This window comes from Pipistrellus kuhlii, unplaced genomic scaffold (genome assembly GCF_014108245.1).
Source record: "Pipistrellus kuhlii isolate mPipKuh1 unplaced genomic scaffold, mPipKuh1.p scaffold_m20_p_2, whole genome shotgun sequence".
In the NCBI taxonomy this organism is placed as follows: Eukaryota; Metazoa; Chordata; class Mammalia; order Chiroptera; family Vespertilionidae; genus Pipistrellus; species Pipistrellus kuhlii.
This window is the reverse complement of record NW_023425515.1, coordinates 31298906-31587263: the sequence shown is the minus strand read 5'-3', so window position 1 is coordinate 31587263 and position 288358 is coordinate 31298906. Positions and strand designations below refer to the sequence as shown.

The following is a 288358-nucleotide window of genomic DNA, read 5'->3' as shown; positions in this document are numbered from 1 at the left end:
ACTCAATATGAGGTGATCCTTTGCTGATGTGACTTGATAGCTGTATGATACTATCTTCTAACTTTTCTTGTAATAATAGAAACACACTGGTCCAAGGCCTCATATGATCTAAATGAAATGTATCTAATTTCTGCATAAATTATTGAACTGCTATTTTAGATGAATTAGTTTTACCTTATGTTTTTTCAGCCTTGTGACAAAGGTTCCAAACCACTGACTGGAGAAATATATAATACTGAAAGTGAAAATTCATAATACTGAAAGTTTCAACTTGAGCCAATTTTTGACTAATACCATAAGACTTATATTAATCATAGAATAGTTTATTCATTTAATTCTAGTGACTTCAAGAGCTACATGGTATATCAAAGAACCTAACAAACTGTCATTTTTTTAAAGTATTTTTATATAACATTTGATAGTGTTATATTGGCATGAAAACATGAAATTTTAGAAACTAAGAGAAAAGCAAAACATTTAGCTTACTCTTTTTTTATTGTAATAAATTCTAAAACAGAGTTGGAGATGCTAGTCTATAGGATAAGATATTATAAAACATTCTTGTTTAGGATTGAAGTTTCTGTTTCCTGTCGATCTAAAATTCATTAGGGAAAAAGAAAATGAACACACACACACATACACATACACACATACACCTATATACAATACATAGTACAGTGAACGGAACCCTGTGTCAACATCAACAGATCCTTTTAGAGTGCAGTGATTATATTTATTTCTTAAGTTGTTCACATTTTATTACTATTCACAAACTCCAGATAGTTCTTTTCAATTGGGCACTAGCCTTTCTAGGAGAATTGCTCCAGAATCTATAGTTCTGTATATATATTTCTTTCCTGAGTTCCATATATATATTTCTACCTGCTTCCTGGTCATCTTCATTTAGATGACCCATACAGATAATATACAAAGCTAGAACCCATTTCCCTCACCCCACTCCCACTCCACTTCTGCCCCTAGGACTCCAAAATTCAGAAAATGTCATTACCATCCACATAGTCATATGATTGTGAGGATTAAAGTTTTCTCTCATTGCCCATGCTTAATTAGGACCAAGATCCAGAAAGCCAAAGAAACAACCCTCAAATTTATATATTCTATTATATTTCCAATAGCTCTGCTCTCTTCAGGCCATCCTTTCTTTCCTCTGGAGGATAATATTTTTTTAAATATATTTTATTGATTTTTTTTACAGGAAGGAAAGGAGAAGAATAGAGAGTTAGAAACATCGATGAGAGAGAAACATCAATCAGTTGCCTCCTGCCAGGGATGTGCCCACAACCAAGGTACATGCCCTAGACCGGAATCAAACCTGGGACCCTTCAGTCCAGAGTCCGATGCTCTATCCACTGAGCCAAACCAGTCAGGGCTGGAGGATAATATTTTAAAGGACTCCTAACTGACTTATGTTTCTGGCCAACATGAAACAACAGTAATTGAATTTATCCTTCCTCCCAAAACTAAACAAATATATGAAGCAATGGTTCACAAAACTTTAGTCATCAGGCAACCAAGGACAGTCATCCCTGAGAGAAAATAAATAAGGTAAGCCTGTGATTGCCTTAGCTTTCTACCTAGAAAATTTTTTTAGCCTTGGCACAGAGAGGGGAAAACCAAGTAGAGTTGACCATCTCCCTGAGTGGGAGTTAAAACTGTACGAGGAAGCAAAAAATCATCTAGAATTCACAGAGACAATTTCCTGAAGGAGAGAAGTGGATATCTGCAGAGTAACCATTGGTATTCAGCTGAGTGTTGATCACTACATGCAGATGATGAAACTACCTGAGGCCAGGGTTAAAAAAAACAAAACAAAACCAAAAAAAACCCTAAAAATATCAAAGAGAACAATACCCTTTAATTGAGGGGCGGGGGGGGGGAGGAGAGCCAATTTCCATTAACCAAATAAGAAAACCTCATAATTTGTGGGGGCATTAGTTACAGTATTCAAAGGGTTTTACCCCAGTAATGGGGAAAAAGTAGTCCTAGACTAAACATTGGTTTGGTACTGCTCAACAAAGTTTTATAGAATATTCCACCCAACAACAAAAGCATGCATATTCCTTACAAGTGCACCTGATTTTTATCAATATTTTCATTTTCTGAGCCATAAAGCAAATCTCACTGAGCTTAAAATAATTCAGGTCATAAAAAATCTGTTCACTGACTACAATGGAATTAAATTAGAAACCAATAACAAAAAATGTTTTTGGCAAATCAAATTTTTTAGAAAGTAAATACACTATAACTATTCCATGGATCAAAGAAGAAATCAAATGGAAATTATTTTAAATAAAAAAATAAAAACAAAGCATTAAAAATATATGAAATGCCACTAGAGCAGTATATAAAGGGAAATTCAATAGCATTAAACATGTACATTAACAAAGAAGAAAGTTCTCATGACAATGACCTCAGTTTTCCCGTAAGAAACTAGAAAGAAAGAATGAGTGAACCCAAAATAAACAGAAAAGAAATAATAAAAATCAAAATGAAAAGCAATGAAGAAAAAAAAGATAGAGACAAAATCATAAAACTGAAGTTGGTTCTTTGAGATCAATAAAATTGATAACCATCTAGCAATATTAATCAGGAAATAAAGAGAGAAGAAACAAATTACCAACATTAGGAATGAAAGAGATGACACCACTAAGTAAATATTAAGTGATAAACACAGAACACCTGAACAATTTCACCCAATAAATTTGGCACCTTAAATGAACTAAACAGATTCTTTGAAAGATGCAAACAATGGAAGTTCACTCAAGAGGAAATAGAAAACCTGTTTATTCCTTTATCTATTTAAAAAAATTAAATTCACATTTAAAAATTTTTCCAAAAAGAAAACTCCAGGTCCTGATTGTCTCATAAGTTAATTCCACTAAACATTTAAAGAAGTGATACCAATTCTACAGAAAATCTCTCAGATAACTGAAGAAGAGGAAATGCCTCTCAACCTCTGAGGCCAGCATTACTCAAAAAAAAAAAACAAAACAAATGGGGGAAAAAAAGACATTACAATAAAAAAGTAACGACTAAAATCTTTTGTGGGCAAAAATTTGAAACAAAATTTAGCAACTGAAACAAAAAAATATACAAGAAGGATAACGCATGATAATTCAGTGAGGTTTATCCTAGGAATATAAGGTTGGTTTAACATTTGAAAATCAATCAATGTAATTCAGCAAAGAAACAGACATAAATAATATCATTTCAATAAATGTAGAGAGATCATTTGACAAAAGCCAGTATCCAATAACGATAAAAATGCTTGCCGAAACTAGTTTGGTTCAGTGGTAGAGCGTCGTTGGTCTGCGGACTGAAAGGTCCCAGGTTCGATTCCAGTCAAGGGCATGTACCTGAGTTGCAGGCACATCCCCAGTAGGGGGTGTGCAAGAGGCAGCTGGTCAATGTTTCTCTCTCATCGATGTTTCTATCTCTCTATATCTCTCCCTTCCTCTCTGTAAAAAATCAATAAAATATATTTTTTTAAAAATTCTTGGTTAAATTGGAACAAAAAGGAACTTTCTCAACCTAATAAGAGCATCTATAAAAACCTACAGCTAATAACATATTTAATGGTAAAGATTAAATATTTGTCCCCAGAGATAAGATACATAGCAAGAATGTCTTCTCCTTCTCACGTTTATTTATTGTATTGGAGGTTTTAGACAGAAATATAAGGTAACAAAAAGCATCCAGATTTAAAAGATATACATAAAATTGTCTTTATTAGCAAATCACCTATATAGGAAACATAATGGGAAAAAAAGCTACTAGAACTAAAAAGTAAGTCTGTCAAGATTGTAGGATGCACAATCAATATACAAAATTCAACTGTAACTTCTATGACCTAGCAACATCAGAAACTCAAATAATTTTTAAAATTATATGACAATGTCATGAAGATAAATTTGACAAAAGAGGCACAAGTCATGTACTGAAAACTACAAAGTATTGCTGAGAGAATTTTAAAGAAATAAAGATTGTCAAAATGGTAAAACTGAACCACATTGTGCAATTATTATAAAGAATAAATTAGAAGTATTGGCCTGGAGAGATGCACATAAAATATTAGGTGACAAAAGGAAAGATAGAAAAAAAAAAATACACCATGTTTTGTTTTTTGTTTTTTTATCAGAAAAACTTTAAAAATTCCATAATAAGAAAACAACCATTTTAAAATCCTCAGAAAATTGGCACATACACTTGACAAAGAAGATAATCATTAGTCATTAAGGAAATGCAAATTAAAACCACAATAAGATATCATTTCACAACCCCCAGGTTGGCTAAAATTGGAAAGATTCATGAATCTAACTTTTGGTAAGAGTATGGAGCAAGCCGAAACCGGTTTGGCTAAGTGGTAGAGCGTTGGTGTGTGGACTGAAAGGTCCCGGGTTCGATTCTGGTCAAGGGCATGTACCTTGGTTGTGGGTACATCCCCGGTAGGGGGTGTGCAAGAGGCAGCTGGTCGATGTTTCTCTCTCATCGATGTTTCAAGCTCTCTATCTCTCTCCCTTTCTCTCTGTAAAAAAATCAATAAAATATATTTTTTTAAAAAGAGTATGGAGCAATAGGAATTCTCATACACTGCTTTATAGAATGTAAAATTATACAACAACCTTGGAAAACAATTTGACAGTTTTGTAAAATGTTCAACATACATACATACCATTGACCCAGCTATTCAACTCCTGAGTACTTAGTCAAAAGAAATGATAGCATATGTTCTAACTCATGCATATGGATGTGTACAGCAGCTTTATTTGTACCTAGAGACCCAATGCACGAAATTCGTGCAAGAGTAGGCCTTCCTTCCCCAGGCTGCCGGCACTGGCTTCCCTCTGGCACCTGGGACCCAGGCTTTCCTCGCAGCCCCGCTTCATCCAGAAGGATGTCCAGTCTAATTAATATATTATGCTTTTATTATTATACATAGCCAAAAATTAGAAATAACCAAAATATCTTATAATAGATAAATAGCTAAACATATTATGGCATATTCATTTAATACTACTATTCAACAACAACAACAACAAAAACACACGTGTTGACGTGGAATAATATGGGTGAATCTTAAAACAATTAGGCTCAGTAAAATAAGTCAGACAATAAAAGGAGTATTTACCGTATGATTCTGTTTATATAAAATTCTAGAAAATGCAATCTAATCTATAGTGACAGAAAGCAAATCAGATAAGATATGTGAAATGTATTATATATCAATTATGCCTCAATAAAGCATTTAAAAAAAAAAAAAAGGCTTTTGACTGATCTCTATGACTCCAATGATCTGAATCACAAAAGTATCAAACTTGAGAGTAAATAAGCCATCGTGGATAGCCAGCCCAGTCAAGCTTTCCTTCCGATGACTCCAGCCTCAGTCACATCTGATGGCAACTGTGTGAGAGACCCGAGGTGAGAACCACTGAGCTGAGCCTGGCCCAGGCAACCCACAGAACTATGGGCCACTAATTTTTTTAATTCACTAATTTTGGGGGTGATTTGTCACATTGCAATAGATAATAACCAAAACAGTAGATCTTAAGGTTTGTTAATTTTTTTTTTCTCAGCAAAGCCTCTTTTACGTCTTAAATCTTAGGGTTAAGCTGAATATGGCAAACAAATAAAAGTAATACTGCTTTGGTTTAAGTGGGAGTGAGAACCTAGATTCCTGCCTGCCCAGCCCCCCTGAATGGTTCCCAAGGCTGCATGACCTGCGCCCACCTAGCATTTCTCCTTTCCCAGGTGGAGAGCTGAGGCAGAAAGGCTGTTTGACACACACAAGGTACTGACCTAGGACTGAACTCTAGCTGCCTTCACTCACAATTAACTCCACTCTGCTGCTCAGAATAGAAAGATGTGAGATGAGGACGGAAAATATCAATTGTTAAATCAGTCGAAAAGTGTCAGGAAATCAGAAAAGCCAAATGTGTATATCTTGACAAATCTAACCGATAATCAAATTTTTTACCCAAAATGGAAGTAAATAATGGGTATTGGATCTGAAAATGTCCATGAATGTTCATGAGCACATATTTATTTTTCCACAATCTACATTAGCCATTTATGAACCCAGGAAATGAATTTCAGATATGCTAAATCGAAAATGTAAGCAACTTATTAGTTTCAGTGAATAGACACACTACATCCTGGATGTCCTGCCGAATTGGCTAAAGGCCGGGGGAATACCTAATTCCTCTGAGCACACCTCTTCCTCCTTTTTTTCTTTTTGTCCCAATGGTACAAAGATGGTATAATAAATTCTGTGATGGCGGTCTTCCTTATAGTATACTGAAATCAAATGCTCCATTTTTTAAATCTTGCTTCAGATTAGAAATTATTATGCTGATAAGTAGCAAAGTTCTACAAGGGACACGCTTCCAAAAATCATGATGGATTTATTTCAATACAACCTGAGTCCTAATATCAAACACAGCCAAAATATACTGAAGCACTCGGCCATAAATTTTAGCAGCTGCTTCTCTGAGCGATAGCTATAGAAACAATGTTTCCATGGAAAACATGTAAGTGTGGAGGGGACCATTTAATTAACACGCGTATGACTTAGGACATGGCAGAAGACCCATACCACGTACACTGAAGCTGCCATTCTCTAAAGCACATTTGTCAAACACAAGGCCCGCAGGCCAAATCCGTCCTGCCAGGCCTTGCAATGTGGCCCGCACTGCGCTGTCATCACTGCACTCCACTGCGTTTCCATCACAATGACAGTTTATGACTGTTCAGTAAACCATTCGCCCCGCGATTTAGGCTGGATTTTAGATTTTGGCCCCTTCTCTGATTGAGTTCGACACCCCTACCTAAAGAGAGAACAGTCAGGTTCTGACCAGCTGCAATGTTTCCTCTCAAGCCAAGATTTACCAAATTCAGTCTCTTTCGTGGCTTTTGCTACTGTTTCCGTGGCTGACATTGAGTTCCAAAGTTGCATAGCAAGAAACATCTTATTAGATTTTTTTCTTTATTAGAGTACTAGTAGCCTAAATGACTTGAAAAGAAATATTATCAACTTTTTAACCTAAAATTAAAAATCAGAATCGCTGAATAGATTTCTTTTACAACTCCCCAATCCACAAATGTTTCTACCCAAATGAAGATTATTTTGAAAGTATGAATGAAGTAGAATGCAAAATTGATGCTGTCAATGAGGTTATTTTATCTTCTGGCAAGTGTAGAGGGTATGAAACGTAGTTCTGTGTATTTTTTTTTTAATGTACATGTTTGAAAGGGAACACTTTTAAGAATCAGTAATGCTGTAATTTGAATATATAAAATTTTAGTTTCAAAGTAAAACTCATAAGCAAATAAATCATTTGGGTTGCATGATTCAGGTTTATAGTCTTCAAGCAGGATTTGTTACTCAGTATTTGAATTGTCAGAGCTTTCATAGCTCTTCTTCAAGTCAGTAGAGAACATTTTTCTCATGCCTATGTTTATCTTAATCAACATTAAAACAACAGTGCAAATCTCTTAAATCCAAAAGAAATTATTAAAAAAAATTAAAGTGTGATTAATACGACTAATGTTTTAATGCAAGTATTGCTGGAACATTCTATTAAAATTTACAAATACAGGAGAGCAGGCAAAGTAGGTTTACAGTTGTTTCTACGGGAGAAGACACTCAGGTTGATTTTTTACAATAGCCTTATTAAGACTGTGTTTCACTTACTCACAACTGTAAACCTACTTTTGCCCATCCCTGTCCAGAGAGCTGTAAGAAAAACTGAGTCTACCTGTCTTTAGACTAGGAATGTGTAAACCTATTACTCCTCAAAGGACATGGGAGATGGAATACAGAACTAGCTGAAAAACATCTTTCAAAACTATGCATATTTCCGCTCCCTATCAGAAAGCTACAGGGGAAATGTGAGTGCTCAGAAAAACTCCCTCGCTTAGTAAGACACATTGTTAAATCCACTTCCTGAGCACTCTCATCTAACCATCATTATGACAAGCTCTACAAATAAAGACTCAATAAAAATATTGGTAATGATAATATAATAATGACAATATCTTATAGTAAATGTCACTTTGCTATGTACAAAGCCTTTTCATTTAATTGTCTCATTTGAATCTCACAATAGCTCTATAAAGTGGACAGTAGATACTATCAACCCATTTTGCAGCTGAGGAAAATGAGGGTCAAAGAAGTGAAGGGCCAGCCCTGCCAGGTAGTTTGGTCGGTTAGAGCTTAGAGCGCCATCCCAATGTGCCAAGATTGTGGGTCAATCCCAGGTCAAAACACATTCAAGAATCAACCAATGAGTACAAAATGAAGTCCAATAAATCGATGTTCCTCTCTCTTTAAAATCAATAAATACATTTTTTTTTAAATGTAAGTGGTAAAGGACTTTCCCCCATTTCAGCTGTATATGCTAGAGCAGGGGACTAGGATTGAAGGTTATTTGTTTCTCCATTCAGTTCTTTTTCCCTTGTACAATGCAATGTCCTATATCATGAAATAGTGCTTCCTAAATTTAAAAAAAAAAAAAAAAAAGTGTTCTAACTTAAATGCAAGTCAACTTCTTCATTTAGTTCTCTGTCATCCAACTTTTGGGTTAAGACTTAAAAACAAGAAAGGAAACAAAAGGAAGAAACTTCTCTGTCCCAACACATAAAAGTTGAGCAAAATATAGATTTAAGAATACTCGGAGAAACAGATTCACAAAGGAAACCAAGCAAAGAGAGTGGTGTAAGATGATGCCATATTTCAAAGAAAGAAAATTCTGAGGGACAAGAGAGAGCTACCTAAATCAGCTATTAACCCTAAATCAAGCCCTAAAAGTCATACTTGTTTCAGAAAATAAATACAAGAAAAAGTACTCAGCTTCAAACCTAGAGAGGAATTCCCACTGGACTCAGTGGGCATTGAGTCAAACAGTCTTCCACGCCACAACAAAGGCTAGCCTGGACAGCACTGGCCACGCAAAAACAGGATGAAAATAAGGGTAATGGAGACTCTGAACAAATAATGCAGGGAAAGAAGGAAGGAAGGGAGACAAGGAGGGAGGAATAAAGGATAGAAAAGGCCTAGACGGAAATCATTAACATTTGCTTCGTGCCATTGCATAAATTCATGAGAATATAAATTCAATAAAGTATGAGTTCAAAGATAAGATGATAAAAAGCAGAAGGAGAGTAAAAGAAAGATTTGGTTGGAACTATATCACAGAACTAACTGATAAATTTGAGATGGAAAGGAATAGATACCACCAAATATAAAATTTTAAAAGACACAATACAAATTCAATTAGAGCAACACAAATAAATATAGAGAAAATAAAAGATTAAAATCCCAAATAATGGCCATTGGGGTCTCCAGGTAGAGAACTACAAATGGAGCAGAAGCTATGGTGAAAGATGTAATTGCAAACAAGGACCTTCTCACCCTGACCCCAAGTGAAGGAAAAAGCTGGATATGCAAATCAGTTCCAAGAAAATTTGATTCAGAAGGCTCAATATAGACACTATCTCAGTTAGCAACTGAACTGCAAAGACAAAGAAAGAATTCTTGCCTGGCAAGTGATTGACCATTGACCTATGAACTAGGAGGTTATCATTTCATTCCTGGTCAGGACACATGCCCAGCTTAAGGGCTCCATCCCTAGTAGTATACATGCAGGAGGCAGCCTATTAATGATTCTCTCGCATCATTGATGTTTCTCTCTCTCTCCCTCTCCTGTTCTCTAAAATCAATAAAAAGTATATATTAAAAAGTAAATAATAAATAATAAATAAAAATTTTAAAAGAAAGAACTTTTTACATGTCCAGGAAAGTATCTTCCTACTGTGATGGCTAATTTCAATGGGCCACCTTGACTGGGCCACAAGGTGCCCAGACATTTGGCTAACCCATGTTCCGAGTGTAGCTGTGAGGGTGTTTCTGGAGGAGATTAACATTTGAATCTATAGGCTGAGTAATGCACATAGCCTTTTCCAATGTGGATGGCTCTCATCCAATCACTGAAGATCTGAGTAGAACAAAAGGGTTGAGTGAGAGGGAAACTCCTGCCTAACTGAGCTGTAACACGGATCTTCTCCAGCATCTGAACTGGGACTAGAACACTGACTCTTCTTGGGCCTCGTCCCCCTCCCCCCCTACACACACACCTCACACCATCAATTCTCCTACTTTCAGGCCTTTGGATTCAGATTGGAACTATATCTTGGCTCTCCTGGGTCTCCAACTGACCAACTACAGATCTTAGGATTTTTTAGACTCCATCATCTGCTTATAATGGTCTCCTATATATATAAATGGTCTGTTTCTCTGGTGAACTCTGACCTGCAAAGATGGAAAAAACAAACCGGCCTAGTCTCCTATGTCTTCACAATCATATACAAAGGTGTAAGACTAGAGAAATAACCACAAAATTCCAGTGAAAAGAAACTGTGACTCAGGAGCACTGATTCAGTCACGAGGTCTTTCTAGTAGAAAGACAACAAACAGGTATTTTCAAACATGAAAGGACCAGGAAATATGGTGCCAACGTGCCCTTTTGAAACACTATCAGACAAACAAATAAGAGATGAATCAAAGTAAAGATCAAAGGAACTATAGTACAAAGACTGGCAGAGAACAACACTTCCATTTAAACAAAGAAGTTACACAAAAACAGTGGAACCGTAATTGCAGAATGTAAACATTATACATCGGAATAATTTGAAAATAGTAATATAGTTAATATTTGAGGGATGGGCAAAGGGGAGATGGAAAAAGGCCAATGCTAACGTTCTCATTTTACATCATCTAAATCTGGGTTAAAAATTCCTTTAAATGTTCATCATAACCTATTTTATAACCTTAGAGAGATATTTAGCCAATATCCCAAGTGGAGAAGAAACATTTATTTGAAGTTCACCAATTCCTCCAATAGTGTTTTCTTTCACTTTTCTTCTACTAAATACAAAGTTTTTAATTTTGAGGATTGCATGTACACTGTAATGCTATTTGCCTAAAGCATGTTGATTTGAGTGTGTGCATAGAAGGCTGATGTCAGCCTCCTAGTTCAGTGTTAATTGTCACAACTTCTGGGTGATTCACTCTTACTTTTCATTTATACTTTCCTAAATAGTCTGAATAACTTAAAAAGTAAAGCCATTAAAAAAAAAAATAGTAGAGGCTAATAGGCCAAGATTTTAACAATAAGGGAGTATACCCAATTATTCTTTACTTGTTTGTTGTTGTTGTTGTTGTTGTTGTTTTATTGATTTCAAAGAGGAAGAGAGTGATAGCAACAAGCGATGATGAGAGAGAATCATGCCCTGACCAGGAATTGAACCATGACCTCCTAGTTCACAGGTTGACACTCAACCACTGAGTCATACCAACTGGGCTCTTTACTTATTTGGTTTTTTTTGTTTTTTTTGTTTTTTTACTAAACTTTCAATTTCTGAAAACATAAAGTCACTCTCTAGCTACTGTCTTGCTATTATTAGGTCTAGTAATAATTAATGTCGTTTTCTAATACTTTTTTTAAAATCGAATTTATTTAAACAATACAACAAAATTTAATCAACAATATACTTGTCGTTATTTTCTACTACTTGTGCCCAACGCTCAGGAAGCATTTTAATCCCTCTGTTGTAAAATTCTTGTGATTTTGATGCAAAAAATTCGGTCAATGCATTTTTGAGGCATTCTTCATTATTAAATTTTTTTCCAAGAAGAAAGTTTTGCAAAGAACGAAACAAATGGTAATCGGAAGGGGCAATATCAGGAGAATATGCAGGTTGAGGGAGAACTTCCCATTCCAACTGGCGCAGTTTTTCAGCAGTGATTCTTGCAGTATGCGGTCGTGCGTTATCGTGGTGAAGAATTACGCCCTTCCGATTAATCAGCGCGGGTTCTTTTTCTCTTAAAGCTTGGGCCAACCTTTCCAATTGGGCACTATACACTGCACTTGTAATGGTTTGGTTAGATGGTAAAAGTTCATAATGAAGAATTCCTTTAAAATTCCACCAAACTCACATCACTTTTTTCGCATGCAAGTCAGGTTTTGGCGTGGGCTGCGGAGCCTCATTTTTGTCCAACCATTGAGGCCGCCTTTTCAAATTAACATACAGCACCCATTTTTCATCTCCGGTAACAATTTGCTCTAAAAACAGCAAACGGTTTTGACGAGAGAGGAGCGAACTGCAAATTGTGACTCTTTGATTACGGTTGTTGTCGGTCAACTCATGAGGAACCCATTTTCCAAACTTTTGGACTTTGCCAAGTGCACGCAATTGATTGGAAATTGTTTTTTGTGAACAATTTAAAGTTGTCGCAAGCTCTTGTTGGGTAATTTGAGGATTTTGCACCAAAAGAGCTTGAAGAGTTTCTTGATCAAAATTGTACACACGGCCTCGACCACTCTTGTCATCTAACAAAAAATTTCCCTCGCGAAATTTCTCAAACCAACGCTGGCATTTTCTGGCGCTAACTGCATCTTGACCAAGAGCACTACAGATGTTTTTTGCAGCCTCACTTGCTTTTCTTCCTAATTGGAACTCGTAAAGCATGCAGTGCCGAATATGCTCTTCATCCGCCATCTTCTTAGCCCTAGTTTTGCAACAAAAACCAAACCAAACACAAACTTTTTCAAGCAAAACTTGTTAATTGCACTTCACACGTTCTGTAGATACCACGTGTTTGAAGGTTATGTCAATACAAGTCAACGCCAAGCAAGATTTTAAACGAATGTTTAAAAACGACATTAATTATTACTAGACCCGATAGAAATTTGACACAGTATTGAAAATTATTTTCATGTACCTTTCATTGCACTTTCTCTCAATAGAGAATCTTTAGAAGGAAGAAAGTTAGACCTCATACTCTCTTCTCCTTGAAACATATAAGGCATTTCACCTCCATCTTATCTAATAAAAGAGCAATATGCAAATTACCAAATCTCTGCTACACCAACAAGCCATACCCACCAGCCATGTCCACCAGCCAATCAGAGCGACTATGCAAATTAACTCCAACCAAGATAGCTGCGGCCACAGAGAACAGGAGAGAGACTTGGGTTTCCCAGGCAATGGAAGAAGCCAAGCTTTCCTCCTGCCCTTGCCGGACTGTCTCCACTCAAGACTACAAAGTTTCAATGATAGAAGGTAAAGAAATCCAAACTGAAATGGTGGCAGCCACTAAGCAAGCAGAAGGCTTGGCTCTACTCCAGGCTACAAAGTTTCAGTTGTAGAAGGTAAATAAATTCCATATACCAGGGCCTCCACTTGGGTTGCCAGGGGGCGTGGCTGGCCTGCAGAACACCACAGGCCCCTTGCCCAGGCTGCCCCACACCCCAAGAAAACCCCCACCCTGATCCTTCAGGGCAAACCAGCTGGCCCCCACACATGCACCAGGCCTCTATCTTATCTAATAAAAGAGTAATATGCAAATTGACCATCACTCCAACACACAAGATGGCTGCCCCCATGTGGATACAAGATGGCTAGCAGGGGAGGGCAGTTGGGAGGCACCAGGCCTTCAAGGGAGGACAGTTGGGGGTGATCAATCCTGCAGGGGAGGGCAGTTAGGAATGACCAGGCCAGCAGAGGAAGGAAGTTAGGGATAAACAGGCTACCAGGGGAGCAGTTAGATATCAATCCTGCTGGCACGGGAGTGGTTAGGGGTGATCAGACTGGCAGGCAGAAGTGGTTAGGGTCAATCAGGAAGGCAGGCAGGTGAGCAGTTGGGAACCAGCAGTCCTGGATTGTGAGAGGGCAGTCGGACATCCCTTGAGGGGTCCCAGATTGGAGAGGGTGCAGGCTGGGCCGAGGGACAACACCACCACCCTCCCTCCACCCTCATGCACAAATTTTGTGCACTGGGCCTCTAGTAGTAAATAAGCACAAATTATCCCGAAATTGCCTTAAATAAGGTAGAATTCCTACAGGAGTGGGAAGTGACAGTAGGCAGTACCAGGTTTGTGTACAGACTCCCTCATTTTCTAGCTGTGTGACCTTGGCAAGTTTTTTGTTGTTTTTTTTCCCCTGACTCCCAATGGATCACTACCGAATGTGATGCATGGTGGTAAGAATTAAATGGACAGCATGTAAGTAAATTGGCCCATATTAGGTCCTCGGTAAAGGACAGCTGTTATTACTTCCAAAATAATTTCATTGAAAGGAGGGATTGGAGGAAGCACTAAATCGGAAAACAGTCTAGAAACCTCTCAAAAGGCCACTTTTCCTGCTTCCAGGGCATCTAGTGAGGGATCTGTGTCTGCGGCAGGAGCAGGAGGCCCTACAAGGGCGATGAGCATGCAGCCCTTTCCTCTTGGCATACAGGGCTCCGTCTGTCCCGGGCCCAGACAGGAAGGAAGCTTCTGCGCACTCTTTCATTCCATGCTTTGTAGAAAGTGACTACATTAATTTTTATGAGTTCTTTGAATATATCATTTACCAGGGCAATCAGGCTGCATGACTTCTCAGAAACTGGGTTGGTGAGATAGCGCCCGAGCCTTTCCTGGTGAATGAATGAGGGAAGTGAAAGCCCCTCCCAGCCCTGCCCCGAACCCTGCACCCAAGGGTGTAACTGCTTATCTCCTGGATGGGGGAGCGTGCTCCGGGCCGGCACGGTGTGTGCACTGCTCTGCCGGCCTCCTCCTTCTCAGGAGGGCGTTTGTAGGGCACACAGCTGTCCCTACAAATAGTTCCTTAATAAAACAGGCAGTGCACCTTGGGCTTGGCTCTTGCAAGAGAAGAATAAACACACGTGGTGTGGAGCTTAAAGATAAGAAAAGAGCATGTTCTGGCTACAGATCCAAGTCCAATCTCTTGTGCTCATAGAGCCCATCGTCTGAGTCACCCGTACCACCTTCACCAAGTGTAAGGGCATTCTTCCGGCTCTGGGCCTAATTCCGACTTAGCCTGGACAGCAAACTCCCCCTGCCATGAGCTGATGGTTACACACACACACACACACACACACACACACACACACACACACACATCAGGTTCATAACGTCTGGGATTATTTTTCCCCATCAATTTGGATCTTTGTCTTCTGTTATTATGAGACAATGTTTGAACAAGGTATAAAAGCACTTATTTGAACTGTTTTGTGTCGGAATCTGATATGAACCGGGCCCTGGGCCTAAGTACTGAAGGCTGGAAGTACTCCCACAGTATTTCTTCCATTTCCTCCTCCACCCACATCTCCCAGAACGGTGAGAACCTTCAGAGTCACAGTCTCCGTTTTATTTCTCTTTCAGCTTCATCATGCCTGGCACTAAAGGGGCTCAATAAATGCCCAGTGAATCAAGGAATTAATATGAAGATAACAACAACTTTCCACATGGATTCCTACTCACAAACTTTTCTTTCCAAGCCACTTAGTGTTGCATTGCCAGCTTCCTCCCCTCCCAATATTTCACTCCCTCTTTCAGAAATCCTCATTACCTTCCCCTTGCTTCTAGAGCAGTGGTTCTCAAATTTCTAATGCCTCGACCCTTTAATACCGTTCCTCATGTTGTGGTGACCCCCAACCATAAGATTATTTTCATTGCTACTTCATAACTGTAATTTTGCTACTATTAATGAATCGTAATGTAAATATCTGTGTTTTCAGATGGTCTTAGGCTCTACAGCTCTACCATTTTATGGGTGTGGGTCACTACAACATGAGGAACTGTATTAAAGGGTCGCACATTAGAAAGGTTGAGAACCACAGTTCTAGAGGAAAGGCCTGACAAACAAGGCCATACACGCCTTTTCCATAATAGTCTTCCTGTAATTCCTTTCACATTTTCTAAGTATCCATCAAACTTGCCTGCTCCCTGGTCACATCGCTGCATGGCCCTGCATGCTCCCAGGACAAGTGTTCTGTTACCCACAACCCCCTTCACCTTCATCTCTGCACATCCAAATGCTACCGTGTTGGGTTTTGAGTCCTAGCAGCTAGGGGCCCTCAATAAATGATAAGTAGTCACTGGTATTTGGGAAATTAATTTCTTCTTTCTTATTATACTCTTCAAATATAAGACTAGGTACAGCAACAGCCTTCAGGATTAAAGAAGGGCTCTGACTGGGCAATATTACGGTAAAGTTAGAGTGCACCACAGAAACAAAACCAACAGTGTAGGGAGAGAGAGAGAGAGAGAGAGAGAGAGAGAGAGAGAGAGAGAGAGAGAGAGAGAGAGGAGAGAGAGAGAGAGAGAGAGAGAGAGAGAGAGAGAGAGAGAGAGAGAGAGAGGAAAGAAAGAAGAAAGGAAGGAAGGAAGGAAGGAAGGAAGGAAGGAAGGAAGGAAGGAAGGAAGGAAGGAAGAAAGAAAGGAAGGGAGAAGTGGCTCATGCACTGTGGAGGCTCGGTAAATGCAAAATCTGTAGAGCCAGCTGAAGGCCCAGGAAAGAGTGCAAAGGCAATCTGCTGGTAGAATTTCTTCCAGTTCAGGAGGAATCGTTGTTCAATTCAAGCCTTTGATTGGGCAAGGCCCACGCACAATACAGAAGGCAATCTGCTTTACTCAAAGTCTATCAATGTAAATGTCGATCTCATCCAAAAAACACCGTCACAGAATGTTTTCCAGCTACCTGGGCATCATAGTCCAGCCAAGGTGACACATAAAATTAACCATCACAGCTTCTAAACATCTAATACAGACTCCTCAGACTACCACCATTACCAACCACCAAAGGGGAGTTTCTCTTGACCCTTGAAATTTTCTTTCTTTTATTCTAGAGCTATCACCAAAATTAGCCCCAAAGATATTAGAAATAAAGACACAGAAAGCCAGAAGGTGTAGGGGAAGAGTAGGGTGGACATTCCCCTTAGCACAGTTGACATATACCCTTGCTTTTGAGAATAATATTAAGGGAAATATAAGGAAATAATTATAAAACATTCCAACTGTACAAGTTGCCATGTTCTTACAGAACAGTTCCACAACTGCATATTCTTTTGTAGGTGTGTAGGCTTGACTACACCTGACACCTGTCTGGGAATCAAACAATTCCTTTTTTCTTCCCACGTCTTTTTTTCACTCCTCCTCCCTCCTGGAACAGGGGTTGAGACATCTGTACACAGACCTCCCTAGGAAGGTTAGGAAGTTCAAGTTTTAAGCGCAACCAAAACCCTCATCCCTACCTCCCTGTGAATTGCCACATAAGGAAACATCCCAGGCACAGAGATGCCCGCCCTCCTCCAGGTCAAGTTATTTCCTTGTAGTTATTTTCTAGCCAGTTTTACCCTTACAATAGGAGCTCAAGAACAAACCTTGGCTGCATTTACCCCAGGCCTGAATAGAGCCTGGCTTACATTTCTCTGGGTGTGTGATGGGGAAGATGTGGCCTCCTTGAAGGTAATGACTTATGGAGTTTTTTTGGGTTTTTTTGTTTTTTGTTTTTTTTGCTTTCAATATTTTTTTTTTATAGAAAGGAAGGGAGAGGGATAGAGAGTTAGAAACACCGATGGGAGAGAAACATCAATCAGCTGCCTTCTGCACACTCCCTACAGGGGATGTGCCTGCAACCAAGGTACATGCCCTTGACTGGAATTGAATCTGGGACCCTTCAGTCCACAGGCCGATGCTCTATCCACTGAGCCAAACCAGTTAGGGCTGGAGTTTCCATTAATATACAATCCTTCTCCTGCTGTAACTGGCTTAAGCTCAGCTACAGTGGGCTTGGAGGTTCTGCTGACAGTCCCCAGTGCGTGACACGGAGAACACACCTACAGAATTATCTGTCTCGCACATCTTTTCTAAGAACCTATTTCCTCCCCACCCCTACTCCCACAGCTCTTCCTCACCTACATTTTTTGCCACAGAAGCCACTATATGCATAGGTAAGGGCCCGGGTCCCTGGCTGTTGTTCATTCGTCCACAGGTCAGCATGGGACGTCAGTTGAACCACAGTCCTTCTTTGTGGCTGTGACCTTGGAATCGAGGTGTAAGTTGAAGCATCTTTATCTCCAGGGGCTTCACCCTTAGTTATAAAACCCAGCTGCTTCTGTAAAGTCTATATTCCACCAAGTGGAGAAAGCCAGTCAGAAACTGGGAGAGAAGGAAGCCAGCCTCCAGAGAGGCATGTGAGATGGAGAAGAATCCTGACATCTTCCTAGTCCCTGGGCTTTGAAGCATGCATGACCCAGCTGCACCTCTGCTCTTCCTGTAGCTGGTTATTCAACACTTCCTAGAAGTCTATGAAAAAACAACAACACCCACCAGCATCCTTCCAATGAATGACCTTTCTTACATAAGGTTTATGTCTGGTTGCTATTATCTGCCACCAAAAGATCCTAAAAATAACTTAATACAGGCACCCTTCAGTGCCACTGTGTACTGACAACAGCGTCACCTGATTTCTGGGAGAATTAAGTGAGATGGTTATTGGAGATTGCTTGGTCATCTGTAAAACAAGATTGTACTTCTTCTGAAATCCTTCTATTCAGTTAACTGGGAATAAAAAATTCTACTTAAAGACCAAAAGTTTTGTCATGCTTCAAAATTTTCCTACTTTTTCAAACTTTTTGGAATATGTTATCACTTTCTGTGACCTCAAGCATTGCCTGATATGAAGTCATCTTTAGGTTAATAGAACTTTGAATACAAAAGCAATGGCCCTAGCTAGTTTGGCTCAGTGGATAAAGCATCAGCCTGAGGACTGAAGGGTCCCAGGTTCTATTCCCACCAAGGGCACGTACCCAGGTTGCAGGCTTGATCCCTAGTGTCGGGTGTGCAGGAGGTAGCCGATCAATGATTCTCTCTCATCATTGGTGTTTCTATTTCTCTCTCCCTCTCCCTTCCTTTCTGAAATCAATAAAAAATTTTTAAAAAGCAATGTATGCCACATAAGCACAATAATAGCCTTTATAAAATGGCCTTTTGGACATCTCAGTCTGTAATACCCTAATGCTTAGGGGTCTGTGAAGCTAGCAAGACATCCTGAGGCTATTTTAAATATTTTTAAACTTCTAAAGACAACTGTACATGTACTATCTATCGATGTACACAAATTAATTATAAATCTTATTTTTAAAATATATTTTATTGATTTTTTACAGAGTGGAAGAGAGAGAAATAGAGAGTTAGAAACATCCATGAGAGTCATCAATCAGCTACCTCTTGCATGTCCCCCTCTGGGGATTTGCCTGCAACCAAGGTACATGCCCTTGATCAGAATCGAACCCGGGATCCTTCAGTCCGCAGGCTGACATTCTATCCACTGAGCCAAACTGGTTTCGGCAAATTTTTTTTTTTTTTTGGGGGGGGGGGGGCCTATAATTATATCAATGCAATCTGGCAACTGACTAGCTCGTATTGCTCAGAATTTCTGATTGGCTATTAAAGATACCAATAGGCATTTCTGTGATGAAACTAGAGGTCATACTGTTATCAGGTTGTAATATCAAAACTGAATACCCAAAGCAGAATGCACCCAGGGACAAGAACAGCTTAATAGCCAAAATTAGGGACTCCACAGGAGTGAATTTTGCTTATACATTCCTATGCTTACATAACTCCATTTGGCATAACTGTGAGTAAAATCAGCTTGATTTTATTTACTAGAAAATGTGTTCAAAATATGAGATAAAAGGGGAAAACAAATAAAAGAAGTCCTTGGTAAAAACTACTGTAACTTGTGATATGTAATATGACCTGATATGGTGTTTCCGTAGATGTGTCTCCCAGAATACTAATTCTGAGGTATTATAATAGAGTTAAAAAAGAAGAGTTATATTTTTATTTTTTTAAGTATATTTTATTGATTTTTTACAGAAAGGAAGGGAGAGAGATAGAGAGCTAGAAATGTCGATGAGAGGGAAACATTGATCAGCTGCCTCTTCCACACCCCCTACCGGGGATGTGCCCGCAACCAAGGTACATGCCCTTGACTGGAATAGAACCCGGGACCTTTCAGTCCGCAGACCGATGCTCTACCACTGAGCCAAACCGGTTTTGGCGAGAAGAGTTATATTTTTAAAAAGGATCCACTATATTTAGGCAACACTGGCTCAACAGACTTGTTTGTTTAGCTGCATAATTTCTCAGAGCCTTTACTACCTCTGCGCTTGTGAGTCTCCAAGGTGTCTCCTTATCTGACCAGCTATCTCCTTATCTTCATTCTTGAGGCATTTTACATGACTAGTATGCTATTAAGCATCCTTTGGGAAAAGCTGGTCTAATAAACTCTCATCAAATCATTCCTGCTTTTTATTACCTGGTTATACAGAGATTTGTGAACAGAGCCGGCCCCAACAGTTGGCGGAATACATGAAATTAGAGTTGCTTCACACACACACCCAAAGATCTGTTCCAACACCCATCAAACCACCTTCATTTTTCTCACAAACGTGCCATTTCTTTGATTCTTGAATAATTGTTGCTATTCCCGTACAGATGCTCCTGAGAGCAGAAACAACGTAGGCCAAATTTCCTCCAGCGTTTCCAGGATGAACCAAGAACTGGAGTGAACTAAGCCCAAAGCCCAACATTCATATCAAGTCTCCCGTTGGGCTTAACACTAATACAAGTTTCACATCCTACACCATAATGTATCCAAGTTGCTTTAGTATAAAACTTTTACATTGCTTGGCAGCCAGTAGAATGGAAACTGTAAGGAGATGCCCCACATCAGAACTTGTGTCTGTAGATGGCCCTACCGCACACTGTGCAGCCAGAGAAGAAACGTCCGTTGGGAAAGGGGCATTGGTAAGACCCCAAGGAGGAAGGCAGAGAGAGGAAGGACTGAGAGTCTGGTAGGTGAGTACCAGAGTGATGGGCAGGCTCATCCAAGTGCTATGGTCCCCACATCCTCCAGGAAGCTGGAGAAGGGGGCAGAGCTGGGAGACGGTGTTGTGGGAACCGATAATGAGGAGGCAGTCCTGGTTCTTCCCTGGGAGGCACTAGTTCCCTTCCGATCAGGAAGGCTGCCCTGTGCCCACAGTAACCTCCCCCCACTTCCCTTTCCGCTTCTGATCCTCACCTCAGAGTTGACACCCCACCACTTGTTTTCTTTATTCCTCATTCACACTCACCCTCATCCAAATGCAAGGTTTATTGGTGTCTGAGGGGTGGGCGGTGGGAGGGACCAGGATCACGGCTGTGCCCTCTCTTCTAAGAGAAGGCAACAATTTCAGTTCCTTTAATTTCATACCACAAGACAACTGGGTGTGAACACAGTGGGGCTGGGGAAAAAGAAACACTGCTACTTTTTTTTTCCACTCTGTCCTAACTGGTAACGGTGCCAATGTCAAAAGTGGCTTTCAACATCACTGACTTTTAGCAATTTTCAAGCTTTTGAAATTAAAAAAAAAAAACACAAAATACACTTTTTCAAATCAACTGATTAGGAGCAAGAAAAAGTAGTATTATTTTATATGTAACCATTATGTTCAATATTCAGGACCCATGAAAGGTAGCAGAACACAACTCTGTTCTTTCTCCCCACGGCCCCTGCCTGCCCATTCTTTGGGGCTGGTGTGCCTTTTCCTTTGGATGTAACTTCGGGCCAGTCTTCTCTGGTCTCTTCAGGTTTAACCAAAGGAATGGAACATCCTCTGCTCACTGTATTCTTCCAAACAATTCATTTATTTGGAATACAATAATGGAGCACCTTTCAAAGTCTATGTGTCTCCCCTTCCCTGTGGGACTGCTTTAGGCTGGGCCCCAGCGTGGGAAGGGGCGTGAGCTGGCTAATCTTTAGCTTCACCCACCTTCTTCTCCTACCTGGTTTGCCCCAGCTAATTATCGAAGTTTCTGACTAACCTCCAGGATAACGGGTCAGGAGGGCCGGAGGTTAGGTCAATCACTAATGAGCCAGTGACTCAATCGGTCATCTACGCAATGAAGCCTCCACAGAAACCGGAAAGCCTCTGGAGAGGCTCCAGCGTGCTGAGTGCACCCACCTGCTAGGAGAGGGGTACACCCCTGCTCCTCAGGACAGAAGTCCTGTGCTGGAGACCTTTCTGGACCTTGCCTGCTGTCCCTCTCCATCTGGCTGCTCAGCAGTATCATTTATATAATCCTTTACAGTGAACTAGCAAACTTTTAAAGGGGGGCAGGGGAGGGGAGGTCAGGAAGAAAAGGGAAGGTAAAGAAGCAAGAAAGCTGTTATTCAGCTTTCTTGGGTGGCGCAGGGGCTCAGCGGACTGGAGTCGACCCAAGTTGACTTTCTCTTAAGGGGTGTTGTCATAGGGACACTCCCCACTCAGAGTCTTTCATTTGCTGTTTCTGTGACAAAGGTATGTGATTGTCTTCAGACTGGTTTCTAATGAGTCTTCCATCAGTCCCACCTCCAGCCTTTTTCTTTCTTCTTCTTCTTTTTTTTTTTAATATATTTTATTGATTTTTTTATGGAGAGGGATTGAGAGTTAGAAACATCTTTGAAAGAGAAACATTGATCAGCTGCCTCCTGCGTACTCAGTGGGGATGTGCCCACAACCAAGGTACATGCCCTTGACCAGAATCGAACCTAGGACCCTTCAGTCCGCAGGCCGACACACTCTATCCACTGAGCCAAACCGTCCAACGGCATCCAGTCTTTTTCAACTGAGATCTCACTGATATCCTAGGTTGCTCTCTCAGGTAGAATCTAAGGCAACCCCACACTAGTGCTTTCTCTGTCTTAGCCTACACCTGGCCCACAAGAAGCACACACATCTTTGACCTTTCATTCCAGGGAGTGCAGTAACTTCCCAAACCACAGTCCTCTGCTCCGGGCGCCGCGGTTCAGCCGGAGGCATGGCCTAGGTCTCTCCACATGCAGTTGATACAGATTCTGGGAGTCTCCTCAGACGGCAAGGATGCAAAGCAAGTCCCCGAAACCTTTTTCATGACCATGGGGTGAGAGAAGAGTACCCCCTTCACCCTACATGGACAAAGGATACTAACAGCATACTGACAGCCGTCTCTAAATAAATCTTCCAATTTCCATCCATTCTTGGCCTCTTCAACTTTAATCCATTTGTATTCCATATTGGGTGAAAGGTAAAGGTTGCAAAACTAGTTTTCAACATCTGTTTTCTTGGTTCTGTACAGTGATGTGGTTTCTCCTACAATACGTTTCTAACATTCAAACTAATAGGCTGTTTAGATGAACTCAGAAATTTGAAAACAGGAGTTAAGAAGGGTCAGAGGTCAGCCTCTACTACCATGAAGTGAGTCAGGCATTTGCAAGGCCTTTGAAAGGCCTGCAGGGAGCCACTGACCAAGGACAAACATTGGTGTGATCCCGCTGTTCCTATTAGAAAGTAGGAAACTGAGGCCTAGATGAATGAAGAGATTCATTCTGGGTGACACAATTACAGGCAGCAAATGACAACCACATCACAGTCCTTCCATGCCTACTCCTATAAGTTATCGCCACAGCATCTTGGCTCGCTCCTATGCCTCTCAAAGAAATGTAGGAAACTTGAAGAGGCTGAGCAGTCTTGGTGGCTCTACCAAGACTGGCCTCAAATCCTGTTCCTAATGTACCCTTGAGAGATCATGGGCAAACCTCTTGTCCTCTCTAAGCTTCAGGTTTCTATCTGTGGAATGTCATTGATAATGGAATGAGAAATATAATGTAACTTATAGCAAAGTTCTTTCCAAAATGCTGGGCCTTCGGCAAACAATAGTTACATTATTATGAAACTAGAGGCCCGGTGCATGAAAATCCATGCACTGGAGGGAAGGGGTCCCTCAGCCTGGCCTGCCCTCTCTCACAGTCTGGGAGCCCTCAGAGGTGGGAGGCAGCTTGGCAATCAGGGGAAGGTGACACCCCATCCATCTCTGCTGCTGCCACTGCTGGCAGCCCAAGCCTCGGCCAGCCCTGGATACCTGAGCCTTGAGCGCCCTTGGGCAGTGAAGCAGCTACCATCCAAGGCTTGCCTGCACCTCAGGCCAGCCCTGGGTGGCTGGGCAGCCACCATCCCAGGCTTGACTGCTCCTCAAGCCGGCCCTGGATGTCTGGAGAGCTGAGAGGACTGGGCACTGCCATCTTTGAGGGCGTGGTAGTCAATTAGCATATTCCATCCTTATTGGCTGTGGTTGCTGCCATCTTTGAGGGTGGGGCAGTCAATTAGTATATTCCCTCCTTATTGGCTGTGGGTGCCACCATCTTTGCCATGGCATGAGGGTCAATTAATATATTCCCTCTTTATTAAATAGGACTGGAGTAGGGGGTGATCACAGTTTGTTCAGGATAACCTTAGTCTTAGAATTATTATAAGATTAATTACAAGATCACTAATGTGATGGTGTCTGGTCATTAGAAATGCATGAACTAAACAAGTTTGGAATGTTTTTTACATAACTCTATGCAAGTAAGTTTTATCCATTACCTAGCCTGTTAAATATATATGTATGTATATATTTAAGAGAACAGTAACACATTATAATAACGTTACGGTTATTAAAGAACAGCAAAGAACATGTACATTTTGTCTATATTCAAGAGCTGTGAAATCATCTTGATAAACGGAGATTACAAAGCACCATGGGACGATGGCACGGTTGTCACCACAGGCCTGGGCAAAACTGTGTCTGGAGCACAAGGACTTCGCCTCCCAAAACTGTGGAAGAGGAAATGGGATCATTCAATAGCAGAGCAGGAAGCACCCTCCCACTCCGATACTGCGTGGTGTCTGATAGTATTTCTAACATCCAGAGGAAAAGTACACACCAGCTGCCTCCCCCTCAGAGGAGTCTCTGGACCTAATCAAAGTCAAAGGCACCGCGAATGTCAGGGCAGGACTCACAGAGACTGGAGGGAAGGCTGCTGGCCTCCCAGGGTCCCCAGCAGGAAACCCTGCCCTTTATCCTGGCTGGATCTCTGGATTGCAAAATATACACAGTGCTCTGGTGTAACCTAAGAGCCTTTGAGAAAGAGAGAAAGGGGGTGGGGGGAAGAGCACTCAATGGGAGAAAATACTTTTATCTTTATTGTTACCATTTTGGAGAAAAGCCAGGGAGATTAAAGGGCTTGCCTAGACTGGAAAACTCTTAGTAGTTACCACCCAATCCAGCCTTCCTATAGGGGATTAGACGACCATGCTTACATTTGTTTTTATTTATGTTTGTTGAAAGAAAGAAAAGCAAGTTTGGGATTAACCCTGTGTGGGTAACAGCAGTGATGTAAATGAGCAGTGCGTGGAAGATTAATGCCTGGTGTGCCGTGAGGCCACGTAACACCCATAAACCAAAGGGCGTGATGATCTGAAATTGCCCTGGCAGGCCACCTGGATCCATGTGTTTCTGCTGGGTCATTTTGCACATTGTGCCAACAGAATCATACACGTACATGCTAAATCACTCGTGTTCTCTACTACAATTTGAAAGACCATGTTCAATGGAGGCCCACCGGTTTTTCCTTTTATTTGCTAAGTCATTTTTCCTTCAGTACTGGTTTAGAGGGGCTCTGAGTACCGTCACTCTACTAGTCTAGGATCTACAAGTCATCTGCTCTGAACTGGGCTCAGCCTTGAAGAAATCCTGTGCACTTTATTCAGGACATTTGGGAGACTCTTGAGCATCTGTGCAAGCTATGCTTACTGGAATTCATTGGGGGAATGGGAAGAGCAATGGGCATTCTGAAAAGTGGCCTTAAGAGATAAAATCTGTGTTCAGTCAGCATCCATCGGGGCCAACTCTAGATGTGCTCTGGATTACAGAGCCACTGTCTCCCATCTGTAACTATAAACACTCCACTGGAGAGACAGGACCTTAACTATCTATGTTCCCGCAGAGAACAAATAGTCTCATTCCTGAAACACAGCACTGGCTCAATAGACATTGAACTATATGATCATCAAACCCTATATGTTATTTTTATCCAACCATTCCCTCTTCATTTACTTCTTATTTCCCATAGGGACTGGAGCTATACCGGCAGGAACTAGTGAATGAATGAATGAATGAATGAATGAATGAATGAATATGTTCATAAATGCATACTGATTATATATAAAAGCATTTGTATAGCTTGTGAATGTGATAGTGTTTTTCTCCTAATAGTGTTTGCTTGAATATGATGCCATTATTCATATTATGATAAATGCATCTTTATACTGTAAGACTGTGTGCTATTTATAAAATGCTTTCACATGCATTATCTTACGTAATCCTCACAGCAGTGCTGCAAAGTAGGTATTATTATCCCCCACTTTAGATAAGATAGGTGATTTGTCCAAAGTACACTGGCAAGCACAGAGCTGAACCTGACCTGAAGTTTCACCACCTATACTCAGCAGTCTTTCCCTGAGTTGGAGGGTGAGTAGAAGGCAAAAGTTATGTCCATTTGTAAACAGACGCTTGTTTCTGAAGATGTACTCATGTGCAGTGTCCAAATAGGGGAAGCTGCCTCTCTATCTCCTGACAAGCTCTAGCACCAGGCACCTGGCTTGCCACTGGCCACAGCTGCTTTTGAAGGCACAGCTGTCCGGGTCACTCACCAGGACCTACATTTAGTTATAGCTAATTGATACTAAAATAACTGGCAAAAAAGGGGGAACATTCAGAGAATGAACCAGTTACTATTTTGTCTACTACACAAAGACAAACAACCTTTGGAGTAGATTTTTGTCTTTGGGTTGAGTTGCTGTCTTCATGGAGATATTACAATTATTTCCTCTCCAGCTAAATGTCAGCCTGAAACAAGGAAGCCAGGAGGCTTGAACAGCAGGAGTCAATATATAAAACAAAACAAAACAGAACTAAGCCTCAAACTGTGGCCTGCTTCCTAGGGCCCCTGGTGCTCTTTTCTGTGCGAATGGCCTGTGTTGCTGGCATTGCTGCCCCAGACACACTCAGTGTCCTGGAGCTGCCAGGACTCGGGCAATCATTTAGTGTGGCAGTTTTCAAACTTTTTTAATTTTTAATTTTTGTATTTCTGAGAGGAAGAGAGGGAGAGAGAGATAGAAACATCAATGATGCCCTTAGCTGATTTGGCTCAGTGGATAGAGAGTCGGCCTGTGGACTGAAGAGTCCTGGTTCAATACTGATCAAGGGCACATGCCCAGGTTGCAGGCTTAATCCCTAGTAGGGGCATGCAGGAGGCAGCCAATTAATGATTCTCTCTCATCATTGATGTTTCTATCTCTCTCTCCCTCTCCCTTCCTCTCTGAAATCAATAAAAATATATATATATTTTTTAAAAGATAAATGATGAGAATCATTGACTGACTGCCTCCTACACATCCCTATTGGGGATTGAGCCCACAACCCGAGCAAGTGCCCTGACTGGGAATCTAATCTTGACCTCTTGGTTCACAGTTCGATGTTCAACCACTGAGCCACGCCGGCCGGGCTAGTTTTCAAACTTTGAAGAAATGGTACTTAACACTTTACTTTCATGAAATCTAGCACTGAAGCCCAAAGAGCAAAGCAACCCAAGCAGACTGGTGCTGGATGAAGAGTAGATTGTGATACGCCTGTGAATGATGAACCTTCCTGACCGGGCTCTACACACAGGGCAGCCCATGGCTTTACTTGTGGGGAAGTGAGGCCCAGAGAGCAAAACGACAAAGATAAAGAATTGGGAAATCCACCAGCATGGTTCTGCTACTCTTTGAATTTCTCTGTTCCTCATCTCAGTTTAACTTCCATTTCTGCCTGGATTCCAGTGTCCTCCTATAACCCATCCTACGTCCAGCCACTTGTGCCTGCTTACTGCCCACAGAGCCACCCCAGGTTCCAAGTTTGCCACCACTGCTTGGAGAACATCATGTTTCCCAAGGAGCCTGGTCAAAGAGTTAGCAGGAGCCCTTGTTAAAACGCAGATCCTTAGATCCCCTCCTTTGGCAGATTCTGACTCAATTGGCTTGGGATGAAACCCAGTGATTCTTTTTGTCATTGAGTTTGGGAAACACTTCCTGGATGGAATGGGCCAAGGGTGTCCTCCTTCAGGGAAGGCAAAGACTATACCTAAGTGGGCCATTTATCTGGAGCAGATGTGGAAAAGACCATCTTCTAAAGACTTTTTAAGGCTTGGTATGTTGAGTGAAGTGTGAGCATTCAGATTTTTCCTTCTCTCCCCCCCCCCCCCCACCCCCAAAATCAAACTCCCCTGAAACTAAGCTGCTTCCTCAGAGGGCAAAAATAAATTACTTGACTGTGCTAAGCCTATACTCAAAAGTCAGATTATTCTCAGCTGGATCAACTGTTGTTCTGTTCAAGAAAATGGTATCTTCATTGTACATAGAGCACATCTCAGTGTTAAAATTTTTCATCGTTTGTTATCACTTCACAGTTGTTTTTTCCCTTAGAACATCTGGTTTATTACCATATATAAATGTCTGTAAGAACTGGAATACTAATATCAATTTTTGTTTTTGAAAAAAAAAAAGATTACTTACAATGCAAAATCGGTACTTACTGAGAATCAACATTCAACAAAGAACCCACACACAGTACATTGGATTTTTGACCATTGCAGTTCTGAGACAGCTCTTCCCATGGACTTTATTTATAACTCCCTGTTTTCTTTGAATAATTCCAAAGATTTTTACAGCTTTCTAGTATCAAGACAACCCTATTGTCACACTATTTTATAGTACTCCATCTACCACTGAACTGTTAAAATAGTTTTTTGCTTGCCCATTCAAAGTTGGACAATTCACATTGCATGTCTTCTTTAAAGAATACTAATTTGGGTCTATGCTATCTGTGGCAAAAATTCATAATTTTCTCCATTCCTACCATCTTCCATTTGGAACAGTAAATTGCCCTTAAAAAAATGGACTAAATTTCTTAACAATATCCCCCTGCTATTAGAAGTGGCCATGTGCTTTAACCCATGAGATATAAGTGAACATCACTGTGTGAGAATTTTAGGGAACTTCTTTAAAAGGAGCACACACCCAGCCAACAAATATTTTCCCTTGCCTTTTCTCTTCTTTCTTCCTGCAAACTAGATGTGATTCTGGAAGTGGTGATGAGCTTGGGCTCATGAGGCAACAAGCATCCACTAAGGATGACTGAATGGAAGGACAGAAGGAACCCGGGTTATATCGGTAGCAGGGAGCCACCATCCCAGGCCTGTGGTGCCTAGCTCTAGCATCACGTAGTGTAAAGAAAATAAAGCCTTCATTTGTTTAAGCTCCTGTTTTTCTGGTTTCTGTTACTCACAGCCAACTACAATTTCTAACTTCTAACTGATCAGATAAACAGTGCCAGAGGATATAGAGGTGTTCAATATCTTGAAGCTTAAAAATTGGGATAGGTCTACAAAGTATGATTAAACATTCTGTTATATAGCCATTAGGTATTTTCAAACAATATCTAAAATTCAATCATCTGTTGGTGAATAAGATCAATCATTTGAAAACATGATCCAGTTATTAAGAAAGAAAAAAATATATCAATGCTAACATCCACTCTCCATTTATTTCAGTAAAATAGATCTGGGCATAGAAAAGAAAACATGATTTTTGAATTATGAAACTGACAGGAAATACATAAAGTTTTGGGTTTCTTAACATGAAAAATTCTTGTGCTCAGAAATATGCATATATGTAGTTGTTCACACAGACAAATTGACTTTTAGCTTTAACAATGGAAACAATAGAAACCTCTAAATTGTAGAATTTTAAAAAGTATGAAAATTAATGAGTGTTTTTCTATATGTAGGTGATAATATCTACTATTTTAAATGTGCTAATAATGGACCATGTTCTGTAGTAGGTCCTAATACCTGAAGAGGAGAGGTATTTAGTGGATTCACTCATTCATATATTGTTGACTCCTCTGTTTGTCCCATACCTCTGAGAAAGTCTCCATTACCGATGCAAATACAAAGTCTAATATTTGGAGAGGCATTTTATGTGATTAAAGTTCTGTCGGTGATAGCTCCTAACAACCATATTAATTTTTTACTGCTTGTAGATGAAATTACTGAGCACTTAGTGACTTAATACCCATTGATCACCCTATACTTTCAGTAGGTCAGAAATCCAGTAGGCATTCTGGGTTATCTGCTCAAGGTGTTACGAGGCTAAAATCAAAATGTCAGTCAAGACATATTCTCATCTATAGCTTGGGACCCCCTTCCACACTCACTCAGATTGATGGTAAAATTCAGTTCTTTTCAGTATAGAACCAAGGTCCCCAATTCCTTGCTGGCTGTTGGCCAGGAGTTTTCAGGTTCTAGCCCTATGCCCTCTTTCTCTCACAACTTGGCAATCTGCTTGTCCCCCAGGCCAGCAGGAAAATATTTTACTGATGCGTTGCCTTCTTTTAAAGAGCACATCTGGTTATGTGAGGCACACCCAAGATAATCTCCTATTTGATTAATTTAAGATCAACTAGTAACTTCATCATGGAAGTGGTGTTCCACAATATTCACACCCTTCCCCCACAACACACACATATACACCCAAGGAGAGGGAATTTCAGGGGGCATGTATACCAGGGGACAGAATCTTGGAGCAATGCCCATATTCTTACCTAGTTACCTGAAAATGTAATCGTCAACACTGCACTGTCATTATGGTTTTGGAACTAGGTTCAACACTTTAGGATGACTATTTCTTCAAACCAAAATAAAAAAGAAAGGACTATTCCTATCCCATTCTTTTGTATATTTGCCCTAGCAATGCACTTCCAGGCCTGTGCCCTGGGGTTTGGCACCTGGGAGGTTTCCCCTAGGCCAGTTCTGCTGCATAGTTCTAAAGCTGGCAGCCATTGAGGCCATTCCCTCAGTAGTTCTTCAAGGTGTCTCTAGACTTTACCTTCGAAAATGGAGCAGAGTTCTCTGGCCTTTCCAATGATCCCCTGAGCTACCTAATATCCTTTATGAAATCTACTTCAGCTAAGTCTACTAAGTACTACTAACTACTATCTTGACCAATATAGAGATTAATGGCAGAGGTATAATGGACAACGACCCTTTCAGGAAATGTGAATGGCTGCTTACCTGATGGGACCAGGTAAAAAGGCAGCAGTGGAGGGAGAGTTACTTAAATAATCACATGGTCATGTGGCATGAGAACCCTATCAACGGCAGGACTTTCGGGGACAAGGGATGGCAGTTGCACAAGAATAGGAAGGTGTGTGAAAGAGAAGACTGAAGATCAGTCTGGATGCTTCTAATTGTTATAGGTTAATTTTATATGTCCTCTTGGCTAGACATGGTTCCCAGAAATATAGTCAATGTATGCATATATATGCATAAACACACAAACACATACACACATCATATTGGTTCTGTTTTTCTAGAGAATTCTAACCAATAAAGACAGGCTTAACATCTATAATAATTTCAACAATAAAGATAAGTTAAATATATATAAATAAGTATTAAATAAATAAAATAAAAAAAAAAAGGCTTAAAGTTTGACCATGACCTGGATCAAGTAATAGTCAGAACTATGTGTGCCCTAAAAAGAATGTCTTTAAAAAAAAAAAAAAAATGTCTTAACAGAATGGTGGTTACCAAAAGGGAATGGGGTAGAGGGTTAAGAGAGCAAAGGGATCAAATATATGGTGACAGAGACTTAAGTTTATGAGCACAAAATATACAGATGATGCATTATAAAATTATACACCAGAAACATACAATGTTATTAACCATTGTTACCCCAATAAATTTAATTTTTTTTTTTAAAGAATGTCCAATGTGGCCACAGGGCTGTTCTAATTGAAAAAAATAACATGTGTTAGCCTATAGATTGTTGAGTTATATCAGCTGATTTCATAGTCTCCTTGCTACTCTTACATGAAAATGAAGATATTACTTAGGGAATACCAGTACTGGCACTATATCTCCTAATTAGAATGGGGCATATGGGAGGAGTCGGATGATTCACTTTACTCCAAAGTCCCTAATTTCACTGAGCCTTCCTGTGCCAGCTGAAGCAGCCCTTCCTGATCTGTCTGATGAAGCTGTTCCTGCCTTTCTTGATTCCATGTAATAGCCTAGACACAGGCAATTACTTTGCAAAGGAAATCTACTCCTCCTCCCCCTCCCCTGAGAATCCTCACTACCTAGAAGCTTATAATTAGAAATTTCCAAAGGCCTATTACAAAGGCAAACCAAGAAGGGAAAGCTTACCTGCCTGAAGGTATACATGCATGCAGGCATACAAGTAAGCAAGAGCTTGCTAATTTATATTAGCAAAAGCCTGGGGAGTCTATATGGGAATGGATTTTGAGGATATTTGTGGTATAGATTTTCTAGTGATGATAGAACAATATCTCCCATAGCACATGCTCCTCTTTGATGCTCCTCCCATCAAGAGTTGAGGCCTCTTGTTCCTTCCCCTTGAATCCAATTGGGCTGTGGCAGGCAGAAGTAAAATTACGTGACGTTGAGGGTTAGCCATAAAAGGCAATAGTTTCCTCCTGGCTGTCTTTGGGATGCTTACCCTCAGAATCCAGACACCGTGTTGGAGTCCAAACAACCACATGAAGAGACCACATGTAGGGCTCCTAGCTGTGGCCTCAGCTGAGATCCCAGGCAAAGCTAGCATCAATTGCCAGGCAGGTGAGTAAGCAGGCCAGTCAGCTTCTCACCCCAATTTCAAATCTTCCCAGCTGAGGCCTCAGATATTATGGAACAAAGACAAGCTGTCCCCATTGTTCCCTTCCTGATTTCCTGATTCTCAGAATCCGTGAGCCTAACCAAAACACAAAATTGTATGGCACTGAGTTTGGGATATCTTGTTACAAAGCATGGGTAACTGAGCCAGTATTCAGGCCAGTGACGGTAAATTTAGATTAGTCTGAGTTATTGATAGGATTGTGCTCCTAACAGACTCTGGGGTCAATATGGTAGGTCAAAAACTTACCGTATTTTTCAGACCATAAGACGCACTTTTTTCCCCCCAGAAGTGGGGGGAAAAAGTCCCTGCGTCTTATGGTCCAAATATAGCCTACACATATACTTTAAAAAAAAAAGTTTTTTTACTTGCCCAGCTCTGTGTGGTCTCTGTGTGCTTGCCCGGCTCTAAAATGGTTCTAAATGCTGCTGTTTACTTTACAGGGTTGATTACATGTGTTTATGACTGTGATGTTGGGTTTTAATGCACATAAAATATTTTAGGACACTATTTGTTTCAGAATCTTTTTTTCTTCATTTCCCTTCTCTAAAAACTGGTGCGTCTTATGGTCCGGAGCGTCTTATGGTCCGAAAAATACGGCAGTTTTCAAAGTTTTGCTTAATTAATTCACTGAACCTTGCATTCACTGCTGGTTTTCCCTAAATGAAGATGTACAAAAAGTTGTCTGATATTGTTAACAGGAAAAAGATTTAGGATAAATAAGAAAATGTTGGTGATTATTTATAATTTGCAAACCATTTATACACACACAGACACACATGCCAGAACCCAGAAGAAACTCCTTTCACCACAACATCAAAACAAAACAAAAAACAAAAAACACACACACACATTGGAAAGTAGTGGCCCAGCATTTTGGAAAGTGCTAATGTCTGTGGGCACAGATGCTGCCATGGAAATGGGCTCTCTGATGAGCAGACCTTTGGCTGACAGTGGCTCTGAATCAAGAGACCAGGTACACATGGTTATGGAAATAGATAACATAGCCAACACAATTATCATTTGATTCATAACAAGGTGATTGATCTCTGACAGTGCTAACTGATCCTGGGGTCCCCAGTACAAAAATATAGGGCAACCCACCAAACTCCATCCTATCTAATAAAGAGGTAAAATGCAAATTGACCATCAATCCAACATACAAGATGGCACCCCCATGTGGTCAAAGATGGCTGTCCCATGTAGACACAAGATGGCCACCACAAGATAGCCAGCAGGGAAGGGCAGTTGGGAGAGACCAGGCCTGCAAGGGAGGGCAGTTGGGAGCAATCGGGCCAGCAGGGAAGGGCAGTTAGGGGCAACAAGGCCTGCAGAGGTAGAGAGTTAAGGGCAATCGGGTTGGCAGGGGAGTGGTTAGGGGGTGATCAGGCTGGCAAACAGAAGTGGTTAGGGGCAATCGGCAGGCAGGTAGGTGAGCAGTTGGGAGCCAGCAGTCCTGGATTGGGAGAGGGATCCCAGATTGGAGAGGGTACAGGCTGGGTTGAGGACACCCCACCCCCGTGCATGAATTTCATGCACCAGACCTCTAGTTTTGATATAAAAACAAGACAAAAATAAACAAGAACAAAAGAAGAAAAGACACTATTTCTAAAGAACAGAGACATTGAATGATGGAGTTAAAAAAAAAAACAAAAAAAAAACTAATAACCAATACTCAGACAGAAGTCAGTTCACAGACCCTAAAGCCCAGAAAACCCTTGAGAAAAGGCCCTTAAGATGACATCACATGTGAGTAATGGCTTTCTCCAATGAGCTCTCTGGCCATCTGGCAAGGATGACTGTGCACCACTAGTGGTAGGACAATACTTTGGGGATTCCTGGACACTAGCTCTGAGCAACAAGTAATCCATGGAAACCCAGGCTTTTCCTATGGCCCACTGGTCAGCATGGGAGCTAAAAGGGGCCATGTGATAACTGCATTTTAGAAACTACTCAGGTTTAGAGTGCCTCCACAAAACCATCTTGTGTGTATTTTCCCAGTTCTCAAAATAGAATGTGAATATAAATACTCAAATTGGCAAACGGCAAATCTTCATGCTGGCTCTTGACCACTAGAATTAAATTATGGTAGAAATAGCCAAATGTTAAGTCCCTAGGACTAGCTGCCCTCCCAAAATGTTAAATCAAAATCAATACCTTATATCTGATACACATAGAGATTAGCTCCACCATTAAAATCTTAAAAGGTGCACAGCTGGTAACTATTATATTTTCATCTAATTTACCTGTATGGCTTCTGGAAAAGAGAGATGGGTCTTGCAGAATGAAAAAGGATTATTTTATATTTAATTGAATTATTACATCATAAGGATACTGTCATGTAGTAGAAAAAATCAAGCTGGCTCCCTGGATTATACCTTGAATGTATCTATTGACTTAATCAATACATTCTGTCCTAATAAATTAATATACCTGAAAAGATTGTACTAACTAGTCTTAGAGCTTAGAATCTCCTTGTCTGAGAAAAAGGTGAAGTTTTTTTCCCCCCCACCCACTTTATTTGGTGGGAACACAGTTTTTGTTGCTTTTATTGTTTTCAGCTTGGAAAATGAATGTATGTCCAGATAAAGAGTGACTCCTTGAAATAATTTAAATACTTTTCTGGCTTTTGATTGCTTCCTGTTTTGTAGATATTTTCCCCAATTGGAATCCCAAAAACTTCATCTTTATAGACTATTTTACAAGTAGTGCAAGCACTTACCTGGTTTTTTTGTTTTTGTTTTGTTTTTTGTGGGGTTTTTTTTGTTTGTTTGTTTGTTTGCCATGTGGGAACATAGGGTCTGCATGGGAAATTCATTTTTTGATGATGTGAATATCACCAGAAGTAAAGATAGTGATGGATGCTTCCTGTATAACCCATGAAATATGATTTTGGAATCAGTGGCAGCTTCCTCCACAGCACAGATCTGTGGAGTGGCTTTTGGAGTTCATGATGGTGACAAATGACAGCTCCCTCATTAGTACAGTTCTGTGATGTGTCACAAGGTATTGTTCCTGGAAGTTTAATTTTTTTTTTTCCAGCTCTCAATAATCCCATGTAGGGGACCATATTGTTTATCATCTCTCTCTCTCTCTCTCTCTCTCTCTCTCTCTATATATATATATATATATATATATATATATATATGCCTAAGTGACTGTTATGACCGGAACGTGACCAGTTGACCAGTCACTATGACACACACTGACCACCAGGGAGCAGATGCTCAACTCAGGAGCTGCCCTCTGGTGGTAAATATGCTCCCACAGCCAACCTCCCACAGTCCTTCTCCCTGGCCGGCCCCCCAATAGCCCTTGATCACTGGCCAGGCCGAGGGACCCCATCCATGCATGAATTCGTGCACCAGGCCTCTAGTTTGAAATAAGACACATTTGGGAGTGAATGAGGATGCTATTAATAATGTCATGGATAAACTAGAACTGCACTGAACAGATGGGACACATAGTAACTCTAATACTGTGATTTACTTAATGCATTTTGCAGCTTAACACATTAAGCGCCAGCCTGTTTTGTCTTCTGGATGAAAAGTATAGTGTCAGTCACCAGTGCCTGACAGGGTGCTTAACATGTTAAATTAATCAGAATAAACTTACTTGTTTTATTTTTTACTAAAATCCTTAACCAAAATTTTATCATATTTGTATGATTATAAAATTAGTTAACATAAGTGGACCTAGAATATTACATTGTGCCTATAACACAGGAGAGAATATTTTATTCTACATATTTATAAGGCAAATTCAGATTTACTCACATTCATAGAATCTATTATATCAATATTAGTTGACTTAATGTAGCCATATGCTTGTTGCCTAAAGAACCATGACTCAGACTGATGTCCTTAATGAAGCCTAGGAAATGGAAATAAAATATCTTGTCCCAGTGTTTTATAAATAGTGATTCACATCAGTGAGTTGAAGTTGTTAAATGAAATATTGCTAGGGCAGAACATACACTTTAAGAAATCTTTAACTTAGTGTGCATGTTAAAATTATCATCCTCTTATTTCAATGAAGTTGTTATGCTAAAGATATAGAGCTATATGCAGATTGTTCTATGCTATAGATATATTGTGCTATATTACTACCAATGTTAGGAATCCAAGAAGAAAGAAACATCAGCCTCCTTCACCATTCCAGCACCTTCCTTCAAACAATATCACTGAACACTTAATGGCACTCTCCTTTCTCATTTGCCAATTTGTATCAGCACTGGGGTAGTAGCTCAGACTGAGCAAAACAGACATGATCCTAGGGACATAGGTCCAGTAGTCTCAAAAGGCAACGCAGTAATACAATTATAACACAGATAAACATACTGTTACAAACTGTGAAGAGTGCTATGAAGGTCCGATGCTCTGGGACCTGTGCAGTGTAGGAAGGCAGGGAAGAGCTTTAAGAGGAAGTGATATTTGAACAAACACCTAAAAATGATGAAACAATAACCAAGTGCAGGAGATAATGTGGGCGGACAGGCTGCTCTAGACATAGAGGAAAGCACATAAAGGGCCATGGAGCAAAACTGGGCATGAGTTTCATTTTAAAGCCCTGGAAGGAGACCTGTGCAGCTGGGGCTGAGAGCAGAGGGTGTGGGACCACAGTGGCCTCCAAAGGCGGCTGCCTCCACCACAAGGCCCTATAGACAGGAACGGGAAGGGGGCCTTGCCCAAGGCCCCTCCCGCATTCTGGGAAATTGGGTAGGTCAGTAACAACTTTAAACAGAACGCCAGGAACAGGAATTCTGAGAGGATAGCTAGTGCAGGAATTCTCCTTGAGATTGTAGAATGCAGGAAGAGCTGGAGAGGGAAACCCAAGTCCTCGTGGGAAATCCAAAAATTAGGACTCCAGACACCAAATCATCAACACCAAAGACAAAGATGACCTTCAGATAAAGATGACAAACTGAACTCATACATCTACCTAACCTTTCTCTCCCAAATCCCTTAATCTACTTTTTTTTTTAAAAATGTAAGTTTCACTTATAAAGGATAATTGTGCTGAAAAACAAAAACATTGTACTATCCCCTAACCAGAAACTGGAAGAAAAAACACGGTAGATGGGGAATTGAATGGAAATAAGAGCCAATGAACAAAAAAAAATCTCACCCAGCCTAAAACACAACCAGGAGAAAAGTACTTGAGTAGATCTGTGTTTTACCAAGAAAAATTGTTTATAATCAAAGTTACAATTGAAATGGGCTTTATTTTCACTGCACTCTGTTGTAATTTAAAGTGTGCACGCACGTACTGCGTGAGGAGCCGTTTCAGGAGGCCAGGGTCTGCTAGGGGGTTAGAACACCTGGAAAAACAGCCCTGGGCGACTGATCTGCAATTGGTCCATTCCTACAGGAAGCGCTGAGGAATGTGTGGGGTGGTCAGGAGCTATTTGCATCTGGTGAACATTAGAAACAACCACAGACTCCAGAACAGTGGAAAGTGACCAAGAGGGAGTAAAAACCCCAGAGCCCTGGCAAAGAGAACTCTCCAAAACCTCCAGTTCTCTGCGTCAACAGGCAGGGCTACCAGAAGCACAAAAGGCACAACACTCTTGTGTGAAGTGACAGCCAGGCGAGCTTCCCCATCAACAGGATGGCTGTGAGCATTTCACCCTGCAGATCTGTCTCGATGTTTCTATTTCCATGTGAGGAAGTTGTGTTATATATCTGAAACTTTATTGCCTTCCAGGCAACAAGATCATCGTCATAAAAACTGCACAGTTACCTATGTTGTGTGTTTTTTTTTTTTTAATAATCAATACAAATTATCCTTGAAAAGCTCTTGAGAAGGCAGACAATCAAAATATTGCTCCAGCGTTCAGCACAAGTGATTTTTCCTTAACAGTGGAATAAAATAATATTTCTTTGGTTAAGCACCTGAGAAAATGTTTGGCTTACATTTAGAAAGTACGCTATAAGGGACAAAGCTGCATCTCTCATCATGATTGGCATACTGAATGTGGTGAGTGCTCGAACTACAAGAGGTACATGGATGCCAAATATGACCCGCAGATTTACATCTCCCTTCTCGGATTCGCTCATTCCGGGACAAAATTCGTGGGATAGAATGATAGGTAAAATCAGCTGCCATCTTCTAAAAACTTGTGTTTTTTCCTTAAGTTTTCCCTACAACATAATTGAATTCTGAAAAATTAATTATGAATATAATAACTCCACTGTAAAAATTATGCATGAATATAATATAACTCCAGATATATGTTAAGATGAGATTCAATAAAAAAGCAAAGTCAAGTAGCTCTGGCACAATTGTCACAGTGATTCATTAACTTGTGGTCTTGGAATAAGCAACATGAGTCAGACTTTTCCTCTTCCCCTAAGAATCCTAAAGGGTAGCTACTGTTGTTTGTATCCCTTTCCCCAAAGCAAACAGTCTGCCTGGAATATTAGTGTGCTGAGTGTTGGAGTGGGAGAAAGAAGAGCAATGAAATAACTCCGAACCTCCATATTGATAGGAGAGAAAGAGAGAGGAAATGGAATAGGTAAATCAGCCACTTCTTTCAGTATAAATGTTAAGATACTGTTTTCTACGTTGGGTTTTCTGACACAAGTAGATCTGAGACCAAACAAGTAGTAAAGCAGGGTAGATAATTTAAGATCACAAAGAAGGAGAGGGAATCTCACCCTCTTGTCCAAAATCAAGCTATGCACAGATCCTATCTAGTCACATGTCCTCCCAATCCCCCAAGAGCATTGAAAATCACTAAACAATTGGGGAAATAGTTATTAAAAATCAATTTAATAAAAATTGCTATTCAAAAAAATAAAAAAATCATATACCGTAAGTTAAAATATGTCTCGTAAGGTTCCAGATATCTATTGCTATGTAACGAACCACTTCTCTTGTGGCTAAACCCTATCATGTTACTACATTGAAATACCTTATATTTCAGCATTTTTTGGGTCAGGGAATTGGGGCAGGTCTCAGCTGGGTGTTGTTTCTGTTCCTTGTGTCATCAACTGAGGTCACTTGATTATCCATAGATGCCAGATAAACTGGTCTAGAGTTTCCAAGACTGATATATTTACATGGTTGGTGCCTTGGTGGGGAAGGCTATAAGAATGGACTTAGTTGGAACTATCCACCAACACATTTACAAGCTGCCTTCAGCATGGCTGCCTCAGGAAATTCATACTTCTTACATAGTGGCTGGCTACCCCAGAGTAAAGATTCCAAGAAACCCGAGTGGAAATTACAAAGCGTCTTAGGACCTAATCTTAGAAATTCAAGAATATCACTTCTGTCCACATTCTAATTAATGGTCAAGCAAAACTAAGGCCAAGCCAGATCAAAGGTAGAGAATTGGAGTCCACCTCTCAATGGAAGTAACAGCAAAGATTTGTGAGCATGTTGACTCTATCAGAAGGAGAGTTTCCACTATGACCATGATGGAATAACAAAACCAGAAAAACCCTATTGCAAGAAACAACTAGAAAATAGGAAAAGTGTATGAAACAATGATTCAGACACTAAACAAAATGCATGAAAGATTATGATCTCTGGAGGAAAAAAAAAGGCAAATAAATGAGGTGACCCCAACAATCACTTGGAACTTGTTTAGAGACACTTCCCAAAGGATCATTTCAGGGAGAGAAAACCAAAGAGAGCACACCATGTTGATGAGCTGGGAAGACAGAAGTTGAATTTGGAGATTCAGGTGACTGAAAATTGCAGAACTGAGAGCAAAACAGAGGAGGAAAGCATGCAAAGAAAGAGTCCCAGAAAGATGCTTAAGGGCTCCTTTCCTTAAAAGGAACATTGGCTAAATCCTAATGTCAGAGGATGGGAATCCACCACATTGGACAAACTAAACTTGTCAGAGAGGTACAATTTTCAGGGGTCAGTGGGATAAACAACTACTAAAGCAAATACAAAGCAGAAAGATCTTTGACTGGTTGCAAAAGAAAGATTTTGTTAAATACCCAAAACATTGGGTAGAAGTGCCAAGAAGACCATTCCTTAAGGAGGAGGGCTAAATTAGCTTTACAGCAGTGGTTCTCACATGGAGATGATTTTGCCTGCCAGGAGACATTTAGTAATATAGAAAAATAGGTTTATTGTCACAACTGTTGGGGGAGGGCAGCTATTTGCAATCAATGGATAGGGGCCAGGAGTTTTGCTAATAATCCTATACTGTACAGTATAGTCCTACAAAAGTAAAGAACTATCTAGTTCCAAATGCCAATAGGCCTGAGATTGAGAAACCCTGATTAGAGTCAGACTACTTTAGATCTGACCTATTTTAGATCTGACCTAATACAATGAATAAATTAATTTAGCATGATCACAAAATACAAGGTCAATATGCAACATATACTTGAATTTATATGTACTGGCAACAAATAATTGAAAAATAAAACGTAAATAATGTCATTTCAGATAGCATCAAAACACATAAAATAATGAACAAAATGTATGCAAAGCTTTGTACTGAAAACTATATAAAACTCTGCCAAGAGAGATTAGAGAAATCCCAAATAAATGAAAAGATATACTATGTTGATGGCTCACAAGACTAAAGATCGTTCTGCTATAAATTCTTCTCAAAATTGTTTATGGATTTAATGCAATCTCATTCTGAATCTCTGAATATTTTTCTGCATAAACTGATAAATTGATTCTAACCTATATAAAAATTGCCAAAGACCAAAATTGCCAAAACAGTTTTTGAAAGTAACAAAATTGACATGTAATAGAATATTAATCTATAATAATAAAAGCGTAGTATGCTAATTAGACCTCACATCCCTCCGAATGTCCTTTGTTCCCAGCAAAGCCACAGTGGGCGGGGGCCCAGGCAGAGGCGGCAGAGGCCCCAGCTGCAGCAGCGGTGGGTGGGGGCCAAGGCCCTTGCACGAATTTTGTGCATTGGGCCTTTAGTCAGAAATAAGAAGGAACAAACTACTGCTATATGTAACTGATACTGTTTATTATTTAACAGGAAAGGGGTGGAAAAGGCGACCAAATGATATAGGCATGCCATTTACACAGCTTTGCCAAAAAGCTACATTTAACATTCTTCAACTCCATTCCTGCTGATTGATGGGGGACGGGACTAGGCAAAGGCAGTTCAGCCACATGCCTAGTAAGGTCTGAGTGACTTTGAGAGGCTAACTGCCCGTCAACTACACCTGAAAACACCTAAATATATAAACTTCTAGGCAAGGAAGCCTCTAGCTCTCGGTTCCAGGGTGCCTGGCTCCTGGGACTTCTGTTACAGGGGCACAACCCTCCCTCCCCCGCTCCATGCCCCTGCTCGCGTGGCACACATGTTGGACTCCATACATGGGCTGATGGACTTCAGTTAGCTTGAATGCTAAACTTTACCGACTACCACGTGGAACGGAAACTCGACACTGGCCCTCTCTCTGGCTCTGCTCAACTCCCAGCTGCCCCTCCTTCAGGACTCGTTTGGGGAAATGGGACATGGCAAGCCGAGGAAGGTAACTCTACGCCAACAAAATCTTATTCCACCTTTCATCCTCCTGTGGGGGCTTCTGAAAATTCCTATCTCAGGGACACCCAAGAACCCCACAAACAGTGGAGGGGCCCCACTCATATACCCCTCTGGCCGCCCAAAACATGGCTAAATCACAAAGACATTATAGTTAACAAGAAAGCCAGACATAAATGACTACATAGTATATGGTTCTACTTAGGTTAAATTCTAGGATATGTGAAACTAATCTATAATGATACATGTTAGATCAATAGTCACTTGGTATGAGGGGAATGGGGGGAGTATTGACTACATTGAGGCCCAAGGAAACTTGGAGATGATAAAAATGTCCTAATTAGAGCAGCACATTTTCTATATACATACATGAGTGTTTACATTTGTTACAACCCATCAAACTATTTAAAATATGGCTATTTTGTTGTATGTACATTATACCTATATAAAGTTTTTTAAAACACTTTATTAATTTTTCACAGAGAGGAAGGGAGAGGCATAGAGAGCTAGAAACATCGACGAGAGAGATACATTGACCAGCTGCCTCTTGCACACTCCCCACCGGGATGTGTCTGCAACCAATGTTCATGTCCTTGACCAGAATTGAACCTGGGACCATTCAGTCCGTATACCAATGCTCTATCCACTGAGTCAAATCAGTCTCGGCTATATAAAGTTTTTTTTAAAAATAAAACTTTTATCTGACAAATCTGGGGGGGAAAAGTGTCTCTGAAATTAAAAGTTCAATAGGTGGGAAAGATATGGAAGACTCAATGATCAAATCAGTGAGCTAAAAGATAAAAAATACATGTCTCTCGGTCCAAAAAGACAATGCTATATCAGGTATTATTCAATAGTTGATATTTTAGATAATTAAAAAAAATCTCAGCAGCTATCAACAGCTCTATGAAGAAGAAATGGAGAGGAAGAATAGGGAATTTTCTAGAAGACAAATACAATTTCCCAGAGCTGAAGAAAGTCTAGGGTCTCCACACTACAAGTACCACTGGCTACAGAGGAAATAGGACAAATGGAAAAAACAATTTTTAAAATACTAATGAAATTTCAGGATCTCAGAAAAGCAAGAAAATTCTAAAATCTTTTGGACACAAAACAATCTACAAAAAAAACAAGGATTGATGAGAATCAGATTTTGCATTAGCAACATGAATTGTTAGGAAATAATGAAGCATCTTCGGTATTCTAAGAAAAAAAGCCATTTGTAGTCTAAATTTTTGAACTAAATCAAACCATTCATTTATGAGAGTAGAAAAAAAAAAGATATTTTCAGACATACAAGAAGTCAGAAAATTCATCCTCCTGGGACTTTTTCAGAAATACTCCAATCTTTCCATTTATTTCCATTTCTAGTACTTGGTTTACTGCTGTCTAGTCTGTTTCTAGTCTTGCTCACATCCCATACTTTAGTTCACTTTGCAGCTAGCTGGGATAACCTTTTTTAAAGGCAAATCTTGCTTCCTTCCTTAGTAAAACAAAGACAAAAAACCTTCAGTGAACGACTCTCTACTCATCCGTAGCCATTCTCCTTCCCTCCAGCCACTGCTGATCTGCTGAGAACTCTTCCCTCCCATTTTCCCTCAGGGCTATTGTCTCTAAGTCTAGAATCACTATCACCGAGTTCCTTCCTGATTGCTTCTACTGTGAATGCTCTCCCCTGACTCTTTCCTCATCTTTCTTTAGGTCTTTCTTAGTCTTGATATTATTTCCTTAGAAAAGTGTTCCATGAACCTCCATTCCCATCCCTGCCCCTCCATCAGATTAGGTTTGATTCCTTTGTTATTGACATTAATTATGCTTTTCCTTATAGTAGTAATTGTGTTCTACAGCTGTAAATATAACTAAACAATTGGTATAATTCTTTATTTAATGAATTTTATTTCTATTAGATAATAAGCCCTATAAATGTACTTTCCTTTTACCTACAGCTCTGTGGGTGTGGATGTTGTCTGTCCCCAATATTTGTTCTCTACTTCTCTAGTAACTAGACTAGATTTTCCAGTCTTCCTTGGCTGTGTGGCTACATTCTGGCTAATGGGGTGTGAGCAGAAACAACATGTGCAATGGACTGTGACCTTAAAGGAAACAGGTTTGGTCTTCACTTCTCCATTTCATCTTCCTGATGGCTAGTAAGTAAGCCACCATAAAACTGACTAAGGTCAAAACCATAAGGACAGAGGATCAATAAGTATCCCTGAGGTTTGAGAGGCGATCAGAGTCTCAAACCTCAGAGGGAAGGTGGGGGAGGATGGGGGCAAGAGGGAGAGATCAATCAAAGGACTTGTGTGCATGCATATAAGCCTGACCAGTGGCCATGGACAACAGGGGGGTGGGGGTGTATGTGGGGAGGAGTTTGGGATGGGAATGGGGGGATGAGGACAATTATGTGATACCATAATCAATAAAATAAAAAATAAAAAAGTATTCCTGACTCTGAGGGGCCACCTCATAACAGTCCTGGAATGATATTCTTGGAATGAATTAAAAAAAGTACTTCGGATTAAATTGCCAGACCTCAGACCCTCCTGAAAAGAAATAGTACCCCTCTCACCAAAGAAAGAACTCTAGAATTGCCTGTCATTCCACTCCCGATTTCTTATATGCTTTCTGCCTTTCACTTATGGGTGCCGTAAATATGTATTATATTCAATGATCTATTCATATAACCTTTAAATTTTTTATTATTTGGTTATCCAGATGCCCTCTATAAGATCCAGTGCTTCCACGTTATCAATCTTAAATTATAATGAGGATGAAAGATATAACCGCAAAATATCTTTTTACAAGTTATTATTAGAATCCTATACATGTCCTCACCTTAAGGGGAGAAAGGAAATCCATGCCAAAACAGCCAAACTTCAAGTCAGTATGGAAAGGTCTTAGTGTATCTTGAGTTTTGATACAGCGGTATTGTCAAGAACAAGGTCATGCGCAGATGAGGCAATCAGCTAGGTAAGCATAAGCCCGCTACAGATGATTGCAGTAGCATCCTAGTTGGTCACCTGCTTCCACTAGGAATCCCTCAAATCTGTCTGCCAAAATGATCTTTCCAACATGAAAATCTGGTCATGTCACTTCCCCTGCTCAAAGTAGTTGCTGGATCTTCACTGCTCTTGGGATAAACACTGAAATCTGCAGTATGGCTTGCAAGTCCCTGAGGTTCCTCTGCCTGCTTCTCTAGCCCTCATGCTTCCCTCTCCCATGCTGTCTGCATGACAACCACATTTGCTTTTTTCTTCACTTTCCTCCAAAGCACCATTTCCTTCCCTCTACCAGACTTCACACAGCTTGTTCCTTTTGCTTGATATAGTCTCCTCCTCTATGCCGCCTCAACCTACTTAACTACTACTCAAATGTCACAGTTTTAGGGAACCAAGCCTTGCCTGAATCTTTAGACTTATTCACATTTCCCATTCTATGCATTTATACTATTACACTTTTTCACAGAACTTAGTTATAATTAACTAGAGGCCTGGTGTATAAAATTCATGCACGGAGGGGGGTGTGGTGGAGAAGAGCATGTCCTCAGCCAGGCCTGCACCCTCTTGCAATCGAGGATTGCTGGCTCCTAACTGCTTGCCTTGCCTGCCTGCCTGATCACCCCTAACCACCTCAGCTTCAGTCCCTGCTGCTGAGGCTTCATCGAGAAGGATGTCTGGAATGACATCTGGAAGGTCATTCAACTATCTGGTCTAATTAGCATATTATACTTTTATTATTATAGATTATATCTATGTATTTGGTTCATGAGAGCAAGGGCCTTGTCTATTTTACACAGCATTGTACCTCATGGTTTATGGGAGGACTTAATAAAGATTGGTTAAATAAAATGAACACATTAATGAATGAGATATGATTTGTAAGGTAAGAAAAGAAGGCACCCCTGCTTACCGTCTCCATCCACCTGCTATTAGGGTCTGAAATTGTCCTCATTGTTTAATTTAATGAAACAACATGGACTAGGAAATTTATTAAGGTTTCTGAAATTTGATTGTTGAGTCTGAAATATATGTTCATAAGGCTCTATTCCCACCTGTAACTACCGACTAGCAGCAATGTGAAAGCACAATGCAACTTATGGGGATTTTAGGCAAAGCCCTACTTATGTACATAATGTTCTGGGTGCAGACTCAGTGTGAGAATGAGAGGGAAAGGTTTGCAGGAGAAGGAGTGGTAGCATGATGTAGTGGTTATGAGCTCAGACTTTCCAGCCAACTCTCTGGTTTTGAATGTTTATCCCGTCACTTATGAGCTATTACCATAGGCAGTTTTCTGTCCTCTCTGTGCCTCAGTTTTCTCAACTATAAAATGGAGCAAAATAGTATGTGCCTCATAGGCCTATGTGGATTCAATTTGCTAATATCAGCAAATTGCTTAGGAGAGCGACACAGGATAAAGGCTAGATGAGTAGGTAAGCATGTAGATAAAACATGTTACATGGGAGATGCCATTCCCAGAGAGGTAAAAACCTACTATAGTCACAACAATCAAGTGTATATAAATGCAACCTCAGGGGACATAGATTGGATATGCCTCCTTCTTACCATCCTCAGCATATTGCTTTATGCCACTTAGGAGTTTCTTGTTATATACAGACTAGAGGCCTGGTGCATGAAATTCACCAGAGGGGAAAGGGGGTCCTCCCTAAGCCCAGCCTGCACCCTCTCCAACCTGGGACCCTTCGGGGTATATTAACTGCCGGTTTAGGCCCGATCCCTGTGGGTGACAGTTGGATATCCCTCTCACAATCCGTGACTGCTGGCTCCTAACCATTCACCTGCTTGCCTGCCTGATCACCCCCTAACCTTCTCTGCCTGACTGCCTGATGTACCTAATTGTTCCCATGCCTGCCTGATTGTCCCTAACTGCCTTTGCCAGCCTGCCTGATCGCCCTTAACTGCCTTCTCCTGCTGACTTGGTCACCCCTAACTGTGCTCCCCTGCTGTCCTGATCACCCCTAACTGCTCTCCCCTGCCAACCAATCATCCCTAACTGCCTCTCCCTCAGCCCTTCCACCATGGCTTTTCCAGAAGAAGCCCTGCCCTCCAGTCCCCCAATATCCATGTATTTTTGTATGTGTGTATGTATGCATATTGTTTTTTGGTTAATCCTCACCTGAGGACATTTTTCATTGATTTTTAGAGTAGAAGGGAAGGCAAGAGACAGAGAGAAAAACATGGATGTGAGAAAGACACATCAATTGGTTGCCTACTGAATATGCCCTTACTGGATCCTGCTGAAACAATGCCTCCGACAGGGCCAACTGCTGGCGGCCCACTGGGGCTCAGGAGTTGAGTGTATGGCGATTTTCTGTTTCTGCTTCCACTTCTGGTAGAGGTCCCACTTGGAGGAGCTGCTGGTGTAGCGACCACTTTCTGTCTTGATCTTCTTATCCTCCTGTCCTGACTGTCCCAGAAACCACTTCTTCTTCTGGTCCCACTTGAGCTGCTGCTGGCCCTTGGTCAGGTTCTGGGCCTCGTCCCCCATCAGGTCCAGGACAGTGCCAGCCACCTGCTGCTCAAAGGCGCCTCTGTCCCCACCAACACTCAGGCCCTGTTCACTGTCAAAGTCCTTGGGCCGATAGGAGACATAGAAACCCTGATCCAGCGGTTGGGTCTCCTTCCACCTCTTGGCTCCCCATCAGATCCTGGCTGCTGCCATTTCAGGCCCATAGCCTCTGGGAAGACATCCTCCACGCTCTCTCCTTTCTTCTCCTTCTCCTCCCCTTTCCCAGACTGTTCCACCTGCCACCCTGGGAAGCTCTGGGCTGGGCCAGCCAGGCCCTCCTGCCCTCCTGCCAGCCCTGCTGGAAGCTGGCGATGGCCTCACAATCCTTCTGCTGCTTGGCCGCATCACCTGGCTGCTCAGGTCCCGGCTGGAGGCGTTGATCTCAAAGATGGTTGCTGGTGAGCGGTACTGCTTGATGCTGTCCACTAGCCTCAGCCGCTGCAGCTCCTCCTCGAAGCTCTAGCTTAGGGGTGTCGAACTCAATCAGAGAAGGGGCCAAAATCTAAAATCCAGCCTAAATCGTGGGCCGAATGGTTTACTGAACAGTCATAAACTGTCATTGTGATGGAAACGCAGCGGAGTGCAGTGATGACAGCGCGGTGCGGGCCACATTGCAAGGCCTGGCGGGACGGATTTGGCCCGCGGGCCTTGTGTTTGACACATGTGCTCTAGCTGAAGAGGAGGTGCAGGCCCCGCCTTGCCAGGTCCAGCTCTTTGGCACATTTGATGGACTCTGGCGAGGGCCCCAATCACCAGCGCACATACAGCTGCAGGGCAATTTTCGGCCACACAGCCCAGGTTTGCAGCTGCAGTGACGCCTCCAGGTGTTCCACAGACCAGAGTCCTCATCATCCACCAGGCTCTGTAGCACCTGCCCAGCAGGCCGTCCACACCTGAGGGCTCCTCATGGAGGTGGGCGAGGGTGAGGGCACAGCCCAGGAACAGATGCAGGTCCAGCAGGTTGGGGACCTCATCTGGGGCCACCAAAGAGTAGACTGGGCCACTTTGGCCAGCCCGGCCACACGACCCACATGGTGCAGGAAGAGCTTGCCCTTGGCCAGGAAGCTGAAGTTGATGACGTCCAGCAGCAGGATGCCCAGGCCCTGGGCCACCAGCTCAGTCACGATGAGGTGGAACACTTGCTGTGGGTGAACTTGTCCAGGTTGATCTTGCAGGCCGTCTGGTCCAAGGCACTGTAGATGTGGGTGCAGCTCACCCAGGGACCCAGGAGACTTCACTCTGTCCTGGCTTTGTCAGGAAGGACATCTGGTCTAATTAGCATATTATTAGTATAGATGACTTCCAGGAACCCTAAACATTGAGCTATTTGACCACATCCAGTCTTAGCAAGTTCCAAGTTCAAAGCCTAGGATGATTCATTTTAGTAAACAGAGGCTGCAGAAACGTCGTTCACTTGATCTAGCAAATATTTACTGCAAATGAAGAGGCTGGCTAGCTATTTCCCATGACTCGTGATCTCGCCCTCCTCAGTGCACTATGGCCTGCATGATCCAGGCCTCTGGCATCCAGGAGGGGAATGTGAAAATCTCTCTCTGGTGGGTGGTGAGCAGAGTGATGGGTGGTACTTTCAGACCATGACAGTTAAAAGCAAGTGTTTAGAATTAAGAACTTCTGAGGTAACATCAAGCTTTTAGATGCTATAATATTTTTTTCTCAAGCCAATCGTAGTAATAATTTGTTGACAGTTTTACAAAAATTGACTACATGCAAATAATACCACCCAATAAACTCCTCTTCCTACAAGTGCTAAAAAAAAAAAAAAAGAAGGTGTTCTGCTCTGCTTATCCCTTATCTCTTCCAATGCCTTCCCTGAAATCCAATCCAAGGTCTCTCTCTTCGTTCTTAAGTTTAAGTTGGAGCTTAGGAGTTATATCAATGAGGCTTATTAGCAAGAAGCTTGATGAATGGTTTTATAATTAAAAAGAGCTTTTATATTGAAGCTATAGATTCATTTTAGACTATTATGTGAGCAAGAAATGGTGTTAAATCAGTGACACTTGGGGACCATTTGTGAAGGCAGCTAAGCTATGACTAACTCCCAAGGTCTGAGCCAGACACTCTGATTAATTTATGTAATGCAATTTCAACTGAAGTTTCCCTAGCCATTGTCATCCAGATAGGCTATTCAAGCCTCAAGTCTTCTCACAAGAGTACTGTCACATCTGAAATCATATTCTTTTTTAATATATTTTTAATGATTTCAGAGAGTAAGGGAGAGGAAGAGAGAAACATCAATGATGAGAGAGAATCATTGATCAGCTTCACTCTGTCCTGGCTTTGTCAGGAAGGACATCTGGTCTAATTAGCATATTATTAGTATAGATGACTTCCGGGAACCCTAAACATTGAGCTATTTGACCACATCCAGTCTTAGCAAGTTCCAAGTGCAAAGCCTAGGATGATTTGGGGGGGACTCTGGGGACAGAGCCTACAATCTGAGCATATGCCCTGACCAGAATCAAACCATGACCTCCTGGTTCATAGGTAGATGCTCAACCACTGAACCACACCGATCGGGCTGAAGTTGTATTCTTATCCTCAACCCTGGCACTGATCTCTTGGTTCTGCAGAACTAGAAGAGCTTATTCATGCTGTTTTCCAAGTGTTTTCTCTACTCCCAGCAGCAGTAACTAAACATGAAATGCAACCTCCACTCAATTTCCACCTCCCTCCCCTGCAAAGTCCACTCTCTCAAAGCACTTGTTATTTGGTTGATTTCACTGAATGTGGGAGTGCAGTGACACAGTAGTGGTATTTACTTTGCACCATCCTTGAACTTGAAAGAGAACAGCAGATATATATTTTTTTTCCCTTAGAAGTCCTTCACCTCTCCTCTACCCAATCAAACTATAAGAAATAATCCTTAACCTTTCTAGGATCCTTTTTTCTTCTTAACCATCTGCCTTAGACTGCCCCTAATGTGAGAACACCAAGTTTTTTCCCCTGTAGTATGTGAGTCAACAGTTTTAATTTCATGAAATTCACTCCTATACTCAAACTCACTTCCAGACCCATCATTGTGATGCTAAACCCACTAAGGTCATCTTCTGAGCAAGAGGGCTCGTTGTATCTCAAGATCCTTTTCACAAAGACACAGAAAATACATGGTGGTTCCCACAGGAGGTGTAGAGTCCCATGGAAAAGATAAGGCAACTAAAGAATAATTATAAATCAGAATAGATTATTAGACTTCATTAACCAGGCTGCTTCCTTTACACCCTCCATTACAGAGAGAAAGGAGCAAAGCGGGCATGCATGGTTCCTTAACAGGCCATTCACTAATGAAGTTCTCTAAGCTTTGGGAGAATTAAAAATCTTCCCCCTCACAACAGAGGAACAATCTTTGGTCTACAGCTTTTTTATCTTCAAGAGAGTCTTCTCGCCGAGACTGGTTTGGCTCAGTGGATAGAGCGTCGGCTTGGGGACTGAGGGGACTCATGTTTGATTCCGGTCAGGGGCATGTACCTTGGCTGTGGGCATATCCCCAATGTGCAGGAGGCAGCTGATCGATGACTCTCTCTCATCGATGTTTCTGGCTCTCTATCTCTCTCCCTTCCTTTCTGTACAAAATCAATAAAATATATTAAAAAAAAAAAAAAAGAGAGAGAGAGTCTTCTCCCTCCCCATGGAGAGAGAATTAAATCCAACCTATCCACTCCAGACCCTCAAATAGTAAATTGAGGCTATAAAAAAATTCCAATTCAAAGTTTCTTTTTGTCATGTGAGCTTAAATTGGAGCCCTGGAGTTATTATAACAATATTTTCTTTGCTGAACAATATTATTAATGGTTTTATATTTAATGCCAGCTTTGTTATTGAAGCTATAGACATAAGTCTCTCAGTGATAGTAACCTTTGGTGTCCGTTCTGGGCTATTACATTTTAAGTAAAGTACAATGCAGAAAGCAAGGTAGCACCTTAAAAGTCTAGAGTAGTTGATTTCATCATATTACTGATTCTGGGCCAAATGGTTTATTGCATCATTGATATAAACTGGAGTTAGAGTGCAGAAGGGAATATTGAGCAATTATAACCATCCGTTGCAGGGCTGATATTTGATAGAAAGTGTTAATTTATTTTCATTGTTAGTATTCACTGGGAATGTAGATACTATGGTAGTAGTATGATATCTGAATAAAAGGCTCATATTTTTATTAGACTCTCATAGCTAAATGTATCTTAATTGAAAAATTGAAGTAATGAAGATTTTTTTTCCCACTTATGATTCCCCATTTTTTAGGTCTCAAAAATCCTTGTTTTCTTTCTTTCCTCTTTAAGCATTAATAGATATAATCTTCATTTTATTGTAGTCATAAAGAAAAGTTTAATTCCATTTCTATTTATTTAAAAAATACAATACAGACTCTAAGTTTCCTCTCTGAATCATTAATTTTATTCTTTTTATGTGGAGGATTAATAAAGATTAATAAGAAGCTGAGGTAAGTTAAAAATATTTGTCCTGCACTTATTTAAGAATGAAACATAAAAAATACTACATGATTTCTAAGCCTTCTATATTAGCTCAACTGAACTGATATTTAAAACAGCCTGAAAACAGATCTTAGATAAACCCTGTGTTCTAAATTATAATTGGTTGACTTACTGTGCCTTTGAAGCAGTGTTTTACTCTCCCAGAAATAGCTGCATTTCCATGTACCTTTTATGCTAGCATGTTCCCCACAGAGATAGAGAGTTGGACCTGCCAACTGTGTGTATATTTTTCTAGCGTCTATAAGACTGTCTGAAATAAAACCATAGATTTTCAGAACGGCAAGTGACTCTGGACTCCTCAATCATAATCTAAACCCCACTTGCCATTTATCAGATGGCATCTGTTTGAACAAGAAAAACCTTAATTATGCTTTGAAAAAGAGTAAAGCATAACCTTTAAAAGCCACCATTTTAATAAATTAAACAACAGGTAAGCTAATGAGAAGTAGAAGTGAGATTATTTTATTATCTTGGTTTTAATTTGCTTTTTAAAAAATGATTCAAGAGTTTTGTTTTGAACTTAGCCTCCCTTTGTTTTTTCCCTGTGCTGTTATACACAAGCTGCCAGGGCTGCAGGGAAACGGCCTGGGGCCTGGGGGCTAAGGATGGGAACATAAAGGACGAATGACCTGAGAGGTGATCTGGTCCAGTGTGTCCCAGCCTGCAATGCATCAGAAGCACTTGGGGAATTTTTGAAAATGCAGATTCCCAAGTTTAGATTCAATAGTTATAAGTCAAGGCCCAGGATCATATACAGGGTGTTCCCAAAAATATATACACACACTTTGAATAATTATAAAGGCAGTGTTTATTAAAATACATGTCATGTTCATTTAAGCTATCAGCTGTTAAAGTGTGTATACATTATGTTGGGACACCCTCTATATAAAATTTCTCAGGTAATTCAGATGATCAGCTGACCTGTTGTACCTCACTTTTAGCCCAGTCCCCTTATTTTGCAGACTATCTGAAAATGTCTTTGACAAAATTAATAAGTAATCAGAATTGAATTGAACTACAACTATCCATATGCCATGCATGATAAGTAATTATTCCTAATTAGTCACCAGAATTGAGATAGGAATCCACATCCCATGGATTCCCCTGTCCATGTTTCTCCCATGTGACTGTGCTTGAGGATGAGAAGAATGAAGGGACCATGGGCTGAGCCCTGAGAGCAGAGGGCTGAGCTACATGCTTTTACTTCTGATAGTCCTAGCATCTCTTCTGAACGATCCGAGTCAGCAATCCACTAGTGTTGTGACAGTGGGAAGTTGGAAACAACTTAATTGACCAACAAGATGCATGAATTATAACACATAGTTATAGCACAAGAAGAAAATATGTGGCCTTTAACAAAGATGATGTGAATGTATACTTTAGACATGGAAATATACACTGAGTGGCCAGATTATTATGATCTCTGACTGCATATAATTTGGCCACTGAGAGAGAGAGAGAATATATATATATATTTTTTTTAATTATTATTTTTTTTAGAGGCCCAGTGCATGAATTCATGCATGGGTGGGGTCCAGTTGGCCGGCCTGCCTGCTGGTCGAACTCCTGGTGGAGGGGACAATTTGTATATTAGCCTTTTATTATATAGGATATACACTGAGTAACCAGATTATAAGCATTCAGAGATCATAATAATCTGGTCACTCAATATACACCTAATATACATACATATATACACACATACATACATACATAGAAAAAAATCTGAAGAATATACATCCCAACATTGATGGTGGTTTTCTCAGTGAAGGGTTTTTCTCACCCGGTGGCAATGAGATCATAAGACTCTTTTCAAAAGTTTGCTAACCACTTTTCACGTATTTTATCAACAATCACATATTGATTATAATCACCATATACATACAACACATTCACATACAAATCCAGAGGTGTTATGGCTTTCATGTTATAGTTCAATGATTCTATAGAACCGACGTTGAGCCCAAACAAGAATAAAGTGATGAGAAGGTTGCAGATGTTTTTCCTTGATATACTTTTCTGTGGGTATTTGTGTGTGTGTGTGTGTGTCCTAGAATACAGAAATCAAATTATACATAATGTGTATATTTAAATTAATGGTGTACTTGTTGAATGTGTGTGGTTATGTGAAGACTCTTCCCATAGTTCCTAGCATATAAATGTTTGCATCCAATAAATGTTAGTTTCTTTTTCTCTTAGAGAGGTGACGAGTGGTTTAGAAGGGCTATAATAATACAAATGTGAAACAGTTTTTTATAGGAGGAAAGAAATTGAATTCTGTAATTGACTTAATATTACAGTTGGGAATTTTTGAAAATGCAGATTCTACCAAAGGCCTTGCCTTGTGCAGTGTTTATTAATAATTTAGCTATAGTGGAAAAGAAAGGAAGTGGTGTGTATTTACTGAGAAAATAGTGAAACCTCCATTGAAGATAAGGTAATATGGCTTAGCAATAAAAATGTGTGCATGTATCAATATAATATATTACTATCTCTTCTGTATAGACTAGAGCGCTAGTAAGTCAAAGGTGGTTATTTCTTTTATGAGACAGGGTTGTGATGGAAAGAGAATTTGCTGATTTCATGATTCTAATCTCATCTCTGTTACTGGGTTGTTCTGTGATCTTGGGTAACAAATAAAAGTTAAGTTCGGGTACAGAACAAATATGACACCCTCTTCAGAAAGTGCCCCATTTATATGGGTGTATATCTAAGCAATAGTAAGCATATGTTTATATATGCAATATATATCCATAAACTAAATATACAAAGTTCTCACAATATATTCTAAAGCTAAGAATTTCAGAGTCAATAAACTAGACTTATCACTCTTTTATAGGCCATTCAAAAATAGGTAATTCTCCTTTGTTACATCAGATGCTCTGGAGCATTAAATGTTAAACATTAAAAATAGAGGGATGACAACACAAAGTACTTTCCATAACCCCTGCTTCTTACTGCTTTAGGACTTTTCTGCTCATTTTCTAATGGTGAGCACACCATGCTGAGACAGAATGCTGGGCTGTCGTGGGAGTTGGTAATGTTGGATCCATGTTTTGAAAGCATAGCTCTGTATACCCTTAAAGCACCTGGGTATAACCCAGGCCCAAGGTCCCAATAGTGATAATAACTAATTATCCATTGGGTACTCACTGTTTGTCAAGCCCTATGCTAAAAATTGTACATGTATTAACTCATTTACTCTTAGTTTTCTTGATGAGGAAATAAAGCACTGAAAGGTTAATTAACTTGCTTAAGGTTACTCAGCTAGTGACAGGCAGAGTCAAATTTAGGGCATCCTACCCTAAAACCATACCCTTAATAATTCCCTGCATGGAATAATTGCCAAGTCCCATGAGGACAGAGGCTGGGTCTCTTGTATTCTCATTTTATTCACTAAGCCTAATTCTGGGTATGCATTCAATAAATATACTTAAATACAAATAAATAATATGGGTATTTTGCAAATCATTTGCAAAGGTGTGATTTTTTTAATCCTTATCTGTGGACATGCTGAGAGAGAGAAAGAGAAAGAGACATAGGTGTGAAAGAGATGCTTCTATTGGTTGCCTCCCACACATGCCTGGACTGGGCTAAGATCAACTTGCAACCCAGGTACATACCCTTGACCAGAATCAAACAAATAACCCATTCCATGTATAGACCTATGCTCTAACTACTAAGCAACACTGGCCAGGACATCACACTAATATTTTTTAATGTGGCATTATTTTGAGCAATTGGTAGGTTGAAATATAAAGAATTCACTGTAATATCCTGCCTATTAACAGTGTTGTGACATTGGAACAGTAAAGAAGGAAATATATGTCACTGTTTATCTCTGCATTGAACAATATTTATATATTCATGATAACATGCATGCTATTTCTTACTTTTAATCTTTTAGGATCAGCCTACAAAGCATTAAAGATTTAATTAAGGTTATAAAACATTCAAAAAGTTACCAACAAAAAATCATTACCACTAAATAACAATACTATATAATAAAAGGCTAATATGAAAATTGTCCCTTCAACTGGGAGTCTACTGGGAGTTCAACCAGGGGGGAGGGCCAGCACGCCAACTGCCTGCGGCCCCTCCGCCTGGCAGGTCCTGCCTCAATTGTTCCCCCCACCCTGATCGGGGCAGGACCAGCTGGCCATCTGGCCAACCTTCCGCATCCCCTACCCCTAGCCGGCTTGAACTGATTAGCTCTGATGGGGGAAGGTCGGCTGAACCCAACCCATGCACAAATTCATGCACCAGGCCTCTAGTGTTACAATAAAAGTAACAGTGGACTAACCTAGTTGATGGAAGGAGCTAGGGAGGAAGATGGCAGCAAGGGTCAACATGCAAAGGGCCTTATTTCCCAGAGAAGAGAAACACCATCAGGGGCAGTATTCTTTCAAATTCTTGTAACATAAATAAACTCATATATATATTTTTGTACTTGATAATAAATTTCCATTTTTATTTTCAAATATTAAATAAAAAGACAGCAAAGTTTGAGAATAAATTTTGAAAGCCCTTGAAGACCTCCCTGAACATATAGCTATATTTGTCAGTGAATTTTAAACCAAATTATCTGGAAAATTCTTTCTCTTTCCCACTTTAGGTGTGTAGTGTCAAATATTTTATTAAAAATTCCTAACATCTTATCTAATAAAAAAGTAATATGCACCGAAACCGGTTTGGCTCAATGGATAGAGCATCGGCTTGGGGACTGAAAGGTCCCGGGTTCGATTCCAGTCAAGGGCATGTACCTTGGTCGTGGGCATATCCCCAGTAGAGGGTGTGCAAGAGGCAGCTGATTAATGACTCTCTCTCATCGATGTTTCTAACTCTCTATCTCTCTCCCTTCCTCCCTGTACAAAATCAATAAAATATATTTTTTTAAAAAAAGTAATATGCAATTTGACCATACCTCTGCTATACCCCCAACCACGCCCACCAGCCATGCCCACAGCCAATCAGAGTAAGTATGCAAATAAACCCAACCAAAATGGTTACAGCCACAGAGAGCAGGAAGGAGGCTTGGCTTTCCTCAGCAATGGAAGAAGCCAAGCTTTCCGCCTGCCCTTACCGGCCTAAGCCTCCACTCAAGGCTACAAAGTTTCAATTATCAAAGGTAAACAAATCCAAACAGAAATGGCTGCAGCCACAGAGCAAGCAGGAGGCTTAACTCCACTCCAGGCTACAAAGTTTCAATTGTAGAAGGTAAATAAATTCCAGATACCAGGGCCTCCCTTTGGGTCACCAGGGGGTGTGGCTGGCCTGCAAACTATTAGAGGCCCCTTGCTCAGGCTGCCCCATCCCCCAAGGAAACCCTCACCCTGATCCAGAACATCCTTCAGGGCAAACCAGCTGGCCACACCCATGCACTAGGCCTCTAACCTATCTAATAAAAGAGTAATAAGCAGATTGACCAATACTTCAACATACAAGATGGCTGCCCCCATGTGGTCAAAGATCCTGACCCCATGTGGACACAAGATGGCCACCACAAGATGGCCAGCAGGGGAAGGCAGTTGGGAGGGACCAGGCCAGCAGAGGAAGGAAGTTGGGGGCAAACAGGCTGGCAGGGGAGCAGTTAGACATCAATCAGGCTGGCATAGGAGTGGTTAAGGGGTAATCAGGCTGGCAGGCAGAAGTGGTTAGGGTCAATCAGGAAGGCAGGCAGTCGAGCATTTGGGAACCAGCAGTCCTGGATTGTGGGAGGGGTCCCAGATTGGAGAGGGTGCAGACTAGGCTGAGGGACACCCCCCCTTGTGCACGAATTTCATGCTCTGGGCCTCTAGTATTCCTATAAGAATCTAACTCTCCTTAATTTTCCATTCAGATCAATGTATGTTACATAATACCCTGAAATCCCTATTATATGGTATTAATACAAAATCAAATGAGAAAAATAGAACAGAAACATCACTCTAAACTGATTTTAAAAGCATATGATTATTCTCTTAAAAGCATTAATTATCTCTTAAGTCCCAATTATAATGTCTTGTTATCCTTACAAAAATGCGAGCAGTCTTGAGTCATAGATAAATGTGGTGACATGAAAACAAAAACAAAAACAAAAGCCTCATGGTCTGATAGTCAATACCTATTTACTATTTTTAAAATCTTGGTGTCTCTAAGTTGCTGTGCTAGGTTGCTTACTATAAAAAATTAAAATGGCCTAGCAGCGTGGTTCAATGATTGAGCATCAATCTATAAACCAGGAGGTCCCAGTTCGATTCCCGTTCAGGGCACGTGCCCGGGAAGGGGTGTGGAGGAGACAACCAATCAACAACTCTTATCATTGATGCTTCTATCTCTCTCTCCCTATCCATTCATCTCTGAAATCAAGAAAAATATATTTGAAAAATATTTTTTAATAAAGGGCAAGTAGAGGCATAAAAGTGTGTTAACAAAAGCTTATTTCCACTCTGACTTATTTGTTCCCTCTATATCTTCCTTGGGAAGCAGATGGTGCCTCCCATATCCTCCCACAAAGCCTGAAAGAGCTTCTGCCTCCCGGAGTCTGGGCTGCTGACTTCATATCCCTGAGTCCCAGGGAAGTGGAATGGCAAAGGTTGTCCATCAACATCCACAGAGGAAAAAGCAAGGACAGTTGCCTTCTCTCTTCCCTTCAATGCTCTCATCAGTACATCTGATTGGTAGAGCCCACATTTTATTTGAAACCCTACTGGCAATGAAATATGAGAAATGTTGTTCCCAGGTTTCTAGCCCCTGCAAAACAGGAGAGATATGAAGAGTATAAAAGGGGTCAGATATCTATAGACAATATGGGGTCCATTTGTTTATTACCAAGTTAATATGAGTAGCACTGTTTAGCTAGAATGGAAGCATCAAACAGGTATAGAAAAGACTGATTATGGGTTGGTGAGAGTGGGAGAAGGGGAAGTGAAGGAAGAGAAAGCTAGACCTAAAAATGAATTGGGTTAAATGGGAATATACTAGAACTCTATTATGGTCTTTATCAAGGAAAATCGCATCATTAAAGCAGCCCTTTGGGACAGTGGCATCACTGATGTGATAGGAAGGACTGTATGTGTATGTGTGTGTTTGGTGTAGGAGAAGACAGGAAGGAGGAAGGTAGAGACTTAAGTACAGAAACCTCTTCAGAGACAATTTTAGGAATCTCCAAGTGAGGTTATGGAAGTTGTGGATTAGGATAGAAGTGGTGAGAATGGAGACAAAAGACACATGTCAGAGAAGGTCCTAGAGCCAGAAAAGGAACCTTTTCCTTAAGAATGTTCCAGTGTCACATAGTGTATCACCTGACGGGCCTGTGCCTCCAACCTCTGTCTCCTGGAGGAGCAGCCAGCAGATGGAGCCTTCCCAGGGCCACCTCACAGCCTCACCCACCAGCCCATCAACAAATCACCCTTTTCTTTTTTTAACATATTTTATTGATTTTTTTACAGCGAGGAAGGGAGAGAGATAGAGAACTAGAAATGTCGATGAGAAAACATCGACCAGCTGCCTCTTGCACACCCCCTACTGGGGATGTGCCCGCAACCAACGTACATGCCCCTGACCGGAATCGAACCTGGGACCTTTCAGTCAGCAGACCGATCTACCACTGAGCCAAACCGGTTTCACCCTTTCGGCAAATCACCCTTTTCTAAGGAAGGATCCAGGTTTGTGCCTGCATTTCTGTCTCCCTTTTCAATTTCTTTGGAGTAGTTACATTAAATATGGAGATATGAGGTACGATTAGCTGAGGAACTCCATCATGTTCCCTCTCTTTCCCACTGCTTAAAGAATTCCAAATTCTCCTGTCTCAAATCCGACATTCTTACAAATGATTCCATTTTCTACTCCAGCCCCACTAGACCTCTGCTAAGTCAGGCTGATCTTTCCAGCCATCCATCCGTTCCTTCACTCATCTCATGCTCTTTCGCCAACAATATTTATTGAGTGGCTACTCTGTGCCAGTGTTTGCTGAGGATTTTAAAGTTAAAACAATGGCATAACAACAAAAATCCTTGTATGGTGGAACATACATCCTAGTAGAGAGAAGCAAACAAGAAGTAAAATACAGAGTATGTTAGAAGGTAAGTGCAGGGAAGAAAAATAGAACAATGCCCACCTTTATAGAATTCTCTACTTTTATTTTTCTGCCTTCCAAAACCAACCTACTTTTCAAGATTCAGAGCAAATTTTCTTCCTACTCTGTGCTTTGCCTGACTCCTTCAGCCCACAACAACTTCATTTTGTTCAATGCCTCTTATTGTCTCATGTCTTTGTGTACTGTTGATGCATACAACACTCCCCTCTTCTGAAAAGCACTGTATAGAATAGATGTGTTTCATGTAAACACAGGGGCTTGAGAATTTTTCTTGTAAATATCCAGTGAGAGCACATGGCTTCTACAGCAAGATGATAATGTTGTATAGAAGTCTAATTGTGGTGTATGAAATAATGAAGTAAAACTTGGGGGGGGGGGGGAGATATAATTACCTATATTGAAAATTGAGAGTTAGGCAATGAAAGGGAAGGGTGGAGTCAAAGCTGGATTGGGACAGATTTACAGGAGATGAAGAGGTCTCTGTAATGAAGCCAGGGGGACAGGAGGAGAAAAGGGGTAGAAGTAAATTATCTGGAATAAAACACTTAGAGGAAACAATATGAGAGGAATAGTTAAGGAAAAGAATATGGTGCCCAGCTGGTGTGGCTCAGTGGTTGAGCATTGACCTATGAACCAAGAGGTCATGGTTTGATTCCCGATCAGGGCACATGCCTGGGTTGTAGGCTCAGTCCCCATTGTGGAGTGTGCAAGAGGCAACCAATCAATAATTCTCTCTCATCATTTATGTTTCTATCTCTATCTCCTTCTCTCTTCCTCCCTGAAATCAATAAAAATATAAAATCAATTAATCAATAAAAGGTTGTGCCGAGACTGGTTTGGCTCAATGGATGGAGCGTCGGCTTGGGGACTGAAGGGTCCCGGGTTCGATTCCGGTCAGGGGCATGTACCTTGGTTGCGGGCATATCCTCAGTGGGGGGTGTGCAGGAGGCAGCTGATCGATGACTCTCTCTCATCGATGTTTCTAACTCTCTATCTCTCTCCCTTCCTCTCTGTACAAAATCAATAAAATATATTTTTAAAAAATATATTAAAAAAAAATAAAAGGTTGTTTGTTTGTTTTTTTAATACACATACATGAAAGAACAGGCTCATTTTCTCACCAGGGAATGGATGAGGGCAAGTGTGCAAGGATATTGAACCCTAGAATCTGAGTCTGAGGAAGAGTTCTAGAAAGAAAATAAAACAAAGAAAGTTGCCCTTTAATGCCTGTGCTTTCTAATCAGAGGATATTTGCCCAGGGTAAGGCAACATTAATTTGCCTTACCAGGATATTGTTGTAACTTTACATTCCCTTAACAAAATGCAAAATTGACATAAGCAAGGTATAATAGTAAAGGCGACTTTAGCTCCCAGGGCATCTGTGGGAGTCTCAAAGCAAAGCATCTGATAAATTAGTAACTTGTTTTTCTGAGAATGTCTATCTCTCATAGTGTAAAGGAAATAACCAGATGAACTGCTACTTTGGAGAGAGAGAGAGAGAGAGAGAGAGAGAGAGAGAGAGAGAGAGAGAGAGAGAGAGAGAGAGAGACAGAGACTAGTTGTGAACTGGATATGGAGTCAGAGGAGAAAGTGCCCAAGTCACCTTAGATTGTGTGATATCCAAAGATGTCAAATGTGCTTCTAAACCCCAGTAAATGAGATTTTAGAAAGTTGAAGAAAAAGCTAAGTCAGATGAAAGGCCTAAAGTTCTAAAGAAAAGATTATTTTGAAAGCCTTTCAAAAATGAGATTTTCAACTCAACAAAAATTTATTGATCCCTAGCAACATGGGTACAATTTGTACCGAGGGTGGTAATTCTTACCCTCAGAGAATTCATGGTTTATTTGAGATAAGTGCTCAAATGTGTAGCTACTATTTGCCGAACATCTGAGAAAAACAATATGATTAACAATTTACATATAATATTTTAAATATTTACAAATGCTCTGCAAGGTAGCCTCAGTTAACCAAGAGACTAAATGCTTCAACTGGTTAAATTAATTGCATAGCCTGGCCAGTGTGGCTCAGCGGTTGAGCACCAACCTATGAGCCATAATCTCACGGTTCAATTCCCTGTAAGGGCACAAGCCCGGGTTGCGGGTTGGATTCCCAGTAGGGGGCGTGTAGGAGACAGTCAATCAATTGAGATTTCTCTCTCCCTATCCCTTCCTCTCTGAAATCAATAAAAATGCTTTTTTAAATATATATATAATAAAATAAATAAATGAATAGCTCAAAGCCTCATAGCCCTACCCCTCCTACATTTATTGGATGAGCCTGACCCCAGGGGCCTCCCTAGTGAGGCAAAAGGAAGCTTTGCGGTCTTCTGCTTTTCTCCTCTGGGTGTTCAAGAATTCATCTGCATGGATTTGGCCCCTAAAACCAGTAGCTTTCAACAACTGATAACAAAGGAATACAATTAGTTCCATCTTTGAAATTGGAATATCTGCTAAACTTCTAAGTGAGTTCATTCCTTGAATGAAAGACCATCATTAATCTTTCTATATTTAAAAATCCTTCTCCTAAACTGTCAGGAACTTCGGTAAATTAGCACTTAAAATACAGCTGCTTAATGATGAAATGTGTAAAATGGTTTATCTGAGCATTCTAAGAGGAGTTATATCTTTTTGAAAAACAGACCAACTCTTATAACTTAGTTGTGCAATGTGTTTCAAAGTTTAAAATGTTCAGAAGTGGATACCAGCATGACAGAATTTTGCTTTAAACATTTAATGAATTATATATAGATTAAATGATTGACTAAAGAAAATGGAAGACTTGCCGAGACCAGTTTAGCTCAATAGATAGAGCGTCAGCTTGGGGACTGACAGGACCCGGGTTCTATTCCAGTCAAGGGCATGTACCTTGGTTGCGGGCATATCCCCAGTAGGGGGTGTGCAAGAGGCAACTGATCGATGACTCTCTCTCATCGTGTTTCTAACTCTCTATCTCTCTCCCTTCCTCTCTGTACAAAATCAATAAAATATATTTAAAAAAAAGAAAGAAAGAAAATGGAAGACTTGACCAATTATTATATACCAATCAATTTTGTCATATATACGTATATTTCAATTTTAAGAGAAACAAGATAAACGCCCATTTTCTTCTCTATTGCAGTTAATCGTTGACTGAATTCTTGGAAAATTAAATTTACATTGACATTTATTTACTTATGTAAATTCAATGGAGATGTTTTAATTAAAAATAAGAAAACCAATGAGACCACTAGATGTGAGCAGTCGAAGATAATGTCTTCCGAGGGCCACTGACTCTGGTTAAGTCAGCAACAAGAGGCAGTGACAGCCAAAGAACTTCCCTGGGTTGAAAGAGCCACATAGCCAACCACACCCTCTTTCCTGTATATTCCTGGGAGGGGAAAATATCCAATAAACCCTCATGAAGTGTACATTACAACAACTTCTAGCATACACAGCGTCAGTTTTCCTGGAAGTTGAGGGGAAAGGTGTCTACCATGTTTCCCTGAAAATAAGACATCCTCCGAAAATAAGACCAAGCACATGGAAAGATAAGACATCCCCGAAAATAAGACCTAGTGCATGGAAAGATAAGACAGCCCCTGAAAATAAGACTTAGCGCAACTTTGGGAGGAAAAATTAATATAAGACACTGTCTTATTTTCGGGGAAACAGGGTATGCTTTTTCTTAGTGGCAAAAAAAGAAAAGAAAAAAAAGGGTATGTTTAGAAGTAAACAAGAATGAAATCTAATTCACATCTCTCTATATGCAGAGGAAAATCACAGAACATATTTAATCATTTATTTGCTGTGTACAGAGAAATGCCTATATAGTACTGGATAATTCAAAATCCTCTCATTATCTATAGGGCTGTGTGTTGTTAGAAGAGCCAGCACAGGTGGCATGAGTGGGTGTTAGCATCTAACCTGCTCTCTCTGGCCACACCTTGGGCCTGCACTGTGAGGTCTCGGTGGAGAAAGGTGTACCTCGTTCTAATTGGTCCACTCAGAGGGGTACAAAGCCACCTGGCTGAGGCCCTCAATGGCCCTGCTCTCATGAGTGAGAAGGACAAAGGAGGTAGCCTAGAAAAAGACATTCTTATGGAGATGACTAAATGCGTAAATGCAACTTGAACTGGGCACTTCTGCATTCTGGACAGGACAGATCTGAGGCTGCAGAGCACAGGGTTACATCATTGGTGCTTTGATAGAGGAGGCGGGATGGACCTACACCTGCACATAGACATGCACTTCTCAGCCAGAAGGATTCATAGAACCCTAGTGCTCTCAGAGATATTTATCTGCTGAAAATCTGGCCTCAAACAGACCCTCGGGGGGGGGGGGGGGAGGGAGACAGACCCCCAGCCAAGACTTTTTATGGCTCTGATGGGAAAAAAAATATTCAATACTTTGCTCTCTTCCCTCCTTCTGATAGTCTTTCCCCCCTGGACCCTAATTACTCCTTGACCTAGAATCCAGAGTGTTAGAAAGTGAAGAGTCCTTTGAGATCAAATCCAGCAGCTTCTTGCTTTCTGCATGATAAATTGAAACACTTCGTGCCTTCTGCCCTACTTAATTCTTCTGATATCTGCTCACATTTTGTATCATTCCCAACTCTTGGAAAATATGAGCTAAAAAATTTTGCTCACCGCAAATCTTGCTCTGCCTAGTTCCAAACCATAACTAGAGTATGAGAAGAGACAGGAAGAAAACAAGAAACCTACCGGTATGTGCTTTCAAAACTTAAAGCCGCTTAGACACTGAAATGAGCTATGGTGATTCATTATAACGTTGATATTCATTATAATATTTGTGCTTCATACAAAGCTTTTGTTTTATTAGTTTAAAACTTTTATGAGAGTAGGGGCTATGTCTTTTAGAGTATATATATATATATATATATATATATATATATATATGTGTGTGTGTGTGTGTGTGTGTGTGTGTATATTATATATATATATATATATATATATATATATATATATATATATATATATATTGATTTCAGAGAGGAAGGGAAAAGGAGAGAGAGAGAAACATCAATGATGAGAGAGAATCATTGATCGGCTGCCTCCTGCACATCCCACACTGAGGATTGAGCCTGCGACCTGGGCATGTACCCTGACCGGAAACTGAACTGTGACCTCCTGGTTCATAGGTTGATGTTCAACCACTGAGCCATGCCAGCTGGGCTAGAGTATGTTTGAGTACATATGGAATGTAGCACGGTATCATGAATTCCCAGGAGTTTAATAAATATTATTTGTTAATGATGAGCTGGTCTATCCCCTGGCCTACTCACAGGATCCCACATAATCATCCCAGACAGAGGAAAATCGATCGTGCTTTTACAGACCTCCAGGGAGGCAGAGTCAGAACCTTCTTGCATAACTCATTTCAGTGTTTAATAGGCTTAGCGTCTGCTGGAAGATTCCTCCCAAGGAGGAAGCATTTAGGAATGCTGTATAGTAAATGCTGGACTCTCCCTATGGCATTGAACCCAGTCACTGTAGTGACTAGGACCTACCCCTGGCGGGTGGTTGGGGTGAGGAAGGTGGGGCTGGATGGGTGCTGGTGGGGAAGGTAGTCAGCCGAGGAAGTAAAAGGGCAGAGACTAGATTTCTTTCCTACTCAGAGAAGTGGCATTGTCCATACCGGTTAGTAGAGCTGTCCAGTGCTAAAGGGATTTGGGATGGGTGGAACTCGGGAAGCTGTGGAGCTGGGGGGAGCTGCATGATGGTGGAAGGCAAGTCTGCCATTAGCTACCTAGCTTTTTACACCTGTCCCTGGAGCTGTCTGTGAGGATAATGCTGCCATCTCTATGGCCCATTACTATTCCATGGATACCAGTGTTAGTGCCTGTTAATAGAAAAGGAACCTGCATACACAAGTGACCCGAATTCTTCTTTTGCAGTGTGTATGTGTGTATGTGTACATGCACTTACACACAAATGTAAAGGTTTGTGGAGGTGCAAAGCTAGAGTAACAGGAGGTGAAAAAAATAAGAGTTAGTAGGAACTTAGCAACCTCTCAAGCCAAAGTATAGAGTCAGGCAAAGGATACAAATCAGGGCTGAAAATCTCAGCTGATGACCAAACAGAGGGGCTGCAAATTCAGTGACAGCCTAGGAGGAAGTGGAAGGACAAAGTTGTGGGGAGAATAAGGTTTGAAGTGAGAAGAGCAGGCCTACTGAGCTATTGCATTAGAATGGATGAAATAGCTCTAACCAGTTCGGCTCAGTGGATAGAGAGTTGGCCTTAAGATTGAAAAGTCTCATGTTTGATTCCGGTTAAGGGCATGTACCTGGGTTGTGGGCACATCCCCACCTGCATGAGGCAGTTGATCAATGTTTCTCTCTCATCGATGTTTCTCTCTCTCTCTCTCCCTTCCTCTCTGTAAAAACTCAATAAAATAGAAGAAGGAGAAGAAGAAGAGGAAGAAGGAGAAGAAGAAGGAGGAGGAGGAGGAAGGAGGAGGAGAAGAAGAAGAAGAAGAAGAAGAAGAAGAAGAAGAAGAAGAAGAAGGAGAAGAAGAAGGAGAAGAAGAAGAGGAAGAAGGGATGAAACAGAACTGTGCCTCCAGAAAAATGGGTTGGCAAGATCCAGATGAGCACTGAGTTTCGGTCTAATGGTTGGGATACAGGTCAATGCTTCCATCCACCCTGTGTCCTTGCCCTAGGCCCGTGGTTGGAAAACGGAAAACTGAAAACTTTAGCTCGAGAGCCACAAGCGGCTCTTTAGTCCCTTGTGTGTGGCTCTCCCACAAAATACCATAGCCTGGGCGAGTCTATTTTGAAGAAGTGGCATTAGAAGAAGTTTAAGTTTAAAAAATTTCTTTTGGCTCTCAAAAGAAATTCCAATGGTTGTACTGTTGATATTTGGCTCTGTCGACTAATGAGTTTGCGACCCCTGCCCTGGGCTGATGAAGGGCCACAGGAGTGCTGTGGCCAAAAGACCTAGGCAGAAGGAAGGTGGCCCACCTCCTTACTAGAAGCTTGAGATGAAATTCAATAGGATGAAGTTGGTGCCACTGGATAGAGATAGGGCAACGTTCAGATGGAGAACAACCAAAACAAGTGGTCACAAATTCTGTTGTTTCCTCATTGTTTGGAAGAGAGAGCATTCACCAAACTAGAAGCTTGCTCTGAGGTGGCTGAGACCAGGCAAAGCTGGGGTACACAAGGCCAGCAGGGAGAATTGGTACCGCAATAACAATCAAGTAATTAGTCACTTAGAAGGATCTAGGTGGGTTTGGGTGAAAAACACCCTGGCCCACCATTTCTTAGCCAGTCTTTCTCAGAGTCTCCACAAACAGAAGGCAGTTAATTGGAGACCAGTAGGAAGCAGTGGAATTAGAAACCTAAGTGGCATTAAGAGCTTGAAAAGGAAGTGTGGGTGGAAGGGAGTGAGTCATAAATAGTGGTTTACATGCCTTCTAAGGACTGTCAACCCTTGGAATAGAACAAAGATGCCACACACTTGTTCCATCCCCTATTTCTTATTAGCCCCGACAAGTCATTTTCTTTAGCTCTGCAGGAACCTTAAGATATTTTGCTCAAATTGTAAATGATTTATTTTATGAATGCTGAATCACAGGACAATGGTTAAAGAACATAGCCTTCACATATAAGAGAAGAATCCCTAATCTGCCCTCCACACTCTTCTCTTCCTCTTTCACTCCTCGTGTGTGTGTGTGTGTGTGTGTGTGTGTGTGTGTGTGTGTGGTGTGCTGGGGTGGCTGTTCCAGACATGAGCCCTGAGATTGTCTTGAAAGCACAAGTTTTGATGAACTCTCAGGTCAAAAACTGGTATTCAAGTACAAAGCTGACTAGAGCCCTAAATACCACTCCTGCTTTTCTTGGCATTTTCCAAACTGCTCTGGCATATACTTGTGAAAAATAATGAAGTATCATAAATTATCATTTTTGGTTATAAGTGGGCCTTTTGTACATTTTTGCTTATGTGTTATTATATGCCTGTTTTACATTAAATCTAGCTGGGGCAGCTCATTTAAAGTGCCTACCCAATGCCAGTTTGATCTACCTATGATAATACTATCATTTCCATAATACTCTACTAGCTCAAAGATTTCCTCTGGGACCTCCTAGTTCATAAGTCGACGCTCAGCTACTGAGCCATGCTGGCCAGGCAGGAAAAGTGTTTTATAAATCCACCCCCCTCACCCTCCTTAAAACTAAGGAGAGCTTTAGTAATGTCAGTGATTAGCAGCTCAAGTTAAAGGTGGGAAGACTATTTTGTAGGTAAAGGTAGGGGCTGTTTTGTTATTAGAGGGACAATATTAGCTGTCCCTCTAATAACAAATTTTATGAAAATGCTGAGCGTCCTTATTGCATAGCTAGGCTCTTTAAAGCAGACATTACAACGGGAGAGGAGTCAAGTTTACTAACAGGTACAATTGCTTCCTGCTGAGGGCAGGCGAGGCTCTTCCCAAGGACACCCAGACATTCCGTGTTAGGGTACTGAGAGGGAAAGGCTGCTACTCCATTTTCCCTAAAGTATGGCACGCATACTGAGTTTCATTGCTCTGCAATATTGTTTTAGGCATCAGTTCCCAAATGGAATGTGGCATGGAACATAATTCTTGCAGAGTTGCTCATGTGTGCAGCTGTGCATGGCATAAAGATCCCAGAGCAGACCTTCGGTTACCAGACAGGGTTAGTCCTGAGGCAGCTCTGTGGACTCAGGTTCACAACGTGTCACCAGAGTAGGAACTTTATGCCCCTCTCTCTGTCGTAGTGCCCCTCCAGCTCTTTGCAGGGCCCTCATTTGAGTTAAATGCCAAATGGAGAGGAGGGCAGGGTCAGACTCAGTCAGGTAAAAGGTATGGGTTTAATGATTATTTCTTTAGAGCAGAAGCTGGCAAACTGTAACCACAGACCTTATCCAACCGCTACCTGAGGCTTCCAGTACATTTTTAAAGGACTGGAGCAAGCGAGAACAAGGAGGAAGCTACCGTGGGCTGCGAAGCCTGACGGTTACTGTCTAATCCTCACAATAAAAGTTCGCTCCCCCAGCTTCAGGTGCACCCCTCCTCCCTTTCTCTGCTCGCACTCCTTAGATTCCTCATGGACTCCTGGGTAGGAAGGAGTCTGGGCCCAGCCCTCAGCCCCAGGTTTATTTACTTAACAATTAGAGCTAATCCTCCCACCCAAGGCAAACTCTTTGAACTGGCTGCCTTTTCCCAGCTGGAGGGAGGGCTGCTGTTCTGCTTCTTTCTCTTTCTTTCCCTCCCCCTCCCCCCTCCCCTGGTTTCTACTTTGCACTTTGAAATGGAGCTGCCCCTCCTCAGGCTGTGGGTATCCCAGTTCCCAATGCCCTGGGGCAAGGGCTCTGCAACCAGGAGCTTCTGGAGACCCAGGCCTTGGGTGTCCTCTGCAAGAGCAGTGAACTGGTCTGCTCCTTGGGACTCCCTTGGGTTATGTCATCTGAGGTCCTAAGAGAGGCTTCCCAGGACTTTGGGCTCAGCATGTGACCCATAATGCTCTGGGCTGCCAGCCTTTCAGCTGCATATGACCCTCCCCCCTCCCTTCACACACCCCTCCCCCCCAACACACACAAACACACACGGAGCTCAGATCTGTTTGCTGTATGGAGTGGTGGTTAAGGGCATGAACTCCTCTACCCCATGAAAACCCAGAAACCCAGTTGTGACATTTACTAGTTCAGGAACCTCCAGCAAGTCACTTAATCAACCTGAGATTTGGTTTCCTCATCGGTGGACAAGGGACAATAATAGTTCCTCCCTCATCCGGCTGTGGCGAGGATTAAATGAGTTAATCTGCATAAAATTGTTTTGAACAAGGCCTAACACAAGGTAAGCACGGAATAAAGTGCTAGCTTTTACCACTGTTTGATGTTCTGAGGTTAAGCTGTGTGGAGGGCTGGTCTTGGCCCAGGTCTCCACTTCCTCAGGCTGTTGCTTAAGGTAATGTGACACTGGCTCTCAAATTTAGGCCATCCCCAGAGGATAGGCAAGACTGTGAAACAGGTCAAATGTGTATGTGTGTGTGTGTGTGTGTGTGTGTGTGTGTGTGTGTGTGTTTATGTGTTTAAGAGACTTCTCACTCCCATATTCTCTATGCTTTTTACCACAGAGAATAATCGTGACTAAAAGTACTTTGCTTTTGTATGCAAGTTGTAATCTGCTTTCAGAAACATCATTTAATTTGCTGTAAAATAGCTGGCCATGTGAGGGAGATGAGCTGTGAGCCAGCCAGTAGGCAGAATGATGGGGCATGGCTGATCAGTCGGTGGCCATGCCCAACTGGTTAATATTTTGAATCCACGCTGAAACAATCAGTTAATGCAATCCCTATTTTATCAATGAGAACTCCCGAGTTTCCTGGCTGGTTGATACTTTGTCTAAGATCATGCAGCAATGAGGGTAGAATTACATCTAGAACACAGATACTCTGGTCTTTAAACTAGCCTTGTGGCTGATATACCTATCACTAAATATGCATGAAATCAAGTTTGTTTTATCTGTTTCCAATAATGACGTGAGTACTGACAAGCACAATCCTCCCTGCTTTTTGCTAATGAAGAAGTATTAGAAGGCTGATAAGGGGAGGAGGCATTCTTGGCCTTTACCTCAGCAGAGTGACTTACAAGATTGTGGGAAGGAAGTAAAGGAGCACAAAGTACTCAGTGACTTCCCCTCTTGTTGGAGGGGACTTGCTTGAAGACACAAATGCCCTTTGTCCTTGGGTGAGCATTTTCCCCTACAGGGAAGAGTGTGCTTGTTTAATCCTGTCTGTAGCTGGGGTGAGATAAATTTATAGGGAAGGGCAATTTTAGAAAGCCCGTTGGTTGTGTATCAAACACTATATACCAAACAGTGTTCCACAGAATACTTGGAAAATTTTCAAAGTTAAGTCTTTTAAAAGGGGATTCCATGGGTGTATGAGACTTTCATACTGCAAGGTATCTCGGTCTTTTAATATGCTAATAAACACTGAAAATCTCCAGAAGGAAGGTGAGATTTCCTAAACTTCTTGAATGTTGGAACCTTTTCATCACCAAAGCACAGGTTATGTGCCCATGATAAATGGAACATGGTTTGAGAAATCTTGAATAAGAACATGATAGTAATTGGGAAGAAAGAAAGAAAGGAAGGGAGGAAGGAAAGAAGGAAGGAAGGAAGGAAGGAAGGAAGGAAGGAAGGAAGGAAGGAAGGAAGGAAGGAAGGAAGGAAGGAAGGAAAGATGTTACCTATCAAAAGACATAAAGACTCTTGGGACATCTTTCTGATAAAGTGAAGTGGGCTCACTTTCTAGTAGCTATATAGTCATACATCACTTACAATGTTATATAAGACAGTGGTCCCATCCTATATAATAAAAAGCCTAATGTGCTAAGTGTCCAGTCTTCACAGTCAGCCATTCAACCAAAGAGTAATATGCTAAAAAAAAAAAAAGAAAGAAAGAAAGAAAGTGTAATATGCTAATGATATGCTAAGGCCGCTCAATGGCTCGCTAGGACGTTCACTAACCACCAGGGGGCAGATCAGTTGACCAGTCGCTATGACTTGCACTGACCACCAACTGACAGGTTATCTTGCTGCTGGGATCTGGCCAATCAAGACTGAACAAGATGGGCCAGACATGTCCTGGGGCCCTCCTGTGGTCCCACCCTGGATGGCCAACCTCCCATGTCCTCCCCTGGCCCTGATTGTGCACCAGTGAGGTACTTGCCCTATCCGAAATCCAGGCTGAGGGACGCGCCCTCCCCCTTCCCCTGCTCCGAGTGCATAAATTTCGTACACCAGGCCTCTAATAAGATTATAATGGAGCTGAAAATTTCTATTGCCTACTGATGTCATAGCCGTCATAAAGGTCAGAGCACATTACTCATGAGATAATTACGGCTCTGCCAGTCATATAAAGTATAGCTATTCAATATGTACAGTATAAAATACTTGATAATGATCATACATGACTATGTTACTGGTCAAAAATACTTGCTATTGTGCTACAATTCCCTACAGTATTCAGTACAGTAACATGCTGTATAGGTTTGTAGCCTAGGAGCAATAGGCTATACCAGTTGTCAGCAAACTCATTAGTCAACAGAGCCAAATATCAACTGTACAACGATTGAAATTTCTTTTGAGAGCCAAATTTTCTAAACTTAAATTTCTTCTAATGCCACTTCTTCAAAATAGACTCGCCAGGCCGTGGTATTTTGTGGAAGAGCCACACTCAAGGGGCCAAAGAGCCACACGTGGCCCGCTATACCATACAGCCCAAGTGTGAAATAGGCTATCCCATGTAGATTTATGAAAGTGCACGATGTTCACACAACATTGAAATTGCCTAATGACTTATCTCTCAGAACATAATCCTGTCATTAAGTGGTGCTTGACTGTAATAAGGTCTCTCTTTCTGTGTGTGTGCGCGCGCGACGTGCCCGCTCCTGCCCCCAATCAAAATGGAAGAGCAAGTCACAGATGAGAGGGCATGATCAGTTAATTTCTATAAAAATTATAGCCCCATCCGAAGAAAAAAATGAAAACAATCCATAGTAAAATGAAGTAAAATATAAATTGGTTCAAATCCAGCTATGTGTCAATAATCTACCAGGAGGGAGTGCAAATTCAAATCATTTGAAGAAGTAGGTGCAGCCAGAATCCATGAACACGAGCTGTGAACATTGTCCATCTGAAGGCAAGAGCTTGGGGTTCCCTAGCCCAACTGTCATGGCTCAGTGGTTGAGCGTCGACCTATGGACCTGGAGGTCACGGTTCGAATCCCTGTCAGGGCACATACCTGGATTGCAGGCTCCATCCCCATTGCAGTGGAGCGTGCAGGAGGCAGCGGATAGATGATTCTCTTTCATCATTGATGTTTCTATTTCTCTCTTCCTCTCCTTTCCTCTCCAGAATCAATAAAATACATTAAAAAAAGAATTTGGGGCTCCCATTGGCTGGCCTTAAGGAGGGGTCAGCATGTGTAATCAGCTGTGAGAAATACAACCCTCATGTCTGCCTCTCCAGCCAGAACCTCTCAGGACAACAAGCTATTCAAACCACTGGAAAGGCATCCCACCCCCCTAAATTAGTATAATTGTTTATTTAGCATGCATTTTTTTTTTTTTTTTTTTAGCCTCAGGAAAACATAAAGATACATGAAGAGCTCATGATAATATTTTAATTTTATGTTTAGAAATAACATGCATATCTGCATTTGGTATTTTAAACATTTGGAAAGTTTAGTTTCCTGAAGATAATTTTACACTTTAGAATGTCTAACAGGTTATCCTTGTAATGCCAATTTAAAATATCTAAATGAGAGCTGTAATTGATTTAGATATGTGATTTCAGTTGAAAGGACATGAGAATTTTATTAAATATGTAAATCCTTTGTAATGTTCAAGAGAACTTGATTCATTATATTTTATAATTAGTTTATTATATTTATGACCACTACTTATCTACTTGTGATTCTTTTGTTTGTTGAGCAACTGAAGTATCTTATTATTAAAAAAAAAAAAAAAGAAAAAAAAGATGGATGCCAAAGCCGGTTTGGCTCAGTGGTAGAGCATCGGTCTGCGGACTGAAGGGTCCCAGGTTCGATTCTGGTTAAGGGCATGTACATTGGTTGTGGGCACATCTCCGGTAGGGGGTGTGCAGGAGGCAGCTGGTCGATGTTTCTCTCTCATCAACATTTCTAGCTCTCTATCCTTCTTCCTTCCTCTCTGTAAAAAATCAATAAAATATATTAAAAAAAAAAAGATGGAATACATTAAATGTATAAATGCAGTTTAATAATTCAAGGGAATTTAATTAATTAAATTATAAACATTCACTTAAAAGGGAGAGTTAGAACCCTGGCTAGTGTGGCTCAGTTGGTTGGGCGACATTTGTATATTGATGTGTGCGGGTTAGATCCCAGGTAAAGGGCAGGAAGCAGCCAACTGATACCAATCAATGTTTCTCTCTCTCTCTCTCTCTCTCTCTCTCTCTCTCTCCTTTCTTTTTAAAAAATTTTTTTTTAAAATTTCATCTCTTTTTTAATTTTTTTTATTGATTTTGTACAGATCTTTTTTATTTTTTATTTTATTGATTTTGTACAGAGAGGAAGGGAGAGAGATAGAGAGTTAGAAACATCGATGAGAGAGAGTCATCGATCAGCTGCCTCTTGCACACCCCCTATTGGGGATATGCCCGCAACCAAGGTACATGCCCTCGATGGGAATCGAACCCGGGACCCTTCAGTCCCCAAGCTGACGTTCTATCCATTGAGCCAAACCGGTCTCAGCTCTCTCTCTCCTTTCTAAAAATTAATTAAAAATCTTTTTTAAAAAGAGTATGTTTGAAAGTTAAAATTCAAAGCTTGAAAGAAAACTAGATTATCAAATTTGTAAAAAGTTAAACTGAATTACTGTATATTGTCATCTTTGCTCACAAAACCTGTCCTTAAGAACTCTCCATACCCAAATTGCCCTGTGATGGCAGGGGCTAGGGGGTGGGGAGGTGGTGGGGAGAGACAGGGAGAGAGTGGGACAAAGGTCTTGCTTGTGTAATCAGCAGATACACTAATAGTATCAAAGAGTACAGCATGATTGATTATAATCGTGTCTGTATTCAATAAACATTTTTTAAGATTCTGATCTAGGAAATGGGGTCATTTAAATGTAATTAAGATGGGGTTCCTCCCCTCTAGCAGTTTTTCCTTTCTACCACTTTGCATTTCTCTGCTCTCCTCATTCAGTGAAGGACTTTCCAGCAAACACTTTCACTTTCTTGCCTTGACCTGCTTACTTTCACTTAGTGGAAAAAACAGACGTTGCACTCAGACAACCTCGAGTTCAAATCCTCATTTTGCCATTTGCAGCCTGACCTTTAGAAAAGCTATTTGGTCTCATTGCTTTAGTTTCCTGATGGATCAGGCGGAGATAACAATATTATTTACCTCTTCAGGTTGTTGAGAAAACCAGACAACAAAAAAGAAGTGCCTGGCAACATGCACAATAAAGGACGGCGATTAATCCTGCCATGTTAGCTTATGTTCACCTTTGACAGAATATGTTTTAGGTTTCTGAGCACACCAAGAGCAGAGGAGCACTGGTAAGAAAACATTTGGGGCAGCAGATGATTGGAGATAATTGAGAATCCTCATTTACCTTTACTCTCTAGTTCATTGTATCCACACCTGTGATTTCAAATATCTTACTGACAAGCCCCAAAATTATATCTCCAGCTGTGATGCCTCCTCTGAACACCAGATTAGTTTACCTAGCTGCCTGTTCTCTACCTTCATGGGGATATCTAACAGGCACCCCGAACTCTAAAACAAACACCCTTCATTTCCCCCTCATTAATTTTCTCCACTCCAAGCCTTTGTCATCTCAGTAAGTGGCAACACCATTCTTTCTCTTATTTGGTCCAAGATCTTGGAATCGTGGTTTAAATTGTACGGAGTGCAGCTTCTTCTCTCCAGCTCCTGTCACCATCCCTCTCCTTGGGATTCCTGCCCCGTCCCCCTGACCAGCAGTCCCCTCGCACAGCTGTACCATCACACTCGGTCCTCTGCACAGTAAAGGAGTCCTTTTCAAACGGAAGTTGGATCGTGTCACTTTTCTGCTTTCAAAACCTTCCACTGGCTTTCCATTTCACTGGAAGAAAAAGGCCTTTCACATTTGGTCTCTGGCTTCCTCTCTGCCATTCCTTTATTTACTGTATGCCAGTCAACTGGCATTACTTTTATTCCTAGAATATGGCACACTGGCTTTTACACCTCTTCTTTTATGCTTGATAGTCCCTCCATCTGGACTGTTCTTTTTTTAAATATATATAATATTACATTATATTATTGATTTTAGAGAGGAAGGGAGAGGGAGAGGAGCTAGAAACACCAATGATGAGAGAGAATCATTGCTTGCCTGCCTCCTGCAACTTCCCCTACTTGGGATTGAGCCAGCAACCCAGGCATGTGCTCTGACCAGGAATCAACCCTGACCTCAATAGGTTGACACTCAATCACTGAGCCACAATGGCCAGGCTGGACTGCTCCTTTTTTTTTTTATATCAACATACTCACTCACTCATGTCATTTAATTTTCTGCGCATATTAACTGAGCAGTCTTCTCTAAAACAAGGTACACTTTTCAACCCCCTCACCACCTAATTTTTACACAAGCTTGGTACCTGTGGTTTACCTGACTTGCTAGCAGCTGATTAAGTAGCCAGTTGCTCAAGTTTTGGCCAATGGAGTATGGGAGTGGTAAGTGTGAATGCCAAGACAAGTCCTAAAAGAGAAGGTGTATGCTCTCAATTTCTCATCCTTTCTAGCCCGGTGACTGGAATTTGAATGTGATGGCAGGAGCTAGAAATCCAGCTTAGACTACCAGATTGGAAGATGTGTGTTGAGACAGTAGGGAAATCTGCACCCTTAGTACCTCATCCCCTTCTGGAATGCTTACATCTGAATGGTCTCCTACGGCACATGTGTCAAACACAAGGCCCGCGGGCCAAATCCGTCCCGCCAGGCCTTGCAATGTGGCCCGCACCGCGCTGTCATCACTTCACTCCGCTGCGTTTCCATCACAATGACAGTTTATGACTGTTCAGTAAACCATTCGGCCCGCGATTTAGGCTGGATTTTAGATTTTGGCCCCTTCTCTGATTGAGTTCGACACCCCTATCCTACGGGAATAAATGTTTGTCTTGTTTAAGCCATTTTCTTATTACCTTTGCTATAGAAGTCCAACTCTAGGCGATTCCATACATGTAGTTTTTGAAAGTTTGACTGCCCTTCCGACCCCCACCTGAAGAGGGACTGAAATGTAAAGTCCGTGAGAAGAAAAGCTCTGGTTCACTGTCAACAGCTTCTTGAACAGGGTGCGGCGCACTAAGCATTCAGTAAATGTTTGTTGAATGACTGAAGGGGCAGAACTACCAACATCACGGAAGGCCTCCAGCGATGCCCTGAGGAAGCACATGGCTGGTCAGTGTAAGTAAGTGATCTGTGCGCACAGCACTCAGCCCTATGTGCGTGGCTGGTTTTCTGTTCCAACAGCATCACCACGGCAAGATACGGCCTGCTGCTCCCATTACCTGAGAGGCATCAATACTTGCACGATGGTTGTATGTTTCTGGTTGTCACTGAAAGGAAGACTCCCAAGGAAAGTTCATGGCTGTAATGAAACTGGGCCACAGAGTCATGGAAAAATTGTGACAAGGTTCCATCCGATGAGGAAAAGGTCACCAGCAGCATGCTAAGTGCAGATGGAGAAAAGGTGCTTGTGTGCTAAGATCTGGAGATGTGTGGCCAAGATGTGCATCAGTGCAGATGGCAAAAGCCGATAGTTGAAACAACCACAGACAAAGAGTTGCACAAGCTGAGTTAGAATGAAACAGAGATACATCACAGGGTATCAGCGAGACGCTCGAGGGCAAACGCTGTCGACGTAAAGCCACTGAGTTCCTGGGTAAGAATATAAAAAGGTTTACAGGGCCAGGATAACATTTTTGGTATCAGATATCTTTTTTCAAGCTATTATGTTTGTTTTGAACATCTTAATGACATAGATCAGCCAATGCAAACAACTTACACCATCATGGTGGCTTTAAAAATATATACTGGAATGAGATCCTGTAGGCCTGGGATTAAGTCACCTAAGCTTTAAAATGTTCTATTTCCTGAGTGATGAAAGTCGCAAAGGTGTGTAGGCTATCTTGCCATACCACACCCCTGGGTGTAATATTACTGAAATAAGAAACAAGTCAAGATTTGTTCAGTCATTTTATAATATATACATATATATGTAACTTCTGGTAACAGTTAGTGGTATGAGGTTTCTTTTTGTTGAATAATTAGTTAGAATGTTTTCTTATCAATGTGCCTCTCTGCTTGAGAATGTCTTAGTAACAGAGTAATTTCTCCTTTCTAGAAACACAACACATACTCATGGCATAAGTGCAGCCTTGGTTAGGACAAAGGACTGAAAGTTAGTAACAATAGTTACTTCTTTGTGCTCTTGGGCTTCATCATTGCTTGAATTTTGGTGAGGCCTCTCATCTTGTGTAATGGATATATCAGAATGACTGAAGGGCAGGGTAACTATGTGTGCCGCCTTTGTGTCCTGGCTCATTTATCTGAGGATTTTTTTCATGTTGCAGCCACACCAGCATTTCAGAATGGGTTCCAGAATACAGCAATCAAAGTGATCAAAATATGGTTTCATTTAAAACTCCTTCCCTTCACCAGGGGAATCAAGGCTTTTCCACATTTAGTGCATTTTTTGGTCCAAAGATACTTAAAGTTTCTTTTCAGTGAGCATGGCGAATGGGGTACCCTTTATTGGAACTAGTTGATGGCACAGGCCGCACCCCACCTTTGGTGATTTTCATCATGATAGTCAAATAAAGTAATTGATGCACAGAAATACCTTTGTAAACTACAGATATGTATACAACATAGATTATTGTTATCATTATAACTTCTCTTAGGGAAGACAGCAGCTTGCTATAGGGTACACGGACCTCAGGCTAGAAGCCTTTGACCCTGTGAACCTGAAAAAGGGTGGGGTCCCCCTTGTGGAGGGAGAGAAAGGGGTCATTTTTAGGGAGAACAGTGGGAGGCCCTGGTTGGAAGATGACCCTTTTAAGAAGCATGTAGTTTGGGAAATCCTCTTTCACTTGAACAGTGCTTTGGTTTTATGCCTGGAGAAGATCCATGCATGCAATGAGAAACTTCAAAAACAATCTAGGCTAACAGATTTGTTTCATTGGGTGGATCAGATAATGAGCCCTATTATACTGAGATAGTTTACTTACTGAAAAGAGGATTATGTTTAGTAACCTATGTGTGTGTGTCATTTATCAACTCTTTAAAAAAATGTAAAAACATAGAAAGCTGCCTGGCCAGCGTGGCTCAATCTGGTTGGAGCAGTGTCCCATACCCATAGGGTCTCATGTTCAACTCCTGGTCAGGACACATACCTAGGTTGTGGGTTTGATCGCCAGTGCATACAGGAGGCAACCGATTGATGTTTCTCTCTCTCTCTCCCTTCCTTTCTCTCTAAAATCAATTTTAAAAATGCCCTCAGGTAAGGATTAAAAAAGTCATAGAAAGCTGCTGTATTCTCATCACTTCTGAAATAGTCTTCGCAGAGGTGCTAGTTCTGCAGTAAATAAGCCTCGGCTTTAGAATCTCACTGAAAGGCAAAACTTGCTCTCCTCGTGCTGTTTTCCAGTACACTCAACCCAGTGTTTTGGAAACCTGCAGTTATCTAAATTCCCATCGGGTGACATTGTTTAATCTAACATTCCCTCTTTCATATATGAAAATAGCTCCAAGGACATCCACTGACGTGCTTTGAACTCTCCTTAAGGGTGGCTGGGAGGGAGTTTCCAATTCCACTCCTTTTCCTCTAATGGTTTTCCTGCCCCTCCCCCCTTCCCTGGGGCTGGTCAGGACAGCCTCTGGCTGCTCCCCCCTCAAGGGCTAATCAGGGGAAAGAGCCTTTGACCTTGGCCATAAAAGCACCTGTCTAATCACTGAGCTTATTAGGCCACCCGGAGTCCAGATGCATGTTACTTCAAATAAACATTTTTTTGGGGTGTGTGTGAAAATTTAGGTCTCTGCTGATACTGAGGGGGGAAAAAAACCTATTGCTTTAAAATAATGACTACATCTATTTCAAATATTGTCCTGAAAGTATGAAAAAAAAAAAAAACCCTCACATAAAAAGCCTGCAAAAATGTTATTTTACTTTGAAGTCAGTAATAACTGAAAATAACAGGTTTCTTTCAGGCCACATCCTAAAAAGGTAGCCGTTTTTTAATGTCTTAGGCCTGTACAAAGGTCCTCAAAGGCCCCTGACCCTGCCTTCTGGAGATTTTAGGTTAACACGTTGGTCCTAAAAAACCGGTGAGGTGCCTAATTTTTTAAAAACAACCGGCCACACCCCCTTCCTTCACCATATTGTCGCATCCCCCAAGTTACACTTTACAAACAGCCTTGCTGTGTGCTACACGCGTGCAAAACAAAACAAAAAACAAAAAAAAAGTACACAAAGTGGGCAAACTACCTTGCCTTGGAAGTTACTAGTAACCACTCCAGATACATTCTTTTTTTGTGTGAAATGAGAACTGACTGACCAAACCTCTCACACAGACCCACCAGACGATAAATGCCAGTGTCTGCTCGATTCGCAGTATGTTTGGGCACACACACACTCCACTTACAGCTCCGTGTTTAGCATCAGAGACCTTTGCTTGGGCGCGTGTGTTCGCTCCAGATCCCCTGATCGGGATTACATTTTTTGAAAACCGCCTGTTTACACAGATAAAGCCCCTTCCCAGGTACGCTTTTCTGGGGGAGCAGATGGGTTTGTTATGCACACAGAGGGGCGCACACACCTTTCCAGGCACCAGCGCCCCTCGGATGCCTGCGCACCCGGGTCCCCGCACAAACAGGCGCCCCCCCCCCCCCCCCCCCCCCCCGCAAAGTCGCTGCTACCCCGGCTGCGGCTCCAACCTCCCCACTCCTCCCCACCCCCAACGGGGCCTGGGGCCGCGGGGCCCACACCCACCAAGGCCGCTGCGCCCGGGGCTCCTCCTCGAGAGGTGCGGGTGGGGGCGGGGCGGCCAGTGCCGGGAGGCGCCTTGGAGCGCCGGCCTGCCTTTCTGTATTTTTTTAAAAAATATATTTTATTGATTTTTTTTTTTTTTTTTACAGAGAGGAAGAGAGAGGGATAGAGAGTTAAAGACATCCATCAGCTGCCTCCTGCACATCCCCCACTGGGGATGTGCCCGCAACCAAGGCGCATGCCCCTGACCGGAATCGAACCCGGGACCTTTCAGGCCGCAGGCCCACGAGGCTCCATCCACTGAGCCAAACCGGTTTCGGCGCCTTTCTGTGTTTTTTTTTTTTTTTTTTTTTAAAGACTGCGAGCCCCAGCGCCGCCCCAGCGGGCGGGAGAGGAGAGGAGAGGAGGCCCGCGGAGCCCCCCAACCCCCTCCCAGAGCCTCTGCCGCCGCCGCAGCCGCCGCCTCCCCCGGCTCGGCGGCGCCCCTCCCCCTCCCCCGCCGGCCCCTCCCCCGCCCGGCGCAGGCCGCTCGGGTTTGTTTTGCTGCGCGGCCGCCGCCGCCGCCGCCGCCGCCGCCGCCGCCGCGGGCCTCGCGAGCTCATTTTCGCCTGGCTGGTCCCCGCTCCCCTCTCCCCGGCGTGGAGTGTCTGAGCCGTTGGCCGCTCCGAACCGTTTGGCTCTTTCCCTTAGTAACAGCTTTTACCTTCTGCCTCAATTCCTCTCCCGGCCCGCGCCCTGCCCCCGCGCCCGCCGCCGCCCCCCCCGCGCCCGCCGCCCGCCGGCCGCGTGCGCCCCCGCCCCTCCCCCCGCGGCGGGAGCACCTCCGCCCGCCACCTGGGGACCCGCTCCCGCCCGCCGCCCGCCCGCCCATCCCCCGCGCCTCCGCGCGCCGGGGTTATAATTGCCTCTCACCCCCCGGAGGGGTTATTTTGGGGTGGTTGGAGGCGGCGGCGGCGGCGAGGAGGGGAGTTTCCTTGTGCCTCCATTCCCGGGAGGGGGGAGCGGCGTCGGAGGCCACCGTTTCCAGGTAGGTGAGCGCGGGGGGCCGGGCCGGGGTGGGGGCGGCCGCGGGCCGGGCCGGGGGCGGGGGGCGCGGGCCGAGGCGGCCCGGGGGGCGCGGGGGGGAAGGGGCGCCCCTGGAACATGCATGTTTTCCCCCCCTCAACTTGGCCCTGTGGGCAGCCTGGGCTCGGGTGGGGGAGGGGAAGGCATTTAGGGTGTCCCATCCCCCTCCCCCCTTCCCCCCCCTTTTCCCTCTCAGGCTTCTTTGAAATGCTCACGTGCCTGCCCAGCCCCTACCCTTTCCTGGTCTCTTTGGGGGGATGGGGGGGTGTTGGTTGGGGGATGGGGAGGAGGGAGAATCCTTACCCTTATTATGTTGTTGTCCCCGAAAAAAATGTGCACCTCGGCCTTGTCCCCCTGGTCCAACCTCGGTGCACGGACACCCCCTGTTCGGTGTGTGTGTGTGTGTGTGTGTGTGTGTGTGTGTGTATGTGGGGGGAAGGGAGGCTGCTGGAGGAAAAGCATTTGCAGCAAAGTGAATCCAGGAGCCATCATGAGGCCGACTCCTTTCCGAGCCTATTTTTAGCCGAGGAGAGGGATCCGCGGGGCGCGTGTGATTTGGGGGAGGCGCGGGCGGCCGTGGGGGGACCCGCCGGCCTCCTTGGGGCGCGTCCGCGGCGGCCGGGCGGCGAGCTGGGGGCCCGGCGGCGGCGGGGCGCGGGGCGCGCGGGGGAGGGGCGCGCGGCCGCACTGGGGGCGGGGGGGGGGGGGCCGTGGTGCTGGGGTGTGTGTGTGTGTGTGTGTGTGTGTGTGAGTGTGAGAGTGACCCGGAGCCTTTCCTGTCGTCCCGAGGAGGTATTTTTGGAAGTCCCTTTGAAGTTTTGGGTTCAGAAGTGTAAGAATTGGCAAAGTTCTTGCCGGCTTCCTGGTAAGTTTCTGGGGTGGCACCGAGTCCCATGCTGCGGCCGTGTGTGCGGAGGCCACGTTGTGTGTGCGAGGGTGGCTTCTCGGGAACTTCCTCTTTGCCGCCGAGGTTCGGTTCTTTTTCTTTTTTCTTTACTTCTTTTTTTCTTTTTCTTTTTTGAGCAGAAACGGACTTGTGTGTAAGTGGGGAGATTGGTCTTTTCCAGGGCAGCCCGCGGGGAGCGGTGCGTGTGCGAACATGCTCGGTGTGTTTTTGGAAGTTGCTCATGGGCTGAAGCAGGCATCCCTTTTTGCAGGGCTAAAACCCAGATGCAATGTTAGGTTGTGAAGATGGTGCGTTTCCTGTTAACATTCGGGTTGTCGTGGCCCTGTTCGGGGGTCTGGTCACCTCCCCAGATAGTTGGGGGGTTGTAAGTTGACAAGGGTTGGAACCTAATTTTAAAAAACGAGGTGTTTCTCAGTGTCTGGAGTTTCCTTTCACACCATGGACTGTGCAGTGTGCAGGCACCAGGGTGAATAGTTTTGGGACCTACGTGGTTTTACAGTGTGGACTTGGGGAAGTTTACTATGGGCTTCCTTGTTTTCCAAACAAGAACTTTCATGTTGATCCGAACAAGCTTGTTAATAAAATGTGGTGGGTGCATTGGTGGGCTATTTTTAGTCTCTAAATGGTTTGTCTTCCCTTCCCCTCCCCCTAATGCAATTAAATAATCTTCCTTCCCTGTTTTTTTCCTAAAGACCGTTTTATCTCACTGGAAAATATAAAGACACCGCGTGGTGTTTTCCTCTGCTCACCTAAAACACACGGTAGTAAATGTCCTGGTTACATGCTGAAAGAGGCAGTGAGTGACTTTTTGGCTAGCCCAGTGTGGCTCGTTTTCATTTTTGTCGAATCAGACCAGTGCTACACCAGTGTATTTTAGTAATCCTGACTTCTTGGGACTTGTGTTCTCACTATTTTATTAAGTTTATAGTCTAGGGAAATAGAGCAGTTCTGTCTCCATGAAAAACGGTGTGTATGTTGGGTTGTATCATGGGAGTTAATGGCAGGCAAGCTTCGGAAATTACCATTGAGGGTTCTAGAAAATAGTGAGCATTTACCCGTGGGGGAGGGGCGGCAGATAGAAAATGTGCCTGAGAGTGGTTAGGTGAGTGATGCGTTGTTTATGTTTCTCGCTCTTAAGTTGAGGTTTTCCTGCTTGTTTTGAATATAATATTTTCCAGTTCTTTTATCATGCATTGTCTGATGTATGCAATCACTACCATTAAATCCGTAAATAACTATTTTTTGCCATTTGAGTAGTTAGAATCAGACCCATAGGGGATAAGTACTAAACTGTACTGGGGTGAAAACAGTATTTATGAGGAAAAAGTTTTTCTTACTATTAAGGAACTTAATTAAGGGACTCATTAATGACTTAAAAACTGTTGCTTAGCTCACCATTAGTTAATGGAGGGACATTTGGTTAATCAAATGATGGAGACACATTGTAAATGAAGTGGCCTTTGGTGGAGGTTGTATTTTTGCATTGGGTGCTTCAAGGAAGTGTTGACCATTTTAATAAACTTCTTCCATGTGCCCAGGAATTTGTTACTTGTGTTCTCAACATCTAATTAAGGTTTGTCATGATGCCATGATGCTTGCTTACCAAGAGCACAAGGAGTAACTGCTTCCTGTGTGCTGGGAGCCTTCAAGCTAATGTGCAGGAAGGGTAGACCCTTCATGTAAACGTAGGGGCTACTAATGAGAAAATATGTGAACTGATGGACTTTCTGAACAGCAACCTGTTGAATGAATGCATGTTTATATGTTGCAATGAAATATAAGCAGTCTGGTTAAATGAGTAGCTGACAGGAATCCTCCCACAATTTACTACAGCATTATTTCTGACATTTTGATGAAGTTCATAGAAATAATTTGTTGGGCTTGTTCAGTTTCTGTATTTATATAAAAAGAATTGAGTGAAACTAGGATGGTGCTAAGTCAGGGGAGAGAGATGGCTAAATATTGACAATGTCTGGGACTTTGTATTTTTTCTAATACAAGTGAATTTGACTCATTTCACAAATAACATTTACAGTATGTTACTGAAATGCAAGAGAGAGAGAGAGAAAACAGCAGCTAACATGGAGACATTTATGCATTCCCATAAAACAGAAGGGTAGGCCCTCAGGGCTGTGCAGTAAAGAATTAATAAGGGTATGGTCCAGCTTGGAGACCACCATGGTGGTATCTCCTGCTCTATCACCAACAGAAATTTGAATTTTAAAAAATTAAAAAATAATTTAAAGAAAGCTGTGTGAGAGTTGCTGGAGAAGTTCCTGTTCACCACCTCTAGAACAGGATTGGGCTAGTTGAATACAATGACTTGCCCTGTTAAGAAGAGCCAGTGGAAAGAGACTCTGCTGGGGCTATGCTCTAGGAAAGGTGAGAGAGATGCTTTCTGTGCCATTTTTGAGGTGGGTAGTATTGGGCTTCTTTTGTGGATTATGAGGTAGAAGTGCAGAGAAGTTAACTTACTTGTCCAAGGCCTCAAAATGATCAAATGATGCACTACAGTCCGCCCTCTCCGTGTTCTTTCTAGGTGGCTGTGGCTACACCAGGTTTTCCCAGCTTTGTCTTTTCTGTAGATATCCTTGCAAAAACTAGTGTTTCTAAGCAGGTTTATAATTCTTCGTTGTGTATTTCTACTAATAGGGTCAAGTGATTGCATGGATAAATAAAACTCATGGGATTCAAACATCATCGTGCTTAAATCTCTAGTACTGTTTAGTAAGATAAATGTTGTCAACTGCTGTATTTTCTTCCTTAATGTTGACTGTGGTGAAGGGCCACTCCAAGTACTACTGCTTGCAGACCTGCAGAAATAAGAAAATGAGGTTCCATGCCTATAATTAAGAAGGAAAAGCAAATAAAAGTACCCTCAGAGTACATATTCCTTGAATAAGAGACATCTGTATCTTGTGTAATAGAGTGATTCCATCAGAGGTCCTCAAGGCCAACAGCCTGGGTTCAAACTCAGGAACTCTCCCACACCACAAGTGACTTCCTGGGGAGTAACTCCTGCCGCACTCATTTCCTCCTCATGGGGACAGTCGACTGTAGAGTTCAGAGGATTGAAGAGGTGTATGTGTAAGGTGCCGAGAACAGTACTTGACATACAGTAAGCATCATGGAAATGTGAGGTGTTTGGGATGATGATGATGGGTTTGGATTTGAAGTTTGCTTCTTTGTATCATTTTATTTGCTTGTTACTTGTTTTCAGTGGGAGCATAATGTCATAGAAAGCATTTGGCAGCTTTATTTCCGGAGGCCCTTGTGGAAGTATTTGAAATAAAATTGGCTTAATTTATTTCTATAAGTTGTGATTAAGACCTACCTTGAAGAATTAGATGATTGGGTTTTAGTAATATCAAGTTACGTGGTTGGTGTAGATACAGTGGTGAATCTTTTTTTTTTAAATATATTTTATTGATTTTCTTACAGAGAAGAAGAGAGAGAGATAGAGAGCTAGAAACATCGATGAGAGAGAAACATCAACTAGCTGCCTCTTGCACACCCCCCCCCCCCCCACACACACACACACTGGGGATGTGCCCGCAACCAATGTATATGCCCTTGACTGGAATTGAACCTGGGACCCTTCAGTCTGCAGACCAACGCTCTACTGTTGAGTCAAACCAGTTTCGGCAGTGGTACATCTTTTGCATGCCTTTGTTGCTATTCTGTCACTTGGGTGTGGACTTTTTAAATCCACTTGTACCATTTTTAAAAAATATATATTTTATTGATTTTTTACGGAGAGGAAGGGAGAGAGCGAGCGAGCTAGAAACATCGATGAGAGAGAAACATCGACCAGCTGCCTCTTGCACACCCCCTACTGGGGATGTGCCCGCAACCAACGTACATGCCCCTGACCGGAATCGAACCTGGGACCTTTCAGTCCGCAGACCGATGCTTTACCACTGAGCCAAACCGGTTTCGGCTCCACTTGTACCATTTTAAATATTTTCCAACTTTAAAATTTTTGTTTGTGTTTCAGTGCCGTATTCGGCAGTACCGAGGATCTGCTTTTTTGATTGGAGTGATTACTTCAAGTGGGTTATTGTTTTTCCAGCCTTGACCTTTCATCTGTGTTCTTGTTCCATATTTCAGCTGCTGTCAAGACAGTTCTACTTGGAAGTTCTGTTCTTCAGAAATATCTGTGAGCCTTGTCTTATTTTCACTTCCCATTTTTTACTATTCTTAATTCAGTGATAATACTAACTACTTACTGTTGGAGTTCTAATAGTCAGGATTACCCAGATGCTTTGACAGGTACTTGTGACAAACTGAGTGGGTGATAGATACCCTGGTTTTTAACAGCAGAGAAATCGAGGCTCGGGGGATAAGTGGCGTTAGGCCCAGCATGTCTGTTTTATAGCTAGTGCTTTTACTAGTCTACTGTCTTCTCAGTGAGTGAGTGAAAAAAAATGAATGAATGAATGAATGGTTTTCAGTCTGGGTTATTGCATTAATTTTCTAGTAGGTTGCTTTGAGCAGCCTTTCTTCTTCATCCTATCTTCTGTAACTACTGACAGTGTAATTTATTTAAAATACTGACTTCATCATGTCACTTCCACTGCTGGAGAACTCATAATGGCTTCCCTTTGCCAACTGGATTGCATTCATATGCTTCAGTTTGGCTTTTAAGGCTCCATTCTACCTATTCAGCTTAATTTCCCACTCCTTTCCAATTGGGATTCTTGCCTGCCTATCAAATACTGCAGTTTTCCATACTCATTATTCTGCTTTTGCGCATGCTGTTCCTTCCATTTGTCCTCTGGATGGCCTGATTTCAGTCCCACTTCTTCGATGAAGATTTTTCTGGCCATTCTGACTCAGGATATTTCTTCTCTGAGATTCCATTGATTAGTGACTATCACAAACTTCATAATTATTTATTGTTTTATGAGTATGTGTCACATTATCACAACTACATGTCATATTTCTTGGACTTTTTCCTTTTATAGTATTTCTTTTATAGTATTTCAAAAATGTTTTTATTGATTATTTTAGAGAGAGGAAGGGAGAGGGAGAGAGGAACATTGATCAGCTGCCTCCTGCACGCCTGGGAATTGAGCTGGCAACCCCAGGTATGTGCCCTAACCAGGAAAGAACCTGCAACCTCTTGGTGCTTGGGGCAGTGTTCAACCAACTGAGCCACATTGGCCAGGGTGTTAGTGACTTTCTCTCATACCATCTTCATGTTAAATGGATTGTTTCTATAAGGGCCAGTGCTAAAATACAATTGCAGTCTGTTGATATGGCAGAAACTTCTTTTTGAATTAGGCCTTCAAGGTTTAGGTTTACGACAGTCAACATTTAATTGTTAATTTTGAATTAAAAGAAAATTTAGAGTGAAATGAAAATGAATAATTTTGTCTTCTTAATTCAAGAATGGTAGTCACATTGGTGAAAGACCTTCTCTAGTTGGAAGTCATGTCACACTAAGTTGGTTTATCTGGTTATCTTTATGCCTGTTTTAACTTAAGATTTTAGACTTTGTGTATTTATTTTTAATCTCTAAGGCTGTTTTGCTTATTATTTTCTTGGTGGTGTGCCTAAATAAGATTTTATTTTTAGCTTTTAGTATGTGTGACAGCATTCTGACCACATTGGAATCTCATTTGAGCCATTGCTATGAATGTTTTAACATTTAGTATAGGATGTATGTATTATATTGTGTAAGTGGGTTTAATTTACCAGAAGAATGTCATTGTGACCATCTCCCTTCAGTAGGATTTTATGGTAAGGTTGGGCTGCATTATTAGTAGTTACAAACAAAACTGCGTAATTTATTTGAAACACAGCTAATTTGTTTATATCCTTCTGAAATTTTTAATGTTTAGAGTTATAAAATATAAGTTTTTTTTAAGTGTGGTTTTTATTTGCATCAAATAAAATGAGTTGGATATTAACCTGCTTTCTGAGGGATTAGATTATTAACTCAGAATTGATATAATCAAACTATAAGAGTCATACTGAAAGATCAACAATTAAATTCCAGTAAAAATAGAAAGAGTATTCAGATTAAGGAAAAAGATTTGTGTGAAATGAATAGTTTGAAGAATGAATGAGGAAGAGTAGGTATTGAATGTTTAAGCTGGAGGTTTGCCACCTGTTTTCCTCTGTAGCTGTGAAAGTTTCTTTCAGGAGGTAGAATTAAAAGAAAACCCAGAAGAGAAACATGAGGAGCACAGGCCAAAGATGGTCATTCCAATATCTTAATAGAATAATTCTTATGAAATGGTACTCTTTATTCTCAAACCTTTTTTTTTTTAAAAGAAAAAGATGTTTAACTTTTTAATTATCTTAAAACAAAAACAGTGAAGAATTTTTACTCTTTAAGTAAAAATTTCAATCTATTTTATTTTGCCTTAGAATAGGGGTGTCAAACTCAATCAGAGAAGGGGCCAAAATCTAAAATCCAGCCTAAATTGCGGGCCGAATGGTTTACTGAACAGTCATAAACTGTCATTGTGATGGAAACACAGCGGAGTGCAGTGATGGCAGCGCGGTGCGGGCCACATTGCAAGGCCTGGCGGGACGGATTTGGCCCGCGGGCCTTGTGTTTGACACATGTGCCTTAGAACAAAGGTGGTACTATATATAATTTATTTTCTTGCATTGAGTCTTTTTGAACACTGAATGATAAGACATTATAATTAAATAATCAGTGACTATTTTTATTCTTACTGCTTATCTACTTGTATGGTAGGAAGCATTTTAAATTTTAACTTGGGTCCATTAAGCAAATTAATTTTTATTAGTTTTTATTAAAACTGGTTTTAGTTATTTGGGTAAGTGATTTAGCTTCTAGTAATATGTATTACGAGGATCACATGAAATACTACCTAAAGTTTGCTCATTCAACTAATTTATTAAAATTCTCAAATTCTTGTCATTTATGTGATTTTTAAAAAAGGAAGATCACGGAAATTTGCTTAACTTATGGTTTTAAAGACTAAAAAATATACAGCCTGTGTAGAATAATAGTCAGAAAGTACTTGACATTAGCATGAGCAGATACATTGTTAGAGAAGTTACAGTGATAGCCTATTTTGGTGGTTACCTTCAACTGCTAATAAGACAAAAATTATGGGTTAGAGGGAGGTGTTTTATGCTTTCTCCTTCATTTGAACAGGCTTAATTGTGTACTAATTTTGTTCCATCTCTATTTTGATGCTATCAGATGCCATTAACTCAAAGTGTAAGGCAATACTTTGGGTTTTGAAATAAGATAGTAGGGATAATGAATGAATTTCCATAACATCTTACTTTCTCTACTTCTACATAATTATCCCTTTATTGGTATAAAATTTATCGTGTGTGTGTGTGTGTGTGTGTGTGTGTGTGTGTGAATGAATTTTTAGGTGTTTGTAGCTGTGGCAATGTTCTTTGGCTCCTGTTTATAGTATTAAAATGTAATATGCTATATACTTAAAAAATTTTGCCTCCACTAAAGTGGTGGATTTTATCTAAGTCACCTTTCTCTGGTTTTCTTAGTAAGCAGTGTACATTTGTGACACCATATATAGGTTAGGAGTGGAGTCTGTTACTCTGTCACGGAAATAGTTTTTCTATTCTTGTGCAAAAACTAACAGACCCTCCCAGAATTATTTTTTGTCTTTGGACTTTCTTATGTCCTGCCAGCAGAGGTCACCAGTTTTATTACCTGGTGAGAGATGTTTTGTGTGAAGTGAATTGTTCTTTTACAGGCTTGTTTCAATTTGATGCTTATGACTTTCTTGTTAGTGTTTATTTTATTTTATTTATTAATATATTTTTATTGATTTCAGAGAGGAAGGGAGAGGGAGAGAGAGATAGAAATGTCAATGATGAGAGAGAATCATTGATTGGCTGCCTCCTGCACAGCCCCCACTGGGAATCAAACCCACAACCCAGGCATGTGCCCTTGATTGGATTCAAAGTTGGGATCCTTCAGGCTGCAGGCTGATGCTCTATCCACTGAAGCAAACCCTCTAGGGCACATGTGTCAAACACAAGGCCCGCGGGCCAAATCCGTCCCGCCAGGCCTTGCAATGTGGCCCGCACCGCGCTGCCATCACTGCACTCCGCTGTGTTTCCATCACAATGACAGTTTATGACTGTTCAGTAAACCATTCGGCCCGCAATTTAGGCTGGATTTGAGATTTTGGCCCCTTCTCTGATTGAGTTCGACACCCCTACCTAGGGCTTGTTAGTGTTTTTTATAGAGTTTTCTCAAAGATACATTTAAGTGAAAAAAAATGAGGAGACTAGAGATCTTGTGTATTCTGATGCCATTTTAGCTTAGAAAGGCGGAGAGGACTGGAAAGGACACGCACATGATGGTGGGGTGTGTTATGAGTATGTGTATGCATGCTTGTCTTACGTGTTTAAGGTAACTCCAGAAAGATGCACAAGAGACTCTAAGAGTGGTTTTGGGGTTGGGGTTGGGGTGGAGAGATCCGGAGGCCAGATGTGGGAGAAGCTTATTTTTGTGCATAACCTTTTGAACTGTTTGAATTTTGTGTTTTACCATTTCAAAAAAAAGGAATGATTGTGAAAAATCAAAGCTTCCAATTAAGGATTATTAATGTTTTCTATTCCTTTCACACTGGACAGTCAAAAGAAGAGAAAACTATGTTAATTTCTTTCATGCTTTTTAGTTTTTGAAGAGCTGGAACTGTGTATATTCCTGCATGCAGTTATTTGTATTTCTATAATTTGTTGGCAGAATTAGAGCCAGTGAGTATGATGATAAGTTTTGGTTCTGTTTCATGATTGGTCATCAGACCAGTAAAAGTATTTAGTGATAGTGACTGGTGATTTTTGAGTCCTATCCAAGGTTGGTCATTAGAAATTAATTAATTGCAAATTTAAAGAAAAGATTTTGGTTGTGTAGAAGTAATGGTGTCTGATTTCAAAGGTGGTGTTTTGTCAAAAATGTGGAAATTGGAGTGCTCATAGTTTAGCAGTTGATTTTAATAATTATGATAATCTTTATTAAAATGGGATTTGTGGAACCATATATTCTGACATTGCATGGATCCTAACATGATTATGTATTATTGACTCCAAGGAGACAATATTGATTTCATTTTTGATTTCACTCTTGGTTGCAGTTGGTATCACTTATAATTGTACATTGACTGTTTAGTTTACCCAAAGGGTTGCTTTGTAGTTTTGCTTATTACTTTTAACTTAAGCTGGAACAACCTCAGAGAAAGGTAGCACCTGTTTTTGTGTGCATTCACTTCTGCTGCTGTGACCTGACGCTAGTGTTTCCTGAGAGCAGTGCCTCTTTTTAGAGCTAAGAGGTTGAGGTAGGTCTGTGCCTGATCTTTGGCCGTAGCCCTGATTGTAGGGTATTAAAGTGGAAAAGAGCTCACCTGCCTGTCACCTTTTTTTATTAATTTGTTTATATGGCTTTGGGAAATTATGTAACCATTCCAATCGGTTTCCACTCTGAAAAATGGGAGTAAAGGGTAATTAGTACTTTTCTTCATAGAACATTTGTGGGGATTGAAATGTGGATGCATGTAAAGCAGTTATTGTAGGGCCTGGCACAAAGGAAGCAATGAATGCTAGCTACTACTTGGTACTTTTGTTAGCTGCAGGAGGAACAGCTGTAGAGACAGGAAGAAAAGTGACACCCCTCCTGTAAACCTGTCATGGCTTCTTGTGGCAACTGCAGGGAATGGGATGGTTAGAATTCCCAAGCTAGAGGGCCTAAGACCACCACATTTGGTGACTGAGCTTTTACTGCTCACTCTGAAATGATACTCTGTACTGTGGAGCTTTGTTATGTCTGATATATATGCTGTCTTACAGTAATATTTTATGTTGAATTTGGTCATATCTTGATAATGTTTCAAGGAAAAAAGGTTGCTGCCTTTCTTGCTTTCTGGAATGGAATCTTGGCTTTTTTTTCCAGGACTGCTCTGCTCTCAGTGGGTACTGCTTGTGGACAAATCAGTCATTTTAAATAGGCATGTTACACACTATGCAAACTTTGACTTGGACTCTCACTAAGCAATACTATGACATAACACAGGATGTGTCTATATGCAAAAATACTGAAAGTTTTCAGGAAATGATATTTGCTTTAATATGGGGTACACATTTTTAATACTCTTATTTTTTGTTTAAAAACATGCAGGGTGACTCAAATATACAACATTAGAAAAGGGATTCATCCATTTTTACAAATTCATTGACCCTTGGGCTCATACTATAAGAATTGTGAGGGTTCACTTGATAACCCAGAATCCTGCTATACAGCTTTTGGAGTCTGCAGAGACAATGAATATGCTCAAAACCTGAATTAAAAGAAACAGAGACTTTGACTAGTTAAATTTGACTTGTCCACTTGCTCCCTGATACTCATAGTCTTTCTAGTTTTATTTCCTTTTAGGTCCCTCCTACCCCATTAGAACCTTGGCTTTTACCTGATACTGATAATGTCATTTTTGCCTGACTTTTAATCCTGATTTTGTCGCTCTCCCTTTGATTTTGGCCTTCCCAAAGGACTCGGAGCATACACACACTCCATGCCTTTTTGTCTCTTTAAACCAGCCATTACTGTACATGTGATTCTGGGGCCCAGGTTGGCTCTTAATTCTGACCTCTTCTGATCTACTACACACATTCTATCATGCGAACATCCGGTACTTCCTGTATTTTTACTGTTGAGTGTAGGTTGGCAGTGGCATGAGATTTTCATTTAATGATACGTGGTGATGAGACAGAGTTGGAAGATAGAGGAGGGTCAGGGTTGGAAGAAATAGGAGTAGGTCATGGTAACACTGTCAGGATCAGCTGGGGCAGCATCTGCTCCTGGCTACTGGTGAAAATATCTAGGACAATTTGAGATATTGGGTGTTTGGAGTGGAGATGTGGGGATAAGAAGTCTTGGTATTATTTGGAAGATGACTCCCCCCTAACCCCCCTCATTTTTGTTGTTTTTGGTTTCTGTTAATCCTCACCTGAGGCCAAAACTGGTTTGGCTCAGTGGTAGAGCGTCGGTCTGCGGACTGAAGGGTCCCGGGTTCGATTCCGGTCAGGGGCATGTACGTAGGTTGCGGGCACATACCTAGCGGGGGGTGTACAAGAGGCAGCTGGTCGATGTTTCTCTCATCGACGTTTCTAGCTCTCTATCTCTCTCCCTTCCTCTCTCTGTAAAACATCAATAAAGTATATTAAAAAAAAATCCTCACCTGAGTAAATTTTTCCATTAATTTTTAGGTAGAGTGAGAGAGGGAAAGACAGAAACATCAGTGTGAGAGAAACACATTGATTGCTTCCTGCACAAGCTCCTACCAAGGGCCTGAGCCAGGGAGGAGCCTGCAACTGAGGTACTTGCCCTTGACTGGAATCAAACCTGGGACCCCCTTGGTCCACAAGCCTGCGCTTTATCCACTGAACAAGACTGGCTAGGGCTCCCCATTTTTATTGAGGATTTTTTTGTCAGAGGGAGATAGTTGTTAGAAGGGTAATAGTGGAGCTGTTTACTGGAAACCAGAATTTGCTGTAAGGTAAGATAAGATTTTCAGTTTTAGAACTTTGAACTAAAATCATTGCCACAGCATTTTAGTGGTATTTTAAGAAATATTTATAAATAAAAATTTTATAATTCAGATAAAAAATTACCAAGCATAGTATACTTAAAACATTAAGATTTTCATTTTCCTCTGAATGTTGTTAAAACAGTCAAGGCCCTATTAAATAGAGACATGAACAGAGAATTTATATTAGAAGCTTTTGTGTGTGTATTTTTTTTTTTTTTTTTTTCACTCTGTTTATATGTTTGCTGGAGTGGACTTTTAAGTAGATAACTTAATCTTTTGTATCCCTGGGCTCTCTGCTTCTTGTATGTGGGCATATTTTCTAATTTGTTGCTTCTCTACTTGGTTTGTTCCATTGTATTGGGTCATACACTCTCATGAATAGCTGGCTGCCTTGTTTCCATCTAGCCTCATTTGCCTTTTTTGCACTTTCTTCCAGATGACTCATGCTAGTAGATAACATTGGTTGGTTGGTTCCTTTGGTCTGACAAATCAACTTATAAGTGACTCCTTCAAGTGAGAACTGGTAGTAACAGGAAAGGTGGCTTTTATTTTTTTTAGTTTGTGCATAACAGCATACTGATTTTTTGATAATGACTGTGATAAATGCTCACGGTATAATTTACATGAATGCATATATAGCTTTATAGAGTCCTTAGGAAAAACATTTATACATACTATTTTATCTGGCATTGTATAAGGTGCTCAATAAATGTTAGTTTCTTCCCTTTAGTCTTCTTCTATGGTTTTTCCATCATACTCAGTACAAAATTCAAATGCCTTTCCTTAGCTCCCGCCATGTGATCCTGCCCTTGGCCACTTCACAAACTTTATTATATTTCACAGCACCCTCCCCCTTGTTCCAGCCATACCAGCTCCACACCCACTGAACAAGCTTATGCCTGTCTCAGTACCTTAATTGCTTTGCTCTGTGCTTCAGGCTTGGCCCTGAAATTGTCATATGGCTAATTTTATGTCACTCTGATTTCAGTTCAATACCACCATGTCAGGTCACTTTGAAAAGTCATAAGCTTGCCCACTTTGCCATTTTTGATTTTTGTTCCAATAACCATTTTAATCACAGCACCCTCTTATTTTCCTCATATATATGTATGTGTGTATATGTATATGTATATGTGTGTGTGTGTGTGTGTGTATATATGAAATATTTTATTTTATTTTTTTATACATTTTATTGATTTTTTACAGAGAGGAAGGGAGAGAGATAGAGACTTAGAAACATCGATGAGAGGGAGTCATCTATCAGCTGCCTCTTGCATGCCCCTTACTGGGGATGTGCCCGCAACCAAGGTATATGCCCTTGACCGGAATCGAACCCGGGACCTTTCAGTCCGCAGGCCGACACTCTATCCACTGAGCCAAACCGGTTTCGGCTTGTTTTTTTAAATATATTTTATTGAATTTTTACAGAGAGGAAGGGAGAGAGAGAGAGCTAGAAACGTCGATGAGAAACATCGACCAGTTGCCTCTTGCACACCCCCTACCAGTGATGTGCCCGCAACCAAGGTATAATACATGTCCTTGACTGGAATCGAACCCGGGACCTTTCAGTCCGCAGACCGACGCTCTACCACTGTGCCAAACCGGTTTTGGCTATATGAGATATTTTAATCTCTGAGGAAGATAGCCACCTTCATCCTAACCAGACAGTTATGGTAAATATTTTTTTAGCATGTAACAAAATTAACAAGTTACATATTTCTAACAGTGGTTGTATGGAGCAAAATTTTATTAGCTCACTAAAATAAGAAAATACCCATGTAAGAAGAAGCCTTTTGTGACTCAACTTGTTAATTTTTCTGGACTTCATTTGCTTCATCTTTAAAACTTTGAACTGGGCCTCTGATGTCTCTTCTGGATTGAATGCTCTTTGAACCTATGATTGCACATGTAATTTAAATATTAAACCAGTACTCAGCCAAATTAAATGGAGAATGTACAATACTTATCTCTTTAGGTTAATCATTACCTGAACTGATTTTCCTAAAAAAAGCATTTTCATTTCTCTGACACTTCAATTTTGAACAGATCAGCTATACAGAAAATATTCTTTAGGTATCTTAAGAAACTTCTGTTGTTTTATCCATTAATTTCTGAGTTCAGGTGCATTTGTTACATCCCATTTTATTCTAGAGAAAATTAAAAGGAATAACATTAAGTACATTAAAAATTTTTTTTATATATTTTTAAAGTGTGTTTTATTGATTTTTTACAGAGAGAGGGATAGAGAGCTAGAAACATCGATGAGAAAGAAACACCGATCAGCTGCCTCTTGCACACCCCCTATTGGGGATGTGCCCACAACCAAGGTACATGCCCCTGACTGGAATCGAACCCTGGACCTTTCCGTTTGCAGACCAACACTCTATCACTGAGCCAAACTGGTTTCGGCTCAAGTACATTGTTGCAATGATTGTTTCCTTTAATGCCTTTATTTTTTAAAGAACAGTTTATTGATTTTTAGAGAGGAAGGGAGAAAAAAGAAACATGATGTGAAAGGGAAACATCGATCGGCTGCCTCCTGCAAACTGCCCACTGGGGATCAAGCTCCCAACCTGGGCATATGTCCTGACAGGGAATTGAACCAGCAACATTTCAGTGCATGGAGGATACACAACAAACTGAGCCACGCTGGCCAGGCCTAATGCCTTTATTTTAATTGTATGATAGCTGAATGTCAAAGACAATAATTTTTTGGCACTTTCTATTTAATTTTAATTTTGCTCTGTGTTCTACACTTTTGAAATTGTACTAAGTCTATACCTCAAGTGTAATAAAATGATGTTCACATTCATAATTTTTAAAATATTAAAATAAGTTACAAGTGTTGTCAATATTAACCGAGTATCTGTGTACATATCTATACTAATAAAAGGGTAATATGAAAATCCAAAAAAAAAAAAAAAGGGTAATATGCTAATTATATCAGGAGACCTTCTGGACAAAGCCATGGTGGCAGGGCCAAGGCAGAGGCGGTTGGGGGTGATCAGGCCAGGAGGGGAGTGCGGTTGTGGGGTGAATAGGACTGCAGGCAGAGTGGTTAGGGGCGATCAGGCAGGCAGGTTAGCAGTTAGAAGCCAATAGTCCCTGATTGCAAGAGGGATGTCCAACTGCCTATGGCAGTGTTTTTCAACCTTTTTTGGGCAAAGGCACACTTGTTTCATGAAAAAAATCACGAGGCACACCACCATTAGAAAATGTTAAAAAATTTAACTCTGTGCCTATATTGACTATATATAAAGTAATTCTCTTGAATAGGAATCAAATAAACACAAAGAAAGTATTTTATAATTACTTTATTATGAAATATTAAGTAAACAAAATAGTGAAAAATTATAAAATTCTTGTCTTGTCTGCACCTACGGCATACCAGGCAACATCTAGTGTGCCGCGGAACAGCGGTTGAAAAACGCTGGCCTATGGGATCATGCCTAAACTAGTAGTCGGACATCCCTTGAGGGGTCCCAGATTGGAGAGGGTGCAGACTGGGCTGAGGACCCCCCCCCCCCCCCCCCCGCACTAATTTTGTGCCCCAGGCTACTAGTATTGAAATAATTTACAATAAAAATAGGTATGTGAGTGGTATAACAGGAGGAGAGGAATATTTATTAGGGCATAAAGATGCCAAACAGGTTGATCTTTTCTGGCAAACTATTCTTCATGTGTAGGATATAGTTTGTAAGTTGGACAGTAATGTGAATGGACAGGAAAGGTAAGGGATCATATCAAGTGACTTTTTTGCTGTGATAAGTTTGGATGTTCTTCTGTGACAGGGAAGGAGACTAAGCAGAATAGCAGGATTATGTTTCAATCCTGGATATAGTGCATGATGGATGAGATTATGGTTTGGGAGGGAAAGGGGCTTAGCTTTGGACAGAAGACGAAGTTGAACTGGTTGTTCAATAGGTGAGAATGACATTGCATCATTATTATAGCATTGCACCCTGGACCACATTTCTGAATTCTAGAAAAATAAAAGCAATTGGAAATTCAGGAGTGAATGTTACTGAGAAGAACTAAGCATACAGGTTTTCTTCTTTCTGGCTTGCTGTTGCTCCTATTTTGAGGTGCATAGGGGTATGAAGATTGGGGGCTTATGGGAATAGGGAATTGATTTCATTTCCTAATACTTAATGGACAAAAGCAGAAAAACTGGAGGAGGGGGAAATTGCTGCATGGGAAGGAGGAATCCCCTTCTACATTGATACACTAAACTGAGATAATTAAATTAGTTATTTGAGGATAGTCACAAGAAAAATAGACTGATATAGTGTAATTAATGAGGTTTCTAGGTGGTATAATTTGTATTCTAGGATAGTTTTTCTTTTTTTTTTTTTTTTTTAAAATATTTTATTGATTTTTTTACGGAGAGGAGGAGAGAGGGATAGAGAGCTAGAAACGTCGATGAGAGAGAAACACCGACCAGCTGCCTCTTGCATACCCCCTACCAGGAATGTGCCTGCAACCAATGTACATGCCCTTGACCGGAATCGAACCTGGGACCTTTCAGTCCGCAGACCAATGCTCTACCACTGAGCCAAACCAGTTTCGGCTAGGATAGTTTTTCATGTTATTTCAAAACTTCTAAAGATTTTACATTAATATAAAAGTCATCAGAAACTCAGTTTGATAGTTGGAAACAATCTGAATTAAACACTGTTTAATTAGTTAAAATTACATAAATAGTATAATTCTCTTTCTGTGGCATCAGTCATCACTTCTCTTTCATTTCTGATTATATTTACTTAGATCCCCCCCCCCCCCCCCCTGAGTCTGGTTAAAGTTTTATCAATCTTGTCTGTCTTTCCAAGAACCAGTTCTTGGTTTCATTGATCTTTAGTATTGTTTTGTTTTAGAGACTATTTTGTTTGTTTCCACTCTGATCTTTATTATTTTCTTCTTTCTACTCTGGGCTTTGTTGTTCTTTTTCTAGTTCCTTTAGGTGTAAGGTTAGATTGTTTACTTGAAAATTTTATTGTTTTTGAATTAGGCCTCAGTATTGCTATGAATTTCCCTCTTAGAACTATTTTGGCTGTGTCCCATAGATCTTGGGATGTTGTGTTTTCATTATCATTTGTCTCAACGTTTCTTTTGATTTCTTCTTTGATCTTGTTATTATCCCATTCATTGTTTAGAAGTGTGTTATTTATTCTCTGTATATTTGTTTGTTTTTCCAATTTTCTTCTACAATTGATTTCTAGTGTCATACTGTTGTATGAAAGATGCTTGATGTGATTTTAGTTTCCTTAAATTTATTGAGATTTGTTTTGTGGCCTAACATGGTATATTCTGGAAAATGTCCTATATGTGCTTGAAAAGAATGTATATTCTGCTTCTTTGGGGTGAAGTATTCTAAAAAATATCAATTATATTCATCTGCTCTAATATATCATTTAAGGTTGCTGTTTCCTTGTTGATTTTCTTTCTGGATGATCTATCCATTGATGTCCCCTACTATGACTGTATACTGCTGATCTTTCATTTTATGTCCCTCAATATTTGCATTATATATTTAGATGCTCCTATGTTGGGTGCATAAATGTTTACAAGGGTTATATCCTTTTGTTGAACTGATCCCTTTATCATTGTGTAATGTCCTTCTTTGCCTCTAAATATAGCCTTGGTTTTAAAGTTTATTTTGTCTGTTACAAATATTGCTACCCCAGCTTTTCTTTTGTTTTCCTTTTGCATGAAATATATTTTCCTCTTTTTAGTCTGTGCATGTATTTTGATCTGAAGTGAGTCTTTTATAGGCATGTATATGGGTCTTTTTTTCCTCTTCATTCAGCCATCCTGACTTTTAATTGGAGTATTTAACCTATTTACATTTAAAGTAATTGATAGGTATGTAGTTATTGCCATTTTTATTTATATTTCTTATCCTTATTTTTCTTCTTGAAGAAGTCCCTTAATATATTTTAGAATTTTTTTTTCTTTTTAAAATATATTTTTATTGATTTAGAAAGAAAGGGAGAGGGAGAGAGAGATAGAAACATCAAAGATGAGAGAAAATCATTGATCGGCTGCCTCCTGCACGCCCCCTTCTGGGGATCGAGCCCGAAACCTAGGCATGTGCTCTTGACCAGAATTGAACCCAGGACTCTTCAGTCCGCAGGCTGGTGCTCTTCTGTCCATTGAGCCAAACTGGCTAGGTCCCTTAACGTTTCTTATAATACTAATTCGGTGCTGATGAACTCTTGTAGCTTTTTCTTGTTTGGGGTCACTCAGCAAACTTTTAAAAGGTGTCTATAGGTGTCCCAAAACATATATACACACTTTAACAGCTGATTGCTCAATGGATGTTTCTTTTCAGCCTTTTCTAAGCTTTGAACAAAGGAAATCATCCTAAAGTGCTACTGAAATTTGAAAATACAGTTGAAGTACAAACATTGCCTTTATATTGTAACTATTCAAAGTGTGGATACATTTTTTGGGGATGCATGGTGTCCAAAGGATGTGATAACTTAGTTTTCACTCCTTTTGAGTTTAACTGATTTGAAATAATGGGTGAAGCTAGATAAGCTTTGAACAAAGAAAATTTACCCACTAGACTTTTTTTTATTTTTATGGTTGATGCATAAAAGATAAAGTTTACAGTCCAAACTGTAACAGTTGATGAAATGAGGGCTCACAACTACCAAAAGAAATGATTGATCTTGATGCTTTCGATTCCATTGCTTTGCGCTAGTGTCAGCAGTGCCTGGGCTAGGACAGTCATTAGTTTGAAAATAGGTGTTGACAAGAAATTACTCATATCTGTAGATTTTTAAACTTTAGATAATGAATTTTCTATAATAATAAAAGTATAATATGCTAATTAGACCAGATGTCCTTCCTAATGAAGCCAGGACTTCGAGGGAAGCCTGGCTCTTGGGTACCTGCCGGCAGCCAGAGGGAAGCCCGGGTCCTGGGTGTCAGAGGGAAGCCTGTGCTGGCAGCGAGGCGGGGGGAGGCCTACCTTGCACAGATTGATGCATCGGGCCTCTAGTATGTTAATAAACCCTGACTTTGTAATTATTCAGAATGTGTCTACATTTTTTTGGGGACATCCTATATGTGTCAGTATTCTTAGACCTTGGGGATCCATGGACAAATAAGATGTGGCCATTGATCCCAAGACATCTAGATGTGAGAAAGACAGAGCCCTCCACCCCCCAACATTTTATTGAGCGCCTATTATGTGCCAGATGTGCTAAAGTTAACATGAACTAATAAGAATTTGGTAAGGAAGGCACAGGTTGCTTTTAGGAGTCAGCGTAGGGTACTTATTTCAGTGTTGGACCAGGTGGAGTATGGAACAAGTCTTAAAAATGACTTGATTTTTACTATATGTGAGAGTGAGTGGAAAGAGCAAGGGGAAGGAAGCCATTCCAAGAGGTGGGATAGCAGTGAAGACCAGTCTAGAGATAAGTGTGTTATGAGTGTGAAATGTTGGGTTTGGGGCTGAAGGAGGAAGTCGAAGGATCCCCATCATGAAGGCAGTATCGGGGGCCGCTGGGTCGCAGCCTTGCAGACTTTGTCGTGGGACGGCTGGATCTTGGCCACCCAGAGTTTGTCTGGGGAGGCCTGGATTGCAGCTACCGGACTGCAGTGCAGAAGTTCCAGGGCTCGGCCTCCTGGGCAGCATTTTTCCACGAGGAGTTGGTGGTGATAGTGAGTCAGGTTCATGATCATATTGGACACATCCTTTTGGTAAGAAGGTCGACCAAATGTCAAGATCTCAGCCTTGCCTTCAGAGTCCCACTGATTAATGCAAAGCGTGGTCTGCAACACACACTCGATGTGCTCACCTGGCCAGAGATAGGTTGCTTCCACCAGCCATGCCCAGAGGTGAACTGCCTTCTTCGGGCTCTTGAGGTGCGCCGGGTGGAACCAGTAGGGCTGCTTCGCCTTGTCACCCAGCACCTGAATGGCGCCCCTCCCCGCTGCTCCAGTTGTACGAGCATCAGAAAGCACTTGGTGGAGACCATGCTGCGGTGGAGAGTGCTGGTGTAGGTGCACGTGGGCCTTACTGAACACTTAGCTTTGACTCCTTAACGACGTCTCCTGCAGAAATGTGACATGCGAATTTGATTTTTGAAAACTCTGAATCTGAACCTGTTTAAAAATAATGTTTTTTAAAAGCATGAATAATTCTAAAATTTGAAAATCTAACTCTGTGTGTGTAGCTGCCAGGTGGTTATAATAATAATATTCATGAGACTGATGATTCAATAAGTTATAAATGTAGATTTAAAGTCTTCAGAGAAATTAGTATCCATGGGTTCAGTCTTTACTGATTTTCCAACATACTGAAGTGATAAATTCTCACTTTTTCTCAATTAATGAACAATATTATCTAAGGAAGTAGTAAAACAAACACCATCACTGCTTTAACAACTGAATTGGAACTTTCATTTTGTTAAGAGAATAATGCAGTCAAGTTTAGGGATTCAAGAATCCTAAACTAGCAAGGGAAAGTAAATTGTAGAATGTTAGAGGACAGAATGATTAAAAAAAACAAAAAACAACTTGCTTAGTTTGATATGGTTGATTGACTATTGAGATAATTGGATTGGTAAGGCAAAGGCAGAGAGAGTGGGTTAATATTGAGTTTTTTTTGAATGATGATGATTTTAGAGACCATATTGTATTTTATAGCTTCATTTTTAGAGGTGGGGAGATAAGTCCTTTTAGTGGCCACAGTAGTTTAAATGTGGCCCCTAGGATGGATATACCTATTCTTGATTTATATTGAATGGTGTGTAGAAAAATGATATTTATTTAGTATTACTGCAGGGAAGTTAATTTTTTGGGGCTTACACAATGTTAAGGTTGTTAGTGGTAGTCCAGTTTTCTTTAAGCTAGTGGGGCAAAGTATCACATGATTTCTTAAACACATCCACATACAGGTCAGTTGGCTTCTTACTTCCTCTCAGTAGTTACTTCTTCTGAACTTTCTCCTAGAAGAATGCCATAGTGACGCACAGGATTTTCAGTACTTAACACACAACGTGGAACTGAGGGATGTACTACTTGCCAGTGTTGTGGTCATGCTTTAAATTCCCATATTTGAACTGGAATTGCCAACAGGTTTTGCTTTAGAAAGAAACATGCAAATTGACTGTACCCCCGCTACACCCACAAGCCATGCCCCACCAGCCAATCAGGAGCGAGTATGCAAATTAACCCAACAAATATGGTGGAGGCCACGGAACTGGAGAGAGCAGGAGGCTGGGGTTTTTCTGGCAATGGAGGAAGCCAAGTTTTCCCACCCGCTCTGGCTGGCCCTGGCCTCTGATCAAGGCTACAAAGTTTCAATTATAGAAGATAGATAAATCCCAACAAAAACAGCAGGAGCTGGAGAGAGCAGGAGGCTTGGGTTTCCCCTGGCGACAGATGAAACCAAGCTTCCTGGCTGGCCCTGGACTCCCCTCAATGCTACAAAGTTTTAATTATAGAAGATAAATCCCAGGGCCTCCACTTGAGTTGCCAGGGGGCATGGCCAGCCTGCAAACCACCACAGGCCCCTCCCCCAGGCCGCCCTACGCCCCGAGAGACCCCACTCTGATCCCCGGGACACCTTTCATGGCAAACCAGCCGGCCCCCACCCGTGCACCAGGCTTCTATACTATCTAATAGAGTAACATGCAAATTGACCACCACTGCAACACAAGATGGCCACCACAAGATGGCCAGCAGGGGGGGAGCAGTTGAGAGAGACCAGACCAGCAAGGGAGGGCAGTTGGGGAGGACCAGGCTGGCAGAGGAGCAGTTAGGCATCAATCAGGATGGCAGGGGAGTGGTTAGGGGGTGATCAGGTTGGCAGGCAGAAGAGGTTAGGGGCAGTCGGGAAGGCAGGTAGGTGAGCAGTTGGGAGCCAGCAGTCCTGGATCGTGAGAGGTAGGATCAGGCCTAAATGGGCAGTCGGGCATCCCTTGAGGAGTCCCAGATTGGAGAGGGTGCAGGCTGGGCTGAGGGACACACTCTTCTCCCCCACCCCCTCGCACGAATTTCATGCACTGGGCCTGTAGTTTTACAAAAAGGTTGGTTTTTCACTGGTGAATATTATTTCTTTTCTAGTCATAGATTGTTTTTCTGAAGACTGCCATGTGGGAATTTAAGATATATGACAAAGATAGTTTAGAGAACTGAGGTGATGAGCAAGCATGTTAAAAGCCTGTGGGGGAAAACAACTAAAATAACAAAATATCTACTGAAGATGTTATTTATGATCTTGACAATAAACTGTTATGAGGTTTGTGACATATAGTGAAATCTATAATTTATTGAATTGTGACAAATATGTATGCTTGTATAACACAGTTCAAGTCAAGGCTTATATGTTCACTGAAAAAAAATTCCCTTGTTTCCAACTGCCATCAATCCTACTCTTCACCTCCATCCCAGACAGCCACTGATCTGCTTTATAATACTACAGGTTAGTTTTGCTTTTTTAAAAATCTCATATGAGTAGAATTTCTTTCTTTTTATGGTAGTCAGAATGAAGACTCCTTAAAGATGTCCATAATCCAATCTCCGGAACCTGAATATTTTATCTTACGTAGCAAATACAGTAGTTGTACCAATTTACATCCCCACCAACAGTTTCTCCACCTTAGATTTTTTAGTGATTCTTAATCTTAGCCATTTTAATGGATGTGTAGCAGTGTCTCCTTGTGTTTTAATTTTCTTTTTGTTGGTGACATTCATGTATCTTTTGTGGGCTGTTTAAATATCTTACAGTTGTAACTTTATATATATTAAACATGTTGGTGTCAGAATTACATGAAATATTTTTCCAATATATGGCTTGCTTTTACATTTTTTTCAAGGTTCCTTTTTGGTAGAAGTTTTTAAAATTCTACTCAAGTCTAGATTTTCTCTCTCTCTCTCTCTCTCTCTCTCTCTCTCTCTATATATATATATATATATATATATTTATATATACACATATATATGTGTTTTGGTGATTGTGGTTTTTATGTTGTAAGAAAATTTATTCTAGGTTGTGTTTTAGAAGTTTATTAGAGTTTTATTTTTTACATTTAGATCTATGATCAAACATTAAATTAATTTATTTTTGTATATCATATGAGCCCCTCCCCCTATGTGATTACCTAGTTCTGTTAGTACCATCTATTGAAAATGATTGAATGACTTTTAACACTTTTGCCAAAACTTAGTTTTTTGTAGGATTTCTTAAAATCATCTTTGTATGTAGTCATGTCTGTGAATAAAGACAATTTCTTTTTTCTGATCTGCATGCCTTTTGTTTCAACTGGCTGGGGCCTCCAGTTCATTGTTGCAAAGTTGTTGGTGATGCAGGACATCATTGGTTTTTAGCAGCAAAGCATACTGTATTTCATCATCAAGTGAGATGTTAGCTTCAGGCCTTTCATAAATCTTCATCAGATTGTGCGTGTTTTCTATTCCTGTTTTACTGAAATTTTTATTATAAATAGGTGTTGAATTTTGTCAGGTTTTTTCCTGTGTATACTGAGATGATGAGATACGTGTTTTCTCCTTTATTATTTAACATTTTCAAATGTTAAATCGTTCTTGCTTTCTAGAGTCATAATTTGCTTTTTTTTTTTTAATATCATTGGTTTTATTCCCTAATATCCTAAGGGTTTTTCCATCTGTTTCACGATGGACATTAATTTGTAGTTTTTATTTTTTGCTACTGTCTTAGTCTGGCTTTGTTATTTGGGTAATGCTGACTTCAGGAAGTTAAGTTGAGAAATGTTTGCCTTTGTTTTTTTTTTCTTCTTTCCCAATTTGTATAAGTTTGGTATTCTTTTCTGCAAATTCTTGATGCATTTCACCAGAATGAGTTTTCTTTGAGGGAAGGTTCTTAATAACATCAAATTTCAGGTATAGATATAGGGCAGTATTGTTTTTTTCTCTTCTTGAGCCATTTTGGTAATTCAAAGACGACTTTTATGTCACTATTTTCCATCCATTTTCGATTGCATTGATTTCCGCTTAATTTCCTTCCATTTACTAAATTTAATTATTGTCTTTCTAGTTTCCGAAGCTTATATTAGTACTATCAAACCCCAATTCTTTTGTAATATAGACTATTTAGGACTGTAAATTTGCTCGCAACCCAGGTACATGCCCTTGACCGGAATTGAACCCGGGACCCTTTAGTCCACAGACCGACGCTCCACCACTGAGCCAAACTGGTTTCAGCCCTTCTTTATTTTTTTAAATCCTCCAACTTTGCTCTTTTTCTTTTTTTAAAATATATTTTATTGATTTTTTTACAGAGAGGAAGGGAGAGGGATAGAGAGATAGAAACATCGACCAGCTGCCTCTTGCACACCCCCTACTGAGAATGTGCCCGCAACCAATGCACATGCCCCTGACTGGAATCGAACCTGGGACCCTTCAGTCGCAGACTGACGCTCTATCTACTGAACCAAACCGGTTTCGGCTATTTCTTTATTTTTGATTTGCTTACATTTTTATAGTTAAAGTGGGTTTCTTTTAAACAGCATGTAGTTGGGTCTTTTTCCTCCCTTTTTATTGAATTAACTGGTTAACAAAATTATACATGTTTCAGGTGCGCAATTCCACAACAGTTCATTTATACACTGTATTGTGTGTTCACCACTCTTAAGTCACGTCTCCTTCCATCACATTTATTCCCCCTTAGCCTCCTCACTTCCTTTCTCTTCCCACCCACCGCTATTTTTAACTAGAGACCTGGTGCACCCATAGGGTCCTGTAAATTTAAATATGCCACCTTGTTATTAGTTGTCTCATTAAAAAAGAAAAAGGCTTCTTTCTGATTTAGCAATATTTTAGCATTCTGTTTTTTTTTTCTTTCTTTCTCTCTCTTTCTCTCTCCATCCCTATCTCTCTCTCTCTCTCTCTCTCTCTCTCTCTCTCTCTATCTCTATCTCTTTCTTTCTTCATGTTTTTATTGATTTCAGCTAGGAAGGGAGATGGGGAGAGAGATAGAAACATCAACGATGAGAGAGAATTATTGATTGGCTGCCTCCTGCACGTCCCTACTGGGAATCGAGCTCGTAACCCGGACATGTGCCTTTGACCAGAATTGAAACTGGGGCCCTTCAGTCTGAAGACTGAAGCTCAATACACTGAACCAAACCAGCTAGGGTCCCGTTATTTCTTATTAGCTATACTTTTGTTTTCTTTTTTACTTGTTACCGTACAAGTTAGTTTACTTTTTGTATACTTTTTAGTCTTTGTTCAAGTAGTATTATAGCACTTCACTTATGATAGTCTGTTCCCTTTTATTCTGCACTATTTGTTCTAGTTTTATTTCTATAGATATGGTAAACTTGATAATATAGTATTGCGTTTGCTTTAAAGAGTTATTTACCTTTTAGAGGAAATTTTTTTTTTTTAAATAAAGAGAAAAGTGCTTTGTATATTTACCAGTTCTGGTGCTTTTTTTCTTTTGAGATGAAAGTTATTATTTGTCGGTGTTGTTTTCTTTCTGCTTAACGACTTCCTTCAACATTTGTACTATTCTGTTGGAAAGGATTTCTAACAACTTTAGTTTGTCTGGTAAAGTCTTTATTTCACTTTTATTTTTTGAAGGATTTTTTCACTGGATATAGAATTCTGTGGTGTCACCTTTTTATTTGAGTATTTTAAGAGACTTTCCATTATCTTCTTCCTTGCATTGTATTGTCTCTGAGAAAGCTATAGATTAAAAAACAATACTTTAATACTTTTATTGGTTTCAGAGAGGAAGGGAGGGAGAGAGAGAGATAAATAATCATGAGAGAGAATCATTGATTGGCCTCCTCCTGCAATCCTGGCATGTGCTCTGCAGTGGAACCGTGACCATCGGCTGATGTTCAGCCACTGAGCTACACTATTTGGCCTATTGTTTTTTTTTTTTTGTTTGTTTGTTTTTGTTTCTATGCATTTAACTTTTTTTTTCTGGCTGCTTTTATGGTTTCTCTCTTTACCACTGATTTTCATCAATTTGATTATGGTGTATAATACTTGCAATGATTATGGTTTATACTTGTGTAATACTCTGTTTATTTTGCTTGGGTTTTGTTTAGCTTCCTAGATTTGTTATGATAGACACTGAAAGTTGAAGGTCATATAACTTTTACATTTCCTGCCACCCCACCATTTAAAAATGTAGAAAGCAGATTGGATTTGGCCCATGGGCCACAATTGGCCAACTCCTATTTTAGAACCATGATGTTACTGCCCTATACTATTTAAGTAATTAACAATATAATATAAAATTAGCAAACCTAAAAAAACTCTGATATCAGCAGATTATTTAGCCACCTTTAAGCCTCAGGTTTTTTATATATAGAGTGGGAATAATGCAAGTATTATAAATTATAGCCTTTTTTATAAATAACTCTCCCTGACTATTATAAACAGACTAGGAATTATTAAAGAATAATAAGTAGATCACAGAGTCATTGGAGAGTGCTAGTGATAGAGACTTCAGTCCAAGCTCCTGGGAACATTTCCCAGAGCCACGTGGGAGAGCTAGGTTTGAGAAAGCCACTAATCCTGAGCACTAAATGTCAGGTTCTCATCTTTATTGTAGGTCCTTTTAGCTTTGGTGCTCTTTCAGCAACAGGAACTTCAGGTTGTAACCACTGGAAAATGGTTAACATTGCTGATATGCTGCCTCCATTAAAAAAGAAAAAAAAAAAAAAAAGCCAAATGTATCTGTTGCTCTGAGCTTAAGTAAAATTGGAAGTTCTATTCATTGCATACTTCAAATCATTCTCAAAGGTTCTAATAGAGGCAGCTGTAGAGGAGGCTGGGAATTTTAAATTCTGGTTTCTAAATCAGAAATTACATTAATGTATTAAGTGGTAGATCATAAAATGTAGGAATACCCACAAGTTAAAGTCTGTTCAAACTTTTGGTCAAGTTGAATATGGTGAATGGCCACAACAGCAGACACTTAACTTTCTCCTATTAGCATAGACACCACATTTTGTACATAAACTTCAAAAAACTGTAACAAGCTCTTATCTAAAAACTAATTTATGAGAGGTTTATGTTCTAAGTTAGTATATGAGTTGCTTCTTTAGAATCTAAAGCTTATACAATCTTCAAAACAAGGTTATAAATCATGGATTTGTTTCCAAGGTAGCCAGAATAAGGTTGTTTACAAAAAAGACACGTGTCTATTTTATGGAGATAAGTTCCTTACTTAAAAAGAAAGATTCTGAATGTTCTCAGCTTGTTACCAGGTGGCTGTTTGTTCACTGTGTAATATGGTGCTGTTTGGTGTGGAGGTGAGAGGACACACAGAGTTGCTGTTGTGGTAGATTGTCTTATTCAAAAATATTTGCTTCTTTACTAGGCTTTTCTCACAGGGTCTCTTCCCATAGGAGGAGTATTTCCTTCTTTCCATTGACATCAGGTTTGGCCGTGGGACTTGCTTTGGACAGTAGGAGATGAGAAGTTGTATATGCCATGTCTAAACAGAAGCTTTAGGAGCCAATGCATGAGTTGATTTTTGCTCATTTACTTCTGCCACAAGAGAACCAAGTAGCAGATAAAGATGTTTCTTTTGCTGAAACCGGCTTGGCACAGTGGTAGAGCGTCGGTCTGTGGACTGAAAGATCCTAGGTTCGATTCCGGTCAAGGGCATGTACATTGGTTGCTGGCACAACCCTGGTAGGGGGTGTGCCAGAGGCAGCTGGTCGATGTTTCTCTCTAATTGACATTTCTAGCTCTCTCTCTCTCCCTTCCTCTCTGTAAAAAATCAATAAAATATATTAAAAAAAAGAAAAAAAGAAAAGAAAAAGATGTTTCTTTTGCCAGGATATTAGAATGAAAGAGATATCACCAACCAACCCAAAGCCATCATAACAAAAAGAATGAGAAACACATTTTTGTTTTAGTAAAACAGTTCTCAAAAGCACTGTTTATTGAACCTCAGATCCTTTCAGGGTTAAAACTGTTTTAATGAGGTTAATTCTAAGTGCCCTTTTCTGTGTAGACTTTTCACTGTGTTCAAAAGTGATGGTGGGGAAAGCTGCTGGTGCCTTAGGAGAAATACGGCAGCTACTTCAAATTGTTCTTTCATCAAAACATATTTACAGCAAACAAAAAATGTTTACTTAACAATATCTTTGTTGAAGCAGTAACAATACCTTTGATGAAGCAGTAAAAGTTCTTAGTTTAAAAACATGATCTTGAGTATACATCTTTATAAAAGTCTTTTGTGATGCAACTGGTAGTATTCCTTGAAGCACTCTGTGTGCTGGAATATGATGCTATTGCAGGGAAAGTGGAGATCTGCCTAACTCAGTAGACCAATACTTAGGATTGATTAGTGATTATGCATGGGTAAAAATTCCATTCATATTGCTAGTGGATTTTAATGTAAGAGTATGAAAATTTAATTGATTGAGTATAAGATTTCACACTTCAGTGACCCTTTAAGACACTGTCATTTGTTGAGTTTTGACATAGAATTAAAAATTAATATTCATAGCAATTTGAAAAAGTTATGATCTATTTCTTTTCAACTGTAGGCATACCTAATTTTATTGCGTTTTATTTACTGCACTTCACAGATGTTGCATTTTAACAAAATGAAGGCAAGACCCTCCACCAGCAAAAAGATTGATTCACTTTATTGTGATACACACTTTATTGAGGTGGTCTGGAAATGAAACCATAATATTTCTGAGGTATGCCTGGATATTACCTGTGTGAGTTTGGATTTTCTTCATATATTTCAACCAAAACAATATATTACATCTGATTGGATGCAGAAGCAGGGTAATCTAATCTAATGTCCTCTACTAAAGGCAGATCTTAAAGAGATTTGTAAAAATAGAAAACACTTAGAATTTTGTTTGGTGTTTTTTGAAAATATAGTTTATTTAAAAACAACTTTGTGTTAACATGTAACTGATTTATTATTTTTAAGAGGAAATAATAAATATTTTTTCTTCCCTTCTTTAATGCTGAACCTAAGAGCATTTCATGATGAAGTTTTGTATGCTAACCCACATATTTTAAAATTAAATTTGTTGAAGTGACATTGGTTAATAAAATTATACAAGTTTCAAGTGTACATTTCTATAATACATGGTCTGTACATTGTACTATGTTCCCATTTCCCAAAGTCAGATAATCTTCCATCATCATATATTTGGCCCATTACCCTTTACTACTCTTCTACCCTCTTATCACTGGTAACCACCTTACTGTTGTCTATGTCTATGAGTTACAGCTCTATATCTCACATTTGAGTGAAATTGTATGGTTCTAAGCTTTTTCTGAGTGGCTTATTTAGCTTAACGTAATATTCTCAAGGTCCTTCCATGTTTTCTCAGATGGCAGCATTTCATCTTTTCTTATGGCTGAGTAGTATTCCATAGTAAGTATGTATGTACCACATGTTCTTTATCCAATCCTCTATTGAAGGACACTTTGGTTATCTCCATGTTTTGGCCACCGAAAATAATGCTATAATGAGCATAGAGGTTCATACATCTTTGCAAATAAATTTTCTAGTATTTTTGGGTAGTTAGCTAGAAGAGCAATCTGGGTCATATGGTAAGTCTATTCTTAATTTTTTGAGGAATCACCATACTGTTTTTCATAGTAGCAATACCAATTTACATTCCCATCAGCAGGGAATGAGGCTTATGTTTTCTCCACTCACTCTCCAACACTTGTGATTATCTGTTTTGTTGATAATAGCCATTCTAATCTGGGTGAGATAATAATCTCATTGTAGTTTTGATTTGTATTTCCCTAATTGCTAGTGAAGTTGAACATCTTTTCATATATTTTTTTTTTTTAAATATATTTTATTGATTTTGTATAGAGAGGAAGGGAGAGAGATAGAGAGTTAGAAACATCGATGAGAGAGAGTCATCAACCAGCTGCCTCTTGCACACCTCCTACCGGGGATCTTCCCGCAACCAAGGTACATGCCCCTGACCGGAATCGAACCTGGGACCCTTCAGTCCCCAAGCCGACGCTCTATCCATTGAGCCAAACCGGTCCCGGCTCTTTTCATATATCTTTTAGCTATTTGTCTGTCTTGGGAGAGGTGTCTGTTCAGGTCCTCTGCCCATTTTTTAAATTGTATTGTTTGATGTTGAGTTGTTTGAGTTATTTATATAGTTTGGATATTAATCCTTTGTTGGTGCTATTTGTGAACATCATTACCTATTCAGTTGGTTGCCTTTGGGGCCAAGTTCATAAAATGTTCTCTAAGACCAATAAATACCCGTTTTAAAGATTATTCACTTTAATTCACTTATAGTGAATATAGCTATAACTGTATAAACAAAATTTTGAGATAGTTTTTAAGAACCATTGTTGTAAGTTATTACTATTTTTAGGATTATTTGTTCACTCCACATCATAAACTAGAGAAAGATGGCACATTGGCAATATAAATAAATCAGTTTTGTTGAGAAGAGCACAAGCTAGTACAATTTGTTGAGCCTCTGTTTTGTCACTATAGCTGTGTTGTTTTTTTTTTTTTTTTGTGTGTGTGTGTGTGTGTGTGTGTGTGCGCGCGTGCGCGTGTGCGTGGCTGTTGACTAGGCTTTGAGGTTGCTGGGAAAGATGAGATGTTGACTGACTTTCAAGGAATGGATTAGGTACATGATTCCACATGTAGACTTTTTGGTGAGCCTTTACCTGGGACAGAAATATTTTCACACTTGGTTTATTCTAACAGGTCCATCCACGTATCTGTACCTTAAATTAGTTGTCATACCTTTTTCCTGTCAAGACCTGTCCAGAAATCTAGCCACATGATTACTCCCCTTTCAAGAATTAGTATGGACCTCACCTTGTTTCCCTTTCTTGACAGTATGGACCACAACATGCACTGTCTAGTGGGAGGAGTTCTCTTCTTAAAGCTTTCTTAGTAACTGTTCCACAAGGGAGCAGTATGGTTGAAAGAATCAATTGCTGGGTAATATCTGTAATCCAAACTACTATTATTGCTCCTAGTTAGCTGGTCATAGAGAATGCCTTATGTAGTGATAGGCCTTGTTTGAGGAAGAAATAGCAGTGCACCAGGAGCAGGCACATTGAAAATGTGAGCCACCTGCTCATGTTTCACAACCAGCCTGAATCCTTACTATCTAATGTAATAAAAGTGTATGATGCTAATTAGGCTGGATGTCCTTCTGGATGAAATTGGGGCTGCGAGGGAAGCCTGGGTCCCAGGTGCCAGAGGAAAGCCGGTGCCGGCAGCTGGGGGAAGGAAGGCCTACTCTTGCATGAATTTTTGTGCATCGGGACTCTACTGTATCATACATAACCAGTTGGTCATATAGTGTTTCTGTCATATCTGCTTGGACTTGTGGATCAGATTATGATCATTCCTGATGGGCAGGTCAGGTTTTATAGTTTACCTGTGCCTAATGGTTATTCCCTACCAGACAGAAAGAAGGTACAGGAATTATTTCCAAAAGAGAATCTTGGTTTGATAAAGAAAGCATGACTTTGCCCTAAAAACTCGTAGAGATCTCTGCTGTGATTGTCCTAGATGGACTTGCTATTAACTTCTTATGACATTGATCTGTTGACACTTTGAGCTTCATTGCAATCAGATGGTCAGTTATGGTCAGGTGTACTTGTACTACAGCCTGGATTGGCAAGAGAATTTTCTCATTTTCTGGGCCTCACTTAAACGGATGGATTTCAGATTACTCAGTAATAAATAGAGCAGCACAGCACACACAAATTGTTTCCAATATCCAAAGAGGCCCAGCAAGCATTTTGCTTCTCTCTTTGTTGTAGAATGAACAAGATATAGTGATACATTTTTTCATTTGGAGAGGTTATCTTGACTTGCCACACCCCACTGGCTTCTTGAACTTCATTGTGGTGGCAGGAACCTATATTTTCTTGGGACTTAGTCTGTCTTTTAGCATACATGTCTTACTAAGGCAGCCAGAGTACTGCTCTTGCTCCCTCACTGTCAGCATAGTGTCCAGTGGTGTGGTGAAATAACTAAGGTCATATGAAAGGTAGAAATTTGACTTAGCCTTAGGCAATGTAGTGAATATATACTGCTCTTCAAGCCAGATGAAAGCACATTGTTTCTGGAGTTCTTTGTAGAGATAGAAACAATTTGCCAGAACTAAAGCCGCATACAAGTTAATTCACTAAGGAGATCCATTTTGGATTATCAGCTGTTCTTGTAGTCATTAAGTTTAAAATGCTGTCATTCTCTAGAAACATTTGTGTGCTCTGCTTTAGCCAACAGTTGTTTTAAATGAATATTGCAATCCTTACATCTTTGAATTCTTTGATAATTCCCTACAAATGCAATATTTTATTTGGAGGGAGAACTCCAGGGGTTTCTCCCTGATCTTCCCTGATACAGTTCTGCCTTCCACTCCACCTGTCATGGCATCGATGAGGGACTTTTGTCAGTTGGTAGTCAGCTCAGACGACTCTTTTCAACTGTACATTCAGCATTTGGGGAAATAACTATAGATAGGAGGAATAATCCACTCTAATAAGTGAACTTGTTCCAGAACTTCATACGTATATTCTTTGACCACTATAATCCCTCATCCTGACATATATATCATGGTGGTGCTATCTGTGTCCTCAGAAATTAGTGTAAGAGTTAGCCTTTATAGTCCCAAAAAAGATTGGGTTATTTCCCCTTCCCAAGTGTATGGTTACTCTGAGAAGTGGCTGTTGATCATTTGTGGAAAGCCAAGAGAAAAATGTAATCACAGAGCCGTTGAAGTGTACTTTGCTGTACCTTTATTCTGCAGGCTTTGGGTCTGGGAACTTTGAGAGGCTGTAATTTTCTATTTTGGTGGCGGCTTATGTCTCTTCTGCCTGGCCTCTCTGTGTGCCATTTCTAGAGTTGTTTATTTGTATAGATTAGGAATCAGCAATCCCTTCTGGGGGCCATGTGTTAGTAAATATTTTAGGCTTTATGTGTTCTACAGTCTCTGAAAAAAATAACCCAGCACAGTCATTGCAGTGCTAAAATAACCATAGACAATCTATCATAAAAGGCCTGTGGCTCTCGTGGTGCAAGCTACTCTTAGCAGAGCTACCAGTGGCAGAGGGTGGGGCGGCTAGCTGAGGCAAGCGGAAGAGAGCTACTCGTGCATAATTTCGTGAGCATTGGGTCTCTAATATATAAATAAATGGAGTATCTGTGTTTCCATAAAACTTTCTTTACAAAAACACAGTGGGTCAAATTTGGACCACCAGTTGTACTTTCTATACCTCTGGTACAAATCATATGGTATTATGGTGGATGTCCTAATGTGATTTTAGGGACTTTTCAAGATTCTTCCAGACAAACCAGTTTAATAACCACTAGGTTCCTGTTTCCAATCAACAAAGTCAGACTATGCATTTTGGTCCTGACAACACTAGAGTGGAGGTTGGCAAATGATAGCCTGCAGGCCAAACATGGCCTATACTTGCTTTTTATGACCCATAAGCTACACACATTTTTCACATTTTTCAGGAATTAAAAAAAATTAAAATAATAATATTCTATGACAGGAAAATTATGTGAAATTTACATTTTTATATATAAGGATTTATTGGAAACAAGGCCACATTAATTTGTTTATGCATAGTTTATGATTGTTCTCACTTCACAACAAGAGTTGGGTAGCTACAATATATAACTTATGGCCTTGAAAAAATTTACTGTCTGGCTTTTCATAGAAAAAAAGCTTACTGATTCCTGTTCTACAGATTAGGTAGAATTATTTTGTCATAAACTGCCTTGTTCTTTGTCAAATGCCTTGGGTCAAAAATGTGCCCAAAGAATGTCATTTTCTTTTTTCTGACCTTTCCAATGCTGTTAGAAGCAATAGTCATGGCACTCCACTGTCCTTGTTCTCATGCCCTTTTTAGCTTTCCACTACTGTCTCCAATTGTCCCCAAAGCCTTGTTTTCAGTAGGCTCTTCATTACAGAAGACCACAGTTGATAATTTAATTTTGTCATAGCCTGAATGCAGTGCCAGAGCTCACCCTATCTAATAGAGGGAATATACTAATTGACTATCATGCCCTTGTAAAGATGGCAGCACATAATCCCAAGATGGCGGTGCCCAGTCCCCTTAGCCCCTCCTCACTCAGCTGGAGTTGTCCATTCTCTCAGCCCCAATTCATCCAGCCTCAGTGCCCCAGTCCCCTCAACTCCACTGGAGTGCGGCAGGTGTCGTGCACTTTATCTAGCTGGAGTACCCCAGTCCCTTCAGCCCTGCCTCACCCAAACCCTGCAACATCCAGCTTCATCCCGCCTCAGGCCCCCAGTCCCCTCAGCTCCACCTCATCCAGCTTGAATTCCCCAGTTCCCTCAGACTCACAGGGCAAGGCAGTTGGGGGTGATTGGGCTGGCATGGGAGGGCAGTTGGGGATGATCAGGCTGGCAGGAGAATGGTTAGGGGGCTATCAGGCTGGCAGGTGAGTGGTTAGGAGCCAGCAGTCCCGGATTGTGAGAGGGATCCCAGATGGGAGAAAGTGCAGGCTGGACTGAGGGACACTCCCCCCCCCACCCCCCTATGTGCATGAATTTTGTGCACCAGGCCTCTAGTCTTATATAATTGTGTCTTCACTGCATTCAAACTCAACCAGGTTACCTTGAAGGTTTGCTCATCACTTCACAGAGTGGTTGTAAGAATTTAATGATATAAATAATATTAGTCAATAATTTATTGAATTCTTACTGTATGAAGGCACTGAGCTAAGTGTTTTCCACACGTAAGAAGTAAAGTGCTTAGTATAGAGCCTGATGAATAAGTATTCAATAAAGGTTAGCTGATATTATTTTTTAATTTAAAAATAAATGACTCCCCTTCATGTACTGTATAAAACTGTATTAGTTATTAAAATACTTTAAATCACATTAAGGATAATTGGAGTGATTAACGTAGATAAATACTTTTTTGCCTATAATATTCTTTTTAAAAACCAGTTGCTAGTCCTCAATATTCACAGTAGTTATGTTTATAAAGTTGCTGTGAACACTGAATTTGCAAATATTGAACTATCGCTCCTAGGGGAGATAAAAGGTTAGGTTCCTGTGAGCCTCTGGTCACATTTTTATTAACTGATCAATAATAAACTTGATTTGTGTTTTTGTTTAAAGACTCATTATTTACTATATATTGTTGATTCATTAGCATTATACTCCTGGCCATCAGCATTATAACTCCAACATGAACGAAAACCATCTCCCACATTTTCTCCATAAGCACAACACTGTCTTATGCTTAGGGAGCGCTAGAAAGGCAGCTTTCTGCACTATGAGTGGGGAGTGAGAGTGAAATTACCAACAAAAAGCACAGAGATTAACAATGGCACTAAAGGTACCATACAAAGGACATTCATTCATTATGGTATGGAGCTTCAGCAGAGTGCTGTATTATGTGCACAGTAGGCAACTCCAGTTTTTGCTGTTCTATACCTGTCTGAAGATTGCAAAAGTGCCACAAGAGTTAATTTTGGGGTTACATATAAATTTTAGCATGTGGGCAGATTTCTCAAATATGAGATCCATGAATAATGACAACAGACTATCTTTCCAGATGTTGCAGTGTATAATTACTTTGTAGATAAATAATTTGGTGTTTAGTCATGCCCATTTACCCCCTGATTTGTTTTCTCTCTTCATCTTGCTACTCCTTTATGCTGTTAGTTTTCCCCATATGCTTGGTGCACCTGGACAATTGAAATGTGTCTGTAGGTAGTATTCTCTTCCGTTTTGGTGTGATGGGGTCTGTGAAGTGGAATTAGGTGTAGACCAGCAGATCAGACCTTCTTCTAGGGAGGGTGGGTGAGGTGTGGGTAAAGTGGCACCCTTTTCACTTGTCTAACTGGTGTCTTTAGTGCATTGGCATGTTTCATTCCTTTTGTATTAGAGTTTGCCCTATGTCCCCTTTTTTTCCCTGGCCCCCTCCCCTCTCTATTTTTATCTTTGTATTAGAGGGTTCATGTGCCCTCCATCTTTCCGTTCTGTTTTTCTCTCAGGCCTGGCTGCTCTCATAGGTAGACATGCCTACTTTATAGAGACCAGCTCTCTGGCTTTCTCCTAAAGCACATGTGTCAAACACAAGGCCCGCGGGCTAAATCTGTCCCGCCAGGCCTTGCAATGTGGCCTGCACCGCGCTGTCATCACTGCACTCCGCTGCGTTTCCATCACAATGACAGTTTATGACTGTTCAGTAAACCATTCGGCCCGCGATTTAGGCTGGATTTTAGATTTTGGCCCCTTCTCTGATTGAGTTCGACACCCCTATAAAGGCAAAAGCTGCCACCACCAGCATCTCTCCTCAGAATGAGAGCAAGGGGGGTTCATCTGCCCAGAATAAAGTCAGTCATGTAGTGCCCTGGCTAAGTACCTTGTTTCCCTCTCCTTATAGTGGTGGTTAGTTGGATTATAACTTAGAACTTCTCTAAGGTGTCCTTGGCAAGCCTTTGGCGTCTTATATGTGGTTTCTTCTTGTTTTCCTTCATGAATCTACTCTTCTGCTTTTTGTGTGCCCAGAATTCTTTTTTTTTTTTTTAAATTTATTTTATTGATTTTTTACAGAGAGGAAGGGAGAAAGATAGAGAGCTAGAAACATCGATGAGAGAGAAACATCGACCAGCTGCCTCTTGCACACCCCTACTGGGGATGTGCCCGAAACTAATGTACATGCCCCTGACCGGAATCGAACCTGGGACCTTTCAGTGTTCTACCACTGAGCCAAACTGGTTTCAGCGTGCCCAGAATTCTTTAAAATTTGTGGTCATGTAGTGATGTCTTTTCTTGTTTTACAATAGTACTATAGTTACATTTTGTTTTAAATTTTGTTTCTGCCATTTCAGTGGAACTTGGGAAAGGAGAAGACAGGGACAGGAGAAAAGAGGTAAATACATTTATTCAGTATGCTGCCTTGAATTACCATTGATTAATTTGTGACTGATTTTAAAAGGTAGATAAGTTTCCAAGCATATCTCTCTCTTTCTCAACATGAATGACTCCTTTTGTACCTTAGAAGAATTACTAAATCTTCTCTTTTCCTCCAGTAACTAAGACAAAGAGTGTTTTAATTTCATTCTCTGCCATAATGGTCACTGCTGCTGTCTGGACATATGGCCTCTTGTGGAAGAAAACAATGCACCACCACAGTGTCATTGCTGCCCATCACCTTCTGAGCCCCCCCCCCCCCCCCAATTCTATATAATAAAAATATAATATACAAATTGACCTTCACTCCAACACACAAGATGGCAACAACAAGATGGCCTGCAGGGGAGGGCAGTTGGGGGGGACCAGGCCTGCAGGGAAGGACAGTCAGGGGGACCCAGGCCTGTAGGGGAGGGCAGTTGCGAGGGGATTAAGCCTGCAGCAGAGGGCAGTTGTGAGGAACCAGGCCTGTAGGGGAGACAGATGGGGGCGACCAGGCTGGTAGGGGAGGGCAGTTAGGGGCAATTGGGCTGGCAGGGAAGCAGTTAGTTGTCAATCAGGCCGGCAGGGGAGTGGTTAGGTGTTGATCAGGCTGGCAGGCAGAAGCGGTTAGGGGCAATCAGGCAGGCAGGTGAGTGGTTGGGAGCCAGTAGTCCTGGATTGTGAGAGGGATATCCGACTACCCGTTTAAGTCTGATCCCACCAGATTGGAGAGGGTGCAGGCTGGTCTGAGGGACACATTACCCCCCCCAATACCCACCCTCACGCACAGATTTCATGCACTGGGCCTCTAGTTGTATATAAGGTCATACATGTGAGTGCAGATAGCTTTTTTTGAGAGCATCTATATTGGATAATACAGAATGTCCCCCCAAAAAATGTATATATACTTTAGCAGCTGTTAGCTCAATTTTGAAAATTAAATGTATTTTAATAAACGCTGCCTTTATAATTATTTTGTAAACATTTTTTGGGGTGCACCCGATGTTCATTTACTCACAAAAATTGGGTTGTGATCTCTTGTCTCAGACAGCAAAGAAAGGGATCATTTTTCAAAATGACTTAGAAAAAGCCTGGGGGAAGAGTTAAAGAATGACTAGGTCATTTTTGTTCTCAGCCATCTTTTATGGATGTGCAGTGTAGTTTTAGCATTTTGCTGGAAGGGGAAAAAATATGGAACTTATGTCCCCAACACCTTTTTATCTAACACCTTAAACTTTTTGTTATTGCTAATGTTGTTGTAATGCTTTTAGGATATTAGGTGAGGGGTTTTACTGCCCCTGTGTTTTAAAGCATCAGGCCATTGATTTAAAAAAAAAAAATCAAGTTGTATTGGTATATACAACTTTAATAAAGACAATGTTTATTTTGTTGGATTTTAGACTCCTGTAGCTTATGGTCCACAGTAAGACATAAATCGACAGTACTGCCTTGTGTGTTTAACACTGAAATCTGAATTTCATGAAACAGTATTTGCCCTTCATGTGATATACTCATATTGTCTATTTCATGGACAAAAGATATGCCCCACTAACTTTATTTCATGATCCATTAGTTGGTTGTGACCTGCAGTTGGAAAACCTTTGATTTAGATTCTGATCTCTTAGAATAGTTGGAAGATGGAGGGATTTGAATTTCAGGTAGGCCTGGGTGGTTATAGCTTAGTGGACCGGGGTCATTTCCTTCTTTGAGTCTGTTTCGGTATCTGTAAACTGGGAATAATGATATCTTGTTAGCATAATTGTGAGGATTAGAAATAAATGTTAACTGTCCAGTGTAGAGGGCCAAATGGGAAGACACGTGGACATTCTATAGATTGTTGTTGACTGGGCCCGGGATATTGACAGAATCATGTCAGTTGCATTCTCGCCCTGGGAGTGCGGAGATGTTCTTAGTTCCTGGCTTGTGTTTGTCCAGGAGGAAGGAGTGGGGGGAACCTGGGCTTTCCTAGGCTCCTTGTTTTCCTGTGAAACCCCCTTATTGGATTGGAGTATAAATAGATGTGCTTCGTGGCTCAGGAGGTGTCAGTCTGTCTCTCCAGCAGAGGAGGTCAGCGGCCCTCCTAGCTCCCAGCTTAAAATCTATCTCTGTGTCTTTTCTCTTTATTTGTAATATTTCTCAATCCCTGGCCACCTCCACTTAGAACCGGTTCGTTCATCTCTCTTTCCGTGCGGGAGACGGAAAAGGGAGATTCCCGCAGCTTCAGACCCCCGTAGTCTAGTAATGCTAGCAATGATGTAAATATTTAATAGTTTGAATTTTTTATTTTTATTACTCTGTCACCTGTCATACTAGGCACATAAGTAGGCACTAAGATTCAAACATTCTTGTCTTTAGGGAGGTAGATAACACTTTGTCATTGTAAAGACACATAGACATTTCTGCCCTATAGGTGGTAGGTAGAGTATATAAGAGGTAGAGTAACCTAAAAGAGGAAGTCAGAGTTGGGAAATTACAGATGTCCCATCCCCCGTAAACACCCAACCCCACACACACTTTTTTTTTTACTTTTAAGGAACAATGTCTTTCAGATTACCTCCAGCTAAATGAGGTTTTACTTCAGGGATACATAACGTATGTTAGGAAAAACAGAAATCATTTTAAAACTGCAGAGTTAGGCATTTCAGAGAATTATAGTACTATTTTGACTTTAACTGATAGTTTCATTTTCTGACTTCGTGGATAATTGGCGAATTTAGACTTTAAAAGTCTTGGGGACTGATTTTCATGTTTCCCTTCAATAGCAGCAGCACTAGGCTCTGCCTCCAGTATTGTGCCATCGTATCTGCAGTTCTGCTTCCCACTAGGTCAGGTTCTCCTCCCATGCTTTGTGATTGCTGCTGCAGTCGACTTCCGCTGATTCTGTTACACTCCTGGCTTCTTGACTCCTGTGTTTTAGTTGTAGGCGGCATGCATGGATTCTAGATAACAGAAGCAAAAGAGAGGAAAGGTGTATTTATTGAAGAAAAGATAAACTGAAGAACAAGAAATCTGGTCACAAATCAGTGGGCTGAGTTGGCAGTGGTTAATAACCAGTCCAGTTATTTTTCTTAATAGTTTTTCTCTCTTTACATTCAGATATTTAGTAGAAAATCTGATATACCCAGTTGGAGTTATGTTTCCATCCTTTGGCTTTGGTAAGAGAGGACACTGATTGAAAATTCAATGAAGATTCTGTAGCAGAAGCTGTGTAAAGCAAAATTTAGAGTGCGTCTCCAGAAGGGGACTGGATGCTGGAAGCCTTAAACAAACAATACTGTGTGTGTGTGTGTGTGTGTGTGTGTGTGTGCACGCGTGCGCGCAATTTAGTTTTATTCAAATTCCAGAGAGAAGATATATCTGGTTCTTAATTATTATCTAGTGTAGAGTATGTTTATTGGATACATACTTGGTATAAAAAGTGAAGAAAACTTTGGTGCATTATGTGACTAGGGCTTAGGGCATATAACTTAAACATATGATAGGATAGAGATAACAAGCAAAGATAATGTCATTCTGAAGATTTCAGATTAATTTATTTTAAGCAATCAATTGATATGATTATATTTACCTTTTAGAAAATTTAATCTGAAGGTGTTATAAAGGTTGGAGTGAAGGTGAAGGGGGCTATGTGAGCAGATAGAGGCAGCAAGAAAGCTGTTGTGTTAGTTGAAATCCAAATTTATAAATCCCTTTCTGTTCTGGCCCCTTAAGGGTCTTCATGACTAGGCAAATAAGGTAGTTTCCCCATTTATGTTCTCTGCAAACTGTGCCCTGTAAAAAGAATTGTAGTATTTTTACAAACACATGAGGCAATAATAGCTACTTTTTTTGAGTACTTTTCATTCACCAAGCAATGTGGTGTTTTGTTTTGTTTTTAAATACACGTTATGTCTGATTTTTATGAGGCCACTATAGGGTGGACAGTAATATTTCTCTTTGTGTGTGCCATTTAATCATTTTTTATTTTTTAACTAGTTGACATAGAATATTATATATAAGTTTCAGGTGTATATTCCAGTGATTAGACATTATATAACTAAGTGATCATCTTAATGAATCTAGCACCCATCTGACACCATACATAGTTATTAGAATATTATTGATTATATTTCCTATGCTGTACTTCACAACTCCATGTCTGTTCTGTAACAACCATTTTGTACTTCTTAATCCATTTACCCTTTTCCCCACTCCCCAACTCCCCTCCCATCTGGAAGCTGTCAAAATGTTCTGTGCCACTGAGTCTTTCTGTTCTGCTTTGTAGCTTATTGTTGTTTAGATTCAATTGTTAGTAGATATATATTTATTGCCATTTTATTCATTTTTTTCTTCTTTTTAAAGAAGACCCGTTAACACTTCATATAATACTGGTTTGGAGGTGATGACCTCCTTAGCTTTTTCTTGTCTGAGAAGCTCTTGATCTATTATTTGATTCTAAGTGATAGCTTTGCTTGGTAATTTTGGTTGTAGGTTCTTGCTTTTCATCACTTGGAATATTTCTTGCCAGTCCCTCTGGCCTGCAAAACTTCTATTAAGAAATCAGCTGACTGTATTATGGGAGCTTTCTTATTAGTGACTAAATGCTTTTCTCTTGCTGCTTTTAAGATACTCTCTTTGACTTTAATCTTTTGGATTTTAACACATTAAGCTCCCAATCAATCACCAGTGACTGACACTATACTTTCTGTCCGGAAGACAAAAGAGGCTGGGGGCTTAACATGTTAATTATGATGTGTCTTGGTGTGGGCCTATTTGGGTTCATCTTGTTTGGGACTCTGCTTCCCGGACTTGTCTATTTCCTTCACTAGGGTAGGGAAATTTTGTGTCATTATTTTTTTCAAATAGGTTTTCAATTTCTTGCTTTCTTCTTGTGGCACTCCATGATGCATATGGTAAGTTTGAAGTTGTCCCAGAGTCTCCTTACACCATCTTCATTTTTTGGAATCCTTTTTTTCTCTCCTGTTCTGGTTGGATGTTTTTTGCTTTCTTATATTCAAAATCACAAATTTGAGTCTTGGCTTCATTTACTCTACTTTTGATTCCCTGTAAATGGTTCTTTTTTTTTAAAGTAGTGTATCCTTTGAAGAAATATAATCCGAGACTCAAAGGGTAAGTATTACACACAAGGCTTTTTAAAATAATTACTTGGCAGATTAGATTTGCACCTAAATCACAAGGGCTTAAAAACCAGACTTCTTCTCACTGTACCATGTAGTGGAAGTAGGAGATGGCAAGAACCTGATAGTGAATGCTCACTAACATAACCTTTCAACACAGGGTGGGAATATAGATAAGAAAAATATTCAAAGTTATGCCTCTAACATAGGGGTGTCGAACTCAATCAGGGAAGGGGCCAAAATCTAAAATCCAGCCTAAATCGCGGGCCGAATGGTTTACTGAACAGTCATAAACTGTCATTGTGATGGAAACGCAGCGGAGTGCAGTGATGACAGCGCGGTGCGGGCCACATTGCAAGGCCTGGCGGGACAGATTTGGCCCACAGGCCTTGTGTTTGACACATGTGCTCTAACAGCTTGCTGATCCAAGATTAACAGTAATTCCTGGGGGTGGAGGACTCTGTCTTGTTCATTTGTCTCTATTTTCTTTTGTACTTAAGTATTTAGAATTACCTGAATTCTTTTATTTGGATTAATGTCATATGGTCAAATAGATATCTTGAAATGGATGCCCCTGATTTGCTAAGTAAATTATCATTATACTAGAGGCCCAGTATATGAAATTGGTGCAGTGGGGGGGGTTGTACCTCATCCTACTTACCCCCTCTCCAATATGGTAGGATCGGGCTTAAATGGGCAGTCGGACATCTCTCTCACAATCCAGTTCGCCTGCCTGCCTTCCTGATTGCCCCTAACCACTCCCCAGCCAGCCTGATCATTTGCATATTACTCTTATTAGATAGGATTCTCTGAAATGTAGTTTCCTTTTGCTGTTGTGTCAGTGATCTCATGTATGTCTGAATAATATAACTGACTTCATAGTACATCTAAATCCTAAATATGCACTTTTCTTTTTAAAACATTTCTAGATAGTCCTTTTTTGAGGAGTTGTTAGCAATTATTTTAATCTAGGCTCTCATTATTTGTTTATGGACCTCTAGTTTTGCTTTCCTTTCAGGTACTTGTTATTTTCTTTAATATATTTTATTGATTTTTTAAAAATGTAATCGTTTTGAACATCTGAACCTTTTCTGTGGCTCATGTACAAATGTATATGCATGGAAAATTTTTCTGACATCTGTCCCCTAGCCACTTAGTCTCTTCCTTGCAGCAACCAGTATTATCCTCCAAGAAATTATGCTGTCATATTTAAACAAATAAATAATGCTTTTTTTCAACTTAAAAAAAGATATACTTTATACATACTGTTTTGCTCCCCACCCTCTGCTTTTTATCCTAAAAGTATATCCTGATGATCATGCTCTTATCAGTCTTCTTGACTGAAAAATATATCAGTATAACAAGGCCACTATTGATAGACAGTAGGTTGTTTTCATGTCATTTGCTAATTATGTAGTGAATAACTTTGTATATAAGTTAATTTGCATGTATGCAAACATTTTGAAGGATAAATTCCCTACAGTGGGATTTCAGTGTAAAAGGATATGTGCATTTTTTACTTTCACTGCCTGATTGTCTCCATGGAGGTTGTACTAATGGACACACCAACCAGCAATCTATCACTACAATTTTTTAAAAAAATATTTTTTATTGATTTTGTACAGAGAGGAAGGGAGAGATATAGAGAGTTAGAAACATCTGATGAGAGAGAGTAATCATCAGCTGCCTCTTGCACACCCCCTACTGGGGATATGCCCGCAACCAAGGTACATGCCCTTGACCGGAATCGAACCCGGGACCTTTCAGTCCCCAAGCCGCCTCTCTATCCATTGAGCCAAACCTGTTTCGGCTATCACTACAAATTTTAATAACACTTTCTATTGCCACCAAACTGGTAGATAAAAAAAAATGCTACCTTGTATTTTTTTTTTAATGATTTGTGTTTCATTATATAAAATACATAATACATTAAATGGCACAAAAAATATACCTTGATGAATTTCACAAATGGAAACACCTGTATAACCACTATTGTGGTTATTGCTTCATCTCCTGTCCTGATTTATATTATCAATTCATTATTTTCATACTTGGTGTAAGTCATACAGTGTGTGTCCTTATATATGGATTCTTTTGCTCAGCATTATATCTGAAATTAATCCAGGTTACCTCAAAAGTTCTCAGTGAAATCAAAATTTGCATTTCTCTTATGAGGAGAGAATCTTTTCACGTTTCAAGCTTTTACTTTTTATGAGCATCTTTTCATGTTTGACTTTAAAATTTTTATTTTTTGTAAGCTCTGTATTTTCTGTATCCATGAATGAAGAGTCATTTCCTTATGGCTCTTTTTGTATATAAAGGGAGTGAATTCTTTAGCTGGGAAATGAGTTGTAACTATTTTTTATAGTTAGTCATGCCTTCTGATTTTGCAGTTAGTCATGCCTACTGATGGTGGTTTCCACAGAACATTTAAAAATTATATAATTAATTTTATGGCCATACATTTCCCCCTCATATTGCTTAATTGTTTTCTCAGTAGGCTGGCTGTCTTCTGAACATTACATAACTTTTATTAAACCACACCTTAATTTCAGTAAAAATGATAGTGCAATAAAGAAATGAAAAGTGATAACTGAAAGTGAAATTTAAATAAAACACTAATGGAGTTCTAGAATAATAGAATGTTCCCACAGCCACCATTCAAGAGACTTTAGATATCCACTCAGGAGCTTAATGAAGGCAAACTTTATGGAGAAATGAGGAAAGTGGTGTGATGAAAAGGATGATGTCCCAGAGGAAGTGACTGACAGAAAACTTCACACTAATGGGACTTGCACAGAGATATTTTCTGCCATTGAAAATGCAAGTGATAAAAAATTGTTCTAAGTTCCAACTTAGAAAGGAGTATGACAATTCCTGCAGATATATAAAACATTAAAGATACTCTGTATGATAAGTTGTATGTGAGAGGAGACAAGTGTTGTTCAAACTAATGAATAAGTTATTTACAAAGAAATAAAGCTCTTCATAATGAGTTAAATATAGTAGTTTTACTATATACATTTTTCCTTCTACACTTTTTAAAAAAATATATTTTATTGATTTTTTAAAGAAAGGAAGGGAAAGGGATAGTTAGAAATATCGATGAGAGAGAAACCGATCAGCTGCCTTCTGCACATCCCCTACTGGGACTGGGCCTGCAACCAAGGTACATGCCTTTGACCGGAATTGAACCTGGGACCCTTCAGTCCACAGGCTGACGCTCTATCCACTGAGCCAAACCAGTCAGGGCTCCTTATACACTTTCAACTAACAGAGTTTTTAATGTTGTGATAATTGTAAAGGTGATGGAAAAATTCCAAACGATTAAGATCACTTTACTTGGCTTTATCTCACATGGCCATTTTTGTGTTCCACACTACTGTTCAAAACAATGAGGACTGGCTGTATATGTTTAAACAAACAAACAAAAAACCCAAAACATATCCAAAATTCTTAAATCAAAATGATTTCAGAAAAGACTCTCTTCACTTTTATATTCTGACCCTGGATTCCATGATAAGTTTATAGAACTCCAAATATGGCCTGTTTTTCTTGTATTTAGGACTTGAGCTGCTATGGATCTCATTTCTTCCCTAAATTGCCAAATGTAGAGACTAGTAGTCTCATGAACTATATTTAGGAAGAAGAGTGTGTATGATCCTGAAAGGCAGCAATGGTTTTATGTATTTCTGGGCACCTGATACGTATTAGGCATTTGGGTATCCTAATATTATATATAAAAACCCTGGGTTGTAATGACTAGTAATGACCAGAGGCTGACCAACCAGAAGTCAGTGCTGGCCCTGCCCCCAAACAAGCAGTAAGGGACAATCAGGCAGCCAGGCAGAGAGGCTAGGGGTAATCAGGTAGGCAGACCAGCAGTTAGGGGTGATCAGGTAGGCAGGTAAGTGGTTAGGGGTGATCAAGTAGGCAGGCTGCTGTTAGAGGACATTAGATAGGCAGACAGCCCCTTGCCGGGCTGGCCCCACCTCCAAGCAGGCGGTTAGGGGTGATCAGGTAGGCAGGCAAAAGGTTAGGGAAATCAGGTAGGTAGATGGCCCCTTGCTGGGCTGGTCCCGCCCCCAAGCAAGCAGTTAGGGGCAATCAGGCAGGCAGGCAGAGTGGTTAGGGGTGATTAGGTAGGCAGACCAGGGTTAGCCGTGATTAGGTAGATAGGCAAGCAGTTGGGGGCAATCAGGTAGGCAGACGGCCTCTAGCAGGGCTGGCCCCGTTCCCCAGCAAAGAAAGAGGGAGGCCCAGCCAAGTCATTGCATCCCAGTCTGTCACCTGCAGAGGGTGGCCACCGGTGGCAGGAAATGGGGGCGGGGGGCAGTGTTGCACAGATGGCAAGCAGTGGCAGCAAAGGGGTGGGGCCAGCTGCCTGCGACCTGGGGAAGGAAAGCCCTGATAAGCCCTGATCTTAGGCCAGGGGACCGTATCCAAGGGGTCCCTGATGTGAGAGGGTGCAGGCTGGGCTGAGAGACCTGAGTGCACAAATTTTTGTGCATTGGGCCTCTAGTTGGAGTATAAATAACATTAGGCCTCTCCCTCTCCCCCTTTTTTTTTTCTTGAAGGAGTTCACAATTGACTAAGGATAGGCAGGAAGATGAAAGATGGATATAATGGAGTTCTGTAGAAATAATGACAGAAGATTTCATGGTATGGGAAATTTCAGATAATTTCAAACATTTAAAAAATGTTGCTGAATTCTTTGCTATGTTCTGTAATGTTGAAAATGCCACAAAAGGGTTATTTTTTCAAGGGAATTGGTGGGAACTATATACAAGTTGATCCTCTGTATATTGGTCAGGTGATAGCATGTTTATGCCATAACAGATATTTCTAATATAAATAATAACATTATGGAAATAATACTTGGTCAGCAGATCCCAGTACTGATTGTAATCTCTTTATGACATTAATCTTTAAAATAAATAGCCTAATTAAACTTTAAAACAAATAGCCCAATTTGGGATTGTGAATGCATTTGTTTTTGCCAGTAGAGTAGGTTAATTGACCAAGTTAAGGGTTATATTATATTGTAAGGTACTGTTGAAGCTAGGTTTTGAACCTCCAAATTTAGGTTCTTATTTCTGAACCTATACCTAAATTGTTAAATAGTATAATTTAATATATGCACAGTCCTTTTTAAAAGATTTGGTTTTGACTATTTCTCTGTAAAAGCTTGACCTATTGTACCTTCCTTTTTTTCAGCGATGAAATAAAAGATATTAATTCTAACTTTTGTTTACTGAAAACCTTTTAAAAAATTTTTTTATTATTTTTTTTTACAGGGAGGAAGAGAGAGGGATAGAGAGTTAGAAACATCGATGCGAGAGAATCATCGACCAGCTGCCTCTTGCACACCCCCTACTGGGGATGTGCCCGCAACCAAGGTACATGCCCTTGACCGGAATCGAACCCAGGACCCTTGAGTCTGCAGGCCGACACTCTAGCCACTGAGCCAAACCGGTTTTGGCTGAAAACCTTATTTTTAAATTTAATAAATCTTTATTATTCAGATTATTACAATTGGTCCCCCCCCTCCCCCATAGCTCCCCTCCACCTGGTTCCCACCCCACTTTTTGCCCTTACCCTCCCCCCCCCCCCCCCCCCCGCTTCTGCCCTCATCCATAGGTGTACAATTTTTGTCCAGTCTCATCCTGCATCCACCTCACACCTTCTTCCCCCTGATAATTGTCAGTCCACTCCCATAATACCGTATTTTCCGGCGTGTAAGACGACCCACTAATTTTACAGTTAAAACATAGGTTTAGGCCTATATTCGCTGTATAAGACTACCCCCCACTTCAAAGAAAAGACTTACTTTGCCGTCAAGATCTGCAGGTAATTTTTGTGCAATTTTGGTCTTTTGCCCCCGATTTTCGGTTGACTTTCTTTTGTTTCAAAAGTCGTCTTATTCGCCGGAAAATACGAGCATGCCCCTGATTCTATACACCAGTTTATTCTGTTCATCAGATGTTTTTATTCACTTGATTTTTAGATTCACTTGTTAATAGATATGTATTTGTTGTTCATAATTTTTATCTTTACTTTCTTCTTCTTCTTCCTCTTCTTAAAGAATACCTTTCAGCATTTCATATAATATTGGTTTGGCGATGATGAACTCCTTTAGCTTTTTCTTATCTGTGAAGCTCTTTGTCTGACCTTCAATTCTGAATGATAGCTTTGCTGGGTAGAGTAATCTTGGTTGTAGGTTCTTGCTATTCATCACTTTGAATATTTTTTGTCACTCCTGTCTGGCCTGCATAGTTTCTGTTGAAAAATCAGTTGTTAGTCATATGGGTGCTTCCTTGTAGGTAACTTTTTCTCTTGCTGCTTTTAATATTCTCTCTTTGTTTTTTTGCTCTTGGCATTTTAATTATGATGTGTCTTGGTGTGGTTAACTTTGGATTCCTTTAGTTTGGGGTTCTCTGCACTTCCTGGACTTGTAAGTCTATTACTTCACCAGGTGGGGGAAGTTTTCAGTCATTATTTCTTCAAGTAGGTTTTCAGTATCTTGCTTTCTCTTTTTCCGGCGCCCCCATAATTTGGATGTTGTTATGCTTGAAGTTGTCCCAGAGGCTCCTTGTATTATCTTCATATTTTTGGATTCTTTTTTCTTTTTGCTTTCCAGTTGGGTGTTTTTTGCTTCTTTGTATTTCAAATCTTTGACTTGATTCTTGCGTTGTTGTAGTCTGCTGTTGGGTCTCTGTATAATATTTTTTATTACAGTCAATGTATGATTAATTTCTAGTTGGTCCTTTTTCATATTCTCAAGGATCTCACTAAATTTATCAGCCTTTTCTAGAAAATTCTTGAAAAACCTTACAACCATGGTTTTGAACTATTTCCAGTCGTTTGCTTTCCTCCATTTCTTTCATTTGTGATTTGTTTCTTTGTCTCTGAATTTTGGCTGCTTCCCTGAGTTGACAGAGTGGCTTTGTGTGCTAGGTGTCTTATAGGGCTCAGAGGCTCAGCCTCTCCAGTTACCTGAGGTGGACACTCTTGATGCACCCCTTTGTGGGCTAAGTACACAGTCTTGTTATAGTTAAGCCTTGATTGTTATTGATATCACTACGAGGAATTGACCTCCATGCTAATTGGCTGTGAGAATTATCTATGTCAGTGTTTTCCAAACTTTTGACATATGTGGACCCCTTCTACCGTGTTTCCCTGAAAATTAAACATCCTCTGAAAATAAGACCTACTTACAGGTTTCCTTCTGAGTGAAATATAAGGCATCCCCCTGAAAATAAGGCCCCCCCCCCAGGCTTTGTCTCGGAATGCTATTGCTAAAAGAGAGATTTGGTCCACTGATTCTGAAAGAAATGGAGTCACAAGAAATTAACCAGGAAATTTAGGAATTGGATTGTTATGATGATGTTCCAGAAGATGATGACATGATTGTCATTGAATAAATGAGTAAATTCTTGATACTGTAGGATTCACAGTTTGTCTGGTTTGTGTTGACAACTACTGTACTGCCATACAGTATACAGGTAATAATTTTCCTTAATTTCATTTGACAATAAATGTGTATCGTATTCTTCTTCATGGAAAAATAAGACATCTCCTGAAAATAAGACATAGCGCATCTTTGGGAGCAAAAATTAATATTAGACACTGTCTTATTTTCAGGGAAACGGAGTATAATTTTCGTAACGCTGAGTACCCCTCGTACTCATGAGAACGTAGAATTAGGCGCAGCTAAGCACGGTGCAGTGCATATCCCCACCAAACTCCGGTGCAACGTGTACCCCCACCAAACTCTTCCTGTACCCCTGGGGGTACGCATACCACACTTTGGGAAACACTGATCTATGTCTATGATGGCAGAACTTCTCTGCTGGAGACACCCTTATGAGAGAAAAATCTCTGTGTGCTCAGCTTGTATGGAGCGGAGTCTCAGGGCGGAGCAGACAGCATTGGTTTCCCTGTCAGCCCTGCCCTAAGAGGCCCCTTTGTCTTAATGTCCCGTGGTAAACGCTGCAAGCACCTCTGAGAGGAAGCCGCCCTTGAGTTCTGAGGCGGGAATGAGTCTGGGTCCCTAGAGTCTCGCCTGGAACTGGAGTTCAGAGCTATTGGGAGCTTTTGTCTCCTTCCTGCTTGAGAGAGCTTGAGAAAGCCAACTGCGTACTCATTTGCTTGCCTTCTCCACATGCGCGTGCCTTAGTACCTCTGCCTTCCGCAGTTTCTCTGAGTCTCGGTGTGCTTTTCTCTTTCCTTCTAGTTGTAGAATTTTTACTCAGTCAGCTTTCTTGTGGTTCTGGGTGATGTCCGTTTTGTCTTTTAGTTGTAGTTTAGAAATGGTTTTGCGAGGCAGCAGTTTAGTGTTTACCTATGCCTCTATCTTGGTTTCCACAGAGCAGGGAATGGAGACGTTAACCTGGGCATTTTTATTTAATACTGTCCTGAGCTAAGGAGAGCCTGAGCTAAGAACTCTGAGGGATGTGAAGATGTCTAGCTGTTGCCAACTGAAACCTACTAGTTTAATAGGTGAATTAAGTCTGAAATATAAATAGCGAGGCAGGTAATACAATCAGGCAATCATTGTCTTATGGGTGGCACAAGTGAGGACTCAGGTTCAAAGGAATAAGCAGTTATTTCTAGCTGTGGAAATCAAAGAAGACTTCATGGATGCAGTACAGCTGATAAAGGGCTTGAAGGATGCCTCATGGGAGTGTCCATAGGAGCATGTAGAAATTGGAGCAAACACCATTGGTTAAGTCCTGAAAATAAAAATGCTTCTTTGATGTGTCTTAATTTTACTACATAATCATGTTCGGTAATTGATGTTTGACAAGTGATTGTTGGATCATTAATATTAACAAGTTTTAATCATATGATTCAGGATTAAATAGTATAATAATTCTCAAAGTGTGATCCCTGGCAGCATCAACATCTCCAGGTAATTTGTTAGACATGCAAATCCTTGGTCCTACCCTAAACCTAGCAGTTAAGTCAGAAAGTCTAGGTGCGGAACCTAGCAGCCTGTGCTTTAACAATTTCTTCTCATTTTAATTTTCAGTAGTTTTTTTTTTTTTTTTTTTAATATTATTTATTGATTTTGTATAGCAAGGAAGGGAGAGAGATAGAGAGTTAGAAACATCGATGAGAGAGAGTCATCGATCAGCTGCCTCTTGCACACCCCCTACTGGGGGTATGCCCGCAACCAAGGTACATGCCCTTGACCGGAATCGAACCCGGGACCTTTCAGTCCCCAAGCCGACGCTCTATCCATTGAGCCAAACCGGTTTCGGCTCTTCTCATTTTAAGAGGACCAGGCGTTCATAGTCTTCTATTACATTTTTTAAAAAATGTGGCATTTATCAGCTTTCATAGAACTTGGTTTTCTTTACATGGTCTTTCTCTATAAGCTGTTTATGATTAGTCATTTATAACATTAAAAATCAGTACTCTCCAACTTACTATTTGACAGTAAAATCTTTGTCTGAAAATTTGAAAATCTAGAAGTTGAAGAATTTAGTCAGCTATTTTAATTATAAAAATAGTGATACTATAAAGAAAATAGCTAGCACATCTCCTTGGTATAAGTATACTGACTGCTGTATTGCCATTAGAGTTTAAAAATAAGTTATTGTAGTTACTGGTAATATATGTATAGAAAGGAAATATGTCCTGATGTAGTATTTTCATTTTATGAAATATTTTAATGACACTTGTCATTTTTTAAACTAAATATTTTTTTTAATTATAATTCATTATTATAGTGCAATTCTAATTATTAAGGAGCTGCCAGACTTTTCCAAGGTGGTGCATTTTACATTCCACAAACAGATTATAGGGGATCCAGTTTCCTCATATCCTGTACAACCATTCTTGTCTTTCTGTTGATAACCATTTAGATGGGAGTAAAATGTGATTTTGATTAGCATTTCCTTGATGACTAATGATGTTGAATGTATTTTCATATGCTTATTGACCATTTCTATATTTTCTTTTTGTGGATTACCTATTCATATACATTCCCCATTTAAAATTTTTGTTATTTGCCTTTCTACTATTGAGTTGTAATATTTCTTTATGTATTCTAGATGCAAGCCTCCTCTTATATGTTTTGTACATTTTTTTTTTCTCCATTCTGTGGGTTGCCTTTTTACTTTCTTGGCGTCTTTTGAAGTGAAATGTTTTAAATTTTGATAATGGCAACTTATATAGTCTTTTGGTACAATTGCTTTAGATATCATATCTAAGAAACCATTGCTTAATCCAGTCACTTAGGTCTTTGATCCATATTGAATTATTTTTTTGTGTGGAATGAACTAGGGTTCTAATGTCACTTTGTTGTATGTGGATATCCAGTTGTCCTAGCATCCATTTGTTATAGTGAGAGATTTTTACAAACTTTTATCTGTATTTCCTAGATCTTGTTAGTGATTGAAGAGATTTTGAGTTTTACTGACTATTCCCGCCCCATTATCTAAAATAAGAATATATTTACTAAATATTGAAAAATAAATGCTATGAATAAAATACTGTGTTCCATCTCAGGAGTCGTATATTTTTAGGATACAAACTGGAGCAGGTTTGCAATTGTTATGTCATAAATTTTAAAAATAGGAAATAGAACACTTGGGAATGAGAGACTGCGAGAAAGTCCTTCCAGTACTTAACAATTTTCATGCAGGGCAGACGTAAGCTTGTTTTGTGGAGCTCTAGAGGCCCTAAGTAGAAGTTACATTTGAATCCTAGAGAAGCAAGAACTTTGAAACAATTAGGGCTATGGAATAATTTAGCGAAATGGTCCCCTTTGCAGGAAAGCACTCAAGCAGAGGTTGAGTCATTTTGTCATTAAAATTACAGAATGGATTTCTGCATAAAACAAAGTTGGTGAAGGGTTTCCATCTTCCTATTCTAATTTGCTGTCATGTTTGTGAAGAGTTTTCAGGGTTTATTCTTTTCCAGACCTGTCAAGTAGCAGAACTTGAGTAAAAATAGGAGGTTATTGTCTTGAAGGATTAAATGATAGAAGTACCCAGTTTTTGATTAACTGACATTATTATACATTAACCTGAAAATTGGTTCCATTGCTTGAGCTAGTTCTTTTCTTTTTGGCTTTTCTAACCTTGTTGGAAAATAACCAACAATAGGAATGAGGCTCTGCAGTAAGAATGAAACTTGATGAGAACTAAAAATTAAAGTATTAGTCAAACATCACATTTGTGCATGGTTGTGATTTGTAGCTTGTGGATTGAAGAACACTTGCATAATTTGCAAGAAAATATAATTTGTAATAATGTGAATGAAATTTCATTTTTATCCTTTCAGGATAATCTGAAAGTTGCCTTTCTTGATTCAGGGAATTATGCTTTTATTTTGTATATAATTCACTAGGAGAACATATTATCTAAAGGAATGTAGTACTTAGTCTTTATACTTCTATGATTGGTATATATGTTTTAACTATATGTTTTAAGGCTTGAAAGAAGCCTGATTGTTATATAAGCTGATTGAGGCAAATGAATTTAAGTTCCCAGTCATTAGACAGAATAATTTGAAGACCTTTAGGTGTTAAGAGCCTCAGATTATATTGCTCAAATAGAATGGGAACATAAAATTATTTGATGTCTTTATTTCTTTGAAGTGAGGTTTTGGGATGATTTCTAAAATAGAGAAAAACTTTTGAACTTAGCCCGTACCAGGTTATAAACATTTATCTTCTTTGCTCAATTTTAGGGGCTTTTCCGTTTTTTAAAGATTATTCCAAAAATCTCATTTTGAGTGTAGCCTGAATCTTGGTTGGGAACAATTGATTTCAAACAAAAGCTTTATTTCTATGATGTTACTGTGGGCGTGCCTCAGTGACAATTGGTGCAAATCAATAAGAGTGAAGTTGTCTTTATGTAATTGTAACTTTTTAAGGTTTAAAAGTAAGATTTTTAAATGCCTGTATTTTTTGTGTGCTTAAAACGGTAAAAAATATATATTATTTTTATTGTATATGAATATTCCCTTGAAGTTACTGTACATTAAAAAGTATTGCCCTGGCTGGTTTGAGCTTCGTTCAACTCCTGTGCCTGGTTTGCAGGTTTGGAACCTGGCCCTGGGTCAGGGAGCATGCGGGAGGCAGCCAAAGGGTTGTGTCTCAAATCTGTATCTCTCTTCCCCAACCCCCAAACCCCCAATCTCTTTTTATTTCTCCTGCCCTCCCTCCCTTTCCCTTTCATTTTCCTCCCTGCTTTCCCCTCCCCTCTTCTCTCTCTGGAAGTCAGTGGAGAAAGTGTCCTCAGGTGAGGATTGATCAATGAAAAAAAATTGTATTGAAGTTTATGATCAGGATTTTCTTTCTCTGTCCTCCTTATTTTTTTAAAGTAGGTTTTTTATTGATTTTAGAGGAAGGGAGAGGGAGAGAGAGAAAAACATTGATGTAAGGAAAAAAAAAAAATCGATCGACCAAAGATAGAACCCGAAACTTAGGCATGTGCCCTGATTGGGAATCAAGTCAGTAATCTTTGGGTGCATGGTTGATGCTCAAACAACTGAGCCATACCAGCCAGGGCCCCTTTGCCTGTTTTTGAATGGGCCACCTAAAATTTGCTACTGTTCACAGGTCTCTATTCATGGTACTACCAGAAGTTAGTAAAATATTTAATTTTTCTTCTCGGTAAATATAAGACATATCAATATATATGCAGTACAGAATAGAATGTGGGGAAATACTGCAGGATGTTTTCCTATGGCTGACTTGGCTTGTAATGTTTAACAGCCCTATTAAATTTAGAGTGGGATTCATTCAACTACTAGAATTAGCTGTATTGTACATAAATGCTATTGAAGTTGGAAGATGAAGACATTGTTGATGTTAATTATTTGGTATTTGTGAATAAGTGAAAAGACTAAAATCTGACCCATCAGTCCTTTCTGCACATATGTGATGACCTGTGCTTTGATTTGCAGCTATTACAACTATTTAAAGAACCTGTTCTTTGTATCTGCTTAATTTAGCTCTGTCAGCCTGAAGCCATTGATCCAAGAGCTCTGCCTTTTCTCAAACTTGACTGTAATAGCTATAGGAAAGCTAGCCCAGCACAATTGAATTTTCAATAATGTGGTTTCACTGTTGGTGAACATGCTGTATTTTAGGGTCTAACATTTCAGGTCAGAGATCTTGTCTTCAAGTACACAAAGAGTTCAAATTAGAATGTATAAAGCCAAATTGGACACATGTGTTGGAGGCAGATCTCATGACAATAAGGGCTTTGGGTCAGTACTTTGTGCTTTTCAGAGGACAAACTATTCACGTTCTTCATCTCCCCTCTTGTGCTACCTCATCCTGGAGGGATAGTCTTATCTGCATTCCTAGCTGGATGCATTGACATAGGCTTATAGTTTTCACATTTGTCTTGTATAGCAGTTGCATGTCTTTATGGACCCTACTTTAGAGTAGGAAGAAATATTTAAATTGTTCTAATCCTTACAGTACCTAATAGAGTGTATATGACATAGTAGACACAATAGTATGACATAACTGAATTTGACAGTAGTGCTCAGAAGCAGAATATTGGTGAATCTGTCAACATGTACAGATATATTGTAGTTATATATATCTCTACAATAAAAATTTAAAAAAAAACAATCCTATTATAGTTTTTTAATGCACTTCACGGTTCTTGGAGTTTGAGTTTGAAGGTCATTAGGATTATAGTCCAGCCTTTGCCCATTGGCTAGTTGTGTGATTTTGGATAAGTTATTTAACCTTAATGGACTATATTTTCTAAGCACTATGAAACGACTGGTGTATTATTAGCATTCTTCAGAGATAAGAAACAAAGGAGTTGAGCTGGATCTTGAAAAATGGATAGGCTCTGGAGGAGAAGGAAAGGGAAAGCCATTACAACAAGCATGTTAAATTAAAGAAGGCACCATTGGAAATAAACCTATTGCGTTACAGGTTAAGGAGCGATGCATGTTGGAAACTAATAAAAATTTAAAGGATATAAATTCTGAGCAGTACCATCCAGTAGGGTCTTTATAAGCATTTTGGGGTGGTTGTTTGTGGTAGTTTGCTGAGGGAGCCAGCTGAGGGACTTTTTATTATAGAGGGATATCTTTCTTTTCCCAGAAATTTGATGTAAGAAATATTAAAACTAAGAGGAAATATCAAAACTTAGTGGTAGGGTAGGGCCATGTCTGCCCACACCTTGAAGAGAACTTGGGTGAGGTTGTGGATAGCGAGAACAGACTGATGGTTGCCTGATGGAAGAGTGGTTTGGGTAAAAAAGGTGAAAGGTTTAAGAAGTACAGATTGGCAGTTACAAAATAATCATGATCTAAAGTGTAGGGAATATAGTCAGTAATATTTTAATAACTGTATAATGCCAGGTGGGTACTAGATTTACCAGGCCGATCACTTTGTAAGTTATGAGTAAGTGGCCACTATGCTGTACTCCTGAAATGAATGATTATTGAATGTGATCTGTAATTAAAAATTAAAAAAAAAGAAAATGGGTAAGGTTGAAATATAGGCCAGTGATTTTTAAAAAAATATATTTTATTGATTTTTTACAGAGAGGAACAGAGAGAGAGAGCTAGAAACGTCGATGAGAGAGAAACATCGACCAGCTGCCTCTTGCACACCCCCTACTGGGGATGTGCCCGCAACCAATGTACATGCCCTTGACCGGAATCGAACCTGGGACCTTTCAGTCTGTAGACCAACACTCTACCACTGAGCAAAATCGGCTTTGGCTAGGCCAGTGATTTGATGTATAGGCCTTAGAATTCTTTAGAATGAATGTTTCTGCATGTCACTTGGTTCTGGAGCTTCTGCAGACCCTGCCATGCAAGTGTGGCCTTTGATCTTGGACGAACAATAAATCCTTGGGGGGAAATATTAACTAAACAATCTAAGAAATTGGTAGTCAGGGTCTAGACCAGCATATCACAATGCAGTGAATGACCATTGTTTATTCAGAACAAATTTTAGCAGCATTATCATGTGGCAGTAAAGAAGACTATGAGTTAACTATTCTTTGTAGATCTTCTCTGCCTGAGTGTTTAAAACCTTCCTTCCACCAATCACATCTATTTACCTATCTAAACTAATAAAAGAAACATGCAGATTAACAATCACTCCACTACATCCACAAGCCATGCCCACCTGCCAATCAGGAGTATGCAAATTAATCCAATCAAGATGGTGCCAGCCATGGCGCTGGAGTGTAGGAAGTGCTTATTAGGGTTAAGTCTTGGACTGACCTGCTGGCAAAGTCGCAAATAAGTGTCAGAGGGCACAGTCCTCTAAGCCTAATTAAGCTTGATCTTGTGACTGCTCCCTAGATCTTTCCTGGGTAGCTAATGGGCTGTGGGAGGGGCAGCAAGTGCTGCCAAAACAAGTGAAACTTATAAGAACATTGTAAACTACCTTGTTTGCCCCGATGATAAATAAAACATCAGCTTTGCAGTCTGGATCTATTCTCTGGCCTCAGCCAGGCACAGAAGATCCACCTAGACCCAGCTTATTCTCGTCTGTCTCTTTCTTCATTCTTCACCGCCCTCCCTCAGGCTCACTGAACCCTTGGCTGTGCTGGCATGGCACACTGGAGCAAGCAGGAGGCTTGGGTTGCCCCAGTGATGGTGGAAGCCAAGCTTCCCGCCCACCCTGGCAGCCCTGGCCTCTGCTCAAGGCTACAAAGTTTCAACCAGGACAGCAGGGAGGCAGTTTGGAGTGAGCATGCCAGCAGGGGGGAAGTTGGGGGTGATCTGGCTGGTGGGGGGGTCATTTGAGGGTGAGTAGGCCAGTGACGGGGGGCAGTTGAGGGCAAGCAGACTGGCAGGCAGAGTGGTTAGAACCAATCAGGCAGGGAGGTGAGCAGCTGGACCCAGCAGACCCGGATTGTGAGAAGGATATCCGACTGCTGGCTTAGGCCCAATCCCTGTAAACCAGCAGTAGGACATCCTTCGAGGGGTCCCAGATTGGATAAGGGGCAGGAACACCTCTTGTGGAACACCTCTTCCCACCCCCACTCCCACTCCCCATGCACGAATTTCATGTTCCGGGCCTCTAGTCTATACGTAAAATTATTGGAAGTCCTGATTAGTATGAATCCAGCAACTCATTGGAGAAATAAGAGAGATGGGACCATATTTGATCACAAGTTGTTAAAATGGGTTCTAGCAACAAACTTCACTGGTTAGGGAGGAGTATTCTTGATCTATAGAACTGCTATGGTTTCTTATTTCAAAACCTGACTGACCAGGTTTTTCTGGGTGTATGCAGTCAATGAATCTGAATTATTATGGTACTAAAATATAAGTATCTTGGGTTTTATTAAAATTAGGTTGAGAAATTGAGATATGACAGTTGCCATATATCTTACGTGCTGATTTTGTTTGTCCTCCCCTACTAGAATTAAACTTCAAGGGGTTTTCTTTATTTTTTTTATTTTTTTATTTTTTTTATTTTTTTTAAATAAATCTTTATTGTTCAGATTATTACAAATGTGATCCTCTTCCCCCCCTCAATTGCTCCCCTTCACCAGGTTCCCACCCCACCCTCTGTCCTTTCCCCATCCCCCATTGTCCTCATCCATAGGTGCACAGTTTTTGTTCAATCTCTTCCTGCACCCCCACTCCCCTTTTCCCTGAGAATCGTCAGTCCACTCCCCTTCCATACCTCTGATTCTATTATATTCACCAGTTAATATTGTTCATCAGATTTTTAAATTCCCTTGGTTTTTAGATTCACTTGTTGATAGCTATGTATTTGGTGATCATAATTTTTATCTTTATCTTCTTCCTCTTCCTAAGTAACCTCCTTCAGCAATTCATATAATTCTGGTTTGGTGGTGATGAACTCTTTTAGCTTTTTTTATTTATGAAGCTCTTTATCTGTCCTTTGATTCTGAGTGATAGCTTTGCTGGGTAGATTATTTTTGGCTGTAGGTTCTTGTTATTCATCACCTTGAATATTTCTTGCCATTCCCGTCTGGCCTGCATGGTTTCTGTTGAGAAATCAGCTGACAATCTTATGGGTGCTCCTTTATAGGTCACTACCTGCTTTTCTCTTGCTGCTTTTAATATTCTCTCTTTGTCTTTTGCTCTTGTAATTTTAATTATGATATGTCTTGGTGTGGTCCTCCTTGGATTCTTTTTGTTTGGGGTTCTGCGGGCTTCCTGGACTTGTAAGTCTATTTCTTTCCCCAGGTGGGGGAAGTTTTCTGTCACTATTTCTTCTAGTACTCTTTCGGTATCTTGCTCGCTCTCTTCTGGAATCCCCATAATTCTGATGTTGGTTCGCTTGAAATTGTCCCAGAGGTTTCTTACACTATCTTCAACTTTCTGGATTCTCTTATCTTCTCCCTTCTGCAGAGGAGTGTCCTCTGGCTCTTTGTGTTCTAAATCTTTGTCTTGATTCTTGCGATCTTCCAGTCTGTTTTTAGGTCTTTGTATAATATTTTTTATTTTAGACAATGTTTTCTTCATTTCTTGTTGATCCCTTATTATTTCTAGTTGCTCCCTTTTCATATCTTCATAGGTCTCATTTATTTTATCGGCCTTTTTTAGGATATTGTTGAATAACCTTATAACTGTAGTTTTGAACTCAATGTCCAATCTTTTCTTTTCCTCCATCTCCTTCCTTTGTGTCCTTCTTCTTGTCTGCATTTTAGTTGTTTCCCTGATTTGATGGAATAGCTTTGTGTGCTAGGTGTTCTGGTAGAGCCCAGTAGCACAGCCTTCCCAGTTACCTGCAGTGGACAGTCTTGGTGTAGCCCTTTGTGGGCTGTGTGTGCAGTCTTGTTGTTAAGCCTTGCTTATTGTTGGTATCACTGGGAAGTGTTGATCTCCAAGCCAATTGGCTGTGAGGATCAGCAGTGTCTCAGCTAGGAGGGTTTCCGTACTCTGCTTGAATAGGGCGGGGTCTCGGGGTGGCGCATACAATCTTTGGTTCCCTGTCAGTCTCGCCTTAGAAAAGTCCTGTTCGTGGAGAGTTTTGGAAGATTGGTTGCAGGCGCGAGCGCACCTCTTTGGTAAAGGTGCAGACAAGCTTTGGATTCCTGCAAGTCCCTCCTTAGAGAAAGCCAGCCTCTGGGAGAGCTTCTGTGCTCAGCCACAGGTAGGGCGGAGTCTCGGGTTGGTGCAGACAAACTTTGTTTTCCCTTCGGCTCCTCCCCAAGTCCCACAGTAATGGCCTCTGGCTTCACACACCTCCAAGAGATCTCTGCCCACTGCCTGACAGTCTGGCCTCTCCCTGTCTGGGGCCGTTTATCAGAGCAATAGGGTGATTCTGTTTTCCTCTGGGACTAGAAAGCCAGCCGCGTTAGCTGTTCGCCCTCTCCGCGCCAGGAGTAAGCCAGTAGCGAACTCAGCCCGGCCCGCCCTCTCTGCGTGCAGGGAGTAAGCCAGCAGCAATCTCGGTCCGGCCCTTCCTCTCCGCACCGGGATTAAGCCAGCGCCTTTTCGCGCACACAGTTCTCTGTACCTTCACAGTTCCTGAGGTTCAGCGTGCCTTCTCTCTCCTTCCCAGATGGCAGAGCCTCCTCTCAGCCAGCCGTCTGGCCCTTCAGGGCAATGCCTCCCCTGTTTTTCAGTTCTAAATTCAAATTTGTTGTGGTAGGCTGCATTCTGGTGTCTACCCTATGCCGCCATCTTGGTTTCTCCTCTCAAGGGGTTTTCTTTAATACTCTGTCCCTTAGCCTCTAAAATGATGCCTGCCATGATTAGTAGACACCCAATACACAGTAATCAAATTAATGAAGAACACACCATCAAGCCTAATATGTGAATTCACAAACAGATATTTTCAAAGTCTTCCTAAAGTCTTTCTCTTTACTTTCTCCTTCCCCATTGGTTTAATGGGCTTTGCTTTGATCAATGAAAGGGTATGACATGTCACATTTTAATTTTGTCTAGGACTCTAGTCATGACTTTGAATAAAAATTTTAGCCTTAATTGGAAAGGACATTTTACATCATTTAACAGAAGCTAAAATTTTATTTTATACTAGTGATTATCTAAATTTTAAATCTTATGCGGCAAAATTCCATACTTAAAATATGCCTATCTAAATTCACCTTAAATCTTTTTAGATTGTCAAAGATGCCCAGTGATGGGGGTGTGTAAAAGGCATGTGTAGTTATTGTTTGTTTTATTTATAACTAAAGTTTGTTTCCCATATCCTGGGTGACCTAGAAAATCAGAAATTTCAGCACTTTTAAAATTTATTTTATTTTTACCATGGAAGTAATAAATGCATTTAATAAAATGAAAGAAAAAAAAAGGGGCGGGGGTTCTTCTTTACTAGCCTCACCCCTCAGGTTAGGTCTACAACAATGATTCTCTTAGTGGTTAACCATTATATGTTTATTTGTGTCTTCCTTGATCTATTAGATGTAGACACAATGTACTGACTTACTTCAACTCTTAAATAAAATGCCCTTGATAATATCTTAGGGAAATACAAGGTCTTTGAAAAATCACTTGAAGGAGAAAATTATTGTAGACTGACATAAAGAAAACATAGGAACACAGAGGCTTATTGGCAGGAGAAATATTAAGAACTGTAAAAAAAAAGCATACCTGTGTTTTCCTTTACAAACAAAACACTTCTTACCAAATGTGTGGTATTTTTTTATTTTCTGCAACACCATCTGAGTATCAAAGAAGTCAGTTCAGTATTAATATTTGGAGTTAGCATCAGATCTCCTGAGTCAAGGGTTCACTTCAAATGCCAACTGCAAGTCCCAGATTGTTACTTCTGAGTGACTGGCTATAAAATCAGAGTTCTCGTGATCATCTCTTCCTTAGGTTCGATAATTTGCTAGAATGGCTCACAGAACTCAGGGAACCACTTACCCATTTACTATAAAAGACATGACAAAAGATACAGATGACCATCCAGATGGAAGAGATGTGTAGGGCAAGGTGTGGGGGGAGGGTGAATACAATGCTTCAATGCCCTGACTGGGGGCATCACAGTCCCACTACCCCCATATATTCAGTGATCCTGAAGCTCTCTGAATCCCCCCATACTTTTGACATTTTAAGGGAGGCTTTATCACAAGGGCATACCAATTCTTAGCACAATGACCAGTCCCTCACCCCTTCCCAGGAGATTGGAGGGAGGTGGAGTGGAAAATTCCAAGCTTCTAATCATGGCTTGGTCTCTGGTGACCAGACCCACCCTGAAGTAGTTACCCAGGAGCCCACCAAGAGTGGGCTAGCCCTCACTAGAGAAAATGGCTTGCAAATTCCAAGGAATTTAGGAGCTGTGTCAGAAATCAGGGTCAAAGACCAAATATTAGAACAAAAGGTGTTCCCAGTGCTCTTATTGTTAGGAAACTACAAGGGCTTTAGTTGCTCTGTGCCAGGAACTGTGGGCAGAAACAAGCTGTCTGTGTGTGTGTGTGTGTGTGTGTGTGTGTGTGTGTGTGTGTGTGTGATTTCATAACTAGTGGATCAAATTAGCTAATAGGGTCATTCTAGATATACTTTGAATGAAAGTCTGCTATTTTCTGTGTCCTTGTAGTTTTAAACTCTGTCTAGGAATACATGTCTGAGTTGGACTGCAAGGATAACCAGCTTCTGCCAAGTCATTTTCCATTATGACAATTTCTTTGGGACTAGGAGCTTGAAGCAATTCCAGAAGTTTTTGCACCTGTGCTGACCTGTCTGGCTTGCAAATAGACAATTTTCCCTCCTTTTACAGTGTAAAAGTCCATGGTTCTTAAATATACTGTGAATAAATATTCAAGAACACTTTAGAGTTTGAAGAGATCAGTAATTTTGAAAAAACAGACCTTCTATGTGGCCTGGCATGGAACCAGTATCTTAGAATGTGGCTTAACAGTAATTATGGCTTGAACACTCTACAACTATGTTCTGAATTTTTGGCTAAGAACAGTGATAAAAGAAAAAAGAGAATAGTTAAATTTATATACTGTTAAGATGTATAACCACTGTCCCTAGATTCCTATGAAAATTGGCAAATTGATTGGGTCAGAGTTCAGTGGTTCTTGGTTTACATTCATCTTATACTGAACCCAATCTGCTCTTCAATATTGTTTTCCTGCCCTTTGAATAAAATTTTCAGTTTTACTTTATTTTCCAATCAATGACATGGAAATAAAGTGAAATTTATTAAAGCTCCAAGTGGGATTTGCTGATTTGCTTTCAGATTAGAAAATTAGTCACTGTACTGGTGGCATTCGAAGTTAGACTGAATCAAACTGTTAACAACTTAGTGTAACACCAGATAAGGTTAATATTAATAGAATTTATAGAGCTCATTAAATTGTCCAGGGTAGCAAACATCAGGGAGAATTAAGAGCTTACACTCCCTGAAAGGAAATTCTAGGAATGGGAAACTGCATGTTATTTAACAACGTTTTAAATTTTTTTGATGTTCTTTCTAGAAGGAAAGTAATTTCAGACTACACAGATATTCAGTAATTACATGACATTCAAAACCAAAATAAAGGTACTATTTTAAAATACTATATAATTATGGAAAAGGCTTAATGAAGCCTTATTAAATTTATCTATTATTTGCTATCACTGAAAGTAAATCTTACCTGGGAATTCAGTGTTGCTGAATTAGGCATTAGTTTCATTGCTTCTCAGCTACTATTTGGAAGTCAGGGAATAATAATAGTAATATTAGAGTGATATTTCTTTAAAACATGGACATTTGATTAATTTATTACCTGCTATAGATTGGTTGTGATGTTGATTAAGATTTGGTATTATTTCTTAAAGGTCAAAAATCTTGAACCACTCTTGCTTCCCTCTCCAATAATCACCCCCCCCCTTCTAATTTTACATCCAATATTTAATCCAGAAATGATACCTTATTTTCAGAATGCTAATAGCAAGCAGACTTCTTAAAAGCAAAGTTGCATTTTTAAAAATAAAATAAAAACATTCATGAAAACAAAATATTCTAGATATTTAGATTGGGTATATTAACCACTTAATTCAGTAAATCTGTGGTTCTATTAAAGGATAGCTCAGTGTGTTCCATCACACATACAATCCAGTAAAATAACAATGACTGTCATAAATTGCTTTTTTATATCTCGGGTACTATTACATGCTTGATAGGTATTAACTTATTTAATGTCAAAACAACATCCCTCTGTGAGTAGTGTTAAAATCCTCACTTTACAGACGAGGAAACAAGTTTAGAATAATAAGCTAAATGTCTCATGCTCAGGAAGTGGTGGGGTCACAGTATTCTTAGTAGTTCTATGTAGTTTTTGGTACAAAAAAAAAAAAGGATGAATTTGAGAATGGAAAGCATTGTAAATATTAATAAGGGTTGTACTAATATAATTGAAAAAATAGTAAAGAACCAGACATTTGTTTCTGGCAATTGTATTTTGTAAGGTTTACACATGAAATGGACTTGCATAGGATTAAGTTATTAAATAAAAAGAGAGAATTTGGTGTGGTTGGGGCAGAATAAGGACATATCCATGAAATGTTCACATTATTAGGAGAGGGGAAAGCAAGAAATAAAAGTTATAGGAGATATGATCTAGGGATATAATTTCATAGTAGCCATCAATGAACCTGTAGTATTAGAATGCCGGGAGAGCACATGTGTCTGTCTTTCTAGGATTTTGGGATCAAATTTGCCTATTGTAAGCTGTCTGATTTTTAGGAGTAGTCTGTTTAGTTTCTTGTCTATAGAACAATGAAGGAAAATAGCAAAAACCTGTTGCTCCTTTCTCAGTGAGCTACTGGCTGCTCTTAACTTGTTTTTTATGAAGTTCTTTGCCTTCCTTCCCAGTTTCTCTACTCTGGCCTAAGGAAATCAAAAGGATCAAAATCAAACACACTCTAAAAGAGCAAATGAAAGAAATGCCTTTTAACAGCAATTGCATTTGTAACAAAGTAGCACTGCATTAATATGCTTTTAAAATGCCCTACCTAGATGCAATAGTTATGATAGTATGTTTGGTTCATATAATATTTCAGAGATAAGCTGTTAAATAATTGGTCATAGTTCTTTTTCTTTATCTTTTGAACCAAATAATACTTTTAGTTTTCAGAATTTCAGGTATGCTTTGCATCAGATATAATTTGTATTTGCCCCAAAATTGATTTTATGAGGGAATGAAAACAACACAACAATTTTGTCATCGATTTTTTTAATACCTGTATGAATAAGGTCTTTATTTTAACCACTAGTCTGTGAGAGGGATGCATTTTACTATGTTTTCCATGCTTTGCTTTAGGGATCTCGTATTACAAAGATGAATAAGGAATCTTTCAAGATAGATACTTTTTATTGAAGGGAGACAGGCATATAAAAGAATATCTACAATGGTGGCAGAGCTTAAGTAGGATTTAGATGGTCTAAAATTTAGCTAGAGGATATAAGCCTATCTGAAGTCATAGTTATGAGGTTTGGAGGACTAAAAACATACGAGATGGAATGTAATGGTGTTTGGCGATTGATTAACTATAGGAGATGAAAGAGGAGAAAGCCATTGTTTTTAGCTGAGTTAGTGGGAGGATGGAGCCATAGACAGAGGTAGAGAATATAGGAAGAGGAACCAGTCTGAAATGGGAGTTGAACTAAGTTTGAAATGCTTTGGGGACATATATAAGAATATAGGTGAGGAAGAGACTTCTCTGCCTTCAAGGTTCTTTCAGGTGGTCTAATAATTAAAATTATGTGGGAGAGATTAACAAGAGAAAATAACCAAATTTTATTGCATATGTATGCATGAGAACCCCACATGCAAGACAGAGTCAGAAACCCTACATGACATGAATGAGAGAGGTTCAAAGACAGAGTTAGACTGAGGTATGTAAGGCATTCCGAGTAAGGAATGAGCTAAGTTTCCTTGGGGCTTGAGAGGGGAGGAAGGTCTTTGCAAGAGATAACAAGAGCAGATGTTCAGTAATTATTAGTTTGCTCTTTCATATAGATATGGGTAAGGCCCCTAATTTAAATTCTTTAAGGGAGCCTTGAGCTCAAAACAGTTCACATCACAAAGTTGTACCTCTTGGAGAGGCCTGCTTTGAACCCCCTAGAGGGATAAGGATGTCCAAATGGCTTCAAGTTACAGGAGACCACTATTTTATGCAGTATGTAGAGGCAGGAAGTTGCTATTGTTTATTCCGTTTTCCTTAGTGGGAGGACTTCCTTCAGTCTTCTTGCCTCAGTGGAAAATGGCTACTCTCAGGGCCTCTCCCACTCGGTGCTTAGTCCTCCCCAGTGTCTGTTTCCTAGGGCTGTAAGAAAGGCTGGGAAAGTGAGTATCTGTACAAGCTGCTGCTTTGAATAAAATTGGGATTATGTAAGCAAGAAGGCAACTAATAGTTGTTATGTAAATGACAACTAAGCAGTGATCCAACAAAGAAACCCACTATTGCCTCTTTCACTTCAAAATTTAAAAAAGCAAAAGAAAAAAGCTGAATTTTCAGATAATCAGTTTTGTGATGCTTGGCTGTAATTGGGGCTTTAGACTTCATCAAAATTACAGAGGAAATGGATTGAGAATGTCGATGACGGGATGCAAGGGCAGTGTACATTGATATTTATGAAGAAGAATTGACAAAATTTTAATGGTTGTTATGGCCAACAAAGGAGACAGAAGGAAGAGCCAAGAAAGATAACTTTCCGACTACTGACTTGAGTAGTGAATATCAAGCCACAAGTAGCATAAAATTTACTCCAGCAATGGCTGTGGTGCTTTTGTGCCTCCCAATACTTTGGTAAACTTCCAAAGGTAGGAGGATTACGCTTTCTAAAGTTCCAGGCTCTCTTATGAATACTTATTATGCAAATTAATTAAATTTAACCTTATTCCCATCCAGTGAAGTCCTTTATTTCTGAATGTATTAAGTTCTAAAAACACAAACAAAAAACCCAGACAAATCTATATAGCACTTCAAGAACTAGTTAGTTGCCCTAACCGGTTTGGCTCAATGGATAGAACGTCGGCTTGCCGGACTGAAAGGTCCTAGGTTTGATTCTGGTCAAGGGCATGTACCTTTTTTAAAAGGCTTCAAAGGATATCCGAGGTTATAATCCAGTCATTGCTTATAGGAGATGAACCAGTCCCATAAAAGCCGAAGTTATAGGCCCAAGACCCTGGCATCGTAGAGACAGAGTAGGATGAGGACCCAGGTGTGTTTTGAGGAAAGGGTTCATCAAACTTTTTCTCCTAATAAGGTTAAATGTCCTTGGTTTAACTGACATTTAGCTGTTTCATTTGAAGCATAAAGGTAGAATGTCAACAATATTACCAGCCAACGTGGGGCTGCATTTGAGTGGGAGTAAATACCTGATGGGAAGGTTTGTTTCATTCTTATGACTGTGTATGTCCCGTGTTGGGTTGAATCCCCTGGAAGCTATGCCTGTGAGACTCTAATAAGATGATTGGAGACCCAGTGTACGGATTTGTGCACCAGTGGGGTCCCTCAGCCTGGCCTGTGGGGATTAAGCCAAAACTGGCTCTCCAACATCCCCAAGGGGTCCTGGATTGCGAGAGGGCGGTTCTCGATTGGCATACCCTGGAATCAGGTGTGTCAACCGAGAATCATAGCTGCCAAGTCACTGCAGCTTGGCAGCTCCTGCATTGAGCGTCTGCTCCCTGGTGGCCAGTGCGCATCATAGCTGCAGGCCAGTCTGACAGTAGAATGGCCGGCTGGTTTCTTAGGCTTTTAAATATATAGGTATTAGTTTCACTGTGGAGGTTGGGGTTTCTAAGCCAGTGCAACTTCTGCACCCTTCCGTGAGTTACAGCCCCCTTTACCTGAGTTATCCCATGGTGGTAGGAGGGAGGTGTACAAAGACTCCTGGGTTGCATGTTGTGCTGACCTGTTTGGCTTGATACTAACTACCCTGATAGCCTTTCTGTCCTATATCCTTCTGAGTAAACAGGTTACAGGTGTGACCTACTTAGATTTTTGTGATTCCTCCTAGTTGAGTCTGACTCATTAAGTGGTAGTTCTTTTCATTTGATTGATTAGCCAGGACTTGAGCTTTAGAGGCCAACAAATTTTCATTCCCTTTGTGGGAAAGATATTTTCTGGGCTATTTCCCCTCCAATACGGAAGAGGTAAGATTTTGTTTCAACTCCCCTACCTTCACAAATATCCCCCTCTGTCAATCTCATTTAGTGCTCACTGGAGTCCAGAATTATGTTTTAGATATGACAAGAGGTATAAATTATAAAGACATTATTAGTTTTTTCCAGGTATTTACAAATTGAAGGTATTGAAAAAAAGTTCAGCCAGTCTTTATAGTTCTGGCTTTGTGGGTTTTCACAAACAAGTTTCACTTTTTTCCTCTACTAAAGAATATGAAACACAATGGGGAAAAACAGACAAGACCAGAGGTTCTTAAGTATTTGAAGAAGTGTTGGTCTATATCCACATTTGTGTTTTGTTATTTTTACCAAGTAGGTATTTTAAGGTAGTAATGGTAGGTAAATAAATGTATGTAATACAAGGTACAAAAGTGTAGGCATTTGTTAGATATTTAAACATTGAGTCTATTGTCTAAACTGTAGTAGGACTTTAAGTGACCAGATATTTCATTTCAGTGGTATTTTTCTGTTTTCCAGTATCATGTGTCTTGAAAAAGTTCAAAGCTTTTTTATGTTAATTTTGTAAGAATGCTTATATGGAAAATACTTTGAACAGCTCTGGGCAACAATTATGAAAGTTTCTCTTATTTAGCTTATCTTCTCCTTTGCATTTGATAATTTTTCTGATGGCCTCCATAAAACTACAGTGCTAAACCTATCACTTATAATGGCTAATATCTGTCCTAGGAATTACAGCTTTATAACATATAGGATATAGGCAAGAACAGATCTTTCAGAGAAAAATTGGAGTAATTGAAACATAAATGACCTGTTTTGTGAATGTAGATGTTCTAGGTACTAACACTTAAGTGACAACTTCAAGATAAGGCACATTTGCATCCATGACTGCCTGCATACATACAGAACAGAGAATATGCAATAGCTTCCTGATATCTTGCCAGCTCTCCTGTTGAAATACAAACCAGTTCTGAGCATTCTACTTAACTATTGCAGCCTGGAGGCACCAACTCCTTCCCTTCTCCATTCCGGAGTCCCCTCCCCCAATTCAGACTTTTACTTTTTTTAATAGCAGTTGTCACCAACTATGTGCAACCTAATTCTAAATTCTCCTGGAATTTAAACTCTGGGAAAGCAGGGGTCTTTATTTACTAGAGACTCGGTGCAAGAAATTAGTGCAAGGGCCTGAGGCGGCTGCCCTCTGCCTCAGCCCCAAACTGCCTCCACGGACGTCCAGGCTAATTAACATATTACACTTTTATTATTATAGATATATTTTAGTAAATTTTGTTCTACTGTTGTAAAGGGCTAACTTATAATATTAACAATGTTTGATAGAGAGGTTAATAAAACATTTTCCCCTTTTTCTCTACCTTCTATCTCTTTTTCTCTTCACAGTTCTGTTTGTTGCAGGATAAATGCTACAGTCAGTTATAAGGAAAAAGAAAAGCCCTACTATGTTAACTTGGCTTTGAGATAAAAGCAGGCTTTAGATTACATTGTTTCTTGGCCTTCTGAAGAAGAATCTGGCTTTCTCCTAGGTTTGCGTTTTCTTGAAGAGAGTTCATTTGTAGTAGGCAAGTCTTTTGTTGTGAGTGGATTCTTTCTTTGTTTTAATATTAGAGAACTTAGAAAAGCTAAGGAAATTAACCCTTTGTTTTATCTGTAATTTTGTCTATAGGTTTATGAGTTTGTTTTAAAAGCTAATTACTAATACACAATTCACTTGTTCATTCCAACTTATCTGTGAGTTATATTATGATTTAGGATTATTAGAAAATGTGAAAACATCTTTTGCAGTTAAACACTTTAGTTTACATTATAGAAGTGATTTTTGATGTCCAGTGGTCATTAATCATATCAGAAAGCTAAAAGATAAGCTCATTTTCTCTTAATTTAAAATATGCATAATATCGGGTCTAGTAATAATTAATGTCGTTTTTAAACATTCGTTTCAAATCTTGCTTGGCGTTGACTTGTATTGACATAACCTTCAAACACGTGGTATCTACAGAACATGTGAAGTGCAATTAACAAGTTTTGCTTGAAAAAGTTTGTTTGGTTTGGTTTTTGTTGCAAAACTAGGGCTAAGAAGATGGCGGATGAAGAGCATATTCGGCACTGCATGCTTTACGAGTTCCAATTAGGAAGAAAAGCAAGTGAGGCTGCAAAAAACATCTGTAGTGCTCTTGGTCAAGATGCAGTTAGCGCCAGAAAATGCCGGCGTTGGTTTGAGAAATTTTGCGAGGGAAATTTTTTGTTAGATGACAAGAGTGGTCGAGGCCGTGTGTCCAATTTTGATCAAGAAGCTCTTCAAGCTCTTTTGGTGCAAAATCCTCAAATTACCCAACAAGAGCTTGCGACAACTTTAAATTGTTCACAAAAAACAATTTCCAATCAATTGTGTGCACATGGCAAAGTCCAAAAGTTTGGAAAATGGGTTCCTCATGAGTTGACCGACAACAACCGTAATCAAAGAGTCACAATTTGCAGTTCGCTCCTCTCTCGTCAAAACCGTTTGCCGTTTTTAGAGCAAATTGTTACTGGAGATGAAGAATGGGTGCTGTATGTTAATTTGAAAAGGCGGCCTCAATGGTTGGACAAAAATGAGGCTCCGCAGCCCACGCCAAAACCTGACTTGCATGCGAAAAACGTGATGTGTGTTTGGTGGAATTTTAAAGGAATTCTTCATTATGAACTTTTACCATCTAACCAAACCATTACAAGTGCAGTGTATAGTGCCCAGTTGGAAAGGTTAGCCCAAGCTTTAAGAGAAAAAGAACCCGTGCTGATTAATCGGAAGAGCATAATTCTTTACCACGATAACGCACTACCGCATACTGCAAGAATCACTGCTGAAAAACTGCGCCAGTTGGAATGGGAAGTTCTCCCTCAACCTGCATATTCTCCTGATATTGCCCCTTCCGATTACCATTTGTTTCGTTCTTTGCAAAACTTTCTTCTTGGAAAAAAATTTAATAAAGAATGCCTCCAAAATGCATTGACCGAATTTTTTGCATCAAAATCACAAGAATTTTACAACAGAGGGATTAAAATGCTTCCTGAGCGTTTGGCACACGTAGTAGAAAACAACGGCAACTATATTGTTGATTAAATTTTGTTGTATTGTTTAAATAAATTCGATTTAAAAAAGTATTAGAAAACGACATTAATTATTACTAGACCTAATAACTGTCACTTCTTTTCACCCACTATTTGGTTAATATTGGGCAGGTGCTGGCAAAATTTATGGCCAACAGTTTTTGTTACTTTATTTGCTCTGGCCAAGAGGATTCATTTCCAGGACCATGCTATTCTATGCCTTCATTGTTCTCTTTGTTGGTTGTCTGTTTTTTTCCCCTCTTCTTTTTTTAAATACTTCCCATTGCTATTTTTATCATTTCATGGTTAGTCGTAAACAGTTTTTTTGCTTAGAACGTATTTTTCTTAAAAATATGTTTTCATTAATTAGAGAGAGAGAAAAACATCAATGATGAGAGAGAATCATTGATCCTGCATGACCTTTATTGGGACTGAGCCCACAACTCATGCATATGCCCTTGATTAGAATCAAACCAGGGACCCTTCAGTCCTCAGGCTGACGCTCTATTCACTGAGCCAAACTAGCTAGGGCATTTCTGTTATTTTTTAATATTAGACGACTAGAAGCCCAGTATGGGGGCAAGGAGGTGGTGTCCCTCAGCTCAGCCTGCACCCTCTCTAATCTGGGACACCTCAAAGGATGTCCGACTGCCTCTAACTATCGGACATCCCTCTCACAATCCAGGACTGCTAGCTCCCAACTGCTCACCTGCCTGCCTTCCTGATTGCCCTTAACCACTTCTGCCAGTCAGCCTGATCCACCCCTAACCACTGCCCTGCCAGCCTGATTGATGCCTAACTGCTCCCCTGTCAGCCTGTTTGCCCCTACCTTCCCTCCTCTGCCGGCCTGTCACCCCTAACTGCCCTCCCCTGCTGGGTTGATCGCCTCTAACTGCCCTTCTTTGCAGGCCTGGCCGCTCTCAACTGCCCTTCCTTGCAGGTCTGGTGCCTCCTAACTGCCCTCCCCTGCTGGCCATCTTGTGGTGGCCATCTTGTGCCCACATGGGGGCAGGATCTTTAACCACATGGGGGCAGCCAGCTTGTGTGTTGGAGTGTTGATCAATCTGCATATTACTCTTTTATTAGATAGGACAGAGGCCTGGTGCATGAATGGGGGCCAGTTGGTTTGCCCTGAAGGGTGTCCTGGGTCAGAGTGGGGGTTCCCTTGGGGTGTGGGGTGGTCTGAGTGAGGGGCCTGTGGTAGTTTGCAGGCTGGCCACGCCCCCTGGTGACCCAAGCAGAGGCCCTGGTATCTGGAATTTATTTACTATAATTGAAACTTTGTAGTCTGGAGCGGAGCCAAGCCTCCTGCTCTCTCCATGGCCAGCAGCCATTTCTTTTGAAATTTATGTATCTTCTATAATTGAAACTTTGTAGCCTGGAGTGGAGTCCTGGGCCGGCCAGGGTGTGCAAAAGATTTTGCTTCTTCCATTGCCAGGGGCAACACTGCCTCCTGCTCTTTCCAGCTTCATGGCTGCTGCCATTTTTGTTCGGGTTTGTTTACCTTCTGTACTTGAAACTTTGTAGCCTTGAGTGGAGGCTTAGGCCAGCAAGGACAGGCAGAAAGCTTGGCTTCCTCCATTGCCTGGGGAACCCAAGCCTCCCTCCTGTTCTCTGTGGCTGTAGCTATCTTGGTTAGGTTTATTTGCATACTTGCTCTGATTGGTTGGTGGGCGTGGCTTGTGCTTGTAGCGGAGTGATAGTTAATTTGCATATTGCTCTTTTATTAGGTAGGATGATCTCATTAGAATCCTGTGCCAGGCAATGTTTAGCACTTTATAAATTCAGCTCTCAGAACAATTTTATAGATGAAAGAACAGGCCCAGAGAGGTTAGTAATTTTAGTCTTAGTTCTTGGTTGCGAGTGAAATCCAAGCTGTGTGGCTGCACAGTTCAGGCTCTGAACCCCCAGTACTCTAAGCTGGTTTCTCTTTTTTCCTAATGTGTCTTGCTGGAGTACACTTCACACAAAGATGCCATAGGTGCCTCTGGTGGCCCTATCATGATGGCACACTGGAATGCTGATGGAAGGGCACATACACAGACTTGTATATTCCACTATAATAACTTTCTCAGTGAATGGTAGATCTGGGTTTTGTTTAAATATTTCCATTGATTTGTATAATAGTTTTTCATTATATCGAGTAGAAAAAATTTTTCCTATAATTTCTACTTACTACTTAGAGTGTTGTCATACAGAGTTCAGTTTCATTTGTTTTTTTGTGTCTCGTATCTAAATGTAGGTACCCAGCAATGCTCTTTTATTATGATAACCTCCATTTTGTGATCTTATGTCCTTATTATTACCTTTTCTAATTCATTTTTTGGGAGGAGGATTGAGTTTATCTTTTTTTCTTATTGCTAATCTTAAAATCAAATTAATAACTTCTAATTTGGTTGATACAGTATGTTTCCCACTCTAATTCTGAGAAGCACTCACTTTGCAATGCTAATATTTGAAAGAAGTAATTCTTTTGGGCTTCCTCCCCCCCAACAGAATAATAATTAGAATCTGACTAGTAAAATTCCCATTCTTCCCATTCCTATCACATATTCTAGTGGTTCCCAACCCTCATTGGAATGTCATGGGGGATCTTTAAAATGCAAACAGTGTATAGATTCTACCCTCCACTGATTAAATCTGAGTGTCACAGCTAGGTTAGAATCTGGGAAGGTATTTCTGTAGGGCACAGTTAACCAAAGACACATCATCTCTGCAAGAGTTGTTTTTGTTTCTGTTGGGAGTATAGTAGTATTGTTCAGCAGAATGATTTCTGTCTTGTCCTATCTTAATTAGCTATTTCAAGTTCTTGAATAGCTGACACCTTGAATCAAATGTTTAGCCCTTGGGAAAAGTGACAAACATAAAAGATTTGGGAATTATGTCACTTTTTTCTTTTAAGTGCCAAGGTACTGCCTATGTAGTGTTAAAGCAAATTTGGAAAGGGCAAAGTTTGATTTTGTTTTACCCTATAATTTCCTACATACTTAAGCTATTCCTACTGCCTCCCCTCACCCTTCTACTTGTTTCTTCCTCCCAAATCACTTTTACAAATGTTTAGCTGCTATCAGCTTTGTGTTAAAAAAACAATGTCATATCTGTCATATTTCTAAGGCATAATCTTATAAAAAATAAAAGGCTAGTATGCAAATCGACTGAACTGCAGAATGACCGGTCACTATGACAGGCATTGACCACCAGAAATGATGCAAACTGAACAACAGAGGGCAGACACTCAGTGGAGGAGCTGTCCCCTGGTGGTCGGTGAGCTCCCACAGGGTGAGTCCCGCTCAGCCAGAAGTCCTGAGCCGGGCTCATAGCTGGCAAGTGCCACCGCAGTGGCAGGAGCCTCTCCTGCCTCCATGGCAGCACTAAGGAAGCCCGACTGCCGGCTTATCTTGCTCCCTGCATCAAACATTTCTTGAGGGCTCCTGTGCATGAAATTCATGCACCGGGCCTCTAATAAATTATTGGGTCGGCAACTAAGTAATTGCGGATTTTAAACCAATTCATGGAACTAAATAACTTTATTCTGTAATGTATTGCCCATTTTGATCAATGACCTTTTGCCATCTTTCAGGCAGCATCATAATCCCACGTTCAAAAAACTTCTGGTTTTTATTAGCAAAAAACTGAATCAGGTACGATTTGACATCATCATCATTATTGAAATTTTTACCATTCAAGGAGTTTTGTAAAGATCGAAACAAAAAGTAATCAGATGGTGCAAGGTCAGGACTATATGGTGGATGTGGCAAAACATCCCAACCAAGCTCCATTAATTTTTGCCAAGTGACCAAAGATGTGTGTGGCCTTGCATTGTCATGGTGGAATACAACACCTTTTCGATTTGTCAATTCGGGCCACTTTTCTTTAACTGCATTGTTTAATTTCGTTAGTTGTTCAATGTAGACATCAGAATTGATCGTTTGGTTGGGTGGTAAGAGTTCAAAGTAGACAATTCCTTTGTAATCCCACCAAACTGATAACAAAACCTTCTTTTGATGAATATCAGCTTTTGATGTTGTTTGAGTTGGTTCACCTGGCCTGCTCCAAGATCTTTTCCGCTTGATATTGTTGTAAACAACCCATTTTTCATTGCCAGTTATCAGTCGTTTTAAAAATGGATCATTTTCATTATGATTCTTTAGCAAATCGCAGCTGCTAATGCGTTGCGTTAACTGTGATTCTTTCAGTTCATGAGGAACCCGTGTATCAAGTTTTTGAACATAGCCAAGTTGTTTTAAGTGATTTTCAATGCATGTATGTGACACATGAAGCTTCTCTGCAATCTCACGTGTTGTACTGTGACAGTCCGAATTGATTATTGCTTTGATTAGGGCGTCATCAACTTCAATTGGATGACCAGAGCGTTTTTCATCTTTGAGTGAAAAATCACCAGAACGAAATTTGGCAAACCAATTTTGACACTGCCGTTCTTTTAAGGCTTCGTCACCATAAACAGCACATAACTTTTTATGAGCTTGCGATGCGTTTTTCCCTTTGCGGAAATAAAAAAGCAAAATATGACGAAAATGTTCCTTTTGATTTTCCATTTTTCAACGAACACCAAACGAAAACTACAAAACAGATCTAAAAACTTTTTTTACTGATTAACAGCTGAATAGCCAACTATCAAATAACAAAATGTGTTTTACATTTGTACTACGTCTGCAAACCTAAAAATTCAACTGAAGCCATATATGTGTGAAACCCGCAATTACTTAGTTGCCGACCCAATATGTCACAACATTAATTTAGTAACAGTTTTTTTTTGAATGAGAAAAAGAAATTAGTTACAGTTACACATTGTTGATGTACCACTTTTTTTTTTAGTAATTGACAACAATGTGTACTTAGTCAAACATTTTTACATCATTGCCTAATATCACAACTAAAATGTGAGTCTAAGCCTTTTCTAGTGCTTGGTTATCTATCACTGAAAGTTAAAGACTAGAAACTTTTGATTGGTAGATATTAGTGCTTAAACCAATTTAATTTTTAATAATAGTTGAAACTGCCCAAATCAAACTTTAATTTAAAAAACTTTGTGTCTTAGTATAAGAGAATTTGTGGTTTTATTGTCTTCTGAGGCTAGCCTGGCCCCAGTCGTGGTGGATCTGGCTGGACCTGTTGGGAGGAAGAGACAGCGGGAGGTTGGCTGGCGGGCCAGGTCCCAATCAGTGATGATTGGAGCCGGGCTCTCTTCGGGGAGGGGCCCTGCCCCTGATTGGGGGTGGAGCATTTGGGTGCTGGGCCAGCCATGGTAAGGGGCTATGGGCCAGCTGGCCCCCCCTCCAAAAGAGGTGAGGGAGGTGATCAGGGGCGGGGCTGACCTGGGGGTCAGGGGCTGCGGGCTGATCAGGGGCGGGCTAGCCAGGGGGATGTGCTGTTGGGTGGTTTGCTGGCTGCCCTGCCCTTGATCGGGGTGGGAGAGTCCAATTAGAGGCAGGGCTGGCTGGGGGGAGGGGCATCACCTCCTGATTGGGCAGTTTGCTGGCCATAGTAGGTGTCATAGCATTCTGTGGTTCAGTCCTTAAGATGTTCTGGTCGCTGGCTTTATATATATAGATTAGAAAATTAGGATCATAATATATAACTTTTTTTAAAAAAATATATATTTAATTGATTTTTCACAGAGAGGAAGAGAGAGGGTAGAGAGTTAGAAACATCAATGAGAGCGAATCATCGGTTAGCTGCCTCTTGCACATCCCTTACTGGGGATTTGTCCGCAACCAAGGTACATGCCCTTGACTGGAATCGAACCTGGGACCTTTTGAGTCCGCAGGCCGACACTCTACCCACCGAGCCAAACCCGTCCTGGCCATAATATATAACTCTTGAATACATTTTCCCTAAGTCACTTAAATAACAAATGAAAGTGAAAACCATGGCCAATGTTGGTGAACTTGTGTTTAGTCTGACTACTGGGCCTTTGAATCTGATCTGAACTCTGCATCAGTTTTTTTAAGATATCCTTTCTGTTACAGATTCTTCCCCCTTTCCACAGGCTGTCTAGAATATTGTGTGTATAAGAATGGAATGAGAAGAGCACATTCTATAATGTTTTAGAGGCTAGGTTGAATGCTTAGTATGATACTAGAGATTGCCCAGTTGAAGAAGGTGATTAATAAGTCTTTTGTTTAATGGATCAGTGGAACTGAGACAATTTAGTTGAAACTTCAATATATTCTTTTCTTAGTTGTTTCAGTTGAAGGTAATCACTATTTGTTTATTGTATTAAGCAATTTTGTGCTAAGCAATTTAATTTGGACTTTTTATGTGACTTTTTTTTTTTTTGGCTCCAAAGTTCATTTAATAAGAAACTTTCTAAGCACGTTAATTATGGCAAGATCATTTTTTTTTTCTCTCTTAATTTTTGGTATGATGTCCCCAATTTATATAATTCATTGATACCTTTTATTTCTTAAGGATATCAAGTACACTTCTTGAATTTGTTACTGGCCACTAGGTTCTAGATTAGATTATGTCTCAATTTGTACCTTTTCTGTAATCCATTAGTTTTTCAAAGAGATATACAAGTCAAATAACTTTACTTCTAAAGTCTTTATGATACTATTTTTAAAGATCAGTCAAAATACACTGTTGAACTTTTTAATAAAAATTTTGCATATTAAAAACTCATAATTATATGTAGTTGGAAGATTTTGAAAGATGTCTGCTGAGTAAGCAGTGTTTATTTGAAAGCCTTTTCCAAAATTAATGTCTTTTATTTTAGGTAAAATATTCTGGAATGTAGATTTTGAAAGCAAAGTTGTTTTTGCTTAGAAGTAAAATCAAAGCCTACAAAAATTTATTTCAGTATAAAAAGTAAAGCAAATAGGTGTAGTGTATGTAGAACAAAATAGTTGTTTTATGCAGATTTTATGTGATTATGTGCCCGTGAATTTTTTTGTTTTGATTTTTCTTTTTAGTGGCAGAAGGGTAGCCTTGATTGGTTACTTCCTAGAAGTATTGGTATAGTCAGGCTTTCCTAAGCATTTTTACAACAAACAAAAAGTTGAGTAGTTCTTCCTAAACAATATGATTTGTTTGCTATAATTCAGTCTATACTATGTTTTATTTTCAACCAGAGTCTTGGTGCACGAATTCGTGAACGGGTGGGGTCTGGCTGGCCAGCCCCTATGGGGGCTGATGTGGGGGAGATGTGGGAGGTTTGGGGGGCCTGGTTGGGGGGATTGGTTGGGGGCAGAGCCATCCAAGGAAAGGAGCTGCGGGGCTGTTGTGGGTGTAATCAGGGCCCGGATCTGGCTGGTTGGCCGCTGCAGTGTGCGTTATAGTGACCGGTCGTCCTGGTCATTCCACTGTTCTGGTTGCTAAGCTTGTATATACAATATATATATAAGCTTGGGGAATTGAGGGGGCTGGGGGACTCCGGAGTGGCCAGGCCCTCCGGGGTTTGGGCCCAGCTCTGGTGCGCACCTGCCGCCCTGGCGGGGCTGAGGGACGGGAGCCACTATCTTGTGGCTATGGGTGCCACCATCTTTAAGGGCGTGACAATCAATTAGCATATCCCCTCCTTATTGCCTGTGGCACCACCATCCTTGAGGGCAGAGCAGTCAATTAGCATGTTTCCTCATTATTGGTTGTCGGCACCACCACCTTTGCAATGGTGTGAGGGTCAATTAGCATATCCCCCCTTTATTAGATAGGACATATATACGAATAAAATTACAATATGCTAATTAAACTGGTCAAACGGGCATCTTCCAGACTTTTACTTCCTTCTAGATAAAGCCACGGTGGCGGAGGCAGAGGCAGTTAGGGGCGATCAGGCCAGCAGGGGAGCAGTTAGAAGGTGACCAAGCCAGCAGGGGGGCAGTTAGGGGTTGGCCAGGTCAGTAGGTGATCAGTTAGGGGGTGGCCAGGCTTGTAGGGGGGAAATTTGGGGGTGACCCAGCCAGCAGCAGAGGACCAATTAGGGGGCAACCAGGCTGGAGGGGACCAGTTAGGGGGCAATCAGGTCAGCAATCAGAGGCAGTTAGGGACGATAAGACTGGCAGGTGAGCTGTTAGGCAGGTGAGTGGTCTCAGATTGCAAGAGGGATGTTTGATTCCTGGTTTAGGCCCTATCCCGCAGGAGTAGTTGGACATCCCCCTAGGGGATCCAGATTGGAGAGGGTTCAGGCTGGGCTGAGGGACCCCCCCCTCCACCACCACATGAATTTCATGCACCAGGCCTCTAGTGTGTGCGTGTGCGTGTGCATGTGTGTGTATAAACTGTATGTACTTATTTCTACATATAGAGATGTTATAACATTACTTTAATGAATTTATATCTTAAGAATTATGTCTGTTCAGGGCACTATTCTTAGTCCTCTGGTGGGTCAACAAGATGAACAATCAATCTCTGGTTTCCAGACGTCTGATAAGGGATGTTTAATGACAGAATAAGGCACTACAAAGTTCTGGTAAGAGAGGTGCAGATTTCTTTCTCCAGAAAATGGTGTACAGCCAAGGAGGAAGCTGATTTGGGTTGGATCTTGAGGGGCAGAACCAAAGATAAGCACATTTCTGGCAAAGGAATGAGCAATGTCATGGCAGCCAGAGTGCAGAGAACAGAGGGCGAGGACAATCTGATAATGGTGAGAGGAGAGGAGGTTCAGCAAGTGAGATTAAAAAGGCAGATAAAGGATACACATGATTTTGTTTTTTGGACAACTTGAATGAGTAGTGCAGATAGTTTTAATATACATTCTGTCAGGTTACCTTAAATACGCCTTATATTTTTGTAAAATGCATAATTATATCTTAAAATTTGGATGTTTATCTTATAAGATGAAGAATTGTGTCATGTGCTTTTAGAAATGCACAGCACAATGGCCTGGAGCATATGTAAATGAGTCGACTAGGAAAATACCTAATATAGAATCCAAAATAAAGCTCTGCATACGTTTATGATTTTTAGAAATCCCTCACTTTTTCAGGTTGTATGTTTGTGCAAATGGGCATACCTATTGATACACTGTTTCCCACAGAGTAACACAAGCTTCAAATCCCTAGACTTAAATATTTAATAAGTCACTATTGTGATTTTTCCCTTAAGGACAATAGTCTAATAGGTAAAGTTAAATGAATGAGTAAATGCAGAAAACAAGGGTAGAGAAAAGATAATTAGAGAAACTGAGATTCGAGATATATAAGAGTGATGAGAGACTCACTAATAACAGAAAAGAGATCCAGGAAGAGGAAGAAAAAGACTTAAGAGCTGGAATGATCTAATTAGTATTTTATAAAGTTAGATGTGTGTGTTTGTGTGTTGTGTGTGTACATGTCCCAGTAGTAAAGACAAATCATTTGGTTGTCCCTCACTCCCCCCTGCCCCCCCCCCCCCCCCCCCCGCCAGCCTGATCGTAGGCAGCCATCTTGTGAGGGTTAATTTGCATATTACCTCTTTATTATACAGGATAGGATAGAATGAATGTCTGCCCAAAAGTCTTTTCTGATAAGAGTACTCTGCTGATTTTGGGATAATAAGTCACCCTATATGGCTTACAGCTCAAAAATTCATGAAAAAGCCACCCAAAATAAAGAGGTAATATGCAAATTGACCATCACACCCTTGCACAAGATGGCTGTCCCCATGTGATCACAAAATGGGTGCCACAAGATTGCCAGCAGGGAATGACAGTTGGGGAGGGAGGAAACCAAGCCTGCAGGGGAGGGCAGAGTTAGGGGTGACCAGGCCAACGGGAGGGCAGTTGGGGGTGATGGGGCTAGCAGGGGCCGGCAGGGTAGCAGGCAACGATCAGGCTGGCAGAGGAGTGGTTAGGGGGTGATCAGGCTGGCAGGCAGAAGCAATTAGAGGCAATCAGGCAAGTAGGCAGGCAAGCGGTTGGGAGCCAGCATTCCTGGATTGTGAGAGAGATGTCCAACTGCCGATATAGTCCTAATCCCATAGGGCCTAAATCGGCAGTCAGACTTCCCCCAAGGGTCCCAGATTGGAGAGAGTGCAGGCTGGGCTGAAGGACCTCCACTCTTACTCCCCCAACCCCCGTGCACAAGTTTCATGTACCGGGCCTCTAGTAGTAAAATAATTAATGTTCATAACAAATAGCCCTGCTGAGGTAAACAGAGCCTAGCTGTGATCTAATTATTGTTTGGACTCAATCATAATATATATAGAACATTTTATCAATAGGTGTGGAAAGGATCTGCCAGCTAGCTCACAAGTGTCTTATACCAAAAAGCCTTGGCCTCATTTCTCTTGAAACACCAGAGGCTGGTGGGATATTATATGTTGATATAACCATCTGTAATTCTTAGTTTCTAGATTTCCTTATAACTTAATGTTATGTAGTAGCATTTAGGTTTTAGTATGGTCATAGAGCTGTCAATCAGCACAAATAAGAGTTCCAGTTCATTACAGATAAAATCTGAGGGGAGCTAATTTCAAGGGATTAAGTTCTGAGTTATTCAGTGTATTTGCTGCATTATTTTTTTGGTGTTTCTTGAATTAATTTACCTGTTAGGTGTATGAGGTAAAGCTCCTACGTTGTTTCTGTGTTATCCGCTTGTGCTCTCACAGGAAACTGCTCAGGTCTAGAACTTGCACTGGTCAGTGTTTCTCCTGAGAGTCATCACTGACTGGGGGTGTGAAAAACCACGTGTATTTACAAAAAGTGTTCATGGAAGATAATGTGCTGGGACTCAGCAATTGAGAAGTCTTGGAAATTACAAAATGTACTCTGAAGAGATTAATGTTTAATAAGTTATGATAGAAATTGTTTCAAAACCAATCATGTATTTCTCTTTATTATTTAGCAATTTATAGAATATAAGTTTGGTACCATTCTTTATGGCTCACAATTGTAAATTATTAGCATACTATATTGGGCCCTTTTACAATAATATTTGTATGGATTGACCTGAATGTGGTTCAGTTTGTGTAGATTCATCTCTTGAGTCTCATTTTGTTCCTTGTGCCAGTCTTTTAGGAATGTTATACAGATTCACTGCATGCCGTTTGTTACGCATTCAGAAGTTGATGCTGTTGTTTATGATTACAGTTGTTTAGAGGGAGAAAGATAGTCACTGGTGGAGACCTTGAAGACATGAAGAGTATTTCTTACATGTAGAATTTGGCATGAGGAATCTTTTAAACTGAATTTGTTTTAGGGCACACTGAATATTTTACTTTCCTTTTTCTCAGCATCAGCAACAGCAACTTGTGATTGGTGGTACCGGATATTCAGTTGTACATCCCCACATCAATGCACTGCCAATGGTAAGAATTGCTCCCATTCTGAATGTTAGAGTATTTTAATGCTCATTTTAGCATTCACTTATTTTTAACAAGATATTAAGGAAAGTTTCTCACAACTCACAAAATATACATGTTTTCCCAAACTAAAGAAACGTTTATAATATGTAATTTAAGGCACTTAAAATATTTTTGATTACTTAATATAAACAAAAAGGCAAACCTTTACTTTCAAGATTTCCATTATCTGTAGGCTTTATAACATCTTGGTTATGGTTATCAGGATGAAAAGCATTATTTTGTTGTGATAATACTGTATTTTAACAAGTAGGCTATATTTTGGGAATAGAATTTCCATAGTAAACTTAAATTATAGTGGCAGTAATAACTTGTGTTTTTATTTGTCATGCTAGTTTTTGCATTTTACATTTATCCTGATACAGGAGGTCCCCAAAAAGTACTTGAAAATGAAATGTATCTTAATAAACACCACTTTATATTTATTCAAAGTGTGTATATATATTTTGGAACACTCTATATTTATAATTAAATGGCTGAAATTCTACCTGTTGTTAGCTAGTGGATAATTAATTTTCAGGAGAACCATTTTCATCGATTTAAAACTATCACTTAGAAGCCAGTGTGGAGTAAAATCTGCCAGCTATATTATACAGCAGAAAGAACACTGGGCTCTGTAGGAGTTGGGATTTGCTTTCTTTCTTGCAGGTGTCTTTTGGATGACTTTTGTCAAGTATTCATAAAATTTGATGATAGAATTGGACTAAATTTCTAAAGTTTAACTCTAGCTGTAGGCAAAATGAACTCATCACTGTTGATTAAAATTCAGAATGATTCTCCCTTACAAAAAGTAATTCCTTTTTTAAAAAAAGTATATATTTTATTGATTTTTTTACAGAGAGGAAGGGAGAGGGATAGAGAGTCAGAAACATTTGATAAGCTGTCTCCTGCACACCCCATACTGTGGTTGTGTCCGCAACAAAGTACATTCCCTTGATCTGAATCAAACCTGGGACCCTTCAGTTCAAAGGCCGATGCTCTATCGACTGAGCCAAACCGGTTTCGGCACAAAAAGTAATTCCTTATCTAACTGTTATTGCTTTGTATTATATTTGGGGGATTGATAAATAGGATAATTAATTTTTACTTATACTTTCAAAGAATTACTTAAACAATATCTTCCATTTCAAAACAGTGCATCATCAAAATTTTTAAAAACTTTTACTTAAATTTTTACATTAAACATTAAATCAGGGAGCTATGGAAACTGATAAAGATTTATAGGATTTTGTGGGAAATGGTAGATGCATCAGTATGAAACTAAAAATTAACTAGGACTAGAATAATAGGGTGAGATAAGTTATCTGTGAAAATATCCCTAGGAGATGATTCATTTTAAAGATGGATTTGTCAATGTGTTGATAAGAGGAAGATTTTCTTTGACTAAACTATCTTTTGCATTCTTAAAAATGACTTCTCTCTCCCGCTTTGCCTTCCTCTCCCTAACCCTCCCCTATGTCTCCTAGCAGTTAATGGAGAATGTTGGGGAAAACAGAATTTTTTTTTTCTGTAGTATTTACCTAACTTGAAGGAATACATGATTCTTCATTAATTTATGAAACACTTGCTGGGTTTTTTAGGGTGGTTGGGTGACTCATTAACCATCATCTACATCTGCTATTTCCCCTGGAGCACTACAGAGTTTCTATTGTAAGAAGTAGTTCCATGGTAAACCATCTTTGGCATTTTGGACTATCTGCCTTGGTGAGTTTTGTTAGAAGTTCACATTTGAAACCTGTTAGTTTACTAGGTAGGTTGTTGCAGTCTTAACTGTTTGTGACATGTCTCCTTTGAGAATCCGTTGTGCAGGCGTTTGGACTCAGATGTTGGTGCCTATGCAACTGGCTGTCTCCTTCTTCTAAGTGCCTGTCCTCAAGTAAAGTTTTAAATGTGCCGCTCACACAGGATGTGTATTGTGGTTTATTTATTTATTTATTTATTTATTTATTTGAAACAACTTTTAGACTGTATTTTAAATCAAATCATATCATTTTCCCCAATTTTGTTGAAAATCAATAATTTTTAAGTCACGATCACAGAAATGTATGTTTATGTATGTTGGTGTACTATATATGTGTATGTATTAGAGATGAAGGGCAAGATTACAACAAATTTGCTTATAATCTAGCTGAGGACATAAAAGCCATTTCTACACATTTGCATATGATGCTTATAAATTTATAGATATTGGCCCACATGATGGTTTTCCTCTGGACCTGAAAAATGCCATAGTGTTTACAGTTATGCCTGTGTTGTATAATATCTCAACTTTTTTTTTTTTTCCCCTCTGAACATTCCATAAAGGAGTGCTTTGTGAACAGTTAACTCTACCACCCCCACACCCTCCCTCAACTTTGTTCTTGATATAATAACCATGAGGGATTCATAACATTTTTGTACCTTCATTTGCCTAGGTACAAGTTGTTTTAACTCTAATTGCACCTTAAGTCATGATGACGTATAGCTACCTTCCTATATTAATGTTTTATATTACTTTCTGTAATTATTTTATAACATTAATAGAACCCATTGGCCAACATATGTGTATTATTATTGTAACTTTTTATTGTGAAAAATTTCAAATATACACTAAAGTAGAATAGCACAATAAAGTCTCAGCTGCAATACTCTTCAGTTTTGTTTCATTTAATCATTTTGTTATCATTAAACCCCCCCAACACATCTGATTATTTTGAAGCCAACACTTATATCACATGATTTTATTCATTAATATTTTATTATGTATCTATGGAAGATATGGACTATTTAAAAATATATACCAAGATGCCATTATCACACTTTAAAAATCGAGAGTTTTTCTTATTTGAAAAGAAATTTAAATATGCTTTTTTAAAATTGTGGTAAAAACAAAATTTATCTTAACAATTTTAAGTATATGCAGTGTTAACTATATTCACATTATTATACAACAGATCTTTCGAACTTTTTCATCTTGCAAAACTGAAACTCTACCTATTGAATGAATCACAGGTCTCAATTCTTTCTCTTCAGTCATTAGCAACAACCAGTTTACTTTTTGTTTCCATTAGTTTGACTAGCTACTTTTTATAAGTACGTATGTTTCTTTTCTGACTGGTTTATTTAACTTAGCATAATGTCCTCTAGGTTCTTGCATGTGACAGGATTCCCCTCTTTTTAAAGGCTGAATAATCCATTGTGTGTGAGTATCATATTTTCTTTATTCATCATCAGTGGACATTTGTGTTACTTGTACCTTTGACTATAGTGAATAATGCTGTGATGAACATGAGTGTGCATATATCTCCATTATAAACATGGGTGTGCTTAGATCTTGCTTTCAGATCTTTTGGCTATGTACCCGAAGTGAGATTGCTGTATTATGTGGTAGTTCTAGTTTTAATTTTTTGAGGCACCTCCATATTGTTTTGAACATGGCTGCATAATTTTATATTCTCAACAGTAGTATACAAAGGTTCTGATTTCTCATTTTTTTAATACTTGTGATTTTCTGTGGGTTTTATTTTTTGAATAGTGGTCCTCCTAATGGGTATGAGATGATGACAGTAATTTCTTTTTTTACAGTAATTTTTTAAAATTTAATTTTATGGTTTAAAGTATTACAAATAGTACTACATATATCTTTCCCCCCCTCCCCCATTGACATTTCCCCAAACCCCTTCACACACACACACACACACACACACACACACACACACCCCGCCTGTACATGTTCCTCCCCCCCAGTGTCTTGTGTCTATTGGTTATGCTTATATCCATGCATACAAGTTCTTCGGTTGATCTCTTTACCTCTCCCCCACTACCCCTCCCCAGCCTTCCCGCTGTAATTTGAAAGTCTGTTGGATGCTTCTCTGCCTCTGTGTATCTATCTTTTTGTTCATCAGGCTATAATCTGTATTTTCCATAAATGAGTAAGATCATGTGGTAGATTTCTTCACTGAGTGGCTTATTTCACTTAGCATGATGCTCTCCAGTTCCATCCATGCTGCTGCAAATGGTAAGAATTCCTTCCTTTTTATAGCAGCATGGTATTCCATTTTGTAGATGTACCATAGTTTTCTAATCCACTCATCTGGTGATGGGCATTTAGGCTGTTTCCAAATATTAGCTATTGTAAATTGTGCTGCTATGAACATAGGGGTGCATACATCCTTTCTGATTGGTGTTTCTGTTTTCTTAGGATATATTCCTAGAAGTGGGATTACTGGGTCAAATAGGAGTTCCATTTTTAAATTTTTGAGGAATTTTTGAGGAAACGCCATACTGTTTTCCACAATGGCTGCACCAGTCTGCATTCCCACCAACAGTAAAGGAGGGTTGTTGTTGTTTCTTCTTCTTCTTCCTCCTCCTCCTCTTTTTCTTCCTCCTCCTCCTCCTCTTCTTTCTCCTCTTCTTCCTCTTCCTCCTCTTCCTCCTCTTCCTCCTCCTCTTCCTCCTCTTCTTCTTCCTCCTGCTCCTCCTCCTCTTCCTCTTCGTCCTTCCTCTTCTTCTTCTTCCTTTCTTCCTTCTTCTTCTTCCTTCTTCTTCTTCTTCTTCTTTTTTATTTTTTACAGAGAGGAAGGGAGAGGGATAGAGAGCTAGAAACATCGATGAGAGAGAAACATCGATCAGCTGCCTCTTGCACACCCCTACTGGGGATGTGCCCGCAACCAAGGTACATGCCCTTAACTGGAATCGAACCTGGGACCTTTCAGTCTGCAGATGGACACTCTATCCACTGAGCCAAACCTGTCCTGGCAGGGAGGTTCCTTTTTCTTTGCAACCTCTCCAACACTTGTCAGTTTGTTGATTTGTTAATGATAGCCATTCTAACAGGTACCTGATTGATGTTTTGATTTGCATCTCTCAGATGATTAGTGACTTTGAGCATGTTTCATGTCTCTTGGCTTTCTGAATGTCCTCTTTGGAAAAGTATCTATTTAAGTCCATTGCCCATTTTTTGATTGGATTGTTTATCTTCCTTTTGTGCAGTTGTATTGAGTTCCCTGTAAATGTTGGCAATTAAACCCTTATCGAACATAACATTGGCAAATATATCCTCCCATGCAGCGGGCTTTCTTGTTTTGTTGGTTTCTTTTGCTGTGCAGAAGTTTTTTATTTTATTTTAATGTAGTCCCATTTGTTTATTTTTTCCTTAGTCTCTCTTGCACTAGGATCTGTGTCTGTAAAGATATTGGTAAGACATATGTCTGCTATTTTGCTGCTTATGGAGCCTTGTAGGGTTTTTATGTTTTCCCATTTTGCATTCAAGTCCTTTTGCCATTTTGAGTTTGTTTTTGTGTATGGTGTAAGTTGGTGATCTAGTTTCATATTTTCCCAAGTATCTGACCAAATTTTCCAGCACCATTTATTAAAGAGACTGCTTTGACTCCATTGTATGCTCTTGCCTATTTTGTCAAATATTGAGTATAATGGCTTGGGTCAATTTTTGGGTTCTCTGTTCTGTTCCATTGGTCTATATGTCTGTTCTTGTGCCAGTACCAGGCAGTGTTGAGAACTGTGGTTTGGTAATATAGCTTGATGTCTGGTATTGTAATCACTCCAACTTTGTTCTTATTTCTCAGGATTGCTGTGGCTTTTTAGGGTCTTATTTTATTCCAGATGAATTTTTGGAGAGTTTGTTCTGGATCTTTGAAATATGCCATTGGTATTTTACTAGGTATTGCTTTGAATCTATAGATTGTTTTAGGTAGTATGAACATTTTGATGATGTTGATTCTACCAATCCATGAACATAGTATGTTCTTCCATTTGTTTATGTCTTTCTCTACCTCTTTTTTTCAATGTCCTGTAGTTTTCCAAGTATAGGTCTTTTATGTCCTTAGTTAAGTTTATTTCTAGGTATCTTAATTTTTTTGGTGCAATGGTAAATGAGATTGTCTTTTTCATTTCTGTTTCTGTGAGTTCATTATTGGTCTATCTTAAGGCCATATTGTATCCTGCTACAATGCCAAATTTATTTATTAGGTCTAATGTGTTTTTGTTTTTAAATACATTTTTATTGATTTTTTTACAGAGAGGAAGAGAGAGGGATAGAGAGTTAGAAACATCAATGTGAGAGAAACATCGTCAGCTGCCTCTTGCACACACCCCCTATTGGGGATGGCCCACAACCAAGGTATATGTCCTTCACCCGAATCGAACCTGGGACCTTTCAGTCTGCAGGCTGATTGATGCTCTATCCACTGAGCCAAACCAGTTTTGGCTGGTCTGATAGTTTTTTGATGGAGTCTTTTGGATTTTCTATGTATAGTATGTCATATGCGAATAAGGACAGTTTTACTTCTTTTCCAATTTGGATGCCTTTTATTTCTTCTTGTCTGATCACTATGGGTAGTACGCTAGTACTGTGTTGAACAGGATTGGTGAGAGTGGGCATCCCTGTCTTGTTTCTGTTCTTGGGGGAAATGAGTTTAGTTTTTGCCCATTGAGTATGATGTTGACTATAGGTTTGTTATATAAGGTTTTTTATTATGTTGAGGTGTGATCCCTCTATTCCCAATGTGCTGAGAGTTTGTATCAAGAAAGGGTGTTGGGTTTTGTCAGATACTTTTTCTGCATTGATTGACATGATTATGTGATTTTTGTCCTCAGTTTGTTTATGTAATGTATCACATTTATTGATTTACAGATATTGTACCATCCTTGCATCTCTGGAGTAAATCCACTTTGTCATAGTGTATGATTTTTCTAATATATTGCTTAATCCAATTTGCCAGAATTTTGTTGAGGATTTTAGCATCTATGTTCATCAAGGATATTGGCCTGTAATTCTCCTTTTTTGTGGTGTCTTTATCTGGATTTGGTATTAGAGTAATGCTGGCTTCATATAAAGAGCTTGGAAGTGTGCCTTCCTCTTGAATTTTTTGGAATAGTCTGAGGAAGATAGGTTTTAGTTCTTTGAATGCTTAGTAGAACTCCTCTGTAAAGCCATCCAGACCAGGGCTTTTGTTTGTTGGAAAATTTTTGATTGCTGATTCAATTTCTTCAGTAGTTATCGGGTTATTCAGGTTTTTTGATTCTTAGTGAGTTTTGGGAGCTTGAATTTTTCTAAGAATATGTCCATTTCATCTAGGTCAGTGGTTCTCAACCTTCCTAATGCCGCAACTCTTTAATACAGTTCCTCATGTTATGGTGACCCCCAACTATTTTTGTTGCTACTTCATAACTGCAATTTTGCTACTGCTATGAATCGTAATGTAAATATCTGTGTTTTCCGATGGTCTTAGACGACCCCTGTGAAAGGGGTCGAGACCCACAGGTTGATCTATAATGTGGTAGCCACTAGTCATATGTATTTGTTGAGCACTGGAAATATGACTAGTCATAATTGAAATGTGCTGCAAATATAACATGCATGCTGGAATATGAAGATAATTTTTAAAAAGTAAAATCTTGATTATAAGAAATTTTGATATTGGGTTAAATAAAATTTGTTATTAAATTCAATCACCACCTTTTTAAATTTTCATGTCAGGGGTTGGCTAAGACGATTGGAAAACAGATATTTACATTACGATCTTGTTTTCTTTTTTTACATATGCGTCATGTTTTCTTATCCACTCAGCTACCCTATGCCTTTTGATTGGTGCATTGAATCCAGTTCCATTTAAAGTTATTATTGATAGGTACTTGATTATTGTCATTTTTATCTCTTATGCCTGTGTTCCTTTTTCACTTCCTATTTCTTCTTTTTACAGCAGACCCTTAAGCATTTCTTGCATTGCTGGTTTGGTGGTGATGAACTCTCTTAGTCCTATTTTGTCTGTGATGCTCCTGACTTCACCCTCAATTTTGATTGATAGCCTTGCTGGGCACAGTATTCTTGGATTCAGACCTTTTGCATGACTTTGTATATTTCATCCCATTCCCTTCTGGCCTGATGTGTTTCCGTTGAGAAATCATTTGCTAGTCTGAAGGGGGATCCTTTGTAGAAAACTCTCTCTCTGGCTTCTTTTAAGATTCTTACTTTGTCGTTGGTCTTTGCCAGTCCTATCTAATAGAAGGGTAATATGCAAATTAACCATCACTCAGTCACAAAGATGGTGACACCTAGTCCTCTCATCCCACTTGCTCATAAATAAATAGTTTTTCTACAGAATCACAACAAAATCCATGTATATTTGGTTGGTATGCATAGCTTACACTTTAAACTATTTTTCCCTAAAAGGGAAAAACTAATAAAAGTTTTCTTATTTTGTGTTTCATAAACTGCATTCCTGTAGTAAAATATCTCTTTCCCTTGTGTATTTTAACAAATTGGTAGTTAGATCTAAAAACTTAATCTAATTCAGGGGTTTTTGCTTAATTTGGAGGGGAGGGTTAGGGTGATATATTTCATGGATGGTGCTATATAATTCTTTGAAGAAGCACACCTAGTATTTAGTTTTCTCTAATTATTATGTTAGTTGGTCACTGCTGATCATTGCCTTGATCCATTATTTCTATGAGTGTACAGAATATTGACATCCTAATTGTATTAAGTATTTATTAATATGTAATATTTCTACAAAGAGAAACTTCTCTCACTGGATATTTGATGCCCTGGTAGCACAGTTGGCACAGGAAAAGCATACTAAACACTTGATTCTTTCCTTTATTTACGAAATTAAAATACTGGGTTGTTTCTTAGAGTCGTTGAAAAGTAGACCAATGAGGATTTTAAGATGTCATTGTGAGCTTATGGATTTAAATACTGGATATGTTTTATTGCATGTAGATTTTTTTTTCCTGTGGATGCTTATACTGTCTTGGCTGAAGGAGCTGACAGTGGCTTTCCTAAAAATAAATACTTGTTAATACATCAATTTGAAATATTACATAATGTATACCTTTTTTTTTTTTTTTAGGTGCTACCCGTAGTAGAGATGGCTATTTATTTCAAAATCAGACTTTCTCCAATCTTATCTCCCTTCCATGTAACAAGGCAGACTTCATTACCACCACCAATATGTATTTTGTGTGTGTGTGTGTGTGTGTGTGTGTGTGTGTGTGTATGGCAGATTACTTATTGAGACACTGTGGCCCTTGTTTGCCATTGCCTCCCCTTCCCTGGTCCTTCACATGTAGGCCTGTGATCTATAATGTGGTAGCCACTAGTCATATGTATTTGTTGAGCACTGGAAATATGACTAGTCATAATTGAAATGTGCTGCAAATATAACATGCATGCTGGAATATGAAGATAATTTTTAAAAAGTAAAATCTTGATTATAAGAAATTTTGATATTGGGTTAAATAAAATTTGTTATTAAATTCAATCACCACCTTTTTAAATTTTCATGTCTATAGAAAATTTAACATTATTTAGATGGTTTGCATTATGGCTTGCATTGCCTGGGTTATTTTCCCAGCCTTACAAAGGGTTCAGCATTCTGAAGAAAGGGGCTGCGCGTAGATGATTAAAGATTCCAGAGATGAAAGATAATTTTGAAAGGCATTGGGGGTCAGAGGATCTTTAGCTGAAGGGAACTGAAGACTCTCCCCCTATACTCAGGACCCTGCTTTTATTCACACGATTTATCCCAAGGCAAGGTGGAGATATACACTTCAAAGGGTAAGGTATCAAAGGGTAGGATTATCAGTTTGGGAAATAGTCTACAGTTCTTGAGGTGTTTGGCCAACAAGAGGCAATAAAATGCCCTGAGTTGTCTGGCAGCTAACAATGCTATTCAGGTTTGGGGGAAGTGCTATAGAACAGTTTCCAACAAGTAAACTACATATGTGGCTCACCCTTGTTGAGCCACCTAAGCTTCACCAACCTTTCGGTAAAACTCTTTAATTATGACATGCTGGAATTGGTTCTCGGCATTGCATTGTAACATTATTCTAAACCTGCTAGTCTCAGCTACCTGACCTATATATTCTGCTTATTTGCCAAAAATAAGTAATTAGCACAATGAAAACCTGGATAATGCTAAGATCCAGGGAAACTAGAATGACCCTCAGAGGGTTCCTAAAATTAGATCATGGGACTACATTTCACAGCCAAATTGACTTTACTCATCGAATGGCCCCTCATTTTGCAAAGGAGATACTGAGACTTAGAGAAATGATGCCATATCACATAGTTTGTCAGAGTTACAGACCAAGACTGAAACCAGATCTCCTCATTTGCAGTCCAGTATTTAAAAAGAATTCTGTCTTACGAATTATACAGAATTGGGATATTTCTCAAAGGTTTATCACGAGAGCTTCCACAGGACCTCCGGAGGAGATGGAATCCTAGGATTAAAGCCTCTTGGATAGAACAGCGGCTGCCAGCCAGTGGTCCATGAGGGCCGAAAGGCTGTCAACCGTTGCTCTGGACGTTTTCATTACTGATGCAAACTATCAGGAAAAACTTTTTAAATTTAAACTAGTCTTTCCCCCCATTTATTTGCATTCTCTTATTTAGAAAGATGAATTATTCAGTGTTTGCTCTCTGTCTACATTTACTATCTTATAAAATAATTCTTCCCCTTCCCTCAATTTTTCAATTATGAAATTTTCATTTATTTCTTTTTATGCTTCCATTTCCAGTGTGTGCTTTACCTTGTGGAGAGCTGGGTAAAGTGGCTGACGTAATGTCTTTGATCATTCTCATGTCTGGATCATATCAAAATTGGTATCTGTTAATTGCCTTTTTCTTTCAGAATTGTTCAGAATTTCCTGATTCTTTGTATGTTGTGATTTTTAAATTTTATTTTATTCTCTTGGGAGTATGATTATTATTATTTTCTTCTGATTAAAGCAGGTGATCAATATGGTAAGGTTTAGACTACAAGTTCTGTTACTCTAGTAGTTCCAATGTTAGTTGGTTCATTTTTAAGGCCTTTGTTAAGCTGCTTTGGGTCTGTTTCCTCATATGTATCACTCAGGATTAGTGTGGGACACAAATAGTGACTTATATCTTTAGATCTCAAAAATCTTTGCTTCTTAGGGTATGTTCTACATAGACACCCTAAGGTGTCTTGGGACTTTGTTGGTTCATACATAGGAGTATAGGATCCTCTCCTTCAGCTTTCATACTCTTACCTCTCAAAGGCCTATTTTCCTGGTGTAGTTTGGCTAAACTGGCTTAAGCTTTTGAGGTAGAAAAAAAACCAACACCCCCAAAATAGGAATATCATTTACAGTCTTGAGCAAGTGTGTTCAGGAGAATAATAGGGAGGTGTAATTAAAAAAATGAAGAATTGGCTCCCATCAGACAAATCCTTCCACACACCCTGACCGCAGTCTCTGTATAATGATTGAAATAAAAATTACTATGAGGGCACTGTCACACAAACAAAAACAAGTAGAAGCTATACTAGCCTTGGGTGAATTTCCTGTCTTAATGGTTTTGCCTGAGGGCAGGTTCCTGTTGGCTTGTTGGCAGTCATTGGCTTGAGGAATCCAAGACAGAGTTCAGAACTACACAGCAGCTGCAGAGTACTGGAGACAGCAGAAGGAAGAGAAAGGAAATCCCCTATATAACCTTTGCCAAAATGGGGCCGACCTCTCACCTCAGAACATTCAGGTGTCTGTCAGCATGAGAATACTTAAGCTGTGCTATCTTTATACAACAAAATACTACTGGGCAATGAAAAGGAACAAACTATGTAGCAACTTTGAAACATGCTTAGTGAACATAGCAATACATAAAACATGACACTCATATATGATTTCCATGTATATGATGTTTGAAAAACAAAAACATGCAAATTTTATCTGTTTAAAAGATGGGGTGGAGGAAGCAGAGCTAAATTTTGTTGGAAAGAAGTGGTTGTCATGGCCTAGAACTGGATGCCTGGGTTTTGGGGCCAGGAATTAATTGGGAAAGGGTATGTGGGAACTTTGTAGGGCAATGGTAATATCCTGTGTTCTTAGGAAATTCAGTTACCTGAGCATATGCGAGTCAAAATTGATTCAATGGTACATCTAGCATCTATTCATTGTTTGTTTGTGTAAATTTTTCTTTAAAAGAAAAAACATATTACTTTGCTATAGTTAATAATAGGCAAGCTGAAGACTATAGGGGGAATTATACTGAGATCTGAAACTTCTTTTAAAATGCTTCAAAAATGAAGACCAATTAATAGATGTGGGAAAACAGATACAAGGTATAATTTTAAATTAAAATTTGGTGGTGACTGCAGTTTCCCCCCCCATTTTTTTCTGTATGTTTGTACATTTTTTTTAATAATAAAATGTTATAAATATTCTAGTAGTATTTTTCTAAATCAGATTCCTCTTAATATGTTTTTAATGGTTTCATCAAAATTTATATTATTTCTTTACATTTGAAAATAGTTTGAATTGATCAGTGACTTTTCTGCCTGTGTACTGAGCTCTGAACTGTTTAGATGCAGAAAGATATAGGAATATAAATAATAAAAGTGAGAAGACAAAACATACCACATAATAATTTAGTTACCTCAAAGTGAAACAGCAAAGACTCATTAATATAATTTATAATACGTAAATTCTGAGGGAATGGATACATAATTAGAGTATGCTCAGAGTCAAGTATGATTAATGGAAGATGGACTCCCTGGGGTTGCTTATTTTGAACAAGTTTTGAAAATGCTACTAGAGAAAATTACTAGATTCTCTTTCCATTTTTTTAATTGACCAATTGTCATTTATGAATAATGGCTTAGAACAAAATTTTTTTAGTGTGATGTATTCATTTTTCAAAGAAAGAGGCTGCTTAATTTTTATGCTAGAATTGTTAGCTAGATTGGATGATTAGAATTTGTTTTTTAAAATAATGTATTTTAGGAATATAGTTAAAATTATATTAATGAGTTTTGGGGTTGAAAAGCAAACAATCATTGTTCCAGCATTTTGTGGTATTTTATAAACTTTTAAGAGATAAATATAATGTTATAAGGTAACATAATATTGACATAATATTCAATATTAAGTATAATCTTTATAAAATACTAATTCACTTTTCTCATTTGATTTACTTTTAGGAAATCTATTCTGATAAGCTGAATGTTCATATCAGAATAAGTTGAAAGTGGGTGAGAATGAGAGAAAAATAAAATTAAAATGAAAATTGTAATTATAAAGTGTGATATTTTAACCATTATTCTAATCATTTTAATTTCTTTTTATAGCCCATAATTTTCTTCCCTAATCCTGAAATGAGAACTTCCAATAAAATTAAGCAGTTAATATATCTTAGAAAATGAAAAGTTACTTACAGTATATTGACTTCATATTTTTCTAGTGCCCTAAAATAGTCAGATTTGGACTGGTTTTTGGTCTTTTGTCTTTTTTAAAATTTAAATATTGATTTCAAAGAGGAAAGGAGAGGGCGAAAGAGGTAGAAAACATCAACTATGAAAGAGATTCATTGATCAGCTACCTCCTGCACATCCCACACTGGGGATTGAGCCCGAAACCTAGGCATGTGTCCTAATAGGAATCCTGGTTCATAGATTGATGTTCAACCACTGAGCCACTGTCTTTTCTCTTTTTATCTTTCCAATAGTATTGCAATAATAAAAATAATTAACGTTTTTTCTTAGTTATTATAACTTCCTCAAAGCAAATGGGCTGATATGTTGTGCCCAGCTCTAGTCATTTATATTGTTCCAGGAATTCTGTATTATTGATATTGGAGATATCTTGGTCTTAGAGAAATTGTCTGCTTACTTATATAAGTGGTTGAAAGAATTACAGATGAACTTATTTTCTAGAGATAGAAATTTAGTGTGGGACTATCTATTGGGCTTCACATGACATACCAAGTAGTTATTTTAAAGATCACATTTTTCTTTAACTGTTTATCTTGGTACCAGCACCATCCTATAGGAGAATATTTCACCTGAAACAATAATCCTAAACTTTTGAAGGAGTTTTTTTTTTTACACTGTACAAAATTGGCTAAAAACAATGCTGCTTATAGTATCTATCTTATCATTAGTAATAGTATTTTATTGGTAATAAGCTAATGTTTAAGCTAACATTTTAATGTAAATAAGCTACTGTTTAAGTCTCTGAAAAAGTCATGGGGGAGGTGAGGTGGAAAAAATTGCTAGGCACAGCTGATAATCAGAATAGAGCCCTATAATATGTTCTGCATATCCATTCCTGATTTCTGTTGTTTGCAATTAAGTTTAAGGGTATTTTAATAACAAACTCGTTAGGATTATAAATCCAAGTACCCAAATTAAAATGGGAAATATATTCAATATAAAGGAAAATCTTGTTTCACAGATTTTCTATCTCAGACACACATATATCTCACAATCATTAGGATTTTTATTTTTGCCTTTGTTTTTACCAATCACAGAGAAATTTTATTAGTGATTCTGAATAACATATTAGGTACTACATTGCCAAGGTAAAATGTTCAAATGAATAATTAATGGAATTGTGTCAATGTCAAGTTATTTTATAATACCTTAGATAATTTGCATAAAGTAAGCATTGAAAAACAAGTTTTTTTTTTCTCATTGAATGTTTCATTATATCTTTACTAAAAGGCCCAGTGCACAAATTCATGCATGGGTGGAGGTCCCCTGTTCTGGCCAGCGATCAGGGCCAATCAGGGCTGCTGGAGGCTGGCCAGCGGGGGGAGGGGCCATGAGAGGTTGGCCAGCTGAGGGAGGTTGGCTGTTGGAGCGCACTGACCACCAGAGGGCAACTTCTGCATTGAGCATCTGCCCCCTTGTGGTCAGTGCTCAACATAGCGACTGCTTGTTCAGTCTTTCTGTCGCTTAGATTTTTATATATAAAGATATCTTTTAAAGTTGGACATTGTATCCTTTAATGAAGTAGATTTCTGATAGAGTTTGGATTATTGAGATAGGCTTATTGGTTCTTATGTTTCTGGAGTTTCTGCCAGGTCAAAAGCATAGCATCAACATAAGCAAAAAATAATAAACAGAAAGTAGACTATTAGCTGACCTATGAACTTAAAACTTACAATTCAGTTTATTAGACCACGAGGATTAGCTGGGACCCAAGCAGTTAATTGTACTCGGGAAATTAGAGTTGGAAAGCCACTGGTTTTTTTTTTTTTGTTTTTTTTTTGAGGCACCAGAGCCTTTCAATCATCTGTTACTGATAGAGGCTTGATTTCTTTCAGTACAGAATCTTGAAACACAAAGACACCCTTTTTTTATGTTTCTGTGTCACCCAGAGGGGGAAAAAAGTCATTTCAATTAGCCTTGTTGTTGGAAGGAGAAGCCAGGTTCTATTTTGAGACCTAACCAGAAAAAAATGGTTGCATAGGGAACATACACTCATTAACAAAGAAGGATATCACAAGCATAATAGTTATTTTATTGCATATTGAAGTTAAATAATTGTTTAATTATTTTTCTTGTCATTTTACTCTTTGTTCATTTACTTAACTGAGGATAGTTATGAGACATTTTGTGACTTGAAGTCATTACTAGGCCAAAGGTATTCCTGTACTATTTTCTAGATTTACTTGGGTGGTCTGGCTAAACAAAGGTGAATAGATTTTTTTCAGGTCATAATTTGGCCACTCAGTACTACTAAATTTAGTTTGTATAGTAATACTACTAAGGCTGGTTTATCATAAAAACATTTACAGCAGTTACAAGTTCGAAGGTAATTGCCTTTTGCAATTCAAAATTTTATGCAAATTCTTTTCATCTGTTTCCACCTGCTATATCCAATGTAAACTTCTCTGTTAACAAGTCTACATTTTATTGCTTCTTCCTAAATTTGTCCATAGAATCCCTCAACATTAAAGCTGGAAGAGCCCTTCCAGATTATCAAATTCAGCACCCTTATTTTACAGATCAGGAAACGGAGGCCTTGGGCTAGAACAGAGGTCTCCACTCACTCTAGGACTCTCTCCTGTTCCATCAGGCTTCCTGAGGTTTATTATGGAACATAACAACGTCATACACAGGGTGAGCTTTTTTGTTGTTGTTAAAAGAACACACAAAGTGTTTGCTCCTCTCATCAGCTGCTGTTCATCATTCCTGTCAAACATTCCATTTTTATTTTTTGCCCATACTTGTTTTAATCCTTAACATAGTGTAGTTACTTGTGACTTTTAAAAAAATATATTTTATTATTTTTTTACAGAGAGGAAGGGAGAGGGATAGAAACATAGATGAGAGAGAAACATTGATCAGCTGCTTCCTGCACAAGTCCTCCTGGGGATGTGCCCACAACCAAGGTACATGCCCTTGAACAGAATCGAACCTAGGACCTGTGTCAGTCTGCAGGCCGACGCTCAATCCACTGAGCCAAACCGTTAAGCTACTGGTGACTTTATTTTTCTGATACTTCTCGGCATTTGATCATTATTTTTGAAGTTAAACTCTTTTAAGAAGGTTTTTTATCAGTAACTACTGAAGCCTTACCAGGCATTATTAGCAATAGTAGATTAAAATTTAAAACAGGAATGATTGGTAGAGTCACAAATTTAGATTTAAAAAAATGAATTACATGTAAGTATAAGAGTGTGGCTGTGAGATCTAAGAGCAGACAGGATACTAAATATGAGTGCATTTTTTTGTGTGAAATAAAATGCCAAGTCAACAGTGTGACATGTAATTCCAGTAAAATTGGTTTATCTTATCACCTTAGGGATTTAAACACATTTGTGTTTTAGATTATTGAATTATTTTCTCTGTTGATGCTCAAATTGTCCCATTTGGCTAGTGATCCCCTCTTTAAGTTTGTTCCTATATCCTTTAGACCCTGGTTAGTTTAGGTAGCTTTCTTGCTTTCTGGTTAACAAGATAATATAGACTTATGTGGATTTCAAGAATAACTCAAGGACTTCAAAGTTCTCTTGGGTAATGATTTCTGTGTGACCAAAAGAATCATTTCCACTCTCTTTTCCCTTTTTGTTTTTGAATTTTTGTAAACATTGCCCATACTAATTTTGCTTTTGTAAAAGAGTTAAGGAAAAAAAAATCTTATCAGTTTCATGAAAATTAACATGCTTCTTTTGTATGTTTACTTTTTAAAAATCTGTTGTTTTATGTCACTGAAATAACCATGGTATCAACTTTTAGGCTATTTGAATTTTAGGGTAAACAAGCATGACTGCTTCATCATGAATCCTGATAAATTTGTTCAATTGGATAGGATACCACCATCACAGTCACACAGACAGACACTTTTGACTACTCATCAGCCATTTAAAGAGTTCCTATCTATTTACCAGTTAACTAGTCGTACTTCAGGTGAACTAAGTAAGCGGTGTAGATGTATTATGTGGCGATAATTTTCCTGAAAAGATAACTTTGTGGAGAAGGGTTGTAGATGTTTCATTTTGATTGAGTCATAATGGCATATAAATTGTGTTTAGATTATATTTCTTATACTGGAGCACGAGAGCTATTTTATGATTTTTAAAGTTTTTAAAAAATACTTGAATAGCTACTATGTGTTGAGTGTTAAGTTATAAAGAACAGACTGCCTTTTAAATGCTTATAATTTGGGGGAGGCTGAAAAACAAATATGCATAATAAAAGGTAATGTAACAGTCTTAACACAGATTATAAACTATAATAGTTTTTCATGCATTTCTATCTACTTATGAGGTTTGTAGATTAGATTTTATTTTTATTTTACAGAACAAGAAACTGTGACTTAAGGAATTTAAAATGACTTTGATTTATGCATAAGCAATAACATTTGAAAGAAAATATTCTGATTGGTAGTCTTATCTTTTCTCTATTGGCCAGTTTTGAACAGATTTAAAAAACAAAAATACAAACACCAAAAAACACAAAACTATGCTTTGGGATCTAGGAGGGAAGTTCCAGCCATCTTTTATGTTGGTATTGGAATAGGCTTCATAAGGAGATGGCATTTGAAGAACAGAACAATTTCAACACGTGTAGTTGGAACAAAGAGCTAAAAAAAAACAAAAACAAAAAAAAACAACAAAAAAAAAACAGGAATGTGAAAATTTGTGGGATGTTAGAATCACACACATGCACACAAGCACGCGCATGCACACGGTCTTAATTTATGATTGTTCAAGTTAAACAGTGGAGTGAAAACAAAAGCATTCAGTAGAAGCTGCACTTGGATTTTGATCTTTTTCCAGTAAATGTGGCATAATTCAGGGGCAAAGGGATGATTTCCCCCTTTGTTGGCACTTATATGTAAGTGTTCTGAGCACATTTATGGTAGGATAGGCTAATAAAATGATATTTGGCAGTTTAGGTGTATTATCATTGGAAGTAGAGAAACATCTATGCTCATCAAAGGGTAAATTTAAGGAAGTGATCTGTGGCTAGATACTTTGAGACTGTAGCCTGGAGAACTTAGATGCCTGGCTGAAAAGTTAGAGGAGTGGTTACGAACCTTTTTTTGGCCATGCCCCACCTAAACATCTCTAAAATCCTGAAGCTACCCCATTCCCCCAACTTGGCATATAATTCTTATTATTCAAAAAGTGAATTCCTGCCGAAACCGTTTTGGCTCAGTGGATAGAGCGTCAGCCTGCAGACTGAAAGGTCCCAGGTTCAATTCCGCTCAAAGACATGTACCTTGGTTGTGGACACATCCCCAGTAGGGGGTGTGCAGGAGGCAACTGATTCATGTTTCTCTCCCATCAGTGTTTCTACTCTCTATCATTCTCCCTTCCTCTCTGTAAAAAATCAATAAAAAATATATATATTTTAAAAAGTGAATACTTATTCATGCGGAGGAATCCTAAAAGGCCATTAATTTGGTCTAAACAAGCTTTCAAATAACATGGCATTCATGAAAGAGAAAAATAAAAGAACAGAAGGACAGTTGAAGTACTGAGGAAGAAATCATTAAGAAATTGTTTTAAAAAACTAATAATAATATGAAGTGACTAGGAGTCTGGTGCACAAAATTCATGCATAGGGTGTGTGTGTGGGGGAAGTGTCCCTCAGCCCAGCCTGCACCCTCTCCAATCTGGGACCCCTAAAGGGATGTTAAACTACCCGTTTAGACCAACTGGGATTGGGTCTAAATGGGCAGTCTGACATCCCTCTCACAATCCAGGACTGCTGGATCCCAACTGCTCACTGCCTGCCTTCCTGATTGTCCCTAACTGCTTCTGCCTGCCAGCCTGGTCACCCTCTAACCACTCTGATGCCAGCCTGATTGATGTCTGACTGCTCCCCTGCCAGCCTGTTTGCCCCTAACTTCCCTCCTCTGCTGGCCTGATCACCCCTAAGTGCCCTCCCCTGCAGGGTCGATCACCTCCAATTGCCCTCCCTTGCAGACCTGGTTCCTCAACTGCCCTCCCTTGTAGGCCTGGTTCCTCCCAACTGCCCTCCCCTGCTGGCCATCTTGTTCTGGCCATCTTGTGTCCACATGGGGCAGGATCTTTGACCACATGGGGGCAGCCATCTTGTGTGTTGGAGTGATGGTCAATCTGCATATTACTCTTTTATTAGATGGGATAGAGGCCTGGTGCAAGGGTGGAGCCAGTTGGTTTGCCCTGAAGGGTGTCTTGGATCAGGGTGGAGGTTCCCTTGGGGCATGGGGCGGCCTGTGGTGGTTTGCAGGCCAGCCACGCCCCCCAAGCGACTCAAGCGCAGGCCCTGGTATCTGGAATTTATTTACCTTCTACAATTGAAACTTTGTAGCCTGGAGTGAAGCCAAGCCCGCTGCTCACTTGGCAACCGCCATTTCTGTTGGGGTTCATGTATCTTCTATAATTGAAACTTTGTTACCTGGAGGGGAGGCCTAGGTGGGCCAGAGCAGGTGGAAAGCTTTGCTTCCTCAGTTGCTGGGAGCAACCCTAGCCTGCTTTTCCAGCTGGGTGGCTGCTGCCATTTTTCTTGGGATTTATCTTCTATAATTGAAACTTTGTATCCTTGAGTGGAGGCCTATGCCCAGCCAGGGTGTGTGGAAAGCTTGGCTTCTGTTGCCGGGGAAACCCAAGCCTCTCAACTGCCTTTTGAGGCTGCAGCCATCTTGGTCAGGGTTAATTGCATACTTGCTCTGATTGGCTGGTGAGCATGGTTTGAGCAGAGTGATGGTTAATTTCCATATTACTCTTTTATAAGGTAAGATATGGAAAAATAGCAAATAAAGCTTCAAAACATAATAGAGAACTGAAATGCATAAATATGTCACAGTATATATTTATATACAATATATAAAGCCCCTAGAACCATAAGAAATGCAAAAAAATTAACTCATCAAATTGCCCCTCCCTTCCCAGTTTAGAGTGAATGTGGAAGGTGATAGGTAGCAATAAATTGTATATGACATAATCAGTATGTTTTATGTCTTTGAGTCTCAGAAGATAACAGAAAGAGACCAGGAGACTTTAAGGCTATTGTAGTATGGCTGATAGAAACTGTAGAAAGGAAGGCATGGCTGAAAATGGTATTGCATAGGTAATAGAAGATAGAATTATGGTTGCAGGTAAAAGCTGAGATAGGAAGTTATATCCAGCATGATACTAAAGTTTAAAGTGTGTGTGTGCTAGAATTAGTGATACTTATGGGCAAGCAGAGAAACAAATTTGGGGGCTTAGGACATAAATTGCCCCAGATGATGTTGAGTTATAAGATTCTGAAAGGAGAATTTGTATGTCAGTCAGCTGGAATACTTGAAGTGGGAAAGGTCAGGATGTGTTAGATGCAGCTATTTTCTAATTCTTTAGAGTGAATGAGATCAGTGGGAGAGGAGAGTGAAGACTACAGTGCTAAAAAGAAGTTAGCTCTACACATAATAGGGCAGGAAGAAAAGTCAGTGAGAGATAGTGAGAGGAGGATCAAGAATTCAAATGTTGGAAGTTTAACGACTGTTCTTTTCAACCTTCTCATATTCTGGAAATGGCAAGGGGTGAGAGTTAAGGAGTATGAAAATCCTTTGAATTTTTAGGTAATAGAAATATTTAGAGTCCATAAGATCAAAAGTCAGATTAACAATAATAAAAATATTTTTTCCTCTTTACACACATACATATTCTTTTACTTAAATTCATGAATGTGATTATATTTTTTTAAACATATTTTTATTGATTTCAGAGAGGGAGGGAGGGAAATAGAAACGTCAATGATGAGAATCATTGAGCCTGCAACCTGGGCATGTGCCCTTGACCAGAATCGAACCCAGGACCCTTCAGTCTACACGCTGACATTCTATCCACTGAGCCAAACCAGCCAAGGCTATACTTTTTTTAGTGTACTCTTTTTCTTCCCCGCCCCCATCAAAATCCAGGAATTATTATTAATGTACAATAACCTTATTTTGGTACTCCCTTTTTAATGGACTTATTTTATTCCTTTCTTTTTCCAGGGGGAGTATGCTTGTAGTTAGTGGGTCTATAACTTGACTGGATTGATTATTTACTAAAGAGGACACAGCAGGAACTCCTTTGATAAAGGAGTGTTCACTTGATTTGTTCCTACCTGTTTGTTTTTTTAAGGAAAAAAACCCACAAAATCTAATAGGATAGTACTGCTATTTTTTTCTAACACCGTGAAACCAAGCTACGACATTCATGGTGGATTTCCCTCATTTCCCCCCTAATAAAACTTGAAAGCCTATTTTAGTTCACATATGTCATTAGTTTCTAGTCCATTTGCTTTGCCTTCCACGTTTACTAATAGTTGGTATGTGTGTATCTGTGCACACAGGCGTATGCGCACACGTGCACATATGTACTCACATGTGTATCAATTGGTATATGAGGATTAAACTTGGTTTAAATTGTCTTCACTTGATTTGAGCAGCATTGATTGCCATTGGAATGAATGTTATTCTCTTCATTATGTTTTTTCCTCATACTTGGGACACTTACCTATATTAATCAAACCTTTCTGCCACAAGAACAATCTTCTGCACGTTTTTACTTATGTCCCAGAGTTTGCTCAGTATAACCAATTTATGGGCACTTGTTTTGATTTACTAGGACTCACTAGTATTCATTTTGTCTACTTAGTTTTTTCTCTTGAATCAAGAATACCTGTTTCTTACCTAATAAACTTTATAAAGGTGGTTATAGGTAGTTTTAATTTATAACTCTACGAGTTTGTTATAATTTCTCAGTTTTAAGCAGTTTGCATTCATTCATGTGATTTTCCTTTTAAGGTTCTAGCTATTTCTGTCTTTCATATTCCCATAGTATATCTGTTCCAAAACTAGAATAAGTTGGTTTTAATAGCCCTGACTGGTTTGGCTCAGTGGATAGAGCGTCGGCCTGCGGACTGAAGGGTCCCAGGTTCACTTCTGGTCAAGGGCATGTACCTTGGTTGCGGGCACATCCCCAGTGAGGGTTGTGCAGGAGGCAGCTGATTCATGTTTCTCTCTCATCAGTGTTTCTAACTCTCTATCATTCTCCCTTCTTCTCTGTAAAAATCAATAAAATATATATATATTTTTTAAAAATTAATCGAGAAATTTTTGTTATTTTTCTTGTTTCGTTCCAAACTCAGAGCTTTCCTTCTAGTGTTAGGGGGCCACCTTCTTACTTTTATTTTCATACCTGATTTTGAGTTTCTAGCCTTTCCTTTAGAGACTGACAATGCTTTGCCTTCAGTCCTAGGATTCATTGCTGCTCAATAACTGAAAAATCTGTGCCAGAAATATGATTTACCTCTGTTCCTTTAGTGTTTTGATATTTTGTCCCTCTTCATTCCTCTGTCAGTGTATCTGGACTATAATTTTATCATTCAACGTGTATTTATTGAGTCATGTAGTTTTATATTTTAAAAGGATCTTAGAAGACATCTGAGTAAACAACCATTCCTTTATATGTTTGAGAAGTTAAGTCCACATCTGTGGGCAGTGAGGCAGCTCATCAGAGGCCTCTGGGTATAAAGGAAATAGGGCAGTAGTTAATGTCAGTTGAACTTAAAACAAGGGTGATTTGGATTGGTTGCTAGTTTACTTTTCTCAGTATGGTTTTGCTGAGAATCAAATTGCCTAATTGAGATTCAGAATTAGTGTTACTGTTCATCAAATCAATGGCAAGTGTTCTGTTAAAAATGTTCTGTAAACACCAGGTTGGATTTGATACCAGCCATAGTTTGCAGAACCAGTCTTAGGTGAAACAAATGATTGACATTAGGAATCTATTGCTAATGAATAATGATTTGATATACACCTTGCCTGTGATACACCTTGCAAACGATATACATTTGCCTGTCTTTTTAAAAATATATATATTTTATTGATTTTTTTTTTTTTTTTTTTTTTTTTTTTACAAAGAGGAAGGGAGAGGAATTGAGAGTCAGAAACATCGATGGGAGAGAAACATCAATCAGCTGCCTCTTGCACACCTCCTACTGGGAATTGTGCCTGCAACCAAGGTACATGCCCTTGACCAGAATTGAACCTGGAACCTTTCAGTCCCCAGGCTAGTACCCTATCCACTGAGCCAAACCAGTTAGGGCTGCCTGTGTCTTTATATAATTCACTGTTTATAAATGATAGTTGGTCTTAATAAGCATTATATTTAGTAAGTACTTAAATGTTTCTTAATGAAGTGAGCCCATTTGTTTTTCATTTCCCTAATTGTTAGAAATGTCCATTTATTTAAAGGTGCATTATTTCTCTTAGGGCAAGGTTGTACTATAGATTTTTATTGGAACATAATATTCAAATTATGTCAGATACCATGTTAAAAACTTACTGATTTATTATAAAAGGGATATATATTCTCCTATTTAATAGTATAAGAGTTATCTAGTGATGGATTTTTTAAAATATAACTTAAACTCAGCATTTATCCTAGTGTTAAAACTGGTAGAATTTTGTTGTTGTTGTGAGGAAATACACTACTTTGCTTCTCTTTGGACTTAATGTCACAGTCAGCCATGAAAAGATATTCTTAAAATGTTTGACAGATAAACCATAGTTGTAGTTTAGGGCTAATACACACAAGAAAAGTAAATAAGGTTTTGTTTGTCAATAATACTCTAAGGTATCAGCCAAATAGTTTGGTTTTGTACTGTTTTTGTTTTTGTTTAATTAGTATTATATTAAAAATAAGCTGAAATATGTGTTTCATTTAGAGTTTAGTATTTCTCCTTGAGATTATCAGATTGTTTCTAAATTCTATTGTAACTACAGTTTACAAAAGTAATTTGATAAACATGATTTCATTTAGTCTAGTATTTTGTACAGCCTTACAAAATGTAGCATTGCAAAAGTTGAGAATGTACTTTACACACATTTTAAGGTATATTGCCAAAGACTTCAAAGCTAAGTCTTAAAATATACCTTCCTTCATTGTGCCATATTTTATACACACAAAAGCATTATTACCTAGCAGTGGTAGAATTTTAATTATTGTTTTTAATGAGGAGGGGAATTAAGGGTAATGCATTTTTGGTACTGCTCCTGAGAATCTTTTGTGGGGGTGGGGGCATTAGGAGAATGGGGTATTGGGAGTAGAGGCAGAAGATTATAATATAACGTATTCTGTTAATCTCATCATCCTTGATAATTACAGAACAGGATGGGTTCCTAAAGATAAAGAGAGAGGCAAATTGAAAGGCAGATCCTAGCAATTGTGAACTTAATAATTTTCAAGGTCTCTAGTGAATGATCAGAGAGCTTTTAAGAATTTGTCATATAAGATGGGTGTTTCTAAGTTTGACAGGACTACCATAACAAATGGCTACAGATTGGATGGTTTAAGCAACAGAAATTTATTTTCTTACAGTTCTAGAAGTTGGAAGTCCAAGATCAAGGTGCCAGTGGGTGTGGTATTTTTTTTAAGGCCTCTCTCCTTGACTTGCAGATGGCTGGCCTTTCCTCTGTGCACATGCATCTTGGTGTCTCTTCTAAGAACATCATTCGTATTGGGCCATATTCAGATTATTAAAGGCTCACCCTATTGCCTTCATTTTAACTTAATCACTTCTAAAGATCCCATCACCAAATGAAGTCCCATTCTGAGGTGTTGGAGGTAAGGGCTTTATAGTAGGAATTCTATACAGCCCATCGAGTGTAGTACTCACCATGACTTCACTAATGAATAAATTGATTTAATCTCCGTTCTTTTATTTCCCCACCACATACACTTTTTGTTATTGTTGTTATGATAGTTTGGTATTTTTACAATGTGTTTTGGTTTTCAAAAGACTATTTGACAGTTTTCTATAACTCAGTGGGTTGCAGGGCAAGCAGCTGAACTGTATTTTGCTTTAGATCAGATTGAGAATTGAATTCACCCCCAACAACAAAATAAATTTGTGTTTAAAGCTGTTATATTTAACAGGGAATTGTAGTGGTCTGTTTGTGACTGCCAAGACTGGCTGACCAAATTAGTTCTGCTGTTCATATCCTATTCTGAGTCATTGACAGTTTATATCATAACTTGGAATTAGGAACTTATTAGGACCCTCTAGTGCTAAGAATTTTGATTCTTTATAGTCATTACATTATTTTACATTATACATTCCATATTTTTATTTATTTTTCCTACACTGAGCAGTCAGTTTAGTTTTTGAATAACATTTCTGAATAGACAGATTTATATCGATATATATGTCAATGTTCTTACATTAAAATGAGGAATAGAACACTGAAGAGGAAATGAAATAATGTGTACAAAGGCCTAGCCGCTGCATAGCATGTAGAAATCCTATCTAATAAACAGTAATATGCAAATTGACCATACCTCTGCTACACCCACCAGCCTGTCAGGAGCGGGTATGCAAATTAACCCAACCAAGATGGCTGTGGGCACGGAGAGAACAGGAGGCTTGGGTTTCCTGGGCAATGGAGGAAGCCAAGCTTTCTGTTTGCCCTGGCTGGCCCAGGCCTCCACTCAAGGCTACAAAGTTTCAATTATAGAAGATATATAAATCTCAACAAAAATGGAGGCAGCCACGAAGCTGGAGAGAGCAGGAGACTTGAGTTGCCCCTGACAATGGAGGAAGCCAAGCTTCTGCAACCCTGCCCTGCCTTGGCTTCCTCTCAAGACTACAAAGCTTCAATTATAGAAGATAAATAAATCCCAATAAAAATGGCTCTAGCCATGGAGAGAGCAGGAGGCTTGGATCTGCTCAAGACTACAAAGTTTCAATTGTAGAAAATAGATAAATCCCAGATACCAGGGCCTCCACTAGAGTCAATGGGAGTGTGTGGCTGGCCAACAAACCACAGTCCCTCACCTAGGCTGCCCCATGCCCCAAAGGAACCCCCACCCTGATCTGGGACACACTTCAGGGCAAACTAGCTAGCCCCCACAGTGCACCAGGCCTCTATCATAGCTAATCCTATCTAATAAAAGAATAATATGATAATTGACCATTACTCCAACACACAAAATCGCTGCCCCCATGTGGACACAAGATGGCCTCCACAAGATGGCCAGGAGGGGGAGGGGAGTTGGGAGGAACCAGTCTGCAAAAGAGGGCAGTTGGAGGGACCAGGCCTGCAAGGGGAGGGCAGTTGGGGATGATCAAGCCTGCAAGGGGAGGGCAGTTGGGGGCAACTGGGCCTTCAGGAAAGGGCAGTTGGGGGAGGGAGGGTACAGGCCTGCAGGAGAGTGCAGTTGAGGGAGACTAGGCCTACAAGGGGAAGGCAGTTAGGGGTGACAAGGCCTGCAGGGCAGGGAAGTTAGGGGCAAACAGGCTGGCATGGGAGTGATTAGGGGATGATCAGGCTGGCAGACAGAACGGTTAGAGGCAGAAAGGCTTGGGTTTCCCTGGCAATGGAGGAAGCCAAGCTTTCTGCCTGCCCTTGCTGGCCCAGGTCTCCACTCAAGGCTACAAAGTTTCAATTATAGAAGATAAATAAATCCCAACAAAAGTGGAGGCAGCCACGGAGCTGGAGAGAGCAGGCAGGCAAGCAGTAAGGAGCCAGCAGTTCTGGATTGTGAGAGGTAGGATCGGTTCTAAATGGTCAGTCTCACATTTCTTGAGGGGTTCCAGATTGGAGAGGGTGCAGACTGGGCTGAGGGACACGCATCCCCATGCACAAGTTTCATGCACCAGACCTCTTGTTAATAAGTGTAAATATTCTTTGCCTCATTTTCCTTAACATGCAAATAATGAGAAGCAGTGTGCCTACAGGTAGGAGCAAAAGTAACGATATAATCCATATAATTTGATTTAAGATGAATATTAGTTCCTCCAACACTGTGCTTATTACAGAAACCTGTAGGTCATTTATAGGTGCCTGCCTGAACACTCAGATCAGGGTATGTGCTCTCAGAATTTTATATATTTTTTTCTTATCTAAGTTGTAATTATTTGTTGTTTTGCTCCCCAACCTGGAAAGACATAAGGCCTTGCCCTGGTCTACTTTATTTAGCCATGTCTTCAACATCTGTCAGAATACCTGGCACATTGGAAATGCTCAAATGAAGAATTGGATGAGTGAATAAAATAAATCTATCAGGAAAAAAATTGTGCTTTAATGCATTTCTCCCCATGGTCTTTGTTAATTACATGACCATTTTAGTGTTTACTTTTCACTGGTCACTATCTCACTCCACAAATGTATCTGATCAGCATTTGTTTGGAATGGTTTATTACCCCAAAGTGCATTAAGTACTTTAGCCCCACCATTATCTACGGTTTCACTTTCCATGCTTTTAGTTACTCGTGGTCAACCAGTCTAACAATATTAAATAGAAAATTCCAAAAATAAACAATTCACAAGTTTTAAATTGTGTTCCATTCTGAGTATCATGATGAAATATCATGTCATCTTGCTCTGTGCTGCCTGGGATGTGAATTATCTCCCTTTGTCCAGCATCTTCACGCTGTGTATGCTGCTCACCTGTCAGTCCATAGCTGCCTTGCTTATCAGATCTACTCTCTTGGTATCGCAGTGCTTATGTTCAGTAACCCTGATTTTACTTAATAATGACCCCAAATTGTAAGAGTAATGAAGCTGGCAATTTGGATATGCCAAGGAGAAGCCATAAAGTGCTTCCTTTAAGTGAAAAGGTGAAAGTTCTCAATGTAATAAGCAAAGGGAAAAAAATCCTATGCTGAGGTTGCTAAGATATATCCTAAAAATGTATTTTCTATGTGAGAAATTGTGAAGAGGGAAAGAAACTTGTGCTACTTTTGCAGGTGTGTATACAGGATTTGATACTATCTGGGTTTTCAGATACTAAGGTTCTTGGAATGTGTCCCCATGAATGTTGAACATTCAGGTGATTAATTGTACTCTTTTAGTTAATTTTGTTGGCAAAGTTCCTTTCTTTATATCAAGATAGTTGTTACTCTTCCACCATGCTATCTCATCTTGGTAAATGGAATTACCACCCAACCAGATGTCCTAAAAGAAACCTTTGAGTCTCCCTTTTCCTCATCCTTGTGTCCAATCAGTCACCCGAGTCTACTTCCTCAGTAACTGGGGAACCCGGGTACTTCCTCCGCCAGTTCCAGTGGTGTAGTCCAGGTTTCTTGGTCTTCAGCTAGATTTCTCCAACATCCTCCTTTCCCTTTAACTCCCTTTTCCAGTTGTTTCCTTCCAGTCTATTCTCCAGATCACCGTCAGGATAATCTTTTTGAAGTTTAAATCAGTCCTGGCCAGATGGCTCTGTTTCGTGGAACGTCATCCCATGCACCAAGAGGTTGTTGGATTGATTCTTGGTCAAGGCACATACCTAGGTTGTGGGTTGGTCAGGGGATGTACCTGAGGCAACTAATCAATGCTTTTCTTTCCATAGATCCCTCCCTCTCTCTCTCTCTCTCTAACATAAATGAAAACTTATCTTCGGGTGAGGATTAAAAAAAGTAAATCAGGTCATTTACCTACCATCTTAAAACATTGTCAGTGTATTAGTTTTCTCTAGGTGATGCTTTTAAGGCCTTTCAGAATACGGATTTTGTTTCAAGCCATAGTTCATGTTTTGTTATTCTTCCTCGCCCAGTCCTTTCCTTGACAGTGCTCACTGGATTGCTTCCATTCCTGGGTTCCTCTCCCAAATCTTCCTGTTCTCCCTTTGCTCCTGTCTGTCCTTCAGGTTGAAACACCAATGCCACTTTCCTTAGGCTGTATTCCCAGGCTCTAAATCGGTTAGGGTTTCCTCTGGGTGCATCCACTGGAAAATTCTTCCCATCTCCTTATCTTTCTTCCTTTCTGAGCTACAAGCTGGGTGATGCTTGCTCACAATTGCCACAATGTAGGGCAGTAGCAGTTCCTGTCAAGGAAGAGTCTACTAAAATGTTTGGTTAATTTGTGATTTTAAAGTATCCTGTGAAATCTGCCCTATGAAGGATCCGTGATGTGGCAGAGCAATCCGCATTGGCCTATAATGTTAGAACCCCTTTATTACTAGGTGTTAGTGTATCCTTTTTAAAGAACAAGAAACTAGTCTGTGGACTAAATCTGGCCTGTTAGCCTTTTATAAGGACCACTGCTAAGAAAGTTTTATTTTTAAATGCTTGGAAACAAATCAAAAAGGAAAACATTTTATGACAACAAGCCATATAACATTGAAATATCGGCGTCACTAAATAAAGTTTTAATGGAATATAATCACACTAATTTGCTTACATATGGTTTGCTACTGCTTTTGTGCTATAGCTGCAGGGTTGGGTAATATGTTTACGAGTATGACTGGCAAAGCCTAACATGTTCACTATCTGGCTCTGTACAAAGAAAGGTTGCTGAGTACTGCTTTAGGTCACTCAGTGTCCTGAGAATGGGTAAGTATAGTTAGCCATATTTAAGTTATGTCTCAATTTCCTTTTTCCCCTTTCTCCTGGTTCAAGATTTAAAGATGCACATTAAGATAAGAGAACATCATTTGAGTTTGCAGAATTGTATTCCAACCTCTCTGCCTTATATACCTAGAGCTTTTGGAAACTTGAACATTGCAGATTAGATGTTGACAAAATAGAGACTTCAAATCCTATGAAATTATGTAGACATAACCTTATGTAGACATCAGCTCACTCTCTAACAAGCCTGTGGTCTAAAATCCATCTTGTCTAAATAAATAATATTCTGATTCTTATTACTATTTTTACAGTTAAGGAGAAATAAAGGAACAACTTTTTATGCTGTTTGATATGATAAAAATGTGATGCTAAAGCCCTTTTATAAAATTTGAATCATTTTTGTCAATGATTTTCTATTATCTTGCAGAAAAATAGATTCAGCTATGTTTTGGTTGTATAATTTATTATTAACTATTGGAAGTAACATTATGAGGCAATATAGAACCTTTTTTTCATCATTTAATAAAATCAAATGGTTTTTACAACATTGTTTACATTTTGTTTAAAATATTTTATTGAGAAAATACTTAATTGACTTTGTTTTATTTTTAGGGTTATATCCTGTGTTGTGACCTCATGGTTTAAGTGGGAATAAAGATGAGTATAAGCAGTGATGAGGTCAACTTCTTGGTATATAGATACTTGCAAGAGTCAGGTGAGTACTTTCATAAAATAAATAGGCCTCAAATTATTTTAATATTCTCAAAATAACTTTTCATGCATTTGAAATTTGTATCAGTCCAAACTGTTGAACTTTGTATGTTTCCTTAAATTTCTGGACTGCCATTTTAAAGCTATGTGTTACTGCATGGTTTAACTCTCTGACTCTTTCAAATATGTTGGAATCATCTCAGGCAAATATTGGTAACAAATGGTTTGGCTTTCATTGTTCAAATACTATTTTTTATAATTTGTTTTGAAGTGAGTACATATAGACTCTCAGATGTCATCGATTTAATAATGTATATTTAGAATCCTTAGCTAAATGTTATTGGTCCTAATTGTAGTTAGCATTTTAAAAGCTAAATTAGACATATATTTTCAGAATGCTTTCATAAGTATAAGTATTATCCCAATTGATTAACTGTATCCTTGACCTGAATTCTAACTAAATGTATTTATTGAGGAATAATTAGTAAACATAAAACTTTGAAAGTCATTTGTATATTTTTAAATATTTTTATTGATTTTGTACAGAGAGGAAGGGAGAGAGATAGAGAGTTAGAAACATCGATGAGGGAGAGTCATCGATCAGCTGCCTCTTGCACACCCCCCACTGGGGATATGCCCGCAACCAAGGTACATGCCCCTGACCGGAATCGAACCCGGGACCCTTCAGTCCCCAAGCCGACGCTCTATCCACTGAGCCAAACCGGTCCCGGCTTGAAAGTCATTTGTAATAAATATTAAATAAGTGAGTAATTATTTAAGTTTTCTGGACAGATTAATAGATGTTGTTATAAATAGAAGGAAAACTATAAGGGTATGAAATAGGAGATGGATTAAGAAAAAAAAAGTAACATTCTAAGAAGCTTAGATTAGATGGGTCATAGGATGGTGGAAAAGATTGACTGCAATGTAAGTGCAGATTGTTAGCATGAGATGGAATTACTTGGGGTTTGAATATGTCACACTGGAGTGGTTGAGTTTTAGAAATTATAGCTTAAATTTATTGCAAGGTTTAAAAGTAAGGTGGGGTGTGGTATAAAAAATGATAATTTTCGTAGTTGTGTATGAGGGAAGGTAGAAGGAATAGAGTAGGGCATTGAATTCTCAATTTTGGTTTTGAAACTCATTCTTCTTCTTCTTAAGGGATCAGATAGTTGTCCTTCCTTGTATAGAGAGTGCAAACGTGACCTCGGATTCCAGATCCCACTGCTTGCTGAGATGTTCTCAGCTGCACTCTAGTTATGAGCTTTTTCTTGGGTGGCTGGTTTCTATTCTCAAAAACCACCACTGCCTCTCTGGCCTGGAACAGCTGGGAAAGTGATGTCCAACAAGGGCAGGGAGGAGAAAAGGGAAAAGAAACTAAAGGAACCAACTGATGCAGAATAACTTGCTATGAAGCGCTGACATTAATAGACCTTGTTTATTTTTCTTTTCAACTAGTAAACTGGTTTTGAAGGCAGATCCAATGAGGACATCCATATAATATTTTGAATAAAATAAAATGATTAATAAAGTGTGAAAAGGAGTGACCTAGTGATTGTTACATATAAATGTGTGTGCACATTTGGATATTGTTATGTAGTACTTTTGGGACAAAATGTAAAGAAATTGTTGGGCCAAAACAAACTACTTTTTAATGCCTTGAGTCTGATTACCATTTAAGCCAGAGTTTTGAGACTTTGGAAACTAAAGCAGAGTACATGGTGAAGGATCAGTGGATGGGAAATATATTTTAATGGCTTGTTAGGTGCTTTGTAAAGGCGGTTAGTTATTTAGATTGAACCACATGAGACTGCTGTTTCAGGAGATCAGGAACAGCGGAATAGCGCAGCAGCATCCTGTGGTGCCGCTGTGCTGGTGAAATAGGGCAAAGTGAAGTTAGAGATGTTAAGGAACACTCACATCCTCCAGCTCCCTCATGTCGCTGCAAGAAAATTCAGCAAGTAAAGGGGGTAGTAAAATAATACTTTGGATTAATTTCTGAATGAGTACCAAGTGATTAAATATTATCAAGTCTTCCTTAGAACAAAAAAAGAAAGAAAAATTTTCTTAAAGTTGCTGATATTCTCAGAGCAGTGGTCGGCAAACTCATTAGTCAACAGAGCCAAATATCAACAGTACGATTGTTATTAACTTAATTAGGGTACTCCTAAACTGACCTTTGCTAAAAAACGTCCTCAATCTGATTAAAGCACGTGCTTGCAAGCCGAGGTTTGCCGACCACTGTCTTAGAGAAAACCCTCGTAAATTCCAAGTCTTAAGATGTTTTATGTTGCCGTAAAAATAAGGCAAGAATTATATTTAAAAAGTTTTGTGAGATAGACTGACAGTTGTCATATTAAGTCCTTTATAATTATTTGCTGTATTCTAATTATTCTTTATTCTCAAAAAGGCTTTATACAAGCAGATACAGCAGTAGACTGGTGACAAAAGTATGATGTTGAGCACATCTCTGAAAATGTGAAACCAGTCCCTTCATAAAATTTGTAATTTTACAGGAGAAAATGAGACTCAACTGATGACATTTTTTATCCTCACCTAAGGCTATGTTTATTGATTGAAGAGAGAGAGAGGTATTGATCTGTTGTCTTCCATATGCACTTAGACAAGGACTAGAACTCACAACCTTTTGGTGTACAGGAAGACACTCAAACCAACTGAGCCACCTGGACAGGGCTAAACTGATGACATTTTGATTTACTGCACTTTTTCTAGGAATGCAGGTTGCCATAAATTTAAGAATGGCTTAGACCAGAATTCTAAAGTTTGATCCTTTGACCACATGTATTAGAATCACTTAGACAACAGTGAATGGGGCCCAAGAATTTGCATTTTACAAATGCTGCAGGTGATTCTAAGGCATAATAAACTTTGAAAGCCCCTGGTCTATATTAATTAGTTGTAGGACAGTTGGAACTTGACAGAAAAGTATGTAGCTGTCCGCAATATCTTGAAAGAAAAATTATATCTAGTGACTATTTGAGAGAAAGTAGAAACCATGAAGTGTACACATTGAGATTTGGAATGTGAGACTAATTCCCGAAGAGGTAGCTGCCAGTAAAAGTGTATTTGTATTTGTAGGTAAGGTTTTCCAGGAGTGATGAGGCATGTTTATATCATAAAGGATACTATCAGACATTCTTTTGAAATTACTTCTAGAAATAGGAGATGGGAAAGAGTTCAAAACACTTATATTTCCTTCAGGTTTCTTAACAGAGCTCAGAATCTCACCCATCTCAGGACTCCCATCGCTCCATGAGCCTCTGGAGCGATTTCCATTTGTACATAAAAATCTGTTCCGATTTCCATTTGTACATAAAAATCGCCATGTTTGCAATTGATTCTATCTTGGAATCACATAGCCCAGAAATTCCTTATCTTGGGATTTAGTGTTATTTATCACAAAGGATACTTACTGAGAATTAGTCATTAAATATGTGATAAATATTATGTAAATTACTTTTTTTAAGCTATAAATATTTCTCTTAAAAGATTTAAAGCAATATAGAAGAAACTAGAATCTTGCTATTTCCCCATAAGAATACTGAATTGGATTAGGACCATGGTCAGCAAACTGCAGCCTGCGAGCCACATGCAGCTAGCTCTTTGGCCCCTTGAGTGTGGCTCTTTCATAAAATACCACAGCCTGGGCGAGACTATTTTGAAGAAGTGGCATTAGAAGAAGTTTAAATTTAAAAAATTTGGCTCTCAAAAGAAATTTCAATCATTGTACTGTTGATAATTGACTCTGTTGACTAATGGGTTTGCTAACCACTGGATTAAGAGATGGGGGGAAAAAAATCATGACACAGTATCTGTGCAAAGACATTAAAGAGCTGGTTTGCAAAGACTTACCACAGAGGAAAACAAAATTTCCTTCTTTTTTGTCTCATTATCTAAAAGCTTTCAGTCAGAAATTCCAAAAAACATCTTAAGAACATTTGATTCTGTTTTGATAAAGGTGGGATTTAGAAATTTTTCAGTAAGAATGCCTAATATTTGTTCTCAGCAAGCAGTATTTAATACTGACTGGACGATGGTATCCAGCTCCAGAGAGGATAAATTACTTGAATTATTTTCATCTTAAATACTTTATGTGGTAAGCATTCTATTATGACTGTTACCAGCACTAGAAGATATTATCTGTTCAAAGTCCCTCTCTTTCGCTCCAAATTACTTAATTTCTCAGATCTTCAGTTGCCACATCCATAAACATTCTTATTAAAAAAGGTATTACACTGTGATATATGGCCTCACATATATTTGTAGATGTCTTTTTGAAGTAAGCCATTCTCCCCTATTAAAACGAGTTAAGAGAAAAGTCTGTTTATTGTAGGATGTTTATATTAAGGGTTGCCACTTTTTATTTTTCTCGATTTTACCTCTAGAAAGTCCACCCTAAGCCCACGGTCAGCAAACTGTGGCTTGAGAGCCACATGCGGCTCTTTGGCCCCATGAGTGTGGCTCTTCCACACTCATGGGGCCAAAGGGTGAATCTCTTTTGAAGAAGTGGCATTAGAAGAAGTTTAAGTTTAAAAGAGAAATTTTAATCGTTGTACTGTTGATATTTGGCTCTGTTGACCAATGAGTTTGCCGACCACTGCCCTAAGCAAATTACTTTGTTCATCATCATTTTGTACTTTGGTGAATTAGAGTTCCATATTCAACAAACTGAATGTATTTTACGTGTAGTACTGTGAGTACAATTGACTGGATTCAGTGTGCTCCCTTTATTTAGTGCTCACCCATGAGCATTAATAACTTGATTGCACTTAATAACTCATAAAGTAACAACCATATGCAGAATAAATACACTAAATTGTATCTATATAACAGCACCTAATACAGTGATACTTTTAGAAGAGCTGAACTAGTTTGGAGTTTTTTAACCTGTCCTTTGCATTTTGTTTTCCCTTGAATGCTGTAATTATTCACAGTTTTAGTTTACTTTTTTCTAGAGAAATTGTTCCTGACAATTATTTGTGAGCTTTGTGGCACCCTCTTTTTTTTCTTTTTTCTTTTTTTTTTTTTTTTTTTTTTTTCCTTTGTGTAATACATTCTTTTATTTTGCCTAAATTGATTTGGGGGAGGATACTTCATTATAGATTTAACTGTTGTCTTTTGCATGTTGGTTTATGATATACTTGAATATTGGGTGTTATGAAGAATTGTATTGTGCACCTTCTGATTGAAGACTAACTGGAAAATGCAAAAACAGCATCTTCATATTACTGAGTTATTTTCTAGATTGTGATTCTGAATATTATTATTATTATTTTTAATTCCCCTGTTTTTAGAACTGAGGTTCGTCTTGCCCTACAGTCTCTGAAAAAATAACAGTACTTGTAGGTTTAAAGGGTTTGGTTCATGGAAGAGCATATTGTCTCCTGCACCCCACCCTCGGAGCTCTCTACTGTGTTCTACCCTTTATAAAGGGACAGTGCGTTTCCCTGGATATAGATCTTGCACCACACCACTTTTTCTGAGATGGTGCTTGCTTCCCATGTCCTATTTGTTTATAATGGGTGGGGAAGGTCTGGCCCTCTGACCGTGTAAGTCCCGAGAAATCATTTGGTCTATCCCCAACAAGGTATTAGGGGTAAGTTAATTAAATGTTTGAACAAATGTAGCAGGTTAATTTTTAAGTTGGTAATTTTGTATAGCCCATGAATGATGTTGTAAATGTTCAAATGGCCCTTGGCAGAAAAAAGGTTTCCCACGCCTGGTTCATAAGATCGCCCATCAAAGACCCATACACACATAATTTAGAAATATAGATGTGATCATAGTAGGAACAAACTAACCTGTTTATGTGGTAACATTAAGGTTCTAACCTGTAATATTAAAACCCATTCCTTTGTATTTTTTAAAATACATTTTTATTGATTTTAGAAAGGGAGAGAGAGATAGAAACATCAATGATGAAGAGAATCACTGATTAACTGCCTCCTGCACACCCCTACTGGGGATCGAGCCCACAACCCAGGCATGTGCTCTTGACTGAAATCAAACCCAGGACCCTTCAGTCCATAGGCTGACACTATCTACTGAGCCAAACCAGCTGGGGCAATAATTTAAATTTAAATTTAGTGATTTTTGTATTAACCCCTGTAATGAGCTAGTAAAATGCCAGCAGTCAGGTGACTGTGTAGTTCCTCTTGGCTCAGATATAGGTAACTGGGCTAGATAAATATTCCAGTCCACATACCCTCCTGCTGGTGCTATTTATAAACAGATTGGACCAGCAGACAGGATGGAGTCATGTGAAACTGGCTACAGTAATGTGTCTATAGTCATGAAGAACTGGAGTGAGGAAAGCTCGGATCTGGAATGTCCACCTTTAATCTTTTCATTTATATGAGTAGTAAAATGGGCAGCTACAAAAGAACAAGTAGATATACAGTTTTGCTTTATAAGCCAATAAAATATGCATTAACATTTGACGTATAGTTGTTGTATACATGGCTAATTAATAAACAGCAAACAGTTGTCACAAAATGTCAGCAGTTACTGTACTTTTATACTTCCAATCAGTTCTTTTTGCTCACCTGAATGCCTATTTTTTTCTGATAGAGGAAATCCCAACTACATACTTTCTGCTGATATACTTGTTAAAAGACAACAACTTTAATAGTTGCCAAACAGAACTTGTCCAGTCCTGTATAATAGAGTTTATATGCAAATTGACCATCACTCTGACACACAAGATAGCAGCCCCCGTGTGGACACAAGATGGCCAGCAGGGGAGGGCAGTTGTGGGTGATCAAGCCTGCAGAGGAGGGTAGTTAGTGGTGACTGGGCTGGCAGAGAAGGGCAGTTGGGGATGACCAGGCCTGCAGGGGAGGACAGTTTGCGGGGACCCAGACCTGCAGGGGAGGGCAGTTGGGCACAAATAGGTCTGCAGGGGGAGGGAGGGGAGACCAGGGCTGCAGGGGAGGGCAGTTAGGAGCAATCGGGCCGATAGGGGAGCAGTTAGGTGTTGATCAGGTTGGCAGGGGAGTGGTTAGGGGGTGTTCATGCTAGCAGACAGAAGTAGTTAGGGGCAATCAGGAAGGCAGGCAGGTGAGCAGTTGGGAGCCAGCAGCCCTGGATTGTGAGAGGGATGTCTGACTTCCTGTTTAGACTCGATCCCACCGGACATCCCTCGAGGGGTCCCAGATTGGAGAGGGTGCAGGCTGGGCTGAGGGGCAATCCCCCACCCTTGAATTTCATGCACTGGGTCTCTAGTATGATAATAAATTTATTTTAGAAAATATGATTTATATGAAATGCTTATAGTTGTATGTATATTTAAGAGAAAAATTAGGGCACAAAATTATACAGCCAGTGTATTATAACTTTTTTTTTTGGGGGGGGGGGGGGGGGAAACAATATGTAAAGAAGAAAAGGAAATATATATTAACAGTTGCATAGGGTTTTGGTATTATAATATTTTTTCTTATATTTTCCCCTATTTTGTTTTTTGTAAGTGTTCGGTCTAGCTCTTCAACATCAAATATCCCCCATAGGATGTTTCCCCCTATTTTCTTTGACCTTTTCTAAAATCTTTAAGCATTTGATTGTGGAACCCTTTGGTTGTTCAAGCATGTTTTTATTTTTCTTGGACAATATACCCTTGAGAGGAATTGATGGATCATATTGTAATTCTAAGCTTAATTTGTTTACTTTTCAATTACATTTGATAAGCAATGTTATATTAGTTTTAGGTATACAGCATAGTGATTAGATATTTATATGACTTTTGAAATGATCCCCCAATAAGTCTGGTACCCACCTGGCACTATACATAATTATTATAATATTTTTTACTATTTCCCTGTGCTTTTACATCTCCATGACTAATGATTGTGGAACTTTTAGAGTAAAAATCGGTCTGTAGATTCAGAGGTGGAAAGGATTTGGGGTCAAGGTTGTGTGTGAGGATGAGAGCAGGGAGAACATTTTTTAGGGTTTTCTGATCTGAGGCTTAAATATAGAACCTTGTAAAAATCAGATTTTCCTTCTAGACTATGGCACTGTATTTATTGTATAATAGTTAAGCTTTGCTCTTTAGACCCCCTCTGGTTTAGACATCCAGTATCATAACCATGAGGATCAGGGCCCATTTTCTTGTTCTTGTCTTCTCTGTTTATAGAGTGACCAACTCCTGAGGAGTAACTCCGCCTTTGAGAACACAATTTCTGTCAATCCAAGGGAGGGTACTCCCTGAAACAAGCAATATTCAGAAAATGCTGTTTTTGTGATCTCATTTCTCACATGGGAATGGTGTGTGGTCTCATGAATAACCACACCCACCCTGCCACTGCTTGTCTTTGTCACCGAATTACTATCATTCTATTCTGGAATCTCCTTCCTACCCCCCAAACCCAGTGAATGTGTGGAGTACTTGATTACAGAGGTAGTCTCTTACCCCTGAAAAGTAGAGATGCTATTTAGGCTGTCAGGCCAGACTTCAGTATTGCACAGATTTAGGTTGATCCCTTTTGCTTTCTACTTTGTGAGTCAAAAGCTGTCTCTGAAAAAATATTTCCTACATATACATTTACAGATAAATGGAAATATTTTCTAGCATAACCCTGATTCAAGTTCTATTTTTGTTTTGTTTTTCCAGGAAGTTTTAAGTCATATGCTTTTTCTGGATTCATAGATTTTTCTGATGTGTCAAGATACATTATAGTAAAACTGGAAGCCCCATGCATGAAATTGTGGACTTGGGGGCTGTGGGGAGTTCCTCAGCCCAGCCTGCACCCTCTCGCAGTCCAGGAGCCCTTGCTCCTTACTGGGAGCCTGCACTTCTTACTGCTAGCTGCTCCTTAGTGGTGCTGCGGAGAGTAGAAGAAGCTCCCACCACCGCCACTGCAGGAGCCTGGCTTCTGGCTGAGAGCGTTCCCCCTGTGGGAGCGCACTGACCACCGGGGGAAAGCTCCTGCATTGAGTGTCTGCTCCCTGGTGGTCAGTGCACATCATACAACCAGTCATTCTGGTCCACTGTAATGGCCGCTTAGGCTTTTATTCTATAGATTGCATTCTGATTTAACAAATATTTATTGAGCACTGGATAAATTAGGTAATGTCTTCTTCCAGAACTGAAAGATTAGTAGACATAAATCCTTCCTTCAGGCAGCCCAGCACACACTTACATAGAACCATAGATGGATATAGTGTGCTAAGTGCTATACATATGAGAGGATTAGCCCAGAAGAGAATGGTCAACCTAGGGGCAGTGAAAGGAAGGACATCACCTTCATTTAGGAGAAAAGAACATAGGAATACATAAGGCCCAAAGGCATGAAGTAAAACAGCATATTTGAGGTGTTAGAAGTAATGTTAATCACTTAAATGTGCAGTGGGAAGAAGTGGAGGGGTGTGGAATTGGGGAGATGAATCTGAAAAAATAAGTAGAGTTAGATTACAAATGTAACTGTGACATACTTAGGAGTTTGGCCTTTATTATGAAGGTCAAAGTAATTATTGAAAGTACCCAAGTAAGGAGTGATAGGATCAGTTTTTGTTTTCCAAGCAGTATTCTAACTGTGATGTGGCAGATATACGAATTGGGGAGGAGAGGAAAGGAACTTAGGACAGGAATAGTGCAGGCAAGGGATCATGGAACTAAACTCCAGGTTTTGGCAGAGAAGGAAAGCTGATGACTGAGACCAGGGAGGTAGGATTGATTGGTAGGATTAGGTGAATGCTGAAATGGAAGGGAGTGAGAGGGTGTAAAGTCAGAAGTTTCTAAGGAAAAAGAAGTTTTAAGAAGGGGAAGAAGAAAATTAATTTTGAACATAGATTTTAAGCTGTCCTGTCATGCTATGGCTACAAATAAAAGAAAATGATAGTTAAGTCCAGCATTTGTATACACAGAGGTTTACGTGTGAACCTTCTTTAGAGTAAACATTAGTGAGAAGTGCCAAAACAATGCTAATGACCACTTCAGTGTTTTCTGGCTGTTTGGAACATTCTAAGCGCATGTGCAATAACTGGAGATAGATGTAAGCACTGGTGATAGCTTCTGACCTTGGCTGACAGAACAAATTGAGGATATATGCAACATTTCAGCCAAAAATTGACATCTCTAGAATATCCACTTGCAACTCTTAGGATATTCTTGGACATAAGCTTGGACTATGTCATCTAATTAATAGTGTTGAAATGTAATGATTTTTATTTTTAAAAATTGTACTTATGAATTAGTGCCAAAATCATGGACTTTGCTACAATTTATAAGGCTTATGAAATCAAAATACTTTTAAAACCTTGCTTATAAGGTGTCTTAATATTTCATGCACAACTAACACCATTTTGTAACACTTTAAGCTGAAACAGAATACTGATGTGACTTTTTGGTGTACTGTTAGTGACCCAGAAACTCACTCTGCCTTCGCTTTATTTTTGACCATATTCTAACTGTTTGGTAGGAACAATAGAATGTAATAGTTATTAGATCCTTACTCTCTTAACAGCTGTTTTCCCATTTGCTAATTTAGATCATAAAATAATACAATTATATATGCATGGCACCTGGTGAAGACTCTTCATAAATACTACTTATCTTGAAGTCTTACTTTTTAAATCTTAATGTCTTAAATTTCTAAGCCACTTGGCTTTTTTCCTATTCATGATTTACTGCAGAACTTATTTAGGGAGGAGTATATAATGAAAAACAAAATCTCCTACCTCACTGCTTATTGATTTCACAGGCAAATATCTCTTCCTTTCTCCTCATCCTTCCTAGTCTTCATTCTCTGGATTCCACTCATATTCAAGTAGTTGTGAGTTTTTCCCATTGGTGAGTTTCTAGCCATCTCTGTGAGCTTAGATTAAGCTGAAAACTATAAATGTTTAATAACAGTTGCCTGTTGGAAAAATCATGAGGTTAAATGAAAGTCTTAAAAGGTAGCATCTTTTCATTTCTCACTATGGTTAGTTTCAGGAATGGAAAGGTTAGGTGTTCCAAAGAGGGAAGGAGCCATGAGGAAAATCAACTTAGGTATCTAGTCAACTTTGTCTATTGAACAATTGAAATATTTCCTAGGCACATGCTCTTTATGAGCTCACAGTACTTGACTATAGACTGTTCATTTCATAAGTGCCACATGGAGCCTAAGAGTAGAAACATAAAATGCAAAGAGTAAAAGACATGGACTAAGTATTAGAAACCTGGGCTAGACAGCAGTTATATAAGGTTAAAATCCATTTAACCAAGATCCCAATAAGCCTATATTCATTTACTTTATTTAGTGTGAAGGTTTCTTAACATTCTGTATTACATGCATAATTTAATTGTTTAAATACATTAGTGACAATTGCTACTTAGTGATAAGCTCTGATGGATATTGTCTTAATCACCCTTGGATTATCAATTTACTAGAATTTTACTTTTCATTTGAACTTGGCTTGCATTAAAAAGCAAGGCTAATAACATAAAGAGATTTTGTTATGTGAATGTTTTGGTTTTAAGTATTCAAATAAAAATTAAAAGACTGTTAATGGAGATAGATTTTGGGTTTTCACTTGCTAGCTCATTTTCTAAAGCTTTCGTTTAGGTGGGTTATTGCTAAGTGGCAAAGAATTCGTAATTTTTTTAGTATTTAATTCATACATTGGGTGTTAAGCATGAAGCTATTTTTCATTATTACATTTCAACTTTCTTATATTACTTTTAGTTTGCCTTTTATTTCCTATGTAGATTCTAAAAACCTGCAAAAGATTGAATTTATAAGGTGTTTGACAATTTGTATGTAGAGATTTAAATATACTACAAAAATTTATTAAATGTCACTTAATTTATCTTGGCCTAAATTATCTTGAGTGAAGCAGTTGAGTCACATGGCTTCCAAATGCTTTCTTCAAACTTTAAATTTTGATGCTATTTGTAGAGGAAACTTGTGCCACAGCTAAATTTTACATTTACTAGAAACTTTAAATATTAGTACATTACATAATTAAAGTGAAAAGAAAAATAATGAAGGTTAATATGTTTGAATTTTGATATTTCTGTTGTTTAAAAACATACATTTGAACTTAGCCAACAGTCTGGGATTTTAAAGATGTGGGATGTGACTTTGAAAGATTATAGAGATCTTTTGTTTGTGTCTTGCAGCATGCTGCCACTAGGAGAATAACTTCTTACACCTTTTCTTTTGCTTTTAGGATTTTCTCATTCGGCGTTTACCTTTGGTATAGAAAGCCATATCAGTCAATCAAACATAAATGGTGCCCTTGTCCCACCTGCTGCATTGATTTCTATCATCCAGAAAGGTCTACAGTATGTAGAGGCAGAAGTTAGTATTAATGAGGTAAGGAAGATTTATTTCAAATATTCTTACTCTTGAATATAATAGCTTATTTGCTCATTCATTACCTGACTTCAGCTTCTCTGGGTTAACGTAGAAGGTTGTTGCTCCTAACGTAAGGGTCAGGCTGCACAGGCAAGGCATGTCTCCCAAAGGTGAGGACCACTATCTGTAGCTTATTTCACTATAAATGGTTTTATGAGTAAACAATAAGAAATAATTTTCTTTAAAAATCAGAAAATTTCAGATTATTTGATTATACCTGATGTTGGAAAGCAGTTCATAATTAAAGCTAATTCTTGATACTAGTGCCTATTTAAGGTCCATATGTCGGTAGTTTAACTCAGGCGTTAGCCAGCATTGTCCCATAAACCATATCCTGCCTGCTGCTTGTTTTTGTAAAGTTTTATTGGAACACATTCATGCTCATTCATGGATATATTATCTGGCTAATTTTGTACTACTATGGCAGAATTGAGTAGTTGTGACAGAGAACTTATGGTCTGCAAAGCCTAAAATATTTACGATTTGGTCTTTTACAGAAAATGTTGCAAACCCTGGTCCAACTGAAAATTTTCATATGTGAACAGGATTTATAATATGTGGAGCTTTTGCCTTATTTTCATTTCAGAGATTAATATGTTCCCCTTTCCTTTCACAAAAATATGTGAAAAATATTTTAACAAATATAATATTTTAAAAACTGAAGCATCCATGGTTTCCATATCAGTATTTATTACTGTAGTTACATAGTTTACTAAAATTGATTTTATTGTCTTTGTTTTCCTCATCTCTCACTGATAAATTTGCTAATACTAAATTAAACGTGTTGTCTTTTAGCACTTTCCCTCCAAAAATATCCTTAACAGAGGGTGATAAATAATTTCTAGCAGTAGCCACAGATGAAGTATCATTTTATCTGAAAAACTTTGTGTAAATTTAATATAGTACTCCACAATGTGTCTGTGTTGGTTTTAATATTTATTTTTAAATTAGTTACAAATTAAAACTAGAGGGGGGAGGTGTCCCTCAGCCCAGCCTGAACCCTCTCCAATCTGGGACCCCTCAGGGAATGTCCGACTGCCAATTTAGACCCACAAGGATGGGGCCTAAACCGGGAGTCAGACATCACTTTCACAATCTGGGGCTGCTGGGTCCAACCAATTGCTTGCCTGCTAGCCTAATCACCCTCTAATCATTCCTCTCTGATAGATGCCTAACTGCTTCCCTTCTGGCCCAATCGCCCCCAACTGCCCTCCCCTGCCAGCGTGATTGCCCCCAACTGCCCTCCCCTGCTGGCCTGATCACTCACAACCACCCTCCCCTGCTGGCCATCTTGTGCGAGGACGTGATGGTCAGTTTGCATATTACCTCTTTATGATACTTTCACCTACTCCTCAAATACTCCATTACACTCGACAATTTAGAAAGTTGTGCTGTGTTTATGGCCTGGAACCCCACTCACACCCTGCAGATTGTCAGGAGCATGTGGTCATCTGCTTCACATACACATCGTGTTGGCTAATTTGCACTGTTTCTATTTCTGACTTGCTCTGTGTTTGTGTGTCTCCTTGTGCTCACTGGAGAACTTTTATCCATTGTGAAGTCCCTAATATCCCCTATGAAGTCCCTCATGAGCTTTGGAAAATTATAGCAAGTCCATAAAATTAAAGAGCAGCAGCCTGTGAGTTAAGATGCTTCTCAACTGGAGTTACACATAAGACTCCCCCAGGGAGCTTTTTGAATCAATTTCTGAGCTTTCAGAGATTTTGATTTCGTAGGTTTGAATCTACATTTTTAACAAGTTACCAGGTGATGTGCTCCTTGCATCACACTTTGAGTAGCACTGGTTAAGAGATGCCAGCTGCTATTGACATCTTTAAATTCAAATCTTTAAACCCGACTGTGTTTGCTTGCACTTCAACATTAGTAAAAGGAAATGTTGTATGGAATAATATATGGAGTCTTTCTGTTTTAATTAAATCACAATAAACTTTAAAGTCCAACAAAACTATTTAAAAGTTTTTGGTTTTAAAGAAGTATTTTCTATACTGTGGTACCAAATCTCTTATTGTGTGAATGATTTTATTTTGATCATTGCTTTTGACTAACAAATGTTTGGAATATAATTTATAAACCTTTCTATTATCTGGGCCTACTTTTATTATTCCTTTTAGTATTTCAGCTTTAGATGTGCAACATATAAACTAAGAACCAGGGGAGAAGGAAAAATTAAACAGCTATTTGGAATTGTTTCTTCAGTTTCCTTCTGACTCCTTTTTACATACATTCAGAAAATTATCTAAAAATATTTTATCTTGGAATGAAGCTTTTTTATTTCTGCTGTGGACTTGTATGAATACAAATTACTCTAAATATGGCACCTTTGGTTTTCTTCTTTTCCAAATCCAGGATGGTACCTTGTTCGATGGTCGACCAATAGAATCTCTGTCACTGATAGATGCCGTAATGCCTGATGTAGTACAAACAAGACAACAAGCTTACAGAGACAAGCTTGCACAGCAACAAGCAGCAGCTGCAGCAGCTGCAGCAGCTGCCACGAACCAACAAGGATCTGCGAAAAATGGAGAAAACACAGCAAATGGGGAGGAGAATGGGGCACATACTATTGCAAGTGAGCTGAGATAGAATTTTTAAAAATTCCTTTTCAAAAGAAATGTGATAGGGATGTCACCTCTTGTAAGCTGAAATAACACCATATTTGTCATTTACTCCAACTTGTTCCCCTAACTCTTACCACACAGTTCACATTTTCAAACCAAGCTCAGAAAGTGGGGCTTACATATATAGATTTTGTTTCAAAAAATATTTTTTTTATGGTTAAATGAGTTTTGTGTCTGCATTTGATTTCTAAATAAAATGTGTAATACTAGTCATTAACAAATACAGTGAAGCTCTGACATGGAGCTATAAAGGCAACTCTCATGTTATAAGAATGATATCAGCAACCCCTACTGGTGGGAACTCAGAATAGTATTGGCATGGATTACATGTTCAAACCTTTTTATCAACTTTAGTCATGTTTGTGGGTCTAACCTTTTGCAGTCCTTCTCTACCCTCATCCTCTAACCCCCACCTCTAAACACATACTCAGACATATATATCTTGGCCATACTTGACTAAAGATAAGAATTTATTCTCCATGTGATAAATACTGTGTATTCAAGTTACACTGTATTTTATAAAAGAGAGATTTCCCCAGCATGTTGCAATATTACCTGACTGGAATTTTCCTCTTCTTTCCTGTGCTGCAGATAATCATACTGATATGATGGAGGTAGATGGGGATGTTGAAATCCCTCCTAACAAGGCAGTTGTGTTACGGGGCCATGAATCTGAAGTGTTCATCTGTGCCTGGAACCCTGTTAGTGATCTCTTGGCATCCGGGTATGTTCCTCAAAGTGAAACTGAAATGGATTTTTAAAAAGATCTTGCTGAACCTATTACATTTTATAAGTACATTATTTAACGTTTTTTAGGTTTCTGTTGCTTATTAGTGTTCATTTTTGCCCCTATAAATCATCATTCCTTCATAAAAGTAACCTTGGAAGTCTTCATTAAACTCAAAATGGAGTTGTTTGGGGCCCTCAAAATGGAGACAGAGAAAAAATACTGGAAATGGAAATTCCTGATATTCTGGTTTTATTTGCCTTAGTAATTTAGGATATAATTATTTTTTTGTGTGTGTGGTTTTTTTTTGAGTGTGTGTGTGTGTGTGTGTGTATGTTTAATTCTGGGATACTTGAGAATATTAAGAGTATTTAAAATATGTTACATACTTTCTAGGTCTGGAGACTCCACAGCAAGAATATGGAATCTTAGTGAAAATAGCACCAGTGGCTCCACACAGTTAGTACTTCGACATTGTATACGAGAAGGAGGGCAAGATGTCCCCAGCAACAAGGACGTGACTTCTCTAGATTGGAATGTGAGTATCACCATACTGTCCATGGTGGATGTAATTACTAATTCACTTCTTTGAGCCTTAGACTGATAACAGGGCTTGTCCCCTTTTCAGATACTTTTAAATTTCACTAACTAATGAGAACAACAAACTAGGAATCCTCATTCCCAAATATGTTAAAAACACAGGCTGGCCCTTGAGCAGTCAGACCAAGGTTCAGCTTCCAACTCTTCTGTTTACCTAACAGCAGAATCTTCCTAAGGTTGGTGGTCGACCGCTTGCTTCCTTTTCCTCACATGTATAGGAAAAGTGTGGTAATGGTAATGGTAATGGTAATGGTAATTTCCTACATAAATGGTAATGGTAATGGTAATTTCCTACATAAATAAGGAAATAGATGAGAATCACTAGCAGACACATTCTAAGTCCTTAGCTAGTAAATCCTGTGCTGAGTTAAGAGAAAGCTATATAATAAAAAACGTGTTCTTGTTTTTCTCATTTTGCTGTGATCTGATGAAAACTTCATAGCCAACTAACTGCCATTTAGGGACCATTAGTCTAGATTACTTCCAAGCTTTATTTAGCTGTAGTACTCTTAATAATTCTTTGATTCAATATATGATTTAATATCTTTCAGGGGCAACTTAACTATTCTGACTTTTATTTTTGATAAAGCTTCACCCTTGTAGTTTCTAATAAATGGTTAACATTGTTCTTGTGGTTTTTTTTTCTCTATTCCTATGATTAATATGTGAAAAATCCGCATTTATAAGGTTCCTATATATTTTCCTTTGTTTCATCTTGCCTTTTAACTTTGTATCCAATTTTCTTTCTCCAACCTTTCTTTCTCCAACTCCCCTCTGCCCTCCTTCTTCAGCAAGTGAACATCCTTCCTCCTCTGGCTCCTGCTTAACAGCTTTGCATGGGGCTTTCCAGGAACCTTACAAATGTCACCCCAAGGAACGAGGTCTATTCTTAAAAGTGATTACTCCAGCTAAAGTTTTGTTTCCATAAGATTCTTCCAGAACTCATAGCTAGGGTGTTCCCCCCCCCCCTCTTATTTCTGATGTTTTGTTTTATTCTGTTTTAGCATTCCTTTCTAAAATTCTCAGTAATGTATTTACCTTTCCCTTATAAAGTTAGCAGTTGTAAAAATGAAAGAAGGTTTTATCACATTGCAGTATTATTTGGTTGGTGTAGGGTCATGACTAATATCTTCTTAATATGGGACCTTATTATAGCTTAGGTCAAAAACCTTATAGCATCCTTCAGCTATTTGGCTCAGAGACCATGTTAATTTAATGAATTTTACAGTTTACACTGAAAAAGATGGTAAACCAACATTGATTTGTTGAGCTTGGTGATTTGAAATGCAAATTAGTTTTAAATCATGGACTTTTCAAAAATATATTAAAAGGCAAAAGCATTATCCTTGACTAATGGTTCTTTCTCATGACTAAAGTAGGAGCCAGACATATTTGATGGTTCAAGTATTTTTTCCAACTTTAGTGGTCCATGTACTAAAATACTTGGGACCATTAGTTTAAGAGAAACTTCCCACCCAGCTGGTGTGACTCAGTGGTTGAGCACACTTGTATGAACAAGGAGGTTATAGTTCGATTCCCGGTCAGGTCACATGTCTGGATTGTTGGCTCAATCTCCAGTAGAAAGCATGAGGAGGCAATCAGTCAATGGTTTCTCTCTCGTCAGTGATGCTTCTTTCTTTCTCTCCTTCTCTGTTCTCCTCTAAAATCAATAAAAATATATCAAAAAAGAAAAAAGAAACTTACCATTGTGCAAAGCTTCGAAATAAGCTTTTGCTGTTGGCTTCAACATGGCTGCTGCTTCCTGGGGTAGAACCACAGGGGTTTTTAAAATCCTGGCAGGTCTGATTCTACAGCCCCCAGACCTAGCATTTTCTGTCACTTACCTTTAGAGCTAAGTGGCCTGAGAGGTCTGAAAAGGAAGATGCTGGTTTTGGTTCCCTGACCAAAAAGCATCAAGAAAGTACTGTGTAAGACAGAATTTCATTCTGTGTCTCCAATAAGGCTTGCTCATCCTAGCAGCAGTCTTGTTTCGTGTACTCTGTAACTTGCATTTCCATAGAATGTTAGACTGTCCTTCCCTAGTGCCATTTGTCAGGGCATATGAGACTAGAGGAACTGGAATGCTCTCCTAATGAAGTGGTTCTAGGAAACTACTCAACTTCTTTTACTGTCAAGTCACTTATACTCTGCTGAGACTCTTGTGTTGCATTTTTATTGGTAAGGATTCATATTTGGAAAGAATTAACAAAGGAAAGAAACATTCAATGACATTTCAGAATCTGATCATCTGAAACAGCAATATTGTTAGTAGCATGCAACATACTTTATTTAGACAGAGATTTAAAGAGGGTCATATAAAACCTTTTAATCATAATGAGATATTTTAGTATGTTTTGCTTTTTACTTACACTGAATCATTAAAAGATGATGATTTTGATGTCCTTTCCAGTCTACCAGCCTCCCCTCTTCAGTCGTGTGCGCCTATAAGGATGCAGTAGACCTCAGCGTACAGGGGAGTGAGTGGTCCTGCTTTGTGAGATTCGGACATAGGCTCGCACACTGGCGAGGTACTGCCAAAGCGCCAGCTTCCCAGCAGTGAAGGGTGTTTCCTCGCCTGGGAGGCTCTCCCAATTGGGCAGATTTTGTAGCAGAGAATATCAAGGATCTGCTATACCTAGGATTTAAACATGAAATGTTCTTACAACAATTAAATGCCCTTTCTGGATTACATAGTTGAAAGAAGTGTGTTTCTCCCACAGAGTGAAGGTACGCTTCTAGCAACTGGTTCATACGATGGGTTTGCCAGAATATGGACTAAAGATGGTAAGTGAAGCATTTTTCTTTTCACTTGTTGGTTTAAATTATAAAGATGAAGTAATTAATTTCTTTCTTTTTAATACTAGGTAACCTTGCTAGCACATTAGGGCAGCATAAAGGCCCTATATTTGCATTAAAATGGAATAAGAAAGGAAATTTCATCCTAAGTGCTGGAGTAGACAAGGTAAAAGAACATTAAACCTATATATACACACATATATAAGATTAATGTAATAAAGAAATTTTCTCTGCTAATTACAGAAGCATTAAAATATTTATATTTGGGAAATTCAGGAATGAATTTATGATAGTAATAGATATACTTTCTTAGATTTTTCTGTCAGCTCACTTCTGAACCTACAAAATAAAATACCTTTTATTCTTTATCTGTGTGACTACACTACTTGTTTTTGCTGGAACTTGAGCTATAATGAATGTCACACTTCCCATGATCTTTGCTTCCCTTCTAAAAGTTACAGTTTATCTCATCAGTGAGTGTGGCTCTGGAGTGATTCCATAGGAAATCTTAGAGCCAGTCAGTCTTATTAGGTGAACTCCTGGTACTTAATTGAAAATGTAAGAAATGCAGGATCTTTCCAGCTTTTTTCACTTACTTAAACTGGTTAATACTCACAAGTTGAAAATATGGCCTTCTTTCTCCTTAGATCATCCCCTTTCCCCAGAACCTAGGAGAATACATGTTTGTAGGTAACTGGGTGCATTGACAAAAGGGAAATAGAGAGAAAAGAGGGAAGAGAAGTGAGGGAGGCCAGGAATGCTAGGGGAAAGCCCTGTTAATAGTTGCTGCACTGTGCAACTTTCCATCCCCAAAGGTATAAAATCAGTGGTGGGAGAATATGGAAAGGAATGGTAAAATAGCATATATGTCATACTTTGATGTAATTATTATGAAAGGCATTGTTTTAAATACTGTATTGTCAAAATTCAAGCTGCCTTTATATGTAAATGTGAGCTTTAAAAAATCTTAATACTGAGAATTAGCTGACTACTTTGTAAACCAAGAATTTTTCTCCTTATAGCTGAAGAGCTATGAAAATCTTACATTAAATACTCTATTGCAGTGGAATATTTAAAGCAGTCTAATATAATGTCTGGTACATTGAAGATAAATCAATAATTGTTATTTCAAGTGAGTTGACTTAAAAAAACCATCAAGGAAAAATTAAACTATTGTACTTAATAATCATATCCCCTTCCCCCCAACCCTGAATGTGGAGTATAACCTTGTTGTACTGTTGCAAAAAGTAAATGCGAATAATTAATTCCACTCTGACATTTCATATTGCTTTAATATAGTGAGGAATCTAATGTATGCCTCTATAATAAATTCCTTTCAACTACTTAACAGTATCTTTTTCCTTCCTGTTTGATCTCAGACAACAATTATTTGGGACGCACACACTGGGGAAGCCAAGCAGCAGTTTCCTTTTCATTCAGGTAAACTTTCACAATTTACATTAGAACTGGACTTTTTTTCCTCTGTTTTTCTAATTATATTTTAACTACTTAAATTCATTTAAAATCTTGATCTATCAAGTATCAATCTTGTTACTAGTTCTTTGAAGGGTTGATATTCCACGAGTTTCAGATTGTTAATTGCCCAGATCATCAAAAGTTTTTGTGAAATGTATCATAACAGAGCATTTGATACTCTTTAATGGTAAGGACATAAATTTTTGAATTAGGAGGTCTAGGTTTGGATATCAATTTTACTCCATTTAACAAGCTTTAAGACTGAGCATTTCGCCCTAGCCGATTTGGCTCAGTGGATAGTGCTGCAGTTGGCCTGTGAACTGAAGGGTCCCAGGTTTAATTCCGGTCATACCTCAGTTGCGGCCATGCAGGAGGCAGCCAACCGATGATGCTCCTCTCTCATCAATGTTTCTCTCTGTGTGTCCCTCTTCTTCTCTTTCTGAAAATCAATCAGAACATTTAAAACAGCAACAACAACAACAACAAAAACCCCTGAGCATTTCACTTAACCTTTCTGAGCCTCATTTTCTTTATCTGTAAATGAGGATAATAATGCCTGTCTGTTATAAGGCCAAAATTAAGTAACGTATCTGAAAATAGTGTATAAACTTCTACAACTTTAGATATTGTTACATCTCGTTTTGGATTGATGTATCTAAATCAGTCTACCTGTGTACATAAAATAAAAATGAGGCTTTTCCAATGATGTTGGAACTTTGGTGCTATAGGTGGATTTTTTTTAAGAAATAAATTGATACTTAAAATCCATAGGTCTGACCCACAAAATATTGTACTCCATGATGTATAGCTACACAGTAGGTAGGTATACAGTAGGTCCTCGGGTTATGTTGGAGATCTATTCCTATGGTGCGACGTAATGCTATTTTTGCCATAAGTTGGAACCCACCTATATAAGCACCTACGTCACTTACACGGAGCACATACACAGCAGTAAAGAAGTGAAACAGTAAAAAAGAATTTAAAAGAAAGATAACAATTCCTGACCTTTACTTTTGGTAAATAAATAATAAAAAACATGAAGCACATATGTACATACGTCGAAATGACAGAATTTTATATATATATATATATATATATATATATATATATTGATATATATATGGGAGATGGCGACATAACCACAAAACGATGTACACTGAGTCCAATGTAACCCAAGGACTGCCTGTAACCAGATGAGTGGAGACAAGAGTTTATTACATGTGCTCTCTTGCAGCCTAGAACTTTTGTTCCTGCTTTCAGGTAGTTTGCTGATGACAGTAGCTGATAATAAATTGGAACAAGATGCCCAATAACAATTGGAACAGGAATTTTAATATTACTTGATTTAACTGCTGCTTTCAGGGTTTTGGTTTGGTTCAGAAGAGCTTTCAGTAGGAGGCTGACTAAAGGAGTAACTGGTTATAATCAAATCTTTTTCACAGACAGTGGTACAGCTTCAGGATTTTAAAAGTGTGTTACCCTGGGCAAATTAACTTTTCTTAGACTTATTGTGTGTAAAATGAGTCCAGTAATAGCGAACACACATCTCATGTCTCACTTACATTAAAGTACATTTTATGTTAGAGGTCTATTTCTACCCTAAAGAACATGCGTTACCTGGACTCATTTTATTTTAGGAATAAAGAAGAAGTAAGGAGGTATATGTTCTTAGATTGCACCAATCTATAACCATTGCACCTTAAGAGCCGGTTGTATCCAGCATTAACCACTCAGCTCATGTTGCAGCATTCCCCGCCTCCTCCAGTATCTGTACCTGCACATACTCTTTGTTTTTGTTTTGAACCTAACTGTATTCTGTTTGAATACCACTACTTATTTTCATCTACTAACATTTTGTCAAGAGCTTTGTGCCAAGTTAATGTCCTTGTGCATCAGGACAGATACTTGACTTTTTTCATAGCAATATATTAGAATTAATTTTTTTTCACTTTTCTTTACTTTCCTACTTGAACAAATTATTTACCTAAGAATCATAGTTAAAATTGTTTTCGAAATATCTTAAGTCGCGTATTTAATGACAAAAACGAAAGTGTAGTATAAGTAGTTACTCAGATTCCAGGCATGAGAAAGAAAGGGGATTTAATACAAGGAAATAGTTACAGAGGTGTTGGAAGAGTGAAAAACAGAGGAATATGAGGAAACTCAGAGTTTAACAACTGCCAGAAACCTAAGACTTAGAGAAGGCAGCAAGAGCCAAATGCCCGGTGTGAATCAGAACCTTAGCGGAGCGGCCGCCTGGCAGGAACAGGCAACATGGAGTAATCCCAGCAGCTGCCAAGTCTGAAAGAAATGGGAACAAATTGCTGTCTTCTTTGTTTCTGCTGTCCTCGGATTCATGATGGTGTCTTCCACTGTGGGAACTCTGTAGGCACAGGGTGCTGTACTATGTGATTGGGGAAGTCAGCCCCAAGGTGCGGAGCACAGGAGAGCAGAGAGGAAAGGAGTGGGCCTAAGAGCCGGTGACACGCCAACAGTCCTCTGTATTACTCAGAATCGTGATGCACACAGACGGCAGCAGAGTTCATACACGGTGCCAATCAAAGTTGGCCTGTAGTTTTATTTTCTGGCTGATTTAAGTTGGATTCTCTCAGAAGCAGACCTGGAGCCAAGCATTTGAGTGAAGTGATTTATTAAGGAAATCTTCCAGGAGAAACAAGTGGAGGAGTGTGGGAAGCAGGATGGGAAAGAGCTCAAGGGCCCAGGAAGGGAGGGTTTCTGGTGAAACAGCCCGTGTTCAGCCCCATCAGACACTGTTCTGGGAGGTGTGTTTACACCTCAGAATTTCTCTCATTTGAGCCAAGGGTGCTGGGTTTTTTTTAACCTACCCTTTTACCCTGTAACTACATACCACCAGCTATTGGGTACTAGCCACATTTTGCGTAAGTAGAAATAACAGAGCAGGGTGATTCTCAGAAGAAGTTTGCTTCTCTGAAGAAGTTTGCCCCTGAAAGGAGCCCTTAGCACCCAGGCACTCAGAAGCTGGGGACTGGTGAGACTGTTTCTCGAGGGAGGGAGGAGACCTGGCCATCCCGAGCAGTTGCCTTATGACAGTAGCAGTCACTGCCATACTGCCATTCACACCTCTTGCCCAGTCCAAAATTGTTTCTTGTTCATTTTTTTTTTTTAATCTGGTGGGAATTCTTAAAATTTGAAATTTTTGTAGGTGAATTTATGTTAATATTTTTATATACCACTGTAGTTTTCATAAGGTTGCTTGGGGAGAGGATTTAATATTTTATACCTCCTGTAGAGTAAGCTTCATAGTAAGTTATTTTTCCATTTTGTATTACTTTACTGACTCAGTCCAGGTAGGTTCCTGATCCCTGGTTTTTCATTGTGGAAATATACACGAAGCTAGTTCTTTAGTAGTTTCTGGCCATGTTACTACCGTTAGCTTCCTTGAGTTGCAGTCTCGATTTTAGTGTTTTACCTGATTAGTCTCTAGCCAGTGAAATTAGGTTTCACTGTTGTCCTTTGTCTTTTTTTAAATGTATTGCTATATATAGTTCCCAAAATTCTGAGTAAATATTTCTTTGAGTTGTAAATGCTTTAATTCCTTCTTCGTCTGGTTCTTCTTGTTCTTCTCCTTTCCATAGTTGCAAGCCCTCATACATAATGAGGTACTTTTTGGCTTATCAATCTAAGTGCTCAGAACACACATTTATAATATATTTAGTTTCAATATTGCCTATTACTATTATAATTATATATACACAGAGTGGCTTTCTTTTTCCCTTCCCATAGATACCTTTATTAAATCTTTTATATCTCTAATAATGAGGATACACAGCTTAAATTTGACCTTTTCTGTTTCCTCTAAATCACATGTGTCAAACACAAGGCCCGCGGGCCAAATCCGTCCCGCCAGGCCTTGCAATGTGGCCCTCACCGTGCTGTCATCACTGCACTCCGCTGCGTTTCCATCACAATGACAGTTTATGACTGTTCAGTAAACCATTCGGCCCGCGATTTAGGCTGGATTTTAGATTTTGGCCCCTTCTCTGACTGAGTTCGACACCCCTACTCTAAATGGTAAACTTGTTCTGTAAAGGTTTGGAAAATAACTTAGGATTTGTAAGCTGTAGAATCTCTGTTGCAGTTAAGTTTACCCTTGCAATATAAAAGAAGCCATATGTAACCAAATGAGCTTGGCTGGATTTTCATAAAGCTTTATATATGAATTTGAATTGCATATAAATTCTCACATTTCTAGATCTTCTTTTGATCAGGTATAGTCTTTTGATTTTTTCTCTCTCCCCAGCCAATTGAAATATAGAAACTATTCTTGGCTAATGGGTCATAGTATGTCTATCCCTGCTCTAAATCCATTGTTTTTGGTATGCTCCTATTGCTTAACCCGATTACTTGTCATTACCTTAATCTGCATTGCTAATTATAGAATATTTGCACCTTTTAGCAGGGGACAATGAAAGGAAGAATCTTTAATCATAGTAGAGCTAAAATAAGTAATAAATGCAGACAGCTTTTGGGCTTCAGAGGTTTGAAATTCAGTGACATAGATTTTAAGAGGTGATTTTAAGAGTTAATTGATAGGAATCTCTTAGAATAAAATATATTTGTGAATCATATATAATATTACATTTATTAGTTGAGATGCTGAGAATGCTACTTATTCAGTGTAACATTTGCCTAGCTTATAATTTACAAAGTACTTTTCATAAATACCTCTCACTTGATTTTCACAATATCCTTGTGTACTAAGCTTAAAGGTTTTATTTCCATTTATTTAGATGAAGAAAATACCATGACAGGTTAAGTGGCTTACTGAGAGCCCACTACTACTTAGGGAGTGGCAGAACCAAGGATTCTTGTTCATTGAACACAGACTTTTCTTTTTCTTTTTCTCTCCTCTCCTCTCCTCTCCTCTCCTCTCCTCTCCTCTCCTCTCCTCTCCTCTCCTCTCCTCTCCTCTCCTCTCCTCTCCTCTCCTCTCCTCTCCTCTCCTCTCCTCTCCTCTCCTCCCCTCCCCTCCCCTCCCCTCCCCTCCCCTCCCCTCCCCTCCCCTCCCCCCTCCTCCCCCCTCCCCTCCCCCCTCCCCTCTCCCCTCCCCTCCCCTCCCCTCCCCTCCCCTCCCCTCCCCTCCTCTCCCCTCCCCCCTCCCCCCCCTCCCCTCCCCTCCCCTCCCCTCCCCTCCCTCCTTTCTTTCTATTAAATAATAACAACAAAGTCCTTGGATTTGCTGCACAAGACTTTGCAGAAGACTGGAAGCTAACAGATGCTAGCATAAGCAGGAACATGATTAAAGAACTAGCTTCCATTTCAGTCTTTAATTTCTTCAGATGACTCCATGTTGGCACCTCAGTCCCTTGCGTAGCCTTCAGTTTTCTTCTTCCACTTTGCTGTCGTCTGGGCAACTCTCAGTCCTTTTGGGTGAAGGGACACAGGAGCTTCTCTGAGTCCATTGTGATGACGGACATAACAATCCGGTACCCGAATTAGCTGCATTGCTCCTTCTTTCCTTTCATTTTGAACCCAGGGTTCGACCCCACAACACTCCGGTCCTGGCTGCTCCGGTCCTGGATGCTGCTCCGGGCCTGGCTGATGCTGCTCTGAGCCTGGCTGCTGCTGCTCCGGGCCAACACAGACTTTTAGGAATAAAAAGTGTAGCATCATTTACAAATGAGAAACCCAGTGCTAGTAATTCAGAGTATGCCCTCAGGAACACTGACTTCCTGGTTACCAGGCCAGTGTACTTCCTTATTAGCCTGTGTTTGACATGGAGGCAACTAACCTGACATGTGTTAATATTTTTTATATTTAGATATAATTTTTAAAAATTCAATTTTTAAAAGTATAAAGTAGAATTTTACATTTCCATTAGAATGCTTAATGCCCAACCATGGTTTAAAGTGAAGGCTCTGAGGTAGCAGTACCTGTGGAACGAATGCTGCTAACCTGGCCTTTTTCTTTTCAGCACCAGCATTGGATGTTGACTGGCAGAGCAACAACACCTTTGCCTCTTGTAGTACAGATATGTGCATTCACGTCTGCAAATTAGGACAAGACAGACCTATTAAAACATTCCAGGGACACACGGTGAGAAACGGGTTTTCCCCTCTTTGAAGTGATTATGGTGAATAAGTAATGTTTCAGAATGGGTTTGAATTATGTATGTTTAATGACCAAAGAGCAACCTGATCTATAAAATGAAAATGTAAATATTTACTGTTATTTTTAGAATGAAGTAAATGCTATCAAATGGGACCCAACTGGCAATCTCCTGGCCTCTTGTTCTGATGACATGACTTTGAAGGTAATTTGGATAGCGGGGAGAAATGGGATAGAGATGTCATACAGTGTCACTGTGTAGGACATTTGAACACTGTAGAATGTCTCATAGTTCATTGAGTGTTTAAACCTTGTTCTTTATATTTTCTTTTATGAATTATTTCAAATGTTTGAATGGAGCAAATAAATTCCATTTAAAAGGATGGCTGCATGATGAGATTTACAGTACTTGGATATGTGCTGTTATAAATTGTCTTCACTATTAGAAAGTCACATATTGGTGCAATAAATGTATTTGCACATGTAAAGATTTGACTAATAAGAAACTAAATCTCTGTAGCATTCATGAATTTGATTGAAGTCTGAAAATGATTAATTTTGCTATGGTAGTAATGTATGTCACCCTTGCCTGGAAACTGGTAGATTGCAGAGAATCACTTAATAGGTGAGTAAGCCTAGATGACATGCCAGTATTTACATTTCAGCATGAATTTACATTTTTCTTGTTGTGTAACTAAAGACCTATGCATATCACAAACCTCAGTAAGAGGAAAAAAACATTTTGATATAAAGAACAACCTAATATTAATCTCCAAAATTAATGAAGCCTTTTCTACAATATACTAACTACTGAAAAAGTCACATGCAGACATAGTGACCTTTATAGCTATCATACTCATTAGGGAAAACTGCTCCTCCTCCCAGGAACAGACTAAATGTAACCTTGGTAATGTAGGAGGATTTTCCTTAAATACCTGCTGTTTTTAGTTTGATTTTTTCCCCCTCCTCAAGCCTGGACTTCCTTGCAAACAGTGCTAGTAAAAACGTTTTCTATCAGTATAAGTATTTTTGCTGTTGAGTTGAAGGGGTTCTTTATATGTTTGTGGAAATTAACCCTATATTGGATAAGTTTTTTTCTCCATTTTGTAAGATTGCCTTTTTATTTTACTTTACTGGTTTCCTTTGCTCTGTGAAAACTTTTTAATTTTTTGTAGTCTTGGTTTCTTTTTTCTTTTGTTGTCTATGCTCTGGTGTCATACATGAATCATAGTTTATTTGTAAGTCACTTATGTATTTTCTCTGTTGTAAAATGTTTTCTGGTTTTAAATTCTAAGAGCAATTTATAATGTTAATCTTTTATTTAATGGACAGCATAAAAACTAATATCTTAAACATTTTAGAAACATCACCTAAGGAGTTTATTGAGTTACTAGAGGCCCAGTGCACAAATTTGTGCATGGGTGGGGGGGGGTCCCTCTGGGTAGCCTGCAGGGATCGGGTTAAAACGAATACTGTCTGTAGCTCCTACCTGCCGCCCCTGTTCATCCCGGCTCCATTGTGCCTGCCACAAGCTTGCACCCAATCAATTCCAATTTGGAGAGGCTTGTGCTGCATCTGGCACCCTCCTGAAGGGAGTGGCCTGAGGGATCGGGCTGAAACCGGCTCTCCAACATCTCCAAGGGGTCCTGGATTGCTAGAGGGTGCGGGCCATGCTGAGGGACCCCACCAGGGCATGATCGGGCCAGGGAGAGAACAAGGGAGGGAGGGCTCCAGGGCATGTCCAGCCCATCTCACTCAGTCTCAATTGGCAGACCCCAGCAGCAAGCTAACCTACCAGTCTGAGCATCTACCCCCTGGTGGTCAGAGCACATCATAGCGATCAGTTGACTATCTGCCCCCTGGTGGTCATGCATGTCATAGTGAGCAATTGAGCAGCGTTAGCAGATCATGAGCATATTACACTTCTGTTGGTTGGTCGGTTGTTCTGCCATTCTGTTTGCATATTACCCTTTTATTATATAGGACTAGAGGCCCAGTGCACGAAATGGGGATTGTCCCCCAGCTAAGCCTGCACTCTCCAATATGGGACATCCCTTTCACAATCCAGGACTGCTGCCTCCCAACTGCTCGCCTGCCTGCCTTCTTGATTGCCCCTAACTGCTTCTTCCTGCCAGCCTGATCATTCCCTAACTATTCCCCTGTCAGCCTGATTGATGCCTAACTGCTCTTCTGCCAGCCTGATTGCCCCTAATTGCCCTCCCCTGCAGGCCCAGTCACCCCCAACTTCCCTCCTCTGCTGGCCTGGTCACCCCTAACTGCCCTCCCCTGCAGGCTTGATTGCCCCCAAATGCCCTCTCTTGCAGGCCTGGTCCCTCCTGACTATCCTCCCCTGCTAGCCATCTTGTGACAGCCATCTTGTGTCCATATGGCACAGCCATCTTGTATGTTGGAGTGATAGTCTATTTGCATATTATTCTTTTATTAGATAGGATAGAGGCCTGGTGCACAGATGGGAGCCTGCTGGTTTGCCCTGAAGGGTGCCCTGGATCAGAGTGGGGGTTCCCTTGGGACATGGGGCGGCCTTGGTGAGGGGCCTGTGATGGTTTGCAGGCTAGCCATGCCCCCCAGCAACCCAAGGGGAGGCCCTGGTATCTGGAGTTTATTTATCTTCTATAATTGAAACTTTGTAGCCTTGAACACCAGCCAGGGCAGGCCAGGACTGCGGGAGGGTTGGCTTCCTCCATTGCTGGGGAAACCCAAGCCTCCTGCTTTCTCCATGGCCCCAGCCGTCCTGGTTGGATTAAATTGCATAATCGCTCCTGATTGGCTTGTGGGTGTAGTGGAGATATGGTCAATTTGCATGTTTCTCTTTTATTAGTGTAGATACCATCTGCAGCTATCAGAAGTAATTTTAGAACTACAGTTAATTCAGTCTTGAAGCCTCACAGTAGAGAATATTTGGAAAGAATTGTCATTTTTAAAAGAGAAAATGCAAAGTATATTCTACATCTTAGTTTATTTCCAAATAATCCCTGATTTCTATAAACATTGTTTTGGTTATAGCACTTACATTTTGAATTGTCAAAGTAGTGTTTTAAATGTACCTTTTGTATGGAAAAGTATTTTCATACATATTTCTTTTTTGCTTAGATATGGAGTATGAAACAAGACAATTGTGTCCATGATTTGCAAGCACATAATAAAGAAATTTATACTATCAAGTGGAGTCCAACAGGACCAGGGACAAATAATCCAAATGCCAATCTTATGTTAGCAAGGTAATAGTTATGTCTTACTCTTCCTTTTATGAGTCTTCTACAAATGCAACTTTAATAAATATGACAGAAAATTAGGGGAAGATTCCATGAAGTGGGAATGTATCCTGCAAAGAATATATGTATATATATATATTTAAATAGGAACTTTTAAATGGAGTTTTATTTTATTTCAAGTCATAATGGATTTTTTTGTCTGGAGATATCAAATATTTGCTGGTGATTGTTATCCAAATAGTTGAGGCACAGTTCAATAAAATTTCTTCAGCATTTAAAAGAATTTATAAAGTTAAAAATATAGTCAATACAGTGTTCAAAACCCTGGATTAATATAAAGGAATTATTTAAAGAGCAAAGGAATACAGTGAGTTAGTTCATTTATGTGCTGCAATTCAGGGACCTGGGGATGCCCTGAAGCTGCCTTTTCTCATTGTAGATTGGTTTCATGAACACTTTCTTTCTAACAGCCCAGTCTGCTTCTCATGAGGAATTTGTGCTGGCTGTTAGGAATGGATGAATATTGTATATTGGGGGTGGGCTGAGAGTGTTTCATTACTTATAAAACAACATTTTTTCCTCCCTGTCAGTGCATCTTTTGACTCTACTGTTAGATTATGGGATGTAGACCGAGGAATTTGCATCCATACCTTGACAAAACACCAAGAGCCTGTGTACAGTGTAGCTTTCAGTCCTGATGGCAGGTATCTCGCAAGTGGTTCTTTTGATAAATGTGTGCACATCTGGAATACACAGGTATGTCTATATGTCTGTATAAGAATAGTCAAGTACTCTCATAATCAGTAAGAAGCATTAGCCTGTACATAGAATTTCCTTTTTGGTTGTAATTCCTTTTGTGCCCTGAATTTAGTTCTTGTTTTTAAATGAATACTTAAAAAAGAAATTACAGCTAATTAAAAATGAAAACCAACTGAAGTTATATTTTCATGATATGATCAGATTTTAGAAACAACTTTATTAGATTCTTCATTTTATTTTTTCCATTACTTTTGCAGACCTAAAATGTGAGAGTTTAAGGTGCATTTATTAAATAATATAGGTTTTTTTTGTTTTTGTTTTTCTAAAAAGATTGTCTTTGAAAAAATCTATATGAGCAATGAAAATGTCCTAAGGGACACGATTTTATGACTGAACACAATGTAACAAACTTAAACCTCTACCACCATTTAGGGACAGTGCTATAGAGTGTCTTTCCTAAAAGTGGAGAAAATAGCCTGTTTGTTGCTTTTCTTTTTTATTTTTTTAATCTTTTCAGCATTTTAGTTTTTATTCTACATATACTGTTTCTTTTTTTCTGTTATCTTTTTTTTTTTTAATTGATGAGAGAGAGAGACATCATTTGTTGTTCCACTTATTTATGCATTCATTGATTGCTGCTTGTATGTGCCCTGATGGAGGATCAAACCCTCAACCTTGACTTATTGGAATGACAACTAACCAACTGAGCTACCTAGCCAGGGCCATACAGTTTCTTTCATAGCAGTCACTTGACTCCCATGATCCAGCACTTCACTGGTTGTAGTATAGCCACAGTAAGTTATTGTGGTCTATTTCTCTTTATATTACTCTCCATTGCTTCTGGTCAGACTATTTTGCTTAAATCATCATTTTCAAGTGTTTTGTTTTTGTTTTCCTTACCAGAGGCTATATTTTTTATTGATTTTTTAGAAGTGAGAGAGAGAGAGAGAAACATTGATTGGTTGCTTTCCATACATGCCCCGACAGTGCATCAAACTGTAATCTTTTGGTATATGGACAATGCTCCAACTAATAGCCACCCATCCATGGCTCAAGTATTATTTTTGATTAAGTTACTCATCCAGGTGGGCTTCATCCCTAAAACCAAAACATTGTAAAAGGTATACACTGAGAACTTTTGCCTCCCATTTCTGTCTTTACAGTCAACTGTTTTATTAGTTTTTGTTGTCGTATCTAGGGGTGTGTGTGTGTGTGTGTGTGCGCGTGCGTGCGTGCATGCGTGTAAAAGCAATATGATTCTTTCATTTTATACTTTCTCTATTTTGTTGTTACATTTATATTTTTAACTCCTTTGGAATTTGTTTTTTATATATGGTGTGAGCTAGAGGTCTAATTTTTTCTTAGAAGATGGATAACCAGTTATGTCAGTACAATTTATTGTCCATAATACCACTTCTTTCATATATGAAGCTCTTGTGTGATTTATTCATAGATGCTTTTGTATATTCCTGTATCATTAACATGGCTTTGATAACTATAATTTTTTAAGTCCCTCTAATTACATATTTTTTTCCCTTCAGTAAGGTTTTATAATTTCTTTATAAAGACTTTTCTTTTTCTAAATTTATTCTGAGGTGTTTTATGGATTTTATTGTTAACCACAAATATCATCTTTAAAAAAATAGATTCCTTTTATTTACTGGTTGTTGCTCATGTTGGAACAATATGGATTTTGGCACATTGTTGTGCTCTCTGTCTACTAGTTCATTTCCCCCTTGGCTTTCCTTTCACATTACTCTTTCTGTTGTGGCCGAATACAGAGGCTTTTTAGATACAATATATGGATAATTTGTCTGTTGTATACCTTTTCAATCACTAATTTACTCCAGTGTGAGAAAATCAATTTCCATGAAATTTGGAAAAAGGACTTGAGAATTCTAATGGCAGATATTGATTGGTTTTTAAGGGCATTTTGAGCAGCTATCTGTGCTGTTTTGTTATATCACTGTTATGTACCAAAAATGTCATTTTACGTTTTTTTTTAAGTTTGAAAATAGTAAAGTGCATCTAATGAGTTTTTAGTGTAGGAGACAGTCATTATCCTTTTATCATATATGATTGTAGTTCTTTTCTTTCATTACTTGGGTGATATGTTACCTAAGCATTTGACAGGTAAATTGTTGAAATCTGGTCTGAATATACATATAGATTTGAGTAGATGCTAATGATCCATTGACCTTTGTTAATGTCATAGCTCTGGCTTTTGACCATGCTATTTTGGTTCAATTATAGTTTAACTCAAGCTTAGAAATTGGTCAGTGCTTTTATAATAAAAGAAAGTTTTTGTTTTCTTACCCCAAAGTTGCCTGTCCTATAGATTTTACTTTTTATATATCAGCAGATTTTAGATTTTGTTGGTACCACTTCTTTCTCTTCTAAATTACTTGTAGATATTCAAGACCTGTATTCATACTTGTTAATTAATCTCTTAAATTGTTAGAAATTTTAGGTAGGAAAAGAAAAATTAGGAAGCAGTAGAGCCTTCCCAGTGTGATCAGCCTTGGCAGTGCATCTGTGGTTTCTGAAGTATTTTCAGACACACTGAAGAGGAAAGCAAGGAAAATAGACTTTCTAGTGATATACTCGGGTTAGCTAGCTGGGAGGTATTTACAAGGTACATGACTGCTAACGTGTTCTTTTTAGGAACTCTCGTTTGGCCTGTTAGGCTGCTTTAAAGCTGAGAGATGCCATCCTGTTTGTCAGGGCAGAACACCACTTTTCATTGTCCATTTTCTCCCAGCAGAACCCCTGGCCTTTGCCCTATTTAATGACTGGTTTCTTAAGACAGTACATTTTTTGTGTTTTAATTAATCAGTGGCAGCTGAACGATTATTGTTCCTCTTGCTGAAGAAATAAAATTTAATTATACTTCTGATTTGGCTAAATTGATAATGAAATTATTAGTGTTCCTAGTTATACTTTTTAAGAATTTGAGAATTATGCACGTATATATTTTTTTAGCTTCTTTCTTAACTGTAGCTTAGGGGTCTATTCTATTAAGAAATTTTACTTAATACGGAATACCTAACAGACTCACACTATAATTGTCTTTACAAGTTGGCCAAACTCATACAGCTTTTAATAACATCATCAAAAGTTTAAGTCATACGTTGGATGTTCACTTCTAACCATTGATAATTGTGTCAGAGAGGCCAAAGGTGCCTTAGTTAAGAATGGTTATCAGTTCTGGAGAATCTGACTGTGAATGATCTGTTGAGAGCAGATTAGTGTTCTCTTTTTATGAAAGGATCCTCAAATCACTCTTCTACAATAGTATTTTAGAGCTTGTATTTACTTTGGAGTAATCTAAATCCTATCTTTGATTGCTAGAAATAAAGCCTTATAATATTTTTACATCAATATGTTAGTATTTATAAAATTTTGTTTTTCATATTTTTAGACGGGTGCTCTAGTTCACAGCTACAGGGGAACAGGTGGAATTTTTGAAGTTTGCTGGAATGCAGCAGGAGACAAGGTTGGAGCCAGTGCATCAGATGGTTCAGTAAGTATAATACAGTATTTCCAGCGGGTGTGTGGGTGTAAACATAGAGAATACATGTGGCTTAGTGTTCTCTTCAAAATAAATTTTATGATATGGTATTGATCTTTTTTACTGAAAGCTGTATATTTTTCATGTTTGTTTCATAAAAAAAAAGAAACAAACTTTGTGCTACCTTTGCCAAAAGAGAGTGTTCATAATCAAGAAATTGACAGTTATTTTTTAAAATCAAGCTTCCTTAGTGAAATTAGGAATAGCAGAATACCACTATGAGAGATTTGAATTTTAATTGCCTATTTCTACTTTCTCTTCTCTTCAGAAGAGTGTTGGTGGCCAGGGAAGGGGAAATAAAGGAGTTGAGTTCTGCATTTGAGGAATATGTGATACTGAGAGACTTTTCAGGGTGAGGTTGGTCAGCTCTTTACAGAAATGTTATTTATGACTTCTGAAGCTCTGAAAGCAAAGGGACGATGGATAGGGTACAGCCATTAGCTATTTACTGAAGCTGTAGTTTAATACAATCTGCAGTATGTTTTGTTAAGATCCAAAAGATAGGAAATGGTTTATTTTGAGCATTTTTTTAAAACTTTCATTTATTTATTTTCATTGATTTCAGAGAGGTTAGTGAGAGGGACAGAGAGATAGAAACATCAATGATGAGGGAATAATTAATGGGCTGCCTTCTGGGGATTGAGCCTGTAACCCCGGCCATGTGCCTTTGACTGAAATCGAACCTGGAACCCTTCAGTCTGCAGGCAGATGCTCTATCCACTGAGTCAAACTGGCTAGGGTTATTTTGAGCATTTTTTTACTTCTTAGTTAGCAGAGAGTAAATCTTCAAAATGTTAGCCATGGTTCTGCCTCTGTAGTGTTAGCCCGTCGTTTCCTCCCGCCTGATTAGACTATGTATCTGAGTTCTGTTAAGTGCCCATTGCCATGATTATTATTACTTTACCAGCTTTGTGAACTTGGAATCAAGAAATAGATTCCAAACTGTACTATAGAAAAGTTAAGTTACAGTTGTATAATGAAATTCTTAACACACTGGTTGACTATTTTAATTTCTTACAGGTTTGTGTATTAGACCTTCGGAAATAGCGCTACAGTTGGAAGCCATGGACCGACTATGAATGTGTACATAGCCAAAATGACTGTCCCTGACCCATGTACTGCTATCGTCCCACTTGAACCATGGCCAGTCCACTACAGCCAAATCTAAAGGAAATATATACATACAGTGTATATACACAAATTGCACCCTGAAGACGACAGAATTTTGTCACAGCTCGTGAATTCTGTTCACCAAGTGCTGGAATCTAATCTGCTGTGCCCCTAAAATAGCATTTAGAAGTTTTGGATATGAAAAACAGAAGAAAGAAATATGCATTATAAAAGCAGACCATACATGTACCAGTTTTTGGATACTAATAACAGCCTTGTTTATCCCCTTTGAATCAGCAGACACCGTGGATTATATTCTTTTCTTTCCTTCAATAGTTGAGCAGTTTGTATGTACAGAGAAAATGGACTTACAAAAACTTGCAGCAGTAGTTTGTTCTTGCTTTTAAACTTTTGTTTTTGGTTTAGTTTATGGATGCATGAAGTAAGGGAGTGAATCAGTTTCTTGTTTATATTTTTTTTCACAATTTACAAAAATTATTAAAAAATATTTTAATGCATTCTTTTGAAAAGATAATGTTTGGTACCTTTTATGGCTCCCAGAGCATATATTCAATTGGTGCATGTTGTGGAAGGGGAAATTGGAAATTAATGAAAATATATGACTTTGGTCACGTCAATCTGTAAGACACATCAGTAAAAGGGTATTATGCTCTGTTCTTTTTTTGTTTGTTTGTTTTATTTCGTTTTATTTTGTGATGTGGCTTAAATGAAGTAGTTTCTATTTTGGGACATATTTCTGCCAATTAAAAACTAGGAGGGCACAAATTAAAAAACAAAAAATACCATAGAGAAGATGCAAAAAAAAAAAAAAAAAGTCTTCTGAAGTTTTGTAGCCATAACTAAATTATGGTAAAATGTGCACTATTATAAAAGGAGCAAAGTAGGTTTGGGGTTTTTGTTGTTTGTTTATTTGTTTGTTTTGCTTTGTTTTTTAAGAGATTAAAATGTTTCTGGATAAGGATTAGCTTCTCAAAAGTGTCCATCATTCTGTGTAGAAGCTTAAATATGTAATATAACCAAACTCCAGTATTAAAAATCTCTCATGTTACTTTTCTTTATACAAAGCAAGATAACGGCATATAACACTGCCATTACGTGGCAAAATGTTAGCTATCTTAGTTTAAAAACAATCTTTAAAACAAGACTTGCTTCAAGGTGTTTTTAAATAGCAGTGATTCCTATTTTCTTTTTTAAATGTATAATTGCACTAACTTCCCTGCTGCTCTGATTCTGCATTTGTGGTACTTGTGACTAAATCCCCCCCCCAAATATAGATAGATTTAAGCTGCTATTTTTTTTCCCCTCAGTAATCACTACTATATCATGTCTTTTATTTTGTTTATAATATCAAGTATTTTCTTAAGGATGTAGGTATCAGATCAAACCTCCTCTTGTGCTCATGCAACTAAAAGCGAAAATTTAGAGAATTGACCAATGATAGCATGGGACTGTGTTCGTATGTGTGATTAACAAGTTTGTTGTGGTTAAGGTGAGAAGCCAGAACTGTCAGTTTTGAACAGAACAGTTGTCAAATTTCTCTCTCAAAGATTTTAATTAAGGAATCGCTTAGCAAATTTATAACACTATTCCTATTACTAATTATTTGAGGCCTTTGCTACTAAAATTTTAACCTAGGTTTTAAGTACAAAGTGATTTAGCCTAAGTAATGCAGCTTTGATTTTCAGCATTTGTTGTTCCGCTATTTTTACATAAGAGCATTGATTGAAGCAAGTCTTGGTTTTACTAAGGTAGGATAGCATTTGCTATTGTTAAGTAAAATAAATACACTTAATTCCATAATACATTGTTTTATGTACCCCAGTTGTTGTTTGTGGGGACTATGATACTGTAATAATATTTTTAAAAATTTACATCCAGAGAGGCAGTCATTTATGATGGTTTTGTGCCAGCTGTTTTTAGGGTTTGGATCACATTATAGATACTTAGAACTATTACCCTGTGACTTATGTAGGAAACCTAATATGCTGAGTATCTGGCACTTGAAATCCTGCTTTTATTGCTGGAGGTCCACATCTGTGGTTAACCTCTGTTGTTGTTTTAAAAAAAATAAATAAAAATAAAAAAAATCTGTGCAATAATTTTTAATGTGCTCCCAGGAATAGACACAAATGTTTTGCATATGTTTAAGCTGCATTTTCCTTTAGCGATGCATTTGTCAATTGCACTGAATTTAAATCTGAAAGTCAGAGGTGATTATTGATAGTACTTTTGTATTTTGATATTGACAATTTATTCATTTGCATACAGTTATTGACTTCTCCCCCAGCTGATTAAAAGATGGTCAAGTAGTTCTGCAGTATAGCTGCCAAATAGCTACATTTTTATGGTATTGTCATCTTTTCTGTTTTTATTTTTTTTATTTTTAGCTGTTTTACCTAAGCATAATAGCCACAATAGGACATATGAAAGATTATAAATACAGAGCTTTATTATCCTGATGTCTTGGGTCTTTTAAGTGTAAACTTTTTCTGGAAGGTATCCATTTTGTAGGCTTGGGTTCTTTGTGAGCATACAATTTTATTTTTGCTGCTGTTCTCAACATCATCATTGCCTGCTGATGTGCCACGATGCTGCTCCAGTAGATAAAAAGCAGATTGCCTCTAATTTGAGCAGTAACATGATTGTAAGAGACCAAGTTTCACAGCAAGTAAAGTTTTATATTTGAAGTTCTTGCTCATTTTTTCCCGACAACTTATTCCTGAAGTTCAACTGACTCCAGTAGATTTTCTGTGGTATTCATTATATATCATTTTTGTTTAGGCTACTGTTAAGAAGCTAATCATAAGGAAAAATAGAAAGGAAAACTTGAATGAATAGAATATTCACTGATTAAAATAGAATAAAGAACAGCTGTGACTCCTAAACATCATAAGGGATTTTACTTCTTCTCCATGTAGGAAATTCCCTAAGCTCTTATATTTGATCCAATCCCCATTTCCTGTTGTTGATCAGGTACCATCATTGATGTCCAAATGGCTTTTAGAAGTGGTAACTTAATTTACTGCTAGGTCTTAGAGTGTATTGAATTCTGTTTTAATTATTCTCTAAGTATGTTTTAGGATTTTAACCCCTTTTATAGATACTGAAAGTGCCTCCTTTTGTGATGTAAAAAACAAATATGGTGCAAAAGTAATCATAAGATTGAATTACATGAAGGGTGGTTTTTTTTTTTTGTTTTTGTTTGCTTTTTGACATATAAAAATGTCAAGAGAAAGGCCAAAGATTTGTACATTTTCACTTATAAAGCACTCCTTTTTCCTTAAACTTCTTTCTGTCAAATTAGATTTAATGAGAGAGTACTATTTTTAAGGAGCTGTTTATGTAGAATGATTTTGTTAAGAGTAATGTAAACTATTGAATAGAGGCCTGAAGAGGAGTATGCATTTTTGCTATTTAAAGGAATCACAAATGATCATCTTTATGTGAACAGGAAAAATAAATTTCAAATGTAGTGCTGTTTATCTTCTCAAAAACAGTTTTCATTTTCGTAAGTGCATTTGTCCACTTGGATAGAACCTGCATTTATTCTCACATGTTAAGGATGGTACTTGCATTTGGTGAGTTACTGTTGATAGTTTCCACAGAATCCTACTCAGTGGACCAACATTGTGGCATGGCAGCAAATGCCAACATTTTGGGGAATAGCAGCAAATCTACAAGAGACCCTGGTTGGTTTGTGGGTTTATTTGGTTTTTTCCCTTCTGAATCAGCAGGGATGGAAGGAGGGTAGGGAAGTTATGAATTATTACTCCTTCCAGTAGTAGCTCTGAAGTGTCACATTCAATATCTGTTTTATTTTAACATGATTCTAGTTAATGTAGAGGAGAGAGAGAAAACAGAGGAAGCGTTCACTTTTTAAAATACACTGATTTAGAAATTTGATGTCTTATATCAGTAGTTCTGAAGTATTAGTAGCATTCTTTATTTCTGCCTTTATGTTGACAGTGTTGAAGCAGGGTGAATAACAGGCTTTTTTCTTTACTTTTTTTTCTTTCTAGTAAGCTGTTTCATGATGTTTTCTTTGGATTTTTGGATAAGTTCAAAAAAACATTCTGCATGTTATATCTAGTCTGATGTACTTATCCATCTCATTAAAAACAAAAACACAGACTGCATTTTGTAGCTCTGTAATCCCTAAATACAGAAGTGATTTTCTTCTTTCCTGACTTTGACATTGTAGTTGTAATGTTCTAATTTTGATTTTTACAAATCCTTTGGGTCTAATTCTGTGAGCCTACCTATAGCACTGGATTAAAATGTCTGCATCATTTCTTTAGTTATCCAGTTAACTTTAAAACTGTTGTAAAAGTGTAAACCAGCCCATGACAGTTTTTTGTACATGTTGAAGAACTTTATTGTTCAGTTTTCATGATTATTGTGTAAGGAAGACTGATTATAGATGTTCTATGCTGTCCTGGACCATGTTAGTTACACTTACGATGTATTTTGGTTCCACATCACAATGATTTGTCCCCAATGATCCTTTATCCTTTCTAGGCACATTTTTTGTTGTTGTTGTTGTTGCAGTTTCCCTTTGCATTGTATTGCTTTGACAACTGTAATTTGAATCAGATCTGAAAGAGGTCCAGAATAAAATATATTTTGATATTATGTTGGCTGTGTACATATATAAAACCTTTGATATCTATGTAGTTTGTATAGACTATTTAGTCAAAGAGAGGGATGCTATTTCTTGTTTACAATTTCTTGTTTACACTTTAATTGCATTTACTCCTCCAATGTTCTATTGTAGAATAAACTTTTTTGCTCTGAGTTAGCCTTCATAACATATTACATGTTTGTTCTCTCCCATACTGGTGTTCCTAATTGTAACAACTGCCATAAGAACACAAACCACTGTTTTCATAAATATATTGTTTTCTAAGATACATAGATTACAGTAAGCCCATAGATAAAATTACAAATTTTACTATTTTATTACTTCTCGCCAGAGATAAGATTTTTTAAATGAAGGGTTACTTACTATTTTTATTAAAATAGAGCATTTAATCAGCTAAGGAATAATTCTGAATTATTTTGAAAAATAATTATTGTACTTAAAGGACATTGTTTCACATAAACTAAAAGAGACCTCAGATTCATTTGCTTGATTTTTAGGATAGGATGCTCAACTTTCTTAATGACATTTTTTTCTGCATATAAACCTATTTAGTAATTTCCTCTTTAGCTAGTTGCTTATATTGCTAACAAAACTTATAATCTATAAGGAAATACTAGGCACCTTCCAGTTTTAATTAAGCCCAACTCCTTTTAGAGACTTAAAAAGAATCATGGGTCATTTGTTTTGTTTTGTAAAAACTTGTATTTTCCCAGTCTTTTACTTGTCCCTTCCATTTCCTTAAGGAGAAACTAATAGAGATATAGCCTTGTCATGTTTTATTAAATGATAAGCTAATGCAGGTCGCTAGAACTTTCTGACAGCCTTTTATTTTCAAAGGGTTAACTTTTATTGCATGGCATAGATTGTTAATATTTCACTTTACACTTTTTCAAAAAGTGTTGGTCTACTAAGAATTATAATCTGTAGAAGCCTGAGGTGAAGCTGAAATAAATTTTGAGTATTCATAGAAAGGGTTACTTTTTATTTCATAGTTGTTACACTTTATACAGTAGGTCAGATTTCTTACCTGTGATAATACATAGCAGATCAGGTTAAAGTTTACTGTTTCAGTATATTCATCCGCAGATGCAGTGGAAGGAAAGCCACTGTGGATAGTAGTTTTGTGGTACTTTCTCCAGAGCACTCTGTCAACAATGAAATGTTAACCCTATGCTACTTTTTCTGCATGTTTTCAAATGTCATATCGCAATGCTTTGTCCTAACTTGTAATATTTTTGTATAAATTTTTTAGGAGTTCCTTGTAATTTCTTTATAATTTAAAATATATTAAACACAAAGTGTTTAGTAAAGTACAGAAGACAATTAGTAATGTTTCTTGGTTTTTGGGTTTGTATGATCAATTATGCAAACAGTTCACATTTTGAGAACTAGAACCAGTGGGGTGGAATTTACATAGAAAAAGATACCTCAATTTTATTTAAAAAACACACAAAACAAACAACACAATAATAGTAAGTAAGTCAGTGTCAGAATGGGCTCTACCAGAAATACCTAAAGCAGAGTTTGGAGGGCAACTGGATAGGACTCTTTCGTTCGGGGATTGAATAGAAATGTCAGGAAGTGAAACTCTTGCAGTAAAAATCCAGTCACACTGAACCCAGTCTGAGATCAGACATTTGAAAACATCAGCTTCCAGAAATGCATATCTTCAAGTTTAGGGGGTTTTAAAAAATCTACACACTGTCAGATTCTTTTCCATAAAAGCTTTTTTTGACTGATGGAAAGATTTTTAAAAGTAAAAGGAATTCAAACAAATTCTTAACCCTTGGTTAATTGTCTGATTTCCCAACTTGACAAGCAGTATCCCCAAGTAGGGGACAGAAATGGAGAACTGCACATTCAGCATGGATAGCGTAATAAAAGTCTACCTACAGTGCTAAACTAAATTGAGTTTAATGTGACATAAAAAATGTAGCTGTGTACTATGTCTTTATTTCCAGTGAAGTGGTTGAAATATTTTAGCATATGGAAATAAATTTATTTGAAGTTGGACAAACATGGTGTTGAAATACGTCTTACGATAAATCACAACTAAATTAGAGGTAAGTAAATTTTACTTTTTTAGCAATGTTGATAAATCTAGAGTTCATTAAAACCTTTTTTAAAATAAGGTTCCTGCCCTACTAGGTATGTGTGCTGCTCTTAATGCTTGTTTATGTACCATAGAAGTATATGTATATACAGAAATTGGAAAATGATAAATTCCCATTTCCAAGCTCCCAATTCCTCCTCAGTTGTGACCATTGTTAATATGTATCCTTTCAGACATTTTTCATACATGCTTTTTTTTTTTTTTTTTTTTAATGGGTTGTAATATTGATTTCGGAAACACTTTTTCATTGAAAATGTCAGGGACTATTGTCCTATAAAGTACAAGCACTTCCCTATACCACAAAGCAGTGATCTTCAACCAGTGTGCCACAAGAATTTTTAAAACATGCATTACCTGATTATTTAGTCAGGGGCACTGGCCTCTTTTCCCTTAGATTGTAGAAAAAACAAACAAAAAGCAAAACAGCTGTAACTGCGAAATGAGACAACAAAATAGATCACAAACGAAAGAAATGGAGGACAAAAAGCGTATGGATATAGAGTTCAAATCTACGCTTATAAGGTTTTTCAAGAATTTCCTAGAAAAAATGGATAAGGCCTATGAGGATATGAAAAGAGATCAACTAGAATTAATAAAGAGTCAACAAGAAATGTTAAGGGATCAACAAGAAATAAAGAATACATTGTCTGAAATAAAAAATATTTTACAGAGTCCTAAAAACAGGAGGGATGATCGCAAGAATCAAGTCAAAGATTTGGAACATAAAGAGCCAGAAGACACTCCTCCACAGAAGCTAGAAGGCAAGAGAATCCAGAAAATTGAAGATAATGTAAGAAACCTCTGGGACAACTTCAAGCGAACCAACATCAGAATTATGGGAGTCCCAGAAGATGAGAGAGAGCAAGATATCGAAAACATACTGAAAGAAATAGTGACAGAAAACTTCCCCCACCTGGTGAAAGAATTAGACTTACAAGTCCAGGAAGCGTACAGAACTCCAAACAAAAGGAATCCAAAGAGGACCACACCGAGACACATCATTATTAAAATTCCAAGAGCAAAAGACAAAGAGAGAATATTAAAAGAAGCAAGAGCAAAGAAGGTAGTAACCTATAAAGGAGCACCTATACGATTGTCAGCTGACTTCTCAACAGAAACCATGCAGGCCAGAAGGGAATGGCAAGAAATATTCAAAGTGATGAATAGCAAGAACCTACAGCCAAAAATAATCTACCCAGCAAAGCTATCACTCAGAATCAAAGGCCAGATAAAGAGCTTCACTAATAAAAAAAAGCTAAAGGAGTTCATCACCACCAAACCAGAATTATATGAATTGCTGAAGGGAGTTCTTTCAGAAGAGAAAGTAAACAAAGATAAAAATTATGAACAACAAATACGTAACTATCAACAAGTGAATCTAAAAACCAAGGAAATTAAAAAAATCTGATGAACAATATTAACTATTGAATATAATAGAATCAGAGAGAATCCAACTAAAATTGTAATACATATATATAAAGATAGCCACCCTAGAGGTTTGGCAGTAGCCCTCTCTGTGAAGAGTAAAGAAAATTTTACTATCTCCTGTAAGGACAAAATTATTTCCTTCAAGGAAATGAGTCCTCCTGATGATATCAATAATGAAGAAAATGAGATAATATTCTTTATGAGAAGTGTTCCAGGACATGACAATAAGATGCAGTTTGAGTCTTCATTGTATAGAGGATATTTTCTAGCTTGTAAAAAGGAGAATGAACTTTTTAAACTCACTTTGAAAGAAAGGGACATACATGGGGATGAATCTGTAATGTTCATTGTTGAATACGGCAAATATTAAAAACTAGTATTAAAATTTCATAGTTTGAACTTTCTAATTTTTTGTCTTTTAGAAAAGTTAAGATTGAGTCTATAATTGTAATAATGAAATAAGATGAATAATGATCTCAAAGGATACCACTAAGAAATGAATAGTAAGCTTTCACAAAATTGAATTGACCCCTTTTATGCAGATGAATAAAGCATTTGTATAATGTAAAAAGATGCATAGCTTGAAAACATAGTCTCCATGTTGACTTTGGAACATAGATTATACTCAATAAAAATGTTTTAAATCCTAAAAAAAAAAAAAAAAAAAAAAAAAAAAAAAAAAAAAAAAAAAAAAAACATGACAACAGCCAACACAATGATAGCTATCCAATGAATGATTCAAAATGAGACTTTTTTTTTGTTAGATTGGCAAAACGTGCTTTTGTGTGGGCTGCAGGATTTTAGTAATTAGTTTATGTGTGCCATGAAATCAAAAGGTTGAAAATCACTGCCATAGAGGTTAAGAGCATGAATTCTGCCTGACTGCTTAGGTGGATCCCAACTCCACTACTTACTAGTTATTTCATCTAAGGAGTTACTGTCCTGACTTACCTGTCTGTAGAATGGGACTAGTGGTATGAGGTAGGAGGATCAGAATTATTCACATACCTGTATTTAAAGCCTGTAGGGAATAGTGTCTGGCTGTGTAAAGTGCACTATGTGTTACCATAATTTTGATTTTTAATAGTTGTGTTGTATTATACACACTAATTTAGCCCCTATAATGTATACTTAATCACTATCTCCTATTATAACAACTAGTGTCCCAGTGCACAGATTTGTGCACATTGAAATTAATTAGAAGAAATATCTTAATATCACTATTCATGTCTTGCTAATGAAAAGAAAATAGGATTCTACCAAGTCTCCTATCTACCTACTCCAGAACTTCTGTGAGGATCAAGTGAGATGAAGCACGGGGGAAAAGCTTCACAAACATTTGGTTAAACTGTAAAATGTTTGCACGTGGCTATAAAGCAAGTCATGTTCCTGGACTGAAGAAACTCCAAGGAGGTTAGTCACTAGGGAGAAGAAGCCAGGTGTTGCTACAAGATGTCATTATCCAGCGCCCACAGCCACCATTTCCAGGCTGGGCTGGGCAGTGGGCCGCATTTTACAGCATGGGGTCTTGGCAGCATTGGCTGCGATTTGGTGGAGTGTTGCTCCAGGGTAGTGGTGCCTATGTCCCACTTCAGGGAAACCAAGTATTGGTTTGTCAGTGCCAGGTCCACAGTGCCATTTATTTTTATTTTTTATTTTAAAATATATATTTTATTGGTTTTTTTACAGAGAAGAAGGGAGGAGAATTAGAAACATCCATGAGAGAGGAACATCAATCAGCTGCTTCCTCATACCTCCCACTTGAGTTGTGCCCGCAACCAAGGTACATGCTAGTGACTCCTTGACTGGAATTGAACCTGGGACCTTTCAGCCTACAGGCCGACAGTCTATCCACTGAGCCAAACTGGTTAGGGCTGCCATTTATTTTTAAACAGCCAGTGTGCATCATAATACTGCAGTTCCTGCATTGAGTGTCTGCCCCCTGGTGGTCAGTGCATGTCATAATGAGCAGTTGGGCAGATGGACACTTAGCCTTCCTATATAATAAAAACCTAATATGCAAATTGACCTACTGTGAGAATGACCAGTCACTATGACACACACTGACCATCAGCGGGCAGACGGTCAATGCAGGAGCTGCCCCCTGGTGATCAGCGTGCTCCCAAAGGGGGAGCACCATTCAGCCAGAAGCCTAGCTCATGGCTGGTGAAAGCAGTGGGAGTGGCTGGAGCCTCTTCTGCCTCTGCTTCAGACAGGCGGTAAGGAGTGAGACAGGCGGTAAGGAGTGAGCTGTCCTGGACTGTATGAACCCCAGACTGTGAGAGGGCAGACATTCTCCAAGGGGTCCCAAATTGCAAGATGGCGCAGGCTGGTCTGAGGGGCACCTCCTCCCCCACAGTGCACAAATTTTATGCACCAGGCCTCTAGTCCATATACATACACACTCACACTCTGGTGCAAGAAATTCATGCATGGGTAGATTATCTAGGCCTGGCTGGCGATCAAGGCCAATTGGGGCCTTCCCCTGGCTGCCAGTTGTTAACCAGAGGCTTCCTTCATTCCGTGCCGCCCCCTGGTGGTCAGCACATGTCATAGCGAATTTCTGAGGAGACAATTTGCATATATATGGTACATTAAACATTTGTGTTTAAGGCACCATATAGTAGGGCAAATTCAACAGTTGATTATGATGCACAACTCTGGTTAATAGACACATTCAAAGACTTGCAACCCATTTTCTTGTATTAAATTTATCTGTTATTTCAAGAGGGGTCATTAGGAATTTGTAGAAGGGAAATTCCTTGGGAACAAGAGAATAATTTAGACCAAGATATGACAACCATTTCGCAGGAGTTAGTGAAAAAAACTAACTTTTTAAGCCTATGTTACTAGTTACTAAATGTTGACAATATCGTTAAGTTTTGGTAAACATGGAAGACAATATTTGCCACAGAGTACATTATATAGGTTAAGTTTAATTGTGTGCTTCATAAAAGTACCAGATTACTTAATGGTCTATATACTAATATTGGTGGGAGCTAAATTTCTGGTCCATGTGCAAATGAATAGCAGACTTTTTTTTTTTAGGACTTCTTAAATATTATTTTTATACCTTTCATTCTCTCAAGTCTTGGGGTCTTTTTCTTTTCTTTTCTTTTCTTTTTTTTTCCTAAAGCAAATACTTATTTGTTGATGATCTGGAATGTCCCAGGAAGCATGTTTACCTAAGTAAGCCTGGTGTGTAGGCTCCTGAGAGATTAGAAACTTGGCTGCAGTGAGAGGGCCTGTGAAGTGGGTTATGGTTTATGGTTGTCCATGAGAATTCGTAGCTTAGGGTTGGGAACTGTGGAATAGAAGCTGGCAGGAACTGGGTGTCTTCCTGATTAGTAACTGAATTAAAGTGGCTGAGGAAGCTTTGTTTCCTGCATTTAGTCACGTTCTCATCTCCATACTGAGATACCTGCACCTTCTGAAAGATCTTCCCCTCTCTTCATGTACTAGGTGTACCAGTTAATAATGCAGATTTCTTTTTCAATAGATGGAGTTACACATATGTTGATATGTGTGCTATTTGATATGTATGCTATTTTGTATTGACAACAAGCTTCAAAACTTCATGTCAAATTTGCTGAAGACATTAACATCATAGATATTTGTACACTTAAAAATGTTGGATTTTGTGCCAAAGGGGGGGAAAAAAGCATTTGCAGGAAGGTTTAACTCATTATTTTGAAGAAAAGTGCTGCTGAATACTTTGGGATGCTTATGGTGAACATGCTCCATCTCAAGATACTTGTGAATGCTAATTTAAACGCTTTGAAATAGATGATTTTGATGTGAAAGACAAAAGACATCCAAGTCAACTGAAAAAGTTTGAAGACCAACAATTAAAAGAATTATTGGATGAAGATGCATGTCAAACTAAAAAACAACTTGCAGAAAGATTAAAAGTTGCTCAGCAGACAATTTCTCATCACTTACAAGCAACGAGAAAGATTTTAAAGGAAGGCAAATGGGTGCCACATCAACTAAACAAAAGACAAATGGAAAACCCACATCAACTGAACAAAAAACAAGTGGAAAACTGAAAAGTCATCAGTAAAATGTTTCAACAGCATGAAAGAAAGTCTTTTTTGAATTGAATTCTGAGTGGTGATGAAAAGTGGATTTATTTTGAGAATCTCAAATGCACAAAATCATGGTTTGGTCCAGGCCACAAATCAACATCCAATGCAAGGCCAAATGGCTTCAGAAAGAAGACAATGTTCTGCGTTTGGTGGGATCAGGAAGATGTAGTGTATTATGAGCTTTTAAAACCAGATGAAACCCTTAATACTGATCACTACTGACAACAAATAATTTGAACCATGCTTTGATAGTGAAACGACCAGAATGTTTCAGAAGACAGCAAAGTAATTTTGCTTCATGATGACACAACATCACACACTTCAAAACCAGTTAAAGACAGTTAAAAGATCTTGCCTGGGAAGTATTAATCCACCCGCTGTATTGACCAGACCTTGCTCCTTCAGATTACCACTTGTTCTGATTGATGGCACATGCACTTTCTGAGCAGCACTTCAAAACATACGAAGAAGTGGAAAATTGGGTCTCTGAATGGTTTGCCTCAAAACAAAAAAAAAGTTCTATTGGGACAGTATCCATAAATTACCTGAAAGATGGGGAATTGTGTAGCTAGTGATGGACATTACTTTGAATAAAGCACTTTTGGTGTTTCTCTTGAAATAATTGTGTTTTCCTTGATGACAAAATCCGCTATTATTAACTGGTATACCTAGTAATACCTCTCCTAGTATATCTTCTTCCCTCCCTCATTTGCTTAATTCTTAATTGTTAGGTTCAATCAAGTCAGGTGCTTCTGGGGAGGCAGGCCACTCACCAACTCCTTGCCCACTTCCTCTGCCTTCTTCACACTGTGAGTGAAGTGTCAGTGCCTAGACATAGCTCTGCTTATATAATAGAATTGCTTCCTATCTGCTCTGATATTATTAGGCTGTGTTCCTGAAGGACAAAACCTATCTACCATAGTTTTCTCTGGATCCCCAGAGCCTAGAACAGTGCCTGGAAAAGAGAGGTTGTTGGATTCATTTGAGGTGGTGGTAAGAGTGGGAAGGCATTCCTGGAGAGTGAATTTTAAAAATGAGAACACGATTATAAAAAGCACCACTCTTTCCTATAGATGTGAATGTGAACAGTTACTTTACATCTGAGTGTCAATTTCTTACTTGTAAGAAATGTCTATTGGCATCTTTTTTTATTCTAGATTAATTTTTGGAGAATTCATTCTAGGTCTGTGAAATACCAGATATCATGCTGTATTACAAAACCACTGTTCTCAAAACTGCCTGGTAATGGCACAAGAATGGACATATACACCAATGGCATAAGAATAGACATATACACCAATGGAATAGAGAACCCAGACATTGACCCAAACCACTATGCTCAATTAATATTTGACAAAGGAGGCGAGAGCATACAATGGAGTCAAGACAGTGTCTTCAATAAATGGTGCTGGGAAATTGGACAGATATATGCAAAAAAGTGAAACTAGACCACCAACTTACACCATACACAAGAATAAACTCAAAATGGATAAAGGACTTAAATGTAAGATAGGAAACCATAAAAATACTAGAGGCCCGGTGCATAAAATTCATGCATCGGGGGTGTGTGTCCCACAGCCCAGCCTTCACATTCTCCAGTCTGAGACCCCTTGAGGGATATTCAACTGCTCATTTACAGGGATCAGGCCATGAGGTGTGGCCAGCCTGGGTGAGGGGCTGAGGGCTGTTTGCAGGCTGGCCAACCTCCCTAGCTGGAACCCTCACCCCATGGGTGTGTGGCCAGCCTGGGTAAGGGGCTTCCTTTCTTTTTTTTCAGTACCTCCTTGAGTGGAGTCCAGGGCAGTTGGAAGCAGGTATCTGGAATATATTTATCTTCTATAATTGAAACTTTGTAGCCTTGAGCAGAGGCTGGGACTGGCCAGGCAGGTGGGAAGCTTAGCTTCCTCCATCTCCGGGAACAACCCAAACCTCCTGCTTGCTCCAGCTCCATGGTGGCTGCCATCTTAGTTGGATTAATTTGTATACATGGTCCTGATTGCTGGTGGGTATAGCTGAGTGATGGTTAATTTGCATGTTTCTCTTTTATTAATGTAGATTAGAGGAATCTACAGGCAGCAAAATCTCAGACATATGTTGAAGCAATATTTTCACTGGTATGGCTCCTAGGGCAATGAAAACTAAAAAGAAAATAAACAAATGGGACTACATCAAAATAAAGTTTCTGTAAAGCAAAAGAAACCATCAACAAAACAACAAGAAAGCCCACTGCATGGGAGAACATATTGCCAATGTTATCACAGATAAAAGTTTAATCTACATTCAGAGGGAACTCATACAACTTAACAAAAGGAAGATTAAAAAAATCAATCAAAAAATGGCAACGGATCTAAATAGATACTTTAATAAAGAAGAGAGAAGAAAGGCCAAGAGATATATGAAAATATGCTCAAAGTCACTAATCGTCTGAGAAATGCAAATCAAAATGACAATGAGGTACCATCTTATACTTGTCAGAATAGCTATCATCAACAAATCAACAAATGACAAGTGCTGACAAGGATGCTGAGGAAAAGGAATCCTCATGCACTGCTGGTGGGAATGCAGACTGATGCAGCCCCTGTGGAGAACAGTATGGCATTTCCTCCAAAAAAATAAAAATGGAACTCCCATTTGATCCAGTGATCCCACTTCTAGGAATATATCCCAAGAAACTAGAAACACCAATCAGAAAGGATATATGCACCCATATGTTCATAGTGGCACAATTTACCATAGCTAAGATTTGGAAACAGCCTAAGTGTCCATCAGCAAATGAGTAGATTAAAAAACTTTGTTACATCTATACAATGGAACACTATGCTGTAGTAAAAAAGAAAGAATTCTTACCATTTGCAACAGCATGGATGGAACTGGAGAGCATTATGCTAAGTGAAATAAGCCAGTCAGAGGAAGAAAAATATCACATGATTTCACTTATTTGTGGAATATAATGCACAATATAAACTGATGAACAAAAAACAGATCCAAAGACAGAGAAGCATCAATCAGACTGTCAAACCTCAGAGGGAAGGTAGGGGAGGGTGGAGGAAAGGGGGAGAGATCAATCAAAGGACTTGTATGCATGCATATAAGCCTAACCAATGGACACAGACAACAAGGGGTGAGGGCATGAGTGGGGGTGTGAGGGGCCATTGGGGGGGTAAGGACACACATGCAATACCTTAATTAAGAAAAAAATTAAAAAGAAAAAATATCTATAGGAGATAATTGCTTTTGAGGTTTTTTTTTTAAAAAAAAATATTTTTATTGATTTTTTACAGAGAGGAAAGGAGAGAGATAGAGAGATAGAAATGTCGATGAGAGAGAAACAACGACCAGCTGCCTCTTGCACACCTCCTACTGGGGATGTGCCCGCAACCAAGGTACATGCCCCTGACCGGAATCGAACCCGCAGACGACGCTCTACCACTGAGCCAAACCGGTTTCGGTGCTTTTGAGGTTTTATGGATTCAGTCATACAGATTATTTAGCCCAGTAATTAGCATAATGAGGCTTTCATACTTGGCATGAATATTATTATTACTATTTTTACTGTTCTAAACATGCCAGAGAAAACAATTGCTTCACAGGGAAATTTGTTGTAAATAATCCTATATAATAAGGAGCTAACATGTTAATTAGACCAAAGGCCCAATGACCATCCGGACGACCTTCCAGACGAAACTGGGGCTGTGAGGGCTGAGGCAGCCGGGATTGCGAGTGCCAAGTCCCTTGCACGATTTTCATGCATCGGGGCCTCTAGTGGGTTATAATTACATGTACAAAGCACTATTATGGGAGTGAGTTTTATTGAACATGCTATTATTTACAATTATATTTTGTTACAATGGGACATCTTAAAATCTGTTCATTGTTTTTGCATACAGCCTCCTTAGATGACGATGACAATGTATGTGTCATCAGTTTCCTATGTTACTTTATCTGTAATTTTGGTGTGTCTTGCCCTTAGTCTCCTACATTTTATTTTATTTTATTTTATTTTATTTTATTTTATTTTATTTTATTTTTTATATTGTCAGGAATTGGGAAATGCACTTTTAAAAGCAACTCTGTGCCAAGCATCCATTTTGTAATCTATTATTTATAGGAAGACATTAGAAATGGCATCAATATCAAGAAACAATGTTCGAAAGGCTTAGCGTTTCACATTTCACTCTTTGGCTTTTATTTCAATTATCTCACTTAGAGCTCAAATTTGAAACATTACTCAAGGTCAAAAATAGTACTCCACTTTTGTGGGTGTTTGGTCACCTCTATCTTCAGGCATAGAAGTTTCGGTCCAGGTAATTTCCCCCAGTGGTAGTAATACATGGTAAGTTTAGATATTTTTAAAGTAAAGGGGGTGTGTGTGTCTGTGAATGAGAAATCACAAGTATTATACAAGTTTTATCTAGTTTTGGGCATGGCTCTTAAGTGCTGCTAATTATAGGCCTTTCAGCCATTTCAGGGACCCTCCTCCCCCCACATGGGGTGTGCAGCATGAGGAGGAAAGAAGTGTTGCCTTTGTCACCGAGATTGTGGAGTTGTTTGTTCTGGTAGCATACTCACCCCCCACTCCTACCTCTCACCCACCTGGCTGTAGCCTCCGTTAGTTACAAAACATTCACACTGCCATGCATTTATAAATAAAACTACTAAGTTTTATTTTATCATAAGGGGGATTTTGTGTGACTGGTTTTATTTCACTTAATATATTGTAGTAAAACATCTTCCTGTCGTTCTTTAAAGAAACCTTATTGCGTTCTAATTGACCAAGTGCGTATTTAAATTGTACGTTTACGTATTGGCCTGTGTATGCACCTGTGAAACAATGACACAGAATGAACCTGTCACCTTAAGTTTTTTCATGCCCCTTGACTATCTTCTCTCTGCACCTCCCTCTCTGTACCTCCCTCTCCTGCTCCTGTCACTCTTGGGCAACCACCGATTTGCTTTCTGTCACTAAAGTTGCTTACATTTTCTAGAATTTTATAAAAATAAAATCAATATGTACATTTTTTTTTTGGTGGGGGAGGCAGTCTAGTTTCTTTCACTTGTGTTTTATAAATGAATAGTTTATTATTTTTTATTGCAATGTAGTAGTATGTTGTATGGATATACCGTAAATTATTTAACCAGTAACCTGTTGATGAACACTTCGGTTCTACTATTCTTTGGCTATTGCTAATAATGTTCCTGTAAAGTCTTGTGTACATACTTATTTGTGTATTAGGCTTGCTTTCATTTCTCTTGAGTAAGTACCTAGGAATAGAACGGCTGGGAAATATTATGTGTTTATTTTTCTAAGAAACTGCCAAGCTTTTTAAAAGTGGTTGTGTAATTTATTGTTTTACATTTCATCCAGCAGTTCATGAGAGTTTCAGTTGTTCTGTAGCCTTACCAATATGGAATGGTCAGTCTTTCAATATAAAAGTCTTTTGAATAATTTTAGATTTACAGAAGAGTTGGAAAGATAGTATAGTAAGTCCCTATATCCTTTACCCAGCACCCCCTGGGAGTAGTATAGTAGGCATACTTATCAAAACTAAGAAATTAACATAGATACAGTACTTCACACAAAACCATAATTCAGATTTCATTGCCCCCTCCTACTCCCCCTCCCAATCCAGCTTCAACATGGCATTGAGCCATCGTGTCTCCCTGATCTCCTCCAATCAGCAACACCATCTGTCTCCCTGTTTTTTATGACCTTGCCATTTTTTGAGAAGCCTGGTCAAGTATGTTCTAGAATGCCTCTCAAGCTGGGTTTATCTGATTGTTTTTCTCATGATCAGGCTGGCATTTTGGATTTTGGGGAAGAATATAACAAAGTTTAAGTGTAATCCCAGCATTACAAGAAGTACGCCACATCAACGTGATTATTGTTGGTGATGTTACCATTCATATTTAATATTTGCGAACACAGTTTCTGCAGGGTTTCTCCACGGTGAAGCTGCTGGTTTTCTTTTCACATACTCTGTTCATGAGAAGCAAGTTACTGATTCCTCGCTGTAGGGGAAAGAAATTAAGCTTCCTTCCTGGAGCTTAAAATAATCCGGACCTGTGTAAAAAAGCACCACAATAATTCATATATATTAAGGGATAATGAGGCCCTGCAAGTATCCTGTTTTCTTCTTTAAGTTATGCCCTCCAATTTTTACAGTCTTCAGTGGATCTTGCCTGTGTCAGTTACTACTGAGGTTTTTTAATGGTGATTCCCTATTTCCCTCATCCCTCCTACATTATTTGGAATTCTGTAAGGAAAACCTGTTTTCTCATGTTTATTTATATAATCATTTATTTATATCAGTGCAAAATATGGTTATCCCTGATACCAGCCTCACTGCTGACATCGACTACAAATTTTGGGGTCCCCAAGACTGCCTTCCAGTTTCATCATTCGCTGGGGGTGTGGGGGGTGGTGTGTGTGTGTGTACGGGACTAATAGAACTCAGCAAAGCCATTTTACTCGCAGTTATGCTTTTATGATAGCAAGTTAAAATCAGCCAAGAGAAGAGGAGCAAAAGACAGAATTTCCATTTATTTGCCAACTACCAAAATACCATAAAGAAACAGTTCTCTTACCCTAAAAATTCCCCTGTACAGCCACTCTGTAGTCAACTCCTCAATCCCGGGTCTGTTTACCATTCTGATAGTTCCATCCTCTCCAGGATGCCAGATCAATAGAATAATATATGTAGCCGGACATGATGTATCGAGGAAGGGACCTGCTATAAACAGGCCTTTAGTAACACGGCGGCAGGGGTGGGAGGTGTAGGTCTAGGTTAGGTCTGAGTCAGGAGGACTGTGAGCTTTTACCTCCCTCCTTAGCTGGGACAGGATGCCAAAGCCAGGACAGTTGGCTATTTCCCCTCCCCGGGTCAGTCAGGCTCATGCAAACCCCAGAGGGTTAGGCTGCGGTTAGTCTCTCCCGACGGCAGCTTGTTAGGAAGAAGAGTGTGTGGCTCCTTTCAGAGTGGTTCCTTTCCCCTCCTTCTGCCAGAGGCACGAGGGCATTGTTCATCATCAGATTAAAAAAAATTATATTTATTGATATCAGAGAGAGGGAGAGAGAGAAATATCAACGATGAGAGAAATCATTGATCATCTGCCTTCTGTACATCCCCATAGTGGGAATCGAGCCTACAACCCAGGCATGTGCCCTGACCAGGAATTGAACCATGACCTCTTGGTTCACAGGTCAGTGCTCAACCACTGAGCCACACCGGTCAGACTGTTTTACTGTAAGCACCTGGTCCAGCTCCTATAGATAAAAAGTGTACCCCATCCCCTTCCTGTGGCTGGGTCTCTCTGGACTTTTAAACTCTCAGACATGTCCTCACTAAGCCTCCCTCAATTCACAATTACAGTTCAGGTTTTCCTATCCTGGCACTGGACCCATGATTGTTTCTCCTCTTGAGTTTCTGTTTACATAAACCATGATTGCCTGTGTTCACCCCATCTGTTCCTCCACCTTGGAGGCAGTGGTTTGCCCTGTGTCCTCATCTCCCTTCTGGATCCCAGAGAACTTGTTGGCTTTTAGTCTGCTCAGCTTTTTACTTGTTAAGACAGAGCAATAGATTCCAAGACCCTTACTTGTTGGACAGGAAACCGGAAGCTGTCTCCCACCTTTCGAGGACCCTTTACTAACATGGGACCTACTTGAATGATCGAGGGTTATCTATGTCAAGGTCAGCTGATAAGCAACTTCCATCTGTCTGCAGCCGGCATTCCTCTTTGCCATGTGGTAAACTACCATGTTCATAGGCTTGGGGGTGAACATCTTTTGGGATGTCATTAATCTGCCACTATATCTTTTTTTCAAAAGTCTACTTCACAGATGAAATGTTCAAGACCAGAGGGTTAGCAATCACTCCTGCTACGGCTAAGCAGCTCTTGTTGCTGGATGACACGTAGAGAGGCTGAGCTGTCCATCCCTTCCTTTCATTCCAGCAGGCCTGGCTCTGTGCATTGCCGGGAAGAGCCGTATGGCAGTGCAGGAAACTGATGCTCTCCTGTCTTCCTGAGTTCTGTTACTCAGAAGCTCAGGTTCCTAGGAGAACTTAGTGGACTTTCAGTCACATAGGAGTGTTACAAAGAGACATGAAGAAAGAGAGATTTTTCTCCAGACTTAATGGGTGGTGGCAAGAACGCTGGGAACACAGAGACTGAAAAGAATGAACAATCTGTGGATTCCAAAGGCAAAGAAGACCATTTCCTGCTTTCAGATAGCACTGCTGTGTAGTTCAAATATTCTGAGAGGAATAGCACTAAGGTGTGTCTAGGCATGTGAGACCTGTGCTGCCACACAGATGTTCATGTACCACCCAGCCAGTGTGGCTCAGTGGTTGAGTGTCAACCTATGAACCAAGAGATCACAGTTCAATTCCTGGTCAGGGCATATCAGGGTTGCAGGCTGGATCCCCAATAGGAGGCAGCCAGTCAATGATTCTCTCTCATCATTGATGTTTCTTTTCCTTTTGCATTCTCTCTGAAATCAATCAAAATACATTTAAAAAAAGAATTCCAGGTACCAAGGAATGCCTAGAAATAGCAAAAGACTCAACTCCTAAAGAGGCCATTAGAAAAGCTTTCTAATCTCTTGCACCAATAAAGGGTTATCTGAAGAACACCGCCTTCTCATGCTTTGCATGCAGGGGAAGGTGGTGGGAACTTCATAAAGTACGAGCGCTTTTTCTCTTTGATGCTGTGTAATGGGGTAGACTGGAGAGTGGCTCAGCGTCAGAAATTACACTTTATTTTTTTTTTTTCAATTCTATTTCTTTAACACTTGGTTGAATGTCATTCATGCCTGGTGCTTTGCAGTTAATTTCCCTGAAAGTCACTTATTCTGCTCAAGGTCACAAAGTAAACTTCTTCCATCTGTATTGAGGAAGAGTAAGAATAGGATTTGCTTTATGTATAACTATATATCTCAGCAATCCTATGACAAATGACTACAAATTTTTCAATTGCAGAATATAATAAAAGCTTAAATGTAAATTATACTTTGGCAATCAATTTGTTTTGAGACATTTTAGGCAACAGTTGTGTCAAATCCAGGGAGGATTCCATCTCAATCGGCTTAAAAATTTCCCTCTAAAAGTCCAATACTGTAACCTGATAACGTTTTTACAAATTCTTTGCTATCTCTTAAAAGAAATTCACTAAAATTGCTTCATGACAGGTAATGGCAGCATTTTAGGCAAATAGCCTGAAACTGGTGTTGCTTCGTTTTCAATTCTGTGTTTCAAAATGAAATTAGGGTTTTTTAGAGTGAGGACTATTTCTTGAATAGTCAAATTCAACTGAGAGAAAATAGAAACATCTCAGCAAATCTGAACGGAACCATTTTAAAGTCCTTGCGTCGTCCTCACTCTGTCTTGAGAAAGTAAGGTGCTTTCTGAGGCAGGTATTATTTGAATGATATGTCAATTATACTTATTTAACCGATTGCGATTACAGCAGCCATTATATAACCATGAGCTCCTCCCTTGCAAGGCCCTTCCTTTTCATCTTATATTTCTAGAATGTACTATGTAAGTGTCTTGAATGAATGATTGCCTGAATAACTGACTGGATGAGTGAGTTGGACTCATTTACTTTGTATCACTTATATTTAGGAGAGTCCCTGGCACCTGGCTGTGTTGCTGGTGGAAATGGGGCCCATCCACAGAGCTGCAAGGAAAGCATTTCAGACCCACGCATGAGGATGAGGGGCAGTGGTAAGACTTACCGGAGCTGAAGCAAATGCAGAGGACTGTCCCCGGCACCTGGTCCAGGACTAGGGGGCTCAGCTCCATCCTGCTGTGGGAGAAGTCCAGCCTGGTCTTCCCAAGCCCAGAGGAAGGGCAGGGTCCAGAGATGCTGTGGCATGGCCTGGCAGTGGCAGAGATCTGAAGCTGCCATAGTTTTCAGTTCAGTCCATGCCAAAGCGTGGTCCAGCTCAGCCTCCTTTTCTGTGCAGCTAGCTTAGCCTCTGCTGCCAGGCCCACGCTTGGAGCCATGGGGAGGCTACAGAGGGAGAACACGAGAACACGCATGAACAGGCAAAGGAACAGGCAAAGGCATGCTGCCCAGACGGGCCTTTGTTAAACTCTGATTATAATCCCTAGGGCTTGGGGGAGAGAGGCTTTTTTTAAAGCTAACCAATCTCTTTCCTAATCTTCCATGGGCTTGGGTTGCCTCCTCCCCCTAGCCAATTCCTCCCTAGATTTTCGGGATTTTGTGTCGTTTATCCAAGTTGTCTTTTTCTAGCTTAGCCGCCTTCCCTTTTGGGTGCCATCTTGGTTTCTACTGTACGTGTCCAGCAAAGGGATTTCCTCCATCTCTGTGCCCTGCCCCCTTCTGATGGTGGTTCCCTGGGGAGATGGAAAGGCTGATCCTTCTTCCCTACATAGTGTGTGTGTGTGTGTGTGGTGTTGTGTCTGAGCCAATCAGGCTCAGCCAATTTAGCTCTCTCCTGTTAACTCCCAGCTGCCTCCACTAACAGTTGGTACTCAAACCTCTTTTTAGGTTGGATGAAGGGAAGAACAAATAAAGGAATGGATCATAGTAACTCGGAATTAGTAAGGCCCAGTGCTTGCTCTCCTCACAAGGGTTAAGAAATCTGTACAATCACACCTGACCCAAGTGGGTGTCTAGGCTGGGCCAACCCTTACCCGTTTCCCTTGCCCTGGTCTTTGAACAGAGTAGAGGAAGGAGTGTCTACGTGAGACCGCAGAGCTCTGTGCGTCTCACCTAACTTCTCTCTCATGTGCAACATGAGAACCACAGTGCAGGTTTAATAGGCCCCTGGGGGATGACCAAAATCCTGCAAGGGAATGACACACTGCAGATGCTAAATATTATATTATTGTTTGCCCGGGGAAGAAAGGTTCTGGGAGTGTGATAATTACTCTTCTTAGAAAATAAGAAATGTATGAAACTACCTAATAGTTTTGTTCTTGCACCTGATGTTTAATTAATTGGGATCAGTTATGTATTTACTAGGTTATATGATCTAGGGATAACTGCTATGCGAATTCAGAGAATTATGTGATTCTTTATATTCAAACCGTGTTATCATCAGTGTTATTATAAAATTACCTTCAGCTATCACTTATGTAAAGGCAGTTAGCTAACTTCTTGAAAACTTTGATAATGGGGAAAAATGAATCATGGTTATCATCAAGACAGGTGAATGTAATTGCTTATGGGACTTCAAACCAGCCTTCATTAATAGCTTCTCTGTGCATTTACTAAGACAATGAGAACAGCAAATTACAAAATAATGACAATACATTAAGGAGGAAATTAAAAATACATTTTGCATAAATATTTGAGATTATGAACCTAAATGAAATGTCAAGATTGTCAGTTTAAAGATCTAAGAAGAGTTAATGTTTAAACATTGGAAATGTTTTGATAAGAAGGTTAAGATGACAGGTGATATTCTGATGATCTTGACATAAGAACTTTAGAATTTGGAGGGAACAGCAAGATAACCTTTAAACATAACTGGTGTGTGTGTGTGTGTGTGTGTGTGTGTGTGTGTTTTAATAGGTGGAAAGACAGGCCATGAGAGGTTAAGTGAAGATTATCCAAAGTTTAACAGCTGCAAGAAAATATTTAACAGCTGTTAATAAACACTGACCCGGTGGTACAGGATAAACCATGTATTCTGGAGAACAGGGACTAGACCTAAGATATATACACTAACGTTTCATTACTTCATACATTGAACCAGTGAAAAAAGATACAGGTGTTAATATTTGGGCCCAGTTAACACTTTCTCCAATTCATTACTCACCGAGAGAGCATGGTGGTGTGGTAGAGATCTGGCTGTGAAAGTAACAACTTGCATAACCTCAGGCAACTCTTGTGATCTTTAAAATTCGGGGGTTTTCCCCTTTTAGTCCGTGTAGTGGAATTAAGTAATGGGCGTCACCTACATGGTGATCACAGGGTAAAGACAGAATCACTTGGAAAACAACTAACTTATGTCCAGAAAGTAATTTTTGCATCAACAACACCCTACTATAAGGTTGTTCACCTGCTGGGCCACGTGACCATGACCGTACGTGAACTAGCACCTTGTGAGGCATTTTAATGTCTAGTCCTTCCCGTATCCAACTGTCAGCATTTCCTCCCCTGGGCTCAGCCCCAAACACCTGTACGGAGATGGTTGGTTTGTTTGTAGTGACAGTTCAGTGACCCCAAATATGGAGAATTTGGTCTCCGGTGAATGATTAGAAGAAAGATCTACTTACAAACCGCTTTTGCGAGGATGGCTGCCAAAAGAGGAGGAGCCCATGCCCTGCCCCCGGAGGCCCTGGGGGGATGGGGGTGTTGTCCCAGGGGCTGAATGACACAGGGTGTTTAGTTAGTGCTGACACCTGACAGCGTGTCCCCCAGGGTCCCCCAGGGAGGACTCCGCTCCCACAGTGCAAGCAGGTGACTCACTCCAAGCTTGTCTTTCTCTGAGGGAGAGCGGAGCAGTGGCCCTACCACTTTGTGGAGTCCTGCTCCCCACCGTTGGAGACCGTGCACACCGTGCCCCAAGGTCTCTGCTTGGTGGTTTCACGTAACAGCTGGTGTTGACATGTAGGTCAACCTCCTTCTCTCTGGGAAACCTTTGGCAAGTTCATAAATTCTTCAATGCTGCCTTTCCCCCTACTTACAGAGCTGTGATGGTGCCACCTGTAGGGATTAAATATGCCCATATGAGGAGCTCAGTACCCACAGTCCCAGAACATGTCGGTGTAGCGATTTTCACCTTGTGCGCCATCCGGTGTGAAGGAGGCTTTCTGAACCTCAGAGGGAAGGTGGGGGGAGGGTGGGAGGGTAGGAAGAGATCAACCAAAGAACTTGTAAGCATATATGCATAAATGGACACAGACCATAGGGTGGTGAAGGCTTGGGGGAGCCGGAGGTGGGCTGGGAGAGGCCAATAGGAGGGAAGGGGGCTATATGTAATACTTTCAACAATAAGATTTAAAGGACACACACAGTTTGTATCAAGGTACTGTATGTTTGGTGCGCTCAGAATTGCAGTCATTCGTTTGTGTGCTGTAGAATAAGGGTTGGACATCACTGTGCATCACATTCTTCTCTCCAGGGAGGGCGGTGCGCAGTTGTTCCCATGGATAGAGACAGAGGAGGATGGAAACATCTGCAAAACTGGGGAGATGCGATTACAGTCTCCCAACCCCCGACCCCAACCCTCTTGGTCTTCCCCGCAGGATGGCGGTCTGCTGTGTTTGGGAAGTCGGGCAGGTGGAGCCCTCAGGATCCGAGGCGGTTCCTGTGGGCAGTTTGGAAGGTCCCTCTCTCCCCAGGGTGTGGGCAGTTCCGCCACAGATGTGGAGGCCCTGGCTTTCCTTTCTCCGGGTGCCAGTGCGCCCCGAAAGTAGTGAGGTTAGAGACCAGAGCCAGTAAAGGGCATGCCCTCCGCCAGAGCGGGGCTGGAGGTGGGGCGGGGCTGGAGAGCCCGGCAATCCACCGCATCCACATTTCCATCAAGGCGAGGGTGAGACCTGTGTTCTGAAGGACCCTGAATGTGGTTTAGCAGACGTGTGATGTAAAGCAGAGCCTTCACTGGCCACAGCATAACCTCCCAATGCCTTCAAAGGACCTTCATGGCCTTGCAGGGATCTGACCCGAGGCCATATGTCCAGTGTCAGCTGCTGTCCATGTGGGTTAGGCGTCGGGCACAGTGCAGAATGTCTGTCCTTTATCTCAGGGCTTGTCCTCCATCACCTGGCCACACCCCCACCTGGCCACACTGGGACATTCCCAGGAAAGACAGTCCCCTCCAGGTGTCCCTCCCATGTGCTTTTGTTGTATTAAGGAATTAATAAATCCAGTAATTGTTTAGCTCTCATTATGTAATAAGTATGAATATTAATCCCTCAATTAAGAAACAAATACAATTTTATTTTTGTAAATGTTTTTATTGATTTCCCGAAGAGGAAGGGAGAAGAAGAGAAAGAAACATCAATGATGAGAGAGAATCATTGATCAGTTGCCTCCTGCATTTGCCCCCCCCCCCCCCCCCAATGGGGATCAAGCCCACAACCCAGGCATGTGCCCTTGACCAGGAATCAAACTGTGACCTTCTGGTTCATGGGTTGATGCTCAACCACTAAGCCACACCAGCCGGTCACTATTTTATTTTTTAACTTGCAGCCCAGTGTATGAATTTGTGCATGGGTGGGGTCCTATAGCTGGGTCCCAATTGGGGCAGATTGGGGTGGGCCTATCAGGAAGAGGAGACTGTGGGAGGTTGGCCAGCCAGCCTGCTTTGATAGATCGAGGCCCAATCAGGGCAGGACAGGCTGTGGGAAGGGGCTGCAGACTATTGACCAGGCCCCTCCCCTGATTGGGGAGGGAGGCCGATTGGGGGTAGGGCCTGCCATGGAGAGGGGCTATGGGCACTGGACCTGCCAACCCTGCCCCCAAATGGGTAAGAGGGGTTAAAGGGGGGAGAGGTGGTCAGCAGCTGTGGGAGGAGCTGTGGGAGATTAGCCGGCCACCCTGTCCCTGATTGGAGTGAGAGGGGAGCAATAGGGGCAGAGCTGGCTGGGAGATAGGGCCATGGGCAGTTGGCCAGCTGGCCCTGCAACCTATTGAGATAAGGGGGAGATCAGGGGTGGGGCTGTCAAGGGATGGGGCTGTGAGCCGATGGGGGTGGTGGGGGCCCATTGGGGGCTGATGGCTGGAGGGAGATTGGCTGGCCAGCCCCGCCTCCTATTGGGGTGGGGGGCTTTTTGGGGTGGAGAGGTTGGCCAGCTGGCCCCACCCCCTGATCGGCAGGTTCACTAGCCACCGTGGATAGTGACTGGTCTTTCAGGTCTCTGGCTTTTTATATAGAGAGAATATATAGATACTCAACTTCATATGTGGCTTTGAGCTCTAATTCAATCAAACTAGAGGAAAAAGTTAACCTCAGAACTTTCCAGACCTCTCCTCAGGAACCCATGTCCACCTCAGGGTTCAGCTACAGTTCTAGAATTCAGATATGAGGTGGAGTGGATGGGGTGGGTGGGGTGGTGGGGAGCCCTGAGGTCCTTGGTTCTTGGTGCTCAGGTTGATCTCGGGAAGGATTACCCCTGCCTGTAAGGTCCCTCCAGGCCCACACTCACATGCTCTCAGACACAGGAACCCTACAAAGCTCACTGGTCTGCCTGGTCAGGACGTTCTCTGACTCCCTGCCAGCACAGGGAGCAGGGCGAGGGCCTCTCTCCCTTCCCCAGAGCACTTCTCCCTCCCTGGTTTCCACAAGCTCAGAGGAGTTGCCTGTAGATCTGGAGCGAGTGGTCCTAATCCTCCTCCTTCACTCTTTTTCTAACACAGACTATTTCAGTGTGATGTTCTTTTCCATCCTTTACTTCCTTAGCAAAGTCTCTAAATTCTCTAAGAAGCTTAAGCCTTTGGGAACTGAAGGATCCTCTCCCGAGGCAAGAAATATACAACCGACTACCTATTTAAGGGTTGAATGCAGAGGAAAAAAAAAAAAAATAGAGGGGTGAAAAAAGCCCCCTAATGTCTCAAAACATTACCCAGACACAGCTGTGTGCCTGCTGAGCCAAGGAAACAAGGACATAGACTTGAGTAAATACGCCATTAAAACATACCCTATGTGCACCCAAATCATAGGAAAAATTACACGATGTTGTAATTATTTCATTATTTTTATCCAGCATTTATTGCTGGGCAGCTCGTGTTCCTTGCGACTTTTTCCCAGATCCTTTTGCCTCCACACCAGACTTAACTGTTTGGACAAAACCTATTTCCAAACTGGAGGGTTCAAAGTAATGGCATGCAGGGGAGCAAGTCAAAGCAGTGTTCCTGCTCCCTGTCATCTCAAGATTAGGCACGGGTTGCTTTACCTTGTCTGTGGAAGGATGTCCTACTGCAAATCAAGATCTTGAATAATTTCAACTTGTGCCAGCAGAGAAGGGTATCCTTCTCCCCCCATAAAATAATAATACCCAAAGAATGTTTGGTATTATTATTTTATGTTTTCCAGAGAGGAGAAAGTAAACAGCAATAAATACATGCATTTAAAAGTAGGTTTCACTTCTTCTTAAATGACACATTGTGTTATTTTATTTTAAAAATATATATATATTTTTATTGATTTTTTTACAGAGAGGAAGAGAGATAAAGAGTTAGAAACATCAATAAGAGAGAATCATCGATCAGCTGCCTCTTGCATACCCCCCAATGGGGATGTGCCCGCAACCAAGGTACATGCCCTTGACTGGAATCGAACCTGGGACCCTTTAGTCCGCAGGCTGATGCTCTATCCACTGAGCCAAATCGGTTTTGGCTCATTGCGTTATTTTCAGTCATCAATATTGCAACATATAAAGTTCTTTGGCTTTTTAAGAAAAGATAATCACTTAATGCACTTCATTTGTCTGTTCGTGCCTACAGTCTTGCTCCGCAGCTGTCAGAGGCAGAGCCCTTCCGTGGAGGCGCTGGTCCCGTGTTTATGTGCATATTAATGGAAGTCTGCAACTTTCCTATTCTGACTGTTGCTTGTTGCTGCCTCTGCCACTGATTATGGCCCCGGATAATTGCCACGTGGGTCCCATATTTAGTGGAAACAAAATGTATTGGTGACAAACATGTTTCCTATCAGGAAGCCAGAGAGATGGATCTAAATTCAGACTGTGCAGTAAAAACAAGTATGTAAACTCATTAGGTAGACAAGATGCAAATTTACAGAGCCTGGGAGAAATGATGAGACAGCTTCCAGTCTGAGGCCAGAGGCAGTGACAGGCCTCATTATGGTGAAAGCGTGGCTGAAAAACAGATTTTTCAGGGCACACTCATCTGCAGGTAAACATGAAACTATCCTGTCCCCTGCGAGGTGACAGAGCACATGCCCGGGGACTGTGGTGGAGCAGCTAACGGGCCGAATTGCTGAGATCAGGATGGTTATCCCCGGAGCTGGAATGCCAGTCCTGACTAATCAGAAGGATGAATCAACAATGTAAGGCCACAGATTTTCCCTTCATATGAGCTAGGTGGCTGTCTTGATTGTTCAGGCTGCCATAAAACACACACACACACACACACACACACACACACACCACAAAAAGCAACAACAACACCACAGACAGGGTAGCTTAGAACAAACAAATATTTATTTCTCACAGTTCCGGAGTCTGTGAAGTCCAAGTTCAAGACGCTGACAGAAACTGTCTGGTGAGGGCCACTTCCTGGTTCATAGGTGGCCTTCTCCTTGCTGTGTCCTCCCATGGTGGAAGCAGCAAGGGAGTCCCGGGGGCACTAATTCCATTTATAAGGACTCCACCCTCATGACCTAGTCATCACCCAAAGGTTCCCCTCTCCAAATACCTATTCAACATACAAATTTGTGTTGGGGGATGTGGGAGGAACACAATTTATTGCAGTGGATTTTCAATCTAAATATGATTTCATTTTTTATATACTGTGCACCTAACCTCAGTTATATGTCCTGTCCATACAAGTGTCTTAGCCCAAACCAGGTCTTCAGGACTAGAGAGAGAGAAGAGAGAGAGAGAGAATAGAGAAAAGAGAGAGAGAGAGAGAGAGAGAGAGAGAGAGCGAGCACAGCTAACTCCTAAAGATCTCTAAAATCTTGCTTGAAAAGTGACTTACGTGGTAGGTTGACATCCCGAAAGATATTCATGTCCTAATTCTTGAAGCCGGTGGATGCTACTTTATATGACAAAAAGAGAATTTCACAGGTGTGATTAAGGGAAGGGTATTGAGAGGAGAGATTGCCCTGGATAATTCAGGTGGGTACAAAATGCTATCCCACAGGTCCTTGTGAGAGAGAGGCAGAAGAGATTTGACACAGAAGTGGGGAAGGTGACTGTAGCACATGTGTCAAACACAAGGCCCGCGGGCCAAATCCGTCCCGCCAGGCCTTGCAATGTGGCCCGCACCGTGCTGTCATCACTGCACTCCGCTGCGTTTCCATCACAATGACAGTTTATGACTATTCAGTAAACCATTCGGCCCGCAATTTAGGCTGGATTTTAGATTTTGGCCCCTTCTCTGATTGAGTTCGACACCCCTACGTGTAGAGGGAGAGAATGGAGTGGTGTGGCCACCAGTCAAGGATTACTGACAGTCACCAGAACAAGGAAGGGTTGTTCCCTAGAGGGTTTGCAGCCTGCAGACACCTTGCTTTCAGTCTAGGGACTGATGTTGGACTTCTGGCTGTGAAAGTATACATTTCAGTTTTTGAAGTTACCCAGTTTGTAGTAATTTCTTACACCTGAAGAGCTATCCCACTAGCATAGATCTACCAGGATATTCAGTAAGAGGGAGAAATAGAAATTCATGTATTTGAAGTCACTTATTTTTGGTGCCTTAATTTTACAATGTCATTCTTATCTAATACAGATATTAGTATTTATCATTACAAAAACTTTAACTATGTGGCCATGCCCTAGATGTAGGAAACGGCTAATGAGAAAAATGGAAGTTGCAGATATTGGATAGCTGATGAGCTTTGTTATGTCAAGGCAACATTTAGTCGAATGGTCTCCTACAGCTAGTTGGAAGACAGACCCCATGTCTGTAGAATCATTAGACCTAAAGAAAGCAGTTGGGCTCTGACAAGTTTGGCTCAGTGGAGAGAGCATCAACCTGAGGACTGAAGGGTCCTGGATTCGATTTCAGTCAGGGGCATGTGCCATGGTTGCGGGCACATCCCTAGTAGGGGTGTGCAGGAGGCAACTGATTGATGTTTCTCTCTCATTAATGTTTCGAACTCTCTATCCCTCTCCCTTCCTCTCTGTAAAAAGTCAACAATATATATATATACACATATATATATATAGTATATATATATTGTATATATATAGTATATATATATAGTGTATATATATATTCAAAAAAAAGGAAAGAAAAAAAAGCAGTTGGAAAGAGCCCGGAATTTATATGTTGGCTAATTTTTGCTATTTCCACAGGTTATTATAAAAAAATGAGCCCAGGTAAGAATGGGCCAATTTGCAAGAACTGGAAGATAATAGAACTCCCTATGGTTGGGAAAAATCAGCTGCTCTGCATCCCACCAAGGCAGAAGAGAAGCTGCTATTAAGAGAGTTTTCAAAGCCCCACCATTGAAAGATTCTCACCCAAACAAAGGGAGTTAGTTCTAGCAGCAAAGGTCTGATGAAGTCTGTGTGTCAGTGGCCATAAAGGAACTGCTGTTTCTGTTGGGCCAGAGTGATGGCTCAAGTCTACAGCCAGGAAGTAAGGTAAGTTTAAGAAATAATGCCCAGCAAAGACTTCTGTAAGGTTATTAACACATTAAATCAGACCAGGACAACCAAAACCGGTTTGGCTCAGTGGATAGAGTGTCGGTTTGTGGACTGAAAGGTCCCAGGTTCAATTCCGGTCAAGGGCATGTACCTTGGTTGCGGGCACATCCCCAGTAGGGGATGTGCAAGAGGCAGCTGGTCGATGTTTCTCTCTCATCGATGTTTTTAGCTCTCTATCCCTCTCCCTTCCTCTCTGTAAAAAATCAATAAAATATATATATATATATATATATATATATATATATATATATATATATATATATATAAAAAATCAGACCAGGACCAAACAGATGAGTAACCAACCATGTATTTGAATACATTTTAATTCTAAACAAACCATGGGCCTGGGATAGTTCAATACTCATGCCATCCTCATGGTTCCTAAAACTGCAGCATCTGAAAAGACTGGGCTTCCTTGAAGGAGGGCTCAGGAAAGAAATGTCTCCAAACTCAGATGTGGTCTTGAGGGACAACGGTCAAGGGAGCCAGGCAATGCCACAGGCCCGGGGGACAGTGAATAAAGGAATTCCTTCCAGAAACCAGAACCAAAGTCTTACCAGGGAAAGACTCCGATTCCAGGGCAAGACTGTAATCACTGCCCAGCAAGACTCCGTCATTCTAAGGACGTGTGGTTGCTGTGTATTCTGATTCTTCTTTTCTGAGAAGAAACTCCTATTATGCATAGGTTGTCTTACTTACCATTGTTCATTGAGAATGCTGTAGGTATAGGGATGGGTGAGGAGGCGGATGGGATGGGGATGGGAATGGGTGAGGAGGGGGATGAGATGCGGGTGGGAACAAGCTGGTTACCTGGCCACTAGGAGACACATCCAGATCTGGAGGGGAGACTGCATATTGCCCAGATATCTTGGATTTTAAGGTGGGTGCAGTAGCTGGATGGAACCTTTACTGGTCTTTATTAGGGGAGAAGTGAGTGTGTTTTGTGTGAGGGAACAAAAGGGTATACGCACAGACATTTGGGTTATCAGAGGGTGGGCTTTGGGAAATTGCTACTTATTTCCTAACGTTCTTCTCAGCTAGGTGTGAACATGTGACTAATTTTTGGCAACTAGAGAGTGAGCTGAAGTGGTATGTGTAATTTGGAGATAATTTGCAATTTAAAGTCAAGCATGTTTCCGTGGATATTGGCTTTCTACCTCCTACCATAGGCAGTGGAGTGGATGTTGGGGCAACCTAGCTATACCAGTGTGGATGAGGCAGTACCCCTGGGGATGGGAGGACAATAATTAGCAAGAAGCGGTGTCCCTGAGCTGCATAAGCCTCACCGGCTCCTACTGTAACATGGTGGTTTTTCTCTTCTTTTAAAAAAAATATATTTGTATTCATTTTGGAGAAGAAGGGAGATGGAGAGAGAGATAGAAACATCAGGGATGAGAGAGAATCATTGATTGGATGCCTCCTGTATACCCCCTAACCTGGGCATGTGCCCTGACTGGGAATCAAACCATGGCTTCCGGTTCATAGGTTGACACTCAACCATTGACTTATACTGGACGGACTGGATATGATATACACTTGAGAGAAGCTTTTACTAATATCTTATCTGAGGCACTGATTTGGGATCCTTTGTTATAGCAGTTTCATCTTTATCCCAACTAATATATTGATATATACCTCATACTGGCCTCATGAGTTAATGTTAAATGAAAACTAAAATAGTTTTAAAATTAAAATAGGATTATATGTACATGGCTAGTTTCTAAAGAGTTAGATGTCTAGATTGCTTAAGACATGAATACTTTTCTTACAGTGTTACCTGAGTGGCCATTGCCCCAGGCAAGACGAAGTAGATGTCAATCCATTCAGGTTGCTACAGCAAAATACCACAGGCTAGATCGCTTATAAACAATAGGAATGTGCTTCCCACAGTTTTGAAGGCTCAAAGTGTGAGATCAGGGTGCCAGCATGGTCGGGGGAGGGCCTTCTTCCAGGTTGCAGACTTGTTGCAGACCCTCCCATGGCAGAAGGGACTGGAGAGCTGTGTGGCCCTTTTATAAGGGCACTAGTCCCATTCATGAGGGAAGAGGTCTCATCTCCTAGTCCCATCACCTTGGGAGCTAGGTTTCCAACATATAAATATTGGGGGTTGGGGGACACAAGCATTCAGACCATGGTGATAGATAATCAATCATTCTTGTACAGGACTCTGGAAGCCCATCTGGGAGGGCTGGGAGGTAACTGAATGTTGAGGAGGTCAAGCCTCCTGGAGCTTCCGGCCGTGGTTCCCATGTCTGGGTCAAGGGTGTCAGGCTGAATGGCCACTCCCGCAGCTTTCATAATCTTGACTTTTTCCTTTTAGAGATCTTAATTTCATTCTCAGTGATTCCTCCTGCATATCGCAGTCATTTGCAAGCATAATCAGAAAGATCAATGCGAGATCCCCTGTCAACCTCCAAGCCCTCTAAAACATGTCAAAGATTTGTAAGAAGGCATCACTTAAAACCCTGCTTATGCTGGCTCCTTCTCTGATTACCTTCCTCTCCTATATATCTCCCCGTGGGAGCTGTACTGTATGGTTATATCCATAAACCCCATTGCCAGTAGAGAAATCAGTAGATCACAGTCTAAAAGTATTTCCTTAGTTACTATTCTGTGCTCACTACATTACCCTTATTTGCAAGACGGTTTCTTGATGATGACTATCCTAGTGAAGTAGGTGGGCTTTCTGTGTGGGTTCTACCCACACACTTCCCAGTTTCATTTCTCCTTGTCCTCAGAGAACCTCAGGCACTTTATTCTTACCTTTGCTTTTAAGAATGAGAATATGTCATTATTTAGTCTCTGTTGGATTGCCTTAGTGTGTAACGAAGGTACACCTACCTCAAGTCACCTTTCTTAGGTGACTGTCACTTAATAAGCCTCATCCTGAGTGTGAAAGAAAATCATTGGGCCTCTAAAAGCTTCTCGTTGTGTTTCTGGTTCTAATTTTTAAACAACCTTGAGTGATCTTAAAATCTTTGAAAGGAGATCCCAGTGATCTTATTCCAAAAGAATGACTTGAAACTTAGGGTATCCCTGTCACCTTGGGTTTTCCCCTGAGTAGATTTTTAGAATGGGGCTATTTTCACATTAAAACAGACCCTCTTTTTGCCCTGGGCACTGGGTTTAGTTTAGTATTTGACTTATATGGTCCCCACATTTGACTCCTTGTCCATTCCTACTGTGGTCTTTTTTTTAAAAAAAATATATATTTTATTGATTTTTTACAGAGAGAAAGAGAGAGGGATAGAGAATTAGAAACATTTATGAGAGAGAATCATTGATCAGCTGCCTTTTGCACACTCCCTACTGGGGATGTGCCTGCAACCAAGGTACATGCCCTTGACCAGAATTGAACCTGGGACCTTTCAGTCCGCAGGCTGACACTCTAGTCACAGAGCCAAGCTGGTTTTGGCCCTACTGTGGTCTTTATCACTCCTATTTTGGTGACAAATATTTGTTGAGGTCCCAACTCTTCATGTGTTCAAGTGAACACCCCCCTCTGATCTTTCTTTTGCTTTTTCCAAATAAATACATAACCTATACAATCATTTGGTATTATTGATATGTTCAGTATCTTTGGATGACATAATTTAACTTTTTAAAAATATATTTTTATTTGATTTCAGAGAGAAAGGGAGAGGAATAGAGAGATAGAAACATCAGCGATGAGAGAGAATCATTGATCGGCTACCTCCTGCAGTGCCCTGCACTGGGATCGAGCCTGCAACCCTGGGCATGTAATCTGATTGGGAATCGACCTTTGATCTCCTGGTTCATAGGTCGACGCTCAACCACTGAGCCACACTGGTTGGGCATAAGTTAATTTTTTATGCGCACATGCAAATAAGCATTATCCAATAATAAACAGTGGTAGATGTACTTGAATAAAACACTTTAATCATTATACAATCTTTAAATTAATTAATGAGCCAAAGACAGCTAAACATTAGCATTTAGAAAGATCTCTACAGCATTAGCTACTAATGAGTTCATTTAGATCCATCGTGCAGCCCGTTTTGGAAAGCACAGACCATATTTAATCATATTCAATCAGATCTAATATTGAAATTATGAACACAAGGCATTGAGTGTGAAATTACCATAGAATGTTAATTGTTAAACACATTTCTTGTTGGTACTTATAGATGAATGGTAATTTGATGAGCAAGTAGGTAATCTGTATCCAGTGGAAATTTAAATAATATTAAGGAATTCTAAGGTGTCCTGATTCAAGTTGATCATTCATGTACAAATTCTAAATTTGTTGGCCTCAGCTGTTTCAGAGGCAGTACTGCCCTTGGGTAAGAGGGTGCACTTTTGGCATTATTTTCCTCTCTAGTCTGTCATTTTTATTTTGAGAGGAAAAATGTAAAAACTTTTAGAAATGTATTATTTTAACAATTGATTCGTATCATGCATTTTAAATTGAAATAGAATAATAATACATAAATACCACCTCCTCCCCCCAACCTGACTTCTTTCCAGTTAGTACTCACACGCTTACCCTGACTTCTAACAACACTGAAGAATTTTGCCTGTTTTTATCTTTTATGTAAATGGAATCACACACCATGTATATTTCGGCCTGTCTTCTGCTTAGCATCACATTTGTAAGATTTATTCCTATTATTTTGTGGCCTAGGTCGTGCCTTTCTTATTGCTGTGTAGTATCCCATGGCTGAATAGCCCTCAGTTTATTCATTTTACTGTTGGAGGGTATTTGGTAGTTAGTGTCCAGTTTCTGGCTGTTATGATCGCCTACTCTGGACAGTCTAGTACATGTCTTATATGTAGTTGTGGAAATGACACGTAACAGAAAATTGACCATCGTAACCGGTTTTGAATCTATAGGTTAGTGGTGTGCAGCCACTCTCCAGAACTCCTTTCATCTTGAAAACTGAAGTTCTCTGCCCGTTAAACAGCAACTCCTCATTTCCCTCTTCTTCCAGCCACTGGCAACCATTGTCCTACTTTCTGTTTCCCTGAATTAGATGACTTAAATGAGTGGAGTCACACAGTGTTTGTCTTTTGAGGATGCCTTACTCACTTAGTACACTGTCTTCAAGGCTCACCCATCTACTATATATAGCAAGTCAGAAGTTCCTTCCATTTTAGAGCTGAATAATATTTCATTGTATGTGTATACCACATTCTAGTGCATGTTTTCGATGAACATATGCCCACATTTCTGATGGGATTACATGCAGTTGGGTCATAGAATATGCAACGGTCCAGCTTCAGTAGATTTTGCGGAACAATTTTCTACAGTGATTGGACCAATTTATACTCTCACCAGACATAGTGTGACCTGGCTACATTTTCATGCAGTAACATTATTGTGTCTTCTAGTTATGTACAGTACAACGATCAGATGCTATTATAGGAAAGAATACGTAGGGTTGTATTAAGTACATTTTCATTTTAAATACTCATGCTATTAATTAAGAAACATCAACTTCTGTTGTGGATACAGCTCATTTCTAACTCACCAAACAGTTTGATGTGTGTGTTCCCACTGAGGCAGCCTCCCCGCCTCTGAGAAGTGATTCAGGAATTCAGAATTCTTGCATTTTGTGACTCTACCATATTCAACATGTGGTTCCCAGTGTCACCCGGAGCTCTGAGATCCAGATAGAGAGTGTGGAGCAGGCACACCATGTTTTTAACCATCTCAGCTGGGAAGTGACATATATCTTTCTGTTCCCGTTCCCTTAGTAGGAACGAGTCTCATGGCCACATCTAGATGCAGGGGGTGAGGGTGGAGGTGGGGGTTTACTGGGCAACTCCTTTCATAAAAAAAACTCTGCACCCTGGACAAGGAGCACAAATATTTGTTAGACAGTTAACCGTGTTTGCACATATGTCTTTGCATTTTTGTGTACCAAGCCTTCAAAACTACACTGAGTGGTCAGATTATTATAATCTCTGAACGCATAATAATCTGGCCACTCTGTGTATATCCTATATAATAAAAGGCTAATATGCAAATTGCCCCCTCCACCAGGAGTTCGAGCAGCAGGCAGGCTGGTCAACTGTCCATGTCCCCTTCCCCTGGCCAGGCTGGCCGGACCCCACCCATGTTCAAATTCATGCACCAGGCTTCTAATATATATATTAGAAGTATATATATATATATATATATATATATATATATATATATATATATATATACTGAGTAGCCAGATTATTATGTGTTCAGAAATCATAATAATCTGGCCACTTAGTGTATATTCTCCTCAGGATCCCTGGTTTACAGCAGTGATGCCAGAGATCAATGGAAGGATCTTAGAATCAGTTTGTCATGGACAAACATGATCTGCTATTGAGACACAGCTGGTAGGAACATGTTTTATAGAATGCTTACGTATAGTAAGCCCCTGTCTGCATGGTAACACCTTACATAATTTCCTACTCTTTGAAACCTTTCTCATAACTAAACTGCAAGCAAGGAGAGTGATTTGCAGGGAAATTGAGAAGAGTCTGTACGAAGGCACATTTTTGGACATGTATTCTATGTAGTCACATTCAGAATCTTGGTGGATTCCTGATAAGCACCAGGCACGCAGTATTTTGAAGTGCTGATTGGAATCAAAGCGTTGGATCTGGACTATCTGGAAAAAGCTTCAGGTCATTCAAGTCTCAGCCATGTCCAATATCTATAGACTAAGCATAAGGCAAGAAAGCAAATCTCATACATTTAAGGTGACAAATGAGAGAAAGGTGGAGGGTCTAGCATCAGTGGTCCATTCTGTGGTCATAATAATTTTGTTTTACAAGATAACGAGGAATGCAGTTTATTAGCATACGTAAGGAAAGTAGCAAAATCTCTGTCCAAGGTGATAAAGAGAGAGCTGTCTGACTATGACCAGCTTGGAGTGTCATTCTTTCATCTCCAATCCATAACCAACATGAGCTGTGCACATTGCCTGTTGCCATAGCTTCCTTTTTTCCTGCTTTCTAAAATGCACCTATGTGTCTCAGTTATGTGATGAGGCTGTTTCGAAGAAATGGGTTTTAAGGTTTTAAAAATGAGTAAGTTGCCTTATGGCCACATGAAGCAGTACCTATAAGGGATGGTGTTTGGTAGCAGGAGGATGGAGAAGTCTCCAAAGATAGATAACAGCTACATTGTTGTATTGATCTTGGAACATGCTATGTGCTGCACACTTTTATGGCACTGGCCCCTTCAGCACATGGAAGAGGAAACTGAGGTTCAGAAAGGTGACCTGCTCATGGTCACTTAGCTGGTAAAAGGAGCCATAACGTGAACTGGCTCTGACTCCTAATCACAGGCTCCATAGCTAAGAGCAAAGAGGTCCTCCGAAAGGGGGGTGCTAGAGAGACCCCAGAGGGGATAATGGAGCCTGGATCACCCTCTGAGTCATGGACTTGCCTTTAATGAAACTGACATCCCCTTTGACAGTGAGGATTCACTGTCATTTACACGCACCACTGTGACCTCGCCCAGTGGTAGGTAGAGCTTTTTGTAAAATAAACAGAAGCTAAAATGCAATCTCAATTTTCTGGCGTTTTAACGTCTAAATTCTCTTCTCATTTTAACACATTTCAAAAGTGTGCAGACCAGCCAAGTTTCACAACCATCAGAAGTACTGGGTTAGTACAATAAACACCAGTTCACGATACAATTGCTCCAGGGAAACAGTGGATTTTTCAGAAGGTGGCTTCTTGCCTGTGTACTATATGTCAGGTTCATCTCAAAATGATGATTTATTTACCAGTGAGAGAAGCAAATTAATTCTGTAGTGTTGGGGAGGGGAGCATTTTCCCTCTACTGTTCCAGGCTGGTCTAATAATTAAATTGACATGAGACACATTAATAGGAGATAACAAACTGTAATTCATATGTACAGTTTAGATAGAGGATCTAAAGAAATAATCAAAGCAAGCAGCTTTTATTCTTTTTAGATAAAGAAACAATAAATTTGTGAAGAACTGACAAGACAAAAATGTTTGGGCTGGGGTAGTAAATTAGTAAAGAAGAAAAAGGCTTGCTTTATACAGCCTTCTCAGCCCTAAATTCCTTCTGTCTAGTGATAAGGATGTGTCTCTCCCTCCTTGTGCAGGGAGGGTACCTTTCACCTGGGAGATTTATTTTCTGTTTCCAGGGAGACAGAAGAGGAAGGTCAGAGTGTCTTTCTTACACAATTTTTTTTTCCTCCAGTAACTTTAATTCAAAGTAATTAATATGCAAATTGGCATATTTTGGGGTGGCAAGTTTTGCTACCCTACAGTATAATAATAGGGGGTTTAATTTGTAACCCAGTCAGAAAGAAACTGGAAAGATCATACTGTAACTACATCGAGAGTATCTATTTTTTTATGCCTTACTTTGCTTCCCAAAGCACTGGCAACTATTTGACCTATGATAAACAGTACTACCAATTTAGGAAACATTTACATTTTTCAATTCTTTCCCATCTGTTTTCAATCTCAGCTCTCAAGTGCTTTATTTAGTGAATTCCAAAACCAATTTAAGTTAATTAGGCTTATTTTGCTAACGGTATTAGAATGGGTTAAATTAAAAATTCAACTCCTCAGTTGTACTAACCATATATCAGGAGTTAGGATTCTCAATATTCATAACCGTGTGAGCCAATTTCTATACTAACTATCCTCTAATAAATGTCTCTACATGGCCTATTGGTTCTGCTTCTCTGGAGAACTCTAAAAATACAGTCACATGGCTATATAAATACTGTGAATAAAGCATTCATATTAGTGACATGTAAAATGAATGGGAATCTATACAGATAATATATTAATTTATATGTATTTTAAACTTTATTTTTATTGTTGACATTATTACAGATGTCCTAATTTTCCATCCTGCCCACCTCCATCCAGCTGCCCCCTTCCCTCTGGCCATCACCACACTGCTGTCTGTGTCTATGGGTTATGCATATATGTTCTTTGCCTAATCCCTTTACGTTCTTTTTTTTTTTTTTGTAAAGCCACTGATCAAATGATTGCATACAAATTCTACATCTTCTCTGTCCCCTACAGGATGGAAGGCAGTTTTTGGCCCTTCCTCTTTTGTCCAGCCCTTTCATGTGGCCCCTGGGTGTTGAGGAGCTTAAGAAAAAAAGAGTAGCTATTCTTGCCAAAAGAGGAACTTTGAACTCAACAAATGCCGCAGGCTTCTAGCCAGAGATTGGCTAGTGGTTAAAAAACCTTTGCCTAAAATGTTCATTTTGTAAAAGAAATTTAAATGCCAGTTCTAATAAAACTCCAGAGAAATAGGCTTTGAGAGGTGGTATTTATCAAATGGACCATAAACAGATTGGGGAATCTGACTTTGAAAGCTGCACAAGGTGATATTTGTACTCTGTGGTTTTAAGAAATAATCATTTTTTTCTTTATGTCACTGGCAATAAATTTTCTTTATATGAAAGAAGAAAATACGAATCAGTGGGAGGTTGAGAGTCTGGACTGTGAAGGCAGACTGTGAAAGCTGAGTTAAATCGCAGCCCTGCCACTTACCAGTGTGACCTTGGGTGGGTATTCTAACCTCTCTAAGCTCAGGTACCTCATTTGAGAAGAGGGAAAATAATAGTAGCTCTCTCAGGGGGTTTCTGTGAATATTAAGTGAGGTCGAGCTTGCAAAGTGCTTAGCATGCACAGTGAACTCTCAATTAATGTCAGTTATCATTTTTATTACCCATAATCCCACCGCTTAAAGATCGGCGCTGTTCACAATTTGATGTATAGGGTCCTAATTATGCGAGAATATTTTCTGAGTCACAGCAGTTACAAAGTTGTTAAAAAATAGCAGCATAAAAATATTCCCTAATTAACAGGCCCATTATACAATGTCTGCTTTTAGACAGCTCGGCTTGCTTAATCCTAGTGGCAAGAACCAGTGTTCTGAGGTGAAAGGTAGGTACATCGAAATGTGAAGCTGTGAGTCTCACCGAAGTTGTGAGCTTTCCTGGAAGTGGTGTTGGGGGAGTTATACAGAGAAATGAAGACCTGGCAGAGTTGGACCAGTTAACAGTAGAAGAGTGAAAAAGCAGGAGAGGCCCTTTGAAAAAGAATGATTTAAATATCAAAGGACTTAAAGAGGCTTTTAGGAGGATTGATGAAACTCTCAAATATTTCTGCAAAAAGAGACCCTTTACCTTTGCTTTTGAGATGGGAGCTTATGTCTGTTTCTACGCAGTTGCTATTTCTAGACAGATCCTGTAGTTGCAATTGCTATGACCATGACCATCAAGGTGTGACTATTAGTGTGAGTTCTCTGACATCCACAAATCCTGTAAATACTGATTTGGAAGAACTGGAGGTTTGCAGTGACACCCTTTTGTCCTCCCTTTATCCCAGACAGGGTCTTGGATAACAAAGCAGGTGGTTAACTCTGTAGAAACATGACCTATCTGTGAGAAAAGTAAGATCTTTCTGCCTTTTTTTTTTTTTTTTTTTTTTTTTTTAATCTGGTAGCAGAGCTCTATGCTTTTGGTAGCAGATCTCACTGAGAAGCTGATGACAGTTAAGGACTCTCCTCCCAGAAAAATACACATTGGTACCCACTGTGAATATTTTCATACAGTTTGAAGGGAGACCCAGTGAAATCCATTTATAGATCACAGGTTAAGAAACCACATTTGATTTGTCATATTTGAATTGTTACATGTTTACATATTGTTATTGATTTGAATGGTTACATATTTAATTGTTTTAATATGAATATATATATGCATTCCTAAACTGAGACTTGCATGAGCTTTAATTCATTAAGTACTTATTGTACATTTGCTTTTTGCCTTTACCTATAGGGGATAAAGAAGGAATATTGAACATAGATCCTAGGTTTCAGTTAGACCAAGGGGCACCCAGAAAGTACAGACAGGATGTGGTGAAGTAGGAAGACACTATTAGTCCATGGAGGCAGAATTACCCCAAAATGTCACCCACAGAAGGTATGACGCATCAGCCGATAACATGGGGAGCAGAGTGTTGAGGTCCTGCAAAGTCTCTGTGCTCCTGGAGATCAGGATATGGAAGGTGTGTGGATTAGATACGCAGATTAGAGAAAAAGAAAGGCGTTTGAGCCAAAGATTTCTTACATGTTCTCATTCCGGGCTGGATTGTTCTCAAGTTTATAAGGAAGTGGCCTTGTCAGGCAGCCTACTCATCTGTCAGCACAGTCTGGGCACCATATGGGGACTGCAATCTGAAAAAGTTCTTAACTTTATAATGAATATTACAAGAATAAGTGCAAATACATGCTCAAGAAGCTCCCAAAAGTTGTTTACTGAGACACTACACCAACCCCGGTGTGCGCTCCTTACTGTAAATTCACTGCACAAAACACTTGCTCTAAAATGAATTCTCCTGTGTCCCTCTGTGGCTCCTAGGCCAGTGGTCGGTGAACTCATTAGTCAACAGAGCCAAATATCAACAGTACAATGACTGAAATTTCTTTCTTTCTTTCTTTTTTTTTTTTTTTTTTAAATATATTTTATTGATTTTGTACAGAGAGAAAGGGAGAAAGATACAGAGTTAGAAACATCGATGTGAGAGAGTCATCGATCAGCTGCCTCTTGCACTGGGGATATGCCCGCAACCAAGGTATATGCCCTTGACTGGAATCGAACCCGGGACCCTTCAGTCCCCAAGCCGACGCTCTATCTATTGAGCCAAACCAGTTTCAGCTGAAATTTCTTTTGAGAGCCAAATTTTTAAAACTTAAACTTCTTCTAACGCCACTTCTTCAAAATCGACTTGCCCAGGTCGTGATGTTTTGTGGAAGAGCCACACTCAAGGGGCCAAAGAGCGACATGTGGCTCACGAGCCACAGTTTGCCGACCACTGTCCTAGGCCATGGTAGCTTTTAGCAGTGAAAGGATGGACTGTTACTTAGAAGAATCCTTCTTTGTGGCTTTATGTCTCCTTTTCTCTCACTATCCACTATCTACTTTTTCCTCCTTCGTTTCATGATCATAGCAAGAGTTAAAAGGATCCAGCTTGTTGCCTTGCCAAATGTTGCTGTTTTAGTTATTTCATCTTCAGTACAAATGGATCCCATCTGCCGATTAATAGACACACCTGACTTGGCTGAAATAAGGAAGACAGGGGAACTGGGAGAGAAGACCAACAAAGTACAATTAGAAGCCAATATAAAACAGTGCATGACCAAAAGCTCATTTATGTGATAATTTAAAACAAACAGAATCATGGGGGAAGGCTTATAACAAAGGGAGATGTGTAGATGTGGGGAGGAGAATGGGGTGTGGAGATATATATATTATATTTACTGGGAAGGCAATGTGATGCAGAGCAAGGAGCCTGGGGCATACGGTTCTTCCAGTGCACAAACATTCATTGAGCATCTGCTGTGTTATCCTCCAAGGCAGAGCAGAGAACAAAAGGCCCCCTCTCAGAGTCACACGTGCTAGGAGGAGACTTGTGAGTCTGCCTCCACAGATGACTGGTACTATTTTGTTCACATAGAGAAAACTACTCAGGCTTTTTGAGCCTCAGTTTCCTTGTCTATACAGCGAATTATAGTAATTCCTTCACAGTTTGGTTAGGAATAGAGAAAGCCAGATAACGTTACTGAGTCATTTAGTAAGCTGTGCGATTCGATGCCAAACTTAGTTCCTATACCAACTAGCGAGTGACAGTGTACATGATTTTTATTTATTTTCATCCCCAGAAGAACAGAAAGTTGTCACTTGACCAGTGAAAAGGGATCCAGTAAGATGCCAGCACAGAGCTCACCTGCCTCTCTTCTAGCCAAAAACGGTGTCCGGGACCTTGGCTTTGGCTCTGGGGAGGACTGAAGGAGAGTGGGCAAACTGAAAGGAGATGGGTGGCTCCCTGTAGAGTGACTGGAGGTGATGAATGGGACACCACAAAGGAGGTAGTTGTTTCTACTGGGTCACAAGGGCGATCCACCAATCAGGGGAAAGATGTCACTTAGCTTCAAATTTAAGGATTTGATATGCTCATGATTGAGGTTGAAAACAATGTATTTTTTTCCAGAAAGTTCATTATTAATAGAGCTCTGATTCCTGAAGCCCATGGTGTTTGGGACCAATCACACACACTATATTTCTTCCTAAGAGCTTAGGGTTGAAAGCTATGGATTTCTTTCCTTTGTGACTTTAACATTTTCTGTATGTTTTATTGGTTATAGTGATCTAAATACCTTCATCAAGCCACAATTAAGTCCCTGGGACTGAGCCCTGTGCCTCCACGGGAGGTAATTATAAAAGCTGGAGTAATTTGCCATTGAATTATTTATGTAAGCATAAATATTGCAGAGGCAATTAAACCTCAGGTATTTTGGAAGGCGTGGCTACATCAATTTCCATTGTGTTCCTCTAGTTCATTTCAGAGGAAATGTTTGACAGGAAATAGAAATCTTTGTCAAAAGGCAAAAATAAGCTAAGAATCCCTCCCTCCATTAATTTTCTTTGCTCTCTAAACATACCCTGCAAAGTAATTTCGTGTGTTATTGGAATTCTTTCCAACTGCCAAAAATAATAAGTCAAAAGACATTGAGAGCTCTCTCTTGTCAATACCAGGAAGTCAATCTTCTGTCTATTCCGCTATAATTTAGCACAGTGAGAATCAACTGATTTCACAGATATTAACTTTATTGAATATACAAACGGAAGTGTTATAAGGAAAATAATTTCTCACTGAACAGCAGCGATAACTTAGCAATCAGGAAATGCAATCTCCTTTTCGTCTCAAAACTTACTCAAAGGCTGGAGCGCGCCTGGAATCCGCCCCCCACTCCCCCACAAAGCAGTGATTTACAGAAATGAAACCTGCGGGATACACATTATGCAAACGCTCTAGGGAAGTGAATCATTGCACAGCCAAACTAAAATTGATGGTGCTGCAGTGAAAATAAAGTTATTAAATTTGTGGTGAAGGGGAAATTGTAAAAGGTAACACTTTAACGGCATCTCATATATAAAACCAATCAGCTCTTTCTGAAGTCGTTATTTGCAGCAGCCACATCCTCTGCCCCCACCCCTTCATATGCTTCCAGCCTCCATCTGAATTGTTTGGCCCTTTCTCATCACGTTAGTCAAGCTTTTATTTTATTTTTTATTTTTATTTTTGAAAGGACACCTTTTCTTTTCTTTCTTTCTCTTTTTCTCCCTTCCTTCCTTCCTTCCTTCCTTCCTTCCTTCCTTCCTTCCTTCCTTCCTTCCTTCCTTCCTTCCTTCCTTCCTTTCTTTCTTTCTTTAAAATATATTTTACTGAGTTTTCACAGAGAGGAAGAGAGAGAGGGATAGAAAGCCAGAAATATCGATCAGCTGCCTCCTGCACACTCCCTACTGGGGATGTGCCTGCAACCAAGGTACATACCCTTGTCCGTAATTGAACCCGGGACCCCTCAGACCGCATGCCGATGCTCTATCCACTGAGCCAAACCGGTTCCAGCTAGTCAAGCTTTTAGATCCTTTATTTTTACCCCAGCTTCAGATTCAGAACTGCATCTTGTATATTTTATTTACTTATTTTTTAGTTCCTTGTATTCAGGGCCACCAAGCCAGCTCATTGCCCTCATTCAAAGCCATCCTCATGTAATTTAATTCTGTTTTCCAGAGCAGTTGAATATGGGACAAATCTAAGTTATCTTTGTGTCTATCTTTCCTCTGGTTGGATACATGGAAGCGTCCTCAGAAGAGAAGTTGAAGGATTAGAACACCTTAACGGAAACGAACACGTTCATTTATTGTAACACATTCAAATGGAAGGTGCAGGAAGGGCGAGGCTTCTCTTAGTGCTGACTCAGCACAGAAAATAGTTTTTGACTTAAATTGGTGCTTTGCACATCGTCGATGAGCAGTAAAGGATGCGTGCCAGATTCTTAGGTGCTGGGGTGCATTGCCTGGGGGAGACAGGAGGAGGAGTGGGAGGAGGAGGAGGAGGAGACAAGGAATAGGCTGTAGCATAACCGGAGGCTCTGTGGGAGCCTGAGCACCAGGTCTTAACCCACCCTACCCTCCTCTGTGACAGAAAGGAGAGTGTCATTGCTATAGTGCAGAGCATTTATATCCATCTTTGGCTTCCTACTGCTTGGATCCCTTCTAGGGATGGACAAGGCCCTGACTGGTTTGTTCCTCATCATCCTCTCAGATGCCATCTAGCTTTGTGCTACCGCTGTGCAGCCGCTTCCTTAAAAACATCGTGCTTCCCCTGTGCTGGGCATTGAGCCTGCATTTTACCTGCCTGAATGCCACTCACCCCTCCATACTCTCCTACCCATTCTCCAGATTTCAGCACACACTTCATTTCTTCAGGGAAAACGGCTCAGATCTTTGTCATGTGGGGAGACAGATCTCTGTGGATTTCTTCTATTCCTCATGGGCCCAAACCTTCCAAGCAAAGGACGTGCTTGAATAACAAACAGCCTTGGACGCTAGAGATAGTATTTCCCCAGCAAGATTCAGAGACACACCTCTGTGGAGACGTCCAGGGCAGTAAAGTCCTCTCCTTACCCTCCCTGACGACTTTCCAGAATTATGAGGCTTCCCCTTCTGCTCTGGAGGAGACTAATTCACCTGAACATCTTCCATGGATCTCTCTAGATGGTGAAATGTGCAGCCTTGTAAGAGTCAGTCTCTTACAATCCAAACTTCCTACTTCCCTGAGGTACACCCAATTGCAGGGGCAAATAACATCTGCTCCTAGTTCCGTGTCCTGTGGAGACTGGGGTGTGGGACAGCCAGACAAGATACTTCCCTTGGCCGGCTGGCATGGCTCAGTGGCTGAGTGTGGACCTATGAACCAGGAAGTCAGGGCACATGTGCAGGTTGTGGCCTAGCACCCCATTGTAGGGTGTACAGGAGGCAGCTGATCAATGATTCTCATCATTGATGTTTCTCTCTCTCTCTCTCTCCCCTCTCTCTTCCTCTCTGAAATCAATAAAAATATATTTTTAAAAAAGATACTGCCCTGGCTGCTGCTTTGGTATGAATAACAAACCACCTGTGCTTTGTGATCCAGGAATCTTGGTTAGTGTCTTCTGTTGTATGCATGTGAAACTGACAGTGTATCTTTTTACCTTTGCAATTTCTGACTTAACACACAAGAGATCAAATCCTCCCCTATTCTAGCACCCCATGCCACTCAGTTATGGCATATATCACAATCAACTTTACTTTATGCTTTGATTATTTGATTACTGTTTATCTCTCCCAGTAGAAGAGCAGTATGTTGTTTACCCCTGTTGTATATCTTGCCTCTAATACAGTGCCCAGCATTCACTAGAAAACACTCAAATATTTGTTGGTTGAAGGGGGAGAGAGAGCTTAATTTTAATTTAGAGGATGAGAAAAAGTGTCACAGAGAAGGAGACATTTGAAGTGAACCTTGAAGTGGGCAGAAAGAAAAGAGGGCCAGAGCGGAAGATGCTGGGTATGGAGCACTGTGGGTCTTTGTGTCCATCCTAGTGGCTTGAGTGTGGAGCAGTGTGTGGGGGATAAAAATGAAGAGGGAGTTGTTTTCTTGGCAAATACCAGTTTATTGCTGAATGTAATAAAGTGTAGGAAATCCTGAAGGCTAGTGGAAATGGGAGACTGATGTGTTTGTTGAGAATTTCAACAAGACCCAAGAGAATCAAAGAGAGTTCTTCAATGCTCCTAGAGATTGAGTGGTGTGTGTGTGTGTGTGTGTGTGTGTGTGTGTGTGTGTGTGTGTGTGTGTTTTAACATGGCTAGTGAAGAAGTAGATTTGTATCTTAATAATTTTTCTTTTCTTATGGAGTTGATGGAAGGAGTAAGATGTTAGCTGAAGCACACTTTGTTCTTTTGAGTTTCTAGCTGAATTTAGTTATTTCCAAGGCATTTTAGGGCCAGGAGAAGTAAGAAAATATTGGGATCCAAACCAAAAGAAAACAATGGACTCTGAGAAACAACATTAATTCTAGTTTATAAATGAGAAGGTGGCGCCTGGGGGTGATGCTGTGGGCTGTGGGCTTTCCTATTGAGAGCCCTATTTCCGGATTTCTTGAGATTCTGGTTTCCTCACAGATACGGGATGCAGGTGCGCTCCTTGGAGTAAGGAGAGACAGCTGTGCATTAACTCTTCTAGGTTCAAAATTAATGCACTGATTGAGCTTCATTTGAACATTTCTGACTGAATTAAGAATGCTTTTGTGTTTTCTTTATTTTCTCACTTATTTAATGCAAAGGTGAAATTGGGAATGAAATCATCTCTTGGGGATTCTCTCAAGGAAAAAGTATAATAATATGTAATTACGTCTCAAAAACTTTGAAAATATTTTTTCTCAGAGATTATTTCTAGCAATACATGTATAAAATTATTTTAATGGGACCATCATAAATAAATCTATATCCTTTTTAATATTTTAGAGTCCTCATCAATTTTTGAGTTATGAATTTAGTTGGAATTGCTAGGTTTTAAAAAAATTCATATAATGATGCTATGTTTTTACTAAATGTGCACATACAGCTGTGCCTCTTGAATGTACTAGAGTTGACTTTTTATGACTTTTCAATTTCTGTTGCTGTGGGTGTGCCTGGTTTGAGTCTAACAGTATTTCCCCTTTCTCTATTGTGTTGTCATTAATCTTCCTTGGAAGGAAAGTCCAGATGAAACAGGTTGGTTAAAATGATGTGTAAAGCAAATGTAGTTCAACTGTGAGTGATGGCCTCGGAACTTACATTAGTTAGGATGGGATTGGGATGCACTTAATAGAGAAATCCATAATAAAACTAAAGTTGATTGGCTTGAACAAGATAGATGTTTGTCTCTCACATAACATAAATCTCTAAGAAGGTAATTCTGCGCTTGTATGGGGCCATGGTGGATTTTATTTTTCAAAGATGGCTCTCACAATATCTTCTGCTCTCCTAAATTATGATCTTGCTATTCCCTGTCCTCCTCTCCCAGAGGTCACTCTGTGATCCCTTTCCTTGAATCTGGGCAGAATGTGTGATGACCTCAACCAGTAGGGGGCAGAAGAAGTGGCACCATATACCTTCCAACCTGGGTCACAATTTCTGTTTGTTTCTGCAGCCATGCTATGAGGAAGCCCTGGCCACATTGGGAAGCCACGTACAGGTTCTGGCTTATGCTGCAGTGAGAGGCCAGCAAGGAGTAAACATGAGCCTTCACATAGGAGTGAGGAAGTCAACAAGAAGACTCCGGTGCCACATGGGAAATCCTGAGCCAGAACTGCTTCGTTGAGCCCAGTCAAGCCTTAGAACCATGAGAGAAAATTACAGTACAAAGTGGCTGCTTTTTTTGTTTTTTTATGCCACTAAAATTTCAGAGGTTTGTTACTCAGAAATATAAAATTGGACTCAAGAAAGTTACTGACGACTCTACTTTTTCCAGCTCTCTGCTCTATTATCTCTAGCATGTAACTATCATCCTCACAGTTGAAGATTCTGCCAGAGATCCACATCTGTATTCTGGCAGCAGGATGAAGCTCTGGAAGAAGATGTGTGTACTTCTTCCTTTCGGGGAATCTTCCTGAAATCCCATACAACAGTTCTAGACTTAGTGGCCAGATTTTAGTCTCATGGTCACTTGGCAGCAGGGAAGGCTGAATAATGAGTCTTTTCTTTGGAGTTGTAGAGTACCCAAGTGTTGTTGGGTGAGGAAGAGCAGAATGGCTGTTGGATTAGACACTTGTAGTTTGGAGAGCTTTCTCATGAGCCACATACATGAGCCTTAATGCATAGGAATTGTTTTATTAAATTCTCAGTATCCTTGCTTGATAGTTATATGACTTCTATGGATAACTTTTGCTATAACTGGAATTTCAGTGTGTTTATTTTGGTATTTCTGCATTGCTGTGGCAGCTGATAAGCAGCCCTGCTAAGCTTTCTTCAAATATGCTATTAAAATACCCACAAATAACCACAAAAAGCTGGCACCAAAGCTATAAACTGAAGAGAGGGTAGAAATAATTAAGCACAGGTAAAAAACTGTTTTTACTGCAACATGGTTGAGATTAGATTTTGAATAGTATTCTTTGGCTACACACACTCCATTCACTGAACCAAAATATTATGGAGAAAGGAGAAGACTTTGAGGAAGGCCAATGATCTCCCTTAACTCTGGGATTCTGAGTTCTCCCCAGTCAATAAATCAGGCAACTGTCTTTTGCTTTCATAGAACCACCTTCTAAACCAATAATATCTGTTCTGTGTCCCCAAGATCTCTCATGCTCCCCAGTGACTCCTCCCATCTGACATTTATTAAGTGATTGGCATGTAGACTACAATTTCCAGGATTCAACATAGCTAGTAGGAAATCTCAGAGGATGGACCATAAGAAACTGCATTATGAGCTATTTCACTGCTTTAGAAAAGCCCGTATGTAAAGGCAGAGCTGGGAAAAGGAAAAGAAGCCAGAGCAAAGCAAGCCTGGGTGGGGTGGACGGCTTGTTATAAACAACTCTTTGCTGAAGGACTCAGAACACATGCAGAAGATTCAACTAGAATTGGAGGAATGCCTGTACGTTCCATAGCTGAGCAAGGGGCTGGGCACACTAATCTCTCTAGGTGTAGATTATATAGGGAAAGTATCTAGTCTTCAAATGGATGGAGCGAGGAGGAGGGAATGTACATCACCCTCCTCTACTGTGGAGAGAGAAAGAGAGAGAGAGAGCACATATCATTTAGAGATCAGTAAATAAAATTCCTCTAAACTCACCCAGGCGGAGAAATTTCACAAACAAAAACCTTACCAAACACATATCAAATATTTATTATTTTCTTAAAGGGCAAAGACAAAAACCAGAAGGCATTTGGGAGTGTCTCAAGGCCCTTAAAGATTCTGTCTAATCTGTTGCTCTCCCACAAGTACACCTACAGGCCTGTGTGATGAGAACTGATGTTCAGCATGAGAGCCCACAGACATTGCAAGATTTTCAATCATCAGATATTCAATTATGTACTCTGTGTTCTATTTACTAAAGCGGAGAAGCAGACATTTAAAAAATGGTTTTCCATAATAGGAATTGGCTTTACTTTCACAGACACTGTGCTCTCCTGGTTGCATGTTTGCTATTATAATTTAGCCTCCCACCAGCACTCAACCCAGACAATGCCAAGGACAGGTAGAAAATGTTGAACATTTGTTTTGGGTGACCTAGCAACAGAGTAAAACACACACACACACACACACACACACACACACACACCCTTTTTAACTGCTCTACAATCTTTACTTATAACCTTAAAATCCTCTAACTATTGACCTGTCTGTCTGTGTGTATATTCACTTATCATTATTATGTGTGTTACCTTTTAATATGGATCAGTGGAGAGTAACCGTCATAGTATTTACTGCATTATTCACAATAATGTATGATGTCAAACATTTTGTTATGGACTGAATGTTTGGGTTGCCCCCAAATTTATATGTTGAAGTCCCAACCCCAATGCGATTGTATTTGGAGGTAGGGTCTGTTGTTGGTAATTAGGGTTAGAATAAGTAATCAGAAACTGAATTGGCACACACCTTGATCTTGTTTTTCCAGCCTTGAGAACTGTGAGAAAATAAATTTCTTCTGTTAAGCCACCAGTTTGTGACGTTTTGTTATAGCAGCTCAAACTGACTAGTACAGATCTCCATTTAATGATGATGGCAGGGAAGATGACGTTAGCTAACATTTGGATTTCTGCCATTTGCTAGATTTCGTCTTAGACAATTCGCATGCATAAATACTTTTAATCTCCAGCTTGACTCTATGGGTTAAGTAGCATTAATTGATCCCATTTGATAAATAAGGAGAGGTTAAGTTATTGGACCAAGATCCTGCAGTCAGTAAGTAGTAGAGCTTGGACTTGGAACCCAAGACAGAGGCTCCAAAGATGATGTCCTTTTCCAATACTAGGTATAGCACTTCAGTTCTGAGACTTGTCAGTTAATTGTAGTTAGTGTGCATATTATGCTTTATGTTTTGCAAAGTGTGTCTGTTTGCATCTACTTCTCCAGAAGGAGGTATTATTGATCTTGGTCTCAAATATGGGCATCCTTAGGCCACATCCAGTGCTCTTCCCACTGGGCCTCATTTGCCACTCCCTTGTTGTGTCTTTCAGGTCTTACCACATCATTGAGGGTCAGCTGCGTTCAATTGCAGGAACTCCTCTCACTCGCAGAGGGCTTTTAGTGGCGGCTGGAGCCAATCTGCCCACATGCCCATGAGGCCTGAATTGCCAGGTGTTCACACCCTCCTGCTCCTCTATGGCAACTCTCAACCAATGTCTGATGGGAGTCGGTAAGTGCCCTGGCTCCCTCACGTTGAGTAGTGTAATTCTGAGGTGTGTGTTCTTCACAGGCTCCTTGTTTTTCCTCTGTTGTGGGGTTAAGCTCCATTTGCTCATGGGGGTAACATATATAAGCACACAGTCATTAGTGTCTGCCTTCTTTCCTTGTTTCAGATCCCCACCCTATAGCTGTTTTCTCTCACTCACCTATCAAAGAAAGTACTTGCCCTTGAATTCCTTGTCTCCAGTTCTGCTTCTAAAGGGATCCAAACTATGACAACTGTGTCATGTGACAGTCATTATACACATTATCAGGCATTTTAGATCTTCGTGATCATAGCTCCTCTTGTCAACATTGTAAATGTGTAGGTAATATAGTTTTTAGTTTTTCTTCATAACACCTAGACTCTTGTGTTTTGTTTTTTTTTTTTAACTATATTTTATTGATTTTTCCACAGAGAGGAAGGGAGAGGGATAGAGAGCCAGAAACGTTGATGAGAGAGAAACATCAACCAGCTGCCTCCTGCACACCCTTCACCAGGGATGTGCCCGCAACCAATGTATAATACATGCCCTTGACCGGATAGGAACCTGGGACCCTTCAGTCCACAGACAGACTCTCTATCCACTGAGCCAAACCGGTTTCAGCTAGATTCTTGTGTTTTAAGTTAAGGGGATGTTAAGGGAATTGGCCAGCCATTTCATGAGCTACACTGGAGCCTCCAGGGTCAGGGTGGGGCTCATGATGCAAACTCACTATAGGGTGCTGTGGTGCATCAGGTATCACTCATTCTAATTCTAAATCACAGGTTCTCTTGAGATGCTTGATCTCTGAGTGTAAGCTTGGTCACCCATTGAGTGGCTTCCTCTCGAAAGCTGATTTTGAATTTCCCTTGGTCCTAAAGTTTCATAGGTGCTAACCGTATGCTTATGTTTGCAAGTATATACTGGTTTGATTTGTAAATAATTCCACATGGGCTAGGTCTTTCTCTTTAATATCTGTGTCTCTGCTGGGATAGTTCCCACTGGGCCTCCCTAGCTGGTTTTGCTCAGTGGATAGAAAATCAGCCTGTGGACTGAAAGGTGCTGGGTTTGATTCTGCTCAAGGGCTTATGCCTGGGTTGCGTGCTCAATCCCCAGTAGGGGGCATGCAGGAGGCAGCCAATCAATGATTCTCTCTCATCATGGATGTTTCTTTTCTTTTCTTTTTCTTTTTTTAAATATATATTTTATTGAATTTTTATAGAGAGGAAGGGAGAGAGATAGAGAGCTAGAAACATTGATGAGAGAGAAACATCAATCAGCTGCCTCCTGCACACCCCCTACTGGGGATGTGCCCGCAACCAAAGTACATGCCCTTGACCAGAATTGAACCTGGGACTTTTCAGTCTGCAGGCTGACGCTCTATCCACTGAGCCAAACCGGTTTTGGCTCATCATTGATGTTTCTATCCATCTCTCTTCTCCTTTCCTCTCTGATGGCAGGCTGACACTCTATCCACTGAGCCAATCCGGTTTTGGCTCATCATTGATGTTTCTATCCATCTCTCTTCTTTCCTCTCTGACATCAATAAAATGTATTAAGAATTCTTTTGAACTTTTTCAATTCCAAGTTTGTATTATGTATTAGGACTAAATTCAGACTGAAGGTCATCTCTGTACCAGGTCTTGTGAAAAAAGGGGGCTGATTAAGTTTGGCATAAACAGATGTGTCTCATAAATGTTTATCTACTTAAGAGAAGCTTTTTATTATTATTATTATTATTATTATTATTTAAACTACTCTTCGCATTATTTGTGAAGTAAGCAGAAGCACATGGAGACTTGGTCTGTTACAGTTGCTATGAACCATTCTTATCCATTCACTAATGCAGAAGTTTACCAGGTGATGTTGGTGTTTGAGTGAATAATTACAGGGCTGGGGTGCACAAAATACCTCTGTACTCACTTTGGCGTCATGCTGGGCTGCCCTACAGCGATTTGGACTCTGTGGGGCCATTTTATCGGTGTGAGTTCTCAGTAAAGGAGGGAGAATTGCTTAAGCATGAAACTTCCCATCACACTCATGGGTGGTGTAATGGGTACTTTCTGGGTGGCTGCCCAGCTCTCAGTAATTCAACCTGGTCTGATCCAGAGGCCCAGGCTCCTCGGTGCCATCTGCCGTGTCTGGTCTAATATGACCCTGCTTGCTTGGCAGTGGCAGATTTTCTCAGTGGTATTCTCTGAATGTAAACAGGGCTGCTTGCATTGTCTCTCCTGGAATTTTTAGAATTTTGAGCTAAAGACAATGGGTTTGGAAAACATAAAAAATGGAGTGGTATTAATTCCAATATTTCAGAGGAGTAGTTCTGACCCTTAGCCATACATTAAGATAAGCAGGAGAGCTTTTTAAATATACTTATTCATGGGCCCCACCCACAGAGATTCTGATATAATTTGAGTAGAGCCAGTGCATGGCTTGTTTCCCAGGTGATTTTATTATGTAATCAAGATTAACATCAATGCTCTCTGGGGAATGGCCAATGAAGCCCCGGAGCATCCCAGAATCCTGCCAGTGTCCTTGTCAGAAATTCTCTGTTCCTCAATGTCTCTCTGAGTCTAGACTGAGTCAGTGTTTTTTCCTCACTGCTAGAAAAGTGTTAATTAATATAGATGATAGCAGTGTCGGGATTATCATCTCTGCCTTTCTGTTGTTGTTCATGGAACTATAATAATTAGCCACATAACTCCCATTTTGCTATTCTGCATCTGGGTTTTAAAAAATTTCTATTTTGGGGTTTCCAATATTTTCTTAAAGGATCATGCCTATTTCTCCTATTATGTTTCTTTAAGGTTTTCAGGCACAATTCTACATGCTTTCTTTAGCTTCCTATTTTTATGTCTTCCTAATTCTTGTAACTTTGGGGAGTGAACAATAGGATAGAACACCTTGAATTTGCATTGGGTGAACTGAAGCTTAAATCTCATCTCTTCACTCCCAACAGCCTGTGTGTGTGTGTGTGTGTGTGTGTGTGTGTGTGTGTGTAAAATTGCAGTGCCAGTCCTCAGACCTTAAAGATTGTAAAATATCTCATTTACCTTTCTTCTTTTTCTGGCTTTTCTTCCTTTTCCTTATTTTCTCCACATGATCCCAAAGAGATGAGAAACTTATCTATTTGAGCATTTGTGTTGTTTATTGTCAGTTTGGAAAACATTGCCGACAGATTGTTTGTGATTTGTATAATCAAATACACACACACACACACACACACACACACACACACAAACTCAAATGTCAGTGTAATCAAGTTGCCAAATATGTCTTTGGCATGGCTGCCTTGTCGGTGACCAACTGAGACCTCTGGTACAGGACTCAGTGTGGCTCTGCTCCCAGCTGTACTGCCCAGCTGGCAGATGGCACCCGCTGGCACAAGGCCACTGTCAGTCAGATCCGCATCGCATGCATGCCGTGCCACCCAGAAACAGGCCAAAGGGCCAATTTCTCCCTCTGCACTGTCAGAGAAATGCCCTTTCAAAATGGCTTTGGATAACTTTGCAAGTCTGAAAAAGATTCATTTATTAGCATTCCTTATTTACAGTAGCCTTATGTAAAGTTGGGAGAACCCAATCATGTTTACTTGAAAATATTGGTTGCAAATTGCTGTGAGATTTAATAATGTTTTTCCGGTCTTGAAATTTCATCACGTAGGACTGAGCCAGTGAGCTTTTGTGAGTCACTTGGATTCCTCTCCAGGCCCAAGGCACCTTAGATTTTGAATGGCTCTGCTGCCTTGAACCTAAGGAGGCACGTGGCGTCCTAGTCTGTTTCAGTGTGAGGGATGGTCATCTGGGATGGGAACCAAGGGATAAATATTTGGATTGCATTTCCACCACATGGGGCTGTGTGACCTCTGATTTAAGTAGGCTGAGATTTGATGGTAATTCACTGAAAAATTGCTTTAGCATTCATCACTATGCCACAGCCTTTTGGAGTTATCATTGCTTCAGTGCTCACAAGCAAACAAAGCAAAATACACTCAAGGCCCACCCCACATGTAGGTGGGAATCTTAGTATCTTCAAGAGGTGGGGTTGGGGACTATACTTCCTAGCACACCTTCCCTTGGTTTCCTGCTTCCTGCTTCTGCTGAATTCTCATCTGCTGTCCTGTAGCTGATGTCCTGGCCTGTTTCTTCCCTTTTATTTTTCCATCAATTCTTACATGGAAGACAATTTTGCCTTTAATTTTCTATCATTTCTCTTTTATCCAAAACAGTGTGCCTAGCAAAGCAAACTTTTACTGAAAGTCTGGAGGAAGAGAGAGAGAGAGAGAGAGCGAGAGCGAGAGTTATGGGCTGAACTGTGCTCCCACCCCCAATTCATATGTTGAAGGCCTAAGCTCTATCACTTCAGAAGGTGACTGTATTTCAAGACTGGGTTTTTAAAGAGGTATTTAAATTTAAATGAGATTATTAGGGTGGTCCCTTATGTAATATGACTGATCCTCTATAATAAAAGCCTAATATACTAAATGTCTGGTCATCCATTCAACCAATCAAAGCATAATATGCTAATGATATGCTAAGGCCAGTTAATCACTTGCTTTGACATGCTCTGACCACAAGGGGGCAGACGCTCTGACTGGTAGGTTAGCTTGCTGCTGGGGTCCAACTGATTGGTGCCTAGCAATTAGGGCTGGACACACCCTGGAGCCCTCCCACAGTCCTTCCCTGGCTGGCCAACCTCTGGTGTCCCTCTCCTGCCCTGATTGTGCACCGGTGGGGTCCCTTGGCCTGGCCTGTGCCCTCTCATAATCTGGGCTGAGGGACCCCTCCACCCCAAGTGCATGAATTTTGTGCAACAGGCCTCTAGTGTCCTTATAAGAAGAAATCAGGACAGAGACACATGCAGAAAAAAAGACCACCTGAAGACACAGGGACCAAATGAACATCTTCAAGCCAAGGAGAGAGGCCTCAGCTCTCAGAAGAAGCCAGTTCAGCAGACACCCAGCCTTTGAATTGTGAGGAAAAACACGTCTGTTGTTTAAGCTACCCAGGCTGTAGGAACTTTTTCAAGGCCTACCTAGAGATGGGTGCAGGGGGTTACATCAGAACAAGCAGGACACAGGAAACAGTTTACAATCAAACAGTAGCCGTCTTTACTTGAAAGGTCTCGTGGCTGTCCTCACTACTGAAAATTTCTGGTGGGCAGCTTGTCTGGTTTTGATCTGGTCTTGTATTCATTTAAAAAAAAAAAGTGTTTTTACTGATTTCAGAGAGTAAGGGAGAGGGAGAGATAGAAACGTCAATGATAAGAGAGAATCACTGATTGT

The 288358-nt window shown here is 39.7% G+C and overlaps 1 protein-coding gene and 1 pseudogene across 8 annotated transcripts; one reads left to right on the top strand and one right to left on the bottom strand.

The window, feature by feature from the left end:
* Nucleotides 1-47156: 47156 nt before the first annotated feature.
* LOC118722367 lies at nucleotides 47157-87423 on the bottom strand (annotated as a pseudogene).
* Nucleotides 81469-234862, top strand: TBL1XR1 (TBL1X receptor 1). 8 transcript variants are annotated; one of them, XM_036448134.2, is made up of 17 exons: nucleotides 151581-151718; nucleotides 155933-155936; nucleotides 164452-164526; nucleotides 194751-194853; nucleotides 207021-207166; nucleotides 209576-209798; nucleotides 210439-210571; nucleotides 210971-211112; nucleotides 213895-213958; nucleotides 214039-214136; nucleotides 215350-215410; nucleotides 221403-221524; nucleotides 221667-221741; nucleotides 224648-224775; nucleotides 225360-225525; nucleotides 228950-229051; nucleotides 230120-234862. In XM_036448134.2, exons 4-17 carry the CDS (start codon nucleotides 194796-194798, stop codon nucleotides 230144-230146), a joined length of 1545 nt encoding a protein of 514 aa, XP_036304027.1. In that variant the 5' UTR covers nucleotides 151581-151718; nucleotides 155933-155936; nucleotides 164452-164526; nucleotides 194751-194795; the 3' UTR covers nucleotides 230147-234862. The 8 variants fall into 8 exon arrangements, 7 of the variants coding, with proteins under 7 accessions (XP_036304030.1, XP_036304026.1, XP_036304029.1 ...); XM_036448133.2 differs by lacking the exons at nucleotides 151581-151718; nucleotides 155933-155936 and adding an exon at nucleotides 81595-81649; XM_045583693.1 differs by lacking the exons at nucleotides 151581-151718; nucleotides 155933-155936 and adding an exon at nucleotides 118984-119004.
* The last annotated feature ends 53496 nt before the right edge of the window (nucleotides 234863-288358 follow it).

Excerpts from the sequence above, each read along its gene's own strand:
- TBL1XR1 (XM_036448133.2), top strand. The coding sequence starts at position 194,796 with ATGAGTATAAGCAGTGATGAGGTCAACTTCTTGGTATATAGATACTTG. Across the intron at positions 194,854-207,020 it reads TAGATACTTGCAAGAGTCAG|GATTTTCTCATTCGGCGTTT; the intron begins GTGAGTACTTTC and ends TTTTGCTTTTAG. Across the intron at positions 229,052-230,119 it reads CCAGTGCATCAGATGGTTCA|GTTTGTGTATTAGACCTTCG; the intron begins GTAAGTATAATA and ends AATTTCTTACAG.